The sequence below is a fragment of the Leptopilina boulardi genome, unplaced genomic scaffold, assembly GCF_019393585.1.
Source record: "Leptopilina boulardi isolate dan_hultmark-lab unplaced genomic scaffold, ZJU_Lbou_2.1 LbouV2_315, whole genome shotgun sequence".
Classification (NCBI taxonomy): Eukaryota; Metazoa; Arthropoda; class Insecta; order Hymenoptera; family Figitidae; genus Leptopilina; species Leptopilina boulardi.
The window spans coordinates 347,622-617,402 of NW_026137880.1; the positions used below are offsets into that span (position 1 = coordinate 347,622).

At 30.3% G+C, this 269,781-nt stretch overlaps 5 protein-coding genes across 12 annotated transcripts; 3 read left to right on the forward strand and 2 right to left on the reverse strand.

Moving 5' to 3' along the window:
- The first annotated feature begins 33,956 nt into the window (after window positions 1-33,956).
- On the forward strand, window positions 33,957-168,027 carry LOC127283907 (cytochrome P450 315a1, mitochondrial). 8 transcript variants are annotated; one of them, XM_051309024.1, is made up of 8 exons: window positions 34,025-34,319; window positions 34,970-35,163; window positions 66,139-66,651; window positions 74,608-74,798; window positions 89,770-90,104; window positions 99,535-99,759; window positions 152,521-152,733; window positions 167,857-168,027. In XM_051309024.1, exons 3-8 carry the CDS (start codon window positions 66,191-66,193, stop codon window positions 167,965-167,967), a joined length of 1,536 nt encoding a protein of 511 aa, XP_051164981.1. In that variant the 5' UTR covers window positions 34,025-34,319; window positions 34,970-35,163; window positions 66,139-66,190; the 3' UTR covers window positions 167,968-168,027. The 8 variants fall into 8 exon arrangements, with proteins under 8 accessions (XP_051164988.1, XP_051164987.1, XP_051164989.1 ...); XM_051309026.1 differs by having other exon boundaries at window positions 35,065-35,163; XM_051309031.1 differs by lacking the exon at window positions 34,970-35,163 and having other exon boundaries at window positions 33,957-34,088.
- LOC127283896 (SCAN domain-containing protein 3-like) lies at window positions 56,293-57,246 on the reverse strand. The gene has a single exon (XM_051309011.1). It carries the CDS (start codon window positions 57,244-57,246, stop codon window positions 56,293-56,295), a length of 954 nt encoding a protein of 317 aa, XP_051164968.1.
- Window positions 102,671-104,322, reverse strand: LOC127283908 (jerky protein homolog-like). The gene is made up of 2 exons (XM_051309033.1): window positions 104,224-104,322; window positions 102,671-102,890 (listed from the first exon to the last, which is right to left on the reverse strand). The coding sequence occupies exons 1-2, from the start codon at window positions 104,306-104,308 to the stop codon at window positions 102,796-102,798; spliced, it is 180 nt and encodes a 59-aa protein (XP_051164990.1). The 5' UTR covers window positions 104,309-104,322; the 3' UTR covers window positions 102,671-102,795.
- Window positions 168,028-194,072: 26,045 nt separating the features above from the next.
- On the forward strand, window positions 194,073-195,278 carry LOC127283897 (uncharacterized). Its single transcript, XM_051309013.1, has one exon. It carries the CDS (start codon window positions 194,073-194,075, stop codon window positions 195,276-195,278), a length of 1,206 nt encoding a protein of 401 aa, XP_051164970.1.
- Window positions 195,279-210,522: 15,244 nt separating this feature from the next.
- Window positions 210,523-213,836, forward strand: LOC127283891 (uncharacterized). The gene is made up of 4 exons (XM_051309005.1): window positions 210,523-210,872; window positions 210,954-211,134; window positions 212,438-212,675; window positions 213,019-213,836. The coding sequence occupies exons 1-4, from the start codon at window positions 210,800-210,802 to the stop codon at window positions 213,721-213,723; spliced, it is 1,197 nt and encodes a 398-aa protein (XP_051164962.1). The 5' UTR covers window positions 210,523-210,799; the 3' UTR covers window positions 213,724-213,836.
- The last annotated feature ends 55,945 nt before the right edge of the window (window positions 213,837-269,781 follow it).

Genomic DNA, 269,781 nt, shown 5'->3' on the forward strand with positions numbered 1-269,781 from the left:
GTCAAGTTTTCACGAACGTTGAAACTGCAATAGTAAAAATAATAAAAGTTTGGATTACAATTTATAAGGTGTAAGCAACAGTTGAATTGTAAGTATACCCTTATAAATATATTTAACAAACACGAAGTAGTATAAGGAGACCCCACTGCTATATTAAGCCCTCGAAAAGTTGAAGCTGATTTCCCCGTTTCTCTTACAATTAACGGAGGTGTCGAACCTATCGGAAAATTTGGGAACTAGTTACCCACACTGACACAAAATGTGTACATACAGTTACTAACACATAGAACTTTCGCAAAATGGCTGCCGTGACATAACCTGCATAAACTGATTGTTTTTATATCGGTTTGTTTTTTTCTGGTTTTTGAAAATAATTTAAAGAAAAGTAAGGAAATATGATTAGTGGTTCCATTAAAGGTTGCAAAACAAATTGTGTTAAAGGCAATACAAAATATAAATCTATTAATAAAACTATTTTCAAAGAAATCCAAATAATAATAATGAGTTTCATTTTAAATATAAATCTTATTAAAGTATATTTTTATCACAACACACAACACGACACCTCTGTTAATTGTAAGAGAAACGGGGAAAACGGCTTCAGCTTTCCCGGACAGTGGGGTCTCCTTATACTACTTCGTGTTAACAAATAATTTGACGTCAGATTTTGAGGTTAAAATTTTATATAAGAGAAAATGAATATAAAATTGCAAGCCTCGAATTATACTTTTTTGAATTTTTTCGTATTTTTTCGTAAATACGACTTTTTTCAACTTATTTTATTAAGATGCTACTTTTTCGACTTTTTTTTTACATTTTTTACAAAATTTTGAAAAAAATAAGTCTTTTTAGTATACAAATGCAGAACTGCTTCAGATCTTTTCTCTTTTAATTATTTAACAAATTTTTAACAAAAATTCTTTTCTAAATTAATTATTTTTAATAATTTTAATAAAAATTCTTCACGAATTCAATTAGCTTAAACTATTTTCCAATTAAAAATTTTATGAAATTCAATGATTGTCAAAATTACCAATAATTAAGTACCAAAAATTTAATTTAATTAAAATAAAAAAATTCGATTTTTTAAACTTTTGTAGAATTTAAATCGACTTTTTGTGCCTTCTAGTCGATCTGAGGCCTGAAGTTGTTTTCACTTCTGCACAGTGGTCTGAAAGCGTTATAAAATTGCCAAAATTTAAGGTTATCGATTAAATTCAAATTTAACTTTATTATTTTCTAAATAAGTAATAGTAATCTTAAATGATATTTAAAATTATTTTTATTAAAGCCAAAACGTTTTAGAACAATACAAAAGTTATAAATAATTTATAACAATCATGACAGAGTCTTTGCAAAAAGTTGTATTACTTGCAAAGAAGTCCCATTCTTTCAATGTCTTAACTTATTAACTATTTTACAAGTTATTAAAATGCCTTTATGTATTGTATTTTTAATAAATTAATCATTTTCGGATGCAAAACTAGTTTTTATGCAAACTTTTTCTCGGCGAATGAAAGGAAACATTTTTTCGTTTCATCGTACTCCGATGTACCCCACTCAAATAAAGTTTTTCATATATCATTTTACTCCTGAATATATCAATTTTCTAATATGCTGCTACTTGCTGCTACTTTTTTACCTGGACATAGTTATATTTATTTATATCAAGTAAGATAAATGATTGCTTTTGTCACATTCATCGAAATATAATATATTTCTATCTACCTTTGAATCTTCTTTTGTTTTTTTTCAATATACTCTTGTAAACTTTTTTGACATTTATTATTGTTGGTTATAAAAATTTATTTTCTTATAAAATACAGTGAATGTATTAAAAAAATGATTATTTATATATTCTATTAATATTTATACTTTCAGAAATTTTTAATTAATTAAAGGTAAGTTTTTTCAAAAATTTTATTCATTAAATTGCTCAATTTTGGTTTCATAATAATATATGTACAAGTTAATTAAAAGTAATAATATATAAATGTTAATGTTTTATTAAATATAATGATAATAATTTATTATAATAAATATATTATATTAAATATTTAATTTGCAAATATTCTCAAATGTTCATTTATAATATATAATTTGAATTGTTTAATAGAAGAACACCTTAGTAACTTTTTTAAAAAAAAGGTTTAAAAATATTAAATTTAAAATCCATTTTAAAACTTTAATATTACAATTTTCTATTTCTCAAATTCTATTAATTGTTCATTGTTATTTTTTATAACAGTTTCAGATTTTACGAATGCAAAAACCTTCCTACTAAGAACGTTTGTGTTCAATAACACAGGCACACAAAAAAAAAAAAGTTGTCTGTTTCTTGAACTACACATATATTTCCTATAGTATTTTGGCCCGCTGAAACCGAATCTGAGGTCAGAATTGCTCCATCACCCTCAGTTTTTTTTTAAATCGACCAAAACCACCCTTAAACGGAAAAATTCACACTTCGGAGATAAAAAATAAATCAACTTATTTTTTAGAAAAACCAAATTTTACATCTACGAAACTTTGCTCCACTAACTCAAAAACAAAGCCAGCATTGATCCAGCACCCCCTGAATTTTTTTAATCGAAAAAACTACCCCTAATCTGAAGAATCAAATTCAGGAAGTAAAACAATAAAATAACTGATTAAAAAATTTTATAACCAGGTATTTTTACTCCAGCAAGGCAGAAACAAATCCAGAAATGCTCCCTCACCCTTTAAATTTTTTTTAAATCAAAAAAACCACCCTTAAATAGAAAAATTCAAATTTAAGAAGTAAAAAAATAATAAATTACCGTCTTTTTTTAAAAACAGAACCTTACATGTTTGTAGTTTTGCTCTACTAACTCAAAAAAACAAAGCCAGCATTGATCCAGCACCCCCTGAATTTTTTTAATCGAAAAAACTACCCCTAATCTGAAGAATCAAATTCAGGAGGTAAAACAATAAAATAACTGATTAAAAAATTTTATGACCAGGTATTTTTACTCCAGCAAGGCAGAAACAAATCCAGAAATGCTCCCTCACCCTCTAAATTTTTTTTAAATCAAAAAAACCACCCTTAAATAGAAAAATTCAAATTTAAGAAGTAAAAAAATAATAAATTACCGGCTTTTTTTAGAAACAGAACCTTACATGTTTGTAGTTTTGCTCTACTAACTCAAAAAAACAAAGCCAGCATTGATCCAGCACCCCCTGAATTTTTTTAATCGAAAAAACTACCCCTAATCTAAAGAATCAAATTCAGGAGGTAAAACAATAAAATAACTGATTAAAAAATTTTATAACCAGATATTTTTACTCCAGCAATGCAGAAACAAAGCCAGAAATGCTCCCTCACCCTCTAAAATTTTTTTAAATCGAAAAAACCACCCTTAAATAGAAAAATTCAAATTTAAGAAGTAAAAAAATATTAAATTACCGGCTTTTTTTAAAAACAGAACCTTACATGTATGTAGTTTTGCTTTACTAACTCAAAAAAATAAAGCCAGCATTGATCCATCACCCTCTGAATTTTTTTAAATAAAAAAAACTACCCTTAATCTGAAGAACCAAACTTAGGAGGTAAAACAAAAAAATAACTGATTAAAAAAGTTTATAACCAGGTATTTTTACTCCAGCAATGCGGAAACATACCTGGCTGTAAAATTTTTCAATCAGTTATTATATTGTATTACCTCCTGAATTTGATTCTTCAGATTAGGGGTAGTTTTTTCGATTAAACAAATTCAGAGGTTGATGAATCAATGGTGGCTTTGTTTTTGAGTTAGTGGAGCGAAAATACATATATGTAATAAGGTTCTGTTTTAAAAAAGTCAGTTATTTAATTTTTAATCTCCTAAATTTGAATTTTTCTATTTAAGGGTGGTTTTTTCGATTTAAAAAAATTTTAGAGGGTGAGGGAGCATTTCTGGCTTTGTTTGTGCATTGCTGGAGTAAAAATATCTGGTTATAAAATTTTTTAAACAGTTATTTTATTGTTTTACCTCCTAAGTTTGATTCTTCAGATTAAGGGTAGTTTTTTTTATTTAAAAAAATTCAGAGGGTGATGGATCAATGCTGGCTTTATTTTTTTTAATTAGTAGAGCAAAACTGCATTCATGTAAGGTTCTGTTTTTAAAAATAGCCGGTAATTTAATATGTTTTTACTTCTTAAATTTGAATTTTTCTATTTAAGGGTGGTTTTTTCGATTTAAAAAAAATTTAGAGGGTGAGGGAGCATTTCTGGATTTGTTTCTGCCTTGCTGGAGTAAAAATACCTGGTTATAAAATTTTTTAATCAGTTATTTTATTGTTTTACCTCCTGAATTTGATTCTTCAGATTAGGGGTAGTTTTTTCGATTAAACAAATTCAGAGGTTGATGAATCAATGGTGGCTTTGTTTTTGAGTTAGTGGAGCGAAAATACATAGATGTAGTAAGGTTCTGTTTTAAAAAAGTCAGTTATTTAATTTTTAATCTCCTAAATTTGAATTTTTCTATTTAAGGGTGGTTTTTTCGATTTAAAAAAATTTTAGAGGGTGAGGGAGCATTTCTAGCTTTGTTTGTGCATTGCTGGAGTAAAAATATCTGGTTATAAAATTTTTTAAACAGTTATTTTATTGTTTTACCTCCTAAGTTTGATTCTTCAGATTAAGGGTAGTTTTTTTTATTTAAAAAAATTCAGAGGGTGATGGATCAATGCTGGCTTTATTTTTTTTAATTAGTAGAGCAAAACTGCATTCATGTAAGGTTCTGTTTTTAAAAAAAGCCAGTAATTTATTATTTTTTTACTTCTTAAATTTGAATTTTTCTATTTAAGGGTGGTTTTTTTCGATTTAAAAAAATTTTAGAGGGTGAGGGAGCATTTCTGGCTTTGTTTCTGCATTGCTGGAGTAAAAATATCTGGTTATAAAATTTTTTAATCAGTTATTTTATTGTTTTACCTCCTGAATTTGATTCTTCAGATTAGGGGTAGTTTTTTCGATTAAAAAAATTCAGGGGGTGCTGGATCAATGCTGGCTTTGTTTTTTTGAGTTAGTGGAGCGAAAATACATAGATGTAAGGTTCTGTTTTTAAAAAAAGCCGGTAAAGTATTTTTTTTTTACTTCTTAAATTTGAATTTTTCTATTTAAGGGTGGTTTTTTCGATTTAAAAAAAATTTAGAGGGTGAGGGAGCATTTCTGGATTTGTTTCTGCCTTGCTGGAGTAAAAATACCTGGTTATAAAATTTTTTAATCAGTTATTTTATTGTTTTACCTCCTGAATTTGATTCTTCAGATTAGGGGTAGTTTTTTCGATTAAAAAAATTCAGGGGGTGCTGGATCAATGCTGGCTTTGTTTTTGAGTTAGTGGAGCAAAGTTTCGTAGATGTAAAATTTGGTTTTTCTAAAAAATAAGTTGATTTATTTTTTATCTCCGAAGTGTGAATTTGTCCGTTTAAGGGTGGTTTTGGTCGATTTAAAAAAAAACTGAGGGTGATGGAGCAATTCTGACCTCAGATTCGGTTTCAGCGGGCCAAAATACTATAGGAAATATATGTGTAGTTCAAGAAACAGACAAGTTTTTTTTTTGTGTGCCTGTGTAATTGAATTTTAAACACTTTTATCCGCCATATTATATCTACTATTTTTTATTTTATTATATTTACGAGAAATGTAGACTCAGCGAACTCAAGAATCTTATTTTGAGCAGTTCCAACCAATCCCCATTATATTTTGAATTTTGGCAGTTTTTCGAGTTCTTCAGACCACTGTGTTCTGCTAAAAATAAATAAAACACTCAATGTGAGAAATATATAAGCACAGAGTAAATATAAAAAATATTCACAATTAATTTTTTTATTTTACAGTGTTTTGTAAAATGGAAAAATCATATTGATCAGGGACAAATATTTATTTAATGTATATATAGTATTGTAAATAAATAATATAAATTTATCTAATTAATATAATTTAAAATATTGATTTTTAATATGTTTTTTTCTTGCAATAAACAAGCTTTTTAAAAATTTATACTTTTAATTATTATCACATCAGTTTAAAATAATATTTATTGTTAGCTTCAACCACGAAAAGAATCACAACATGTTCAAGTACCATATTTGCAACATCCCCAATCGCAATTTCCCACAAATCAATTTTACCCCCAAAATTTGCAATATACACCAAATTGTTATGAAAACGGATGACAAAATTGGCAAGAAATTCAAAATCACCAACTACCCTGTGGGCAAAAAACCATGTTCGTTCTAAAAACGTTTTAAGGACGTTCTTAGAACGTTTCATGTCCGCCAAATAATGTTCTGGAACATTTTAAGAACATGGATGTTCAAATAATGTTCCAGAACATTATTTGGTGGACATGAATCGTTCTTAAAACGTTTTTAGAACGAACATGGTTTTTTGCCCACAGGGTGCCTAGAAATTACAATCATGAATCAATGCAGACGACTACAAGTAATAATACGGAGCAAAATGTACAAATTGTACAAAATACACAAAATGTACGAAGTACAATTCCCATTACAACTGAAACAATTCCTAGTAATTATAATCAGGTGCACATCTTAAATAATAAAAATATTTTTTTAATAATATATTTATACTTTATTTTTATAAGTAATTTTAAAACCTTGTAGGATTTATTAAACTTTTTGAAATCCGATGTTGAAGGAAAAGGAATTTTGTCAATGTATAATAAAAACAATAAATATTTAAATATATCTGCCCAGAATACTCTTGTTCCCCAATCTGACATAAATATAGATACATCGTGCATAAAAACATCAGAAAATTCAAATTTAGATTTAACTTCTAATCAAAAAAATCAAATGGAATTTGCAGCTAAAATTTATCGACACACCGATGTTTCACGTGCTAGAACCAATGAAATTGTCCAAGATGTGTCACAGTTAATGCAAAAATTTGTTTTAGATATGAAATCGGAACTTTACAGTTTACGTAATTCAGAAAATAATTCAGTTTCAATAACTGACATCGAAACTGTAATTGAACGTTTTTCAAAACCATTTGATAATATGGTAACAGAGAGTCAACGCTTTACTCAATTTAAGAAAATGGAAACATTTATTATGCCCGAAAGTTATCTTCTTGAGGAAAAACAAAAAATAATAAAAAAGGATGGAGTAAATATTGTCAAAAATGTTCCCATTGTTGCACAGTTTATACCGATGAGAAAGGTTTTTAAACTGTTTTTTGAAATGCCTAATGTTTTTGCAAAAACGATGGAATATGTAAATAATTTGAATAAACACAATAAAATTATTAGAAATCTTATTCAAGGATCTTTGTGGAAAGAAAAAATAGCCAAATTTCCCGGCAAAATTGTTTTTAAAGAGAGCGATTGTAAACTACGCACTATTGAGAATTACAAAGAACACTTTGAATCAAAAAAGCACCATATATTTAGAATAAAAGAAGAATGTGTGTTCCATGAAATAGATGATTTTCATGTTGTAAAGAATTTTGCTGCAGATGTCATGCATGATTTTCAGGACGGAATATGTAGGTACGATTTAGGTCTGATCATTTATGATATTATTTATAAATTTCGTTATATTTCTCTCGAAGAACTTAATAGAAGGATTGTTAATTTTGATTATAAAAAAAGTGATCATTCGAAAAAACCACCACCATTAAAAGAATCCGAAATAAAGAACAAATGCCTAATTATGACTGCCGCTGAAATGGTTACTCTCGTTAGATCATTAAATCTAATTATTGGTGACGTAGTACCGCCTTGTCTGGAGTGGGATTTATATTTACAATTAAAAAATTTACTGGAGATGGTTATGAATCCCGTTGTTCAAACATCAACTCATAAACATTTGGCAACAGCAATTGAAGAATATTTACGACTTCACCACGAATTGTATCCTAATCAACTAAAACCAAAACATCACCTTCTTCTTCATTATCCTCGTATCATGAGTAAAATTGATTCTCTTTCAAAAATTAGTAGTATCCGTTTCGAAGCCACCCATAGAATTGGAAAAGTAACGGCAAAAACGTCAAGTAGTCGCGTTAACGTTTGCCGAACGATTGCTCTAAAGTATCAACTTATTTTAAATTATCGTTTTCTTTCAAAAAATGTACATACGAAATATTTTCTACAGGTTCAACAAAATCATTTTTTTCGCTGAAAGACATACCAAATTTTGATCAATTTTGTCACCTTCTTCAAGCAACAGATATTTCACGAATAACAAATTGGGTTGCTTACTATAATCATAAAATTGTATGTGACACTGTTATTGTAATGCATTGTGAAGAAGGTCCACAATTTTATCTTACACATACAATATTCGTAAACTTACATTACTTACACTTTAAGCTTATATTAATCTTTATACATATTTTTCGCTCGAATGGATTTTTTTAAGCAACAGTGTGTTGTTGGACAAGACTTTTGAAAATTCGTCGCAAGACATGTTGATATTAAATTTGGCAAAACTAATCGCGGAAACTGTCGTTACAGTTAGTCGCGACTTTTCTTCGGTCCATAGATTACTTATATAAGAAAATACTCTTTCAACGCTAGCATTTGTACCAGGAAGGCAAAGAAATAATGCGACAATGATTTTTAAATTTTCATGCGGAATAAAATTTTTTTTAAAATGCTCGAACATTTCAATTCATTTTTCACCAAGATCAACCTGTTTATCATTCCATTCTGTCACTTTCTCAGTCGTACAGTATTTAATAGCCATTGTTACTTCATCAAAGAGAATATTGTCATCAATACTAACTGAAAATTTTTCTTTTACAAATTTCAAGTCTTCGAAACATCATTATTCCATTCAAAATTTCCGTTTAATAAAATTCACTGATGTTGGTTAAAATCCATTGTGTGTTTAGTCCATTCCTTTAAATAGGCCAGACTGTTTGCATAGAAATTTCCAGCTTCGATGCAAAATTTGCGCTTAATTCCGGGATTACTTTCATCCAAACGATTCAATAAAGAGTTGACCGCCAATGGTATAAAATTCTCATCCAATCTACTTTCAATTTTCTGCATCAATTCGTTTAAAACATGGTTGACTTCTATACACGAAATATTATATCCTTCAATTTTCATAACAGTGTTGTGAAACATACTTGCTTGACTATGAAGGAAATAGAGCAATACTTCCGACAAATCGTTTTCAAAAAAGTCTTGAATAGCTTTTGGACACTTTTCTATACTTAAAAAGTAGGACCTTAGTGGTTCAAACATTTGTAGCACTCTTTCGATGGCTGGCATTAAAGAAAGAAATCTCGTTTTCGAATATCCCTGTAGAGCTCTAAACACAACGTCAGCTTCGTCACAAAATTCTTTTAAAGTTTCAACTCTGACCGTGAATCTATCAAAATACAAATATATTTTCGGAATGATAACTTCAACATCAACGGTCATTAAATTTGCAGCCGAATTAATAGCATTCGAAGCAATGTGAGCGCAACAGCCGATTCCAAAAATATTTTTATTTAATGCCGAGATCAATTTTTTGTGAACGTTATTTTTACCTTCTCTACTTAATCCTCCAAAATTAGTATTCGTATTGTCCGCAGATATAGCAACAACTTTGTTATTCATATTGTTACAATCAATAACTGTTTTAATTTGTTTTGATAAAATATCTGAAGTTTCACCGGGTACTTCATCCAAATACAAAATCTTCACATTAACACCAGTTTGAAAATTAAAATACCGAATTAGCACAGGATATAATTTAGTGAACTTGTGGTTCGAAGCATCACTTAGCAGAGTAACAAATTTTGCATCTTTCAAATCAAGTTGTAACTTTTCATGAGCATAATTAAAAAAAACATGTTTCACAATGGCTTCGCACTTCGTTCTTGCGCAATGAAACTTCTTGTCATAGAAATTTTGCAGAAGGTTTGAGGTACAATCCATACTTCTAAAACTATGGTTGTGTTGTAGTGTGTGATATGCAAATTTCTTTTCATGATCAAGAAACTTTTCATTTGGATAATATGTAGTTACTTTTAGTGTCGATGCTACTGCTCCCAAAAATGTTTTGTGTTTCACAGATTCATTATGTTTAGTTATACTTGCTCGTCCTCCTCTAGCAATTGTGAAAGTACAATTGCAAATATTGCATTTTACGATAGAATCGTCATCACCCGGTGCCGCTTTTATATGAGGAAATTCAGATTTCAAAGTTTCTGTTAAATGACATTTTCGATGCTTCTCTTTTGAAGACATTTTTTTCTAATCATTTTTTAAATCGATAGCATAAAAAGTCTTGTTTTAATATTTTCACTCGAATTGTGTGTTACATAACCTCTAATAAATGTAAACAAAACGACAAAACTTTCAATAAAAATATTTTTAGCTCACTTTTTTTGAACTAAATAAATTTAAATACTATATAAATTATTAGTTACTATATAAATTTATTTAATTAATTATTATTAATATAAATAATTATAATATTAATTATTTACTATATAAAATATAGTTTTAAATAAACTAAAATAGGCTTATAATATTACCGTAAAAATTCAATTAGAACTTTTAACTAGATGTAGAAATAATTTTACTTTTATTAATTGATTACACTTGAAGTGTTTACTGTCAAAAGATTTGGCCAAAGTTCATAAATAAGTAAGATGCGAATCAGTGTGAACGACAGTTTGATGCCTGCGCATTGCATGGCGGACTGAGAATCCATGCAGACTTTCAATTGGTCGGTTCTAACAGAAAAAATTTCTGAAGTTATGAAACGAAAATACGCGTAAAATAGTTCATTAAAAATTAAAAAGTTGCACTCGGAAATTAAGGAGGACAATCCTCCGCAAAGGAGGACGTCTGGTCACCCTATAGGTGTAAGGTTAACATGATATACTGGTTCAATTCGTACGTGTGAGTATAAAATTGTAAACGATCAGAGAATCATTAAAGTATGCGAATTGAGATTTCCAGTTGGGGTAATATTTATTTTTTTATTAGCATTATTTTTTACATTTCTACTTCCAAGTTTTACCGCACTATTCATTAATAATTTAAAAAATTTCAATTCTGATTTACCGAAAACGGATCTTGATATTCTTGGCTATTATTCTAGTTTATGTACTATCAGTGCCTTACGGTTTCCCGAACTGAACTTGAGACTTTGAATTCTCAGTTAAAGCTTACATTACTTTACTGTTTGAAACACTAATATATGTTTAATAATATTTTATGCCTTTTGCATGAGAATTTTATGAAATTCATTTTACTGTACTAATTCTTGAAAAATTGCCGTTTGGCTGTTATATCCCAATTTTACCGTACTAAGTTCAGTAAAACTCTTGGAACAAATTTTCTCCGTGTAAAAAACGAAAAAATTACAATTTTTAATAGTTTTAGGAACTAAACATCTTAAATTATTATGTCAGTCTTTTTTTTAAATATGACTCCAGGCCTTAATGTAATTTTTAAGATATAGAGGTTTCAATAAATTTTGGTGTTCAACTAGCGATTACTTCGTTAAATATGATTTCTTTTAAACAAATTTTAACACAAAATTTTTCGAATTGTTTTAAAAGTGAAAGCATATTTGAAAGATTTTCAAATAATTTTATGATTAATTACTTTGTAAATATGAGTTTTTTGATTAAATAATTTTTGTTTTCAAAACATTCAATCGAAAAAGTTTTGTGAGGAATTTTCGGATTCGGAAAACTTCCAGTGAAAAAATATTTCTCAAATATTATTTTAATAAATAATCAATAAACATTATTGTCCCGGGAAGTTTTAAGAATTCGAAAATTCGTCACTTAACTTTTTTTAATTGAATGTAAGATAATCAGTATTTGAGAAATATTATATACACAATTAAGAACTTTTTCATAAAAGTTTTTGAACATCTTCAAATTGTGCATTCATCTTAAGAATAAGTTGAGAAATATTGTGTTAAAATTTAGTGAAAAAAATTCATATTCAACACAGTGATTGCAAGTAATTCACAAAAATTTATTGAAGTTTCTGGGTACTAAAAATTTACATATTTGTAAGTAGACAAAAAACGGTGAATTATAAAAAAATATTTATATGAAAAAAGTTGGCGCATTATAATTTTCTGCAAGAATCAATAGTCGAAATTTGATTTTGAACAATTTCAAAATTTACCTATAGAGGCCAACGATTCTACACGAGAGTATACGCGTACGCCCTCTTTAGACCCAGAGCCTCAATTACCTTTAACTACAAAACGGAAAGCGCAAAAAATATTTTAAAAAAAAAATTAAATTCTATTTAATATAAAATGGCACAACATGCTAAAACGAAAAGTATAAAATGGAGCAGTACTGAACGAACCAATAAGTTTGTGGCAAACGGCATCACAATTGGAATATCAAAGAAAAACGATTTTTGCAACGTTTTTGTGTTTTGTAGTTGGTAGGAAAAGTGCAAAAGTTATTAAAAATAAAAATGAAATGACATTAAATATAAAATGGCACAACATGTTATAACGAACACTATAAAATTGAGAAATACTGAAAAGGCAACTGAAAAGTGAAACAACTTGCTCGTCTACTTTTGAACAGTTTGGCGACGCTTCTGTGCAAGGTAGCTGTTTATGTGGCTTTGTATTTCGAGCCGGTCGTTTTTATCTTCGAATTCATTGATTTCTCTGCCTAGCCATAAACCCCATTCTTCCAAAGGAGTAAACTCCTTCTTAGGGATCCTCTGATTGCTTTTTGACGTTAAATTTAGGATGGCTTTTTCAAGTGGATCCTGGTCCTGCGTTTTTCGTTTCTTATCTGGAAACAATATCATTAACAAAATATTTAATATTCGGTTTTTTGTCCTACTGTATCCTTTACGTTTATTTATTAACATGAATGAATAAAATTTTGCAAATACCTTGATGTTTTGTTACCGGAAAACCAAGTTTGTTTATAATTTTTTTATTTTGATTTGATGAACTCTCATCCCCTGAATCTCCATGGCAAAAAAAGTATTCTTGAGAAGACTTGTCAACTAAGTCTTACACTCTCCTGCTAACTGACTGTACATCGGACAATGTGCTGCATTATGAAAATACAATAGAGCATTTTATTTAAATTCAAATGACATTTCATTTTCCCCCATCATTTTAATAGAAATGCAAGTGTCTACTGAGATAGGAACTTATAAAGGATCCTTACCAGCATTCTCCATATATTAGCGAGTTGACTATGCCCAAGTAGCATGTAATATTACAGTAATACTACCAGGTAATATTAATGTCACATTACTGTAATATTAAAATGTCCGCCTGATGGAAATACTACCGTAATATTCCAGCAATATTACAATAATATTCCGGTAGAATTACAGTAATATTTCAGCAACGTCTCAGTAGTATTCCTGTAATATTACAGTAATATTCCAGTAACATTACAGTCATATTACGCGGTAATGTTACTATAATATTACACGGTAGTCTAGAGTGAATAAAAATTGCAGTAAAATGCATATCTAGTGATTAAAGAATAGAAGTTTTCCTCATTTCCTCATCAAATTTACACTTTATTAAATTTTTTTGATAACCTTGTAATATTACAGTAATACTACCGAAATATTACTGCAACATTACAGTAACATTACCGCGTAATACTACTGTAATATTACTGGAATATTACGATAACTATGTGGGTGTAATAATTTGTTACAAATAATTTAATTAATAACAATAATGTCATTACAGGCTTCGTAGGGGAGGATGGGGCAAGGATAGTTAGTGGCTCTATTGCCTATACGGCTTCTTCAAAAAGGGCACTATTCATCATATATACTTGTTTTAACACCAAAAGACGTCAAGAAAAATTTGATCTTGATGCGATATCATTTATGGTAGCTACGTGTTTATTTGTGAAAATTCTGTTTTTTCTAAAATGTCTCAGTTCTGTTTAAAACACTGTTTCAGATATTAACTGTTTTAAATATTTATTTATGTCCAAAAAATTTTTTTAATAGTGCTTTGAAGTGTTTTGAGGTGCTTTTATCCAATGAAATTAAAAAAACCCCAAATTTAATGTCTTTTTTTGATTATTTTTCGTAAAAAAAGAATTTTGATAACTATCCTTGCCCCAATAGGGGGGCAAGGATAGTTACATTTTTTTTTAAATTTTCCGCAAATATCTCGAAGGCATTGCAAACCACAGCAAAATAATGTATTACAGAATTGTAGCTAAATAAACAGGCTTTCGAACGATACTATTCTTTTTCCGATGCGTGTTGAATTTTATCTACTAGATCCAAAAATGTCTTACCTAACTATCCTTACCCCATCCTCCCCTACTATATAATTAATTTTAAAAAAGTATCTTTAAGACTGAAAAAAGTAGTAAAAAGTAGCTATCGATAAGATGACTAAAAATTCCATAATTTTTGTAAAATAAATATTTAAATAATTTGTTCAATCTATTTTTCTACAAATATTAAAATAAATAATTTTAATGTAAAGACTTTATAAAATTTCACTATTCCTAAAAATTACAACTGCAATTCTTTCAAAATTAAATTAAAATTTCTTAATTTCTTAAAAATCTTTTGAAATTTAGTTATTTCTAAAAATCCATACAATAACACTTCTAATAATCAACCAATGACTAAAATATTAATTGAAATTTATTTTTAAATAAATTCTTATTATAAATTCATGTGAAAATCTGTCAAAACGAACATTAGTTTGTCTAGCAAAGAACCGAAGGAAATGATTTTGAACTCGTTCGATTCTAACAAGATAAAGAGCATAATATGGTCTCCATGATACAGAACAATGTAATTGTTCTCTTTTCAATTTTGTAATTGAATTTTTCAAAAAAATTTTATTGCTAGTTTTTTAAATGAATTGAATTCTTTTTAGAAATATCATAAAAATCGTGGATAATTGAAAATATTTGAATTTCATTGAAGAATTTTTATTTTTTATAAAAATAATCCAATATTCTTACAACGAACTTTAATAAAAATTTTTTTAAATAATTAAATTGATGTGAAAAATTTTATTATTTGTGAAAATAACTTAATTCTTATGAAAAATTTTCATTAAAATTTGAAAATAATTTAATTTTTTGAATCATTTTTCATTAAAAATTTTGAAAATAATTGAATTCATTCGAGGAATTTGATAACAATCAATTGAAAATAAATCAATTCTTGCGATGAATGAAATTTATTAAAATAATGCAATTCTATCGAGCAATTGAATTGTATTGAAAGTATTAAATTTCTATGTATAAGCTTATTTCATAAGTTATTTAAATATTGTATTTTAATTTATTCAATTCCTGTCAAAATTCTTTAATTTATGAAAATAATTTAATTTTTTCTAAAAATTTTGGTTTCTTTTAAAAGAATTGAATTTCAGTGAAGAATTTCATTATTTATGAAAATAGTTTATGAAGTTCATTTTCTATTTTAAAAATAATTAAATTCTTTCAAATGAATTTTATTAAAATTTTTTGAAATTATTTCTAAGAATTTGAAAAAAATATTTTGATCCTTATTTTATTTTAACTATTAGCGAATTTAAAGTAATGTAAATTTTCAATAAAAAGAAAAAAGTAACTTTTAGTGTCACAAAAATAAAAAAAGGTCAAATAGTAGAACCATTACGTTATTGTTAAATTTATAGTACTTATATTACAATGTGATATTACAGAATTTTCTTAAGAATTTTTTTTTTATTTAATCGAGGAATTATAAAAATTTTCAAAACACCGTATATATTCCAACAATTAAAATTTTTTCATGAATTTATTATTTATATCAACATTTATTATTTAAATATTTTTTATTATTTATGTTTGGAAGTAACGAAAAATTTCCAGAAAATTCATGTAATTTAATTTCCTGACAAATAAATTTTTTATCTCATTTACACCATTTTTTTATTAAAACTTATTTATTTTCAATTACATATTAATAACGATGAGTATTATTCACAATTAATCGCAGGAAGTAATTATTGCAAACAAATTAATTTTTACGTAAAAAAACATAAAATAAAAAAATATCTGAAAGACAAATAAATCTGTCAATTTTTTGAAATTGTTCACTTTGAGCAATGAAAAATTGAATATTCTTTCTTCTCAGTCCAATCGTGTAAACAGAGAAGTTCACGAGCAATATCGTTCTTCAACCTATTTCGATGTTTCCGTATAATCAAAGAAGATCGGGAAAATAAACGTTCGACAGGTACTGATGTCGCTTGAATGCACAAGAAATCGCGTGCCATTCGCGCTAAATTTGGAAAAGTTTTTTCGCGACTTTTCCACCAGGCAAGAATATTTACAGTTTCATCGGCTCGGTCTGCTTTTATGTACTCTTCGATTTCTTTCCTCCATTCTTCTTGAGGTTTATTTCCACGGCCACGTACTTTGCGATTTGAATTTCTCTTATCCTCTTTCCTGAAAAATTTTAGTATATCAATTTCATCTTCGGAGTCGGAATTTGGAATTTGTTCAACACTGGAACCAGTAGAAGTTTCTTGGTCATTTTTGTCATGCGCTGGTGGAACGTAATATTCATTTTTATAAATCCCTTCAAATTTTTTTATTGATTCTGCCTTCATGCTTTTTCCCCATTCTGTTCTGTCAAACATTTCAATTTTGAATCTGGGGTCGAGAATAAGAACGATGCAATAAATCCAGTTACATTTGTTGTAATGTTTTAACAATTTTTCTTTTGCAGCGTAGAGAGCATTTGTTACTTTCAAATCAGTCAGGTTGGAATCTACTTTTCTTTTACTTCTTCTTCTCCACAAAGGGCTTGGGATACATACTTGAAGTGACGTAGGTGTTTATGAGCTTCAGCTAAAAGCGTCCAATCATTTTCGCTCAATGCGTAACATTCTAAATTTTGATTCAGGGTACACAACAAATTTAGAGGTATTTTCATTTTCATTGCTTTAGATATCATCTCATCCGTCGAATTCCATCTCGTCTTTACATCAATACTTGGAGTGATCATTTTAATATTCACTGTCAAGCAACAACACTCGAGTTTCTGGCGCAACTGCTCGCTGTATTTTAACTTTATAAATAATTTTCTCAATTTAGCGATGGGTTGGAGGCGTTTGTTGTTTTCTAATTCTTCTCGTAATATACTTTCATGTTCGTCATCTTCAGACTCAAATTCTTCCTCCTCATTGTCTTCTTGCAAATCTAATTCTTTTAGAAAATCCTGCACTCCCAAATTGAAAACGTGCGCAAGACATTTAAAATGTTTATCCTTCGCAACAAATTGGATTCCCTCTTGATCAAAAAGTATTTTCAGCTCATTGATAAACGTAGTGTTATTGGCAGCGTTATCCAGAGTGATTCCTTGCAATTTATTTTGCAATTGGTATTCTTTTAAAAATTCCATGAAAATCTTCGCTATATCTTTGCCAGCATGCGCCCCATTTGCAGGTGTAAATTCCAACGTCAAAGACTGTAACACCCAATCCTCGTCGATGTAATGGCCTAATTATACATATAAATAATTTTACTATTAATTATTAGGAAAATCAATATTTTGAAATAAATATTCACTTAAACCAAATAGTTTTTATTTGAATCAAACATAGTCTATATTAAAATAAATACCGTTCAATAAAGAGAGAGACTAATTAAATTACAATCCATTGAAATTTATGTTGTTTATTTATTTTATTTATTTATAAATATTGTTTACTAATAAAAATAAATAAACAGCAAAAACTTTTAAAAATGGTAAAAGAGTAAAAAACATGAAATAAGTATAATATAAATTGTAATATAAACATAAAATACGATTTTAGGTTTCTAAAATGCCAAAAAATTGTCACTTTTACAAAAGGTCAAGTTTGATTAGTTTGAATTTAAGTTTATTTAAAATTGAACTTTTACAAAAATTCTTATTGTTTATTGTTAAATTTTTCAGATGCTTTTTTATAAATTTGAGTAATTAAAATTTTTTATTTTAATTTCATTTTTTCAAAAAATAAAATTTAGAAAATAGTCAAAAATATTGTTTTTGAATTTACTAATATATTTTTATTTTATAAATAATGAATAATAGAAAAAAGTATGTTGCACCAGCATTGAAAATTTCGAAGATTTAAAATTAACTGGTCTCTCTCCTTATTTATTTAATATTTATTTGGTTGAAAAAAATATTGTTTCTTTAATTTTAACAATTTTAAAAGCTATTTATATTAATATAATTTAACCAAATTTAATTTTTTACTTGAGGTTCAACATATTTTTACCTGTTATTCCATAGAAACAAGTAGCAGAAATAGACGTCCAACCGTCTAATGTGAATGACAGCTTTGATAAATTTGATTGGAGTTTAGCGATGACATCGGTTTGAATGCTTTTAAAAGTAGAAGAAATCATTGATCGTAAGGCGTTTTTTTGTGGAACTTTAACACCTTTGTTGATGTAGGTAAAAAACTCTCGAGTCATTTCATCATCAAAGAAGTTCACTGGTAGATATTTTTTGACGGCAAATTCCACAATCATTCGATTGAAGACGTCTTGATCAAATTTACGCTATTTTTTTTTGTTGGTATTATTAACGGCATTGTTAGAATTATTTTAAACGCATATATGCATTTATAATAATAAAAAGATAATATTAGAATTATTTATATTTATTATTATTTATATTAGAAAGTTAAGTACAGGCACATACACATAGTTGAAAATTTGGTTATCTATTATTTCATTTTTTTGTAATTTTAAATGAAGCTTTATTTAAAATAACAACAGGTTAGAATTAAAAAAATATTTCCGTGTATGTAAATTTAATTTCAGAATTGAATTGTTAAATTAAGAATTCTATCGTAATATAAAAATAAAAATGCAGTATAGAATTGTGAGTTCATAAAACGAAGGATAATAATACAGAATTTAATAAATAAATCAACAATATGATTACGTTTTGACAATGAGAAGAATCAGAAAGGGCTTGTATTTTTTCAAATTCATCAGTGTGAAATTTTCTTAAATGTCGCGTTGTCCCCGTTGTATTACCATCCTTCATTTTTATTAGACAGTCCTTTTCCAAAACGGAGCATTTCCTGCATTTGGCAAATTTGTCTTTACTCTCTGTGAGTCCGTATTCAAAGATAGATTCATAAATTTCACGTTTCCTTTTCTTTTGATTTTGAATCTCAGAGATCTGTGGTGTTTTGTCGTTAGACATTTTAAAACGAAAATGATTAAAAATAGATTAACTTTTTTCAAAGATTGTAAAATGTATCTGTGACATTTGACATTTAAGTTTGCATTAGCTGAAAAAAGTACTGAATGTCGTTTAAAAAATTAAACGATACGACATATGGTCGAACAATTGAATAACGAAGACTTTCGTTTGAAAAATGACAATCGATCGACAACGAAATCGGTCGAAACAGTCGATATTATCGTGTCGCGATGAAACACTAACCTTAGCTCACCAAAACGAATTTCACAGGGCAAGCGTTTGAAGAAGAAGCAGAAACGCGGAACTCGAAGAGTGGGGTGGAACTTCTGAAAAGTTCCCCCACCACACTAACACAACGTTGTGTTTCTGTATACTTGAGCTTCGTCTACTTCGTGCATCTTCAGGTCTCAGTCGGTAATTCAGAGTAATTGTTTTGATACTTTAAAGTTTCATCACCTTTCTTTTGCAGGAAAAACAATTATTTCATGAAAGGTTTTACAGGTGTTTTTTAGAATTTATATATTTGTTTTTCAGGATTGAAGATTGTAAAAAGTGAGTTATAGGAATTTGGCGTAATTCAAGTTTAATTTATAACTACAAGTAATATTTAAGTTGATTTAAAGACACGAATTATTCTACAACATAATTAAAGTTTTAATTAAAACAAGATTAGTAACATTTAATTGACTTTTAACTTATTTTACGATTACGTCTTTTGATCGTTGTATAATTATGTTTTTTACTTAATCGAAAAATCGCATCGTGTATTTGCTTGTGCTGCGTAGGCAATACATTATTTCACAACAGTGAAATGTAAACAAATTAGAAAAGTGGTGTAAACATTAAAAGTAAGTGATGCAAAAAGGTAGTGAATTCCTTTGTATTTTAAGTTTTTTTTAAAACAATATTTAGATTATAATACGTTTACATTGTTAACATTTCACTTATTTTATGGATAAATCACTTAATTTGCACTTTAAATAAAGGAATTGTTGAAAAATACAATTTTGAAAATAATAATTTAAGTGGAAAATATTTAATACCTAACGCATGTTTTATAATTTTTTAAGAGTTTAAAGAAGTATTAAAATTAAATTTAAATAAGTCTTAGAAATAAATATAATTCTTGCGAATTTAACGGGGTATCTAATACAGACTAATACATGACTGTGAGGGAAGAAGGGGGGAAGGGAAGACAGGCCGAAGATGCACGAACCGAGCGAAACTCACGTACGCGAGAGTATAGTTGTGTAAGTAAAGTAGTGGGGCTGATTTCTTGAGTGCCACAATCCGCCTCGAAATGCACTTGACATACCCATCTTCAAAATGTTATTGTGTCAAAAGCAATTATCCTAATCAGTTTTTGACTTTTGCATGTGAAAAAGCAATTCAAAATCTATCATTTACCGTATAAAACTCAATATTGACCTCTGGTGAGCTAAGGTCCCTTCTCTCGGGGACTGTCACATATGACGAATGCTATGTAGGATTCTTTGTAGGTTCCCACAAAGAATCCTGGTAGGTAATCTTCCAGGAAGCCTGTTTCAATTCCTGTGGAAGGCACCTGTGACGAATTCTTGAAGGAATTCTCAGTATGAGTATTATATATTTCCCGGGTATTCTAACAAACACGGAACAACACTAATTTCATATAATACATACGCTCTTGATCCATCAGCATCAGCGTCATCCAAAAATTGAAGGTACGACTCCAAACCCCATGGTTTGTTATACACTGCAGCAGAACCACTTGCTGACATTTTCTTTTTTCTTTTGTAAGATGTTTTTAAATTAGAAAAGCGTCTTTTAGTTAATTCAACACCCCAACCTGTACAAAGCAATTGAGATTACTATTAAAGAATTTACCTTAATCTCACAATTCTACTTGAATTATAAAAGAAATTAGAATATTTGAAAAAGTTGTTTACAAAGCAATTTCCAAGAAAAGAGGGAAAATTATCTGATGGAAAAATGAAAAGAATTTGATTCTAAAATGAAAATCAAAACGTAGTCCTAGTCTAATATATAAATCCCTCATTCAGACAGTTACTAAAAACAGATGGTTTATTTATTTGCCATCCGACATCCTACAATTTCAGAAGTGGTATCCGCGAGTGATTAGACCTATTTTTTTTCTCTTTGAACAAGGTCGATGAATTCGCTCCTGTGAACTTAAACGCTAAGATGGCCGTCTAACCACGCAGAGTTTCCTAGCTAGACGTCGTTGTCGAATGCTATTTGAGGATATTTTCTTTTGTTGTTGAGTGGAAAGAAATTGAATCCATGTGTTGTGAAGTTTACAAATTGTTCGTTAACTGATGCTCTAATTGAGTGAAAAAATTAATTCCAATATTGGATAAAGTGTTTTATTGTACGTGTTGGAATTGACGTCGAGATTTGTTGCGTGTGAGCTGAAGCTGTGACATTTTTTTGAGGAAAAATTTTTCTTCGAGGGGATTCTAAAAAGAAAAAAAAGAAGATGTCTGCTAAAATGCTAAACGAATATACTATGATAGAGTTGAAAGAGATCTTGAGGGAGAGAAACTTAAGTTCATCTGGCAAGAAGGCCAAACTCATTCAAAGACTTTCCGATTATGACAGCAATTGCAATTGTTTATTAGAACATACCAGTTGGACGATAATTCAGCGAGAATTTTAGTTAGCTCCAAATTAAAGGGTCGAGCACTTAGTTGGTTTCACTCTAAACCGGAAAACATCACTTTGGAAGTGAACGTTTTGATAGCAGAAATGAAGAAGATGTTCTATTTACGACCAAAAAAGTTAGCGATGCAGAAAAATTTCGAAGGAAGAACATGGCAAGCTGGTGAGTCTTTCGCAGACTACTACCATGGTAAAGTTATACTTGCCAATGGAGTCCCCATTATAGAGGACGAAATGGTGGACTATATGATCGATGGGATTCCAGAACGCCTTCTGCAGGATCAAGCACGCTGAATGAATTTTAATAGTAAAACTGACCTGCTGAGAGCTTTCAAAAATATTAGTCTTCCGTCAGAAAAGAAATATCCCGATCAACGGGAACGTGGAAATTTGGTCTCAACGGCAAGACATATGGTCGGTTCATAGGAGGCAGATAAATGCTACAGATTTCAGGAAACTGGACACATAGCTTTACGCTGCACTAGCGCAGTAGTAAACAGACCGAGGACCCGAAGCATAGTTCCTTTCAGATTGTTGGTTCGGTTAGTTAGTTAGATTGTTTCTTTCTGCGCGGCAAACCCGGGTTCAATCCCCAGTCGCTCCAAATTTATTTCGAAAAATTCCTCTTCTAATGTTAGGGATAAATAAAAAGCAACACAACAATAAAATAAATAAGTAATTATTTTTTATTTTTATATTTATTTACTTGAATATTGATTAAATTTAAGAAAATATTAAATAATTAATAATAATTATAATTTTTTATTTATTTATAATAATATAATAATAGTAATTAAACAAAAATAATTAATTAATATATCATCAAATTCGTATTTTAAGTTTCAGCAAATTCGCCATTAAAGTTCTCAGCGAGTTTGCATTTTAAATTCTTAGCAAACTCCCACTTAAAGTTCTCAGCAAATTCGTCTTGCGAACTCGCCACTAGGTGGACATTTTCCTACTTGCAGTAAATAAATTTCTCCTGCGAAATGTTGTGCTATGTGGGATGAATATGTGTCCTGACGCGGTGAAAGGGACCTTATGGTCCAATTGCAAATTGTACTTTAAATGTTCATAATAAAAAATGAATTCAACAAAATAATTTCTAATTTTTGGAAATCAAATTATTTGAGTTGCTCTTTCATTTCCAAAAACTAGAAATTAGTTTGTTCAATTCATTTTTTATCCTGAACATTCAAAAGTACAATTTGCTATTGTACCATAAGGTCCCTTTCACCGCGTCAGGACACATATGTACAAAAACATGCACATGTTCATATATTCATGTCAACTAAAGGAATTTAGTGCACGAGTCCGTGCTCGTGAACTCAAAAAAGATCATTTACAAGGTCTTGAGCTTACATTTACAGTTTAATAAATAACTATAATGGCTCCGCAATAATTTTCTATTGACTCTATAGATGTGCAGTTGTTTTTCGCATGTATGAGTAAGAGTCTTTACGAACAATGTTAAAAATTTCGACAAATTTTGCAAAAATAAAAAAAAGTAACACAAGGTCATGTACATAAATCTCACAATTTAATTATTGCTATTATTAAGGAGTTACACCACTTTGACCCGCCCAAAAAATATGCTTTTTCAACCATTTTTATTCAAGAATAGAATTTTTTCAAAAAAATTAAAATACAGTAGGGCATTATACTACTCTTGAACTAAAAAAATATATGTTTTTTTTCAAAAATGTCGGTCTGACAGATGATATGGCGGAGTGCTTCAAAAATGGATTGCTGTGTGGTGGGCACCATAACTCGGTCCAGAATTGAGTTAGATCAAACAAAAAAAAGCTTTAGTTTCTGCAACTCAAAATCTAGAGAAATACATAGCCGTTTTTAAAAAAAATGCATTTTTTGAAAAATGGCATCGATTTTAAGGAAAAAATGCTTATTTTTGCCAAAATTTCGTTACTTAAAGTTGTCTAGAAAATTTAAATATTAAAATTTCGAAAAATCCCTACGTATTCCTCTGGATAATTATATAATTATATAATTATAAAAATTAGAAATGGTCAACCCAGGGAAGACCCTGGGAGAAGGTTCGAAGTAAGATGTAAAAAACCTTGGCGAAACCATAGGCTAGGGCAAATACATTCCCTGGGAGAACCCTTGCTTATGATCGTTTCCCATGGTCTGGGAAATGCCTGGCTGAAGAGCAGAAATACATTTCTTTGATTGTAATGAAATTAATGCACTTTAACCCTCGGCGAACCATGGATTGAGACAAAAATGTTTTTACCCTGGGTTAACCATGGCAAAACATTTTTTGTCTTTTTTATTGAATTTTTCTGACTTTAACCCTTGGCAAACCATGGATTAAGACAAAAATGTTTTTACCCTGGGTTAACCATGGCAAAACATTTTTTGTCTTTTTTATTGAATTTTTCTTACTTTTACCCTTGGCGAACCATGGATTAAGACAAAAATGTTTTTACCCTGGATGAACCATGGCAAAACATTTTTTGTCTTTTTTATTGAATTTTTCTGACTTTCACCCTTGGCGAACCATGGATCAAGACAATACAGTTTTTACCCTGGATGAACCATGGCAAAATATTTTTTGTCTTTTTTATTGAATTTTTCTTACTTTTACCCTTGGCGAACCATGGATTAAGACAAAAATGTTTTTACCCTGGATGGTTCGCCATGGGTTAAAGACAGTGACAAAAATTCAATAAAAAAGACAAAAAATGTTTTGCCATGGTTAAGCCAGGGTAAAAACTGTTTTGTCTTGATCCATGGTTCGCCAAGGGTTAAAGACAGTGACAAAAATTCAATAAAAAAGACAAAAAATGTTTTGCCATGGTTCATCCAGGGTAAAAACTGTTTTGTCTTGATCCATGGTTCGCCAAGGGTTAAAGTAAGAAAAAATCAATAAAAAAGACAAAAAATGTTTTGCCATGGTTCATCCAGTGTAAAAACATTTTTGTCTCAATCCATGGTTCGCCAAGGGTTAAAGACAGTGACAAAAATTCAATAAAAAAGACAAAAAATGTTTTGCCATGGTTCATCCAGTGTAAAAACATTTTTGTCTCAATCCATGGTTTGCCAAGGGTTAAAGACAGTGACAAAAATTCAATAAAAAAGACAAAAAATGTTTTGCCATGGTTCATCCAGGGTAAAAACTTTTTTGTCTTGATCCATGGTTCGCCAAGGGTGAAGGCAGAAAAATTCAATAAAAAAGACAAAAAAGTTTTGCCATGGTTAACCCAGGGTAAAAACATTTTTGTCTTAATCCATGGTTCGCCAAGGGTAAAAGTAAGAAAAATTCAATAAAAAAGACAAAAAGTGTATTGCCATGGTTAACCGTGGGTAAAAACATTTTTGTCTTAATCCATGGTTCGCCAAGGGTAAAAGTAAGAAAAATTCAATAAAAAAGACAAAAAGTGTTTTGCCATGGTTAACCCTGGGTAAAAACATTTTTGTCTCAATCCATGGTTTGCCAAGGGTTAAAGTCAGAAAAATTCAATAAAAAAGACAAAAAATGTTTTGCCATGGTTAACCCAGGGTAAAAACATTTTTGTCTCAATCCATGGTTCGCCAAGGGTTAAAGTGCATTAATTTCATTACAATCAAAGAAATGTATTTCTGCTCTTCAGCCAGGCATTTCCCAGACCATGGGAAACGATCATAAGCAAGGGTTCTCCCAGGGAATGTATTTGCCCTAGCCTATGGTTTCGCCAAGGTTTTTTACATTTTACTTCGAACCTTCTCCCAGGGTCTTCCCTGGGTTGACCATTTCTACATATATATCACAAATAAAATAAAAAAAAACTATGAGGATCGATTGAAATTTGTGGCAGCTAGAGTGCCCACCGATTTTTCAAATGTCGTTTTGAGAAAAACGCGTTTAAAGTTTTTTTAACAACTTGGTCGTGATTAACAATGATTAAATTGAAAATTACCTGTAATCAGCTAAGCCGGGTCCATATAGCATATCATTTCTATGCCTATAAGGTGTACTGTAAGCAAAAAACCTTTTTTCTGATTTTTTAAAAATTTCAAAGTGGTGTAACCCCTTAAAATTTAACAAAAATTAAATTATAATCTTCAGTGTTAGGGCTCGGGCTCAAGAATTAAATATCCGTGGTAGACCGGACAGAATATGATAGACCACAAAACATTTTTTAAGTTTCAAAAAAACAAATTAAAGCTGAGATCTTAAAGATTATGTTGTAAAATTGTCAAATTTTTCCATACATTATTCTAGATTATGCCGGAAGTCAAAAACATGAGTACGAAAATACGAAAATTGCATAATTTTTTCTTGAAATCTTTTCGGTGCTATAAATACAAAAGAAGGAAAAAATTTTTCTTGATATACATTCAGAAGCAGAATTTTATCAGCTTTCCAACCATCTAATTAGAAACCTCTAACATTTTTCTAATTTAAAATATCTTGCTTTAAAGTCGGCACCGAATTTCCACTCCTTGCACGTTAATCGTACTGACAATTTCCGGCGGTAGTGTATATAGTCGAGGTTTAAAATTCGGGTAAATATATTTTTTTCTTATTCTTTGTAGAAAAACATGAAATACGTATTTTTTTATTTTTGAAAAATCGGCCAAATTTTTCAGTTATGTGATGTGAGCCATGGACAAATTAACATAGAGCCTACAAATTTCAACCGATTTTGACGTTTTTGGTCTTATTTTAAAGATGATATAATTCTGAATAACGCTTCTGATTTTGTCTTTTGAAAAAAAAAATTTCAATTTTTTAAACAATTTTTATAAAAATTTTTAATGATTTTAGTTCCTCATTACGAAATTAATAACGTATTGAGAGAAATGTGCAATATTATTAGTCAAGGTAAACGACTAATACTTACTTTAATTAATTTTTACACACAGCATTGTTTAGACAATCCTTAATTAACAAACACATAGTACCGCTGCTTTTACATGTTTTAGATTTGGGTTTGCTTTAAGTTTTTTTTTAAAATAATGTATTTTTATAATATTTAACAAAATCAATAATTAATTAAATAATTTTTATATTTTTAATAACAATTTTATATATATATATATTTACGTTCTCTAATTTATTATTTTTACGAAGAAAATTCTTTTTTAAAATTTGACTGCGAAAGAGTCATCAGATTTTAATGATGGAAATATGGCTTATGAATTGTTATTAAACTCAAAAAAATTAAATAAATTAACTCAATAACGTGGGTTGGCTAACCTAACCTTGTCAAAAACATGGGTTGGGTACACTTAACATGGAATGACCCATCCTTGTCAAAATTTCTGAAACAGCATTGATTCTTGAATCAGCGGCAGCGATATCTTTTTATAATATAGTAACGATATCCAACCCCGTTGATGGAGAAGGAGGGCTTGCGGCTATATTCAGAGTCTTGAAACGAAAATAACCTCAAAATTAAGGTCATTTTTGGCGGAAGAGGGGAAAAGAGACCCTCCTAGGTCAAAATTTCTGAAACAGTGGCGGCGGCAAAATCTTTTTATAAGAAAGATATCCAAATCTACATATGAGGTATTCCATGCCAAATCGGAGACCATTTGGCTTTTGTACCTCAGATGTTTTTGAAAATTTTTTTCCTTTTAGTACTCATAAAGACTAGCTTTCACGATTATTTTCAAATTTTTTTAACAAGCTCTTTAGGAGATATCAATTTTTGAAAAATTACGTCACTTTTTTTGAAATGCTTGTAATTTCGCTAAAAATTGACCAAATTGGATCAATCTTCTATCAAATTTTTTGTTTTTAAACGTACTTAAAAAAAAATATTGAAATTTATTTTCGAAATAAATTTCTATTAGATTTTTGAGATTTAAGACTAAAAATTCATTTTTGAACCTGTGTGTATCGATCGATTTTTTTCAAAATTTTTTTACAAAAACTGCTCTAAATTTGACGAATTTTGAGCCTAGTCCGATAACACAGCCCCACAAAAAAAAGTGTCATGTACTTTTGACCGGAATACCCTAACCCTATGTATTTTGACGCGCTGAACACGAATCCGAAGTCCGTTTTGCTCCATCACGTCAGGATTTTTTTCTAACCTCAAAAAACATGTCGGATTTTGAGAAGTAGGCGATTTTTTTAAAAATTGATGTATTAATTTCAAACTTGGTATCTGGGGGTTTTTTGTATCGCTGATTACGAATCTGAAGTTAGATTTCCGAAATTCGGTATGTCTGATTAAATATTAAGAAATTATTTTTAAAAAATTGTCAGATTTTTATGAAATTTGGTATCTACAGGTTTTCTATGTTGCTGACAAGTAACACAAGGGAAGTACCGTAAGCCGTTTTTTCTGAAACTTGTCAGTTTTGTAGTTCTTTGAAAACAATTTAACACGTATTTTTTTGTTTTTTTTTAAATCTGACGTCAGATTCGTAATCAGCGACCCAAAAAACCCCTAGATACCAAGTTTGAAGTAAATAAATTAATTTTTTTAAAAATCGCCTATCTCTCAAAATCCGACATGTTTTTTGAGGTTAGAAAAAAATCCTGACGTGATGGAGCAAAACGGACTTCGGATTAGTGTTCAGCGCGTCAAAATACATAGGGATAGGGTATTCCGGTCAAAAGTACATGACACTTTTTTTTGTGGGGCTGTGTAATGGGAAAACGATGGGAACTATTTTTTTCGAATTTTCAAATTTTACGTTTTTAATTATCTGAATGGAAATCAAACAATAATCATTTTCTCTCATTCAAACCCAACGATTATTGTTAGTTTTATAAAAAAATTAGTTTAGAAAATAAATAATAAAGTAATATTTTAATTATTTATCTAAAATTTTGTTTTATTTGTAGAAGTTATTAAGCAATTTAAAATTAATGATTTTCAAAATAATACCAGATAACTCGATAATTAATAAATATAAATGAAATCTTTAATCACAAATTAAGAATTAAAAAATAAATTTGCAGACTAGGAAGATCAAAACCTGAAAAAAACGATAGATTCCTGTTTTAAAACAGAAATGATTTTCAAAATGGCGGAGTAATAGCGTGCGCAGAAGAATACACCCAGAGAAATGTTTTATTTGAATTAAATAAAATATATTTGACTTAAATAAAAATGGATATTTGTCTCAGAGCCTACTAAAGTTTTCTTTGTCTCAAATAAATTTTTATTTGCTACAAATATATTTTATATTCAGGACAAATAAATAAAAAGTTTTGAATGTAATATATTTAATTGCAAAATTGCCTGGTATTCAGCCAAATATTCTGGAATTGATATAATTAAAATTTATGATTCAAATTGAAAATCTTAAATTTTTACATTTCGTGGTTATTTTTTTGTATGTTCCGTGGATATTGTTGAAACATAACAATTTCCATTTCTCTGTGTCAATGATAAGTTGATTTGAATTCTGCTTCACATTTGAGACACAACAGGGAGAAAGGCACTCAAAATAAAAGGAAAGTGTGATTTAATTAATAAACACTCGCGAATAAAAACATTTCTTTAATTATCCTGAAATTAGTATTTGTTTTAATCAAATAATAATCAATCCTTGTACAAACAACTGCTTGGTCGCGTTAATCTGTCACCTCGTTTTCACTACGTCCGACATCTTTAGGGCGCACTCACACCTCTGGATGCCTGCACAGGCAGCCTCCCACCACGCAGAAAACGTACAAGAGTAAGAGAGACAGAAAATTCAAATTTAAATCTACTGACTCTCTGATTGGCTCTCACTGGCTGCCTGTGCAGGCAGCCAGAGGTGTGAGTGCGCCCTTAAAGTTATATCGTATACAGTATTCTGCGCATGCTTGCGTTGAACTCGAATAAACTTTTATTTGAATTAAATATATTATTTATTTGCCACAAATGTACCTTTTTAAAAAGTACTAATAATATTGTTTATTTGTAAGAAACATATACGACAATTTCAAACAAACATTTATTTATTTAATTTAAATAAAATATTTATTTGAAATAAATAAGATAAATAAATAAATAAGAATGATTTAAATATATGTTTTTATTCAAAACTAATAAATTTTTTCTCTGGGTGTACGAAAACGCGACTTGCACACTGTTACTCCTGATTAATATTCACCATGGGAACAAGTGCGAAAATATCGCAATCAAATTTAACCTAAAAACATATTTTATTAGTCTTTATAGCGTGTCATGTAAAAACATGATGAATATTAATCAGGAGTAACAGTGCGCAAGTCGCGTTTTCGTATTCTTCAGCGCACGCTATTACTCCGCGATTTTGAAAAAAATTTCTGTTTTAAAACAGGAATCTATCGTTTTTTTCATGTTTTGATCTTCCTAGTCTGCAAATTTATTTTTTAATTCTTAATTTGTGATTAAAGATTTCATTCATATTTATTAATTATCAAGTTATCTGGTATTGTTTTGAAAATCATTCATTTTAAATTGCTTAATAACTTCTACAAATAAAACAAAATTTTAGATAAATAATTAAAATATTACTTTATTATTTATTTTCTAAACTAATTTTTTTATAAAACTAACAATAATCGTTGGGTTTGAATGAGAGAAAATGATTATTGTTTGATTTCCATACAGATAATTAAAAACGTAAAATTTGAAAATTCGAAAAAAATAGTTCCCATCGTTTTCCCATTATCGGACTAGGCTCAAAAGTCGTCAAATTTAGAGCAGTTTTTGTAAAAAAATTTTGAAAAAAATCGATAGATACACACAGGTTCAAAAATGAATTTTTAGTCTTAAATCTCAAAAATCTAATAGAAATTATTTTCGAAAATAACTTTCAATATTTTTTTTGGAAAGTACGTTTAAAAACAAAAAATTTGATAGAAGATTGATCCAATTTGGTCAATTTTTAGCGAAAGGACAAGCATCTCAAAAAAAGTGACGTAATTTTTCAAAAATTGATATCTCCTAAAGGGCTTGTTAAAAAAATTTGAAAATAATCGTGAAAGCTAGTCTTCATGAGTACTAAAAGGAAAAAATTTTTTAAAATGATCTGAGGTGCAAAAGCCAAATGGTCTCCGATTTGGCATGGAATACCTCATAGGGTAAGTCCGGGGGAGTTGGCCATAGTTTTTTTAAAGGTCTGTAAAAATAAAAAGAAAGTGATTTATGTATTAACTTTTATTGATAATTAAACATTGAACATTTAACTTACAAAAAATGATAGAAATGAGAAATTTTTTAAATGCAAACAATCTTAAAATTAATATTTTTAAAAAAACGCGTTTGGCCATCTCTCCCGGAATGTACGGGGGAGATGGCCAATACTTTAAAATCAATTTTTAGCTTTTCGCTTTATCAAAATTTTTAATTTAAAGGGATTAAAGTCTTTTTTTCTTGTTCTGACTACATTTCGAACATTTATGATTAAATTCAGTGCAATTTTCATAAGCGCTATCTGTTTGTCTGTCTCACCAACAACAAGGCTACAAGGAAATTTTTCGAGATATCAGAGTGGTTTCTAATTTATTTTTGTGTCCTGAACATGATTCCGGGTTCTAAAATTACGTATCACGTCAGGATTTTGTCATTTTTGAGAGATTAATATGATAAATAAGCCTACCAAATTTTACCCAAATCCATTAAAACCTGTTAAAGATATCGTGTTCACAAAAACGAACCACACACACATACACACACACGCACACAAACACCCGGACAATTGATCAGGATTACATGTTTCTATATAGAGAAAAATTTGTTTTCACCATTTTTAAAAATTTTATAAACGAAAGGACTACAAAGCTTCCTCCACGAGGAAGCAAAAGGAGTAAAAAATGACCTAAACAATATTTTATTATAATAATAAGTTGGTTTTTTTAATTATTGTCCTTAAGAGGCTTCAATTCCCCCACCTTCCCCTATCTATTGATCACGAAAATAAAATGAATTCATTCTTGGATTTTTTTACCTCACAAAAATTTATAACAATTATTTCAAAGATTTTATGAAATAAAACTGTATATCAATTTCAGTTGAATATTATTAATAAATTATTTGCACCACAAATAATTATATTAAAACAAAAGAAATGATTGATGAATTACATAATTAAAAATAAGTTAATAAAAGACGACCGTAAAATATAAATGGTAAAAAAGTTTGAAAATTTAATTTAAGAATACATAAAATATATCGAATTATGAAGAACTATCGAGTATTAAGAAATGTGATAATAAATTAGAGATTTTCTACTTTTAACAACAAAAATGGAAACACAAAGAGTTAACTATTTATCGTTTATTATTCATTAAATAAACAATATTAATAAAAAATCATCGTTTTCTACCTATTATTCGACATTAAAAACTTGTCTTTCTTTTCTTTTAATAAGTAATAATTTTATTTTAGTCATTGCAAATATATATACACTTCCAACGACGTCAGATAAACGTTTCGACATCACAGGTATGTCATTTTCAATATCAATGGATACTTCAAAGAAAAAATTGTTTTTTAATTTAGTTAACCTCAAAACTGGATTCGCTGTTGTCAGTTATTTTAAATAAAAAAACATCATGGACATGATTGTTATCTGTTCCATGATGAAAATTTCTGCCTCAACTGCGATTAAAAAAATGCAACAGAGAATCCAGTTTTGAGGTTAACTAAACTAAAAAAAAAATTTTCTTTTAAGTATCCATTGATATTGAAAATGTTCTACCGATTAGAACAATTTTAAGACTTTTATTTAATGTTTTTAATCACCGACATAATACTGATTCGGTGTATATGACAGTGTACTGCCAGTACTGGTTAGGTTTAATATTTTATTACCTACGACATATTACAGATTCGGTGTATAGGTCGGTACACTGCCAGTACTTAAAGTCAATACTGACGGCCAGTATTGGGTCAGTACCATGCTGGTGTTTAATTCCGGCGAGCTACGGACATTTCCTACTTGGGATGAGATATGGAGTTTATTTTATCATATAATTAAAATCGCATTATTGTAAGTACAGTCGTTGAATAGTTTTGTATACCCAGATAGCACAAAAATTTGCAGCAATTCTTCAGCAAGTTTACAATGCCAAATTTGTTAGTTTGCAATGTAAATTTGCTGCAAAACTGTGGCAAATAGCTATATGTCCACGCTTTGCGAAGTTTGCAGAAAAATTTTACATATAATTTGCAGAAAATTTTTATGGCAAACTTGAAGAAAATTTGCTGATAATTTGCTCAAGTTCATGTCATGCGCAGTAGTTTTCTTTGGCACTTAGGGCTGCGCAATAGATTTTAGTCGCAGTAACAAAATATCATCATATTTACAACAATGACATTTTTTAATTTTTGTCGAAAAATGTCCGCAAGTTTTCTTAAAATTTGTCATAAAATTTTCCTGCAATTTTTCTGAGAAATTTTTCTGCAAACTTGCAATGCGAACTTCGCAAAGCCAGGACATATAGCTATTTGCCACAGTTTTGCAGCAAATTTACATTGTAAACTTATAATTTGGCATTGCAAATTTGCTGCAAAAAGTTGTGCTATCTGGGTAAATGTTTCATTTTTCTTGTAGAAGGGTAAAAATATTAATCCAGTTCCCAGTGTTGCGACATTATTGCACCAGTATTAGATTTCAATATACTGGCAGTTAGTACTGCACCAAATGTGGATGTGAGTACTGATTATCTTTTTCATCTTGGTATTACGCCAGTGTCGGGCCATAACTGGTTTACAGTACTATGCCAAAGCTGTCAAGTACAGTCGTGCTGCTGCGCCAGTTATAAAATTTCCATTAGGATATAATATAATTAAAAAACTAACAAAATTTTCTATAAAATTTTCAATGGTTTCTTTAATTATGTTTGATACATTCTGAATAATATGTGATAAAAGATTTAGTGTTTTCAATTCAAATCGTAAATTCTATTGACATTATTATTTACTAAATATTAGAAGTTCCAAAATCTTTCTCTTATCATATTTTTATTTATTACAAATGTTTGTAATTTAAAATGATATTTATAATATGAGAAATACATTGAAGCAATAACAAATAAAAAAGTGTAAGTAATTAATATTTTTTAATATATATAAAAATTGTGCATTATATTAAAGTTTCATCAATTTTATTAGACATCATTTAAAAAGAAACGTACCATCCTCTTAAAAATGAGCACTTTGAATGTCGAATTCACAAGAATCCCCACTCACATTCTTTCTGAACGTCATTTAAAAATCACAGAACATATCTACAATGAGTAGTGTGTTCTGTAGCTATGCCAGATCACACATCAGTCGTTTTTAGTTCTATGGAAAGTGTCAAGTGTAACTGCTTCGAGACAATTCTCCGGTAAACATGCAAAGTGCGCGTATATATTGTACACCGGAGTGTAATTTTTCAAACATTTAATAAGTTTTCTAATATTTTTAGAACAATAAAATTTTATTTTATTTTAAAAGAAAAAATCAACTTGTATATTGAAATTATACTTGTACTTTTTTAAAGAACGATTTGTAATATACATTATTAAATTAATTTATAATATAAATAATTCAGTGAATGATTGCAGTTTAGTACACAGTAACTTATGTTTTAATATTAAAAACATTGTGAAACATTTATACGAAATTCCTAAACAATATATGCAATTTTTTTAACTTAATTCAGTTCAATCAGTGCATGAATTTCTGATTTACTTTTATTTTATAAAAATAATAAATGATATAAAATAACTAAAAGAATTTAACATTTTTTTTAAATATTAAAAGTAAAATGGTAATTATTAAAAATAAGAGTCACATGTTCCATGTTAAGCAAATGTGTTTAATAACAATTTAAGTTTATCTTGAGAGAAAATTACTAAAATATTTAAACTGATATGATAATGAATATCTATGTTTCACAATGTATTCATCAGAACAAATTAAGAGAGTATAATGAGAAACTACTTATAATAAAAAAGAAAATTAAAAAATTTTATTTCAATGAATGAAAGATATATTAATAATTCTTTTTAAATACGTTACATACTTGTGATAACTTAATAGGAATTAAATTAAGAATATTAGTTAGCTATTTTGTTTTCTGTGAAATTGATTTAAAAATCCATACATTTAAATAGATTTTTGATAACATTACCTTCATAACACAATGTAAATAATACTCGAAGCTTATCTTAAGCCTATAAAAATATTTATCAATATTAAAATTATAAAGTTAAGGTAAAATAGCAGTAAGCATTAAATGATCGTCTCACAGTAAGCTAATACCATAAGAGCATTTTAAGTTGGAAATATACATAAAAATATAAATAAGTACAAATAAGTGTTACAGTATATTCATTCATATTAAGTTCAGCTTATACATAATCTACTGTAATCTTTCATTGTAAACTAATAGTAATCTCTAACGACAATCAAACACGGTAAGCATGGAATGTCAGTCTAGTCATTTCTGTAATTGTTTACACACACAAAATGTATTGTTGTATAGAAATGGAATGTAAGGTTACATTGTGAATTTCAGGTAAGTTTAAAGTGAGTTACAAATTTCCGCTATATAGTGAGCTTACAGTGCAAGGTTGTAAAATACTATAAGCTTACATTATTATTAACAAATGTTAATAAATATAATAATTAATTATACATGCGCAAAGATTTTCTTTTAACTAATAATAATTAATAATATTCGACAATAAAAACTTGTTTTTATTTTCTTTTAATAAGTCATAATTTTAAAATTTTAATTAATTTAATTTAATTTATTATTATTATTATTATTATTATTTATAATTTATTTTTTTATTTAATTTTAATTTAATTTTTTTTTAATTTAAATTTTCAAAATTATGACTTATTAAAAGAAAAGAAAAACAAGTTTTTAATGTCGAATATTATTATAATTATAAGTCGTAACGAAAAAATACATCATATCTTTAAAATTAATAATAATTTATAATTATTAATGGTAATGTAAGCTCACTGTAACATTACAGGAAGTTTAAAATAAACAGAATGGTGGATATTTGTAACTAACCTTTAACCTTAACCTAATCTTTTCCCAATTAGAATTGTCCGTAGCTCGCATTAATTAAACATTTTTTTATTACAAAATATATTTTATGTACTTCAAACTTTTTATACCTAAAGGATTTTAAACTACACAGGTCTACAAGGTATTTTTTTGATATATCAGTGTGGTTTCCAATTTATTTTTATGTGCTGAACATGATCCCGGGTTCCAAAATTGCGTATCATGTTAGGATTTTGAGTAAAGTAGGGGTAAAGTCTCTAAAATACATGTTTTTGAGGGTTTTTAGTATTTTTTTCTCCTTAACCTATGACGTGATAGTGACTTTTATATAGGCTTAAATTAAAGCTTATATCTTACACTTTAAGACTAATATGCGCAAGATAAAAAAAAATTTGAAAAAAATTATGTTCTAGTCACCCAAAAAGTTTATTGGGATTATTACCAACACTTTTTTCAAAATTTCAAATTTTTTTTATTATGTGCTCATGGGCCTTAAAATGTATGTTTTAAACTTTAATTTAAGCCTATATAGAAGTCTCCAGCAAGTCAGGTTTAGGGGGAAAAAATAATTAAAATAACTTACCTTAAAAATGCAGTTTTTTGGGTCTTTACCCCCATTTTTTTAAAAATTTCAAATTTTTTTTTAATCTTGCTAATGTAAGTCTTAAAGTGTACGATCTAAACTTTAATTTATCTTGCTGCCATGGCCGTCTGAAAATACCCCTACTTGTGATTGGCTGACACGATATCTAAAATTCAGGGCATCGAAAAAATAAAATTCTACCAGATCAACTATTTTCGATGAAAAAAACAATATAGCTGACTTTTTTCATTTTTTAACCTTTTATTTCAACTTCAATTGTTAAAAAAATTGGTTAAATATAAATAAAAACAAGTTGTAAATTCAGATGTTCATTATATGAACATTTTGCTTCCTCTTTACGATCAGCAAAAAAATTTGCTTCCTCGTGGAGAAAGCATTAACATTGAAATAAACATACATAAATAATATAATAATATAAACATTTGAGAATACAAAATTTTTTAGCTAAAATGTGAATTTTTGATTTTTTAACTTTCATTAATTCTTTAAATTTTAATCAAATCTATACTTTATATATACTAATCGATTTGTCTTGACGTAAGAAATACGATTTTATTATATATCACTTTAAGTTTTGCTATTTAAAAATTTTTTCGATAATAAAAAATTTTTTGGTAAAAAGACGATAAATTTTTTTTTCGGGGTATTTTTTAAAATCCTTTTGTCCATTTTGAGATATTAATGTGATAAATAAGCCTACCACATTTTACCCAAATCCATTAAAACCTGTTAAAGTTATCGTGTTCACAAAAAGGGGTCCATATATATATACACACACATACCCAAGAAGCACGTAATATATCCTCAATCTCAAGGTAATATTACACGTGAGATTCGTAATATAACGCTGTAATATTACAGTAATCTTACAGTGATCTTAAAATGTCCGCCTCAAGGTAATATTACCGGGAATATTACTGTAATATTAACGGTAATATTACAGTAATATTACAGACTGATTTGAGTTATTCATAAAGCATAAAAAACGTAAATATATTATAAGTCAATTTGGCTTGTTGGTAAAACTCTGGACTCGTGTGCTTTGAGTTCGGGGTTCGATTCCCTGGATGGGTAGATTTTTTTCGTAAAGAAATGTTCCCATAATATTACTGTAATATTCTCTTGTAATATTACCTTAATATTACGGTATAAAATTACTGCAATATTACTATGTAATATTAACTTAATATTAGCGCGTAATATTACAGTAACATTACCGGTAATATTACCTTAATATTAGCGCGTAATATTACAGTAACATTACCGGTAATATTACCTTGAGGCGGACATTTTAAGATCACTGTAAGATTACTGTAATATTACAACGTTATATTACGAATCTTACATGTAATATTACCTTGATATTGAGGTTATATTACGTGCTTCTTGGGTATACTTACATCCGGACAATTGATCAGGATTTCATATAACATGTTTCTTTATAGAGGAAAATTTGTTTTCGCCATTTTGAAAATTTTTATAAACTAAAGGACTACAAAGCTTTGTTTGTTTTCATGATTTATATGTCAAATAATGTAAGTGATACGAAAAGGAACAATTTTTTAAAAAATCTTAAGAAAATTGTTCCTTTTTGTATCACTTATATTATTTGACATACAAAACTTACATTTTTTAAACATATGTTTTTATACCAAATAAGTTCGCTCCGTGTACGGAACCCTCGATTTCAGTGCGAGTTTAACTCGTACTTGTCGAATTTTATTTTCAATTAAAATAAACACTTAAAAAAAATGTGAATAGAATATCGAATTAAAAAAGGAAAAATAGGAGGAAGAGAAAAAAATACATAGAACAGAGAAACGAATAAAAAACTTATGGAAAAAGTCCACTTTTTTAAAAAAATTTTCTTTTTCGAAAAAAACTTAATTAAAACAATTTCTTATCATGTTTGTTAAATTATTTCTCTAATCTACACACAGGAATGCGTAAAAATAAATAAATTTTATGCCCTTTAGATAAAATTTTCATCGTTTTTGGGAGAAAATTCATGATTTTTTCTATTACTATCAGTTCTTTCCTGACAGCACCAGGACCATCAACTCCAATCGTCCTCGCTATATTTTTTCTGTAATTTTCACGTAAAAATACATAAGTATACCAAATATGAGTTTTCTATGTGAAAAGATGTGGCTACTAGAGGGGGTATATAATCATTTTTAGTCATTTTTCTTGAAAATTCATGGTTTTTCCTTGACAACTCTATGTTAATCAATTCCAATCAAGTTCGCTATATTTTTCCTGTAATCTACACGCAAAAATACATATGCGTAGTAAATTTCAGCCCTCCAAATAAATTTGTGTGGCCGCTAGGGGGGGGGGGCCTGTACACGATTTCAAAAAAATCGATATTAATAGGGTTCCGAACCGAGTATATTATGATTGTAGTTTGGCCTATAGCGGTATATGTGTAGAATAAGCCATAAAAATTTTAGCATAATCAGTGCAACAGTTTTTTTGTCAGTCAGATCATAAAACGTTGTTTTCAGAAAAAGCGAATTTACGAAAACATGTCCTTTTTCAAGAAAATACCTACTAACGCGACTGGTTATATGGATATAACAAGGAGGAGGTCCTTTATGTTTATTTCATAATCATTTTGCTTCCTCATTGTGTCAAGCAAAAAATTTGCTTTCTCGTGGAGGAAGCTATAAATTTCTCTAATTCAATTTTTACTAATTACAATTTAATATATTTTATAATTAGTAATTAATATTATTTAAATTATATTTATATATTGCTGTTAATTTCAATAAAAATATTCTTTTGTTTTTTTTATAGATTTTTGAAATTTATTTTTTTAATCGAAGAAAAAACTTTGTCACGAATTTATTTATTTTTATATTATATATCCATTAACATAACCTCAAACTAAAAAGTAGTTTTTAACAAAACTAAAAATATATTTAAAATTTATTACACCCAAATTCGACATATCCAATTGTACAATATATATTAATTTAAATAATATTAATTACTAATTATAAAATATATTAAATTGTAATTAGTAAAAATTGTAAAAAATATATTATTTAATAATATTTGTACACAATTACAAAAGTAATTCGCAAAAGTATTTCACGAAAGTATTTTACAAAAGTATTTTACAAAAGCATTTTACAAAAAAAAGAATTTCACAAAAGTGCAACAACTGTAAAAATACGCTGACAATCGCAAACGACCATAACTTACACGTTTGTCAAATAGCGCTGTAAAGTCGCTGGCTTGAGTCTTGAAAAACGGCCTAGATAAGACGAACTCGACTACGTCTATTGAAACGCTTCTTAGCGAATTGCAAGACCGACTAGTTTAGACGGGATTGCCTATGACTGGTAAGACTATTTCTAGATGCTAGACTTCCACAAAATTTTTCCACACGGTTTATATTATAATAATTTATCATCTTTATTATGTATTATTACAATATTATTCATTATAATTATACCTATAATATTGTAATAATTAAAGAATTATTATTTGATACATTGTAGAGATGATAAATCATTAATATAACGTTAAAAAACAATATTATTATTAATATATATTATAATATATTTAACAATAAAGGCAATGGATATGGCTTTTATATAAATAGAAATAATTTTATAATTATATTAAAAATATGTATGTAATTTAGGGATAAAAACATTTTGAATTTAGCATAAAGGCGCGCCAAAAACATCACCGGTATTAACAGATTGTCGCCAAGTAGCCAGCGTGGCCCCGTGGTTAGCGTTGTAGGTTTGCGAGTGTTAGGTCGTGGGTTCGGTGCCCAGTGCGAGCGAGATTTTTCAAATTAAATTAGGTGTTATTTCCACAGGTGTTGTTAATTAATCTTAAGTGATGAAACAAAAATAGTAAAAAACTTCGGATTAAATTAATTAAATAATAATAAATTTTTTTTGAAATTATTAATAATAATTAAATGAGTAGGTAAGTTGTCTTGACTTATAAGATTCCAATACAACTTATCTCCTTATTATTAATAAATTAAAATCATATTATTAATGAATACTAATATTGTTTTAATTTTATCTATAAATATAATAATACGTAATATTAATAGGATTATTATTATTATTACTACTATTATTATTAAGAATTATTGAACGCGAGAATCAAGACCTGGCCAGCTTGTCTAACTCTAGACCGTAGCATGGAACTTTCGTTCCACTTCTGATCAGGGGCTCGACAAGACCGTCTGGCCTGGGTCTATAGAGACGTTAGACAGTCTGTCCAGTGTCCTACCAGCGCCACGAAATTTTTCTACACGGGTTCTTGTCGATAACGGTCACTAGTACAGGGAGAGGGTTTACTTGAATTTAAAAAAACACAAAATTTTTTATCTAAAATATGAATTTTTGATTTTTCAATTTTTCTATATTTTTAAAATTTAAATCAAATCTTTACTTTATATATATCAATCGATTCGTTTTAATGCAGGGAATAAAATTATTTCATATATAAACTTGAATTTTAATAAACATAACAGTTTTTATCTAAAATGTGAATATTTTATTTTTTAAATTTCAATCAAATCTTTACTTTGTATATACTAAACGATTCGTCTTGACGTAAGGAAGACGATTATATTATATATTACCTTAAATTTTTCTATTTAAAAATTTTTTCAATTAAAAAAAAAATTTTGGAAAAAAGACGATAGAATTTTTTTTGGGGGGTATTTTTAAAAATCCTCTCGTCATTTTTGAGAGATTAAAACCTGTTAAAGATATCGTGTTCACAAAAACGATCCACACACACGTACATACATCCGGACAATTGATCAGGATCTCATATAACATGTTTCTATATAGAGGAAAATTTGTTTTCAGCATTTTTAAAAATTTTATAAACGAAAGGACTACAAAGCTTCCTCCACGGGGAAACAAAAGGATATATATATATGGGGCATTCCACGGAAAATTGTAATTCAAAATTTTTTTTTCCCCGAAACATTTTTTTTTGAAATCTATATGAAAAATAAGAAAATACGTATTTTTTTATTTGATAAAAATGAATGAAATTATGATTTTTTTAAATTTAACGTCATCAAAGGCATTTTATTTTTAAAACATTTTCTTATCTATTGTACTAATGAATAAAAAATTATGCTATATGTGAAATTTGTTCACTTTTTCTCAAATTTTTTAAATATGTGGTCAAAAATAACGTACCTATAACAGAAGCAACAAAAAAGTTAAAATTAAATTTAGAAAGTGAGTTTTGTCAAAGATAGACACTTTCGAATTGCAATTTTTTTTGCACTGCAATCTCTGATGACTGAAGAATTTTTTCTTCTATTTGCAAAAGTGGTGTTTTTAGTTTTTAAATTATACAATTTTTAAGCTAGACGCAAAGATTTATAGTAAATATTTTTAAAAATTAAAAAAAAAATTAATAATTAATGGAAAAAGGTTACTCTCTTAATCTGAATCAGTGAAAAGTGGGTCACTGATTTAACATCATTGAGAAATTAACTGGGAATCAGTTAAAATTCACTGGAAATTAGTGAAATTTCACTAATTCAAACAATGATCTTCACTGAAAATCAGTTGAAAGTGAGTCACAGAATTGCAATCATTCGATCTCACTGATTCAGATTAAAACAGTATAGTTGTAGAATAACTGCTTCAAATTCTGTGAGCTGTGTCAGGGTGTCTTACGACCTGGAATTCCTTGAAAACCTGTAAAAGTCCTTAAATTTTCTTTTTACCTGGAAAACCTGGAGAAGTTCTTGAATTTTTCATCAGGTTTTATAATTTTTATATTTCGTGTAAGAATTTTTTTCCAGCCGCGTTTGAAAACACAAAATTTGTAAACGTTTTTATGTACCTACATATTATTATGCAAAATTCAGGCCTCGGATTGCACGACTTTTTAGACTCTTTTCAAAGTATCCCGTGTGGAAATGTGAGATGGGACCCAAGTGGGCTTCCCAGCTTTTAGGTGGAGCCTAGCAGGGTTAGCCCAGGTGAGAAATTCCTGGGTTTTGAAACGGTCAACCAATGCACAGTCCACCTGGGAAAACTCCCAGGAAAAGCACATGGAATTTACTGTGTTACTACTTTTTTTTGTTTAAAAGTGTCAAAAGATCTATAGTTATAAGTTTTTGATTTTTTTCTCATTAATTTAACCAGTTCTTGTATCACTAAATTTTTTTAAAAAATATCGTTTATTCAACCTACTTTAAAAATATTACGTTCCTGTATATTAAAAAAAATTTTTAATTAATTTTTACTATAATTACAAAAAACTATATTTACATAAAATTGTAAATATTATATAAATAGGGAGTAAAATTTCTGTAGTGAACTAAGTGAAAAAAAAGTTGATCGGATCGGTCTGTAACTTTCACATAGTTTAGCCCTAGGGGTGAGTAATTTAACCACAAAGTATTGTTAGGTTTTTTCAAAAACTGTCGAAGAGGGAGGGTGTTGAATTCTTTTGAAAAATTTAAACAGTGATTTTTTAAAATTAATGTTAATAAAAAATGAAATATTTCACAAATAAATAAAGTTATTGCAATCCTGAAGGTACCAATTAAAAGCTGACGTTATTCCGCATCCAACGAGCCTTATATGGACTATTTTCGATTAGAGGATTTTTTATAAACAATTGCCATGTTAGCCAATTGTTTATTAACAATCCACTAACCCAAAGTACTTCATATAGGGTTCGTTTGATGCGGAATTATGTGTACTTTCATTTAGTAACTTCAGAATTTTTTAACTTAAAAAAAATTAATTAAAAAAAAGACCGAACTTAAAAAAAAATTAAAAAATTTTCGATTTGCAGAAAAAATGGTCAAATTTTGAATTTTTTTTCACCAATCGAAAGATCACAAAAAAAATAAATTTGGAAAACATATATTTCAACATTTTTTTTTTGTTTATTTACATAATATTTGCAATTTTTAGTTAATGAATTAACTATCAAGGTTAATAAAAACTGATATATTTACAACTGATATATAACAAATAAAGTTATCGTAATTCTGACGTTAATAAATAAAAGTTGACATAATTTCGCATCCAACGAGCTCTATATGAAGTACTTTGGGTTAGTGGATTGTTAATAAACAATTGGCTAACATGGCAATTGTTTATAAAAAATCCTCTAATCGAAAATAGTCCATATAAGGCTCGTTGGGTGCGGAATTACGTCAGCTTTCAATTGGTACCTTCAGGATTGCAATAACTTTATTTATTTGAGCAATATTTCATTTTTTATTAACATTAATTAATTAATTAATATCTCGATATGTCTTCAAAAATTCACTGTTTAAATTTTTCAAAAAAATTCAACCCCCTCTCTCTCCTTTAGTTTTAAAAACACCTAACAATACTTCGTGGTACGTCAACCCAAGAAGCACGTAATATAGCCTCAATATCAAGGTAATATTACACGTGAGATTCGTAATATAACGCTGTAATATTACAGTAATCTTACAGTGATCTTAAAATGTCCGCCTCAAGGTAATATTACCGGGAATATTACTGTAATATTAACGGTAATATTACAGTAATATTAACGGTAATATTACAGTAATATTACAGACTGATTTGAGTTATTCATAAAGCATAAAAAACGTAAATATATTATAAGTCAATTTGGCTTGTTGGTAAAACTCTGGACTCGTGTGCTTTGAGTTCGGGGTTCGATTCCCTGGATGGGTATATTTTTTTCGTAAAGAAATGTTCCCATAATATTACTGTAATATTCTCTTGTAATATTACCTTAATATTACGGTATAAAATTACTGCAATATTACTATGTAATATTACCTTAATATTAGCGCGTAATATTACAGTAACATTACCGGTAATATTACCTTGAGGCGGACATTTTAAGATCACTGTAAGATTACTGTAATATTACAACGTTATATTACGAATCTTACATGTAATATTACCTTGATATTGAGGTTATATTACGTGCTTCTTGGGAAAGGACTTACCCCTAGGGATAAACTATGTGCAAGTTACAGCCCGACCCGATCAACTTTTTTTCACTTACAAGTAACACTACTGAACCCGGACTCACCGATTTTGTTCGGCCAAGGATTTTCAGTTAGAATATGGAAAAATATTAAATACGTTTTTTTTATCTGCCAAGATTCAATTTTAAGGTTAGAAACCACCCTTTGAATGTTGAATTTTGCGGTATTTAGGAATTTAACTATTGCCCGCCTGTTCATTCAAGATAATAGAATAATAATGCTTGTTATATACACTACCGTCCGAAATTGTGCGAACTCTGCTTTTTCAACAACTATAAAACTGTTCAAATCTTCAAAAATATTAAATCTAAAATTTTTTCCTCTTTATTTTATTAAAGCTAATAAAATTCTGAAAGAAATGACACCTTCACAAAGAGAATATGTTAATTTTTCAATTAGATATCTAAGAAAAACCCAATTTTCAATGTTTTTACTATTTTTTTTATTTCTCTGGCAAAAATTAATATTTTTAAACGTTCTTAGGCTCATTGAAATCGTATTTTGTTATGCAATTCAAATTATATAAAACAATTCATGTACACATTCTTCCCTAGCGTATGCAAACCGTGAAAGTTGGCTCATAAAATGGCAAAAAATTTAAATTTAATTCTACAATAAAATATAATGTTTAAAAATCAAGTAAATATATCATTCTAAACTTCTCTGATTTATGTAAGTAAATTTAAGATTTATACATTTTACTGATCATTTTTTGTCATATAAATATTAATCACAATTTTTTGACATTTTATGAGCCAACTTTCAAGGTTTGCATACGCTAGCGAAGAATGTGTACATGAATTGTTTTATATAATTTGAATTGCATAACAAAATACGATTTCAATGAGCCTAAGAACGTTTAAAAATATTAAATTTTGCCAGAGAAATAAAAATAATAGTAAAAACATTGAAAATTGGGTTTTTCTTAGATATCTAATTGATAAATTAACATATTCTCTTTGTCAAGGTGTCATTTCTTTCAGAATTTTATTAGCTTTAATAAAATAAAGAGGAAAAAATTTTAGATTTAATATTTTTGAAGATTTGAACAGTTTTATAGTTGTTGAAAAAGCAGAGTTCGCACAATTTCGGACGGTAGTGTATCAAGAAAAATTGGTCAATTAATTAAGGGCTCTTAATATCTTTAAAATTGCATTTTCAGAAAACCATCCTTAACTCTTAAAACCACCCTCGTTACATTTGAACTTGCTTTATAATGGTTTTCTTTTTTAAAAATTTTGGGCTAATGTAAGTCATTTCACAGGATTCCAAAATAATTTTTCAAAAAACTACCCCTTTAACCCCAAAACCACCCTCTCAATATCAACAATTTTTAATTTTGTAATTTTTCTTTGATGTAATCTATGGTTATTTTAAGGCTTTTAAGTAGCTCTAAATGAAATTTTAAAAAATGCACCCTTACACCCAAAAACCATCCCCTAAATATTTTAGTCATAAATTAGAATATTGAAAAACCACCCTTATCTCTTAACACCACATCCGTAAAATTTGGATTAAATTCTTAACACCTTTGTTTCCGTACATATGACTGTCGAATTTAAGGTCTTAAACGTCTCCAAAATAAATTTTAAATAACCACCCTTAACTCTAAAGAACATCTAATAAATATTAACCCCTTTGCAGTCTAGTAGGAAAACATTAATCAAATAGCAATTATTTTAATTAGATCTACCCAATTATGCTTATTTGTAACTGTATTTAAACAAATGATCAATACTTATTGTCTTTAACTTTTTATTTTTTCCACACTAGCACAATTATCAATAGGTAAAGGGCAAAGTTTTTTGACACAGCGTTTATATTCCCTTGTATTGATATTTAAAGTCACTACTCTGACAAGATTGTCAGAACCAGGATGTGTGGTGATTATACGCCCTAATTTCCACTGTAAGGGGGGAGATTGGCTTCCTTGATGATAACCATTGTTCCGATTTTAATTTCTTGATTGCCTTTGGATTGCCACTTGTGACGTATGGTAAGCTGGTGCAGGTATTCCTTATATTACCTGTTTCTAAAATGTTGACAAAGTTGTTGCGCGTGCTGCCAAGCAGATAGTCGATTGGACCACCAATTAGGAAATGGCCGGGAGTCAAGGATTGTATGTCATTAGGTTCGAAAGACATAGGTGAAATAGGTCTGGAATTCAATATGGCTTCAATTTCGATAACAAATGTTTCCAATTGTTCATAAGTTAATAATGTGTTCCCCACCGTGCGAGTCAGGTGGTGTTTCAATGATTTTACCGCGGCTTCCCACAGCCCTCCAAAATGAGGCGCTCTGGGAGGAATAAAATTCCTAGTCACTCTTTGTTGAGTGAAAAAATTATTCATATTTTCTTGGTATTCAGAAGATTGGAAGAAATTATACAGTTCTACAAGTTCACGACTCGCACCAACAAAATTTGTTACGTTGACTGAGTGAATGGTTTGTTATATTCCTCGTTTAGAAAAAAGTCGTTTTAAGCAAGCTATAAATGCTTTTGAGGTTAGATCGCTAACCAATTCAATATGAACTGCCTTTGTACTCATACAAATAAATACGTCAATATAAATCTTTAGTTTATTTCGATTACGAAAACGTATGTCTTTTATAAACAATGGACTACTGTAGTCAATTCCTACTTTACTAAACGGTCGAGAATGAGATACACGCTCTTGCGGAAGATCCCCCATGACATATTCAATACCTCGTGGTTTAGCGCGAAAGCACCGTACGCATTTATAAATTATTAGTCGCGTGCAATTTCTGCCATCGATCGGCCAGAATTGTTCTCTGACAGAAAACAAGGTTGCATGTGTACCTGCATGCTTGAGTCTTTCGTGTTCCTCGCGAATAATAAGCGTAGTAATGTAATGTTTGGATGACAATATAATTTTGTGTTATTTGTCATAGGTCAAGTCTGAATTTGCTAATCTACCGCCTACTCGGAGAATTCCGTTTTTATCTAAGAAAGGTTTTAATGGAATCAAACTGGTTTTATAATCGATAAATTTATCCTCGCGCAGAGAGATAATTTCCTTTGTAAATACTGATTTTGTATTAATAAAATCATGGTTTGAGTAGCATGTTCCAATTCTGTGGCGTCATTAAAACCTATTTGTTTAGATGCTTTTTTTATGTTATTAATGAATCGTAATAAATAAGCGATGATTCTTTTAATTTTCGTGAGAGAACTGTGCTTTTCAAAAATTTGATTATCAAAATGAGTTTCTCTTACACATGCAGATGAAATCGCGGAGGTTTTCTTTTCGGGAATATCACGAAGGTGAGGCCATTCTTGAGGCCAACATTGCTCGCTTCGAGAGAGCCATTCAGGTCCGTGCCTCCATATGGTATTGTTATAAAATTCCTTGGGGGTTTGACCTCGAGAAATAAAATCCGCTGAATTGTCATGCGTGGGCACATGTCACCACTTACAGTTTTTTGACAGATTTTGAATTTCTGTAACTCGATTAGAAACGAACGTTTTGAGCAAATGAAGTTCTGTTTTAATCCAATGCAAGGTTATGGTCGAGTCAGACCATAAAACTGTTTTTCTTATATTTAATCAAAACGCTTGTGTGGTTGTTGTGTATAAACGACACATCAACAAAGCTGCGCACAATTCTAAGCGAGGGTGCGTTAATGGAGTTACAGGAGCCACTCAAGATATTGCACAAATTAGCGAGACATGATGCTTTCTATGAGCGTCAGTAGAACGCAAAAAAACACACGTGCCATATGCCTTTTCACTTGCACCACAAAAGCCGTGAGGTTGCAATTCAATAGAATTGTAGGTAACTATGGGTCTTTCAAACTCAATGTTATTTAAAAGAGGCAATAGACCCTCGAATTCAGTTCATAAAGTGTGTATGTTTTGTGGCACGGATTCATCCCAAGAAATACCAGCTTTCCATAACAATTGAATTACTAATTTGGCTTTCACTATAACCGGCCCTAACATACCAAGAGGATCAAATAGTTTTGCTATTATCGACAGAATAGATATTTCTGTCAGAGAGTTGGAAAAGCTTGAAATATCGATTTTGTAAAAAAATTGTATCCTTTTGAGAATTCCAGTGTATACTTAACGTTTTGATTGTTACACAATAATATCGTCGCGAAGATTTACAGCTTCTTGGTAAGTTTCACAACCTGTCAACCTGTCTTGAATTGTAGGCCCTACCATCAATGTGTCATTCAGAGAGATACCAGTTGACGTCCTTGCGGATCCGTTGAAAACAATGCGCAATTTGGTAGTAAGACTATCCTCTTTCAGTACTGGATGATGTGGGAGAAACAAACTAGAAGAAGCGAGATTGTTATTTTTTATCAACGATAGATGTTCAAAAATTTCGTATTCTTTTAAAAAATTACAATAACTTAATTTTAATTCTGGATTTTTCTCAAAACGCTTTTCTAAAAAATAAAAACGACGAAGTGCTATGTTATACGATTCACATAAGTTTTCTTTATTCTCCTTAAACGGTAATCTAACCATATATGTCCCGCTTGAAGTGCGTTGAGTGTTATGTTGATAAAGAATCTCACAAGCCTACTCTTCTTTAGAAATAAATTTTTGCTGTAATATTTCCTCAATCTCCCAAAATTTTGTGAGATTTGAATCAACGGGAGTGGTGTGTCTAATCAAATGTGATTGAAAATGATTGCTTGAAGAATTACCTTTTAATTCCCCTGCTACTATCCACCCTAATTGTGTTTTTGTAATACTGCATCAGGATGATTTTTTAAAGAGATTTGACCAACACACATTAATTTGAAAAATAGTTGAATACCAATAAGTATATCGACACCGGATGATTTATGAAATTCGGGATCTGCTAACGCTATATATCAAGTTTCTTTGAATATTCACTAACTCTGGATTTAATTGTAGCTGATACGGAGTGCTTTATTTTTGTCGAAATATTTTCAACTCCCGATCCGGCATCAAGGAATACGCGACAAATTTTGGAATCGCCTCGAGAATTAATTAAATTAACTATAGCTGTAGCCAGTAACCCTTCATTTGAACTTAATACATGAGTGCTCACTACAGTTTTCGAATCGGAAGCATTTTCCGATTTACCTGATGTCTCTGCTGCTTCTTGTGTTTCAAAATGTAACAACGAGTTATGTGTTTGATTACATCGACGACATGGTGACCCTTTACAATCAGCGACACAATGATTTTGGTGTAAACAATTTATGCAAAGATTAGCTTTTTAACGACTTCAAAACGATCAGTAGGCAATAATTTTTGGAATATTTCGCAATGTTAAATTCGGTGTTCAACTTGACTTTGTGTACAATTTTTTTTTGAAACAGCTGTAGCAAAGGATTGTTGGGAACGAGAATTTGATTTAGATTTTTTCTCAGATGAATTTTGAGACTTTGAATTTGGTTAAGACGTTTTATTGTCTTCAAACGGTGCACGGCATTGTAAAAAGGTAATCAAATCCTTTGTGGTTGGATTTTCAATTTCACAACTATGATCTTCCCACCTTTCTAGAGTATAAGAATTTAACCTTTGACTAATTATTTCAATTAATAATGTATCCCATTTTTCGACCGGCTCTTTCAAGGCTTCAAGGGCTCTTAAGTGTTTTTGTAAATGATCGAGGACTGGGCGAACAGAAAATTCCCGTGACATGCTTTTTATATTTACTAATGCTCTAACATGAGTTTGACGAATTCATTTCCGATTATCGTAACACTCTTTTAATAACGCCCAAGCAACCTTGTAATTATCAGGGACAATTCAATTGAAGTGAGAACATCTAATGCTTCATCCTTTAAACAACCTTTTAAATGATATAATTTTTCAATATCCGGTATGCTATCATTATCATGAACGAGTGATTAAAGATCGTGAAAATTTAACCATGACTGATATGCATCGTTAAAAGATGGTAAATTAACTCGTGGTAAATTCTGTTTAATATTTATTATTTGATTTGGGTGAGTTTTGCGAATGGTGCCTTGCGTTGACGTAGAGGAGAAAGATTCCTGAGAATTTCTAATTGAAGGAGTAGTTTCATTTAATAATGAAACTGCCTTACTATAGACAGCATAATATTTCTCCTCATATTCAGTGCGAGTATCTGAATATGAGTGATCTTATGCAAGTAATTCTAGTTTGGAAAAACCAAGTTCAAATTCTGAAAAGGCATTGTCTGCATCCTGTTTTCTTTTTCCAGACTTCCAACTAGAAAATCACGATGCAAATTGTAATTTTCAATAAAAGCAAAGTTTGTTATTTTTCTTTTTGTATTTGCGATTTTAAATTTTAATTTAGCTATTTCTTCCGACATTTTATTATATATATTTTTTGTTATTATTTCTCACAGTTTTAACTCACGAAATGTTGAAACCACTAAATTAAAATGTGAAATTAACGAATATTATCAAATTAACAGGTATATAATTAAGGAATAATTGGTGATACAAATAACAAGTTTACCTTAATTTCCTCCGTGATGTTTGATGATCTGGCGTCACAATCGGTAAGTTGCTCCTAGAACTCAAACCTCTTCAATGTTGTCCGTAGTAATGTTATGTGTTATTCGTTTTAGCTAACTCCTCTTCCGCGATGTTCTGTTTTGTTTTTGTTTTATTTTTGATATTTTAATCATCAAGTAAAATAATTAAATGTCAAACTGGTACAGTTGCGTATTACACGAAACGAGAATTATCGGAAATACCACGTTAAATTTTCATAAAAATAATGTTCGTTATTGATAACTTGTCACAAGGACACTCAAATTTGTCGACCCTAGACGAGAATTCTTGTCAAGACACAAGAGATGTCAAAAAGACACAATGAATTGTCCGAATGACACGAGATATTGTCACACGACACAAAAATTCGAAACAATGTATGCTAATATGATTCGACGCTTTAGTTTGTTCTTTTCACGGTTTGCGCACTCAACTTGTTGTGTAATAGTTCAATTTCCTTTTGAATCCGGCTCAAAGAACCATGTTTACAATTTCCAAAAAGAACGCGACAAGGGTGTCGAGAAAAAAGTGGTGGAAAATTGGAAGAGGAGGGAAAATTCAGGTTGTAATTGGTTATAATTAGAAAAATAGGTAGGTACGAATTTTTGGTTGGAGGTTGTTGAAATTCTGGTAGGGATGGAGACTAATTAAGGGTCCCAAAGGTTCAGGTAACTCATCGGTAAAGATTATCAAATGGTCAATTTAGAGTTTAGACATTTTGCCATAAAGTTTTATAGATACTTTTTCTAAAGGCAATTTGCTTTCATTATAATTGTTACTCAAAACCGAAATTCATAAAGTTCACTATTTTCATATTTAGTAATAATTTTTATGTCTACAGATTTTAAGAACGTGACAAATTTGAAAACAAGACGATTAAGATAACACAGAAAAAGGGATTAGGAATAGGGTATCCCATCTTACCCACAGGCAGATGGCGCTAATGTGATAAAATAAAGTAAACGCGATGGCTCAACCCTAACCACTATCCAACCCTAACTATTCTTCCCTAATTAATTAATTAATATATCGAAAATAACAAAAAAGGACATATAATATAATAATAATATTCTGCAACAACGCAAAAAATATTTTTTGTAAAATAGCAGCACTGGATATTTAAAGATATCTCAGGGATATCATCAGGATATCCATTTTCTTGGGGCAGTTTGGATATCCCTAGGATATACTTAGGATATCTTAGGGATGTCCAAACCGCCGGAAGCAAATTAATATCCTTAAATATCCTGTGCTGTGATGTATTCAATTAAAAATAATTCACTGAGAAAAAAATGTTATTGAATCAATGAAATATTAGTTTGTCACATTAAACGGTATATTCAATATCGTTCGAAGACGTTTGTTGCTAATTCAATAGCATATGATGCTATAGATTAGGGGCCGTCCATATACCACGTGGACAGTTTTGGGGGGGTGGGGGGGGGGGTCAAAGCAAATATCCACGTGGACCCAGTAAAAATGAAATTTTATTTATTGTTTTTTATCCCTCTTTTAAATTTCGCGCCAGTGTATTATGCAGCGCTGCGCAAGTCATTTGATATTTTTATCTATTTCGTTCGAGTTTTATCGAATCAATATACGCCGGCTGGTGTCCTACACGTGAAAAATCATAACAAACCCGCCTTAACCCGAATTCTCATAAAATACAATTTCATTTTTAATGAATTTAAGACCTACTGTGACCCCTTAAAAAGATTCCACAGATAGGACTCCGATAAAAATTTTGATACTCAGCGTAACAAATTTTGATTTGAAATACATCTTGAATTTTGAAACTACTATTGACTCAAAATACTTCAATCAACTAACAGACTGTTTTTAAAAATTTTAAACGCATATGCAGTGAATGTGGCCTTTATTTGGCGCAAAGTCGCACTTAACTACTCACGTTAAAATATTACATAAAAATCAACGTAAAAGAAATACAGAGGATTGGGATGAAGAAACGGAACTTGTTGAAGTGTCTTGTGTAGAGATGGAAAATAATGTAACTTCAGAGAGCTCCATTGATTTTTTCGCAACTGATAATCTTGCCGAATGGTTAACACAACCATGGATCAGCAATGATAATATAGATGACGATTAGTAGATTTGTGGTTTTTTCGATATTATTTTAAGATTTGTTACCATAAAGATTTACCTACTTTTATTTTATACGATAATTTCCAGATATTCCTGGCATAAATATTTTAATTCTACCATACATTGTATTTTTAACTATAGTAATCGATAATTTAAGATTTGTTGCCAAAAAGATTTATGTATTTTTAGTTTGTAGAGTAATTTGAAATATTTTTGCCAAAAATATCTTCACGATACCAAAAAATAATGGTATTTAGTTGGTAAACGTTATTCTAAGATGTGTTACCAATGTGATTGTTATGTGATTCAACCAAAAATGTTATTTTGCTTAGCAAAATTTTAAGTTTACTAGCAGTAAACTTGAAAATTATTTTTATAATTAAAAGAAACAGTGACTAAATGTTTTCTAATAAGTATTAAATATCTATTTATTTACCATTTTAAAATAAGAAACATACAAACAAAAAATTTTCACCAAAAAAAGTCCACGTGGACATTTAGGGGGGTGGGGGGGTTCGTCAAAGTCCACAATTGTCCACGAGGGGGGAGGGGGGGTCAAAAAGTGATGAGAAATTGTCCACGTGGTATCTGGACGGCCCCTTATGCTATAGATTATTACGCCATGCCATAGATTTAATAGCATGCACTCTTGTTACCATAGCATATTTTGTGTGTCTAATGTGAAGAATATTTGAAGTGAAGAAGCCATGCTATTCAATTAAAATATACAAAATAAATGATATTACAGATTTTATTGAATTAACTTCTCTTTTACTTTAGATCAATAGTTTCATGCTAACATTAATTTTGTTTCTGAAAAAATTATTTACCAAATAATTCATGTTTCCTGATGTTCATATCAAGAACATACCTTCTTTACTCTTTTTTACACATTTACACATCATAGATAATTCGAATTCTTAACTTAGAGTCAGATTTTATCACAGTTATCACATATTTCAAAAACCTAACACAGTACATTTTTGAAAATCAGTCTGTACGGGCGGGGGATCGAACCTGGGTACGTTGGACGCTAGTGCAAGACTCTAACCACAATGATACACAACCATTTGTAAAAGGAAAAAAAACATAATAAATAAGAAAAATCATCGAAATAATATTGTAAGACATTATTGAAAAAGTAAAGGATCAGAAAAAGGTTATTAATTAAATTAATTAAATTCTCAAATATTATTTATTAATTAAACAAGGGTATCGATGATGTAATTTGATTCTGACTACAAATTCAAATTTATTTGGCGTCAAAGTCAAATTTAATTCGAGAAATTCATTTTTTGATTTGATTTTGACGTCAAATTCAAATCAAAAAATGAATTTCTCGAATTAAATTTGACTTTGACGTCGAAATAAATTTGAATTTGACGTCAGAATCAAATCAAATTACATAATCGACGCAAAGGTGTTTATTTTATGACCATTTAGCTTTCTCATCATCATACACTTATATTCCAGATTAAAAGAAGGATCACAACTAAAATAGCGATCAATTTTATAAATGTTGGTAAAATGTAAACTATATATACATCAATTGATTCGTTTTTATGCCAGGAATACAATTTTGACAAGAATTAATTAAAATTTCTATATAAGAAAAAGTTATTTTAAAAAATTCACTAGGGGAGACCGGGGCTGAAAGTGCCGGGGATAAGTTGTGCCTATAGGAATATCTCAAAAACAAAATTTTTTTTTGAAAAGTGGAAGTGAGAGAAGTATTCTTTTACTTATGCGCATCTTTGGCAACTATTTTAATTTTGTTTGCTTCACGGAATAATTAGCTGTTAGTATTTTGGTGCTTTGGCGTCGCTTACGTCCAAGCTTTCATGTTTACACTTTTTGGTTTATTTTTTGCATTTTTAAAGATATCGATACGTATTTTTTTTAAATGATCCAAATTTATCGAGGGATTCAATGGTGTATTGATCTTAACATTTAATTTATCATGTTTTTTAATATTTGATAAAAAGTTAGCGTCGACGCAACGAGGTTAATTGAGCCTTTCACTTAGGGCTGGTTGTGCCGCTGTCAATCGCTACATAACCATAATCTACTATTACCTCGTTTGTTCGAATAGGTATTCCAACCCGAAATCAAGAGAAAAGTTGATTCAATGCATGGTTTGCAAAAACTGGGCACATTTGAAATGTGTAAAGGGTAAAAAAAGGGTCAGTTATATGTTTGTCAATTGTAATTTCAATAAATTGCATTCGGAATAAGTATTTATGTCTTAACGAGGTGTTAACAATTTATCAGATGTATAACTTTATGACGATTAATTTATATTCACAATTTGTAAAAAAGGTTTTTTTTTTGAATTTATATATATTAAAAATTTTCAGTTTCTGAAAAAGGGAACGGTGTTGCCGAAACGTTAAAAGAATTGTTTTCTTTTAATTTTCTCACATTTGACATGACTATATACACTGAGAAAACAGGAGGTTCAAAAAGTGTATGAATCCCTTTATTATTAAAGAGAGTTTAATAGTCCTTCTAGGAATAGATTTTTAAATAGATAAAAGAAATCTGCTTGTATATTCTGTTTTATTATATTTAGAGGGTTAAATTCTGCGCAGAAAGTGTGAACTAGATGATGCGCGAACGTATTTGTTTCTCAATCAAATAGACTGAATTTTGGGTTTAGGTTGCCATATTTATTCGTTCCTCGTACGATAAGGAAGGGATTTCTCAAGATTAATAATTTGTCCCTCTGCCATAAATTCATTTTCCCTCCAGGAGAAATGACTTAAATATCTTTGAATGTTGTATTTCATTATTTAAATTATTTTCCAATAGCTAACTCACAAATATAAACTCTTTATCCCTCCAAATGTTAACCTGAAACCTCCAGTTTTCTCAGTGTATATGTTAGGCTCAAAAGCCGAAAACGGCCAATGGTCGAAAAAAACAGCCAAACCTAGTTTTGGTCGGTGCATTTTTGCCAAAACTAGTTGTGGCAGATTTACTTCGACCATTGGCCGTTTAAAATTGGCAAAACTAGTTTTGGCATCGTTAAAAATGACAAAAGCCGTTGAATAAAAAAAAGTGTTAAAAAATAAATTTTTTGCAGACAGTAATTAATTGATTCATTAACAACGAGTATTTTTATTTTCTAAAATCATTGAAATAATTGAAAGTGACAAATTCCGTTAACTCAGAAAATGTGTTTACATATTGTGCATGCGTCATCTCTCTCTTTTCTTTTTCTCTCAGTATTTAATTGAACGATTGATAGCCTTTGTGTATAAAATCGAAAACTCAATATTGCAAATTAGTATTTAGTCAGAAAATTTAGTTTTACAAGAACTGTTTGAATGACATTTGGAATTGCAATCCACATTTTTTGTCCGACACTTGCATTTGTTTGTTTTGCAATATTGCGCGCAGTTGCAGAAAACAAATCCTTGCGTTGAACCAGAGTTAAGAGCCGAAGCTTTTCGTAAAGTTAAGGTTGTGGGTGGTACATCCTGTGCGGTTATAAATCTTGAATCAGCAGGGGTAAATTCATTCCGCGCGTACTGCCTATGCAGTGTACCATCTTTGGTTCCTAAACGATGAAGACCATCAGGTGTGACTGCTTCAACAACTGCCAGTACGTTACGAGCTGCAACTCTGCTTCTATCCACATCAGGAACTCCCAATACCACGTTTGACCCAACAGGAACTGGTCTTAACTTCTCGTTGGAATGAGCAAGCATTTTTTCTGCTTGCCGCTTTAACCCTCTTGCTGCTGCACCCCGTGTATTCACTATTTTTCTGAAGCACACCTTGCACAATTTTTTGCCATTAAGCTCATTTTCGTCAGTAGTAATGCAAAGGTCCTCAACGTCGGCTTCAATTCCACAAATGTGACATTTATTATCAATTACGTCTTTTTCGCAATCATTAGTATTATCTTCAGTTGAGTTGTCCGCACTCTGATCCTCAGTATTAGGCGCGCTTAAAAGTTCCTCAAGTTCTTCCTCAGTAGTCATTGAAGCGTAGTCTTCCTCCAATAATTGTGAATCGCCTAAACCAATTTTTTGTGAACAGCCGAACATTGCTTCATATGGACTCACTTTAATTCCAGTATGAAGAGCACGATTCTTTTTACTCTGGATAAAGCGTAACCCTTCCGACCATTTTTTGGTTTTATTATCGGCCATCCACGATACCAGCATATCTCTGACATCCTGATTGTACCGCTCAACTGATCCCTGGCTTTGGGAATGACGAGGCTTTCCGTGGACCATTTTTAATCCAGGTCACATCTGTGCGCGATTTTTAATGACTTGATTTCGAAATTCGCGGCCATTGTCTGATTGTAGAATGTTAGGAGCATCAAATACACAGAAAATGTCAATCAAATATACATAGTACAATTTTCTACACAGAGCAGTACAAGGTCTGACTAAATACTAATTTGCAATATTGAGTTTTTGATTTTATACACAAAGGCTATCAATCGTTCAATTAAATACTGAGAGAGAAAGAAAAGAGAGAGATGACGCATGCACAATATGTAAACACATTTTCTGATTTAACGGAATTTGTCACTTTCAATTATTTGAATGATTTTAGAAAATAAAAATACTCGTTGTTAATGAATCAATTAATTACTGTCTGCAAAAAAATTTATTTTTTAACACTTTTTTTTATTCAACGGCTTTTGTCATTTTTAACGATGCCAAAACTGGTTTTGGCAAATAACGGTTTTCCAAAACTAGTTTTGCCAATTTTAAACGGCCAATGGTCGAAGTAAATCTGCCACAACTAGTTTTGGCAAAAATGCACCGAGCAAAACTAGGTTTGGCTGTTTTTTTCGACCATTAGCCGTTTTCGGCTTTTGAGCCTAACATATATAAGAATAATTATTGCAATATTATATTTTTTATTCTTAATAAAAATATTAAAACTTCATGTAATAGAAAAAGGAAACTCTAAAATAAACATAGTTAGAACAGTGTCAAATTTCAACTGTTCTGTAACAATATCGAATATGTAGCAATTGCAACACTAAAAAAATTAAATTATTTATACAACTAGCAAAATTACACGCGCGCAAGCGTGCGTCCAACTTTGGATGCAATGGTTGTTTTAAAATAATAATAATATTAATAATAATAATAATAATAATTCTGCATCAGTGGAGTAATAAATTAATAATAGGTATATTTATAATTTTCACGTTATCATTTATTGATACACAGAAAAAAATGAGTTTGATGTTATATAAATAGTGATTTTTTAGTTAAGTCAGCTCATTATTAGTTAATACAGCAAAAATAATTTAGCTAAGTTAATTTTTAAATTTAATAAACTTGTAAAACTATTAGTTCAATTGTTGACGGTAACAACAATGAAAACCCAAGAAAAAACCTATCGCAAGAGTGATGATAAGAAAAACATAAATTAAAACCAATAATTACAATTGGCGGTGTAAATGTTGCTAAATCAATTCTAGTATCGCCAACATAACCGCCGCCTTTTGAAATGCCGAGAAAAATTAATTATGTTGTGTCAATTATGATTAAAATATTCCTTGTCACTTATGTATACTGTATACGAAAAGGCAGAGATTGTTGGGATAAAAGATATTACTGACGAATGGATTTTCTTATTGACAGAATGTATATAACGAGTAAGATAATTTCTTTGTGAATTGATAGTAAAAAAATAAGATTTTTAAGTAAAAATTTTAAAACATAAATATTAAAATTTTAGAAATAAATATTTTTGATAAAGTCAATGTTCGATGATTTTTTATAATCTTTGAAATTACAAAAAATTAGTTTTGCTAAATATTTTTTTGTATTTTCTATAAATATTTCGTTGCAAATGAAAATTTTAAATTTATGTTTTTTTTCAAAAAATTTAATTAACTGATAATTAATAAATATTAAAAAATTATATAATCAAAAAGAAATTTAAATTAACTGAAAATTATTAATTATATTTTAAAAAGTATTAAGCAATTAAAAAATAGTTAAAAATTTTGAAAAAATAAAACCTAAAAAAAATTTGTAATGTTTTAAACTTTAAACTGTCACTTAGTATATGACTTAATTAATGACGAAGAATAAAAATATCCGTCGTGTTAACCATAAAATATTACGAAATTAAGAATTGTCAAAATTTTAGAAAAACAAAAGGAACAAAATACGACTAACTTCAAGTGTGGACAGACGGAATGAATGAATGAATGAATACGGAAATTATTATATAGTTAATTAATTATCATATTATTTATTATTGGAGACCTTATATATACCCCTTACCTATTATTATTTAATGCAATCGCTTGCATACATTTTCGAAAATACTTAACACTCGCTGGGATCGAACCCCCTAACCTAACGCTCAACAGGATAATACGCTAATTGTTACTAACATTGGAATATATGTAAATACAAAATTGATTTGATAAGTTGCGACTGCGGAAAATTATGACTTAAGGAGGAGAACAATAATTATATATAAATTGTTGATATTAAGGTTACAAACAAGTAAAAATAAAGGATTAAGAATTAAGTCTTTACTGATTAAAATCGTTTTAACAACTGACTACAAAGAAACCGGAAATGTACATAAGATACTATCACTCACATCACACATGCGTACTTTATAGAATAGGACGGCGCGAACGTTTAAAAAGCATAAATTACAATTTCTTCCCTGCTTGATAACTTCGCGCAAGACATAAAATTAAACACAAAAAATAGTAAAAGCGATGAAACAAAACTTAATGCTCATATGCATCGAAAAACTCCTGTTTAGTTTTTATACCAAGACACTCACGTAAAAAATTAAATCTAGATCTTGGGAACGCCTTCGTAAACATATCTGCATATTGTTCGTCTGAAGACACGAATTTTGCAATCAACGTATTATTTTTGACTAACTCTCGAATGAAATGAAATTTCACATCAATGTGTTTCGTTCTTTTGTGAAACTCAGGGTTTTTTAAAATTCGAATCGCACTTTGGTTATCTATGAACAAGCAAGTCGCATCAGTTTGTTTCCGAGCAAGATCTTTTAAAACTTGTCGCTGCCAATGCTGCCGCGACGTACTCTGCTTCGATAGTACTCAATGTGACGTTTTTCTGCCTTTGACAACACCAAGTGACAGCTCCACCGCATAAAAAGAAAACAAAACCAGATGTCGAACGTCGCGTGTCGACGTCTCCCGCAAAATCCGAGTCAGTAAAACCTGTCAAAATAAAATTTTCGTTTGTTCCGTGGTATACAATTCCAAAATCGATTGAACCTGACACGTATTTAATAATTCTTTTAACGGCGTTCCAATGACTCGTGTCATGTTTCTCGAGAAATCTACTTACACTGTTCACAGCGTACGCGATGTCGGGACGCGATACCATAGCGAGAAACATCAAAGAGCCAACGGCTTCGCGAAAAGGCACTTATTCGATCACATTAACATCTTCGGGCTTATGTAAAACTTGATTTGGATCCGCAGGAATGCAAACCGGATTAGCATTCTCCATATTAAATTTACTTACAATTTTTGAAGCATACGAACTTTGATGTATAAACATTCTTTTATTACATCTATCTCTCTCTAACTCTAATCCAACAAAACATGCTGAATCACCCAGCTTGATTTCGAACGATTCACCTAATGTCTCGATGACAGCTTTTAACGATTCTTGCGATTTCGACGCAACTAATCCGTCGTCAACAAATAGCGCAACTATAACCTCATCGTTATTCACGATACCGCGAAAAATGCACTTCTCACTCGCACAATTTTCAAGTCCCAAATCTTTGAGAGCTTGCGAAAACTTTACATTCCAACATCGTGCGGCTTGTTTCAAACCGTACCATGCTTTTAACAATCGACACACACTGTTTTTATTTTCTGCACTCCGAATTCCTTCTGAAATCGAGGGTTCCGTACTCGAAGCGAACTTATTTGGTATAAAAACAAATGTTTAAAAAATATGTGTTGTATATTAAATAATATATGTGATACAAAAATAAACAATTTTTAAAAAAAAAATTTAAGAAAATTGTTCCTCCTTTGGTATAAAAACAAAAAAAAAATTTTAAATTTGTTTTGTATTTCAAATAATATAAGTGATACGAAGAGGAACAATTTTGTAAATTAAGAAAATTGTTCCTTTTCGTATCACTTATATTATTTGAAATACAAAACAAATTTAAAATTTTTTTTTTGTTTTTATATCAAAGGAGGAACAATTTTCTTAAATTTTTTTTTAAAATTGTTCATTTTTGTATCACATATATTATTTAATATACAACACATATTTTTTAAACATTTGTTTTTATACCAAATAAGTTCGCTTCGAGTACGGAACCCTCGATTTCAGTGCGAGTGTAACTCGCACTTTGTCCGATTTTTTTCGTTTTTTGCGGAAAAATACATTTTTTTATTAAATTTATCATTTTTCTTCAAAAATTTGATAAAAATTGATCATCAACTCCAATCGCGCTTACATTTTTTCCCTGTATTTTTCACGCAAAAATACAGTTTTACAGCAAATGTGAACAATTTGGGTTGAATATTGTGTGCGCTAGGGAGAATAAATCATTTTTTTCGAAATTTTTGATTTTTCCTTGACAACGCTATGTAAATTGATCGGAATCAAGTTCGCTATATTTTTCCTGTAATTTTCACGTAAAAATACGTAAGTGTGTCAAATTTGAGCTCTTTATGTCAAAAGATGTGGCCGCTAGGGGGGGGGGGGTACATAGTCATTTTTAGGTATTTTTCGTAAAAATTCATGGTTTTTCCTTGACAACGCTATGATAATCAACTCCAATCATGCTCGCTATATTTTTTTTGTAATCTACAAGCGAAAATACATATGTGTACTAATTTTTAGCCCTCCAGATAAATTTGTGTGGCCGCTAGGGGGGGGGGGTACACGATTTCAAAAAAACCGATATTAATAGGGTTCCGAACCGAGTACGGAACCCTAAAAACAAGGTCAAAAATGAAAAAAGTCCGCCATTTTGTTTTTTTCATCGAAAATAGTTTATTGTAATTCCGACGATAGCGACGAGCGTACTCTTTAGAAAATATCAAAAATTTTATTTTTCGATGACCAGAATTGGAGATATTGTGTCCGCCAATCACAAGTAGGGGTATTTTCAGACGCCCATGAAAGCAAAATAATTCATAATAAATAAGGAATAAAATTTTTGTGATAGTTTAAAACTCCTTCTTTTAGGTATAAAAAGTTTTAAGTAAATAAAATAAATTTTGCAACAAAACAAAATATTTAAGAGAAATCACTGAGATGTGCTGCCGTAAAATGTAAAAACTTAGGTAACCGACATTGTCGCTTAGGCTGATTTCAGTAGTAATAAACAGGCTACAATCAGCCTAAGTGAAAATGTCGGTTACCTAAGTTTTTAAATTGTACGGCAGTGTGGTACTAACCTCTTAAATGCACATTTTTGTCTTATTAAAAAACTCACTTTTTTAACTAACATTAAAAGTTGTGTAACTTTGTTAAAAAATTTTTTTATCATTGTTATCATATATTTCGGAAAGGCCTAAACCATCACCTTTAATTTGCATTTTAGATCAAGTAAATCCATTGTTTTCTTTACAAAATATAAAGTATATAGTTACCCTGAGATATCTCGGGGTTAACCGTTTTGGTACAGCTCATTTACCCCGAGATATCTCGGGTCTAACCGTAAGGGGTTAATAATAATTAATATTAATTAATGTGTATAGTTATTAGAAATTTTAAGCAATGATTATATATGAGGGATTCTTCTTCAATCGCCCCAGCCCAAAAAGTACAAGTTCTGGGATTGGCTTGATACTTTGATAAATTGTTGTCCTACCCAATGGGAAACTGCCACGAGTAACCATTGGCGTATTAATTGGCCCAATGATGGGAGCCAATGAAAAAACCATTGGCACCCAATAATGGACCATTATTGGTAAAGTCATGGGCTGTCCACGCCGATGCCAATGATTGGCAACCATCATTGGCAAATTATTGGCAACCAATAATTATCAAATATTAAAAATTTTAATAATAATTTAAAAAATCAATAATTTAAAAAAAAATTTATATTTTTATTATTTTTTAATAGTTATTATTATTATTATTATTATTATTATTATTATTATTTTATTTTTAATAATTAAATTAAAATAAAAAAATGGTCATCAAAGTATTAGTGAAACCATTTCTTCCAAAAAAGAGTTTGTCTCAAATCCAATTAATAGGAGAGGCATCGGGTAGAAAAAAATTTCGACAAGAAAAAAATTTTCGATCACTGCTTATATACCAATCTAATGGCACCTCAACTGCGAGAAACAGTTATGATGTTCGCCCTCCCTGTGGCGTTAGGCGAACTAAAGTCTAGAGCTGAGCCATCAGCGCAGCGCGGGAACATTTAAAAAATTTGATTTTATTAGATATTTTATTTTATAATAATTAACGAATTATTAAGTATGACATTATGTTATTAATAATTATTAATGACATTAATTATTTATTAAGTTAATTATTTGTCATATTTAAAATAAAATAAAATATCTAATAAAATCAAATTTTTCAAATGTTCCCGCGCTGCGCTGATGGCTCAGCTCTGGACTTTAGTTCGCTCAACGCCACAGGGAGGGCGAACATCATAACTGTTTCTCGCAGTTGAGGTGCCATTAGATTGGTATATAAGCAGTGATCGAAAATTTTTTTCTTGTCGAAATTTTTTTCTGCCCGATGTCTCTCCTATTAATTGGATTTGAGACAAACTCTTTTTTGGAAGAAATGGTTTCACTAATACTTTGATGACCATTTTTTTATTTTAATTTAATTATTAAAAATAATAATAATAATAATAACTATTAAAAAATAATAAAAATATAAATTTTTTTTTAAATTATTGATTTTTTAAATTATTATTAAAATTTTTAATATTTGATAATTATTGGTTGCCAATAATTTGCCAATGATGGTTGCCAATCATTGGCATCGGCGTGGACAGCCCATGACTTTACCAATAATGGTCCATTATTGGGTGCCATTATTGAAATTATATTGGCATCCCTGGCTCCCATTATTGGGCCATTAATACGCCAATGGTATTTTTCCCATTGGGTATTTAAAAGCAATAAATCCCTAAAACATTAATTCATTAAAAAAATTAGTAGAAAGTAGTAGGAGTGGAAGTTCTAACGTTTTCGGTAATATTGTAATTTTCGAATCCGTATAACCATGAGAAAAGTCAATGGATTTTAATTTATGTATAGTGAATTTTAAAGCATTTTTCACGTATTTTTCAGTAATATAAATGAAATTGAAGAAATAATTTTTTCACTCCTTCTTTTTCAAAATCAACCCTGATTTTTCGATTTTCACCCTTATATTAAATTGAAAATAATTTTAAATTAATCCCAAGTTAATATTTTAAGCAAATTATATTCACTAGTTCATTTAAATTAAGAATTTCATACCAATTATAAACGTGTTCACTTTTTATTAATCTTTGATTTATCATTTTTTAAAATTAAAATTTCTATCCATAGTAATAATGCAGGCATTATTTTGTGGACAGTCTCAACCCTGTAGAAGGTAGAGAGCTATTAGGTACTGAAGTAAATAAGAATAACATAGGTGTGTACGACGACATGTAAGCACCGTTGCTTTGGTTGCTCAAAAGAATGAGGTTGAAATAAAGGTTGATTTTGAAAAAAAGAGATGAAAATTTTTTTTTCTTAAATTTCGTTTATATTATTGAAAAGAACGTGAAAAATGCTGTAAAATTCACTATACATAAATTAAAATCCATTGAATTTTGTCATAGTTGTACGGATTTGAAAATTACAATATTACCGAAAACGTTAGAACTTCCACTCCCACTACTTTCTACTAATTTTTTTAATGAATTAATGTTTAAGGGATTTATTACTATCATATAGGATAACAATTTACCAAAGTATGAAGCCAATCCCAGAACATTGATTTTTTGGGCTGCGGCAATTGAAAGAGAATCTCTCATATATATATTATATATATAAACAATTTCCGTAAACTTATTTTTTTCTAACTGGAATTCAATGCTCACTTTTGCGGACTCTGTAGGTCAGGTTAGTCTTACTTAAAAAACAGTAGAACATTTATATCATATATTTTTCATTTTTCATAAAACAAAATTAGGAAAATAAATAAAATTGAAATTTATGTTTTTGTAGGATACCTTGAGGGTCGGTCCTAGTAAGACAGCACCATCTATATTAAATCTAAAATTTCGTAAAATTTTCCACAGTATTTACTTGAAAACAAGTGTCAATAAAAGGCTTTTTCCTTTAGGATAATTCATTATTGTCAAGAAATACACCAACTAAAACTTTTTTTGAGTTAAAATAATGAAAAAAAATTAATGACGATAAATTAAATATGAGCATATTTTTTTACGAAAACTTTAAATATATTTTCTCGGAAATAACAAAAAAACACAATTTTCATTTCGAGAATTTATAAACACTAAAAAATACACCAGCTAAGATTCGCCAATCACGAAAATAACAACAAAAACATTTTTTTAACATAACACATCAAAACTATATTACTGATTTTGACAGCCATTTGTCAAGTGATATATTTTTTTCGTTAGCAACAGCGCCAATCTTCTCCTGTTAGCAGAATTGCAAAACGTCTTATGTCATATATTACCTAACAAATGACTGTAAAAATCAGTAATATAGTGTTGATGTGTTATGTTAAAAAAATGTTTTTGTTGTTATTTTCGTGATTGGCGAATCTTAGCTGGTGCATTGTTTAGTGTTTATTAATTCTCCAAATGAAAATTGTGTTCTTTTTTGTTATTTCCGAGAAAGTATTTTAAAAGTTTTCGTAAAAATATGCTCATATTTAATTTATCGTCATTAATTTTTTTCATTATTTTAACTCAAAAAAAGTTTTGTCAGTTGTATTTCTTGACAATAATCAATTATTCGAAAGGAAAAAGTATTTTATTGTCTTGTTTTCAAGAAAATACTGTGGAAAATTGTACGAAATGTTAGTTTCAATATAGATGGTGCTGCCTTACTAGGACCTACCCTTATTATTTATAATACGAATGTAGTATAATTAATGATAAATTTAATGCAATAAGTGTTCATAATTATATTTTAGTGATAAGTTACGAGAAAAGCACTACATATAAAATCAACTTAATTGATAAACAATGAGTAACAATTTTTACACATCTCTTGCACAATTTTTTAAAAATCAAGTTCGTGTCATTTGGGAACGTTGCTCTAAAAAACAAAACTATGTTTTTGCTGCAAAAAAAGAAGTAAAGATTGAATCAGCTATAAATACATCTCATGCGACAGTGAATTCTTTGTGCTCAATTCGTCAAATGCCAGAGGATCCAATAATTTCTGTTTTAAGCAAAATTCGTTTTCTCATTGCTTCAAGATGGGGAACAAAACTTCACGAATATGTCGATCAACGTCATAAAAACTTGGGCCCTATTTATAGGAGTAACTCAGGTTCTACATCGATAGTTTTTATTAATTCTTCTGAAGAATACAGAAAAATTTTTCTGGAATTGGAAGGACCAACACCAAAACACTTCATACCAGAAGCATGGATTCTTTATAACAATGACCATTCAAAGAATCTACGCGGCCTTTTCTTCATGTATCTGTTTTTATAATTTTTAAATTTTGCATGGAGGATTGTTTTGAAATCAACAATTTTGCTTCCTCGTGGAAAAAGCTTTGTAGTCATTTAGAAACATGTTTTTATTCTTCGGGCAAAAACATGGCGTTTTTAGATACCTAACGTCCGGGTGTTAAGCCAATCATATATTCTCCCGTCTAAAAATAGCGTTAATTTTTGCCTTAGAATAAAAATGAACAGCTAACTCATGTGTTCCTTTTACCCGAGAGTAAAGATGGATGGCATTTTCGAACAGTAGAACAAATGAATGGCCATCAATTAACCTAAAAACGTAACGTTTGTGCCTTAAAAGTAAAAAATATCGTAAGTAACATGTGTCCAAAAGAAGTCACTTGTTTACGTTGACGTTTGCTAGCACTTGTTCACGTCTCAGGCTACAAACGCCAACGTAAGAAATGATTGCCTTTTACCATTATTGATTAATATACTATTTAATGCATTAATCAAATTTTTCTCTACAAAGAATGCCTCACATAAGCGCCTGATCAAAAATCCGAATGTATGTATGTGTGCATATACATGAGAAATTCTCTCTCAACTGGGCCAATTTAAATAGTTTCAAGTTGTAAAAATTAAGTAAAACATTTAAAATTAGAATATCCTAGAAAGTGCACAATTTAAAAACAATTGAGCACCTGGAAATAAGAACTCGCCAAGCGCTCGGCTGCACGCTACAAAGCCAGTGAAACATACAAAAATGATGAAAAAATAAAATTCGAAATTTTTGATTTTTGAAAAATGCTATTTTGTAGGAAATGAAAAGGCACATTTTTTTTTCCTTTGGATTTTTCTCGTCAAATGAATAGTTTAATTAATAAATGTAAAAAACTAATAAATTTTTGTTTACAAATTTCATTCAATTTTTAAACATAAATCATCGTATCTTCGACAAATATAAATCAATTCCAAGGAGATTTTGCATACTTCCGCGTTTGGGTCCATAGATGACGATAGTCTAAAAAATGTTGAAATTTTTTCAATTGTTGACCAATTTTTAATTATAAACAAATACCTGTCGGTAATCATACTCAGTTATCTTCGCGGACAAAAAGTCTGCGGGGAAGTTCATAGTTGAAAGAACTTCCAGTAAGACATTTGTATATTAGGATATAATGAAGTTTTCTGTAAAGTTTCAAGTAGATTAATTCAATAGTTTAAAAAATATTGAATTTTAAAGATTGCGCGTGTGGCGCGCCAACGAATAGGCAAGTGAATAGAATCGCTGAGCAGTTCATTACATGAAAAATGACCACTTTCTCACATCTTTTTTCTCTTAATTTCATTATTATTATATATAAATTGTTTTAAATTGGCTTGATAAATAATTTTTTTTTAGTATTTATCATGTGTATATATATATATATATATTTATTTGTTTATATTTAAAAATACAACTCAATAATAAAAATTAGAATGTCTTATAAGTATTCAAAATGTACATATAATTAATACAAAATATTAATAACTATAAGTAGTCAAAATTTTTAACAATATAGTTAATTAGACATTAGATGTATATCAACAACAAAACAATTACAAACTATCAACAATAACTGGTAAATAGAAAATTTTAAATAGACAATATAAATTCTGAATTCAACTGATAAAATGAAAATTAGAAAATGTACTTAAAAAAATTATTTTAAGAATTAGCTAATTGCAAAATTTTACACATAACACATTATTTAAATAATATCTTTATAATTTTTGCAAAAATTTTCATATAATTTTGAAAACATTATTTTATTCGTATGTTTTTAACACATTAACATACAATAAATTTAACCCAGTAGCTATAAATTAAATTGTTTAACCTAATTTAAAACAATTTATTTATAATAATAATGAAATTAAGAGAAAAAAGATGTGAGAAAGTGGTCATTTTTCATGTAATGAACTGCTCAGCGATTCTATTCACTTGCCTATTCGTTGGCGCGCCACACGCGCAATCATTAAAATTCAATATTTTTTAAACTATTGAATTAATCTACTTGAAACTTTACAGAAAACTTCATTATATCCTAATAAACAAATGTCTTACTGGAAGTTCTTTCAACTATGAACTTCCCCGCAGACTTTTTGTCCGCGAAGATAACTGAGTATGATTACCGACAGGTATTTGTTTATAATTAAAAATTGGTCAACAATTGAAAAAATTTCAAAATTTTTTAGACTATCGTCATCTATAGACCCAAACACGGAAGTATGCAAAATCTCATTGGAATTGATTAATATTTGTCGAAGATACGATGATTTATGTTTAAAAATTGAATGAAATTTGGAAACAAAAATTTATTAGTTTTTTACATTTATTAATTAAACTATTCATTTGACGAGAAAAATCCAAGGGAAAAAAAGATGTGCCTTTTCATTTCCTACAAGATAGCATTTTTCAAAAATCAAAAATTTCGAATTTTATTTTTTCATCATTTTTGTATGTTTCACTGGCTTTGTAGCGTGCAGCCGAGCGCTTAGCGAGTTCTTATTTCCAGGTGCTCAATTATATTTATTCTTTTTATATATATGGGCGATTATATTTTTATAAATTCTCAATTTTTATTTTTATATATTTTTACAAACATGAGAAAAATACAAAAAAATTTTAATAAGTTTTGGAGTGGGCCTGATAATCCTTTTGTTTATATAATTTGTTTTAAAAAAAATTTTTTTTGGTTTTTTGAAATGAAAAGTGTTTTGGGCACTAGGATCTTCTAGGAAACTCTTAGAAAAGCAAATTAAAAAACATTTTATTGTGCAAAATAAAAATAACAAAAAAAAGTAAAATATACGAAGATTTAGGCAAATTAAAAGATTTCTTAATATTTTTGTCCGTCAGATAAGATCAACCATTTTGAATTTTGAAGATCTAACCTCAGATTCGTGTTCAGCGACCAAAAAACCTCCGAGGAACGAAAGTTAGACGAATTCAAAGAGTTTTAAATTTTTCCGTCCGCCATATTGGATCCGCCGTAATAAATTTTGAAAATACTTTTTCTTTTAGGAAGGTTCTCATCCAAAGCAATGTTTAAGGAGTTAAACAAATTTTTACATTTGTTTTTCTTGTTTTTTTTTCTAAATCCAATAAAATAAAGAAACCGAAAATTTACTGATTTTCTATGATAATTTTAGCATTTGGATTCTTTTAACTATCCTTACCCCAGTACCGGGGCAAGGATAGTTGAAATTTTTTTTTACTTTTTCATTCGTATCTCGTAGGGATTGCACTCTACAGCAAAATAATGTATAGCAAAATTATAGCCAAATAACCAGGCTTTCCGAAAATACTACTCGTTTGCAGATACAAATTTAGGTTTGGTCGCTAGATTCGAAAACGTCTTACCTAACTATTCATGCCCCATCCTCCCCTATATATATAGTAAAATCGTATTCCCTACGACAAGACAAATCGATTGGTATACATTTGAGGTAAATTTAATAAATTAATGAAAGTTAAAAAAAAAAATTCCCATTTTAGCTGAAAAATTTTGTATTTATTTAAATTCAAGTTTAAATATAAAATAATTGTGTTCCTTGCATTGAAACAAACCGATATAATTGTAAATAATTATAAATTATATATTATTTTTTATTAATTTTTAGAAATTTCAGCTAAAATGTGAATTTTTGATTTTTTAACTTCCATTAATTCTTTAAATTTAACTCAAATCTGTAGGTACTCAAATGTTTATATTATTATTATATTATTTTTGTATGTTTATTTCAATGTTAATGCTTTCTCCACGAGGAAGCAAATTTTTTTGCTGATCGTAAAGAGGAAGCAAAATGTTCATGTAATGAACATCTGAATTTACAACTTGTTTTAAATATCAAAATAAAATTTTATTATTAATATCAGTTTCGAAAGCTTTTTTAATGCTCTTTTGAATGGTATTATACATTTAAAAAAAAAAATTTTTTGACTAATGAAATGAAACTCAAAAATAAATTTAACTTTTTCGGGATAAAAGGTGCGACTTTTTTGTAATCGAAAGCTGAGGCTTTTTCTTACAAAAATATATTGTTGAATAAATGGGACAAGAATGTTTAAATATTGATAATTAACATTTTTTTCTTTTTTTGACCATTTTTTACTATTTTTCAATATTCTAACATTCTTGTACAATTTTTTCAACTATATTTTTCTGTAATAAAAAACCTACACGGAGAGAAATAAACGGTAAGAACTTATGATTTTAAGATGGTAAAAAGTAGATGTTATCCGGTACTATCATTATGCTACTCGGTACTATCAAAGATGTTACAAAAAGTATGGTTATGTTACCCACTACAATCAAGATGTTATTCCGTACAATCTGGATTGTAACTGATAGAATCTAGATTGCTGTCCGCATATGTATGATCAAATATGGTACTTGGTACTATCTAGATAGTACTCCGTACCATCTGTTTCTCTCCGTGTAAGGTTTCGATTCATAAAAATTGTATCTTTTAACCTGAAAAGTCAAATTTATTTTTGATTTTCATTTTTTTGATCAACTCGGGCAATTTAAATAGTTTCAGGTTATAAAAATTTAGTAAAAATACAAATATTGTAACACTTAAATAATGGAATTAGTTAGTTTTATTTAAACATTCTTGTACAATTTTTGCAATTACATATTTTTGTTGGAAAAAACCTCAGGTTTCGTTTTAAAAAAATCGTACCTTTTACCCCGAAAAGTCAATTTATTTTCGAGTTTAATTTTTTTTTGTTTTTTTCAAACATGCATATTACCAATCGAAATAGCATCAAAAGAGCTTTGAAAACTGATATTGTGTATGTCAAATTCCTGTAGCGCACTAAGTGAAATAAAAGTTGATCGGATCGGGCTACAACTTGTACATAGTTTAGCACTATGGGTGAGTACATTAACTACGAAGTATTGTTAGGTTTTTTCAAAAACTGTCGAAGAGGGAGGAGGTTGAATTTTTTTGAAAAATTTAAACAGTGAATATTTGAAGACTTTTACCAATTGAAAGCTGACGTAATTCCGCTTCCAACGAGCCTTATATGGACTATTTTCGATTAGAGGATTTTTTATAAACAATTGCCATGTTAGCCAATTGTTTATTAACAATCCACTAACCCAAAGTACTTCATATAGAGCTCGTTGGATGCGGAATTATGTCAACTTTCATTTAGTAACGTCAGAATTACGATAACTTTATTTGTTTGTAATATATATGATTTTTTATTAACCTTGATAGTTAATTAATTAACTAAAAATTATAAATATTATGTAAGTAATCAAAAAAAATTTTGCCATATATGTTTTCCAAATTTTTTTTGTGCTCTTTCGATTGGTGAAAAAAAAATTTCAAAAAATTCAATATTTGACCCTTTTTTCTGAAAATCAAAAATTTTTTTGACCTTTTTTTTATGTTCGGTCTTTTTTTAAATTTACTTTTATTTTTTTGAAACTTAAAAAGGGGCATTTTTACCTCAAAAAATATTGAGATTTTTTTTTTATTTTTGAGATATTAGTTAAATTATTAATTAATGTCAATAAAAATTTATATATTTTATAAACGAATAAAGTTATTGTAATTCTGACGTTACTAAATGAAAATAGACATAATTCCCCATCCAACGAGCCCTATATGAAGTACTTTGGGTTAGTGCATTGTTAATAAACAATTGGCTACATGAATTTTACCCCTTGTATATTTTATTAAAAATATGTTAACGTTTCGAGTCAAATACAGACTATTGTTTCGTCACACCAAAATGTCCCACATTGAATTATAATTTTTTATGTGGTTTTGCAAAGCTTAGGATGTAAACTATCAGAAAAACTTGCTTTATTTTGCCTCTATTATTCACAGTAATAATATTTTAATTAAAGCTGTAACCATGTAACCTTGTTTGGAGTTTGCGTTTGAAAAAATTGATAAGTTTCGTTAAAAATTGTCTCTCGGAGGTTTCCAGGGTGTACAAGTTTTTTTTAGATATCACGAACGAATGCACATGTAAATACATTGGAAACCACTGTGATATCTCAAAAAAAAATCTTGTACACCTGTGTTACTGACCCTGGAAACTCCCGAGAGATTTATAGAATTATATTTTTGTACCGTTATTAAAAATTAAAAAGGATCCAAAGAAGGTCATTTTTTAAATTTCAAGGTCAAATTTCTAGAATACCTAGGGTGATGAAACAATTTTGAGTTCGGATTCTTGTTTAGCGTCAAAAAACATGTAAGAATCACCATATGCGATCCCAGAAATAAAAATGCTTGTTACAATGTGTTATAACTTTCCCACTGTCATTTAACAACTTCTGTTAGCAACTATCCTAAAGCTTTAATTAGAATATTTACTTAACTTCATAAAGCGCACGATTTTTGACTGGGATTGTTTAATATTTATGTTTTTTCAAAAATTCATAGTTCACATTTAAAAAAAAAATTCAACCCTCTCCTCCTCCAATAGTTTTTGATAAAACCTAACATTATTTCGTAGTTAAAGTATTCACCTATAGGGCAAAACTATGTGTGCAACTACAGAAATTTTTATTGTTGTATGTGTCTGGGCAAATCCACGAAACTTTTAACTTTCAAGAAAAGAAAATTTCTTTTTTTAATTTGCAGGCACATTGATGTCACTTTGTATACACGTTTAAGTACATTTTAGCACTACAAATTCATATGCGTGATTCATTTTTAGCTCACGCCGTCAATGTTTAAACTCTTTAATGTTAATAAATTTCATATAAAATTGAAAAATTTAACTTTTTTTTTTTTGATATCGGAGTGGTTTTCAAAGTATTTTCGTCCTCTGAACACGATTCTGGCACCCAAATTTGCTTAGCACGTCAGGATTTTCAGAAAAGAGGGGGTAAAGACTCCAAAAAAGTGTTTTCAGCATATTCTTAACTTAATAAAATTTGTTTCATTCAAAATACTTAAGCGGCGTTTTTTGTGTTCAAATATATGTATGAAAATGTTTCGATCACACCATAGATTGACCTGTTTAAAGCAAAAATGCAGTTGTGCCTTTCAAAAATGTATAAATTTAAATGAAATCACGATTTTTATTATCATCTTCTAATTGCTCCTACAGGAGTACATTTAGAGGCACATCAATGAAAAAGGTCTTAAAATATTCGTTTTTTCATTCTCTATTCAGAAATCCATTGAACTTTTATTTTCATTGAACGCCGCACAAAATATTTTCTTAAGAAGATGTTTAATTAAATTGTCTCAAAAAGTGGCGTCACTCAATCAACCCTTCATATCTTTATTAACATTGAGGCCACACTAATGGGATTGTGAAAAAATTTTGACAAAATATGTCTGTTAGATATTTCCATTGCAGCTGAAGCGATATTTTACACGCCGCAAGAGAAAAGTCGTTCAGAATGTAAACTTTTCTGACGGTGTCACATGAAATTTCAGTGTTTTTTCACTTTTTAACCTATAAAACTAATTGAAAAATTAATATTTTCTTCTAATATTGTACAGAAATGTTACTTTGTATATAATTTAGCAAGAAAAATTATATATGAAGTTTTAATTAAAAATAATATAGACTTTTAAGTGTTTGATTCAGGTGTCATAAAAGTTAAAAGTTTCGTGGATTTGCCCGTCTACCGACGGAAATTATCGGTACGCCGCTTTGAACTCATTGAAAAACATTTCTGTCTTGAAATGTATTTATTAATATATCATTTGATTTGGAATTTCTTAAGCTTTTCAGTGAATTTTTTTTTTAATTTCTGTTTTAATTAGTAAATAAGTTATTATAGTTTGAAGATAGGTACCATGTTTTTCAATGAGCTCATAATCGGTGTACCGACAATATGTGAAAGAGTACAATTTTGTAAATTTTTATAATTAGAATTCTTCTTCTACTTAATAAGTACTAACTAACTAAACACATATTTTTATGAAAGTATATTTTTTTTATTTTAGGGATGGAGATGAGTGGCAACATTTTCGAAAAATACTGAATAAGGTTCTTCTTAAAAGTAATTCTACTGATTACATGATAGATCCGTGTAATACAGTTGCAAGAGATCTGGTGAATACTTTGTATCCATATGCAAATAATGGACATGTTGTGCCGAATTTGAAATTACAAATTTACAATTATTCTCTTCAAGGTACAGTATTTTTTTAAAATGTCTGTTTTACAACTGTGTAGTTTTCCTTACAAAAAAGCAAAAAATAAAAACAAAATTATCAGTTCGCAAAATTGTATTCTCAGAAAAAATTAAAAGTACAATCAATTTACTACAATAAATTTCTGAATTATTTAAAGTACACAAATAAAATAATTTTAAACATTATTTTATCAAAAAACAATAAAATCAATTTTTAATTTTCAAATTCCTTTTATTATTAGAGTTTTTCAATTTTACTCTCTAGCATCCGCTTTTGAATCTCCTTTTGGTTCTTCAGTCTCAACAATTCCCATTCCCTATTTTTAACTCTTTTTTCTTTACCGTTCTTATCCAAACAAACCTAATATTTGGCTCTTCATATTTGACATTTCACCGTGAAAGGGACATATTGCAGCAAATACAATGCTTCCAGAAATGACGAAAAGATGCATAAAAGTATCGTCAAAAACTGAAATCCCAGCTGATCCTATTTAAAATATATTCACGTTTTACATATTCCTGCACGCAAAAGTTTTTGGTCATTCTTCTCTATCAGCTATGGTGGTGCTAAGCTACTAGGCATTAAGTGTAGAATTAGTATTAGTCCAGTCAAGTTAGCATTTTTAGATGTTTTAACTAAAGACGTCAATTTTTTTGCTTAAACCTTATATTTTGGGGTAAAAATAAAGTACCTAAATTTGATACTTCGAACTTCTACTGGAAGCTAACAATTTTTTAGGAAATAGATGCAAAAAATCAATTTTTTTCAAATTTCCGCTTTCAATGACATTTTAGCATAAAAATAGTTATTATAAAAAAGAAAGTCTACACTGAAAAACTTTCTGGCGCGCTGCCTGACCGGCGAAGCTCGCAGCAAACCAAAGTAGATGGTAGCTGCGTTCCCGCTTCTCGGTTCGGCGTCTTGCTCTCGAGAGCATGCTGCGCGCCCACGAAAGCAGACAGCAAGCTCGCGCATCGATCTCAAAATGTGGGCATGCCAGCTTCTCGTCTCTGTGGGATCACTGACAGCTCTCGAAAGCTGGCAGCGAGCCCGAGAACCAGTGCGCAGAATGATCCAATGGGTGCGCAGTGTTACTTCAGGTAAAAGAAAGTAGCGCGACGACCACTGAGGTGGCAGCGCGCCGGAAAGATTTTCGGTGTATAAAATTCTGAGTGATTTGAAAAAAAATGAACTCTGTAGCTCAAAAATTGACCAAGATCTAGGTCAATGGTACACTAAAAGGTTGATAGTATCTAGACTCGATTCTTGGTACTTTCCCGGACAGCACCGAAACTTCCCTGAATCATGACTGAACCTCGCTTGACGAGGTTTGGGAACTTGAGCCGCGAGGTCCAAACGAGGTTGATTAGATGTTTAAATGTCCGCGCATAATAAATGTCAGTCACAGAGATTGGCTGAATATTGGATTTGAATTTCTGTTAAATATTAAAATTAAAAATTCTTGGCATATTGTGAGAGGATATTTAAGGAAATTAAAAATTCAAGATTTGTTAAATGTAATCGTTAAATATTCTGGAAATTTTCGAAGGAGCATAAATACGGCAAAATAAAAAGAAATGGGAAAAATTAATAATTAAATTAAAATAAAAAAATGGTCATCAAAGTATTAGTTAAACCATTTCTTCCAAAAAAGAATTTGTTTCAAATCCAATAAATAGGAGAGACATCGGGCAGAAAAAAAAATTTCGACAAGAAAAAAATTTTCGATCATTGCTTATATACCAATCTAATGGCACCTCAACTGCGAGAAACAGTTATGATGTTCGCCCTCCCTGTGGCGTTGAGCGAACTAAAGTCCAGAGCTGAGCCATCAGCGTAGCGCGGGAACATTTGAAAAATTTGATTTTATTAGATATTTTGTTTTATTTTAAATATGACAAATAATTAATGTCATAAATAATTATTAATAACATAATGTCATACTTAATATTTTGTTAATTAATTATTTTTAACAAAAATTTGACAAAAAAAAATTTGTGGTCAAAAAAAATATTACCATTAAAAAAATAATTTTTTTGTTAAATATTCGTAGTAAAAAAAATTTTTTCAAGACAATTATTTGTGGCCTAAAAAAATATCACGATGAGAATATAATTAACAAAAAAACTTACTCGTAGCACAACAAAAATTTCACCATGAGAAAATAATTTTTTTAAATTTTCTTTGTAAAAAAATTATTGGTAGCTCAAAAAAAATGTCACGATGAGAAAATAATTTTTTGTCAAATTTTCTCTGTAAATAAATTCATTAACTAAATAACGTAATTATTAGTTACTTCATTTTTTTACTACGAAAATGTAACAAAAAAATATTTATAGCACAAAAATAATATCAAGATGAGAAATTTAATCATTTTTAAATTTTCTCTGAAAAAAATATTTTGTGGCCTAAAAAATTATCACGATAAGAAAATAACTTTTTTGTCAAATTTTCTCTCCAAAAAAATTAATTAACTAAATACCGTAATAATTAGTTGATTTTTTTTACAACGAAAATTTACCAAAAATTTATTCGTAGCACAAAACAATAACACAATGAGAAAATAATTTTTTTTTCAAATTTTCTTTGAAAAAAATTATTCGTGTCTTAAAAAAAATCACGATGAAAAATAATTTTGTTGTAAAAATTTCTCTGTCAAAAAATTTAACAAAAAAATTATACGTAGCACAAAAAAATATTACGATGAGAAATTTACTTATTTTTAAATTTTCTCAGTAAAAAAATTATTTGTGGCCCAAAAAAATATCACCATGAGAAAATAATTTTTTTTTCAAAATTTCTCTGTAAAAAAAATTAATTAAATAATTAGCTTAATAATTAGTTGATTAATTTTTTTTACTACGAATATTTAACACAAAAATTATTTTTTAATGGTAATATTTTTTTTGACCACAAATTTTTTTTTGTCAAATTTTCGTTAAAAATAATTAATTAACAAATTATTAAGTATGACATTATGTTATTAATAATTATTTATTAAATTAATTATTTGTCATATTTAAAATAAAATAAAATATCTAATAAAATCAAATTTTTTTAAAAAAAAAGGCTCAGCTCTGGTCTTTAGTTCGTTCAACGCCACAGGGAGGGCGAACATCATAACTGTGTCTCGCAGTTGAGGTGCCATTAGATTGGTATATAAGAAGTAATCGAAAATTTCTTTCTTGTCGAAATTTTTTTTTCTGCTCGATGTCTCTCCTATTTATTGGATTTGAGACAAATTCTTTTTTGGATGAAATTGTTTCACTAATACTTTGATGACCATTTTTTTATTTTAATTTAATTATTAATTTTTCCCATTGGGTTTTTAAATTCATTTGCTTTCTTTTTATTTTTCCGTATTTATGCTCCTTCTAAATTTTCAGAATATTTAACGATTACATTTAACAAATCTTGAATTTTTAATTTCCTTAAATATCCCCTTACAATATGCCAAGAATCTTTAATTTTAATATTTAACAGAAATTCAAATCCAATATTCAGCCAACCTCTGTGACTGATTTTTATTATGCGCGGACATTTAAACATCAACTCAACCTCGTTTGGACCTCGCGACACAAATTCCCGAATCTCGTCAAGCGAGTTTCAGTCCGGGTTAATATTAATGCGACTGTTACGGCACGGAAGGTGGCGTTCAGGAATTTTAATTTATTTAACTTTAAGAGGATATTTTATTTAATATCTCTGTGGATCCTTACTCATTCAAAGGGAATACCAACCCACACCGTGGAATAAAACAATTAAATTTTAATCACTGACTTTATTTATAATAACTTTTATTTTTCCGAATAAACCATTGAAAATAGTTAATATTTTTACTTACTATACCAATAAGAGTACAGCAATAGACGTCGATATCCTTGAAGAAGATTCTGTATTTTATAATTTTAATTTTAATAAAACTACCGGAACTTATTAGATCACGGGCGAAATCAAGAAGACGCAAAGCGGACCGACCACGAGCACTTCAGTGGTTCTTAAAAGGTGGACAAAGTCCAGCAAGAACTTGAAAAGGGGCCCGTAAACAGAGACCTCGTTATTTTTATGTTACTCTTTCGAGTTCAAAAGATTACTAACTTTGGTGACACTCGAGGGCCTCAAGGATTGAAATTTGCCAAAATCATATCCCTACTTTGTAATTTTCTCCCTTCCAAACATAGAATTTCCTCCAATCGCAATTAGCAATGGAAAAGAGGAGGAAAATCATGTAGAGGGTGTAGTTTAAGTCCCAAAATGACTCATTACTGTGGGTCTAAGTTTATTACCGAGCATCTGCGTTACAGACCTCGGTCTTGTTATTTTTTTTAGAGTTTCGAGTCACCTTTTTTATGATAGAGTTTACCGCAATAAACTCTAGTAGATGGAAAATTGATTAATGTAAAATAAACGAGGACCCAGCTTAAGAAAGGCTCCAATTCAAAAGAAGTGACAAGATGGCCCATTCTCTAAATCGTCTCTTGGAATAATGAAGTTTATAATACGTAAATTCCCAAATTCTTAATAATCTTCTTCTAGGATTTTAAGTTTAGGGTTACATTTATGATTTAGAATTGTTGACTATACAATGCTAAAATATCGTTATATTAGGAGAAATATGGAATTATTATTTAAATATTGGTAAAAATATAAAATAAAGATAATTAAACTATTAACATATAACTTATATTAAACAATTTGTCATTTTATTCATTCATACGGTGGGCTCACACAATCAACATAGTCACACATGTTTATATATAATCATTATAAAATAATTATATATCATCATTGGTTTCCCTTTCTCAAATTTTAATAAAAACAAAGGTCGAACCGACACGTCCGGACGTAACACGACACAATAAATCAGCACAGTTAATCTCATTCTTAATTAACTTAAATAAAAAAATTGATTGAGCTAAGAATCGTCGCTCAGCTAAAGTTAGAAAATAAAATTCAATGCATAGTTGCATGTAGTCTAATCCTTGTAAAGGATATGCTCCAGTCTTTAGGAAGTGCAAGTATTTCAAGAATCTTTTTTAAATTTTTTCTAAGGACTTTATGTCTATGTTGTATATCGGATTCCATAACATTGGCATGTAGTTAAATTTTGATAAAACAAAGGAATTATAGAGATATGTGACAATTTTTAAATTCATGAAACCCTTGTTAGTCCTAAGAAGGATTCCTAATGCTTTCAATGCGTTACGTTCGATGGTTTGCATATGATAGTTAAATGTAAGTCTTGAATCGAAATTTACTCCAAGGTCAGTTACAAAACATTTTCGTTTAAGTATTTTTTCTACGGATGATTCTATGTCTTGTACGATGTTATAAAAATAAATTGGATTCTCATTTCGTGAAAAGGTGACAACATGGCACTTGCTGAGGTTCAGTTTAAGTTTCTTTGTTGAGCACCAATCGTTAAATATTTTTAGATTGTCGAATTAAATTTTCAAATTTATCTAGGTAGGTTAAAATTTCGTCATTTTGCTTTCTCGTGGAGGAAGCTTTGTAGTTCTTTCGTTTATAAAATTTTTAAAAATGGTAAAAACAAATTTTCCTCTATATAGAAACATGTTATATGAGATCCTGATCAATTGTCCGGATGTATGCATGTATGTGTGTGTGGATTGTTTTTGTAAACACGATATCTTTAACAGGTTTTAATGGAATTGGGTAAAATTTGGTAGGCTTATTTATCAAATTTATCTTTTAAAAATGACAAGAGGATTTTTAAAAATACCCCCAAAAAAAATTTTATCGTCTTTTTTCCAAAAAAATTTTTTTAATTGAAAACATTTCTTAATAGAAAAATTTAAGGTAATATATAATATAATCGTCTTCTTTACGTCAAGACGAATTGATTAGTATATATAAAGTATAGATTTGATTGAAATTTAAAGAATTAATGAAAGTTAAAAAATAAAAAATTCACGTTTTAGTTAAAAAATGTAGTGTTTATTAAAATTCAAGTTTATATATGAAATAATTTTATTCTCTGCATTAAAACGAATCAATTGGTATATATAAAGTACAGATTTAATTTAAATTTTAAGAATTAATAAAAATTGAAAAATCAAAAATTCATATTTTAGCTAAAATTTTTTTTTTAAATTTAAGTTAATACATAAAATAATTGAATTCCTTGATTTGAAACAAATCGATTCGTACATATAATATGTATATGTTACACTTAAAATGAATTACAATTTTCTTAATTTTTCAAAAAATTGAATGAATTTTAATCAGTTTTTAACTCGAAATGTTTTAAAGCAGTTAATTGAATTAGAGGAATTCATAGCTTTCTCACAATGAGGAAGCAAAATGTTTATGAAATAAACATAAACAACCCCCTCCGAACCCCTTCTTATTTAAATTTCTATTAGTGGATATTTTTGATAAATCCGTTTTTAAAAATGACTTATAAAATTTGTCCCATTTTGTTCGATTAAAATTGTTCGCAGTATTCGATTCAATGTTTGTCGGCAAAAAAGTTTCATTTTTAGGAAGCACTAAGATAAAAGTTAAGGCACTATGGTTACTGTCATATGGGATGACAGGTAATTTATTGCTGATTAAATTTTTAACCTCTATTTAGATATGCAGCAATCCTAGATCTAAATAAGAATTATTTTTTGGATATGTAGCTTTCGTTGGGCCAGTCAGGTTTACTCTATATTTGAAATCATTCCTTTCTAGCCATTTAACTAACAATAAGTATTGTCCCCTAGCATTTCTAATTAGATCCCACCATTATTCGTGTCTAGCGTTCAAATCTCCTACCAACACATACATATTATTTGGCTGGTCTAGTTTTAGTTCCTCGAACACTTTAGAAAGATCAACCACAAAGTTATTCTTCAAATTGCCTGCCGGGTAAGTGGAGATTGTGAAGAGATTTTTGCCATTTGAAAAGTTTAATCTTATTATTGAATTTTCAATGTTTTTCAATTTATTGCTACTATTCTACCACCTCTTTCTGCTGCGAATCTCTCATTACATACGGTAATATAATTAGGAAAGTACAAACTATGGCATGGTTTCAATTTTGTTTCATTTATACATGCTATGTCAATATTATGTTTTTGTAAGAGATTTAACAAATTAAATCTGCGCGCTTTATTAACAATACAGTTAACATTTATTGAGAAAAAAGATAGTTCATAATCTTTCGTCTTTAAATTTGAACTAAAAACTCTATTAAACCTGATAATTTTTTTTTAGATTAATTGTTTCATGAAGAAAGTCGATTTTTTTAGTATTATTATAAATTTTATTATTTAATTAATTGGTTAATTGGTCACTTAAGACGGAAAAAATATCAGACATGAATAAATGTAGCACTTAGCATATTTTGTTGTTAACTATCAGCTGAATATCCTGTTTACTACGTGAGCTATTGGGGACCAAGAGGGGCAACTTTCCTTCCTTTGACAACGTCGATGTTTTAACATGGAAGATCATATTAGCAACTTTGGGACTGGTCGCTCTAGCATATGATTTGTCTTTGGAAACAAATTTGTTAATTTTTTGCAGTTTTTCAAGATTCTTTTTTCGTAAGTCATCAGCTTTATTTTTGATTTTATCAAGTTTATCACGTATCACCGGGCAGCCCGTAAAAGAAGCTGGGTGACTTTTGTTACCACAATTCACGCAACGAAGTTCACTAGGTTCAATCTTTATACCCTTTTCTAAACTACATTTACCTGGTTCGTGATCATTACAGCATTTAACATATCTATAGCTGCGGTTGAAAAATTTTGTAATATGTAGTTAGAACCTCTTTTATTGACGATCATACTTTGTTTACGCTGCTTATTCCTGGTACCTGAATGAAACTGAATAATGTGATTCATCGAGAGACTGTTTATCCTTCTCGTCCAAAACTGAGCACACGTCAATCCCACTACAGTTTCGTTCCTTTCCCTCATCTCACTACTCTCTCCAGGCTCATACATACTTCTAGTACTCCGAATTTATTATGCGATAAAAATTTTTTGAAGTTAATATTAGCTTGTGACTCACTAATAGACATTGGAGGATAATTCACTTTTATAAGAGAAAATTTGGCTGATGAATCTTTCAACATGTCACTTATATTTTTCTTGTCGATGCTTCGACCTTTCGTTAGAACTTTATCCCTAGGGACTGCGTTATCATTTTGACTTGGCGGCACATGGTTTTGCTGCAATACTCCAGTTTTTGTAATTGATTTAGAGTCCTTTTTCAGCTCCATCTCTTTGAGCCAGTAAAGGCTTGAAATTGGTTCCATTTTTCTTCAAATGTGACTCAAGTAATCCGTCAATGTTGATGCCCAGGTTTTTGAGCTTTTTATGGTTCATAATGTGCGATTTTTGTAGATGCGTTTTTTTATTAAGATTTGTTGTATCCTTTTCAAGAACAGGTGTAAAACTTGTTCTTCCCTTCTTTTTGAAGTTAGCGACAATGGGACGATTTGTCGTTGTCGGTGCTGACATCTTTATTTTAATTTCATTTACTTCTGGCGGGCAGATGACTAATTTTAGGCGCCAAACAAGCACGTTGGCGGGAAAGATGTTCACTGCACTATTACCATATGTATTCACAAAACGGAAGACCGTTAATCACCGACGTGAATTTTAATATTTTTTTTAATTTTCTTTAAAAAAATTCTATTTTTTAATAAAAATGGTTGAAAAAGCGTATTTTTTGGTCGGATCAAAGTGGTATAACATCTTAATTACCATGTATCTGCATATTTCATCGATTTTCTACAGAGGCTGAACCCTGACCACCTGGCTCAACCCTGACTACATTTTTTTTAATTGCCTATAATTCTGAAAATTGAGTGCATGGAAAGCATAACCGACGCTGCATTGGGACTCAGGGTGGGAGTGGTGGGGATACTAATAGATTCTCATGAAAAATAAAAAAGTCAAGAAAATTCAAAAACAAAAATAGGCACGTGTACAGAATGAGAAACAGAACAACTAGGTCAAATATCATTTTTACCTAAAATTATTATTTAATTATTTAAAATTAAAAAACATGAGTGATGTATTTATTAAAATCAATACATTTTTGCAAATACATTACTGTTTTTTGGTTTGATATTAACGAAATGCATTCAAAAATAATTCCCATGTTAATTAGAAGCTAGAGATGACCACAAGCCTTTTCTTGTTGTAAAAAAATTTATTTGTTTATAAATGTTTAATGTTAAAGTTAAAAATAGATTGCTTTGGAAAACAAGAAAACGGTCCTTAGTCGTCTACCTCTTAGCGCGCGCTTATAAATAAACTATTGCCATTTGAACAATTTTGAACAGATTGATGTAATTTTTGTTGGACACTATTCTTTCATGTTTAAGAAATAACTTTCTCACTGGAAGTATTCTTAAATCAAAACTTTACTACAGACTTTTTTATAAAAAAGTCAAATTTTCTATTTTTAACTTTAACATTAAACATTTATAAACAAATAGCCTTTTTTACAACAGGAAAAGGCTTGTGGTCATCTCTAGCTTCTAATTAACATGGGAATTATTTTTGAATGCATTTCGTTAATATCAAACCAAAAAACAGTAATGTATTTGCAAAAATGTATTGATTTTAATAAATACATCACTCATGTTTTTTAATTTTAAATTGATAAATAATAATTATAGGTAAAAATGATATTTGACATAGTTGTTCTGTTTCTCATTCTGTACACATGTCTATTTTTGTTTTTCGATATTCTTGACTTTTTTATTTTTCATGAGAATCTATTAGTATTCCCACCACTCCCACCCTGAATCCGAACGCAGCGTCGGTTATGCTTTCCGTGCACTTAATTTTGGTCATATATTTTTACAATGTTTAGCAAAAACATTAAATCACGGTGGTCAGGAAGCCGGAAACGGGGAAAACGGGAAAGTTTTAAGGTAGGTTTGGATGTATCTTACAAATAGACATCATATCTCACATATCTTCAATATCTTACATATATCTTACAATACCTTACAATTCCGGTTGAATTGAAATCCTAGCTGATCTTTTAACCGAGATATTGTGAAATCAGTGCCAAATATTAAAATTTACAGTTTAATTTTTTAGAAAATGCATTTAGAGTGCCTTAAAAAAATCAATTTTTGAATTTCTGTAACGTTATTTTCTGTAATTTTCTGCAACCTCAAAATATTGTTCCATAGGGAAAAAGAAGAGAAACGTGTTTTTTAAAAATTATTTTTGTTAATATTTAGGGGTCGCGCTTGTACGTTTTTCATGAAAAAATATATTTTTACCATTATTGATCTGTTAAATAATAAGCAAAAATATTCGGACCTTTTACAGATTTACTCTCATAATATCACCAAATGTGGACTTTGTGTTAAATAAATAGATATATATGATTTGAAGGTTATTACAGACCTGAAAAGATAATAAATTGAAATTTATTTGTAAAAATGTGTCCTAAAAGTCAATTAAACTTATTTTAATTAACTCCCGTTACTATGCCTTTGTTGTGTTATTGAGTACGAAAGGTACTTTTACGTTTTGACTTTTTATGACTGTAAAAATAATTTTATACTGAATGTAATAATCAGTTGGGTATTATTTTGCTTTTTTATGGATAATTTGCTGTGTTTTTGATTCCAAAACTTCTTTGATTCGAATGAGAATGCATTTATTTCGAGTTTGCGCACATCAATATTAAAATTATAATAATATACTCTATGTACTATATACTTCCTCTGTATCTCTATAGGGCTATAAGCCCGTTGGTTCATTAAATAAATAAAAATAAATAAATTATTTATGATCAAAATAGTACGTATGATTTACAGGGCGACCTGGATAGAGTGTACCTGTGGTCCACTATGAATTTTTTATTATTGAACACTTGTAAATGTACAGTAATGTCATTTTGCAGAAGGTCCAGAGTTGTCAAGTTTTGTTATAATATTGGTGGAGTGCCACTGGAGAGGGTAAGCCGACAGCGGGATTTGGGACTGATGTTGGATAGTACTCTTACATTAAATGATCATGTTTCATTTGTTGTAAATAAGTCTCTGTCTGTTCTTGGTCAAATTGTGCGATCTGCCTCAGTCTTTTTTAATCTTCGCGTTCTTAAGGTTTTATTTTTTTCTCTAGTCAGACCTCACTATGAATTCCTTTCTGTTATTTATTCACCTTATTATAATTGTCATATGTTAAGATTGGAAAGAATTCAAAAAAGATTTTTGAGATTCGCTGCAAGACAGCTAAATATACCGTATGATTATTATAGTCACGATTACACAGAACTACGCTCTATTATGAAAATTCCTTCTGTTCAGGATAGATTTTTGCGATTTCACTTCCAATTACTTTTTAATATACTAAATGATCAAATTGACTGCCCTGCAGTACTGTCTGGAATTTCGCTGACGGTTCCTTACATAACATTAAGAAATAAGTCGAGGTTTAAGGTGCCTTTCAGTCGTACGAATCTTGGCAGTAGATCCACATTGGTACGACTTTATAGAGAGGCAAATCATGCGATTAATCTGGATTTTTTTGACAATTGTAAATCAAGGTTTATGAATGATTTGTCTAAATATTTAAATTCTGTCGATTGAACTGCGGCCTCGCACTATTCATTTACACCTAATTGTATTTTATTTTTACTACTTTTTTTGTATTATAAAGGGTATTTTGTAAATGCGTGTATAACTAAATAAGTAAATAAATTAATTAATATAACTTTTTAAGCATGTAATTATTGCATATAATCTATAATACTAAATTTGTGTTGAGAGGCCATTCTTATTTAAAGGCCTCAATGACCCCCAGATGACAAGTTTCGAGTAAATCAGACTGATTTTTAAAAAATATTCCGTTATATTGGATTTGTCATTTTGAATTTAAAAAAAAATTAACATTTGATTAGCAATTAACGTCTCGAGTAACTACTAAATGATGTTTTTAAACTTATTATTTAAAAAATCGTCAATAAAAAATAACTTCGGTACCAGTAAAACGCACAGGTTACACAGGTCTACAAGAATTTTTTTTGATATATCAGAGTGGTTTTCAATGTATTTTTTATGCTGAATACGATCCCGGGTTCCAAAATTGCGTATTATGTCAGGATTTTGAGTAAACCGGGGATAAAGTCTCCAAAAACCGTGTTTTTGAGGATTTTAGTATTTTTTAAGCTTACGTGATTGTATAGTTAATGACAAACATTTTTTTCACTCAATAAATCCTAATTTTTAACATTAACTGTTACTTTATGTAAAAGAGCATTTCTTTTTAGTAATAATTAGTTATTAATTTTATTGTTTTACAAAAAAAAATTATGCTGCACTATATTACTGAAATATAGCTTTTTCTGAAATGTCACTAACTTTTGATTCTTTGTTAATAAAGTCGGCCATATTGTATGCGACATTTTGAATTTCTAAAAACGGAAACCCCTAGATATTCAGTTTCATGGAAATCGAACCATTTTTTTTAAAGTCAGTCATTTTGTTTTGAAAATCTAACTTTAAATTTAGAATTAGCGACCCCAAAAACTTCCGAGTCAATTTTTAAATTTTCTCGTCGCCATGTTAGATCCGCCATTTGAATTTTTTAAATCTGACTTCAAATTTGAAATAAACGTCTCCAAAAACCTCCGAGTAACTATTATCAAACGAATCTGGTCAATTTTTAAATTTTCTCGTCGCCCTATTGGATAGACTATTTTCGTTTTTGAAAATCTGACTTTCTTGAAATTAGCAACTTAATCGGCACCCACTGTGGTGCGTAAGAGCCATATAATCTTATTGCACAACAAATAAAGTTTTAATTATTTAGGAACAAAAATTTCTGCACGGAATCCTGTGGAGGTTTATGTACAGGATCCCTGTTCCAATATCTTGCGCAATATTCTGACAGGATCCTGTACAGGATTTAGCAAGAATTCTATAAGGATCTTTTACTGGAATTTTAAGGCGGAAACCACATTATGAGGTTGAAAAAATCGAATTTTTTTTATTGTATAAATAGTTAGGTTAACTATAGAAGAATAAGCATTCAAAGTTTTAAAGTTAAATTTCGCATTCCTTTACACTTTATAAGCGTAGAACTGAGCGCAAACCGAGTACGTAGGCCACAGGTTGGATCACGCGGCTGTTATGGCGGAGCATTTTGCTTTGCTATACCTTTATAAAGAGTATGCATTATTTAATCTGTCTTGATATTTTTTACTTGGGATAATAGTGGAATTGCTTTATTTTAATTATTGTTTCATGAATCGAGATGAATGAATAAATATATTTACAGAAAGATGTAATTTTCCACTTTAGTGGCAATATGAAATCTGCGTCTATTTATTCATTCATATCGATTCATGAAATAATAATTAAAATAAAGCAATTCTTTATAAAGATAGGTTTTATGTAAATTTTTACCGGGATATTACATAATTTGCTGTTTTGAATTTTGAAAATCTGATATCATATTCGTAATCAACGACCCCAAAAACCCCCGAGTAACGAATTTCAGGCAAATTGAATCGGTTTTTTAGAGTAGAAAAATATTACACATAAAAATGCCTCAAAATGTTCCCAAAACTTTAAACGCGTATTTCTCGAAACAAGATTTTTCAAACTGGTGGGCATTGTAGCGTCTAAACTATTTGACCAATGAACTTCGGGTTTGCGGCTAATTAAAGGTAACTAGATTTTGCTGTGGTTATACCTGTAATATGATACAATCGTAAACAATAAAGATTTTTTACAAGAAGTCAAACATGAAAAAATATGGCAAAAAACGCAGTGTTTTAAAAGAGTTTCCACCATGTTGTCATTTGTTTAACTTTTTAACTATTGTATAGGTATAACCTATTTTCTTTAGAATGTCACCTTTCTAAAAAAATTTGAGTTTTTGTTTTACACTTAAAATTGCGCATTGTAGAATGCACTAGGTGCGCCATATTGGTCGCGATTTTAAATTTTTTGAAAATGAAATATATGCTTTAAAAGTTCAAGGATGTACATTTATTCAAAAAAAAACTACATCACTAAGTCATAACTGTTTCCCACAAAAAATTGTTAAAGTTTATGTTCATTTTGGCCTCCGCAATGGGAACCTCCCCTTTAGCGGGTTACATAAGACGGAAATTTGAAGTTTACCTAAGTTTACTGTAGACTTACTATTTTTTTGTTGGATGTGAAGAAAATGACCAGAGGAAAATGTCTCTTTATAATAATTTGTTAAGAGGGTAATCTCGTGTAAAAAAATTTTGTTACAATTTTTTTTTGCTTTAAAAATTACTTTACTATTTGCAGAATATGATCCTACATTACTAATCTATAATTAGATGTATGAATGTCTATAGTAAACATAAGTTCAGTTCAAACAGAAGCGTATTTTAACAGTAAAAATTTGGATTTTTAATTTCAGTTGAGATTTGTGACCTGTAGGCTACACGGCGCAAAATCAAAGATGCAACTTCAAACGCCTGTAACGCTGTCATTTTGTAATATTTTTTAATAAAAAAAATTTTTCTATTAAGCTTGTATTGTGTACTTTAAGGTATAACCGGAAAAATGTATGTTTTTAACAGATTTTTTAATTTATCATGAAATTGTTATGTGCTAGGTCAACATTACACCCAGATTTTAACTATTGCCTTGAAGATGTTATTTATTCGAAAATAACTATTGCAGTAAAACCAAGATTTAGTATCACTTTCCTATGCTTTCATAATTAATAAAATTATATATTAACAAGAAACCGAAAGAATAGAGAGATCTCGTGCTCATTGTTAACTGCATTTGGTAGCATCTGAAGTGCTAAACTTATGTTTACTATAGACATTCATACATCTAATTATAGATTAATAATATAAGATTATTTTCTACAAATAGTAAACTAATTTTTAAAGCAAAAAAAATTGGAAAAATTTTTTTTTACACGAGTTACCCCTCTTAAACTATGTTAAAAAACGTTCACAAACTAATTTGATTTATTTTTTTAGCAATACTGGCGACTCTAATCGGTTCTGGATGGTCCTATCATAAAAAACAAATATTAATGGAAACAGGTCAATTATCCATTTTCTTGCATAAAATATTTCTATATTCCAGTCGATTGAATGTGATTTCGGCATCAAATGCAAAAGCAAAAAATTTGTTTTGGTGGCGGCAATTCGTTAATGTCGTAGATGATACTCTGGCTACTGTTAAGAAGACAGTACTTCTGTTAATAAAGCTGAATGGAGATGGGTTACTTCATCAAATGATGAGTGTGGGAATTAAATCTGATGATCTTATAAGAATTGTTGCCGATTTAATAATAGCAGCTGGAGACACGGTAATTATTATATTATTAACAGTATGTGCCACTGTTTTCCAGGCGGAGAACCTTTTTAAACGTACAACTAAACAGCCTTTATGCATTTTAATCTCTGGCGGCTCTAACAAGGGGAGGGCACGGAATGTTTTTCTGAAAATATTTTTTTTATTTTATCTTGTAGGGTCATATGAAGAACTTTTTTCACAAAAGGCTAACGCGCACTAGGCTAAAACAACAGAGAAAATCAAATTTAAAGATTCGCGGATTTTTAGTTTTTCAGACACTTTGTGCAACGGTTACTTCTCTAGGCATTCAGATTTAATTTAGAGATTCCTACTTTTGCACAGGTACTTTTTTATAGTTTTTTTATACATATTTAAGTAATTTTAGAGAATTTAGCAATAGTATTTGTATATTTTGCAGTTTTATTTAAACAAGTTTTAATTTAAAAACGATTCATTTTCACATTATATTATAAATTGAGACTTACAAAGTCATTTCATTACTTCAAATGGAAATTATATTAATTTAGTTTTGTAGGAGCTAAATGTTTAATATTTGCCTTCGTTAGTTTATATTTAGTTTTTAATCGGAAATTTGACAAAAAATTGAAAGTAACAGAAAAATCAGTTATTGATTCGTGTGTTAAGGGTGAAAAAAATGTTCGATGCGCTAAATATTTAAAGTGGTCTACGACATCTACCATCCTGGTACTTGTCAATCACAGTACGGGAATCTTGAGTGATTCAATTGTAATTCAAAATTTTATATGTTTTTCTTTTATAATTATATTTTATCAAGAAATTTGTATTACTTCGTTAGTAATAAATTTTTGTGCAATAAAAAAGTTAACAAATATTAATAACACAGGTCTGCAAGGCATTTTTTTGAAATATCAGAGTGGTTTCCAATGTATTTTTAGGGTAAAGACCCTAAAAAATGTCTGTTTGAGGGTTTTCAGTATTTTTTTCCTCAACGTGCTAGAAACTTCTATATAGGATTAAATTAAAGTTTAAAGCGTATATTTTAAGACCCATATGCGCATAATAAAAAAATTTTGAAATTTAAAAAAAAGTGTAGGTAAGAAAAGACACGTTGAAAGAAATTTAAAGGTTTCAATTGAATGTTCACTTTATTTTCACTTAAATTACATATCTTGAAAATTGAACAGTTTATGACATTTAATTAGTTCGCGACGAAGCATTTATTGAGAAGTTCTCATAATATCTGAACATTTATTTCCAAAAACTGCACACAATTACCTTGGTGGAAAGAAATCAAGAAATTTCGGAAGGTAGAAAATGATTTGCTGATAGTTATCTTCAAACTTGGACCCTCGGTGTAATTAACTAATTCTCAAGGATCTATAGGTTTATGATGAGTCCCTTTTTTATGATAGTACAAATATTAAAAATCTGATTTTTCTGAGTATTGCTAGGATTAAGTTTACAATTTGAAAGTTTTTATTTATATAATCCGCCTACAACAATATAAATTTTTTCATATTAGTTCTAAAATTTCTTAAAGATTAAACGTTATTATTCTTTTTCCTTTTTTTATTTTTGAACATCTGCTTACTTACTTTTACGACGTAACAATATTCATATTTTGTTACAACTCTTGCTGGACAAATATGTTTCACTATTTCAATGTCATCAATTATTTTTTGTATTGGTGTTACTATTGGTTTTAAAGTATCATTTAGAGATTGTTCAATTTGTTCCTTTTCTAATTTTAATAGTCTATGTTTCCGTCTAATTACTTCACTTGCTTTAGCAAATTTCTCAGAGAAAATTTTGTTGTTGTTGTAAATTTTCAACTTTTTTGGAAGTCATGTTTTTGTTGTTACTTCAATGTATAAAACTATATTGTTATTTTGTTAGATTACTATTCTAATTTATAAAACAATCAAAACATTTTCTGTATCTACGCTGATTAATTCCACGATCTTGATCAATCACTAAAAAATCATGCTTATTTTCTCAGCAAGAACAGCAAATTTCTTTAAATTTTGTAAACGACATATTAGTATTCATATGGTCATCATATATGCTTTAAATTCATTTCATCTTGTCTAAATAATACCAATAAATTAACTTTGTCACGTATTAAATGTTTTGGAATCCGCGCATAAGTCTGGCATAAAAAAAACACATCATCAAAGATAAATTATTATCATACTTTTGAGTAATAATGTAAAAATTAAAAACAGATAGATTAATAGATTGTGCTTTAAACTCCATCTTGTTACATACTGAGTTAAAAAAGTATAAATGCAATACTTCTATATTTTTAACGACAGTTCATGGAAAGCTGACAATAACGTAGGTTTTACTTTCTAATATTTAACGATTCTCAATTTTGAAAATTTGTTCTTTTTAATTGCCAGGAATCTTCAAATGAGATTTGCATTGTTTGTGTTTTTATATGCTTGTTTGTGTTTGTTGTATGCTTGTTTGTGCGTGAAGATAATCTGACACGTTTGAACATTCGTAGTCAACTGCTAATAATTCGTTTAAATACCTGAGGCATTCTTTCTCCAGTGGTTCACCGGATTAGCTTAAAATTTGTTACAAGGTGGTTTTTAAGGTCCCAGAAACTGACCGAAATATCTATCATAACAGTTTCGTCATTTTTAAATTTGCAAATCCGACATCAGATTCTTAATTATCGTCCGCGAAAACTCCTTAGTGACAAATTTTAAGAAAATCCGATAGATTTATAATTTTAAGTCCAGGATATTAAATCCGACATTTTATATTTTGAATTATTGACATTAAATTCGTAATTAGCTACCCATAAAACTCCCGCGTAACAATTTTTAAGCAAATACAATTAATTTTTTAGTTTTATATCGAATGCATTTCAAAATTCTATAAATTTTTAATTTTTTCCACCACTATATTCGAACAGCCGTTTTGAATTTTTAAAATTCATATCAAATTCGCAATCAGCGAAACCCTTCGAGTAACAAATTTTAACCTAATCCGATTGATTTTTAATTTTACGTTAGCCATATTGTATATACTATTTTGAATTTTGTGAATTTTTTTGGTAATTTCGTAAATGATTTACCTTTTTTAACGATGGAGGCCTCGTAGAATGTTGAAAATGATTTTTTTGTTTATTTTTTAGCAAGAAATAACATTTGAGTCAGTGTTTTTGGTTATTTATTCCTCTATATCTTTTTTTAAATTTAATATCTTTTAAAAAGGGCCAGTTGGCATTAAAAAGTTAACATTTTTACGTTGAAATTGAGCTATTATAAAATGTATTTGGATTAAATTTGTAGTGGAAAGAAGGGATGGCCCACTTGAGAAAGAATGCCTCACCTTGGTTTTATACTTTTTAAAATTAGTATTGATAAAGTTTTCTTCGTACAAGGATTATAAACATGCTAATGCATAAAAACAGACCAATAATAAACAAACCTCTAGAAGGGTAAGACAGGGAAAAGGTTTTCTAAATGAATTGATAAATAATCAACCAGTTGAATTTCATATTCCTGGATACAAGTTTTGCGGTCCATGGACAAAAGTAGCAAAAAGAGTTGCACGAAGTGATCCAGGAATTAACCCTCTTGGCGCAGCTTGTAAAGATCATGATATTGCTTACTTGCAAAGTAGGGAAAATGTAGAAGGCTTAAAATTTCTGAAGTGAGCCACTAATTTTTCTTGTCAATTATAATTCCCTATTTTATCACGATTTTTTCAAAAAAGAAAAGTCAGTATATCGGATTAGCGCAAAAGTTATTAATATATTTGTGATCGCGCTCCGACAACTAAGTGGTACGCCGCTCAGTGGGAGGAAAATGGAATTTACTGTTCAAGATAGTCCAGATCCTTTATTTCTAAACCGATTTAATTAAATTTTTTTAAAATGAAAGATTATAAAATTTAGAAGAGAGTTGACGAGTCCGATTTAACATTTTTTTATATTAATTTGTTTATTGCAAAGTTAAACAAAAGTAGAAATTTTAAAGAAAAAGCGATCTCCTGAAACAATAAGTAAGTGCCACAGGGTAAAAACTGTTTAAAAACAATGCAGTGGTACTCCCTACACGGTAAAAAATTACACAAATCAAAATTTACATGTTATAAACAAATTATTGTTAACAAATAATAAAGGTTACAACAAATTGTTTATTTCGTTAAAGGCTGTGTTAAACTTTGATGAAATTGTTTACTCGGGGGTTTTTGGGGTCGCTGATTACGAATCCGATGTCAGTTCTTAAAAATTCAAAATGGCGGATCTAATATGGCGGACATTTTTGTTTAATTTACTCAAATTCACCTGAAAAATAAAAAATAAAACCAAATAAAAATATTTAAAAGCACACGTTTAGGATTTAAAAAAAAATTATCTCCCCTCCCCTTATAGCCAATTCAACTTTCTTTTTTTTTAAAGTTGCAAAAAAATATACTTAATCGAATTCTTGTACAGAACTTTTTCTTCTATAATGTCATGGGAATTAATGGTAATTGAAAAACTGGTTTAAAAAAGGTTTCATAATTTTTTAACAGTACAGTCTTAAAAATCTCGAGTTGGAAACATATACTTATTATCTACCTTTCTCCACTCTTCATGAATCCGTTATCAGAAGTCTAGTATGATTTTAGGCACAAAATGACTACTTCTTTCATAGAGATCCTGGACTCATTGGTAAAATTCGAGGTTTATTTATATTACGCTACCCACCTGCACTTTTTACTGCCAAAAGTGCACCTTACAAAGCAGATTTGATAGTAGATTGTGCATTTGTACCTAATTAATAAATTAATTTTGAAAAATAAAGGAATTTTTTTAGAACTAAACCTAATAATAATACTTTTACATGTACGATTTATTGCGATGAAGAAATTAATTTTGAACTAAATCACGTCATGTATCTAACAGTTGCAGTCAAGACAATAGATCATAACAGGTTAAGAATTGTTGATCAAGACGGACAGTTGGTTAATTTTGGTGAAGAGAAAATAACAATTAGAATTCACATAAAGTCTTTAAAATAATGGGTATTTTTTGGTAATAGAAAAAAGTTGGTTTTGGTTATAAAAATAACACATTATGGCAAAAGGAAATCAGTCAACGAAGAGTTCTGAAAAGGATAACACCTCAAAACCTACAGTTACTAAAGAGTCTGGGCCTCAAAATCGTGAAAAAATGACAAAAAGAATTTTTACTTGTATCTGTGTATTTGTATTTAAGCGAATAGTTTTTTGTTATGGAAGGGGAAATTTTAATAATGATGATAGTTATTTTGACGTATTATTTTACATCATCAAATTCATTTATAGTAATTTCTGCTTCATTGCCTATTTTGGGAAATCTATTTCCAACTTCCATTTATTTTATTTTTATCATCCTCCACTAGCCTATTTTCCTTTTCCTCAGCATACTCACTAATATACATGCCAACAATGTCAAAATTAAAATCTCCATCGAGTAGAGTCGTAACGTTCGGTCTTCTTTGTAATAAAAATGAATTTTCTGAAGCATCCTTTAGTTCCACAACAATACTGGAATGCTAAAAAAATAACGATCAGCAACAGCTGGACTGTAGTTAAATTATACCGCCGACAACCAGCTGACAACATTACAAAGTCTGTCATTTGTTGCAAATCATCACAAGTTTACAGCCTCTAAAATTTTCTTCATTCTGAAACAAAATAAAAATTTTATATATTATTTATTTATTTTAAAAATAAATTCAATTTATTAACTATAAACAAAGTTTAAAATTTCAATAAATAAGAATTAGTTACTTACCAGAGTTTCACATAACTCCAAGTCCACTCTCCTAATGCATTTGCCATCCCATGGACCTTGCCTGAACATTATTACAATTTAAGAAACATGGATCATAACGACTGGTACTTCTGTTGAAAATATCGATTGAGCTTATAGCGAGCCCCGAATCACTAAAAAAATTGATGGAACACTGCTGTCTTTGTAGAGAGAGTTGTTGTCTTTTACGCGAGAGGGCAGCATACTCAGCCATAAAGAGAGATGCTACTCTCAAAAAAGCAAACTGCTACTCCTTTTAGCAAGCTACTGCTGTACTTTGACTGATTCTGACAAGTGTCCTTAACAAAAGGACAACAGCTACTTTTTTCAGTACACATCTTTTTAAAAGTCTAACATGCAGCATTCGATTAGCCACCTTTTTGGAGCCTGGATGGTCACCATCATGGTTAAATATCCTTCCATTTTATTGAAAAAAAATTTCATGAAGTAAACAGAAAAAAATTAAAACAAAGAATTGAAAATAAAATTAAATCCTTAAAATATAAACTTTTTAAAAATTGAAAACGCTTTAGATGTTAAAATAAGAAATTGAAATAAAATTTTTAGAAAATGGGAGAAAATTTAAATGTCAATGTAAATTTAAAAATTTTTTTTAAGAAAATCTAAAGTTTTTAAAAATCTTATTAAAAGAAATGGAAATAAGAAATTTTTTGATGGATCTTTATATTTTTCGACCTTAGGAATCCAAAAATCACATTTTTAAAAAGTGTCGTTCCGTTTATGTGTGTGTATACACTACATTTTCTAAACTATCTCGAATACTATAAAATCTAAAGGTATAAATTTTTTTTAAATTGTAGGTCTCACTAGCGGACAAATATCAAGGTTGGCTGGAGAAAATTTTAACCCTAAAGTTGCATCCCTTGGAAAATTCCAACTTTACGGTTAAAATGTTTTCCAGACACCCGTGATAAATAATGAGATTACTTTGAGCCATATTAATCAAACTTAACTATTATTTTTTTGAATTTAAAATTTTTTTTAAATTGTTTTTTGCCCATAACTTTAAAAAAATGTTAGGACACCTCTAAATATTTTTCTTTAATTTTGTAGAGTTTTTTTAAGACGCATCTTTTGAGCTATTAGCGAACATTCTACTGATATTGTATCATATTTAAAAACGACTCAATTGACCTGTTTTATTGAATTTTTTATTGTAAAATATTCCGAAATTATTATTGATGTTAAAAATCTATCTCTGCAAATGCCCAAAAAATACAACTTAACACAGTGTTAAAAAAATTATCATAATACTAAATAAAAAACCATAAAGTGATCACAAAAAATCTCTATGAAGAAGCAAAGTGTTCATTTCATCAACACAAAAAGGTCATACTTTAAGTTAGCAGCGGTTTTTAATTATTCTTTAATATCAAGTGTTGTATATTAAACAGGACTTTCTTAAATTTTCCTTAACTTTTAGGCTATGAGAGACATTTTTATGCTAAATAACTATACATTTCGAATTGAAATTTTTTAATACTTTTAGAGATATTTGCTTTAAAAAATGTTTGTAAAATTTTGTTCTTTTTATAAAGAGCCTCGGCAAGCCCCATGCAAAAATGCCCCATTTTCGTACCTCGAATTTTGAAACTTTTTTTATGCCAAATGGTTACATAATTATGATGACCCAATAATCCCTGCAAAATTTCAAGATGAACATGTGCCCCCTTTCCGAAATACAGGGGGTTAAAGGGGGCCATGTCCAAAAATAGAATATGCAGTATAATCGAATAATAATGTTAAACAAAATCAGACAAAATGGTTTCCTTAAGATTTTCGTCTGCTGAGTACGATTCTAAAGTCCGATTTCAAAAATTCAAAATGGCGGATCCAATATGACGGACAACAATTTTAAAAATCGATCCAATTTACTTGAAAATCGTTACTCGGGGGTTTTTGGGGTCGCTGATTACAAATATGATGTCCGTTTTTAAAAATTCAAAATGGCGGATCCAATATGGCGGACGACATTTTTGAAAATCGATCCAATTGACTTAAACTTGTTACTCGGGGGTTTTTGGGGTCGCTGATAACGGATTTGATGTGCGTTTTTAAAAATTCAAAATAGCAGATCCAATATGGCGGAACACTGTTTTAAAAATTGACCCAAATTGCCTGAAAATCGTTACTCAGAGGTTTTTGGGGTCGCTGATAACGGATTTGATGTGCGTTTTTAAAAATTCAAAATGGTGGATCCAATATGGCGGAACACTATTTCAAAAATTGACCCAAATTGCATGAAAATCGTTACTGGGGGGTTTTTTGGGTCGCCGATTACGAATATGATGTCCGTTTTCAAAAATTCTTAAACTTTATCTTACCTTTGTTGGTTGGATTCTTATTCCTTATCTTTGTTCATCGGATTATCGATTACATCTTGCCTTCATTGGTTGTATAACTTCATCTTACATTTGTTGGTTGGATTCTTATTCCTTATCTTTGTTGATCTGGTTGTCGATTACATCTTGCTTTCATTGGTTGGGATACTACCTTTGTTTGGCAATTTGTGTCAATTTTTAAAAAAGTGTTCCGCCATATTGGATCCGCTATTTTGAATTTTTAAAAACGCACATCATATCCGTAATCAGCGACCCCAAAAACCCCTGAGTAACGATTTTCAAGTAAATTGGATCGATTTTTAAAATTGTTGTCCACCGTATTGGATCCGCCATTTTGAATTTTTGAAAACGGACTTTAGATTCGTAATCAGCAGACGAAAATCTTAGGGAACCATTTTGTCTGATTTTTTTAACATTATTATTTGATTATATTGCATATTCTATTTTTGGACCTGGTCCCCTTTGACCCCCTGTATTTCGGAAAGGGGGCACATGCTCATATTGAAATTTTGCAGGGATTATTGGGTCATCATATGTAACCATTAGGCATAAAAAAGTTTCAAAATTTGAGGTACCAAAAAAGGGGAATTTTTTGCCGAGGCTCTTTTTTTCCTTTGATCCTACGTACAAAAGTTCTGCATGTTTATTAGTCTAAAAATGTTAATATTTAAGAAAAATATTATTGTAATAAAAAGTTATTAAATTTTAATTAATTTATTTAAAAAATAAATTATGAAAACTTACTGAAATTTTCAGCTTGGCGTTATTCTTTTCGAGACATGGGTTTAGAGAATGATTAAAAAATTAAAAAATTATATATATAAATAAATAAACTTCAATTATATTAATTTTATATACAAAATATATTTTTATACTTGACAATTATTAATTTTTAAAATACACTGTCAATGAAAGTTGCATCTGGCATACTGTGACCTGATCATAATTATCATCCGCCGATCATTTTTATTTTTGTTGTACAATAAATCTGAAAACATGTAGATTTAAAACTCTAATAATCCCTCACAGCACGGGATATTTAAGGATATCCCTGGGACATCCTATGGATATCCATTTTCTTCTGGCGGTTTGGATATTCCTAGGATATCTGAAGTATATCCCAGGCATATCTAAACTGCCGCAAGCAAATGGATGTCCTGAGGATGTTTCAAGGATTTCCTTAAATATCCGGTGCTGTGTGGGATCAAAGAATATTTTTTAAAAATATTATATTATAAATTATACAATTCAAAAACACTTGTATAACATCTTTAACTTCAAACGTTATTTTATTACAGTCAACAGCTACTACGCAATGGGCTTTGTATTTACTTAGCACTCACATGGAAACACAAGAAAAACTTTATGAAAGGCTTAAAGATAAAGACGGGAAAGAAATAATTTCTGACACTTTTTTGAAAGGAGTTTTAAAGGAAACTTTGCGACTTTACCCAACAGCTCCATTTCTCACCCGATATTTACCTAAAGATGCCATTATTGGAGGTTATTATGTTTCTAAACAGGTAATCTATAATGAAATGTTATTTCAATAGTAAAAAATTTTAATTATAAAATTATTATAAATTTTAAAAATTGTAAATTAATAAACATTAAAAATAATATTAAGAAATGAATTTAAATTTAGAGAAATAGAATTTCTAAAACAATTGAAAGAGAGGGAAAATATTCATAGGTATCACAATGAGAAAGTAAACAGGAAAAATAATAGAAATAAAAGGAACATATAAATTTAAATAAAAAAATTAGTAATTAAACTTAAAGATTTTATAAAACAATAAAGAATTTATATAAATTATTATTAAATTAATAAAATGTAAGATTTTGAAATATTATATTATATTATTATTATATTATACATTTTTGAAATATTTACAAAATAAAATAATAAAAATTATTTTATTTAATTGCTAAGATTCATAATAATATATTGAAATTGTATTTTATATTAAAGTAAAAATTATATAAAAATTAATAGTGAAAGTTAAAAAATCCTAATTAGAAAGAGAAGAATCGCTCTGTCCTTAGTAACATTAGTCCCCCTCCGATTTCGTTCATGTTCATATATCCCCTACTGAAAATCCCTGTATAAGATCTTGTACAACTTCCTGTACAGGATCAGCAACTGAACTCGTACAAGTTCTGACCAGTTCCTGTATAGGAAAATGCATACGAATTTGAAACAAGTTCATGTGTGAGATCTTGTACAAGATCTGGTGCAAGATCTTGTAGAAGAAAGATACTTGTACAAAAAAATGTACATGATCTTGTACAATTTCATGTATAAGTACTTGTACATGAACACGTTCATGTTCTTGCACATGTATAGTTGTAAATTTTTTTTTTTTTAATAAAATTTGAGATTTTGATAATTTTTAACCACTAAGATTCGTAACTCATGCATGCTAAAAACTATTGCGCAGCTGTAAAGGTTAATGTAAACTATTGCGCAGCCTTTGAAGTTTTTAATTTTTAGTAAAGAAAAACACGAATTAACATGTGCAAGAACATGTACATTTTCTTGTACAAGTATCTTTCTTGTACAAGATCTTGCACCAGATCTTGTACAACATCTCACACATGAACTTGTTCCAAATTCGTATGCATTTTCCTGTACAGGAACTGGTCAGAACTTCTACAAGTTCAGTTGCTGATCCTGTACAGGAAATTGTACAAGATCTTGTACAGGGATTTTCAGTAGGGTGTAGTAGTTCTCGAAAAACTAATTAACACGTTGCAGGTAATAATTTTCCAACATGTGCTCTGTTATTTAATGTGAAATAAAAAATAACTAAATTTAGCTGAAAATATTTACTCAGGGGTTTTCCGGGTCCCTGATTACGAATTTGATCTCAGAATTTAAAAAATCAAAGTAGCAGATCCACTAAGTCGATCAAAAATTTTTAAAGTCGATGAATACAGATAAAAATGCTTACCAGAGGGTTTTCGGGATCGCTGATTACGAATTTGATGGTAAAATTTCAAAATTTAAAATGGCGAATCCAATATGGAGATCAAAAATTTTTAAAATCGATAAAATTCGCTAAATGCATCTAGAACTCTGCTCACAGTATGAGCAGCTTTCTTGAACGTTAAAATGTGTAGAGGTTCATCTGCCAGCAAGAAACCCAAGTTGAGTTGGGTTACCCAACGCAAAAGTTGGTGTGGTTCTCATTGAAAAAGCATGTTAAATTTTATGACAATCGGTTTAGTAGTTTTCAATTAAGAGTGGTCACCGACTTCAAAAATGAAGTTTTGAGAAAAACGTGTTTAAAATTTTAACTAATTTTTTCATGAAGATGGAATTTTTTTTTGAAATCAGATAGAATCATTAATTCATGGACCATATAATAATTCTTCTGAAGATGATGCTGCTTTCAAAATCCCAATTCAAATATAAAGGTATAAGGACCGACACGGCCGTTAGCCTGTTCTGGACCGACCTGACGCACCTCTTTTTAGCCAGTATATCTCATTTCATTTTCATCGAATCATCAGAAAAATTTGTAGACATATTTCTGAAAACATGAAAATGAAAATGCAAAAAACTCGATTTTTTGAAAGTTAAAACGAGAGTCCTCTGCTCACTATTTCTATAATTTTATACACTTTTCTAGCATGCTTTTCATGCTCTATCGAATGGTCAGGATTAAAATAAGGACAAGTTTTAATAAACCTTTCAAAAACATACCTATATGTCAAAATTTTTTTCAGCTGGTAGTTTCAGAATTGCAATAACCTTATTTATTTGTAAAATATTTCATTTTTTATTAACATTAATTAATTAGTTAATTAAAATCTCGAAAATAGCAAAAGAGGACTTCTTAATATTTTTTGTAGTGAAAATACACATTTTTAACTTTAAAAAAATCAAAAAAAGACCGTTTATAAAAAAAAGTCAAAAAAAATTTTAATTTTTAAAAAAGGATAAAATTTTGAATTTCTTGAAAATTTTTTTTGCACCATTCGAAAGAGCAGGAAAAAACCTTTCAAAAACATATAGGACAATTTTTTTTCATCTTTCTGTTAAATAGTTATGGGTGATTCTCCGCGTAGCGCACAACTTGCTTTTTTTCATGTTGTGAAAGAAAAATCACAAATAATATTCACATAATATTTCGATTCCAATGTGAAAAGGTAATTTCTGTGATTACAAACAAAAACCAGTAGTTATTTTTGTATTTAACATTATAATTTTTCGTAAAAAGTGGTTTTTAAGGCTGAAAACTTCAAAATTTGACCTGTCCCCACAGGATGTTTAAACAAAAAAGTTAATATTTTTAGCAATGTGCACTAATAAATACAATTTCTATTGCTATTTTAGTATTGTATATTGTAGTGGAATTGAATAAAAAAAACGTTTGATCAAAAAAAAATTATTTTCTTTTTTTTTGCTATTTATATTTGACTGCACTTTTGTGTGTTATTCTGCGTTTTATTATTAAACATTGAATTATTTAAATAAAAGTCAAATGTTAATATAGTTCTACTTCAGTAACAGCAAAAGTTATATTCCTTAAGTTGATCCATGAAGAAAATAATCAATTTTCTAATTGATTTATCCTTTTTTTACACATTTTAAGATTCAAATTTGTACAGGGCATCACAAAATCGTCTCCACCGGCATCCACCGACCCTTCAATATTATTTTAAAAAATATAATATAATTAAATAATAAAGGTTAAATAAAGTGTAGTTATATTATTTTAGTCTATATATATGTGAAACATATGAAACCGATTAAAAATAAATGATAATTTTCTCAAAAGAAAAAAAAATTATTAACATCAGTTCCACCGGTTCGACCGACCCCAGCGTCTCCACCCGCCACAAAATTTTGACCCTCACTAGTCCAACTTTAATACACAATAAAACAAACGAAATTAAAAATATTTATTATAAACTATCATACCTCCGGTAAGTTTACTATAACTTACCAAATAAATTTCTATAAATTACCGTATAAATTTCCATAAATTACCGCATAAATTTCCATAAATTACCAAAATAAAATTTTTAATTGTCGTTCGCGCTATACACTACCGTCCGAAATTGTGCGAACTCTGCTTTTTCAACAACTATAAAACTGTTCAAATCTTCAAAAATATTAAAACTGAAATTTTTTCCTCTTTATTTTATTAAAGCTAATAAAATTCTGAAAGAAATGACACCTTGACAAAGAGAATATGTTAATTTTTCAATTAGATATCTAAGAAAAACCCAATTTTCAATGTTTTTACTATTTTTTTTATTTCTCTTGAAAAAATTAATATTTTTAAACGTTCTTAGGCTCATTGAAATCGTATTTTGTTATGCAATTCAAATTATATAAAACAATTCATGTACACATTCTTCCCTAGCGTATGCAAACCGTGAAAGTTGGCTCATAAAATGTCAAAAAATTGTGATTAATGTTTATATGACAAAAATTGATCAGTAAAATGTATAAATTTCAAACTTACTTACATAAATCAGAGAAGTTTAGAATGATATATTTACTTGATTTTTAAACATTATATTTTATTGTAGAATTAAATTTCAATTTTTTGACATTTTATGAGCCAACTTTCACGGTTTGCATACGCTAGGGAAGAATGTGTACATAAATTGTTTTATATAATTTGAATTGCATAACAAAATACGATTTCAATGAGCCTAAGAACGTTTAAAAATATTGATTTTTTCAAGAGAAATAAAAAAAATAGTAAAAACATTGAAAATTGGGTTTTTCTTAGATATCTAATTGAAAAATTAACATATTCTTTTTGTCAAGGTGTCATTTCTTTCAGAATTTTATTAACTTTAATAAAATAAAGAGGAAAAAATTTTAGTTTTAATATTTTTGAAGATTTGAACAGTTTTATAGTTGTTGAAAAAGCAGAGTTCGCACAATTTCGGACGGTAGTGTAAGTCTTCAAATTTTTTGATATTCAACAAATGTTGATTTGAAGATTATGAAGCGTACTCACCTGATACTGGCAATCCTTTTTCTCTCTGTTGAGTAAACCATAGAAATAAACCTTTGTCAATTTTATCATACTCTGCGGGTTTCATCGTTTTACGACTTGTCATCGCGTCACCGGATATTATTCCGAATTGTTCCCCAACACCACAATCGGCCGCAACCTTCCGAATAATTTTCCCTTTATCTAATCTTCTTATCGCTTGCAATTTCTTCTCGACACTCACTATCACCTTCTTCCTTTTTTGCGACTGTCTTGGTCAAATAGTGTGTGAGTTAGGAGGATTAATAGCTTTCTTCACAATTTCTTATTTTTCCTTGACAACGCTATGTAAATTGATCCGAATCACGTTCGCTATATTTTTCCTGTAATTTTCACGTAAAAATACATAAGTGTACTAAATTTGAGCTCTCTATGTGAAAAGATGTGGCCACCAGGGGGGGGGTACATTGTCATTTTTAGGGATTTTTCGTAAAAATTCATGGTTTTTCCTTGACAACGCTATGATAATAAATTCCTACGAGATTTGCTATATTTTTCCTGTAATCTACACGCCAAAATACTTATGTGTATCAAATTTCAGCCCTCCAGATAAATTCGTGTGGCCGCTAGGGGCCTAAATTTATAAAAATTTAATTTCTTTATGAAAAATCGCTGTTTTTTATAAACAAATTCAAAATTTTTTTTTCGTTAACATATTTTGAAAGTCGATGAAAAACTGAAACTTTTTTGTATCTTAATCATAATTCCTAAATTCAATACTTTTATTACATGTCATTGAAATTAGGTGTATTTCAAAAAAACTTGAAAAATCAGATTTTTAAAAATTCATAACTCGAAAATTTGAGTACTTATAAAAAAATAAAAAAATACGTAAACCTTTTTTTTTCTGTAAAGAATAAGAAAAAAATATATTTAGACGAATTTAAAAGGTCATAGGTAAATCTCACGTGGAATCGCCCAATACAAGGTAGATTGTGTGACTATACTATAATGCAATGTAAGATTAGTAATCCTTAACTTCAAAACATTTTGTGTGTCAATTTTTTCAGCAGATCATATCAATTTAAAAACATTCTATTCACCATGTAAGATTCCCTATTTTAAATTACAAAAATCTGAATTTTTATTTTCAATCAACGATCAGAAAAACCCCCATGTACTAAATTTACATTTCTCATCAGCCATATTGGATCCGCCATTTTGAATTTTTTTAAACTGACGCTAGATTTGTAATCAGCGACCCAATATAAAACCTCCAAGTACAAAATTTCGAGCGAATCGGAATAATTTGTAAAATATCCATATGACATACACTACCGGCAAATACATTACATTATACAGGGTGTTCCAGTCATGGGTGTACATAATAAAGGTAAATATTCTATGGAAAAAATTAAAACAAAATGTCTTCTACAGTTTTTCAAAATTTTTTATAGTTTTTGCGTAAATTGCAATTGAAAATTTAAAAATTACGCGTGGTGATTGGCCGCTGGAGCTCAGAGGGCCGGTGGGCGGGGCATAGCGCGCCAGAACTTTCCTGATTTTCTAAGCGTGGGCATGTAGATTTTACCCGATTACTTGAAATAATCCTCTGAAAAATACATACGTTATAAATTTTTCAACATAACATTTCAACTACTCTTTTTTTTCCTTTAAAAAATACATAATGTATGAATTTTTCAAAGGATTATTTCAACTAATCGCGTAAACTCTACATGCCTACGCCTGGAAAATCAGGAAAGTTCCGGCGCCCTATGCCCCGCCAGCAGCCCATTGAGCTCGCGCTGCCAATCACGAAGCGTAATTTTTAACTTTTCAATTGCAATTTACGCAAAAACTATAAAAATTTTTAAAAAACTGTAGAAGGCTTTTTGTCTTATTTTTTCCCGTAGAATATGTACCTTTAATATTAATATATTTTATAAACGAATAAAGGTATTATAATTCTGACGTTACTAAATAAAAGTTGACGTAATGTCGCATTTAACGAGCCCTATATGGACTGTTTTGGATTAGAGGATTTTTTATAAACAATTGCCATGTTAGCCAATTGTTTATTATAACAATCCACTAACCCAAAGTACTTCATATAGGGTTCGTTGGATGCGGATTTTTATAAACTTTCATTTAGTAACGTCAGAATTACGATACCTTTATTCGTTTGTAAAATATATTTTGAAATACCGTGTGGCGTTATGTGCGGTGTAAAATTTAAAGACGATAATGGAATTTAATGATGCGAAGATTCCAGGCAACTATTTTTTATCAACAACGTGAAGGGTAGTATAAAAAGAAATTGTTTATTGTTCTTTGCAGTCATTTTTCGTCGAAACTTTTATAAGATTGTTTAATACATTAACATTAAAAAAGTGGTTAATAATAGTTATAAGTGTCACTTGTTTTATTTAGAAAAATGAATTCTAATTGCCAAAAAATGATTAAAATTATGAAAAGTGCTCTGGAGACTGTAAATACAATTCAAAATAATAACAAATTTTTAAATGAAATAGAAAAACGGGTTCAAAAAATATTTTTGTTTTAAATAAACTTTTAAGAGTAAAGAAGGACTTAACAGTAGGTGATAAAAAAAAGATAATAGCCACTCTAGGAATTTTAAAAACACTAATTTAAAAATTAAAGCAAATGAAAGAAGAAGGTAAAGGTATTGGAATAAATAAAAATAAAAAATCTAACAGAATTAAATGGAAAGACTTAGAATCAACGTTTGAAAAAAGAGTGAGAACAGGAGTTATTATTAATTTAAAACATAAAGATTTATTTAAATTTTTAGAGGGTTCACGATCTATAATTAAATAACGTTTAAAAAATTCGTCGAAGAAAAACAATGGCTTGAAAGTAAATTTTATCTTTCCAGCTAATTTTACAACTGTAAGCGATGGTGAAATTATTACAGAAAACAAATTTTTTAACACAAAAAATGAAAATTTTCTTCATTCTTCAGACATTGAATTGTTCTTTGGTAATACAATTGAATATATTTCACAAAAAGTTAAAGATTTTAATGCAAAAGAATCAGGGTGGTCTTTGAAAGAAATCATAAATCCAATTTAGTAAATATTAACCGATATGCACCTTTACAAGGTGGATTCAGTACTTTTACAGAATTACCGAAATTTATAAGGAATATGAAAGCTGTTGTTAATATTAAAAATACAGATAATTTTTGCTTTCTTTGGTCAAAAATATCAGCTTTTTTATATTCTGTTGACAAGTACTCTAACCTTACCAGTTTTTATCCTGATTTGAAAGTGTATTAAAATACAAAGTCAGTAATTTTCTTATTGCTTTGACAGATATACCAAGATTTGAAAAAATTAATACTTTAAGAAGAAAGATGTATAGATTGGATAGAGTTAAAAGCAACAAACAAGAAATAGTTTAAAGATAATGTTCCTTTAATGAAAAGAACTCATTGTGTTTATGAGATTTCATGTAATATGTGTGGAAAGTCATATATTGGTCAGACTAAGCGTCATCTATGTGATAGAGTTCATGAGCACGAGAGATTCGTCTAAAATGGAAATACAAACACTCGCCTTTGCTCACACTCTACCCAATATAAACATTGTTTAAATTTTCAAGATATTTCAATATTGGATGTTGAAACTAATGAGTATAAAAGAAAATATCTGGAAGTGATACTCATAAAATAGTTATTTATGATACAAGTGCGTAAAGTGAGTGATTATACGACTGATGCAAATCACACGGGTATAATCAGATTTACGCACGTGTATCATACAACATTTTTTGCAATACCCACCTCTAAAGTTAAGTACCTATTATGAAGAATTCCAACTCTCTATTAGAATAATTTCGATCAGGAAAAATATCATTAAGCAGAAGTGTATAAATTTAAAAGTAAAGTTCGTTTTTTAATTTTGTGGTTTTGTATGGTCTAAAACAATCCTTATATTATGTGAGAGAAATTTCGGTGCGTAAAGTAAATTTCAGTGCGTAAAGTTACACTTTACACACCGTTTGAAAAAGAGCTTCTTTACACACACTTTGCGGTGTGTAAAATTTAACTTTAGAGGTTAGTGTTACAAAAAATAAAATTTAAACTCAACAGTAAATTTTAATACTGATATTGCAGGTTTGAGTCAATTGTATACTTTATTAATTTCAAATTTTCGCCATTAATTTCAAATTTTTACTATTATTTTAAATCTCCACTATTAATTTAAAAAATTGTTACTATTAATTTTAAATTATTCATTTCAAATTTCAAAAACTTTTACTGTTAATTTTAAATTATTTCTATTTTTAATTTCAAATTAAATTCTTTTTACTTTAAATCTAGATCAATAGTCGAAGATCAACAATCGAACTTTAATAATCGATAATCGATTATTTCACATTTAAGGGTAGTATGACGTTTTGCCCAAGTTCTTTTTGTCCAAAGTTGGTTTTGTCCACTGTTATTAAACTTCAGAGTGCTCGACTTATGGCAACGTAAACAAAATATATAGAACGCCATGCGCTTTCGGAAAAATGGAAATGTCGGTAAATATAATAGTAAATGATGAAAGAGGTTGACCAAGAGATGGAGCAATTAGTGTTATTAGTGGTTATTGAAATGTTAAAACAAATAATTTTTGACCGAATGTAAACAAAGAAATTGCTGAATGGAAGACTGTGAGACAGTTTTATTGAATAAAGAAATTAAGGTAAGTAAAAACAATTTCCCTTTTAATAATTTGTATTGTAAATATTAGTATTGTTATTTTGAAAATTTGTAACAGTATTTTTAATCATTTTGTCTAACCTCAAATTAAAAATAGTAGAAATTTATTATTTTTAAGCGGAAAATTATTGGAAACTTTTAATCTATTTATTATTAACTTATTTAATGAATTTTATTTTGTGAATTAAATTTGTAATTTATTTCTTAATTATTTTTAATAATACACAGTGAATTAAAATAAGATACGACAAAAAAATATAACAATAGAATTTGTCTATTTTAAACTCATTCAAGGTTTTTTCTCAACTAATTAAGCGCTAATTATGTTGTAAAAATCTTGAAAGCACAATTTTTCTATGTAATTGTATTGTTTAATTCTTTTAAAACGTAATTTAGTTGGAAAGAGGATTACATAATATATTGTCAGAATTATGTTTAATTTTTTGTTTTAGTAATTGAAAGAACCCCGCACCGGATACATGGGAAATGGGGGTCCGGTGAATTTTTCTGTGCTTTTGATATTTTTTAGTTTAGGTCATTCTGAACAAAAAAGTCAAGTGACAAAAAGTCAAAAAATGGACGGTTTTTAAGATATATGCAATTAAAGTGGGAATGGGACCTCAGTAACGCTCTGTAAGCGCTGAGGTTATGCTTATGACACAAAAAGTATTCGCGGTATTTTCTCGGTGACTTATGTCTTATGACTTTTGTCAACTTAAAGAGTAATATTCTTGATACAAGAATAAAAAAGAAAAAAAATATGAAAATCATTTGCCTTCAATTAACATTCATTATAGTTTAATTTTTGAAATTCAACAATAGATTTAACATATTTACAAAGAAAGAAACTCATACTTGTATAACAAGTAATGAAAACAAAGATGAACTATTTGATGATTCAGTAAATATTGAAAAAAAATATTACTTATTTAATGTGGTTCTTCCCTACGCTGAACCAGGTCATTGGGATCCAGTGGATGTGGTCTATTTCCAGCATCCATGATTGTCTGAAATATTCTTGTTGACGGGTATCGAATATTTCGTTCAATGCGCGCATACCCCAAAAACCAAAGAACAGTTGCTACATGTGCGCAAGTGCCAAGTGTTCTAGCGCCACTTTTGCAAGTGCAATAATAACCTAGAATTAAATCTTCAACATTATTTTCAGGAAGTGCAGGTTTTTCTTGTGATCGGTATGCAATCCATAATTGATGTCTAGCATTATTTCGAAAACGAGATCCTATTTTTATTCTTATTAGACCTGGAATCGCGTTTGGATTTCTAGGATTTTGTACTTCAAGCCAAAATCCTTCATTATTTTCGCGTTGCATTTTATCCTGAACATATGATGGGGCTAATCTGACTTGGTACACACCAAAAGTTATGTCTCTTAAGAATTGCAGTGTTAGTGCAGGGAAATCAGGTAATACCGCTGCACTTAATGGAAACCACCTTTGTGCATTTCGTGTATGAAGCATTTCAATTTCTACTACTGCTTGGACAACATTGGCTTCACGCGCTTTTGCTATCATTCGCTCAGCCAGCTGGGCGTTTGCTCCCTCCATTAGAATTCTTGGATGATAGCGGTTTATGATAGCGCCGGCTATTTTGTAGAAGTCATTCAAGTGATGCACATGTGAAACATTTATTGTATGTGCTAACAATTGAAACATAGTCTTTATATGTCCATTTCGAACTTCTACAACCCATCGGCTCTTTGTAACAAGGCGTGATTCATTCGCCTGTTCAGTAGTCAGTTGACGCTGTTGTGGCTCAAGGAGGGCAGGCATTCTCCAAAGAATTCCGCGATTGTCCAGTATCTGTGTAGCATCGCGATATGCTCGGTCTACAATCATTATAGATCCTTCTTGAAACCATTCGCTCATTCGATCATTATCTCTCTCGAATTCATTCCGAAGTAATGCTGCATCGTTGTTTCTGCTATCCGAAAAGTATGGTCCTTGGATAGCCAGAATGTAACCATCTGGTGCAACCAATAAAACCGGCTTGACTAAGTGTCTTCCCTTATGGACGCAAAACGATTGACGTAAGGCACGATAGTTGCTGTTCTTGGTAATGTAGCTGTACGTACCGTCTACACATACAATGACCCTTGGATTTTCTGGATTTGGATTATAAAGTGCATTTGCGAATTCTGTTACGTGTTCGTTAATATACTGCGCTGGTGTTATTGCGTCAAATCTAATATTTTGAGGCACAAAAAAAAGCATCAACGATTTTCGGACTGTTTCAACTACCAAACTCACAGCTTGGCGACTTGTGTATTGAAACATAACTTTCAGAAACTCGTCTGATAGTCCATGCTTCATTTTGCATAAAAACATTATTAAATCTCGTTTTGTGATATACCGGAAACCATGATAATCATTACGAGGAACGGGTCTACTAAATGTGTACAATTCATTGAGTTGTTCTCTTGTAATCGGCGAGATGGTAGAAAATTCCTCTTCAGTGAGGGAATCGAAATCATCAAATCGTTTTCTTCTTAGAATACAACTGCGCATTTGTTGAAAAATAAGGTTCAACTCCTGACCTTCAATAATGATTGGTCTGTTTATAAATTGCAAACCATCTTGCAGCGGTCGAAATACAAATCCTTTGTCATCTAAATGTTGCTCGCAAAACCTTACATACGCAGGGACGTAAATATTCACGTTTACAAAAATATCAATTCGACTTTCCCTTGATAATCTATGAATATTTACGTCAGAATTACAAAAGACGCATGTACGATAATGATTAACAGTCAAAACATTAAGTCTTGTACACCTTGGATCTTCTTCAATTCGCTCTAATTCTAAGCGAATAGATTGATTACAATTAATGCAAAGCCTTGTTACATCTGTTATTTCTTCAGATGGCATATTGCGTGCTTCACGTCTGCGAATAGCTATGTCTTGTTTATTTTGGTTGTTATCACCATCCATTCGAGCCATTTGGTTTGGTACATAGACTCTGTCACATATAAAACAGCGTAGTCGATTCCGGAAGGCCATTATTCTGCAATCTCTTATATCAGAAGAGGATTATGTCAACAATATTACGAGATATGAAAATGTTTACATTCATAATAAATATAGCAAGATATAATGCCAGAAGAAAAAAGACAATTAGTTTAAAAAAAGAAATAAAATGTAACAATTAAGCAACTGCATATTACACAGGCCAACAAAATTTCAAGAATTTCATGGTGCCCAAAGGGTTACAGCCGATTCTTATAGGATTTTGTCCGTAGAATCCAAATCTGGCCATGAAAATGCTGAATTGGCTCTAGTTTTCGAGCAATTTAGGTTTAAAGGTGTCAAAAACTGCATTTTTGGCACTTTTTGAACGTCTGTAAAATAATCAAGCTACACAATAAAACAGTCCGCATACGATGAAATGAAAGCTTAATTATTACCCTTTGAGACCCTAAAACAAAAGATTAGGTAATTTAAACTTTAAAATATTGGGAACAGTTTTTGAACTCGCGGATGCCCGAATTATGCTCAATGCTTTCACGTGCATTTCCTAATGCATAGGACTGAACTCAAATTGTTTTTTTTAGTATTTTTGGGCCGTTGACTACGAATTTGAAGTCAGGTTTCAAAATTTCAAAATGGCGGATCCAATATGGCGGACACGAAAATTAAAAAATCGTTGGGTTTGTCATATAACTTGGTACTGGGGAGTTTTTGGGGTCGCTGATTACGAATTTAAAGTCAGATTTCAAAAATTCAAAATGGCGGATCCAACATGGCGGACACAAAAATTAAAAATTGTTGGGTTTGCCAAAAAACTTGGTACAGGGGAGTTTTTGGGGTCGCTGATTACAAATTTAACGTCATATTTTAAAAAATTTTACTGACGGATTCAATTTTGCGGATATAAAAATTAAAAGTTTGTATTTTGATAAAACTTGGTATTCGAAAGTTTTCAGGGTCGCTGATTACGAATATAAAGTCAGATTTTAAAAAGTTAAAATAGCGGATTCAATATGGCAGACAAAAGAAATTGAGAATCTTTCGGATTGTCATGAGACATGATTCTAGGGAGTTTCTGGTGTCGCTAATTACGAATTTAAAGTTAGATTTCAAAAATTTTAAATGGTGAATACAATATGGCGGAGACAAAAATTAAAAGTCGTTCGCATTTTCATGAAATTTGGTCCTGGGGAATATTCAAAATATTCAAAATCAGCAACCCTAAAAATTTCTCAATAACAAAAATTTCATAACCATCAGAAAGATTTTTAATTTTTGTGTCCGTCATATTAGGTCCGCCATTTAAAATTTTTAAAATCTGATGTTAAATTTGTAATTAGAGACCCCAAAAACTCCCCTGTACCAAGTTTTATGGCAAACCCAACAATTTTTAATCTTCGTGTCCGACATTTTGAATCCGCCATTTTGAATTTTTGAAATCTGACTTTAAATTCGTAATCAGCGACCCCAAAAACTCCCCAGTACCAAGTTATATGACAAACCCAACGATTTTTTAATTTTCGTGTCCGACATATTGGATCCGCCATTTTGAAATTTTGAAACCGGACTTCAAATTCGTAGTCAACGGCCCAAAAATACTAAAAAAAACAATTTGAGTTCAGTCCTATGCATTAGGAAATGCACGTGAAAGCATTGAGCATAATTCGGGCATCCGCGAGTTCAAAAACTGTTCCCAATATTTTAAAGTTTAAATTACCTAATCTTTTGTTTTAGGGTCTCAAAGCGTAATAATTAAGCTTTCATTTCGTCGTATGCGGACTGTTTTATTGTGTAGCTTGATTATTTTACAGACATTCAAAAAGTGCCAAAAATGCAGTTTTTGACACCTTTAAACCTAAATTGCTCGAAAACTAGAGCCAATCCAGCATTTTCATGGCCAGATTCGGATTCTACGGACAAAATCCTATAAGAATCGGCTGTAACCCTTTGGGCACCAAAATTTTGTTGGCCAGTGTTATTAGATTATTTTTTATAATTATCAACGAGTTCAACTTACCTACTTACAGTGACACTTTAACAGACACTTTTTAACACACCTTGCTTTAGTACAAACATTTAAACGAAGATTGTGATGATCGTATTTAAAGTAAGGATCTGGTATATTAAGGCTAGTAGTTTACCTGGTAGAATTATAAACAATAACAAGAACCCCCACAGTATATTATTATATTATATTATATTATATTATATTATATTATATTATATTATATTATATTATATTATATTATATTATATTATATTATATTATATTATATTATATTATATTATATTATATTATATTATATTACATAATATTATATTATATTATATTATATTATATTATATTATATTATATTACATATAAAGTCTATTGTAAACTCATTTATTACAATAATCTGAATATTACAGGGAAAGATAGTTGAGTATGCCGTGAGCGTTACTGAGGTCCCATTCCCACTCCATTAAGCCCCAAATGCACTGGAATTTTGGTCTAACTTTAAGCTCTGATATTTGACCCAAAAGGTGAATATATTTTTTGGGCAAGCCATATCTGATGTATTTGGATGTGCTCTTTCCAAAAATGCTATCGAAAAAATTTTTTAAAATTGTTTATTATTGTTTATTATCATTTAATTGCAAAATTGCACGAATTTTTTACCATTTTTTATTCAAAATTTATAAATTTCGAAGGGAAAAAAATTTTTTTTGTTGCCATCAAGTCCATAAAACGTGCACTCGATTGTTCCACTTTAAGGAAATAATACACTTTTTTTCATTTTTGCTTTTATTTTTTCAAAATGGCGTCGAGAAGTACAAAAAATTGTTATATATACATTTCAATGAATAAAGTTTTTAAAAGTTTATCCAAATTACCTGAAAATGCTTACTCGGGGGTTTTTTGGGTCGCTGAATCCGAATTCGGTGTCAGAATTTCAAAATTCAAAATGGCGGATCCAATATGGCGACTAAAAAAATTAAAAAGTTGATAAAGGACCCCGCACGTTTTGCATGGAAAATGGCTTTCAGCGAATTTTTCTGAAACTTTGTAGTTTTGTAGTTTAAGGCCTCCTGAACAAAAAATGTTAATGGCAAAACTTAAAATAATGGACAGTTTTTTTGCTACAATGGCTCAAAGTTAAAAAACAATAGCATTATGGGCATAGACTTTTGTGAATTTAAAACTTTTAAAACTTAATTAAATCTGCTTAAAACTCGTTACTCGGGAGTTTTCGGGGTCGCTGATTACGAAACCGAGGTTTGTTTTTTAAAATTCAAAATGGCGGATCCAATATGGCGGACGACTTTCCTAGAATTTGATTGAATTCGCATGAAACTCATCACTCGGGGGTTTTCGGGGTCGCTGATTACGAATCCGAGGTTTGTTTTTTAAAATTCAAAATGGTAACCGGTGACACTGAAATGTAGGGAAAGTAAAACTGTGAATCTTCCACAGATCATAGTGACAGCAAAAGAGGCAGTACGTCAAGCCTTCTCAATGTAAACAGCGAAAAAAGCGCTTAAAGCCTGATTCCGTCTGATTTGGACAACAAGATCATTAACGAAAATAGCATTCAATGCGTTATATTTCGGAAAAAGGAAGCTAAGTTTCTTCTGAAAATCAGGAAGGAAGTTGCCAAGATGGTAAAATCTTGTGACATTCAAAACAACATTAATCGCACGATCAAGTACAGACTAAAGGTTCTTCAGGACCTGATAGATTAAGCCCAGGTGAACCAAAAAACAACGGAAAAGGGACATACTGAACCTTACGTTTTTGTTTCGATAGTATGTAGTCGGAAGGACTGGGATGCAAAGAAAGAGCGTACTCTTGAGAAGTACTGCAATACCATCACGATTTTAACGTTACTGTAACTATTACAATTTGGCAAAGTACCTAAGTATGGAGTCATTGGCTTTTAAATCAGTCGAATTCAAGCGATTTTCCAAAAAGTCGTCGACCTTTTTTGATCAGTCATTTTGAGCTTTGAAGAACAGCCCTCACGTTCATAATAAGCGACCCCGAAAACCCCCGAATAACCATTTTCAAGAGAATTCAATGATTATTTTTTAAAATCATCGACCTTTTTTGATCCGTCATTTTGAGTTTTGAAAACCAGCCCTCAGATTCGTAATCAGCGACCCCGAAAACCCCCGAGTGATGAGTCTCATGCGAATTCAATCAGATTTTAGGAAAGTCGTCCGCCATATTGGATCCGCCATTTTGAATTTTAAAAAACAAACCTCGGATTCGTAATCAGCGACCCCGAAAACCCCCGAGTGATGAGTTTCATGCGAATTCAATCAAATTCTAGGAAAGTCGTCCGCCATATTGGATCCGCCATTTTGAATTTTGAAAAACAAACCTCGGTTTCGTAATCAGCGACCCCAAAAACTCCCGAGTAACGAGTTTTAAGCAGATTTAATTAAGTTTTAAAAGTTTTAAATTCACAAAAGTCTATGCCCATAATGCTATTGTTTTTTAACTTTGAGCCATTGTAGCAAAAAAACTGTCCATTATTTTAAGTTTTGCCATTAACATTTTTTGTTCAGGAGGCCTTAAACTACAAAACTACAAAGTTTCAGAAAAATTGGCTGAAAGCCATTTTCCATGCAAAACGTGCGGGGTCCTTTAGTTAAAAATTGTTACTCGGGGGTTTTTGGGGTCGCTGAATCCGAATTCGATGTCAGAATTAAAAATTAAAAATGGCGGATCCAATATGGCGACTAAAAAATTTGAAAAGTTGATAAATTTAGTTGAAAATCCTTACTCGGGGATTTTTGGGGTCGCTGAATCCGAATTCGATATCAGAATTTCAAAATTCAAAATGGCGGATCCAATATGCGACTAAAAAATTTGAAAAGTTAACAAAGTTAAAAATTGTTACTCGGGGGTTTTTGGGATCCCTAAATCCAAATTCGATGTCAGAATTTCAAAATTCAAAATGGCGGATCCAAAATGGCGACCAAAAAATGTTAAAAGTTGACAAATTTAGTTGAAAGTGCTTACTCAGGAGTTTTTAGGGTCCCTAAATTTAAATTGGATATCAGAATTTCAAAATTCAAAATGTCAGATCCAAAATGTAGACAAAAAAATTTTAATGTTGACAAATTTAGTTGAAAATGTTTACACAGAGGTTTTTGATGTATTTGAGTGCTTCTTATTTACCACCTTTAGCCACCTATTTTTAATGGGTGTTGTCCGATTCTCACCACTTGGAGGTAGATGGTTTCTGAGAATCATATTTTTTTTTGTTAATTTTAAAAGTTTTTAATTTTTTTTGTTTTTTTATATTTTTTTATTTTTTTTGTATTTTTAATTTTTTAAAAAATTGGATTGATATTTATCTTGATTTTAATATGTGACGCTCCACGGTGAAAGGGACCTTAGCTGCAAACAAATTTTAGTTAATGTTTCCGATTTTTAAAGTGAAAATGCACAAAGAGGATCAACTCTTAATATAAACTACTAATGTTTATGTTCTCATTAGATAAAAAATATTTAATTAAAACTTGTTTTTGTTTTATGTAATAAAAAATTAACATTTAATTAATTTAAAACTATCACTAAACATAACCTAAAATTTGTTTGCAGCTAAGGTCCCATTTATCATGGAGCGTCTCATATTATGCCATTCCTTTTATTTATTATTAATTATGCATGAAATACTTTAAAGCACTTATCACAAAAGTATTTTGTACAACTTTTACAAACTTTTCTTGTTCTTATTTTACATTTTGTGTTGGAACAATACTTTTGTGAACTCATTTTTTCTATTTTAGGTGTTTTACATTTTATTTTTAAATATTCCTTGCTAATGCTCATAGCAAAATCTTTAATGCTACTTTTTTGTTTGCCTTCGTTAGCATCATTCGACAAAATTACAGCATTTGTAATTGCGGACTGAATGAGTCGAATAAAAATAACCCACGTCCACTTCTTTGACCTCATGATGGGCATTACTCTGTTGCAGTATTGGTCATGAATATCGACGCCACCCATGAACTTGTTGTAAGCACTAAAAGCATTTGGAAATGGCACTTCAGTTTTTCTTTTTACTTCCTTATTGTACCTTTTGACAGAAGTAAGAGGCCTTACACCAGCTGCTGTTGACAAGACAGAGACAAGTTTTGAATCTTTAAGTGTAATAAAATTTATTCCACTATGTTTGTCATTTTTAACAGCGTAAGTCCCTCTAGGAGCATCGTCTTTTATATTATTTTTTTCCTTTATTCTGTTTTACCTGACAGTACCTGTGGCACGAAGACCAATCTTTTTTAAGTGTACCAACAAGTCAGGACAACAAAATAAATTGTCAAAATAGACATGATACTGCAGGAGTTTTGTGGGAGGAATATTAGACAGCAGTTGTTGGAGCATTTGAACTACAACGCGGCTTCCTAAAGCACAGTTTGCTAAAACATCCCCTTTTTCTAAATTTTTCCCACAATAAATGTCGCAATCATACAAATATCCGGAAGAACTACATGAAGCCCACAATTTTATTCCAAATCTGGTCGGTTTAGTTCTTATAAACTGTTTCAGTTTACATCTCCCAAAATATTTTACCATCATCTCGTCGATGGAAAGAGCTGTAGAATAAAATCCGAATTTCATAATGTTTTTTCTGAATATATTCAGTATTGGTCGAACTCGCCAAACTTTATCAAAATTCTGATTATCGCTCTCTTTTGGTTTATGAAATTTAATTTTTGACTTTATCGCTTCAAATCTGTTTCTACTCATAGCTGCTGCAACAGGTTCAGCTCTCAAAAATGGATCTAATGACCAGTAATCTTTTTGAGATTGTCTTTGATTGAAGGTACTGAAGATGATTATTCCCAAAAATACCTCAAATTCACCAAGTGAAAGATCTAATCCATTAGCGTTCGTACTTTCAACAATATATTTTTTTAGATCTTCTGAAAAAAAATACTCAAAAATTTCTTTAGGAGAACTCTCTAAAATTTTTTTTTTATCATTTTCTTTCAATAATATTTTATTTTCCAGTGATTCTTTATATACTTTTTCCCCATTCTCCCAAAGAAACTCGTGGCTTTCTTCTAGTTTTTTTTGAGTATTATTATACTGCTTAGATTTCTGGATATATGACTCTTTTGGAAAAAATGAACCATCCACTACATCGCTTGAACCAGAAGAATCAGAATCAGTACAACTAGACTCACCAGATTCATCAGGGTTTGGAATAAAAACAGCATCCACAAACGTTTCATCTTCTTCAAATTCAAAAGCTTCGGCCAAAGCTTTACTCTTTTTTTTCCGCTTAGATAAAGGGAGATTTTCTAAAGCTTCAAAAGAACTACCTGCGCCTTTTTTCGTGACATCCTAACAACACTAAATAAAGTGCAACGATTCAACCAAACACTTAATTATTTTTGGTACTATAGATGTTGCAAGATGCTCTGGTAGACCAAAGAAAAATCAATTTTGCATGGAAAAAATATTATCATACTAATGGTCCAAAATCGAGCATAAGCCCAATGCTTTGTAAAATATGAAGCGACTCCTGATATTTGAAGATAATTTACAGAAATACAGGATGCTCAAAGCTATTTCACGATGTTTCACATGCAGTTCTGGATACTTCAACTCGAGTGTACGCTTCAATTCAAAAAGTGGTTTATCTTTCGATAGTCAGATATAAATTATTACACCATATTGATGAATTAATGTAAATGAAGATTGGTAAATGATTCAAGAAGGCTTATAACTAAAACAAAAAGACCTACTTTTGAAATTTTTTGCTCGTCACATTGGATCCGCCATTTTGAATTTTGAAATTCTGACATCGAATTTGGATTTAGGGATCCCAAAAACCCCCGAGTAACAATTTTTAACAAAATTTGTTAACTTTTCAAATTTTTTAGTCGCCATATTGGATCCGCCATTTTGAATTTTGAAATTCTGATATCGAATTCGGATTCAGCGACCCCAAAAATCCCCGAGTAAGGATTTTCAACTAAATTTATCAACTTTTCAAATTTTTTAGTTGCCATATTGGATCCGCCATTTTTAATTTTTAATTCTGACATCGAATTCGGATTCAGCGACCCCAAAAACCCCCGAGTAACAATTTTTAACTAAATTTATCAACTTTTTAATTTTTTTTAGTCGCCATATTGGATCCGCCATTTTGAATTTTGAAATTCTGACACCGAATTCGGATTCAGCGACCCAAAAAACCCCCGAGTAAGCATTTTCAGGTAATTTGGATAAACTTTTAAAAACTTTATTCATTGAAATGTATATATAACAATTTTTTGTACTTCTCGACGCCATTTTGAAAAAATAAAAGCAAAAATGAAAAAAAGTGTATTATTTCCTTAAAGTGGAACAATCGAGTGCACGTTTTATGGACTTGATGGCAACAAAAAAAATTTTTTTCCCTTCGAAATTTATAAATTTTGAATAAAAAATGGTAAAAAATTCGTGCAATTTTGCAATTAAATGATAATAAACAATAATAAACAATTTTAAAAAATTTTTTCGATAGCATTTTTGGAAAGAGCACATCCAAATACATCAGATATGGCTTGCCCAAAAAATATATTCACCTTTTCGGTCAAATATCAGAGCTTAAAGTTAGACCAAAATTCCAGTGCATTTGGGGCTTAATGGGTTAATTGCATTTATCTTAAAAACCGTCCATTTTTTGACTTTTTGTCACTTGACTTTTTTGTTCAGAATGACCTAAACTAAAAAATATCAAAAGCACAGAAAAATTCACCGGACCCCCATTTCCCATGTATCCGGTGCGGGGTTCTTTGAGAGAGCGAAACTCAAAGACAGTTTTCCTATTTGATAGAACCGGAGCTCAGTGACAAGTTTTTAATTTTAAGTTTTAACGCACTACAATAAATTATTTTCAAATATACACGCAATAAATTAAAGCAAGATGTATACCCTGTGGGCAAAAAATCATGTTCGTTCTAAAAACGTTTTTAGAACGTTTCATGTCCACCAAATAATGTTCTGGAACATTATTTGAACATCCATGTTCTTAAAATGTTCCAGAACATTATTTGGCGGACATAAAACGTTCTAAGAACGTCCTTAAAACGTTTTTAGAACGAACATGGTTTTTTGCCCACAGGGTAGTCATAGAAGAAAAGATTAAATATTGAAACTGTTTTATTTTCAGGTCATTTACGTTTCATTTTAATGCGTTTGAATACGCTTAATTGTCGCTGTTTTGAAAATCCTGGAAATGAATAGTATTGTTTGTGGAAATGATTATACAGTTTTATTTTTTTAAAAAACAGTTTACTGGATAAGTAAAAGATATTTTGTCAATATTTTTTTCAATTGTTGTTTTTGGCATTAAAATTTGGTAAAAAGACCCAATTTGAAAGAAGATTTCGTTCTTTGATGCAACCGGCACTAATTGGAAATTTTTTTATTTTCAATTTAAACGGATTATGTGAAATTATTTTAGAAACCACACATTCTATAAATTATCAAAATTTCCTGACTTTTTCAGGTTTTCCAGGCTAAAAAATGAAATTTTTCAATTTTTTTTTGGCAAAAGACAAATTTATAAATTTATCAAGGAATAAAAATATTTGGGTACATAAATTTATTTATTTCTGTTCATTTGGTCATCCAATAAAGGCTTGAATTTTTGAAATCATTTCGTTAAATTTTTCTGATCAATTAATAAAAAATTTCTTTTTACTAATTCATTGGTATAATTTAACCCTAAATCAGAAAAAATTCAGTCACTGATCCACATTCGTTAAAAATTTACGATTTTTCAGGTTTCAAAAATTCCGATAGTAAATTGCTAAATTTTTTGGGTTCATTACAAAAAATATTGACAAATAACAAAAATAATTTGTTCAAACAATGACGAAATAATGATTAAACAACATTATTTACCCATTATTAAGTTCTGATTTGTAAATTGCAAAATTAGAAAAAAATTGTAATTTTTGGAGTTCATTAGAAAAAAATTTGTCAAATAACAACAATAAATTTTTTAATCAATGACGAAATAATGATCTCATTGTATTTTGGGTGTTATTAAATTCTGGTTAGTAAATTTCAAAATTAAAAAAAATACAATTTTTTAGGTTTATTAGAAAAAAATTTGACAAATAATAAAAATAAATTGTTCAAACAATGACAAATGATGATTTATTTACGCATTCTTTGTCTGTCATTATATTCTAATGGATAAATTACAAAATTAGAAAAAAATGCAAAATTTCTAGGTTCATTGGAAAAAAAGTTGGCAAATAACTATGTGTATTCGAAAAGGTTATAAATTATAAACAATTAAAAAATGCAACACATCATTAATTGTAAAATACAATTAATTATATTAAATAATAAGTACATAATATTTCGGTTAAAAATAATAAATTCTACTCTTTATTTATTATTTATTGCACAAAAAAATAATTGGAAATTGTTTTCTACTAGTTTTAATTTGAGGTTAGACAAAATGATTAAAAATACTGTTACAAATTTTCAAAATAACAATACTAATATTTACAATACAAATTATTAAAAGGGAAATTGTTTTTACTTACCTTAATTTCTTTATTCAATAAAACTGTCTCACAGTCTTCCATTCAGCAATTTCTTTGTTCACATTCTGTCAAAAATTATGCACCTGGACATGCATTTGATGCAATGCTCAAATTAACAATAATAAAATTAAAATTATTAATTAATAAACATACGGTTCTATTTTTGTAAAAAGGCATCAAGAGTGGAGTTTCTCAATGTTTAAACAAATATGCAAAAGCAAATAACAGATTTATGGAAACAGATTTTAACAAAAATCTTGAAAAATCATATATAATGTACTTTGATGTAAATAACACAGGCCTGCGAAATTTAGTTACAAGAACCTGTGGTACTAATTCTCGTAGGTTTTTGAGAGCTGAACACGAATCTGATGTCCAAAATGGTTCATCACGTCAGGATTTTAAGTAATTCAAGGTCAAATGTCCCAAAAATGTCAATTTTGGACACTTTTGGGAATTTTTTCTGGGTGAACAAAAGCAGTATCATATAGTGCGTATTCTCAGCTTCAAACCCCAATTTTTAAAATTAATTTACAACTATTTTTTAAGAAGTTAAGAACACTTGAATTTATAACATTGAGTCATTTTTTAAAACCATTGACTCTTAAACATACGACTTTTTTGTAAAAATGCGATTTTCGTCATGCTTTGTATTTAAGAGTTTTAGGGTCGGTTTTTCAAAATTCAAAATATCGGATCCAATATGGCTTGAATTCACTTGAAATTTGTTACTCGGGGGTTTTTAGGGTCGCTGATTACGAATTTGATGTCAGTTTTTAAAAATTCAAAATGGCGGATCTAATATTGCGGACGATTTTTTGAAAAACTCGTCAGATTTGCTTGCAACTTGTTATTTAGGAGGCGCCTGAAGAGATTTACTGCCACTCGCTGAATTTGCAATATTTTTCAATGAGAATTTATAAAAATATACTTCAAATATTGTATTAATATGTGGAAATTAAGTTAATAAAGTAACACACTTTATATCGTCGAAAAAATTATTAAAAAAGTGCCTTTTTTAAACCAAATTAACCACACCCCCCCCTTAAATTGCACATATAAAAGTAATAGAGCATCTAGCACAATTTGTTTAAAAATATATTTCAACAATTAGAACGACTGAACTAAACAATTAGAACTAAACAATTGTTCCCTTCTCCTTAATCTTCCGTTAAATATCCATCATTTAAAGAACTTGTGTCACTTTCGTAGGTATCTTTAACTGTAATATGTTTAAAGTAATATTACTTTTATACTCAAATTCATTCAAATTTGAAATATGTAATTTACATAAATTCTTTAGAATTAAACGTAGAAATATTTTATTAACTTTAAATTTGAATTTTGAGTATAAAATATGTAATAATGCCATTTTGAATTTTTAAATTTTACCAGCATATTTGGATTCAGCGACCTCGAAAACATTAGAATACTGCACTTGGAATAAATCAGAAAGTTTTTCAAAATTTTAATAATTTAGTCCGCCATTTTGAATTTCAAGGCTTGAACTTTATTTTTATATTCAATAATCCCACATACTTACAAAAAAGTTGTTTTATTAAGTTTTACCATGGTTTATAGGTTTTTATACTTTATTTTGTCATTTTTTTATAAAAAATGCTAACTTCACTCAACTCCCGCAAGAGCTCAAAAAAGTAAATCAAGGATTCTCTGTAATTTTCCTGTATTCTATATTTATTTAGTTTTATGTTGCTCAAAGGTTCATTTAATTTGGTCAATTTCTTGAAGAGAAATTAGGTTTTGAAATGAAAATTCAAAAATAACACACTGTGTGACGGTGGGCAACGGAGATTGTCCGCTATCCGGCTAAGTCCCTGGATAACGGCTTTGATGCCGTCATGGCAGACCTAAGGAGGAAACGTGTTACGATGCAGAGACTCAAAATTCCAGTATCAGCGGTACAAGAATTTAAAAACTGACATTAGTTAAATCAATATGAAAATAAAGTCATTTTTTGAGGTTAGAAAAAATCTGATCTGATAGGGTTAGACAGACATTGAATTCGAATTCAGCGACCATCAAAACCACCGAGTAACAAGGTTCAAGCAAAGGGTATAGCCGGATAAGTATGAAAAAATTTCCTCCGCTCGTATTTTATTCATATTCCTACTATATGTTCCCACCCACATGAATATAAATTTATGAAAATTTCAATTCAAAATTTTGCGTATTTTGGGTGTTATGGAGGGAGAAAGAAAAATCAAAGAACGCATTTTTCTCCAAATCTACTGGATGGATTGTAATGAACTTTGGATATGTTACAGAGACAAATAAAAAAACAATTATAAAAAAATTGTCAACATTTTTGTATCAAAAAAACTCAAAAATTTTGGATTTTGAAATTTTCAAAAAATTTTTTTAAATAATAAATAGTAATATTCTCTTTATCAAGGTGTCATTTCTTTCAGAATTTTATTAGCTTGTATAAAATAAAAAGGGAAAAATTTTAGTTATAATATTTTTGAAAATTTAAAATGTTTTATAGCCATCGAAGAAGCTGAGTTCGCACAATTTCCGACGGTAGTGTATATCGAAATTAAAATTGCGGATAATTTTTTACAGTCTTTACTTGAAAACAAGACAATAAAATGCTTCGTCTTTTAGGATAATTGAATAATAGTAGTATATGATGTTTATTTTTTTATTTTTTAAATTAATCCACTTTTTATTATTAAAAATCTCTTAGTACATAAGCTTTCGCCCAACGACGTCTGGCCTCTTCAGATGAGAATAAACAAAGTGGATTATTTCCTTCTCGTAGTATGTGAAATAATCCTCTTTGTTTATTCTCATCTGAAGAGGCCCGACGTCGTTGGGCGAAAGCTTATGTACTAAAAGATTTTTAATAAGAAAAAGTGGATTAATTTAAAAAATAAACATCATATACTACAATTTTTACAATCCAAAAAAACTGTTACATCTATTACTATAATTGAATAATGTCAAAAAATACACCAGTTAAAAATTTTTTTTATTTAAAATAATAAAAAAAATTAATGTCGATAAATTAAATGTGAGCACTTTTTAAAGGACAACTGTAACAGTATTTTCTCGGAAATAACAAACAAGAATGCAATTTTCATTTGGAGAATTAATAAAAACTGAAAAGTACACCAGCTAAGATTCACTAATCACGAAAATAACAACAATAACTTTTTTCAACATAATCACATCAACACCATTTTCCTGAATTTGATAGCATTACCTACCAAACGGCTACCAAAATCAAGAAAATGGTGTTGATGTGATTATGTTGAAAAAAAGTTATTGTTGTTATTTTCGTGATTGGTGAATCATAGCTGGTGTATTTTTAATTTTTATTAATTCTCCAAATGAAAATTGCATTCTTGTTTGTTATTTCCGAGAAAATACTGTTACAGTTTTCCTTTAAAAAGTGCTCATATTTAATTTATCAACATTAATTTTTTTTATTATTTTAAGTAAAAAAAATTTTTGACTGGTGTATTTTTTGACAATAATCAATTATCCTAAAGGACGCAGCATTTTATTGTCTTGTTTTCAAGTAAAGACTGGAAAAAAAATCCGCAATTTTAATTTCGATATACACTACCGTCAGAAATTATGCGAACTCAGCTTCTTCGATGGCTATAAAAAATTTTAAAATTTCAAAAATATTAAAACTAAAATTTATCCCTTTTTATTTTATAATAATAATTTTATAATAGATTTTTAAAAAATAAATTGATTTCTATATGTTTGACTGTCATATACTACATAAACATGTACCAGGAAGGGTTTTTTGAGTTCTGACACACCTTCAAATCATGTCAGGCATAATTTTTTTATTAAGTGGGACACTTGGAAGAGTAAAATGTTAAAAAAAATTTGGTGTACAAATTCAAAAAAACCCCCAAAAAAATTTTTAAAATCAAAATTTTTGGGTTTTTTTGAAAAAAATTATGGATTTTTGTAAATCTATTCCAAATTTGTATTCAGGAACCATAAGAACCCCAGTCTAACAAGTTTCAAGAGAATTTGATCGATTTTTAAAAATTTGTCTGTCATACACTGCATAAACATGTACCAAGCACGGTTTGTTGAGTTTTTCGACGTGATGCACCTTGAAATCATGTCGGGCATAATTTTTTTATTAAGTGGGACACTTGGTAGAGTAAAATGAGAAACAAAATTTGGTGTACCAATTGAATGGAACTCAAACAAATTTTTTGAAAATTTCAAAATCCAAAATTTTTGAGTTTTTTTGATACAAAAAAGTTGACAATTTTTTTATAATTGTTTTTTTATTTGTCTCTGTAACATATCCAAAACTCATTAAAATTCAACCAGTAGTTTTCGAGAAAAATGCGTTTTTTGATTTTTCTTTTCCCCTCTATAACTCCCAAGAAACGCAAAATTTTGAGTTTTGAAAATTTCATAAATTTATATTCATGTGGGTGGGAACATATAGTAGGAATATGAATAAAATACGAGCAGGGGCAATTTTTTCATACTTATCCGGCTATACCCTTTGATGAGTTTTTCAAAAATGCGTCCGCCATATTGGATCCGCCATTTTCAATTTTTAAAAACTGACATCAAATTCGTAATCAGCGACCCAAAAAACCTTTAAATACAGAGCATGACGAAAATCGCTTTTCTACAAAAAAAAATTCGGACGTTTAAGAGTTAATGGTCTTAAGAAATGACTCAATGTTATAAATTCCAATGTTCATAACTTCTTTAAAAATAATCGTAAATTAATTTTTAAAAATGGGTTTTGAAGCTGAGAATACGTACTATATGATAGCGCTTTCGAAAATTAATGAAAAAATTTTGTTCTCCCAAAAAAAATTCCCAAAAGTGTCTAAAATTGTTATTTTTGGGACATTTGCCCTTAAATTACTTAAAATCCTGACGTGGTGGACAATTTTGGACATTAGATTCGTATTCAGCGCGCAAAACCTACGAGAATTAATACCACTGGTTCCTGTAACTGTAGAAAGTTCAAATTTTGCAGGCCTGTGTAATTTAAACGGTGCAGAAATTATATCGATACTTGAGTGTGAAACTGTTCTATCTCACAGTGAAGGTGAATAACGTGCTATTTCAGTTTTGGTAATAATGTTTAATTAAAACATTATTATGAATGAAATACACAAGAAATATGTAAATAATATATTTTACTATTAATATTAGTTCATTAAGCATTATTTCAGGAAATTCCATGCAATTGAAATTGCAAAAAATGTTAGACCCTTATATTGTGATTTTTGCCAAAAATATTCACTGTTTAGAAAAGTTGACAGTTGTTTTGACAGCTGTCAATTGTCAAAATGTAAATCTGACATCATATTCGTACTCAGCAACCCTGAAAACCTCTATTCGCTGCGGACATAGCCCTGAACGATTGCCGGATATGACTGCCAGCGCTCAGCGAGGCAGAAATCGGCAATTTTCGTTGGACCACAATAACATAATGACAGGTTAATAATATTATCATCAATAGGAATGTAATAATTAAAACTGGTTTTGCCGTAATCAATCACGAAATTGAGTTTCGACCAGAAACTATTAACCCTCGGAGCACATACTGGGTCACACAGATCCTGTCATTAATTTCAATGAAGTGTAATTTGAAAAGTCGGCAATACAACACGAACCTAACCCAATTGAAAATTCCGACCACGTTTACGACGTCGTATTCTAAGTAGTTTGCGACGTAGTAAACGACGTAGTAAACGACGTAGTAAACGACGTAGAAAACGACATAGTAAACGACGTCGTAAATGAAAGCGGAATTTGGGATAGCAAACTACGTCGTTTACTACGTCGTTTACTACGTCGTTTACGATGTTGCAAAAATTATTTTAATATTATTTATTTAGTAATTTAGTAAGTCCAATATCCAATATTAAAAATTTTAATAATAATTTAAAAAATCAATAATTTAAAAAAAAATTTATTTTTATTATTTTTTAATAGTTATTATTATTATTTTATTTTTAATATTTTAATTAAAATAAAAAAATGGTCATCAAAATATTAGTGAAACCATTTCTTCCAAAAAAGAATTTGTCTCAAATCCAATAAAGGAGAGACATCGGGCAGAAAAAAATTTCGACAAAAAAAAAATTTTCGATCACTGCTTATATACCAATCTAATAGCACCTCAACTGCGAGAAACAGTTATGATGTTCGCCCTCCCTGTGGCGTTGAGCGAACTTAAGTCCAGAGCTGAGCCATCAGCGCAGCGCGGAAACATTTGAAAAATTTGATTTTATTAGATATTTTATTTTATTTTAAATATGACAAATAATTAACTTAATAAATAATTAATGTCATAAATAATTATTAATAACATAATGTCATACTTAATAATTCTTTAATTAATTATTTTTAACGAAAATTTGACAAAAAAAAAATTTGTTGGCCAAAAAAAATATTACCATTAAAAAATAATTTTTTTGTTAAATTTTCGTAGTAAAAAAAATTTTTTTAAGACAATTATTTGTGACCTAAAAAAATATCACGATGAGAATATAATTAACAAAAAAAATTACTCGTAGCACAGAAAAAATTTCACCATTAGAAAATAATTTTTTTAAAATTTTATTTGTAAAAAATTTATTGGTAGCTCAAAAAAAATATCACGATGAGAAAATAATTTTTTGTCAAATTTTCTCTGTAAATAAATTAATTAACTAAATAACGTACCGTAAAACGGGGTTATTTCGCTCATTGCGGGTAAATTCGCTCACCCTCTTTTATGCTTTATTTCAGCTTTAAAATAAAGTTTAATACCTTTATTAGCAGGTAAAAATGTTAAATTTGTTAATAGAAATACTAAATTTTAGTTTTTAATCAAATTTAAAGCAAAAAAATGGGTGAGCGACTTTACCCGCACTGAGCGAAATAACCCTGTTTTACGGTAATTATTAGTTACTTAATTTTTTACTACGAAAATGTAACAAAAAAATATTTGTAGTACAAAAATAATATCAAGATGAGAATTTTAATTATTTTTAAATTTTCTCTGTAAAAAAAATATTTTGTGGCCTAAAAAAATTATCACGATAAGAAAATAACTTTTTTGTCAAATTTTCTCTCCAAAACAATTAATTCACTAAATACCGTAATAAATCGTTTTTTTTACTACGAAAATTTACCAAAAATTTATTCGTAGCACAAAAGAATATCACAATGATAAAATAATAATTTTTTTTCAAATTTTCTTTGAAAAAAAAAATTCGTGTTTTTAAAAAAAATCACGATGAAAAATAATTTTGTTGTAAAAATTTCTCTGTAAAAAAATTTAACAAAAAAATATTACGATGAGAAATTTACTTATTTTAAAATTTTCTCAGGAAAAAAATTATTTGTGGCCCAAATAAAATATCACGATGAGAAAATAATTTTTTTTGTCAAAATTTCTCTGTAAAAAAAATTAATTAAATAATTATATAATAATAAAATGTTTGGTCTGTCTTTCTGTCCTAACTTGAAGTTGGCCTTTTCTGATTTCACGTGTTTTTTTGAATAGTAATCTTATGACGTGTCAAATTTTGACAATTCTTTTTCTCATTTTTGCCAAAGTTGTATAATTGTGTTTCCAAATTTCTTTAAAATAAAATAAGTTTCTTTAAAATTCCAAATTCGAAAATTCAATTCACGAAGCTGAAGTACACAACGTTTACCAACGAAATTTTTTTTAAAGTTGTATATTAATTTAAAAATTGTATATTGATTCAAAAATTGTATACAAATACAAAAAATTTATGATGAGAAAAAAGATGCGCCAGGAAATTTCGTACAAGATAGTAATTTGAAAAAAATTTATTTTTAAGGTACCAGGGGCCAACGATTACCTATTAAATATTAATTATAAAAACACAGGCCTCGAATCAACTTAAAGACACAAAACAGTCGTTTTAGTCGATTTATATTCCAAAAAAAAGTGGATTTGTTTTTCATTTTAACAAAAATATTTTACAGATTTTTAAATAAAATTTTTTTTTTTAATAATAATCCTTTTCGAAGGGTTAAAGTTGAAATTTTTAGAAATAATTAAATTTCAAAAGATATTGTTAATTTTCAAACAATTATTAAATTTTACAGAACTAAAAATAATTTGTCAAACAATTTTTGGAAAACATTTTTTAAATTTAATTGAATTTTCAAAGATTTAAAATTGAGATTTTTGAAATTAATTGAAACTTTAAGTGTTTTGTAATTAAAATTTTAGATGATTTCACTAAAAATTTATTAGAAAATGCGGACAAAATACAATAATTTGAAAATCATTTTTAATTGAAAAATGGTTTCACATAGTTGAATTTTCAAAGAATATTATTAAAATAGTTAAAAATAATTGAATTTCCTTATAGTTATAATTGAAATTATTAAATTTCAAAAAAAAAAAAATTTCGATGGAAAATTTTAGAAATTTTAGATGCTTTTAAATTCAAATTATTGAAAATTCAATTAATTTTGAATTCAAATTTTTGAGAATAATGAAATTTTATTTGATTTTAAATTTGGAAAATAATTGAATTTCAGTTCATTTTGAATTGAAAATTTTGGGAAATAATTGAATTTTAATTGAAATTTTGGATAATAATTTAATTTACACTACCGTCCGAAATTGTGCGAACTCTGCTTTTTCAACAACTATAAAACTGTTCAAATCTTCAAAAATATTAAAACTAAAATTTTTTCCTCTTTATTTTATTAAAGCTAATAAAATTCTGAAAGAAATGACACCTTGACAAAGAGAATGTGTTAATTTTTCAATTAGATATCTAAGAAAAACCCAATTTTCAATGTTTTTACTATTTTTTTTATTTCTCTGGCAAAAATTAATATTTTTAAACGTTCTTAGGCTCATTGAAATCATATTTTGTTATGCAATTCAAATTATATAAAACAATTCATGTACACATTCTTCGCTAGCGTATGCAAACCGTGAAAGTTGGTTCATAAAATGTCAAAAAATTTAAATTTAATTCTACAATAAAATATAATGTTTAAAAATCAAGTAAATATATCATTCTAAACTTCTCTGATTTATGTAACTAAATTTAAGATTTATACATTTTACTGATTATTTTTTGTCATATCAATATTAATCACAATTTTTTGACATTTCATGAGCCAACTTTCAGGGTTTGCATACGCTAGCGAAGAATGTGTACATGAATTGTTTTATATAATTTGAATTGCATAACAAAATACGATTTCAATGAGCCTAAGAACGTTTAAAAATATTAATTTTTGCCAGAGAAATAAAAAAAATAGTAAAAACATTGAAAATTGGGTTTTTCTCAGATATCTAATTGAAAAATTAACATATTCTCTTTGTCAAGGTGTTATTTCTTTCAGAATTTTATTAGCTTTAATAAAATAAAGAGGAAAAAATTTTAGTTTTAATATTTTTGAAGATTTGAACAGTTTTATAGTTGTTGAAAAAGCAGAGTGCGCACAATTTCGGACGGTAGTGTAAGTTCATTTTTGATTGAAAATTTGGATAATTAATTTTGAATAGAAATTTTAGAAAATAATTGAATTTTATTTCATTTTAAATTGAAAACTTGGTAAATAATTAAATTTTAAATTGAAAATTTTGGATAATTATTGAATTTTAATTGATTTTGAATTAAAATTTCGGGTAATAATTGAATTTTAGTTTATTTTGAATTGAAATTTTTAAAAAATAATTCAATTTTATTGTGATATATTTTTTAAATTATAAACAATTGTTAAATTTCATAAAAATTTTAATTGAAAAATAATTTTGATATAATTGAATTTGTGATGTATTTAATTAAAATTATTAAAAATAATTAATTTAGTGAAGAATCATTTTAGTTCATTTGTTAAATAATTGAATTGAAGAAGATCTAAAGAAGATCTACATTTTATACAAAAAAAAATGTATTTTATTTACATTTCTTTCAAATGTAAAAAAAATGTCGCATTTTATTAAAATAAGTCGATAAAAGTCGTATTTTTGAAAAAAGTCGGAAAAAGTCGTATAATCCGAGGCCTGTAAACATATAATTTTCATTATTATCATTTAATATGTTATAATATTCTAATAAATTAAATTATTATTAATAATATTAATCTTTAATTTCTTTATAACAAATAATTAAGTCCTCAATTTGGCGCGCTTGCGCGCGTTTAATTTTGCTAGTTAGCTTAATAATTAGTTAATTAATTTTTTTACTACGAAAATTTAACCGGGTAATAAATGTATTAAACTTTATTTTAAAGCTGAAATAAAGCATAAAAGTGGGTGAGCGAATTTACCCGCAATGAGCGAAATAACCCCGTTTTACGGTACGTTATTTAGTTAATTAATTTATTTACAGAGAAAATTTGACAAAAAATTATTTTCTCATCGTGATATTTTTTTTGAGCTACCAATAAATTTTTTACAAATAAAATTTTAAAAAAATTATTTTCTCATGGTGAAATTTTTTCTGTGCTACGAGTAATTTTTTTTGTTAATTATATTCTCATCGTGATATTTTTTTAGGTCACAAATAATTGTCTTAAAAAAATTTTTTTTACTAGGGTAAATGCACTAATTGCGGCGAGATTCGAGTCAAAACACCTTTGAAATAGAAAATTCGACATTTCTATTGTATAAACTCAATTTAAGACTTATTAAACTTAAGTTTATGATATTAAGATATTAAAAAAAAAATTTAACTCTATAAAAATCGATTATTTAAACAAATATGAGAAATTAAAACTAATACCGTAATTTTCTATTGCGTCGAGTTTGTATCAGTTTCGGTGTATCAATTTCGGTGACCAAAATTACGTGTATTTTGAAGATACTTTGCCCGCCGAAATTGAAGCCAATGGAAATCTTAAAAATGTTTCAATTGCGGCGCGGAAAAAAATTTGATCTCAAATAATTAAATTAATAATTGTTTAAATGTGCATCTTTATAAGTATTTGTATCAAAAAAAGATTGAAATAATTTTTTTTAATCATTTGGCAACAGTTATATTAAATATAATAGTAATAATAGTTATTTTTTATGAACGCGCCGTAATTGGTGCACTCGCCGTAATTAGTACACTTACCCTACGAAAATTTAACAAAAAAATTATTTTTTAATGGTAATATTTTTTTTGGCCAACAAATTTTTTTTTTGTCAAATTTTCGTTAAAAATAATTAATTAAAGAATTATTAAGTATGACATTATGTTATTAATAATTATTTATGACATTAATTATTTATTAAGTTAATTATTTGTCATATTTAAAATAAAATAAAATATCTAATAAAATCAAATTTTTCAAATGTTTCCGCGCTGCGCTGATGGCTCAGCTCTGGACTTAAGTTCGCTCAACGCCACAGGGAGGGCGAACATCATAACTGTTTCTCGCAGTTGAGGTGCTATTAGATTGGTATATAAGCAGTGATCGAAAATTTTTTTTTTGTCGAAATTTTTTTCTGCCCGATGTCTCTCCTTTATTGGATTTGAGACAAATTCTTTTTTGGAAGAAATGGTTTCACTAATATTTTGATGACCATTTTTTTATTTTAATTAAAATATTAAAAATAAAATAATAATAATAACTATTAAAAAATAATAAAAATAAATTTTTTTTTAAATTATTGATTTTTTAAATTATTATTAAAATTTTTAATATTGGATATTGGACTTACTAAATTACTAAATAAATAATATTAAAATAATTTTTGCAACATCGTAAACGACGTAGTAAACGACATCGTAAACGACGTAGTAAACGACGTAGTTTGCTATCCCAAATTCCGCTTTCATTTACGACGTCGTTTACTATGTCGTTTTCTACGTCGTTTACTACGTCGTTTACTACGTCGCAAACTACTTAGAATACGACGTCGTAAACGTGGTCGGAATTTTCAATTGGGAAGGCCATATAGTGGTAACTAACTAATAAGGAATAATAAGTAACATGATAATCCAAAGAAAATAATAAAATACTAGTAAATATGTTATTAAAAAAGTATAGTTTTAAAAAGTTGTGTCGAAAATCACATTTTTATCGTCTTAAAAGTTACCTTCGTTAAACTACAAAATAAATACCTTTTTTAAAAAATAAAATAAGGTGGTATTTTTTCCCTTATTCTAACACACTTCGAGAATATAAATCCCAATTTTTAGCTTAAAATATTAAAAATTACAAAAGTTACATTTTTTTTTTAAATTCAATTTTTTCTTTTTAATTCGTTAACTTCACGAATTTTTTTTCAATATGCAAATAATTTAATAATATTTCTAAACTGCATATTCTTATTTTACAAGGTTCAATGAATAAAAAAATATTTTTTTTGTGTTGATCAGTCCAATAGTTCAAAAATGGGGGAGTTTTGTAAAGTAAACAGGGTCACAGCGACCCAGACTGTGCTACTTGTTCGAAAAAAGAGGTGTGTGCTCCGAGGGTTAAAAAAGGAAAAGCTTTGTCGGTTATCCATGTTGTTCGAGTGAAAGAAATCCGAGTAAATGGAATGAGTGAAAAAATTCGAGGCAGTGTAATTCGTCAAACATCCGTGAATTCTCCATCTTATGCGGTTGAATTAATGGTAGTTCCTCGTTTTAAAATATGAAACATTAATTTGTAGAATAATCATAATATAAAGAAATGCATAATTAACCTAAAATAATTGTTAAAAAATTTAACCTAAATTATTATTTGCAGCTCGACTCAAACCGAAAAGTAACATACGTTTCTTGTACATGCGTGTCTGAGGCAGGTGGAAAATGCAAGCATGTATTTGCATTAATACATTTCGTCAATACTGATTAAAGCATTAGTAAAACAAATCTCGAACAAGAGTGGGGAAAGCCTTGTGACAGTCAAATTGGGAAAGATTTATACGCAAAGGGTTTAGCTGTAGCAGACTTTTTTGAAGCAAAAAATTCAAAACAAAATGTTAATTGTACTCTTTACAATTTAAAGTCTCCAGACCTGAATCATGCGTGTCCCTTACGCTTGATTCTTCGTGAAGAAGAAAAATCTGAAGGGGAAAAAATATGCAAGTCCATTTTGAGCGACTGTATTAGTTTTGCCGTTTCATCTTGCCAAGATAAAGATTTGAATACATGCATTCGGCATGTTATTGATAAAACGAAAAAAATGATCTTATATTTTGGTGACAAATTGGATAACGCAGAGACAAGATTTCTTGATTTTTATCGCCAAGAAATTTTACTTTCTGAAAGTCAAATAACACAGGTTTACAAACTTCAAATTTTTTTTGTCACCCGAACAAAACATTTTTTGTTCGATTAATATGTGTTTTTTGAGTAAAAAAATCATTTTTTAAATTTTTTTCCCTCGTGCAATTTTTTTGTAACAGCAAATTATGCATTTTCGTGGTGTGACGTCACTTAAAGTCACCGGTAGAGAAAGCAGTTAATCTAAATATAAAAAATAAACCACCATTTGAAAGATAATTAAATTACATCTCAAATAATTGGTCAACCAATAAAATCCATACAAAATTGTAAGAGTTACAGTCGATCAAAGTTCAAATTTCCACCAAATTTTAATGATTTTTAAACATTCGTCTAAATTTTGCTAATTTTTTCAAAGTCAAACAATCAAACTTTTTTGTAAAAATGCGATTTTCGTCATGCTTTGTATTTAAGAGTTTTAGGGTCGGTTTTTCAAAATTCAAAATATCGGATCCAATATGACTTGAATTCGCTTGAAACTTGTTACTCGGGGGTTTTCGTGGTCGCTGATTACGAATCTGAGGTCAGTTTTTCAAAATTCATAATGGCGGATCCTGTATATTATAATTTTATTTACGTTATCGCGTAGTAACGATATCTAGTCTGGTTTGATTTTATTTCCAATAGTATTATATTTCATACGCGATAACGTAAATAAAATTATAATATACGGGATCCGCCATTATGAATTTTAAAAAACTGACCTCAGATTCGTAATCAGTGACCACGAAAACCCCCGAGTACTAATTTTGGAGTACTTAGCTCTAATTATTAAAATTTTGTCCGCCACATTGGATCCGCCATTTTGAATTTTAAAAAACTGACCTCAGATTCGTCATTAGCGACCCTGAAAACCCGCGAGTACTTATTTTGGTGAGCTTCGCTTAAACATAGTTATATACAAAACTATATAGATTGAAATCACTTGAAAATATACTAAAAGTGAAAAAGTACTTTGTTCAATAAATCTAGTGTAGAATTGACATTTTTTATCCGATCGAGGTCTATACAAGCTTAAAAGTTTCTTAATTAAATATACTATTAATCAAAAATTTAAAACTTGCCTTTTTTTGATTGACTTTGAAAAAATTAGCAAAATTTAGACGAATGCCTAAAAATCATTAAAATTTGCTTGAAATTTGAACTTTGATCGACTGTAACTCTTACAATTTTGTATGGATTTTATTGGTTGACCAATGGTTTGAGAGGTAATTTAATTATCTTTCAAATGGTGATTTATTTTTTACATTTGGATTAACTGCTTTCTCTACCGGTGACTTTAAGTGACGTCACTCCTCGAAAATGCATAATTTGCTGTTACAAAAAAAATTGCACGAGGGAAAATAATTTTAAATATGATTTTCTTACTCAAAAAATACATATTAATCTGACTGACAATTTCACTGTAAACTTGTGTAATAGATCTATGTTGACGTACAAAAAATCAGGCAAATTCACAAGAATGGTTTGATGAAAGATTTTTAAGAGTATCCGCGAGTTCAAAAGCCCATTCAATTAAATGTCGGAAAACTAAAACCATTGAAAACCTTTTAAAGGAAATGTTTTATCCGGTAAAACTAGTAGGAGCAGCTAAGAAAAATTTTTCTTACGGGCGAAAAAATGAAAGTGTTGCGGTATCAGAGTATGAAAAAAATTTTGATACCAAAATTGTCAAAGTTGGTCTTTTTGTTCTTCAAAGTCACCCGTGGCTATATGCAAGTCCTGACGGAATTATCATCGAAGACGATGACATGAAAGTATTAGAAATAAAATGTCCGATAACTTGCGAGAAAAAACCGATTTTTGATATTGCAACAAAGACCTTTAATGTTCCATATCTAAAAAAAATTAACAATGTTGATCAGCTCAATTCGTCAAATCGGTATTACACGCAGTGTCAAATTGAAATATATGATACCGGATTATTATCTTGCGATTTTTATGTTTGGTCACCTTGTGGAAGCTTTTTAGTTAATGTTCAGAGAAATGAAAAATTTTTAGAAAACGTAATGTGTATTTATTAATACTGTTTAAAAAATATTCTATTAATATTAAGAAAAAAGAACTAAAAAATGTATGTATCTGTTTTTGTTTTCAAAAAGTAAAATAATAGATTTTAAACGTTTATTGGTGCTAAAAAATGAGACACTATTATAAATATTTAAGTAATTGTGTTATTTTGTTTATGGATAAAAAAGCAGAATGTCTATTAATATACAAAATTTTGAATAAAAAATTACAAATTTAAAAAAAATTACACAACACATAAACATAATGTTGTCTGCTTGTGGTAATAAGTGCATTCGCAATTTTAATAATATGTTGTAAATCCTTATTCGCTGCATTATTCTCTCGACCCTTTTCATTAATGATGGTTTGAATTCCGGGAAAACCTTTATCCGCCAACACCAAGTCATCTGGCTCCAATAAATCTAAAAATCCACTCAGTGTTGTGATTTAAGGTAGTATTACACTTTTCAAGCAGTAAAAAACGGGTTAGAAAAAAATTTTTTTCTCGCTTCTTAATTTATTTAAAGGAACAAATTTTTTTTTATAACATTATATGGCATTAAAACTTTTATAATAAATAAAATAAAATTTTTTTATTATCTCTCTTTGGTCACTAGAGGGCCTTAAAGTCAAGGCAAAAAAAAATTTGGGCAATCGGCGGACAGGCTACAGCCTCTCAGGGACATCGGATCTGAAAAAACAAAAAACCGTTTTGAAGCTGAGACATGTCATTAAGCATCCCCCCTAACCCCGATAAAACATATTGAAAATTAACGAAATGGCAGCGATTTAAAAAAAAAATGTCAAAAATTAGGTCTTTTTTGGTTAGTTTTTGGATTGTAGCTAAAATCCAAAAAGAAATAGATAATTGGATTTAGGGGGGATGCTTAAAGAATTTAATTACGAAAAAATGATATTTTTTTCAAAAAAATTGGTTCATTAGAACTCGAGTTATGCTGTCCACCAGTTTCAAAAACAACGTTTCGAGAAAAACTCGATTAAGGCCCTCTAGTGACCAAAGAGAGATAATAAAAAAATTTTATTTTATTTATTATAAAAGTTTTAATGCCATATAATGTTATAAAAAAAAAATTTGTTCCTTTAAATAAATTAAGAAGCGAGAAAAATTTTTTTTTTTAAACCCGTTTTTTACAGCTTGAAAAGTGTAATACTACCTTAAGCGTCATTTATCCGGCCACCATAACACTTGGAGACAAAAGACACCGATCCCGATGGAGTACAGCCTATCAAAACTTTAATTGTGAATCCCTTTTTATAATGTGAATACGTCTGCACTTTGGCTTCGACACTAGATGATTGGTCAATTTTTATTTCTGTAGAATCGATTATGACACGGCAATTTTCATACATTTCTCGAAATTCACTTGGCATAGTACTTTTCACACTTTCTTTGCTTGGCCAAGTTACAAAGTTCTGGCATCTCACGACCAAATATTCTAATGTTGAAAGAAATATTCGTGAAATTGTTTTTCGACTGACTCCAAAGAAAACTCCTAAGGCCGAATAGCTGAGTCCTAATTTCATTTTGCGTAAAAATATAAGCAGTCGATTATTTCTACTTTTTTTCTTGCCATCGGGTTGTTCATAAGTACTTTTTAATAGATTGAAAGTATCTAATGTAACCCCAGCTACCACAAGCATGTCTTGGTCTGAGTGAATAGAAGATACTCCATGAAATCCAGATGAACATTTTAAAAATCCATTTTCACAGCAATCTTGTTCATCAGGTCTCACACTTCTGCTACAATAAACCTGATCAGTTCCTACATTTTTATCCTTTGTCTTTTTATTAAATCCTAAAATTTTTTTCGGAACATCTCGAATAAAAGTTTGAGTTTTTGTTTCATTGTAAGTAGTAAAAATGTATCGGTTGCAGATAAAAATTTTTAAGTCATAACTATGACTTTCGTCAGGCAGAAAATTTACTTCGACACTTTTATTTACCATTATTTTGTCACAAATATTATTTTCTAGTTCCACTTGTTCAGCATGGAAAGCTGTATTTGTTGTTTCCGATTTTGTCAATTTACTTTTAGAAGCTTGTCTCTTTATTTCCAAACGTTTACATCTCTCATGTCTGTAAACAAAAAATAATTGTATTAACTTAAAAAATAAAAAATTGAAGTAGATTGAAAATGAGATTTTGTAACGTTAACGTGCAATAATTTATACGTATATTTTTTAAATTCCCTAGCGGATGGGTTCAACGCGATTTGAACGGAATAGCGTTGAAACACCGTTGGGAACACAACGGTCACTAAAAATGTTATTTAAACAATAAAATATAATAAAGTATTTATTGGTATTTGTAGAAAAAGTGTTCATGAGTAATTTAAGACCTTATTTGTATCAATTTAATACGAAATAAGTGAAATAAAAGATAAAATATGGAACACTGTTATATCAGGGTTTTCTGTCAAATTTTTATATAATTCAATGAAAAGTGTTTTAGATACAATTTTTTAATAATAAAAAAGCAGTGAAAAAGTATTAATTTATTATTTTAATGCATTTGAAAGGGTAATAAATAGTGAAAATTAATGTGTTTATTGTGTACTATTTGTGTGTATAGGACAACGTTTATCGACAGCAAGTTACGGGTTACATCGGTGAACGCTAGATGGCAGCACAGTAAACAATTAATAAAACTTTGACAAGAAAAATATTTAACACAGTGAACGTCGATGATGCATCTAGACACAAATAAAAAAAATGCTGAAGACTTATTAAATATTCTTAAAAAATGTTACCAGGGGGTTTTCGAGGTCGCTAATTACAAATTTGATAACAGATTTCCAAAATTCAAAATACCAAATAAAATATAACAAAATAGAAAAAAATTAAAACATAATCATATTCTCCATCAGCTTGCTACTCGGGGGTTTTTGGGTTCGCTGATTACGAATATAATAACAAATTCGATTATTGGTTAATTGTTTTGATTCACCATATTGGATCCGCCAACTTGCAGTCGATAAACGTTGTCCAATACACACAAATAGTACACAATAAACACATTAATTTTCACTATTTATTACCCTTTCAAATGCTTTAAAATAATAAATTAATACTTTTTCACTATTTTTTTATTATTAAAAAATCATATCTAAAACACTTTTCATTGAATAATATAAAAATTTGACAGAAAACCCTGATATAACAGTGTTTTATATTAATTGATACAAATAAGGTCTTAAATTACTCATGAACACTTTTTCTACAAATACCAATAAATACTTTATTATATTTTATTGTTTAAATAACATTTTTAGTGACCGTTGTGTTCCCAACGGTGTTTCAACGCTATTCCGTTCAAATCGCGTTGAACCTATCCGCTAGGGTTAGTATTTAAAGTTTCATATTGCAGAAACAAACAACAAAATATCATTTTTTAAAAGATCCAAAATTTGTAATTTTAAACTTATTTCTCTCAAAACACAATGAAAATTTTCCACTAGCAAAATTTAATACTGAAAATTGGACATTTTCTACGAAACAATCTAATAATTTTATAAATAATAATAATACATATATTTATACCTTTCCATAATTGTTTTTAAACCAACTACTCGCTTTTTATAAACTTCAGGGAAAATAGGAGGATTGTAGTTTGAACTTAAAGGATTCTCTGATTTTTCGTTTCCCACGAAATGCTGACTACAAATCCTTGCGTAAATCGAAGGCTGCCATAAGGTACCATCAGGACTAGAACATTTTTTTAAAATGAAAAGTAGTCAAATTGAATCATAAAAAAATTTAATTGATTTTCTTATTAAAATATACTCACTTTTTTCTGTTTACAAGAGCAATCCACTTCTCCCGACGCTCTTTCTTATGTGTGGCAGTTGGAAACGTATAAAAGTGTGTACCAGGCGGTGAATTTTTAAATGAATTAAAACAATTCACGACACAACAATTAATATTTCCTTTCCATTTATTTTCACTACTTTCTGCCATGTTTTGCGATAATTATCAAAGTTTACTAAAAATAATCTAGTTTCATGCAGTTTTGATGAGCATAACCTACAAAATTATGATATTGAATGAATACATTTAACATAACATTAAGAGAAAGTATATAAAGTTTCAGCTACTTACGTCAAAATAATTACAAGAAAATTCGTCCTCGAAGTAGATAAAAAAAAATAAAGTTAATTTACAAACGTAAACACCTGTCAAATTTGAAACTGCATAAAACATTCAATGTAAATAGTTTACAAGTATCCAACGAAAATCCCGTCATGGCGCCGCTAGAGGCGCCACTGTGTTTCCGTGTCCGCAGCGAATACTGTCTCTTTCACCTAAAATGATAGAATTTTAGAAATGTTGACAGTTGGTATCACAGCTGTTAAATATCAAATTGTCAATTCGACATCATATTCGTAATCAGCGACCTCGAAAACCCTTTAAAACATGTGCGACTTACTGATAATTATTAATACTACTTGGGAAACGTAAGTTATTTTTTACTGTTTTGGGCGCCATCTATAATGCGCCATTTTGAATTTTTTAAAATTGGTACTAGAATTGTATTCAGTGGTTTTAAAATCACACTTTGACAGAAATGGGATCTGATTATTTTCAAGGTCAAATTTGACTTTTTACATAAAAAACTACAATTTTTTAAATTGAACCTTCAAAATCAGTTATTCCCATTTTTCTTCTCCATGGTGTTAAAGTACACAAAAAATGCTATTTTTTGAGACTAAACAAAAATTTTTTTTTTTTTTGGAGTGGGATCAGTTGAATAATTTTGCCCCATAATTATGATGAAAAAAAGTAATTTTAAATTTATAATTTATCACTTTATCTATTATTTTAATTGCAAAGATTATAATATTGACTTGAAAGTTTATAAAATTCCCTGCAAATTAGTCGTTTAATTAATTTTCTATCTTTAGTGAACAAGAAGATATGGCCGTCAGAATTTTAGAAAACAAAAAAAAGGTTTTCTTTGTAGTAATTGGGCTGTGACGTTATCAGCATACCAAAAAACATTAATCTTCAAGCATACATTTTTGAAGCAGACTAAATTTTGAACAAATAAGTATGAGTTTTATTTAAATTAAATAATTCAAAGCAGAGATATAACGTACTAAACATGGATCTACCTACTTGTACTGTAGGTGAGCAGGCGCATAAGTGTCTATTAGCGCGATCTGACATGAAACATTTTTTCTTGTGTATGACACTAATGGAATTGAAATGAAAAAGATTAAAACATATATTACATATATTTATCCCAGAAAACTGTTTTGAATCAAATAGCTATTGTTGATAAATACGTAATATATGTTTTAATCTTTTTCATTTCAATTCCAAAAAACGCAAACGCCATACCTAACCGATCGAGCTAAACGAGTTACTGCAGTTAGGAAAAAAAATCTTGCCCTTAACCTACATGTAATTTTATTGGTTGAGGGCAAGGCGCGCGTTTTTTTGAAATATTAAAATTCAATTTACTAAAAACTTTTATCATTAATAATTTACTATATAAATTTTCAGTTTTTTTATCATTTAAGAAGCAAATATTAATATCATTGTTAAAGACGGATGTTAATTAACAAAAATAAATAATAAAGATAAATAATTCAAAGAGAAATAATAAATATTTAGAAAAAAATACTAATTTTTATTACTCAACAATTCCGCTTATTCGGAAAACGTAATTGCTCTTCACTAAGCAAGTTAGAAAAAGGAAGTGGACTGTCACCCAGAATGTTATTCATTCAACACCTCCGGGTAGACGGTATTTTATTGAAAATGATTACAAAGAAAGAAATGAGACAAATGCATATAAAGGTAATTAAATAAATCAAACTTGAATTAACATAAAATAAGAAATCTATTTATTCATACAACCCCCAAAGTGTATACATTCAATTCCCCGATAAAATCTCTAATATAAAAATGATTACAATTAAAAACAGATACTACTTTAAGCTACTTGAATTTTAAATTCAAGTCTCACAAAAATATCATTTATTGTAAGTACAATAAATGAAAATAACCAATAATAAAATAAAGATTTTAGCAACAAGAAAATAATTAGTGTAATTAGAGTAAGTGAGATTGTGTGTGTTTATGAGATTTGGTAATTTTCAAATAGTGTATATAAATTCAGAACCACTCACCTAAATAATAACAATTAAAATGATATAGAAAAGTATCACATTACTTTTCTAACTCTTTGAGGATTTTAAAACTCTTGGCTTTCATACGACTCCGTGGTATGAGGAAGTCGATCTTTTTACCTTCCTTTATTTTATATCTTTGCTTTTTAACAAACTTGTATTATTCTATTGTCCTTGAACAATTATTTCAATATTTCAATTTCTGTTCATTAAAAATTCAGGATATTGGGTTCACCAATTCTAAATTTATGAACAGTTAAGTTGAAATATAAACAATTGTGGAGATAACAAATAATAATAATTTATGAATTAATGATTCTGCACTTTTTATATTGATAATACTTTATACTTAGTAAAATAATCTTCCTTTTTCAACGAACTTTTTATATGATAGACGACTTCACAAACTGTGGAATAACACTTTATAATTTCAGAATAATTTGACAAGCTCTACCCTTACTGAGGGGAGTAAATAACTAATTCAACCACCTTTAGTGGGCACAAAACTTTATAACAATTCTTCCGCCTTCTCGCGGGAAACACAAAATAAGACTCCCTGAACAATAATTTGGTGGCAACGATCACACCCATTTGGTATATAATTTTAGGTGGTGGGAGGGTTGATTTTGCAATCAACACCTCGTTGTTTCCATGCAAGATTCAGCAAAACTTGCATTTTAATCATGGCGTGATCGGTTCAACCACCTGAATTATCGGTATACTTTATATGTTTCCTCATTTTCCCAAAATAATGTGGCAACTTCTATACAGTGTAAGTCCCACAACTTGTGCAATCGATCGATAATTTAGTTCAAATTATTTCGCAATATGAGGTTCAATAATCTGAATTCATTTGCGAAATAAACTTTGATTTAGAAATTAAATAAAATAAAAACAATGAAATTATAAATATTTATTGAATTAATTAGAAATATTATTTGAATATTCTAGTGTCCGAAACTTAGTATGTGTGTGTGTTTGTGTTGTATAGATGTAGCTATATAATTGACAAAGTATTTGTAACGTTAATTATATAAATATTTTTAATAAATAATATTTATCGCCCAAAAAAAAAAAATTTAAATATTATGGAAATCTGTCCGTAACAATCATTAATCAAATTTCATTTCAAAAATAAATATAAATTAAAAACAAGGAGGGGGTCCTTTATGTTTATTTCATAAACATTATGCTTCCTCATTGTGTGAAGCAAAAAATTCGCTTCCTCGTGAAGGAAGCAATGAATTTGTCCAATTCAATTGATTGTTTTAAAAAATTTCGAGTTAAAAATGTTTTAAATTAATTAAATTTCTTGAAAAATAAAGAAAATTTTAATTAATTTTGAGTGTAACATAAACTTTATATATACGAATCGATTCGTTTTAATGCAAGGAATACAATTATTTTATTCATCAACTTGAATTTAAAAAAAACACAAAATTTTTTAGCTAAAATATGAATTTTCGATTTTTCAATTTTTATTAATTCTCAAATTTTAAATCAAATCTATACTTTATATATACCAACCAATTCGTTTCAATGCAGGGAATAAAATTATTTCATATATAAACATGAATTTAAATAAACACATCATTTTTTAGCTAAAATGAGAATTTTTGATTTTTTAACTTTCTTTAATTCTTTAAATTTCAATCAAATCTATACTTTATATATATCAATCGATTCATCTTGACATAAAGAAGACGATTATATTATATATTACCTTAAATTTTTCGATTTAAAAATTTTTTCAATTAAAAAAAAATTTTTGGAAAAAAGACGATAAAATTTTTTTTTTGGGGTATTTTTAAAAATCCTCTCGTCATTTTTGAGAGATTAATGTGTTAAATAAGCCTACCAAGTTTTATCCAAATCCATTAAAACCTGTTAAAGATATCGTGTTCACAAAAACGATCCACACACACATACACACACACACACACACACACACACATACACACACACATACATACATCCGGACAATTGATCAGGATCTCATATAACATGTTTCTATATAGAGGAAAATTTGTTTTCACCATTTTTAAAAAGTTTATAAACGAAAGGACTACATAGCTTCCTCCACGAGGAAGCAATATATAAAATTTTTAATATAAAAGTATTATCAATTTTAAATCAATTAATGTAATTCTTAAACATTTTTTACAAATAATATTTCTTGCTTTCAATTAAGTACAAAGAAAAAGCAATCAAATTTCATATATAATTTAAGAAAATAGTATTATTAAATATTTAATTACAAATATTTTTTATTATTATAGCAATGTAAAATAACACAGTAAATCAAACAATTACTAAATTATAATAATTTCCTATTTAGGTATTTAAAACAATTGTCTTATTCACAATAAAAGTGACCATTTTTCAAGTTTTTTTAAAATATTTTTATTTGTTTTATTTAAAATTAAAAACTAAATATTTATATTTTTAATGAGCTGTGGAAAGTCAGTGTACAAATGCTGTTATTTAAATAATTTGAACAATATTAATAATTTATTCAAATGCAAAATTTGACAACAGAATAGCAATTGTTAATTTCAAAGAGTTAAAAAAAGCCATTTTTTATCTTTACAATATCTTATTTCTTATTTGTAATTAATAAAAAATATTTAATAATAGTATTTTCGTAAGTTAAATATGAAATTTAAATAATTTTAAATTAATTTAATTTAATAATTTTATTATATTATACAAATCAATTAACATTAGGTAAGATATTTTATCTTCATAAAACGAAGGATAAGTTAATCAATTCTTTCAAGGCAGGCCTTTAATATATTTAATTTTTATTGAAAATAAATTTTATTCAATTAAGTACTTAATTATTATTGTTAAAATGTAACACTTGTTAAAATTCTATTTTAAATTTATTTAAATAATAGGTATTATTAGAATACAAAATATGTAATATTTAATTTTTTAATCTGAAGTATTTTTTGAACGTTATTTCAAAGATCTTTTTTCAAAAATATTTTACGTTTTGAAAGTATATTTTTACTTTTACTAATAAATTTTTGTTTTAAATTGATGAATTCAAATTACTATTGCTTTTTCTTTGTACTTAATTGAAAGCAAGAAATATTATTTGTAAAAAATGTTTAAGAATTACATTAATTGATTTGAAATTGATAATACTTTTATATTAAAAATTTTATATATATTTAATATATTTATTTTTGAAATGAAATTTGATTAATGATATTAATATTTGCTTCTTAAATGATAAAATAACTGAAAATTTATATAGTAACTTATTAATGATAAAAGTTTTTAGTAAATTGAATTTTAATTTAATTTATTTTTTTTTCCTAACTGCAGTAACTCGTTTAGCTCGATCGGTTAGGTATGGCGTTTGCGTTTTTCGGACACGCGTTCGATCCCCAGTCCCCTCAAATTTAATTTCAAAATTGTTTTCGTTAGGTTACACCTCTAAAGACTTCTGTGATCAAATGTTGAAATCTCCAAATTTAAGATTTGATTATAATTGATTTTTTTCAATTTTTAAAGATAAATTTTTTTAAATAGATTTATTTATTAAATCAGTACTACTTTCAAACACATAATGATAATAATTATTATAATTATTTTTTTCAGTTTTAGTATTATTAACTTTATCATTAATTATAATATATTAATATTAAACTAATATATATGATTATTATGCATATAAACTATATTTATAGTTTAAATTAATTTTGAGGGAAATTTCCTTGTAATTTCCTAGAAAATTAAAAAATAACATTCCTGAAAGTTTACACTTTAATATTGCTCAGAAGTTCCAGTGCAATTTTCCAACAAATTTATATTGAAAACTTCCAGGAAGTTTACATCGTGAACTTTAAGCAGTGAGGACATTTACAACTCTTAGGAAGTTGCCAGGATGTTTCCACTGGAAACATGCGAACTTTCCAGTGGAAACTTCCTGGAAACTTCTTGGAAAAAGTGGTGCTATCTGGGACAGTACAAGTAGGTTCATACATGCTTAGTACGTTATATCTCTGCTTTTTATTATTGGATTACAATAAAACTCATACCTATTAGTTCAAAATTTAGTCTGCTTCAAAAATGTATTCATGAAGAATAATGTTTTTTTCTGATAAGTTACGGCCCAATTACTACAAGGAAAACGTTTTTTAAGTTGTTTTCTAAAATTCTAACGGCCATATATTCTTGTTTACTAAAGATAGAAGATTAATCAAACGACCAAGTTGTAGGGAATTTTATAAACTTTCAAATGAATATTATAATCTTTGCAATTAAAATAATTCAATAAAGTGATCATGATTAAAAACCAACAAAAACGCTGTTTTTTGCTGTTTTTATGCATTATAAATTTACAATTACTTTTTTTTCATCATAATTATATAAATGTTGCTTAAGGTGAACGTTCAAAAATTTTAAGCTGAAATTTTAATCATACAGTTGTTTTGGATGTAGCTAGAACAATTAACCTACAAAAAATTACGAAAAAGTTAGGTTTTCTTTTTATTCCTTCCATAGAAGATTTTTATTTTTTGATCAAATTACTCAATTCTGATACTAGAATGAAAATTCAAAGCAAAATTGGATGGGGGGACACTTTTGGGTTCAACCTAATCCAAAAGCACCTTGTAGATACCCAATAGAAAGTAAACTCACATACTAAAATGGAGTGGGTTAAATGACATGTCTCTTAAAAGACAATTCTGTAAGTTTTCATTTTTTGTAAAACGACGTGTCGGTTAAATGACATTTCGGTTAAATGACAATTCTGTTAAATAACAATTCTGTTTATTGACATTTCGGTAAAATGACGTTTCGGTTAACTGACATTTCAGTTAATTTACTTTTCGGTTAAATGACAATTCTGTTAATTGACGAGTCGGTAATATGACATTTCGATTAACTGAACATTAATATTAAATATAAATAACAAATTCTAGTAACAAATAATTGATTATAATTTATTTCAACACTTCATGATGAGAATAAAACGAAGTAAAAAGATTTAGTGTGATTATATTTTATTTTATAATAAAAACTATCCTGATATAAGCTCCTAAAAAAGGCCTTAACACCAGACTACCCCCTTAATCGACATTTCTGTTAATTGACATGTCAATTAAATGCTGATTCTGTTAATTGTCAAGTTGGTGAAATGACATTTCGGTAAATTTAATTTTCGGTTAAATGACAATTCTGTTAATTGGCAGCGAACTTTCTAATGTTAAATTTTCTGATGTTTATTTAGTTGAAAAAATACTTAAAAGGCGAGGTTCTCAATTATTTGTAAAATGGTTAGGTTTTGATAGTACACATATCAGTAGAGTAGGGAAATTGTGTCTAAAATGTCCAGTCGGGTAATATGGCCAGTTGTTAATAAAACACTTCTGATTGAAAATCCATGATAATTGACATCAAATTCTCATCTCTAAATATAATATCTATTATTTCCAAGTTGTTTCACGTAATAAAACTTTAAATTGTTTATATAAAATGTAATAATCGTTTTTACGTCTGAGAAAAAGAATTTTTCCTTGCTTTTTAAGAGAATTTTTTATAACATAATTTAGGAATATTGTCAATTATTTTTTACTAAGAAATTCTAAATTTTTTCATCTTTTTAACTAGCTATTTTTCAAGTTTCATTTTTACTTTATTTCATTAAAATTTAATGAAACACATGTTTTTTTTAAATTTTTTATTTATAATAAAAGCATATTTATTTCTAAGTACAATTTGTTAACATTAATGTAGATCCAATTACATTAACCTTAGGAATCATTTCACACAATATTTTGCATAAATTTTTCAAATCAAAAGTAATAATGTCAATAAATAGTGTCTTAAGCTTTAAATTAAAATAAAATAACTTCGAACCTGAAGGAGACCGATTTTTTCATTTAAGGTCATAAAAATAAGCTTCAAACATTTTTTTTAAGTTCAAACAATTTTTTTTTACCAATTTAGTAACCTCTACCAGTAATGCGCATAATTAAAAAAAAATAAAATAATTTCAGGGTCATTCCATTATATTTCATCTGAAGTCGTTGCGGCTTATTTTTGGAAAAATCTGATAATTTGTAATAATGATATTTAATATCCGTACAATTCATTTTTGGCAAATTTTTTATAAAATTATTTGTATTTGCTTTGGAATTTTAATTTTTAAGTTGAGGTGCACGGAAAAAAGGTTATTTTGACAGCTTTGGAAATTTAATCAAAAAACACAAAAATAATTTAGATAGAATAAATTTTTTATTTGATATATATTCAAAATAGTCCAATTTACTTATATTAATTGATTTCTATGTTAAAAAGTCCAAAATATTATATGAAATTTGATTTTTAAACTTGCCTGTCAAATGCCAAAATTCACCATATTTTTATTACATTTTTCTAGAAAGTTAATAAATATTTAAAAAATTATTACAGCTTAATATTAAGTACTTTCAATGTACTTTCATATGATGCGCTGACTTTTTAATATTATGTAGTAGAAATAGGAAAAATTTTACTTTGAATGTTGAACTTTCCAGGATTTTCGGTGATTTTGAACACTTGTATCTCCTCAGGTCCAAAATAAAAAAATCCAATTTTTGTCTTAATATTTAAGTTAGACCTTGTTTTCCATTCTGTCAAATTTTGGCGATGGATTTCGAGCTATTTTATGGTTTTATTCATTTTTGAAAATCAGCTTCGAAAAACGAAATTGAAGGTTAAAATGCAAGTGGTTCTGCGATGACTGAAGTTGGCTGTCTTGATATCGATGTATTTGATTAAATTCAAATTTAAGTTTGCAAATAAGATTTGAACATTAAAATTCATAATAATTCTCTAAAAATATTATTTATAAGATTTATTTAAATCATTAAAGAAAATATAATATTAAAAATTGCTCAGTAAATAAAATTTTGATTTTTATTATTTTTTACATCATTGGAAACTCTTATGAATGACATTTAAAATTAAATAATTACTTCAAAGTAAATTTTAATTAAAAAATTTATTGGGAGTTAATTGTGAGGAGCAATTAATAGTAATTGTCATATATTAAATACTAAAGTATAACTCCCAATAAATTTTTTAATTAAAATTTACTTTGAAGTAATTATTTAATTTTAAATGTCATTCATAAGAGTTTCCAATGATGTAAAAAATAATAAAAATCAAAATTTTATTTACTGAGCAATTTTTAATATTATATTTTCTTTAATGATTTAAATAAATCTTATAAATAATATTTTTAAAGAATTATTATGAATTTTAATGTTCAAATCTTATTTGCAAACTTAAATTTGAATTTAATCAAATACATCGATATCAAGACAGCCAACTTCAGTCATCGCAGAACCACTTGCATTTTAACCTTCAATTTCGTTTTTCGAAGCTGATTTTCAAAAATGAATAAAACCATAAAATAGCTCGAAATCCATCGCCAAAATTTGACAGAATGGAAAACAAGGTCTAACTTAAATATTAAGACAAAAATTGGATTTTTTTATTTTGCACCTGAGGAGATACAAGTGTTCAAAATCACCGAAAATCCTGGAAAGTTCAACATTCAAAGTAAAATTTTTCCTATTTCTACTACATAATATTAAAAAGTCAGCGCATCATATGAAAGTACATTGAAAGTACTTAATATTAAGCTGTAATAATTTTTTAAATATTTATTAACTTTCTAGAAAAATGTAATAAAAATATGGTGAATTTTGGCATTTGACAGGCAAGTTTAAAAATCAAATTTCATATAATATTTTGGACTTTTTAACATAGAAATCAATTAATATAAGTAAATTGGACTATTTTGAATATATATCAAATAAAAAATTTATTCTATCTAAATTATTTTTGTGTTTTTTGATTAAATTTCCAAAGCTGTCAAAATAACCTTTTTTCCGTGCACCTCAACTTAAAAATTAAAATTCCAAAGCAAATACAAATAATTTTATAAAAAATTTGCCAAAAATGAATTGTACGGATATTAAATATCATTATTACAAATTATCAGATTTTTCCAAAAATAGGCCGCAACGACTTCAGATGAAATATAATGGAATGACCCTTCAAAAATAAAAAAGAATTTTTTTATATAAAAAGCATAAATTTTGCATAAAAATCAAAATAGCAACGTCTAAATGACCTTCAAAAATTTAAAAAAAATCTTACATATTTTGTGGGTCAAGACGAGTCTAAATTCGGGTTAAGGTTTTAGAAAATCAAAAAAAAGTTTTCGGTGTAACGCCCTATTACACAGCAATCTTGTACTGCAAACTTGCAATAAGTTTGTCGAGTAAGCTTGTAAGAAACTTACCATGAAAGAACGTAGCAATAGGATATTTTGTTTCTTCCACTAAACTTGCATGTACACCTTGCAAGGCAAGCTTGCTGCTAATGGTTGCTAGCTTACGTGGTGATTAGGGTTATTTTAGACGTCTAACATGAAATCGTGTTTTCTAGAGGTGCAAAAACCGAGTGGTTAGTTTTGCATATCGGTATCGATTTAGAGAATTCATATTTGTTTTAAACTTTCGGAAATCATTTTTAAAATGTTTTACCATTAAAATCAATAAAAAAAAATTTAACTTTTTGAAATTGTTTATAAAGGATGGACCAGTTATTTAAAAATTAAAGTACCCATTATAATAATCATATTTACTTTATAGGAAGTCCTTTTAATGAGCTTGTATTCAAGTGGCAGAAGCTGTACCAACTTTACAGAACCAGATAAGTTTTTACCGGAAAGATGGATGCGATTAGAGAAACGTGGTTCTGATATTGTTCATAATCCAGGTGCGACTATACCGTTTGCCATTGGAGTTCGCAGTTGCATTGGCAAAAAATTAGCAGAAGTCAAAATAAATTTAGTCTTAGCTCAGGTAAATGCAAAAAATAAAGTGTTAAAATATTATTCGGGTGTACTTCCGAAGTAGGGGTACCTCCGATCTTAATGAAACTTCGTATACTAACGTATTTTGGTGCGCTGATTACGAAAATGATAGTGAAAATTGGCGCAAATTTGATTATCATGGTAAAAACCATAAAAAACACCATAAAATAATGGTTTTTTACGATATCGTAAAAAACAAAAAATTTTGAAAAAAGTTTTAGACAAAAGTTGTAGATCTCAAAAAAACACACAGTTTATGTTTTATGCATTTTTTACCAAAAGTCATTATTTTTCGAGAAAAATCCAAAAAACGAAAAACACCATGATAATGAAAACATATACAGCAGTCATGGTTAGACATATTATTTGACTCGTATATAGTATCATATTCACCATTAGTCAGGATCTAACGAATTCCGCAAAATACTTTCGGCCATATCCACCCCCTCTCGCCAAGGCTTTTTTTAAAAAGAAAAGCGAGCAGTACCTTACCCGGCCGAAGGCCGTGTTTACTATTTTGCGTTTACCGCTGCTGTGGACTCCACCCCACAATTTCCGCAAATTACTTCCGGACACATCCACCCCTCTCGCCAAGATTTCTTAAAAAGAGAAGCGAGCAGTACCTTACGCGGCCGAAGGCCGTGTTTACTATTTTGCATTTACCGCTGCTGTAGACTCCACCCCACAATTTCCGCAAATTACTTTCGGACCATTTTTCTCGAAAAATAATGACTTTTGGTAAAAAATGCATAAAACATAAAATGTGTGTTTTTTTGAGATCTACAACTTTTGTCTAAAACTTTTTTCGAAATTTTTTGTTTTTTACGAGATAATCCTAAAAAACCATGATTTTATGGTGTTTTTTATGGTTTTTACCATGATAATCAAATTTGCGCCAATTTTCACTATCATTTTCGTAATCAGCGTACCAAGATACGTTAGTATATCAAGTTCCATTAAGATCGAAGGTACCCCATACTATATACGAGTCAAATAATATGTCTAACCATGACTGCTGTATATGTTTTCATTATCATGGTGTTTTTCGTTTTTTGGATTTTTCTCGAAAAATAATGACTTTTGGTAAAAAATGCATAAAACATAAAATGTGTGTTTTTTTGAGATCTACAACTTTTGTCTAAAACTTTTTTCGAAATTTTTTGTTTTTTACGAGATAATCGTAAAAAACCATTATTTTATGGTGTTTTTTATGGTTTTTACCATGATAATCAAATTTGCGCCAATTTTCACTATCATTTTCGTAATCAGCACACCAAAATACGTTAGTATACCAAGTTTTATTAAAATCGGAGGTACCCCTACTTCGGAAGTATATCCTTTATCATTAAATAAAATTTTTTATTTTTTATTATATAATAATAAATAATAATTATTATTATTAATCTATTATATGAAATATATAAATTTTCAATTGCCTCTAATAAAAAAAATATTTTGCAAAAAAAAATTATAACCAAAAAATAATAAAAATATTTGTTATTAAATGAAATTTTTTATTTTTTATTATTATATAATAATAAATAATAATAATTATTATTAATATATTTAAATTAATAAATAAATAATTTATAAATTATTTAATTTAAATTTAATATTTAATATATATTATTCAATATTCCTAATTAATTATTTATTTATTTATTTATTTAGATAATAAAGTCCCTAGGGCTTATAAGCCCTCCAAGGAACAATTACATAGAGCATATTTTATAATCATACAATATTTTAATGATAGTAATAATGATAAATATATAATAAAGTAGAATAAAAACAAAATAAAAACAAATCTCTAGTATAACAAAACTTGAAAAAAATAACAGTTTATGAATAAAAAAAAATGGATAAAAAAAAGAAACAAGATAACAGTTGCACAAAGATATCTTGCAACCTTTTATTCTTTCATTCATATACTCTCATTCATTCATAATTTCTCAGAATTATATAAAAATATTCGAAAATATAAGCATTTTAACAGTGTGTAAAAAAAAATTATAAATTTAAGTTGATATAATTCAATTATGTTTTTACCAATAAGTAATATTAAGCAATTCATTCTCGCTCTCAATTAACAGCTTAAAAAAACTATTTTTAAAAATATATTGCTTCGATGCATCCCTAATCTTAACAGGAATTTTGTTCCATAATCTAGAACCCCTAATTACAAACGATTTTTGCATTTTACAAGTACGATGTTGTGGAATATTTAAAATGTATTTTTTATCTCGAAGCCTACTGAGTATAGTTTTATCATCATTTTTGAACTCAAAAAAATTGAAAAGATAATGAGGACTTTTGTTATTAAAAATTGAAAAAAGCAAGTTTCCCATAAAATATTTTCGTCTAGTAGCTACATTCAATAATCTAGAATTAATTCTATATGGGGTAATATGTTCTCCTTTAGATAAATTATAAATAAATCGAATGCATGCATTCAATGCTCTCTCCAGTTTGTCATTCAACTCATCGGTAATGTCATCAAAAACAGAGCAGCAATAATCAAAGGAAGAAAGTATTAATGATTTAACTAATAATTGTCGGGTATGTGTTGGAATTGACTCTTTATTTTTATTTAATTGTTGCAGAGCCATGTAAATTTTTCGCGAGATTCCATAAACATGATCTCTCCAAGACAACTTACGGTCTAACGTCAGTCCAAGATCTTTAACTCTATTGCTGAAATTTATCTTAATTCCACCTACAGACAAAGGAGTAAGTGTGGAAAGTATTTCATTAGAAGGAGCACCCGTTGTAGAGATAATGATTGCTTGGGTCTTATCAGGGTTTAAAGAGAGTCCATTATTCTTTGCCCAGTCTATAACATAATTAATATCACTTTGTACCATTTCTAACAGGTGCGAAAGTGATGATAGAGGTCCAGAAAGATACAACTTAAAATCATCAGCATATTTATGGTATTTACAATACTGAAGCCGTTCTCCAAGATTTGAAATGAATATATTAAACAATAGTGTTGACAGTGAGGCCCCTTGAGGAACACCACACTTTAACCTGTCCCACTCTGAAGTGTTACCACTCCCATCAATTACTCTTTGATATCTAAAACCCAAATAAGACTGAAGCCAATCACTTACTGATTTAGATAATTTAAAAGAGTGCAGCTTTTGGATCAGTAGGTCATGATTAACAGATGGAAACGCCTTTGAGAAATCAAAAAAGACAGCAATAGTAATATGTTTTTGGTCCATAGCAAGCTTAATATCTGTCGTAAATTTTAATAAAGCAGTACAAGTACTATGCTTTGAACGAAATCCTGACTGTAAAGGTTCTAATAAGTCATTGTCTGCCAAAAAATTTGTCAATTGATTACATGCAATTTGTTCTAGAGGTTTAGACAGGACACAAAGAATGGAAATCGGTCTAAAATCTGTTACTGTTTTTGTAGTTGATATTTTAGTGATAGGACGAATTGAGCTCGTTTTCCAAATTTCTGGAAAGATCCTTGTTTGCATAGAAAAATTATATATATGCAAGAGGACAGGAAATATAACTGGTAGAGATAGTTTAATCAGCCATTATCCAGGGACTTAGCCGGATAGCGGACAAACACCGTTGCCCACCGTCACCGCGTGGAGGTGCCCTGGATGCAGACACATGTAGAAACATAAAGATATTTGACCACCGTACTATATCTGCCATTTTACATTTGAATAATCTGACGTTAAATTCGTAATCAGCGACTCCAAAAAAACCCCATGATACCAATTTTTGTAAAAATCCAACTACTTTTTAAAAATTTGTCCGCCATATTGGATCCGCCATTTTGAATTTGAATAATCTGACGATAAATTTGTAATCAGCGACTCCCAAAACCCCTAGATACCAATTTTCGTAAAAATCCAACTACTTTTTAAAAATTCGTCCGCCATATTGGATCTGCCATTTTGAATTTTATAAATCTGACGTTAAATTCGTAATCAGCGACCCCAAAAACCCCCGAGTAACAAGATTCAAGCAAATCTGCCATTATTTAAAAAATTTCTCCTGTCATTTTAAAATAAGCTATGTTTTTTGAGGTTATGTCAAAATCCTGACGTGATGGAGCTAAACGGACTTCAGATTCGTATTCAGCGTATCAAAATACATCAAGAAATGGTGGTCTCATTCCCCGGCCCGTGTACTTTTTTTTTGTGTGGCTGTGTAATCAGTCATTGGAGAGGTAGTATTTAAATTACAATTAAAATCGCCTAACATTATAGTATTGTTAAAAAATTGTGTTAAGGATGAAAGTTGATTCTCAAATTCAGTTCCAAATGTGGCATTCGGCGGTTTATATAATACTTTAATTAATGCATTGTCATTATGAGTTTGAATTTTGAGAAAAAGAAATTCAGCAGTTGGATATGGTCCCTCAGTGCTCACAGCCACTAATGATGATTGGAGACTTTCATGTATATAAAGACAAACCCCCCCACCTCTGCGCATCGTCCTATCTTTACGAAAGACAACATAATTTTGAAGATTTATAAAATTTGATGTATCATTAGGGGTTATCCAAGTCTCGGAAACTGCAATTATATGGTAAAAAATTTTTTCAAAAAAGTCTTTGAATTCAATAAAATGAGCTCTTAAAGATTGTGCATTTACATGACAGATTTGTAAATAATGCTCCATTTTTATTTATTTAAAATTAGAGTAAAGATCAGTAAAAAATTAGAGATTATGAACGAGTGATTATGGATAATCAGTAACATTTTGGAAATTACATACATCTTGACTTCGATATTACATAAAACAATGCCGCCGGTGTTGTCAAAACAATGAAGTACAAATAGTATAACAGAGAGAAGCGTTGAAAGTAATAAGTTGAATTGAACATTTAAACCGTAAGAGTTATTGAGCAGGAATTTAACTAATTTATTATTAAAGGTGTTCGTTTTCAATAGTTTAAACAATTGTTTAGGTGTAAATGTGTTTCTGAATAATAAAATTACAATGTGATAGAATTGAAATAAGCAAAAATGATAGTATTTGATAGTGAAAAATATAATACAAACCAATTGATTTTTTAAGAAATCAGCGTGAACAATGAGGTACTCAATCAATGATTGCTATTTAATCTTGTTCACATCCTGAGGGCTGGTTAGTTAAACTCTGGGAGCCCCATCCTCTTTTCGACAAAATATTTTTCCTCCTGTGACCCAAAGGTATTTGATTTTGTTATTTTTCCTTAATGTCAGAGCCGCAGTATAAATTTTCCGATTAAATGGCGACAGAGTTTCACGAATGTAGATGGGAAATTTTTCATTTTGTGTCTAACCAATATTAAAAGTTGAGAAGTTCGGCATACGCTTACGTTGTTCAATAATCTTATCTCTAAGCTTCTGCTCTGATAATTTAACTTTAATAATAGGCGGTAGTTGAGGAGACTCTTGATTGCTATCCTTTTTGTGTCGAAAGATATTAGAAATATTCTGTTCTGAAACTGACACCTCCAAAGCTTTTGCAACTTCACAAAACAACGATGAAAGATTCTCATTAACCTTGAATGGTACACCATGAATTTCTAAGGACGTTTGCAATCCTAATTGTTCTTGTGTATTTAAAGCCCGTTCAAGGAGTAAAACTTTCGATTCTAAATCTTCTGTCTTTTTTTTGCGTCTCGCAGTTCTTTATTTTGATTGATCGCATCGATCTCTAAATTTGAAATTTTATTAGAATTATCCAAGATGTCATCTTTCATGTTTTGAATAATATTATTAAGATTTTCGTTAAATGCAAACTGTTTATCTTGAAATAATTTGAACATGTTTTCGAACTTATCTTGGAAATCACATAATGCAGCTTTTTGTCCCTGCTCAACCGCAACCCGTATTGCTTCACTGACAGCTGGAGAGAGAACAGATGTGCTCACTGATGATAAGCTACTATTATCATTTGCACTTAGCAGCTGATTAACTGGATCAGAGATGTCACTATTTACGTTATTTTTACAAATCTTACAAATAAATCCCTTTATACCTTTTTTTATATTTCCTGGTTCGTTCTCGTCTTTCTTATTTAGAGTACAGATGAAGTGGGCCAACCTACCACATTTTTGGCATGCAGATCCATCCTTATCTCCTCTGTTTATAACAAGAGAACATTCAGGGCAAACAGGCATTGCACGAGTTACAGTCAATATCAAAAAGTTTAAAAAAGGGTATCAAAACTATTAACTTTGTTATAACACAATTGTCAATTTACACACTGATTTTTTAAAAAGCAACTGTTATCACTTATAAGTTCAAAAAGTCAAAATGTCAATAAAAATGTCAAAAAAATAAAATGTCAAAATGTAACATATATAAATATATATAAAATATAATAATTTAAATTTTATTTTAAATAAAAATTATTTTAAAAAATTTTATATTAAGTTAATATTTAAAAATAAAAATTATTAAAAAAAAATAATATTTAGTCAAAATTAAAAATTTATATGTATATATAATATAAATTTTTTTAATTATAATAACAAAAATAAATAAATATTTTGTGAAAAAAAAATTTAATTTGTAATAATATATAATATAAATAATAAATATAATATAAATAATAAATATAATATAAATAAATAATATAAAATTTTTTTTATTATTTTTAAAATTAATTAAATTATCGTGATAAATTAAATAAATTTTTGAAATTTGATAAAATTATTACATATATTAAATTAAACCATACACGATTATTATATGTAATTTTAGAGACGAAATACAATTTTTTGTGAAAAAATCCTTGTAACTTTCTTATTTTTTGCCCGATTTTAATTTTTTTTTAATTTTAAGGGCATATCTCTAGAACCTTTAACTTTAATGTCCCTCGCATATATTTTGGTAATTTTAATAAATTTTTCGTTGGTTTTTGTTGGAAATATTAATGCTTGATACAATCAATCATTTCCAAAAGATTCTACTTTAATTTATTAAATACATAAATAATTATTTCAATTTTAATACGCGATTTTTAACAATGTCTACTTGTCCTTAACCATACTTTCTGATGCTTTAAACGATATAGTTTTAGATTTACTAAAAATTACTAATTCTGAAATATGTTTTTTCAATGTTAATTAATCGGTGAACATATTTTCGCAGGGAAATTAATATTTTATTAATTGTGAAAAAATTTATAAGCTTTTAAAAGTTGTCCCTCACTTTTAACCTTTTCGACCGTAATCATCGTATAATTGATTTTTCTTTTATAAAACAAGCGGCACATTAAAATAACTTATGGGAAATCAAAGATCAAGTTACTATAATTATTTTGAGACATAATAAATTGATGTGCTTCATGTCTTCAAAAAAATATTATAAGTTAAATAAACGAAAACACGCGTGGACAAAATTTGAAAACAACCGTAATACGAGTGATACTTCATGAAAATCATATAAAAGTATTCGAAAAGTACTTGTATATATTTTCACATGTGCCATTTAACATCCCGTGAATGTGCTTCGAGAAAAAATACTTTATTGCAAAGATAATGTAAAAATATTCATCAATTACGGTCGACCGTAATCGACCGAAATTTTTTAGAAAGAAATTGTTATGTACGAAGTTGCCGATTATAATTTTTTTTATAGAAACTGTCATTAATTATTAAAACCTGAAGGTTAAGTTTTAATGTTTATTTCGAGACATAAAAATGGATCCAAAAAAATTCATTCTGAAAAAAGATAAAATGCGAGAGAAAAGAAAAATAGAAAAGGAAAAAAGAGAAAAGAAATTGGAAAGTTTACGAATATTAAATTTAAATAGAAAAAAGTCTATGAAAATCGTATGGTAAATTTTAAAAATTACAATTTTACATTTTTAAAACAATTCACTATAATAAAAATCTATTTTAAAATGTAATGTAAATATTCAAATAAAAAATTTATATATCTAGTTAATTTTTGACACATGCTTTTATACCCAGTGCATTATTTCAGTATTTTATTATTCATATAAATATTGAAAATATTAAACGAATTTTATTGCTTTTTAAAATTATAACCCCTTAGAAAATTCCCTTCAACTGTTTTTCATCCTAAAAAGCAAACACCTGTTGAATATTTTTTTGTTACAGGTTAAAAATAATTCTCAATTTGAAATATTTATAACTTTTTGAAGACAACTTGTTTTATCTGTCCACTTGTATAATTGGAAAGCTTAGTTCTTGAAGTTTATGTAGACAGGGTTTCAATACTGTGCTCAAAAAAAAAAAAAAAATTTTTCTTATTGAATAGTTAAAGGTTTCAAAGATATGCCCTTAAATTAAATATATTTTTGTTCACGATCTTGTGCAAGATCCTGTACAAGTTCTAATACAAGAACTTGTTCCAAATTCTAGTGCGGAAATTGTACAAGTTCTTGTACATGTTCTTACCAGAACAGGTACAAGTTCAGCAGCTGAACATGTACATTTTCTTGTACAAGATCTTGTACAGGGATTTTCAATAGGGAAGCGATTTCTATGAGGTGTAACAGAATCAATGACAACGTAGACATATTTTACACTCAGATTATGTATAGTGTAAACTTACCCCTAATAAATGTTTAAAGAATGTAGGTAAAGTTAAGGAAATAAAAAAATACATAATTTACTTGATATATTACATATCGTGTCATTTAGTAAATCAGTTGCACTAAATTTAAATTAGATAAACTCATAATAGTAGTGGACCTCAGTGTGATTTTTGGAATTAACTCGAGCGCGGCAGATGTACACAGGGGGATACCTTGCATGTTGTTGTTTACCTCTTCCAAGTATTAACTTTTTTTATCAAGACCTGCGTCTAGAACAGCCCATCAGATTAGTGAAAAAAATTGATCTTGGGAAATATTGCATTGCGTCAGATTAAGGTAAGGTGGGTTAATTACTAGATAAAAAATGTACATTTAAATAATTTGACGATTTGAGTGTAATGTAAGGTAGCGGGAGGTTTACAAATTTGCAAAAAACGTTGTCTTGACATTCTAGAGCCCGGTTAAATTTTTTTTATTTTGAAGGAAATAACACAAGAATGACGAATATAATATAATTTGACGATTTTCAATAGACGAAGTAATAAAAGTAGTCTATGGCGATTAGAGCGCGCAACTGGTGTACAACACGCATTCCCCACTCCGTGTCTCAACTTCCCTTTCACTTTTTCTCTAGTTATAACTCTCTCGTACCAACCCGATTCCTGACACTACTCTCCCTCGCCATGACTTTTTAACTCTGTATTAATTTGTTATAAAAATGAAAAATGTTAATCCTTAATTTTTATATTTTGAATGCGACTTCAGAAAGCTTAGTGATCTAAGTAAAAAATACATTGATTTTCATGCAATTTGGTGTTTTTAATTTTAAATTAGTTTTTGTTGGAGGAAAATAACCACATATTTCATCAATCAGTTCATAAACCAATTCTTGGTGAACTATGTTTACTATTTTAGATTAGTGAAACACTTTCTTAACTTTTTAATAGATACTAACGTTAGTCTAACGTTAGTAATATTAACCCTTTCCGTGTTTGAAAAAAAATCCATGATGTGGTCCTAAAATGTCCAGCAAATTCTGGTCGACAGATTTTTATGAAACTTAGTATATAATGGTTTACAAAGTTAATAAATAATTAATTATTGTAAAAAATAAAGTCAGTGATATGTGTAGTGTGCTAAAGATGATGTAAAAAAATAATTTTGCAACTTATATAACAAATTGCATATATTTTGCGATAAGATGTTCACGACCCAACGTTGGGTAGCTGACATGAAAAGGGTTAATAACGTTAATTTTTTCACATGAGAAGGTAGAGATAAAATTGTAAAAGATGAAAATTTCCTTCTTTTAAAGTATTTTCATATGGTTAACTTTAGTCTCTGAAAATGGACCTGACTCAAGATAAGCAATCCCGTCTTTCTATTTTTATCTTTTCTCTGTTCTATTATATTCTCTTTTCTCCTTAATAGTTAATGAAATACCATTGTCAAATCAGTATAATTTAATTAAATATCAGTATCAGTACAATTTAGTTTACTAACAATATGTCTTCTCAGTATTATTATAATTCATTTTATTATAAGTGCAAGCTATTTCTTTATTTCAAGTATTAGTATAATTCTTTTTAGTACATGTACAAGTTATCTTTTATTTCAAATTCAGTATAAGTTATTCTTCTATTTTAAATCTCAGTTCTTTGCAGTTATTCTACCGATACAAAATGTTCAAATTAATTAAAATACAATAAAAAGGAATATCAACAAAAAGAAAGGTATTCATATATTTATCATTTTCTTTTTCTTCTACTAAGTTACAATCATACAACTACTTTTACAAAAAAATTAAAGTATATTATATTCAATATAAACATTCCTTTCTTTTTCCAAAATTTTTCTGAAGAATTGATACAACGATGGTTGGACTAATATCTTAAGTACTCAAAATCGATAGGAATTTAATCCTTAAAACTTCTATTTATTTTAAAAATAAAACGGAATTCAGTTGTCCTCAGTGAGGTAGACATTACGTCTAGACTCGAAAATCAAATTGAATTATTTATTGTGTTCATCTTTGGATGTAATATTATTGTATAAATTAACACTTTGGATATCCATTTAATACTCACAATCATTGTTTTTACCATTGTCTGTACTGATTTTTTTGTTACTTTCAACCGCCCAGGAAATAAAAACCTGTTCAATATTTTTTAATCGGTCGGAAGCTGTATTAAATCCGCATTCTTAAAATGAAATTTCCGATTGAATCTGATTCAAATCATTTACATTTTTCAAGTTTTTCTTTCTCATTACCTGTAGGTTGAGATTCAAAATTGTCTAAACAGATATATTAAATTTTTCATTAATAAAAAATTACACATTGAAATGAACTCCTATTTAAAATATTACATTCCGATTGAAAATGTTAATAATGAATCCGCATTCTTAATATGTCTGATTTACTAGACTGTGCATTTAATAAGCTTTACTTTCAGGGAGAATGTCAACCGAATTCGGTTAGCATTGGGTATGCGCGATCCATCAGAGTGACCAAAAGTCAGTAAATTATAAGACCCGGACAACATTTCCCTACATATTAAATATTGCAAATTTTATGTATATTTGGGGTAAAACTCCTGTAGCGAACTAAGTTAAAAAAAAGTTGATCGGATCGGGCTGTAACTTGCACATAGTTTAGCACTAAGGGTGAGTAATTTAACCACGAAGTATTGTTAGGTTTTTCAAAAACTGTCGAAGAGGGAGGGGGTTGAATTTTTTTGAAAAATTTAAACAGTGAATTTTTGAAGACTTGTAACTTTTAAACAGAAAAAAGAAGAAAAATTTGTCCTACATGTTTTCGAAAGGTTTTTTCCTGCTGTTTCAAATGGTGCAAAAATATTCAAATTTTGACCCTTTTTTGAAAATTAAACATTTTTTCGAATTTTTTTTTAAGTTCCGTCCTTTTTATTTTTTTTATTTATTTTTTTTAAAGCTAAAAATGTGTATTTTCAACATAAAAAATATTGAGATATCCTTGTTTGTTATTTATTACTGTATTATTGTATTAATTAATTAATTAATGTTAATAAAAAATGAAATATTTTACAAATAAATGAAGTTATTGCAATCCTGAAGGTAACAATTGAAAGCTGACATTATTCCGCATCTAACGAGCCCTATATGGACTATTTTGGATTAAAGGATTTTCTATAAACAATTGACATGTTAGCCAATTGTTTATTAACAATCCACTAACCCAAAGTACTTCATATAGAGCTCGTTGGATGCGGAACTATGTAAACTTTCATTTAGTAACGTCAGAATTACGATAACTTTATTTGTTTGTAAAATATTTCATTTTTTATTAACCTTAATAGTTAATTAATTAACTAAAAATTGTAAATATTATGTAAGTATACAAATAAAATTTTGACATATATGTTTTCCAAATTTTTTTTGTGCTCTTGCGATTAGTGAAAAAAAAATTTAAAATTTGACCCTTCTTTCTGAAAATCAAAATTTTTTTGACTTTTTTTTTATTTATTTTTATTTTTTTTGAAAGTTAAAAATGTGCATTTTTACCTCAACAAATATTGAGATGTCCTTTTTTGTTATTTTCGAGATTTTAGTTAATTAATTAATGTCAATAAAAATTTATATGGGGCATTCTATTTTAAAATTATACCCCTAGTAAACAATTGACAATATAAGACATTTTTTAAATAATTATTTCTTCCATTTAATTAAATCAAATTACTTTTGCAATGAGTGGTTTCGAAAGAGAAATTTCTAAACTTTATTTATGTAAAAAAAATTTTTTAAAAAAACGTTTAATTAGCATAAAAAATTTAGTTTGAAGGTTAAACTTATAAATATCTCAAAACACGTTGTCTCCGATTTTGACAAAATCTGTGTCAAAAGAAAGCTTAAATATTCTATTTTTTATTTCCGTAAAGTTTATAATGGACATTTTCGAGGATTTCGAGAAATTAATTAAAATTCTCAGACGTTTTAAAGGTTAAAAAGGGTTGAAATTTGCATGAATAGAGAACCTCTGTTCAAATACAGCGGCATTTGTTTTTAAATAAATTTTTAAATAAATAAATTTTAAAACTTCAATTTTAATCTTAATAATTTTTTTAAATTTGAAAAATTTTTAATTGCAAATAGCTAAAGATCAATATATTTATTGTTTACAATATTTCTTTTCTCTAATGTCAAGTGATGTAATAATGTAAGGTTAATGGAAATTAAATTTAAAAAATAAAATCCGCTCTTAAAGAAATGGTTCTCCCCAGTCGAAAATCGTAAGTTTCCCTGAAGGGTTCACATGGCCTTCAGGTAACTGTTATGGAGGTTTCAAAAGCTTCATGGCAACTATTTATACATTAGACCTAAAATTCTGTGATATTTGCTTTCTGACTTCTTAACGGGAAGCTTTTTCTACAGCTTGTTGAATATCTGTGGACAGCTTCTAGCAAAAGGTCTACCAGTTTGCTTGGTGAATGCTTTCCTAATGCCTGGTTTAATGTGTAAGAAAGCAATTCTATTTGCTTTTCACAAGTTGCAAATTAATATGAAATTTAATTACCTTTTTTACACTTCCTGAAAACTAGAATAATTTCATTAAATTAAACTAAATCGAAAAATCATAAAAATTCTATAGTAATTTGTAAATCCGTTTTATACAATTAATAATTATTCTTTATATATTATATAAAAATTATTTTTCAAAGAAAACGTTTATTTTTAAACACTTAAATTATATACGAAAAAATTATATATAACTTGAGCAAAATTTGGGGTTAGGAATACGAACACGGTGAAAACCTTTTATATTGAATAATGAATACAATTTCTTAAAAAAAGACAAAATATTTAATATTTAAAAAAAAAGATTATTATTTTTAAACTTGATATTTATGAATATTTTTTATAAATAATATATTCTTTATTTTTTTAGAATAAATTTAAAAAGACTGTGGAAATACCGAGTCTGACGTAAATAATTTTTCTTTAATTCTTCAATATTTAAATATAATACTCTAATACATAATATTTTCACGAGATAAATAAAGATGGAAAGAAAGGTTAAATTTAATTTTTGATCATTGTCATTTTTCCGCTGTTTCCTGAAACATCCATGACGCTTCATTTAATTTTCGCCACCTGAACGCTTTCTTTTTATATATGCAAAATCCTGCAACTCTTTGATAACTCTCTCAAAGCTACTTGAATGCTTTGTTTAAAACGTACAAAATTTGTTATTTTCAAGCTTTCCGTGGAAGCGAAAAATCGGCCATAACAGGCTTCCTGAAAGTTTTCTATAGCTAGTTATCTACTGTCTCACAATTCTCTAATGGTTATCTCAATACTTCAAAACAACTTTTTGTTCAGCTTAACATAGCGTAGGATTTTCGACTGGGTCCATTCATACAAATTTCAATCCTTTTTAACCTCCGAAACGTCTGAGAATTTTAATTAATTTCTGGAAATTCTCGAAAATGTCCATTATAAACTTTACGGAAATAAAAAATAGAATATTTAAGCTTTCTTTTGACATAGATTTTGTCAAAATCGGAGACAACGTGTTTTGAGATATTTACAAGTTTAACCTTCAAACTAAATTTTTTATACTATTTAAATGTTTTTTTGAAAAATTTTTTTACAATTGTAAAGTTTAGAAATTTCTCTTTCGAAACCACTCATTGCAAAAGTAATTTGATTTAATTAAATGGGAGAAATAATTATTTAAAAAATGTCTTATATTGTCAATTGTTTACTAGGGATATAATTTTAAAATAGAATGCCCCATATATTTTATAAACGAATAAAGGTATTGTAATTCTGATGTTACTTAATAAAAGTTGACATAATTCCGCATCCAACGAGCTCTATATGAAGTACTTTGGGTTAGTGGATTGTTAATAAACAATTGACTAACATGGAAATTGTTTATAGAAAATCCTCTAATCCAAAATAGTCCATATAGGGCTCGTTGGATGCGGAATAACGTCAGCTTTCAATTGGTACCTTCAGGATTGCAATAACATTATTTATTTCTAAAATATTTTATTTTTTATTAACATTAATTAATTAATTAATTAATTAATTAATTAATATTTCCAAAAAAGGACATTTCAATATTTTTTTTAGTAAAAATACACATTTATAGCTTTCAAAAAAAAAATTAATAAAAAAAATAAAAAGACCGAACTTAAAAAAAATGTTTGATTTTCAAAAACAGGGTCAAAATTTGAATTTTTTGAAAATTTTTTGCACCATTTGAAAGAGGAGGAAAAAACCTTTTGAAAACATGTAGGACAAATTTTGCTTCTTCTTTCTGTTTAAAAGTTACAAGTCTTCAAATATTCACTGTTTAAATTTTTCAAAAAAATTCCACCCCTCCCTCTTCGACAGTTTTTGAAAAAACCTAACAATACTTCGTGGTTAAATTACTCACCCCTAGGGCTAAAATATGTGCAAGTTACAGCCCGATCCGATCAACTTTTTTTCACTTAGTTCGCTACAGGAATTTTACCTCATATATAAAAAATACTAAAATAAGTGATTTTTCTCAATGCTAAAAATTCTAAAATGTTGTATTTTTAAAATTTTTTAGATCATAAAAAACTTTCATGTGGAATGTGCAAACAGGCGACCAGTGAAGATGATTTTGCAAATGATTGCTGAAACTTCTAAACCTATACAACTGAAACTAACGCCACGATGATAGATTATGTCATACATTCAGTAAATATATGTAATTTAAAATAAATTTTGAAAATCAAAATTTTTTGACTTTTTTTTTAAGTTTGGTTCTTTTTATTTATTTTTTTTGAAAGCTGAAAATGTGTATTTTTACCACAAAAATATTGAGATGTCATTTTTTGTTACTTTATAGATATTGATAAATAAATAAATTAGTTAATTAATGTTAATAAACAATTGCAATGTTTACTAACTGTTTATTAACAATCTATTTATCCAAAATACTTTATATAGAGATCGTTGGATGCGGATTTACGTTAACTGTCATTCACTAACGTCAGAATTACAATAACTTTATTTGTTTATAAAATATATAATTTTTTATTAACATTAATTAATTATTTAACTAATATCTCGAAAATAACAAAAAACGACATCTCAATATTTTTTGAGGTAAGTAGAAAATTTAAATTGCAAAGTGTGAGGAAGATTTTTTTTCCTCTGCAGTTGGTGTTTAGGTTAGTGTATAGGGTCTTTTGCTCGCGCGTCGAACGCGGATTTTTTTTTTTACTTTTTGCGACATCCTTTGTAGGATCCTACGTAGGTAACTATATAGAAAACTATATAAACTATATCCTAATAAATTCGTTTTAAAGGATCACACGTGGGAAACTTTATAGGAATTTTCAATAGGGTCAACATACTAAGGATCACACGTAGGAATATATACTAGTAACAATGAAGGAACGAAATCTTTAAGGAAACTTTAAAAGTTTCTACGTAGGAACACATGTTACTTACCAAGGGCAAGGTACTTAGGAATTTGTGAAAAAAACTTCAAAGGATACCACATAGTAAAACACACTAATAAAGAGTACTGTAGGTACGAACTAGTAAAGGAAACTTCAAAGGATATCATGTAGGAACACACACTACTTACCAAGAGCAAGGTACGTACGAACTTGTGAAAGAAACTTTAAAGGATACCACGTAGGAACACTCATTATTTAGCAACAAAAAGGTACGTACTTTGTAAATGATATTATTAAGGTTACCATGTGCCAGAACCTATTTAGGAACACATAAAGGGTACTGTGAAGGAACACTTTTATACAACATTTCGTAAAAAGGATACCGTGAAGAAACAAACGCAAGATCATCTCTCGGATCCTACGTAGGATCTTACATTAAAAATTGTTTATAAAAAAACTTTCCAATGGTGAATTTCGTTTTTCAAAATTTTTGAATTTTGACCTTGATTTTCTATAATTAAACATAAATTTGCTATTTTCACCAAAATCGATGCGTTTTTTTTTAAATAAATAATTGCAAACGAAAGCTGAGGTTTTTTCCGATCTGTATATAAATTTTCAGAATGCCGATTTTTATTGTTTTCGAGATATTAAATGTCAAAGATTTTATGTCCGAGCGCGGCGAGGCGGTCGACTCATACCGTGTCGCGGTAGCTGTTTACACTGGCGCGCGCGGATATAAAATATTTGTCATTTAATATCTCGAAAACAATCAAAATCGGCATTCTGAAAATTTATATACAGATCGGAAAAAAGCTCAGCTTTTGTTTGCAATTATTTATTTAAAAAAAAACGCATCGATTTTGGTGAATATAGCAAATTTATGTTTAATTATAGCATGAAAAAACCTTTAAAAAAATACCTGCCAAAATTTTTTTTATTGCATCTGTAGACAGAAAAAATTCAAATAGTAAGCGATGTCAGAGAAAACTGATAAAATTGACCCCCCTCTATCTCCCCTAAAATTTCAAAAAAGTAAAAAATTTTTTTGGGAATATTTTACAATCAGGTAGGACGCAATTTCCCCAAGTTTCACTTTTTTCGAGAAATCAATTTTTTAACTCAGGACATTACACATAAAATGCCTCATATGTAGAAATGCTATGGCAATTATTATTTTGGTTGGAAACTTCGGTAACATATCGAAAAATGGGGTACACTGTAAAAGTCACGCGCCCTCGGAACGTACTCTTCGCGCGCACAATGTATACTTATACATACAGGATAAAACGCCTGTAGTGTACTAAGTTAAAAAATCAGACAATTGCGAATTGCACTTGCACTAATTCGAGGGTTCCTTACACCAACAATAAAATTTAGAGGGGGACAGGGTCATTCTTTGTAATTTTTTCGATAAAAACCGATTTCTTTCCTTTCTAGCTCGTAACCATGACATCCAATTGGACTCGCAATATTTTTCCTGAAAACTACACGTGAAAACACGTATGTGTACTGAATTTTAGCTCATCAGATTCACAATTGTAGAAGATAAGTGGGGGCACATAGTTGGGACGGAAGCTAGAGTCTTTTCGTAAGGATTCTGTCGGTACACCGAAGAATGTGGAATTCTCTTTTCACTAATTAATAATAACAGCTGATCGGATCAGACTGTAACTTACACATAGATTAGCTCAAGGGGTTAAATAATCAAAACTTCTCAATCCCCATGTAATACAGCAGTATGGAATGCGCCTAAAAAATATGACATCGACGGAAATTAAAAATGGCTAATTGTAACAGATTTTCGTAAATTTAATGAGAAAACTATTACCGACTTTTTTCTCTTTCCTAATATGAATATAGTGGTCGAGACGCTTGGGAATGCGCAATATTTCTCTGTGTATGATTTAGCTTCCGGTTTCCATCAAATTAAAATGAGCCCAAAAGATTCTTATAAAACAGCCTTTTCAACCCCATATGGTCACTATGAATTTGACCGTATGCCTTCGCTTAAGAATTAAAATTTAAAGGACTCAAAATAAAGGTGGTGCCTCCCCTTAAACAAAATCAATTTTATCAACCTTTTAGTGCGGAAGAATAAGTTAGTTCAAGTGATGATAATGTTAAAGATTTTCCTCATGAAGAAATTATTAAAGATATTGCGAAATCAAAAAGAAAAGAAGATATAGAAGATGAATATGAAAGTGATTTCGACGATTTAGAGGAAATATATTTTCCTATTAAAATTTCAAATTCAAAACAAATTCAAAGAAAAATTAATAATGAGCATAAATGTCAACTCCCCCTGCTGAGCCCCCTCCTAAGTTCCCCCTCGACCCTTTTGTAAACAAACAAAATGTAGGTGACTTAGAAAAATCATGAGATGAACCCTTATTTACGAATATAGTGGAATGTAAAGACCAGTTAAGAATGGGGAAAGATAATTATGCGTACTTTTTATCAACAATAGGTGTCCCTTTAGATAATTGTTCTGGAAGTCTTAATAATCAAAATAAACTTCCTTAATTAAAAAATGTGTTAATTAATGAAGCTAAAGAAATTAAAAAAGGAAACTTTATACACATTGATTTACCAATTTTTGCAGAATTAAGAAAAATTCTTACTGAAATATCAAATAACATTAAACTAACAATTGAATCGTTTAAAAACATAGCCACACAAAAAAAAGTACCCGGGCCGGGGAATGAGACCACCATTTCTTGATGTATTTTGATGCGCTGAACACGAATCTGAAGTCCGTTTAGCTCCATCATGTCAGGATTTTGACATAACCTCAAAAAACATAGCTGATTTTAAATGACAGGAGAAATTTTTTAAATAATTGCAGATTTGCTTGAATCTTGTTACTCGGGGGTTTTTGGGGTCGCTGATTACGAATTTAACGTCAGATTTATAAAATTCAAAATGGCGGATCCAATATGGCGGACGAATTTTTAAAAAGTAGATAGATTTTTACGAAAATTGGTATCTATGGGTTTTGGGAGTCGCTGATTACAAATTTATCGTCAGATTATTCAAATTCAAAATGGCGGATCCAATATGACGGACAAATTTTTAAAAAGTAGTTGAATTTTTACAAAAATTGGTATCATGGGGTTTTTTTGGAGTCGCTGATTACGCATTTAACGTCAGATTATTCAAATGTAAAATGGCAGATATAGTACGGTGGTCAAATATCTTTATGTTTCTACATGTGTCTGCATCCAGGGCACCTCCACGCGGTGACGGTGGGCAACGGTGTTTGTCCGCTATCCGGCTAAGTTCCTGGATAATGGCTTTGATGCCGTCATGGCAGACACACGTAGGAAACGTATTACGATGCAGGGATTCGGAACCCCAGTATCGGCCAAGTTACATAAAAATTCAACTTTTTTTTAAAAACTCGTTAGCCATATTGGATCCGCCATTTTTAATTTGAATAATCTGACGATAAATTTGTAATCAGCGACTCCCAAAACCCATAGATACCAATTTTCGTAAAAATCTATCTACTTTTTAAAAATTCGTCCGCCATATTGGATCTGCCATTTTGAATTTTATAAATCTAACGTTAAATTCGTAATCAGCGACCCCAAAAACCCCCGAGTAACAAGATTCAAGCAAATCTGCCATTATTTAAAAAATTTCTCCTGTCATTTTAAAATAAGCTATGTTTTTTGAGGTTATGTCAAAATCCTGACGTGATGGAGCTAAACGGACTTCAGATTCGTATTCAGCGTATCAAAATACATCAAGTAATGGTGGTCTCATTCCCCGTCCCGTGTACTTTTTTTTTGTGTGGCTGTGAAATTTAACAGAAAAATTAAAATCGGTCAGTATATCGAATTCTTAAAAAAACTTTTCAAGATTCTTGTACTAAAGTAATAATTTGTAAAGGTTATGTTCAATATGTAACAAGTGAACAAAGACAAATTTTGATTGAAGAAACACATTCTTCTGCTATGGGTGGTCACAAAGAAGTTACGAAAACTTACAAAAGAATTCGACAATAGTATTTTTAGGAAAAAAATGAAATTAGACATTCAAAAATATATTGAAGCTTGTTTACAATGTCAGTTGAAAAAGTTAGTTTGAGTAAAACTAAAAATCCAATGGATTTAACAGATACACCAAGGGTGCGATTTTGTAATTTCACTTTGACTTTCGATTGGACACTGACATTGACATTAACATTAGGATATTCCTGAGATGTTTTTGAGGTATCAAAAGAACATACGATTGTTTAAGATTCGGAATGTCTCATCGACGCCTAGAGAGTAAACGTTTTACAAGGAAGGTACTCGAGGTGTGTATCGACGATTTGCTTGAACTTGATATATGTTGTAAAGGACTGAAAACTAAGAGACACGTATTTTTTTATACGTATAAGGTGATTTAAGGGGTGAAATTGAAGATTGTGGTGTTGGGTATCGGTTTTACTAGTTCATATAGAAGGGCATATTTTTTTCAGAATAAAACCAAATGGAAAAGTTTTTTTTTAATGAGAAATGAAAAATATAATTTTCCCACACCAATCGGAAAATGTTTAGGGGGTAAATTTAAAATTGAATTAAACCATACAAATATTCATTGATTCGCAAGAAAAAATTTATATCAATCACAAAAAAAATTAAAGTATAGATGTCTTGGCATTTAAAAAAAAAAATTTTAAGGGGGTAAACTACCCCCAAAAATGTATTATTTCATAAAACTTTTAAAATATATTAACAAATCGTACAAAAATTCAACTAATATTTAATTTACATCCGTTGGAATAATATATATAGTTTTCTAAATCATAGCCGCAAATAATATATAAAGGGTAATTAGCTTTAACAAAAAAATTTATTTTCTAATATTAAAAAATAAAAACTATGTAAAAAATTGTAATTACTTTAGGTGAAGCTAAACGTAATTCTTTACAAATGAGAAAAAATTATTTTAGGGTAAACCACCCCTTTTGCAAAACTGACATTTAAGAAAAAATGGCAAAGTTAAAATTTTCTAAAACGGCAAGAAAAACTTGTTTTGCCTTAAAAAACTGAAAATTTTGACTTGTTTAAGGATGTTTTTACAAACACATATATAGAGTATAAATTTTTTTTACAGAAATGATTAATTGTTTAATTTTACCCGACTTTCCCTATAAATTTATAGTTTTTTTAAAAAAAATTAAAAAATTTTTTTTTTTAAATAAAGAAAATTTTAATTCGTTAATTACTGAATTAAGAAAAGAACTACACAACCACACCGAAAACCTCAAAGCGGAATAAAACTTAAAAACTATTCAATTAAAAATAAAATTATTATATGTATTCTAGTAACATTACATTAAACACCATTTTTCCAAATTTAAACATCGCATCAAGCCCACATTTGCTTAAAGGAAAAATTCAAACTCTAATATACGCCAAATCTTCTCTTGAAGAATTAACTGCAAAATACGATCTGTCCAAACCTATTTATTCTTTTCACTACACAATTGGTTTAGAGCACTATAAAACTTTTTACGTAAAATGTGTTGTTAAATATTATAATCAAAATAATTATTTTTAAGAAATAGGAGACGGTGAAAAACGACTAAAAGACGCTGAAAATTCTGCAGCTAGAAAAATATTAGAATCTCTTAATAGAGTGTATTATTTTAGTTAACAGAAAAAGAAATTCAGAGAAAACTTTTGTTATCTCACTACCTCTTGAAAATCCTATTAGACCAAAATTAAAACTATAAAAGTGGACTAATTGTTGTGAATATTGTTTCCAACGTGGTCACACCCACTGATTTTGCTATAAACATAAATCTAACCCTAATAATCAAAAGGAAATTGAAAAATAAACTTAAACTTTTATTTTAATAACATCTTATTTTATTTCTTCTTATACGTATCAGTAATAAGTACGTGCAGGAAATTAGGATTAATGGTCATCTACAATAAATGACACCACCCCATATAAAGAAACGCAAATATTGTCAAAGACACTTTCGATCCCTTTTAAACATGTCTGACGAAGCAAACAATTATCCAGCCGAACTTTGAGAACAACATAACCCTTAAAATAATTATGATAATACACTAGGTACCGAAATCTATCATAATGTAACTACTGAAATGGTCACAAGTATGGCAGAAAGCATAGCGTTACAACAAGGCATTTTGCATGTACAACCTTTTGACGGAAGAAATATGCGTGTTCATGATTTTATCCAAGATATTTATAATGCTGCAGCTTATGTACCAGCAACATGTCAAAGAAAGTATGTAAAAGCAGTTTTAGGACGTCTTAAAGGTGCTGATAGAGGTGGTGTACGCGACCATCAATTTAATATCCTAAAAGACTCAATACAACATTAAAAGAAAAAATTTTTGCCTACAAAATCATACCCTTGTTTTTTACAAGAAATTGCTGCGATTCGCATGAGAAGAGGGGAAGGAGTAAATAAATATCATAGAATTTCTGTCTCCTCTGCTCAGGTTCTGAATCTGCCCTAGAAGAAAAATATGGAGCTGAAGTCGAAAATATGTATTCTCCTTTACGAGATTGTGCCCTAGAGAAGCGTTTATTCGTGTTTTTCCAGACGACATGTCATCTAACGCAGATATGCGTAACCCTGCAACCCGAGCTTTGCAAGCAGCTCTTCATGTGGGAAATAGACAAAGAGAACAGTATAGTGGACCAACTGCGTGTCGCGTATCAAGACAGGATCAACACAATTCAGGTCCCCCTATGCGTGATAGAAGCCCCAGTCCAAGTCAACATTTCAGGTTAAATCAAAATCAACAACCAGCAGTAAGCATCTTGAAACATCCTTTTCCACAACCTTCTGGTTCACAATATCCAACATATCCTTACCCTTATCCTTACTTTAATCCTTACCCATACCCCCTTATCCACCACAATTTTCACCTTCTCATCAACCACCAAATCAAGCATATAATAACCCTAAACCATTTAACTCTTTAACACCGCCCCGTTCATCTTACCCAATTCCTCAAAAACGTCCCGAAAATTTAAACTACAACTACGCAACGACGCAACGACGAGCGAAGTGAAACCAGAACGTCGTATGACGGGGAAGTTCCTCGAAAACTCGGAAACATTTTCCAAGCCAACGGGGAATGCTGTGAGTCCCCAGTCATAGAAATTTCAGCTCCTGAATTTCGAAACGCTAGAGCTCGATTTTTGATTGGCACAGGCGCAAGCGTAAATCTTATAAAAATAAATCAATTAAAAAGAGAATTATTAATCGACCCGACAGAAGCCATAGAACTTTCAGGTATTACAAACCTCAGAGCCAAAACTTTAGTTACTGTAATTTTAACTATCAGAAAAGCACCCGTAAAATTTCAAGTTGTTATGACAGATTTTCCTATTACTACGGGCGGAATTTTAGGCCGAAATTACCTTTGACAGAAAAGACCTAAATATCATTTTGGCATAACACTATTGTTACACATTCCGAACCAACTAAACCAATACCATTTGTTGACCAAGAATCTTTTGATCCAGATACAAAAGCACTAAAAACTTTAAAAAAATTTAAAATTCATGCTAGAATGAGAGAAACTATACCTATCGACGTTTTAAACACAGAAATCAAAGAAGGATATCTTCCTTTCGTACCAACAAATCCTGGAATATATATAGGAGAAGCAGCTGTAACAAATCGAAATGGAGTTGCATATATTTTGGCTATTAATACCACAAACGATGACGTCACAATTGAATTAAATCCACAAGAATTAGTACCTTTCGAATATTATAATATTCCAGGTAACGAATATCTCGAATGTTTTGAATCTTCCGAAAATCCTATTCCACCAACAGACAGGACAGAAGTAGAAGCCGTTATGGAAAAATTAAGGTTAGAACATTTAAATACAGAAGAAATCCAACACGTAGAAAGTTTAATTAACGAATTTAAAGACGATTTCTATCTCCAAGGTGATAACCATACTTCTACTCCTCTAGTAAGACATAAAATCCCTACTACTGATGATATCCCTATTAATACAAGACAATATCATTTTCCACCAATCCAAAGGGAAGAAATTGAGCGACAAATAACTAAAATGCTTTCAGAAGAGATCATAGCACCATCTAATTCACCCTACAACTCATTACTGTAGATAGTACCAAAGAAACCCGACGCCCAAGGTAACAAGAAATGGAGGCTCGTGATAGACTTTCGTTCTTTAAATGAAAAGACGATAGGAGATGCTTACCCCCTCCCTAATATCACGGATATTCTTGATCATTTAGGGGAAGCAAGGTAGTTTTCCACCTGCGTGGGGTTTTCACCAAATGGAGACTGATCCAATCGACCGACCAAAGTGCATTTTTCACACTTAACGGACATTACGAGTACATTAGAATGCCATTTGGATTAAAAAACGCTCCTGCTACTTTTCAAAGACTAATGGACCAGGTCCTTAGAGGACTCCAAGGCGTAGAATTATTTGTTTATCTCGATGATATTGTTTTTTATGCTAAAGACTTAAATGAACATGGTTAAAAGATTATTTTCAAAATTACGTCAAGCTAACTTAAAATGACAAAAAAAGTCACGAAGGATTAAAACCCAACCCTAAAAAAATTGAAGCTGTAAAGAATTTTCCCACACCAACAAACGTACGACACGGTGTGTCTGTTGCAACTTTAATTGACACTGTTTTGCATATGGGATTTTTTTGAGGTTTATTGTTCTCTTATTTCCTACAAACAATTTAAGACCAAAAACGTAATTATCCGTCGGGCGGAAATTGAGAAAAGTGGATTTTATTTCTTGAATCTTTAAAATTTTGAATTTCTTTAAATAATTATCTTTAAATTTCTCTAAAAACTGTAATAAATTATTTTAATAGTTAATTTTTGTAAAAATATATATGTTTTGTAAAAAACAAGTTCATACAATTAAAATTTAATTATTTTTAAACACTTCATTGGCATGTTAAAGTTGAAAACTGTAATCGATATGAGTAGAATCGATAGTAAATCATAATTCGATATCATGTGATATTCTTTTTAAGTGTCGATATTCAATTGTTTAATAAACTATAATTAATAGTTTATCATGGTCTAATTAACAACAACAGACATGAGTAATATTTATAAAAAAGGCAAAACAAATATATTTTTTGCAGTTAATGAAGAACATGTTGGTAAAAGTTGCAAAAAAAATGAAGCCTGAGAAAATATGCACTTCTTCTTTTTCTCCATTGGCTGATGGAAAACGTCATTCAACATGTAAAACAAAAACGCCAAGTGTCTCAAGTGCATCTGAAATTCGGAATCGATGGTGGAGGGAAATTTCTTAAAGTGTGTTTGTCAATACAAGAAAATAAAAATAGTTTGGAACAAGTTTCTGGTTCAAATACGCAACAAAAAAGTCGAGAACTTCATGCTATAAATCGATTTCAAGATTCTGGAGTAAAAAACTTTTCATTCTTGGTATAGCACTGTTTAAATTGTACGTTGAATGAAAGATATTGCGACGCCTATTAGTAGGCTTTAATCTGATCATGTGTGCAAGAATGTATAATCTACTCCCTCTCCTCATTTCCCCGAATTATATTCCAATTCCTGGAATGCGAATTTAGTGGTAGCAAGTGTACGAGGAAGACCGGTAGAGTCGTCGAGTTAATACGCGATTCTTTTTCTTTAAATTATTATAAACTGTTAAAATCAATTTTCCGCGAGATTTAGCCTCCCCACAATCAACGTTTATTTTATACCAATAAACATTTAAATTGTTATTAATTTCAAAAAAGGGATTTTACTCATTGGCTTCACCCGAACTGACAACCCTTCCTTTCGAGTGAACTTTATTTTAATTATTAAATAACCTCGAAATTAAACATGGTCCTTCGAGCCGGATTGAAGTGTGAGTAAAATAAACTGAGTTTTGTGAAGTGAATTGATTAACTGAACAGTGAAAAATAGTTCATTGTGCTCGCGATGAACAATATGACGCTGACATGGCGTCTTGAACAAATTGACTTTTTCTTTTAAAAGTGTCTTCCTCGCCAAAAAAAATTCGATCAGCATTAATTTTTAGTTTTTATTGTTCGTGTTGTGCCTGAAATTAAAACTGGTGGAGAATAAAAAATCGTAACTTGACTTGCAAGCCAATTTTGCAATTGTTAAGCAAAACTTGTTCCCGCCAAATTCTATTTGTTGCCGCCAAGCTGTGTAATTTCATGCCATGGGATAATCAACCACGCTGTCGTGTAAATTTAGTTCCCGCCAACTGGTAGAGTTTCAACGAAGGAGGGATATCTTGACGAGAGGGGCTTAAGGAGAGAAATTATTTTCAACGAATACGCATGGGCGATACGCAATGCGGAAGTAAACTTGTCTTCTCACTCATGAGGGACTAGTCTTCTCTCTCTTCTTTAATTTCTTTGCCTGTTAATTCGTCATTCTCATTTCTGCTCTCTTACGTGAAACTAAACACAGCTATTATTAATTGACACTGACAGTCACAGCATTTGAAGTCAACACGACAATCTCAAAGGAAATTTCTCAATTTTAATTGTTTGTCCGTTTTATTGTATTGACGAATTTTAACTTGTATTGAGAAACTTAAATTTTTCTGTTTAATGCCGATCACTTTATTTATGTTAATAATAATACTTGCTCCATTTTTTTTGTTTTTTTTTTAATCCTTTATGTTGACAGTTTTGTACTGTTTTGTATATGTATTGTATCGCACAATTTATTGTGAATCTAATTTGATTCGACATTTCTAGTCTCTTTCTGTTTAACACAGAGTTTGTTTATTTTATCGAGACGATTTATAAATTTACATATTAAACAAAGTCAAATAAATTTAAAACTATTTTATTGTTGATCTTCGAAATTCCAATTACAAATGTCATTTCAACAAAATTCGATGCCTACAAAATTAAAAATTATCTGAAAAATTCAATCAACGGAGAAGCTGCTGAGTTACTAAAACATTTATCTGTTACTGACACGAGATTTGGTTATGCATGGGATTTATTCAGATCTAATTATGATAGATAACAACCTTTAATAATGAAATTTTGGGTTATATTGTTAATAAATTAATTAACCTTTGAATTTTTCATTTGTTTAATTAACATTGTTACGTATGAATTTCGTAACTTCTTATTAATAAATTAGTCACATTATTGATAATTCATTAATACAATACTTGAAAAAAAGGACACAATATGCATGATAAAATTGAGAAACTAAGTGAACTAAATTAATTCAAGAAACCAAGGATGGCGCAATAAAGATTGCTGCATCCAAAGTATGTCAGTACAAAATGAACTGGAATACTACCCCAATATTGCAAGGTTGCAATAAAGAACATTGACAACAATAAAATTACTAAATAAAGCATACTTTTTCCCACCAAAAATCAGCTCAATAAAACCAGTAGACACAAGGAGTGTCAGTCAGTAATTGTTTGGGAGAGAAGAGTGAGCTCAGTGTGGAGCTTGGAGTTTTTTGAGAGTTTTGAGTTGGAGTTTGAGTCTCTGAGTTAAGAGACCTTTTAGAAACAAACCTCTAGTTGGAGGTTGTTTCCGTTTTAATTCGAGTTGTGATTTTTGAAGTGAGATTATTTAAAGAGTATTAAAGTTTTGAGTATTTTAAAGAGTGAATAATTGTAGTTTTGAAAAAGAGAATTTAATTTTGAATTTGATTTAAAGGATATACGAATGAGTTTTGGAGAATCACTTAGTTCTGATTAATATGGGATCTCAACCAACTCACTAAATAATAGTGAGGTAAGGAAGGGATCCACTACCTATTACAATATAAATTGTCCGAAGGGCAACGTATGTTAAAGTACCAAGGTCTTTTAGAGTTTTAGAAAATATCAATCTTTGATTGATATTGAATAATTTTCTAATTTTCAAAATTCATCTTTAACAAACTGGTGGCAGCGGTGGGACTTCTTCCTTATATTTTTGAGAATAGTTGGTTTCGGAAATATATAAAAAAAAAATTTTTTAATAAATTTTACACAAATGATTTTTATATGAATTGATATGAGTATATGGTTTATTTAAAAACATGTTTAGCTACAAGTGCGGGTATATCAGGTAGATTTTTTTTTGTTCGCTAACGTCGAACATAGGGCAAAGTAACTACCCTTAAAGGCCGTCAAGCTCTGGTTTCTTCAAAAAACGTGAAATTTCCTTGAATAACCTTGCCGGAAGTGTGTAGCCACTTGGGCAAGTGAGAGGATTAATACAACGAAATTGTTTAAATAACAGAAATAAAATTTTAAATTAGGTTTTTACCTCGGAATAAAGTTTTTGAGTTATGCACGGTCGAAATAATAAAGTGAAATTATAAATTTAAATTAGAGAGTAAATTGTTGTTACGAACCGAAGAAATTCTTAGTTTTTATAATTAATCATTTAGAACAATTAATTAAATAAACCATGGGCTTTTGAGATTGCCCGAATTTCAGCAGTCCTCGGAGGACCAACTGCCAAGATCCGAAGATCTTGTTTATTCTGTAATTTTGACGCGAAATAATTAAGAGAATTGTTTAGTATAAAAAAGAGACCTAATTCGTATAAAAAGAAATTATTCGAAAAATATTTTGATTTGACGCGAAATAATTAAGAGAATTGTTTAGTATAAAAAGAGACCTAATTCGTATAAAAAGAAATTATTCGAAAAATATCAATGTGTGAAAATACAATCTAAAGGAACAGTTGATTTTTTTACTGAGTAAAAAAAAGGAGCTAATTATTTAATCAATTAAAAAGAAATAATTTCGCGAATTAAATTAATGACAGATATTGCGAAACAGTCACTGAACTGGACATATGTGTAATCGAGTACGCGTTCAGGTTACAATGCAGGTTATTAGGTCATTAAACAACATATGCTAAAAGAAGGCCAGCATAATTGAGTTTAAAAAAACAATTTTCCTTGGAGATTCATCTGAAATCAATCGGATAAAAAAAATTAGTTTTATAAATAAATAATCCTGGGCCTGATCGAAGGATTTTTTTTTCAAAAATTAACAAAATGGCGGCCTCAGGAAATTTTTGTCTAGATTTTTGGGAAAAAATCAACAGTTAATTGGTCTTAAAAAATCGAAATTTTTCAAAAAAAAAATCCTTCGATCAGGCCCGAGTTTATTATGTATTCTAAAAGCTGTATAAATTTCATTAAAATCAACTGAGCGGTTTTCGAGTTATAGTTGTCACCAGTTCAAAAAACATAGTTTTGAGAAAAACGCGTTTAAAGTTTCACACTAGATTTACGTACAAAAAAAACGAATTATTAAATTACTTACACCGAGTCATCTATTCCTGGGCCATATTAATTTAGGTACTACTACATATACCCAAGTCTGAGTTCATTGATGACAATAGAACCCTAATGCTGATTCCACATATACCAAACGCGCGCGTTTTGCGCTGACGCGTGTCGCTAGCGACAGAGTGGGATACGTATTTGTTGACGCGTATCGCTAGCGATAGAGTGATATACGTATAGTTTAATACGTATACCACTCTGTCGCTAGCAACACGCGTCAGCACAAAACGCGCGCATTTCGTATATGTGGAATCAGCATTAAAGCCGGTTTCTTGCAGCTGCCGCTAGCTACCTGCTCCCGAGCGCTTTGAAAGGCCCGAGCTCTCTTTGTTATTTGTCGAATAACTTAAAAACGAATTATCGGATTAACTTGAAATTTTCAGAGATTATTTTTAAGATATTATACTTAACGAAAATGCAAAAAAAAAATTTGATTTTTTGAAAATTCTGACTACCCCTAACCCCTTAATACACGCGTATTTTGCTAGTTTCAATTTATAAATTCAGCTAAAAAAAACAAAATGACGGATAGAGAAGGAGAAAACACGGAACCAGGAGATAACGAGGTAGAGAATTTAAATGGTACAACCTTAGCTGAAATATACAGTAACCGTACAGATTTAGGATATTCAGCGATATTAGCAAATCCTAGGAATATGCAGGCAACAGGTTTAGAAAACGCTTCCATACAAATGCACCAAGCTTTAGCGCAATCATTAACTATTCCACAAGCAATAACATATGTCCCCATGTTCGATGGTAAAAATATGTCTGTTAGAGATTTTATACAAGATGTAGTTAATGCATCCGCCTGTATCACAGGACCATCAGAAACAGCATTCACAGTTGCTGTGATTGCTAAACTATTAAATAGTGCACGAGATTGTACCAGAAATAAGCAACTCAGGAAGTTAACAGACTTGTTAGATCTTTTAAAAAATAGATTTGCTCCGGGTCTGCCTTATGATCATTATCTCAAGTTAATTATGGAATTACGTATGCATAGAGATGAGAATATAGACGAGCTAAATGATAGATTACAAAGTTATATAGGAGGAGCTAGGTCAGCGTTACAAGCTAAATATGCTAACAATATAGCAAACCCTATAATTGTTTCGGTACAAGATATTGCATTAAAATCTTTTATACAAGCGTTACCCGATGAAGTCTCATCTAAAGTGGATGATAAAGACCCTCAGAACTTAGAAGAAGCAATAGTATATGCTAAACGAGCGCAAGAAAAAAATAACAGATCAAGTAAAAATGGTTACACTTACTATCGCACTAATCACAATGGGGAGAATTATAGACAAAACCCAAACAGATATCAAGAGAATAGAGACAGAAATTATCACAATTATAACAATCAGGGCAATTTTAATATGCCAGTACAAAATTTTCAACAAAGATATAGGAATGTAGGAAACGGTAGAACTTTTAATGACAGATTTAATAATTGCAACCCTGCACCTAACAGATTCCGACCGGATTTTAATAGAAATGGTAGTCAAAACTTTAACGATAGAAACAGAGAAGATTGGAGAGGACAATATCAAGGTCAATACCATAATAATGGATTTCAAAATTTTCATCAAAGCGGATTTAGACAGAATGAAAGAGGAAACGAATCGAGAACTTTAAACTGGAGCCAAGTTCGTCGGGAAGGCGCGGCGCCGAACTTGAGCCATCAGACATGCCCAGTCAATGTCAGAAATCGAGAGAATACACAATCTACACGATGAAGGAATTTTTAGAAGAATCTCCAGCAACAGAATTAGAAGGGGATCAATTAATTAACCCTTTCGTGCCCCCGGGCAACCTAGCTTATAGATTTTGTTGAAACTCGTCACTCGGGGGTTTTTGGGGTCGCTGATTTCGAATTTGAAGTCAGATTTCGAAAATTCAAAATGGCGGATCCAATATGGCGGACAAATTTTCAAAATTTTATCTGTTCCCCTTAAAACTCATCACTTGGGGGTTTTTGGGGTCGCTGATTACGAATCTGAAGCCAGATTTTCAAAAATCAAAATGGCGGATCCAATATGGCGGACTAATTTTCAAAATTTCACCGGTTTCCATTCAAACTTATCACTCGGGGGTTTTTGGGGTCGCTGATTACGAATCTGAAGTCAGATTTTCAAAATTCAAAATGGCCGATCTAATATGGCGGACTAATTTTCAAAATTTCACCGGTTTCACTTAAAACTTATCACTCGGGGGTTTTTGGGGTCGCTGATTACGAATCTGCAGTCAGATTTTCAAAATTCTAAATGACGGATCGAGTTTGTTCAAAAAATTTTTAGAAATTTTTAAATTTTTCTCACTTTCAAATCAATTGTTTGCAGCGGTGACGGTCTTCCACACCACCTAAGAGGTTCCGAATAAGGCGCGTTAGGTTTTTTTTACAGTAAACCTTCGCCAAGAACCCTATTTTAACAAGGTGGATGAATTTCATTATCATGTGAGTCTCGCGAATTTTCAAATTCGATGTAAGCTTTACATATAACAAAATACAAAAAATTGTTCAATTAATATAAAAGAAATTAATTAAATATAATTTTCAGATGGTGATTAAAATAAAATTATTAATTTCAATATAATAAGTTTAATAAAATAATAATTTTAATAACCCCCGAGTGATGAGTTTTAAGGGAAATCGGTGAAATTTTGAAATTTATTCCTCCATATTGGATCCGCCATTTTGAATTTTGAAAATCTGACTTCAGATTCGTAATCAGCGACCCCAAAAACCCCCGAGTGACGAATTTGAAGAGAACAGATAAAATTTTGGATATTCGACCGCCATATTGGATCCGCCATTTTGCATTTTGAAAATCTGACACCAGTTTCGTAATCAGCGACCTCGAAAATATTAAGAGTCAATGTGTTGTTAAAAACGGATGAAGCCTAAATGAATGACTTAACATTATTGATATATAACTTTTGTTAATTTTTTATCAATGTTGTACCTATTGTTTAAAATAATTATAACTGTATTATACTGTTTTCTATTTTTTAACATATAGTAATAACGATTGTCAATAAAACTATCCATTGGAATTACTGATTGGGTTAAATTTGTAAGAGTTATATCAAATTTTGTAAGTGGTACATATATGTACCGGAGGCACGAAAGGGTTAAGAAAAAAACAAAATTTTTTATTGATACTGGAGCAGATATCAATGTAATTAAAGGTTCAGCATTGAAAGGTGAAGCCATAGTAAATGTAAATGAAAAATCTCACATAACAGGTATCACTTCTGATAAAGTATATACTATTGGGACAATAGATATAATAATTTTGCAAAACAAACACACTTTTCATGTGGTAGAGGACGATTTTCCCATAGCAGCAGATGGAGTTTTAGGCAGACCCTATTTAAGAGAAGAAAGAGCAAAATTAGATTTTTTTATAACATGATAGTCACTCAATCAAAACCAACGGAACCAATACCTTTTATCGATATCGAGTCGAAAACAGCAAATAATGAAATGAAAGGCGAAGTAAAACAAGTCCCGCGTTTATTAAGAATCAAGGCTAGGTCGCGTCAGATAGTAGACATACCGTTACAAAGTACTGATCTAAAAGAAGGGTATTTGCCCAGAATAGAAACAAGGGAGGGGGTTTATCTAGGAGAAGCTTTAGTCAAACAAAAAAGGAATAAATGTAAAATAATGGCAATTAACACTACGGATAAAGATATCAAAATATCAGTTACACCCCAAGAATTATTTGCTTTTGAGTATGCCAAATCTAATAGCGAAACAGAATGTTCAGAAGCAGAAAATCGCACTAAATTAATACTAGAAAAGATGGAAGTAGATTACTTAAATCCGGAAGAAAAACAATATGTAAAAAAATGGGTCAAGTTAGGACAAGATAGATTTTTATTACCAGGAGACAAATTGCCAGTTACACCACTAGTTAAACATTACATTCCTACATCCGATGAAAATCCGGTAAAATGTAAACAATATCGACAGCCTCCAGAGTACGAACAAGCCGGAAAACAACTCATAACAAAAATGTATGGAGATGACTTAATAGTAAACTCTAAATTAAATTACAACTCTCCAGTTCTAATAGTTCCAAAAAAGGCAGATGCACAAGGCAACAAAAAATGGAGATTAGTAATAGATTTCAGGGCACTAAATGAGAAGATGGTGGGGGAGTGTTACCCAATACCCCTGGTAAATTCAATTTTGGAAAGGTTAGGAAATGCGCAGTACTTTTCAGTTTTTGATCTAGCTATGGGGTATCACCCAATTGGGACAGCAGAAGAAGATCAACACAAAACTGCTTTTTCATCAGGAAGAGGGCATTATCAATATAAAAGAATGCAGCAGCTACATTTCAACGATTAATGGACAATGTTTTGCTAGGTTTACAAGGAGCAGAACTATTTGTTTATTTAGATGACATTATAGTTTTTTCACAAACCCTCGAAGAACATGACAATACTATAATTCGATTAATGGAGAGATTAAGAAAGGCAAAGCTAGCACTACAACCTGAAAATGCGAATTTCTGAGAAAAGAGGTGGCTTATTTAGGACATGTTGTAAGTGCAGAAGGAATAAAAGCAAATCCTAAAAAAATCAAAGCAATAAAAGAATTTCCAACACCGAACAAAGCAAAAGCTGTGAAAGGTTTCTTAGGAATTACAGGTTAATATAGAAAATTTATAAAAGGTTACGCTAAAATAGCAAAACCGTTGTACATTTTATTAAAAAAAAGAACAATTCCATTGGGGAAAAGACGAAAAAAGAAGTTTCAAAAAACTAAAAAGAGCACTTTGCGAAAATCCTATATTACAACATCCAAATTTTTCGGAAACATTCAAGGTAATAACCGATGCTTCAGACCATGCTGTCAGTGCGGTCTTAACACAAGAAAAAGAAGGAATTGATTTACCGGTGGCTTACTTTTCAAAAACTTTACTAGGAGCGGAAATGAATGATGAAACTACACAAAAAGAATGTTTAGCAGTGATAAGCGCACTAGAACATTTTAGACCTTTTCTGTATGGAACCAAATTTATACTTTCTTGCGATCATGTGCTTTTAAAAATAATAAATAACGCAAATAAACCTACGACTCGAATGACAAAATGGTTGTTACGTCTACAAGATTACCAATATGAATTTGAGTGCAAACCAGAAAAAATTAATAGGTGGCTATCAGGGCTATCGGAAAATCCAATTAAAGAAGACGAAAGTACAGAAGAAGGGTCAGAGAATTTAGAAACAAGCTCTAGCGATGAGATTTTAACTTCAGGCGAAGATGAAAAGGAATTAAAAGCAGGAAAAAGAGCTTTCCCAATAAGTAGCGCCGCTGGCTCAAATAAGGACAAAAACACATGGAGTAAGTAAACTCAAAGACTGAGGGAAAGGGCTAAATCAGATTCAACAGTAGAACTTAAAAAAACAAGCAATGCTAGAGAGCAAGGAAAACGAGGAAGACCCATAGGTAGTTTCAAAAAGAAAACGGTAGTGGAAGATAGCGACGAGCGGCCCATAGCATCAAGACTAAGGTCAAGGGCAACTACTACTACAAATAAAGAAGAGAAAACTTTGCCACAACAAAATTATTTTGAATCGGAAAGAGACAGTGAGGGATCTAACACAGAAGAGTCAATACAAGCGAATAAAGAAATCACTAAGTAGAGTAAGAGAAGAAATGGAAGAAACCACATCTTCTGGAGAAGATGAAGTATTTTATAATAAAAGTCCAACAAAAAGACTTCAGAAAGATGAGATTATGATACATGTCAGCCCCCCCATAAGCAGTTCAGATGAGGAAGAAGAAGAATTACTGGTGAACAATAATGAAGTAAATGAAATAGATAAACTTCAAGAAGAACAATTACAAACAAATAATGAAAATGAAGGGAACAAACAATACTATGTAGAATGTGAAAGAGAAGATAATAAAGTAACAGACATATCACCCATAACAAAGAAATTAAATTCACAAAAAATCAACGACGAAAATGATAAACTACACCCGTATTAGAGAAAAATGGAAACAGATGAAACACTAAAAGAACTGGAAAAAGAATTGAAAACACAAAGCCTACACACACTAGGACAATTAGAACACAATCATTATTCAAATTATACATTAGCAGTGTGCATTCCACTAAGTATAATCATAATAATAAGTCAAATAATAATTTGTATAAAGAAGAAAAAACTCATTCATAACAACAACTAAACGTCCAAAAGGAAGAAGAAATCAACAAAAATTATAGAAGAAAATTATGAAATACCTTCTCTAATAAGTACCGTCCAGAACATAAACGCTACAAACAACGAAACGGAAAGAAATTCGAGCCTTGGAAATCCCTCAAAAGAAACAAAAATTACTTACACAAAGAATAAATCGAGAGGAGTAATAAAACAAGATATAGATATACATTAAAAAAAATATATAGGGAAGAAGAAAAATTCAAAATAACGCGGAACTAAAATTTAAAAAAAAAAAAAGAGAAAATATATATTTAAATATCCCATAATTTAAACTAATTGAAAAACACATGTACTTAAATATACACGTACAACAATACTGTATCATGAATACATAAGTAGATGGTATCGATTTGCAATCTAAAAAAAATCAGCGAAGACGGAAGTACCCCTAATAGGTACAACGGTCTAAAAATAGGTAAGCCGTATAGAAATGTTGATCCTTAGTCTCAGCAGTCACGATGAGAAGTAAAAAAAAGTTGGCACCCAAGATACATGTGGCCCATTAAATCCTATAAGGTCCACCTACAAAAAGGGCTTTATTTAGAAAAAATTACTAAAGAAAAAAACAATAAAAATAACATGAAAAGATAACTTACCTTCAATAATACGAAAACAAGAACAAGTCAACCGCCAAATACTGCAATAGTTTACCTACAAAAAGGGCTTTATCTAGAAAAAAATTACTAAAGAAATAAAACAATAAAAATAACATGAAAAGATAACTTACCTTTAATGACATTAATATGAGAACAAACCAATCGCCAAATACTGCAAAAATTTTACCTACAAAAAGGGCTTTATTTAGAAAAATTATTAAAGAAATAAACCAATAAAAAGAACATGAAAAGAAAACTCACCTAAAAAAAAGGGAAGGATTTTTTTTTACTGGAAAATTAGAAGAAAAATCCAAACGCTATTCCTAAAAAAAAGGAGGCTTTATTTAAAAAAAAAATATAAGAAAGAATATACCTGTAACAAAAGCATAATTATTAAAGAAAAATAAATATAACATACTCTTACAATTAGTAGTCGAAATACATTTTGGGTTTAAAATAAAAAAAAAAACAAAAACAGAAGAGGGTTACAGTAAATTTAAAAAATTTTTTTTTAATGAAACAAAAAAAAACACTATAATTTTAATAAAAATATTGTTTAAAGAAACAAAATTATTTGACATCATAATATATTATAATACAATAATAAAAAAAAGAGCTATTAAATTCTTTCCAAATTAAACGAAAAAATTAAAAATTAATCAAAAAAAGTAATACAAAAATATTAAAATATTAATGCAAAAAAAAAAAAAAATTAAAATAAGACAAGTCGAAACATTGACTCAGCGAAAACACGTGTAATATGACACGCGCACTCGCTAGCCAGAACAGAAAGAAAATTTTTATTCAATTCGAAAATTAAAAAAAAAAAAAATAATAAATAAATAAAAAAAAGAATAAATACCTAGATAAAACAAAAGGGAAGTAAAAATACTTAAAAATATATAACATACCGAAAGGATCCAAGTTTTTTCTTCATATCCTTCAATAAATAAACAAAAACACAATAAAAAAAAAGAACACAGACACGCACATAATAAAAAAAAATTACACCAAAAAAAAAATCAAAATAAGAAAAGGATAAACAATAACAAAATTAAAAAAAACAATTAAAACACAAGCACAATTGAAGAGTGACACGCGCGCGGTAACGAAACTAATGAATGAATGTCAACCAAGAGCGCGGGACGAAACACGAGGGAACAACAATACACCGCGGAACCGTAAGATGTGGACACTCATACGTAAAAGGGGAACGCACCTTCAACAGTCAGAAACTGCTGACATCATATAAACAAAAAATGTGAAATGCAAATCAACTACAAGTTAGAAAAAATTTATAAAATATCATATATGTTTCTTGTTTGCTATAATATTAAGAAACTAAAACTTACTATCATTTAAAAAAAAAAGAGGGAGGTGTCTAAGAAAAAATTATATATAATAAATACAAAAAAAACAAGAAACTTTCTCAATTAATTTCGGTAAAATTCTTCTTTGTTTTAGCATATATATAAAAAAACGAAACAAACAAACAAAAAAATATTTAAAAAATATGTTTCTTTAATAGTTTCTGATACTTACTAAGAGAAGACGTTAACTCCAAGCACACCGCGAATTTCCTCCACCAGCAGAGTGTCAGGCACCACACAACGGGCAGGGTGTATGAAAGAAGCAGGGGCCCAGTACCCCCTAGTTTCATATTTTTTAAACTCCCACGACCAACGATACTCCTGGTGCCAACAAGAATCAGGCACGTCACAACGTACCTGTTGACTCATGGACACCTCTACTAGTGGCCAACGGAAAGATAGATCAGATCTAACAACAGCTTCCTCCCATTCGGAAACCATAATTTGTACACTATAAAAAAAAGAAGAAATAGAGAGTAAATTTAAAAAAAAAAAAAAAAAAAAACATATATAAGAATAATAAAACATTAAAAAAAATATATGATAATAGCAAATTGAGTAGGAAAATAAAAACAATAAAATAAACTTACCCGCGGCAACCTCCAAACACTTTATCTAACTGTAACTTTTCCAATTGGAACCGTTTCCAAACCAAAAAGGAAACAACAGAATCTACACCACTAATTGCCAGTTCCATGGCAAGCGCGTAAGAAGAATAATCCAAATTATGAAACATAGTTAAAAAATACATCTTATAAATAAAGCTTTTATACAAACGGAATTCCCAATCTTAATTTTGTATTATATAGACTGTCAAGGGGCGACAGCCCATAAAAAGGGGGGTATGAAATACCACATTTATAAATATTTTTTTTCTGGTATTTCACATAAAAATAAATTTTTATTGTATTTTTTTTCTCCCAATATTCTTTTTCCTTTTTAAATATTGAGACATCTAAAAAAAAAATTAAAAAAAAAATTTCAGTTAATAAATTAAATTTTTTAATTACATATACACATATATTCTTAATAATCAAATTTGTCTCATATATATACACATGAAAAGAAATTAAACATTTTTTTATTAATTTTTTAACACACTTAATTTTTTTCATATATTATTTTGCTTTTTTCAAAATCTTGGAACTCTCTACTTTTACTACGGTTCTAATTTGAGAACAGTAATTAATAGAGAATTCCAAAACTTAACCAATTTATTTACAGAAAAACTAAGATTGGAAAACATAATACCAAAAAAAGAAACATACAACACCAGCAACATCCGAGAAACAACACAAAACCAAAACAACAAAAACAATGTAATCAAGAGGAATTTATGTAACTTTTTCGAAACAACTATTATAATAGACTGTCAAGGGACGACAGCGCTAAGAAGGGGGGTATTTGTTACGTATGAATTTCGTAACTTCTTATTAATAAATTATTAACATTATTAATAATTCATTAATACAATACTTGAAAAAAGGACACAATATGCAACTCAAACAAATAACACTTTATAAACATTATAAGAAATGCCTTTAGAATCTCTTAGAGTTGTCCAAATAATTATATATTAAATATTAACTTTCAATTAATAACCTAAATTGTAAAGAAGACCTATTTAAAATTCATGATAAAATTGAGAAACTAAGTGAACTAAATTAATTCAAGAAACAAAGGATGGCGCAATAAAGATTGCTGCATCCAAAGTATGTCAGTACAAAATGAACTGGAATACTACCCCAATATTGCAAGGTTGCAATAAAGAACATTGACAACAATAAAATTACTAAATAAAACATACTTTTTCCCACCAAAAATCAGCTCAATAAAACCAGTAGACACAAGGAGTGTCAGTCAGTAATTGTTTGGGAGAGAAGAGTGAGCTCAGTGTGGAGCTTGGAGTTTTTTGAGAGTTTTGAGTTGGAGTTTGAGTCTCTGAGTTAAGAGACCTTTTAGAAACAAACCTCTAGTTGGAGGTTGTTTCCGTTTTAATTCGAGTTGTGATTTTTGAAGTGAGATTTTTTAAAGAGTATTAAAGTTTTGAGTATTTTAAAGAGTGAATAATTGTAGTTTTGAAAAAGAGAATTTAATTTTGAATTTGATTTAAAGGATATACGAATGAGTTTTTGAGAATCACTTAGTTTTGAAATTGAGAATGAAAATTAAATAGTAAATGAGAAATAAAGTTTATAGCATATACTGAGTTTTGAGATTGTTTTAATAATTGTTTGAAAAAAAGAGAATATAATATAACTAAAATAAATTAAAGAATTAATTTAATACTTAAATTGAGATACGTCGATTATTTTGAAGGATATAAATCCGAGGAAATTCCAGAGGTTAATATACTTAAGAGTCCAGGGACTCTTAGCATATTACACACACAACATTCTTACACATACATTCATTCACACGTAAAATTGTATACAGAATACTGTAATATTGTATTATTTGGGTTATTACACAATATATATATTTATATACAACTATTTAAATATTTGTTTATCCTTTTATTTCAAATATTCCTGACCAATTGTTCTGATTAATATGGGATCTCAACCAACTCACTGAATAATAGTGAGGTAAGGAAGGGATCCACTACCTATTACAATATAATTTGTCCGAAGGGCAACGTATGTTAAAGTACCAAGGTCTTTTAGAGTTTTAGAAAATATCAATCTTTGATTGATATTGAATAATTTTCTAATTTTCAAAATTCATCTTTAACAAACATTTAAATCAACTGAATTTTTTTTTTTAATTTTATTGACTTGATGTAAAAAAAAAATTGTCTTTTGTGTGATAAGTCTCGTTTATGTATAAAAATGGAAGCTTTATTGATTGAAATAGATTCTTTTTATCAATATATTTGTCGGACCGAGACAAATTATAAGAAATTAGGAAAAGCTAATTCTAATTTAGCCGTGGCTAAGGGTCGCTTACAATTGTTAAATGAACGATGGACTCTGACACAAGCAATCGATTTAAAATTGTAAACTACGGTCAGCTCCACTGATAAATTGAGTCACGAATATTTTGTAAAATCTCATTTTTTAAAAATAGAGGAAGCGTATTTAAAAGCGTATGATTTTTTAATTAATGAAATTGACAAATTTACACTTAGTCAAGCGTCGCCTTCTGCGATGTTAAATGAAACTTTAGTTTTTCACGAATCGATGCAAATAAAATTACCTCAAATCTCTTTACCGGTGTTCTCAGGCAAATTTTCTGACTGGGAAAATTTTCGCGATTTATTTGACGCTATGATTATTAAAAATGAAAGAATATCGAATATTACTCGTTTGCATTATTTGAAAACTTCACTAAAGGGCGAAGCAGTTCAATTATTAAAGCATGTAGCGGTTACTGATTCGAATTTTAATATTGCCTGGGAAATCTTATGATAATAAGCGTGCCATTATTACTTCGCATTTTTCTTCGTTTATAAATTTCCCAAAGTCAGTCACAATTCACCCGAGGAATTGAAAAGATTAATTGATACCACAAATGAAGCTCTTCTAGGTATTAAAAATTTAGATCGTCCTGTAGACGAGTTAAGCGACAAAGAGCCATGCTGCTTCTACCAGTAGTAAGTGCGTTTTTTGTAAAGAAAATCATCCCTTATATCGCTGTAATCAATTTAAGGAACTTCCGGTAGAGAAAAGAAAAGAGATTGTTATTTGAAATTGGTGTTTGAAATTGTTTGAAATTCCGGGTCACAAACCGAATTCCTGCCATCACAAAGTGCGATGTAATTATTGTAAGGGTAAACATAGTACTCTTTTACATATTAATTTTACAAATGATTCGATTGAAAGTTTAAATGAAAAAACAATGGTCAACTCTCAATCAGCTGTTACTAATCAGCAAACTTCATGTGCTAAGAAAAATGAAATTTCTGATTCGGTTAATATTAATCACGTTAAACTTAAAGATCCATGTGATTCTCCTCATTTTTTGAATATTCAATCGGGTTTGTTGACTCAGACACTCTTAGCGACTGCTCTGGTAAATGTTAAAAACGATAAGGGTAAAATACATAAATTTAGAATTTTACTAGATCAAGGGTCGGAAAGTTGTTTTGTCTCAGAAAGAGCCGTTAAAATTTTGAATCCTCGATATGCTCGAGTTAATACTCTCGTTTTTGGAGTGGGAGCTATGAATATTGGCGAAGCTAAAAAATTAGCACATTTTGAAATTATTTCAAGGGAACAGGATTGTCCTAACTTATTAATTAAAGCCTTAGTTTTGATAAACTTAACCTCCTACAGTCCACCCACAAGTATGGGTTTAAAAAACAATTTAGAGCAAACTAATTTATTATTAGCAGACCCCGATCCTTTTAGTGATTCTCGAATTGATTTTATAATTGGAGCCGATAAATTCGGCGAATGTTTGTTACCTGGTTTGGAACAAAATTTATTTGGTTCTTTAACTGCGCAGGCGTTAATTTTTGGTTGGATTCATTCTGGTCCAGTTCCATGTGATTCTGAAGTAAAACCCTCCTTATCTAATCATTTAAGTGTCTCGACTGACACTTTACACGAGAATTTAATTCGTTTTTGTCAGTTAGAAGAAAGTCCAGTCAAATCGTCCTTGACTGAAGATGAGATTCGTTGTGAAGAGTATTTTCTCTCAACTTTTTCTCGATTGAATTATGGTCGTTATATGGTTCGATTACCATTTAAGTTTGTTTTTCCAATAGATATTGGTAATTCGCTGGAGAGAACTAAAATTATTCTTTCTAAAGTCATGCAACGTCTTTCTAAAAATCCTATTCTATCGAAACAATATCTGGAATTTATGTCTGAATATATCGAAACGGGACACATGCAAATTGTGAGCGAAGAAGAATTGAAAGACGTCTCTCAAACCGTGTATATACCCCACCACCCCGTATTAAGGAAAAGTAGTACTTCTACTAAATTGCGGGTAGTTTGTAACGCCTCAAGTTTGTCCTTAAATGGAACGTCATTAAATTCACATCTTCTCGTTGGTCCTAAAATTCTAAACGATTTAATTTCGATTATTATGCGTTAGCGCGAATATCGCCTTGTTTACGTGGCCCATGCAGAAAAGATGTTTCGACGGATTTTAATTGATCCCAGAGATTGGGATTATCAACGCATTCTTTGGTACTCGGATGGTAAAATTGTTCCATTTCAATTATTGACGGTAACCTATGGCACAACATGTGCTCCATTTTTAGCGAATCGAGTTGTGAAACAATTAGCCAGGGATGAGGGTGATAATTTTCCTTTAGCTAGATCGATTGTTGAAAATGATATTTACGTCGATGATGCTTTATTTGGTGCTGACGAGGAGGAAGAGGCAAAGGAAACTCAAAAACAAGTTGTCGATTTAATGAAATGTGGCGGTTTTCATTTACGTAAATGGGCATCCAATCAAGTTTCTTTATTGGAAAATTGTCCTGAAGGAAAGAAAGAAAGAGCCATAGAAATTCCTTTTGATAAGGATTTACAACTTAAAGTTCTTGGTTTAAATTGGGATCCGGTTTCTGATGTTTTCCAATTTAAGGTATCTTGTGAGGAAATTCTTAATCCTACGAAAAGAAAAGTTTTGTCCCTCATAGCAAAACTTTATGACCCCTTTGGTTGGTTGGCTCCGGTGATTGTTGTGGCGAAAATGCTTATTCAGGAGTTGTCGCTGCGTAAGCTCGACTGGGATCACAAGCTTAGGGGGTTGTGTTTATTTGTGTCTTGAGGATGACCTTGGAATGGAGAGAATTACTCTTCTTTTTTCCAAATCAAAAGTTGCTCCTCTAAATCCTGTTAGTATCCCGCGATTAGAACTGTGTGGAGCCGTCCTGCTCGCAAAAATTCTTAGTTTCTTGATGGCTCTAAAAAATTTGGAAAACTTACCTGTTTTTTGCCATACGGATTCGACAGTGGTATTGGCATGGTTGAGTAAACATCCATCTACTTGGCGCACTTTTGTTGCGAATCGTGTAGCTCAAATACACGAATTACTTCCGGATGCTAAATGACAATACGTTCCTTCGAGGGATAATCCTGCGGATAGTATTTTACGCGGAATTTCTCCTTCTAAAATTTTGAATCATTCTCTTTGGTGGAAGGGCCCTCCGTGGCTTCTTCATAAATCTAACAAAAGTCCACAAGAATGTCCCTTGACTCCATCAGAAGTTAATTTGGAACAAAAACCAATTAATATTCATGTTTCGAATCGCGATGATTTTCTTTCGGAACTACCTAAAAATTTTCCTCATGGCCCAAGTTATTGAGAGTAACTGCTTATTGTAAGCGTTTTCTTTCTAATTTTATTACGAAATTTTCGAAAAACAAAACTGAAACTCTAACTAAATCAGGGCCTCTTGATCTTGAGGAAATAAATCAATCCAGAGAATTTTGGATAAAGTGGCTTCAGGTTGAATTCTTTTCTACCGAAATTAAAAATCTCAAGGATTCAGAGTCGGTGAATTTAAAATCAACCATAAAAAATTTGAATCCCTTTTTGGATTCCAAGGGAATTTTGAGAATAAGTGGGCGTTTAAAAAATGCTCCTATTAGTTTCGATGAAAAACACCCGATAATTTTACCTCGTCACCAAATTAGTTATCTGCTTGCTTCTCATGCTCATCTCAGATCTTTACATAGAGGTTTACAATTAACCTTACACGTTCTAAGACAGAATTTTTGGACTCCCTCTCGACCATTTACACACACTGGCATCGATTACACAGCCACACAAAAAAAAGTACCCGGGCCGGGGAATGAGACCGCCATTTCTTGATGTATTTTGATGCGCTGAACACGAATCTGAAGTCCGTATAGCTCCATCACGTCAGGATTTTGACATAACCTCAAAAAACATTGCTGATTTTAAATGACAGGAGAAATTTTTTAAATAATGGCAGATTTGCTGAATCTTGTTACTCGGGGGTGTTTGGGGTCGCTGATTACGAACTTAACGTCAGATTAGTAAATTTCAAAATGGCGGATCCAATATGGCGGACGAGTTTTTAAAAAATAGTTGAATTTTTATGTAACTTGGCCGATACTGGGGTTCCGAGTCCCTGCATCGAAATACGTTTCCTACGTGTGTCTGCCATGACGGCATCAAAGCCATTATCCAGGGACTTAGCCGGATAGCGGACAAACTCCGTTGCCCACCGTCACCGCGTGGAGGTGCCCTGGATGCAGACACATGTAGAAACATAAAGATATTTGACCACCGTACTATATCTGCCATTTTACATTTGAATAATCTGACGTTAAATTCGTAATCAGCGACTACAAAAAACCCCATGATACCAATTTTTGTAAAAATCCAACTACTTTTTAAAAATTTGTCCACCATATTGGATCCGCCATTTTGAATTTGAATAATCTGACGATAAATTTGTAATCAGCGACTCCCAAAACCCCTAGATACCAATTTTCGTAAGAATTCAACTACTTTTTAAAAATTCGTCCGCCATATTGGATCCGCCATTTTGAATTTTATAAATCTGACGTTAAATTCGTAATCAGCGACCCCAAAAACCCCCGAGTAACAAGATTCAAGCAAAGCTGCCATTATTTAAAAAATTTCTCCTGTTATTTAAAATCAGCTATGTTTTTTGAGGTTATGTCAAAATCCTGACGTGATGGAGCTAAACGGACTTCAGATTCGTGTTCAGCGCATCAAAATACATCAAGAAATGGTGTTCTCATTCCCCGGCCCGGGTACTTTTTTTTTGTGTGGCTGTGTTATGTTGGTCCCTTTGATATTCGTTACGGATCGGGAAGGGGAATCAAGAGTCAGAAAACCTACATAGTTCTCTTTATTTGTTGTTCTGCCCGTTCAGTTCATATTGAACTCGTTTCTGATTATTCGACCGATGCATTTTTAGCAGCTTTCCATCGTTTTGTGTCACGTAGGGGAAAGCCTGCTCATTTGTACAGTGACAATGCTAAGAACTTTGTTGGGACAGATAACGTCCTGAAAAAATCTTTAATTAAAATTCGAAAAGATAATGATTTTTGCGAGAGGCTCAACAGTGAAGGGATTTCTTGGCATTTTGTCCCCCACTTTGGTGGACTGTGGGAGGCGGGAGTTAAAAGCGTTAAGCACCATTTAAATCGTATAGTTGGTTCACACAAACTAACCTACGAAGAATTTTATACTCTACTAACGAGAATTGAGGCTTCGCTAAATTCTAGACCGCTTGCTCCATTGAATGATAACATTGAAGACTTTTCATATTTAACTCCGGGACATTTTTTTATTGGAGCTCCTCTTCTGAGTGTACCAGAGTGTTCGCAGGAGTTTGTACCCGACAATCGATTAAAACGCTGGCAATTAGTTCAGAAAATGTCAAAAAAGTTTTGGAGAAAATGGTCATCTGATTATTTGCATTCATTACAAAAAAGAAACAAATGGTTTAATAAAATGCGAAATTTAAATGTAGGAGACATGGTTTTAATTCGAAATGACAATTTACCGTCTTTTAAATGGGCCCTCGGTCGCATTATTAAATGCTACCCAGGAAAGGACAATCTTATTCGTTCAGTCAGAGTCAAAACAGCTGATTCAGAGTTTGATCGTCCCATTGTGAAACTTTGTCTTTTACCAATCCGGTCGAATGATGTGAGTGACAACGAGAATTAATTTGGAATGTTTAACTTAAATTTAATTTTTTTTGTGATGTTATGGCGGGCAGCTAAATCATAAAAATTTATTTAAATTATTTGTTTTAATTTTGTTTCGTGTTTCGATTTACACGAGGCCGGCGGTATGTTTAAATTGTACGTTGAATGAAAGATATTGCGACGCCTATTAGTAGGCTTTAATCTGATCATGTGTGCAAGAATGTATAATCTACTCCCTCTCCTCATTTCCCCGAATTATGTTCCAATTCCTGGAATGCGAATTAAGTGGTAGCAAGTGTGCGAGGAAGACCGGTAGAGTCGTCGAGTTAATACGCGATTCTTTTTCTCTAAATTATTATAAACTGTTAAAATCAATTTTCCGCGAGATTTAGCCTCCCTACAATCAACGTTTATTTTATAACAATAAACATTTAAATTGTTATTAATTTCAAAAAAGGGGTTTTACTCATTGGCTTCACCCGAACTGACAATCCTTCCTTTTGAGTGAACTTTATTTTAATTATTAAATAACCTAGAAATTAAACAAGCACAATCAAGTCAAGAAAATTATGAAAATGCTTCCTTGTTATGGTCTACAATTGGCATAAACAAATTTGAAGGCTCTGTGGCAACTGATCTAAAGCTTGCAAATATTTTGATTGGCATTATGGGACACAGCAGTATTCATCCTTGCACATGGTGTATAGCAGAAAAAAGCAATCTTCATGAGAGAGCTGAGTTGAGGACAATTGGTAACATCTCAGACAGTTTCGCTGCATGGCAAGCTGCAGAAAGTAAACAAAAAGATGCTAAACAGTACAATAATTGCATACATCTACCAGTGTTCGCAGGTGATTCTAATAAACTTATTTTGGATATAATTCCGCCACCGGAGCTTCATTTGTTACTGGGAGTGGTAAACACAATTTTCAATCACATGCTTCAGGATTTTAATCAAGAAACTTTAGATTGGGCAAAATCGTGCCTCGTAGAACGTGATGTAACTCATGGGGGTTCAAGTTTCAATATAAATTCGTGCAAAAAGTTGTTCGAAAAAATTTACGTCTTACGCTCAAAATGTCCAATCGCTTGTTTGAAGTATGTCAAAGCTTTAGAAGATTTCCATTTAGTTGTAAAAGCCTGTTTTTCGCAAACTCTTCAACCAAATTTTAAAGAGTGCATTGCTAATTTTAGAAAAAGTTACTCCGATTTAGAAATTTCAATAACACCCAAGGTTCACGCAGTGTTTTTTCACGTCGAAGATTTTTGTGTCAAAAAAAACAGGCATTAGGTTTCTTTAGCGAGCAAGCAATGGAATCTGTTCATTTTGATTTTAATTCTGTTTGGAGTAAATACATGGTGCATGTTCAAAATCCACTGTACATGAATCGTTTGTTAAACGCCGTTTGTGAATTTAATGGGCTGCATATTTAAATATTAAATAAATATATATTAAATAAAATTTATTTCACTACGTAGAACTACGTGCTTTCTTAATTTATTTAATTTAAAATTCCGAAAATGTTTTGCTTAATATATACCACTTGATTTTAAATTATAATTAAAAAGTATAGAAAAATGATTTTATAAATTAACCAATATTATTATAGAATAATAATCTTTGTATTCATTCCTTCATTCATTCACCTTTTCTTAGTACTTGAATTTTCTCATTATTATTAGATTATATATACATATATATCTTTACTTTGATAATTAGGGATCTCGAAGGTTTCTACCTGAAATTTGTTTTGTCAAAACAACTTTCAGTTGAGGGTTTTTTTGGAAAAATTTTTTGGTATTGGATAATTTTAGCATTAAAGATATTTGGATTTTAAGGATAAAAAATTATATTGGATAACATTAGTATCGAATATATTTTGATATTGGAAAAAAATATTGATTATTTGAATATAGTGGAAGTTGGTTTTTGGAAAAAATTTTTGGTATTGGATAAGATTGGTATTAAAGATATTTGGATTTTGAGGATAATAAAATATGATATTGGATAACATTGGTTTTGAATATATTTCGATATTGAAAAAAAAATTGACTGTTTGATAATAGTGGATGCTGGCTTTTGGAAAAGTATTTAAATAGAAAGAAAGAGGGTTGAATATTGTTATAAGGTTGAAGTTGTTTTATGGGTTAAATAATAGTTTGTGAGTCGAATATTGATTTGAATAATAATAAAAAGTGCAGAGGAAAATAAGTTAAACAATAATCATTATCGAAAATGATGTAATGTGGAAAAAGATTAAACATCGCTAATTCACGTTCATAAAAGACTATCATTGTTGCATTAGTTAGCTGAATTATAGTTAATGAAATATTTTATAGGTGAAACACATGTAAGTAAATTTTTTTAAAGCAAGAAACTAAAATAAACGATTAGTTTTGAAAATTGGCTTTATCGACAGTTTAAAAGTTCAAGAAGGATACCATGTCGAACATAAAAGAGTATTTAAATTGTAATGCAGATGCTTTATCTAGAAATCCTTCCGAAACAAGCGACGATTTACAAAATAAAGTATTCATGATTATTTTTTTTTCAAAGCCAAATCCTCTTTTGAAACCTAAAGTAATTCCCAAACCAATTACCAAATTAAAAGTCCCCAGTTCCAAATCTACCCCTGATTCTCAAACTTTTCAAGATCTAGCCAAAAGACCCATGACAAGTCGATTAAGATCAGGATCAAAAATCACTTCTATTTCATCAATAAAATTACTTGATGAACAAAATGTTAGTTCAATTGGTAAGACACCATCCACGTAAAGCAAAAGAGAACATTTTTTTAAAAGAACTAGACAACACAGAAAGTGAAAGTGCTGCTAAGGAAACAGAAAAATCTGACCTAAATGAAGAAGAATCAACCAGTCTACATATTCCTATTTGGAGAAGAAGAAAAAGTGTTTTCCCTAGTTTAAATATAACCGCAGATTCTGCGAAATTTCCTACTCCACTTAAGAGCGCACCCACTCTTAATACTATCGAACCTTCTTTTCAAGAAATGGAACTAGAACAAAGTCAGGACAACAACGAGCCAATCAACGACAACATTAAATACGACAACATTAAATACAGATAAAGAAAAAGAAGCAATGAATGAAGAAGAAAATTCAAAAATACCCTATAATGAAACCAGTGGAAAATGAACAACAAATAAAACACGTAGATAAACAAAACACGAATGATACAACTCATCCCAATATACAAGAAAACACAGATTTTTACCCTACTACATTTCAGGAATCTATAGGAGGTATTTCATGCCAAATCGAAGACCATTTGGCTTTTGCACCTCAGATCTTTTTGAAAATTTTTTTCCTTTTAGTACTCATAAAGACTAGCTTTCACAATTTTTTTCAAATTTTTTCATCAAGCCATTTAGGAGATATCAATTTATGAAAAATTACGTCACTTTCTTTTTAAATGCTTGTAATTTCGCTAAAAATTTACCAAATTGGATCAATCTTATATCAAAATTTTTGTTTTTAAACGTACTTTCCAAAAAAAATATTGAAAGTTATTTTCGAAAAAAATTCTATTAGATTTTTGAGATTTAAGACTAAAAATTCATTTTTGAACCTGTGTGTATCGATCGATTTTTTCAAATTTTTTTTACAAAAACTGCTCTAAATTTGACGAATTTTGAGCCTAGTCCGATAATGGGAAAACGATGGGAACTATTTTTTTTCGATTTTTCAAATTTTACGTTTTTAATTATCTGTATGGAAATCAAACAATAATCATTTTCTCTCATTCAAACCCAACGATTATTGTTAGTTTTATAAAATAAAATAATTTAGAAAATAAATAATATAGTAATATTATAATTATTTATCTAAAATTTTGTTTTATTTATAGAAGTTATTAAGCAATTTAAAATGAATGATTTTCAAAATAATACCAGATAACTTGATAATTAATAAATATGAATCAAATCTTTAATCACAAATTAAGAATTAAAAAATAAATTTGCAGACTAGGAAGATCAAAACCTGAAAAAAACAATAGATTCCTGTTTTAAAACAGAAATTTTTTTCAAAATGGCGGAGTAATAGCGTGCGCAGAAGAATACGAAAACGCGACTTGCGCACTGTTACTCCTGATTAATATTCACTATGGGAACAAGTGCGAAAATATCGCAATCAAATTTAACTTAAAAACATATTTTATTAGTCTTTATAGCGTGTCATGTAAAAACATGGTGAATATTAATCAGGAGTAACAGTGCGCAAGTCTTCTTCTTCTAAGTTCATGCGCATAGAATACGCATGCGTTGGCTTCGTTGTGGACTATAATCCTGAACATATAGCCATGACCAGGTAAATTTGATTTTCACTCGCGTATTTCCAAAGTATGAACTTGGGAATTAATTTTAGCACGGATAGATGATTAATGTTATATTTGTAACTGAGCGTTTTTCAGGAATTCAAAAATATATGAGGAAACTGTTATGGAGGGTTTTGATAGTAGCATTTCACTATTAAAGGGAGCCAGACATCTAAATAGTTTTGAAAGTCGTCGAATTAGTTTCGGTCTAATATTGTTGAATCTAGGGCAGTTCCAGAGAACGTGCTCCAAGTCTTCGTTGATTTGCGGATTACAAGGGAAAGCAGGAGATGCAACAATGTTTTTTCTATGTAAACTTTCCATTAGGGAATGGTGATTGCTTCTCATCCGACAGATGGAGACAATCCACTCCCTTTTAGCGTGAAAAGCAGCAAACCATGGTTTCCTTCGAGGTTGGTAGTATTTTTCCGTATAGTATGTTCCAAATGATTGGCCTCTAGTTTCGTAGTACTCATAACATTATCTGTAAAGGGTTTCTCTAAATATTGTAGCAAAATCAGAGTGTGGTAATCCAATATTAAGTAAATGTGCGTTGATGGATGCAATTTTCTCAGTTTTATCTGCTAATTCATTTCCTTCTAAATACAACTGTGATGGGATCCAAATTAGGGAAATGTCAAAGTCCAAAGATGATAATACAGCTAACCGATTTCTAATTAAAAATATGATGTAGGAATTAATATTTGCAGGATTAGGTGATGAGACGCTCATCAGTACACTTAAAGAGTCCGTGGAAATTGCGACTTTTTTGGGATTGTTATTTTTAATATAATCTAAAGTTAAAAATATAGAAAATGCTTCTATAGAAAAAATGGAGGCGGTACAGTCAATTTTTCGAGATAGAGTAAACTGAATCGAAGGACAGATCGAAGCACATCCTGCTCTTTTAAGGTTTTTGGTTTTGGAACCGTCTGTATAAAAGCACAGATGATTTTTATATTTATTGTTTAAAATGTCTTTAAATAAGAGGGGAGGGTTAACAGATTTTTGAACTTCATGACCTACATCAGTAACAACCTTGGGAATGAACAGATGATCACTATAAGGAACTTCAAAGTAAGGTAGTACATTTGATCTTTTAATTTGATTTTGATGTTTAAAAACTGACTGGAATGCTGATAAAAGTGTGAAGGAGTTTAATACATTGTAGGGATTTTTTGGGGTAACTAATCTTAATAGTTCTGTTAAATTGTTTGAAAGAGGGTGATTAATATTTGAAGAGACTTTTGCTAAGTATTTTTTTGCCAAAAAATAGAATCTGATCTTCAGCAGAGGTTCACAAGCTTTAGCCAGCATCACATTGATTGGGGTGCTCATTCTGTATCCTAGTGCAAATCTTATGGCACTATTCCTTAATTTAGCAAGTTTATCAAACAGTCTATGATGCTTAAAACAAAATATGTGTGATCCATATTCAATGCGGCTTCTAATAAGAGATCTGTAGATTGTAAGTAGGATGTATGGGTGGGACCCCCACCAAGTACTTCTTAAGACTTTAATTACATTTAAGACTTTATTGAGTCTTTCTAAAAGATATGCGAAATGGTTATCAAAGGTGAGATTATAGTCTAATATGATGCCCAAAAATTTTGCGTGAGTAGAAGGAGTAATATTAACATTATTTAGTTTTAGAATAAGATTAGGATCTTCAAGATCAATTTGAAGTTTGTTGAATAAGACGAGTTTAGTTTTTTCGGGGCAGATATCTAGACCTCTGTTAGATAGAAAAACAGAGAGATCGTTAAGGCAATTTTGGAGCGTATTAATGCATTGAATTGGATTTTTGGATTTGGTAAGTATGGCAATGTCATCGGCAAACTCTATGATTATGCAGTCCGGAGGTAAAATTTCATGGATTTTACGAGTGTAAACTGAGTACAGGATTGGACTCAGAGTACAATCCTGTGGAAGACCAACTGTGCTGACTCTAGGCCTTATCTATAGCCTATCTCTATAGCCTTATCGCAATCATTGTTCCACCACAGGGCTGGGACAAATGGTTTTTTGTTTTTGGATCGATTAGTGACATTATTAAGAGTGGGAACAGGAGAAGCAGAAGCAATAGCTTCGTCAATACATTGCGTGAAAATATCATATTTTTGGATAGGATCAGTTGTATCTGAGCGAAAAGATTCTGAGTAAGAATTAAGATTGTTTTTTAAGTTTATGTCAAATGAAATCCAGTCAGTTTTTTTTTAAGGTTATATTTGTGTGTGTGGAAATTGGAGATTGGGATTTGGACTCCCAGGCACGTGACAACTGGATAATGGTCGCTCCCCAAAGAATCGTTCCAAATTTGATGTGAACACGATATAAACAGATTTGAGTCGATAAAGGATAGATCTAGAATAGAAGGGTTTTCGTTAGGTCTATTGATAAATGTAGGTTCTCCATTATTAAGACAGATAAGTTCTTTGTCATCCAGTGCTGAATAGAGAGCTTCTCTACTCTGGCAAGATCTAGAGCTGCCCCGAAGATAGTGGTGAGCGTTAAAATCACCGCCTATGAATATGTGATCTGAATTAAGATTAGTTACGGAGTTGATAAAATTTTTCCAACTGCTTTCTGATATTGAATTATTAGATGCAGGGGCTCGATAGACAGAGACAATTAATAATTGTCCTAAATTTGTATCAACGAAAATGGAAAGAGTTTCGAGACTATTTTCAATGTTGAGAATAGTCGAGACTTTAGTGAATGTAATGCCTTTCCGAATAGCAATTGCTAGACCCCCTCAATTGAGATTAGGTCTATCAGCTCTGATAAAGTTAAAGTTAGAATTCAAAGAAAATAATTTGTTAGGTTTAAGAAATGTTTCACATAGGAGTAAAATATCAAATTCATGCGAAATAGCAAGGATATCGGTTTTTTTGTTTGCAATACCGCGACAGTTCCATTGCATAATTTTCAGGTTGTTTGATGTAGTCATATTAGGGTTTGCTTAAGAAAGAGGATAAATTCGATACATTATTAGATATACTGTTCATAAAATTATTGAGAATATCTGCTTTATTCGGCAAAGCGCTTGAGTTGAACATGAGGAGTTTAGTAAAAACTGTTATTAGATCATTAAGTAATGAGGTGGAGTCATAATTGGGTGAAGGTGAATTTTCGGAATCAGATGGGGTAGATTGACCTTCATCATCGGAAAGAGAAACGACAGAATGATGTCTCTGAGGTTGATAAGTTTTAGGTTTTTTGATTTTTTCCTTTGCGGGATGAGATGACTTTTGATTATCTTTGTGAGTTTTTGGTTTTTGTTTCGTTTTCGGTCGAGAAAGAAGTGCAGCAGAGTAAGCCGCATCATGGGATGGGTTATTGTTCTGCGAGTAATCATGGTCACCAAACTCCAGAAAGTGACTGAAATTAAATTCAGGTGAAGAGTTTTTAGGAGTTTTGTGAGACGATCGTTTGTTTGGTCGAAGTACAGCTTTCGCTTCTGAGAAAGTAATTCAGTGATTCACTGCATATGAGCGAAACACCTTTTGAAATTTGAATTCTGAGCATTCCTCGGAATTTGGTAAATGTGGTCCTTTACAATGAAAACACTTTGGTTTCACTCCCTTCTTCATGGTCCAATTCACCGCACTGTCTAAATGTTTTTTGCGGTTTACAAAATTTGCTAATATGGCCATACCTTAGACATTTCCAACAGATTTTTACCGGAGGTGTATAAACTTCTACTTTGAAAGAGGCGTTGTAGATCGCGACTTTTGGTGAAAGCGACTTACCTTTAAAAGTCAAAAGAACCGTGAGAGAAGGGACGTATTCTATCTTATTTGTATCTTTATTAACGCTCTTTCTAGAAAGACGACGGACTTGAATAATAACCGAGTTGTTGTGATTGCTATCGAGAATCACAGTGTTATTCAAAATTTCTTGTTCGGAGAAATCAAGAGGAATGCCTTTGTCATAAAAGGCGTCATAGCCTTGTAAGGTAACAAAATATGAAGGTATAGGGGCCTTCAAATTTGTGCTTTTTAGATTATCATCACTCAGAATAAAATTATTTTTTAAAAACTGATAGTCTACCAAAGCCGGTACTTTTAACGTCAACAATGGCATTAGGATATCTTGAATTGAAGATCTTTGAATAGGTTAAGCGATTTAAGTTTTTGGGGGGAGAGCCTGGTACAAAACTTTCAATTAACACATTGCATACGCCAATCGTCGAATCGTCGTAAAGAACATTGTGAGAAGGTTGAGATTGATTGTTTTTCATATCTGCGTTTGATGTTTGGGTATTAGGATTATTTGTCGTTTCGTCCATTGACATATCATCGTCAGTTAAATGACTGGGATCATGGGTAACATCTCCTGGTCCAGTTATACGCTTCCTTTTGCGTTCTTTCGAATTCGTGCCTAAATGTAATAGAATTTCAGCTGCGCCATTAAGAGCGTCAGAATCTTGATTTAATATTGGTCGCAGAGGCATTAGAAACACTATTGGGAGGTGGGTTTTTTATAGTCTCTCTGCCATTACCAGAGGACATGTTTGTGTAAAGCGGGCATCCGCTCAAAACAGCAAAATTGGACGCATAAGCGTCTCGCTGTTTGAGGTTATGTCAGGCGAAAATATGTTCGCGTGAACCAAAATGTAATTTAATGTTGTGAAACTTTATTATATTTAATACGTTCTTATAATACACACTGGTTATTTCGTAATTAATACTGGGAATTATATATTCTCTATTCACTTTTTGGAAACGTCTATCATTCACCGTGTATGAAACTAAACTCAGTGCGCAAGTCGCGTTTTCGTATTCTTCTGCGCACGCTATTACTCCGCCATTTTGAAAAAAATTTCTGTTTTAAAACAGGAATCTATTGTTTTTTTCAGGTTTTGATCTTCCTAGTCTGCAAATTTATTTTTTAATTCTTAATTTGTGATTAAAGATTTGATTCATATTTATTAATTATCAAGTTATCTGGTATTATTTTGAAAATCATTCATTTTAAATTGCTTAATAACTTCTATAAATAAAACAAAATTTTAGATAAATAATTATAATATTACTATATTATTTATTTTCTAAATTATTTTATTTTATAAAACTAACAATAATCGTTGGGTTTGAATGAGAGAAAATGATTATTGTTTGATTTCCATACAGATAATTATAAACGTAAAATTTGAAAAATCGAAAAAAAATAGTTCCCATCGTTTTCCCATTATCGGACTAGGCTCAAAATTCGTCAAATTTAGAGCAGTTTTTGTAAAAAAAATTTGAAAAAATCGATCGATACACACAGGTTCAAAAATGAATTTTTAGTTTTAAATCTCAAAAATCTAATAGAATTTTTTTCGAAAATAACTTTCAATATTTTTTTTGGAAAGTACGTTTAAAAACAAAAATTTTGATATAAGATTGATCCAATTTGGTAAATTTTTAGCGAAATTACAAGCATTTAAAAAAAAGTGACGTAATTTTTCATAAATTGATATCTCCTAAAGGGCTTGATGAAAAAATTTGAAAAAAATTGTGAAAGCTAGTCTTTATGAGTACTAAAAGGAAAAAAATTTTCAAAAAGATCTGAGGTGCAAAAGCCAAATGGTCTTCGATTTGGCATGGAATACCTCATAGATAAACCAACCAAACCAATTTTAGATAACGATCTGCAAAATTCAATAAAAGGATTCTATGTTCGAAATTTAAATATTCAAAGTTGTAGAGAAAATCTCACTTATAATTACTTCTGCAAATTGCGAATTTCTTACATCAATAGATAAACTATTCATTGATCTAGGAATCATAGATCCTGAAAAAATAAAGCTGAAAAATCTAAAATTAGCTCAAATTTTGATTACTACTCATGGAAGTTATAAAATATTTACAATTATAGTTAAAAATAAACATTCCGATAGTTTAAGTAAAACTGATCTCGAAATTTGCCTCAAAAATTTACAAAAAATATTAATAAAAGAAGCAATAAAAACAAATTGTAAATTTTTTTTATTGAAAAGTGAAGTATTACGAGCAACGTGTAAAAAGGTTGTTGATATTGTGATGAAGCTGATGTTTTCAAAAAAGGTAGTGCGTTGCTAATTGTTGTCGGCCGGTGTGTCAACCGGTACTTTATTTCAAAATGTATTAAATTTTATTTATTAGAATAAAAACCATAAAAATGGATGCTTCTAAAATGCTGGTAATATATATTTTTTATTACATTTTATTAAAAATCATTTAATAGTATTTTTAATATTATAGTAAGAAATTTGTTATTTTTAGGTTATGGTATTTATTATTTTAAAGTTCATACTTATTTATACATTATTAATAATTTAATTATCATTAAAATATTTGCATCACTAATTAAAATAGTAGATTTAATTCTTTTTTTAAAATTACATTCACAAATTTCACAATGCAATTATACCTATATAAATAAGCAAATAAACACATTCTTTTTTGAACTAATTTAATGTATTTGATAAGAGCAACGATTTTCAAACACATATTTTGTTGAAATAAAAATTTTATAAATTTTTGTCCTAAAAATATTTATGTCAATGCGTCTACTGATTTACAAATTATAAAAAACATTTTGTTGGAAGCTAATCATTAATCATAAACATTGTTAAAAACTTTTTGTAAGTATACTGCCGCTCAGTAGATTTTGCCCACCCTACAGAATTTTAGGCGTTGCAAAAAGTTTTATATTTTTGTTTCTAATTTGTTGAGGAAAAAAATGTTCCTCTTTATGTGTATAATTAGAAAAAAAATATGTAGAAGTTTAAACAAAAATTTTATTTTACTATTTTTTTACATACCTTGTATAAGGTCATAATGTACATTTAAGTATATGCACAATACATAGTAAAATAAAATTTTTTTTTTAAACTTCTACATATTTTTTTCTAATTATACACATAAAGAGGAACATTTTTTTCCTCAACAAATTTTTTCAAAAAACAACCGTTCTCGACTTATTATTAATTTTAAAAAAGGGCTGTTTTTTTAAACAATTGACCATATCTTTGTTAAAAATGATCGTATCACAATTTTCAAAAAGCGTTTTAAAGGTGATAAAATTACCTTTCAAATGACATATGTGCAATAAAAATGTGATGATTTGTTAAAAAAATATATTAGTTTAAAATTTACCAAAAAAATTGAAAATTTTGTTAATTAATAAGAGCAATTAAGCAATAAATAATTTTTTTTTTAATTCATTTTTTAAATATTCTAAAACTAGAGGATATAAGCTTTAAAAAAAGTCTTTGTTTATTGTTTTATCTTTATTAGAAACAAAAATATAAAACTTTTTGCAACGCCTAAAATTCTGTAGGGTGGGCAAAATCTACTGAGCGGCAGTGTATATATATTTTGTATCAATAGATTTGGTTATGTTGGTAATGTTTTTTAGTAAAAAATTTAATTTGTGAAATCTTGATTTTTTTCTAAACCATGAAAAACCGTAAAAATGTCTCGACTTTTTGTAATTTGCGAATTTTATTTATTACATCGATTGTCTTACAAGAAGAAGAATATTTTAAAACTAAAATATAATAGTAATAAAATTATAACGAATTTAAAAATATTAATTTACAGATTGCTAAGAAAAAATTATCAATTTTATTGTTGCAAAGAATGGAATATCAACAGAGAAAAAATAAACGAAAATATAGAGTCCACCCTCTTTGGCAACAACGTTCCGTATGCGGTATGTTGAGATAAGAAAAATGTAATTTACAATATTATATAATGTAAGCTTCTATAATGCAGAATTGTCTTTATATTTTAGGTGCTCATAATACTTTAATAAGAGAAATGGTCATGCATGATCCAGCGATGTTCCGGAACTATCTGCGAATGTCTACTTCGACATATGAAAATCTTTTACTCAAGGTCGGACATAAATTGCAGAGCTGTCCTACCAGAACAGATGTAATCACACCGTCTGAGAAACTAATAGTAACTTTAAGGTAATTTTTTTAATTGTATAATTTTAACAATATCGCCTTATATTTGAAAATGGTAACTTTTATTTCTTTAAAAAACAAATGCAAAAAGTGAAAAAGTTTGTAAAAAAAAATGTTTTGTAGTCAAGGTCGGTTTTTACTGTACAGATTGATCCACAGTTGAAAATCAAAGCACATTATCGTTCTCATCTTAAATAAAATTTTTAACATTTTTCTTTTAAAAATACAAAGTGTACGAGAGACGTCTTTTTTTAAACTCCTAATATATTATGACACAAAAATTTAGTTTATTCAAATAGAATCTTTTCCACGCCTATACAATCATATAGTACTTTTATGATAAAAATATTGGAAATTTTAATTAAATTCATCGAAATTTCAAGAGGTTATAATTTCTATTTATAATAAATTAAGCCACAAACTCAATACTTCTAAATTTTATTTTTTAAAAATTTTATTAATATTTATCTGTTCTTGTGTTTTGTCACCTCGCTATTCCTGTTAAAATTATTTACCTTTTAATTTTTTTACACAATAAAGGTATTGTGATTTTTAATTTTTTAAATTACAAAATTTCCGATTCTAATATAAAAATGATTATTATTTAAACTTCTGGGCATTTCCATGAAAAAGCGGACATTCTGTCCGTGCGTCACGATGCCTAAATTTGTCTGTAACTTTTTTTTAAAATTATTATAAAATAAAAATTTTTTTTTCGATGCAAAAAGATTAGAAAATAGAAACGTTTCCAAAAAATTTTTTGATTTTATAAGAAAATTGAAAAAAGATACAGTCGTTTTAATCATCGTGACGCACGGACGAAAATTCAATTGTTCTCGTGGAAATGTCCTTCTATTAGGTTTTCAAAAACTAATTTAAACAGGAAACTAATGACGACAATTGACTTCTTATTCTGACCCACACATCACCGAAGATTCATTGAAAGTTTAAACGTTAACTTACAAATATTGAATCTCCGGATTCAGAAAAGATTGTTTAAATATTAAAATGTCTGCATGTGAGTAATTTACATATTCAGTTAACATTTGCGTTAAACATTTATTCTTATGCGGACATTTTAATATTTAAACTATCTTTTCTGAACCTGACGATTCAATACTTGTAATAAGTTAACGTTTAAACCTTTAATGATCTTCGGGGAATTTTAAGTGCTGTGTAGGGATATGATAATTTAAACTATAATGAAAGTTATTCATCTTATCTTAATTGAAAGATTTTTTATGTTTATAATTAAAATTAATATTTAAATAAAATAATTTTTTCTTTATCTTTCACCTCTTTCTAGATATCTTGCTACTGGTGAATCTTTTACATCTTTGTCACGTCAGTTTCGGATGGGAATAAAAACTATCCAAATATTTATTCCTGAGACACTAAAAGCCCTGTGGACAACTTTACAGCCTGAAGTGCTTGTATTGCCAACTACTCCAGATGCCTGGATGACGTTAATAAATAATTTCAATGAGAAATGGCAATTTCCCAATTGTTACGGTGCTATGGATGGAAAGCACGTTTTGATGCAGGTAATTCAAAAAATAAATATTTTTCCAATTGTTATTAAAGTAGAGTGTACTTAATGAATATGAATGAAAAAAGTATTATACTTTTATTCTTAAATATTTTATTTTAGGAGATAGTGAGAGTAAAGAATTTGTTATATAATTTTAAAAAATTAATTGTGCTGATAATGCTTAATTGTTTTCTATAATTTCACGTTTTTTCCCGTAATTTCTGTAATTTTTATGTAAACATTTATTTTTTATTATGAAAGGAGTGGTATATTATTTTGTAAACTTTTATGAACCTTTAAAATAACTAATTTTCAAATGCTTTAAAAATATGTTAATGAATATTTAAATTTTTTAGGGACAGCCTGGTACTGGTTCCGATTATTACAATTATAAAAATTTTCATAGCATTGTTCTCCTTGCAATGTGCAATGCTGATTATGTATTTACAATGGTTGATGTTCGGGGCAAGGGACGTCAGAGTGATGGCGGTATTTTGAAGAACAGCGCCTTTTTCAAAGCACTAGAGGAAGATCGCTTAAATCTACCACCTCCAACACCTCTATATCCTAATGGTCCAAATATGCCAGTTGTCTACATTGCTGATGCTGCATTTGAGAATGATCTTCACTGTTTAACGCCGTATAAGGGAGCAAAGAGTGGAAATCTTTCGAAAGATAAAAATATTTATAATTATAGACTGAGTAGAGCCCGTCGTACAATCGAGAACGCCTTTGGAATATTAGTTGCAATGTGGCGAATCTTTCACACGCCAATTATGGCTAATTTAACTGTAGTACAATTAATTGTATTAGCAACAGTGTGTTTACACAACTATATAATAAAAGAAGAAAAATCTTTACCACTCGATTTAAGACATTACTGCTCTGCCAACATTTCTGATCAAATTAGAAATGTAACTGACAACAGTGCTTTACAGCCTTTGTCCATACCTCAATCAACAACAGCTAAAAAAAATCTAGCTAGATATAATAAGAACCACTTTAAAGAATATTTCATGGGTCCTGGAAAAGTTTCGTGGCAAGATAGAGCAGCTTTTTGAAGAATAAGTTTATATATTCATTATTTATCGAATGAAAACAAATATTTTACTCATTTGAAATATGGGGGTTGTAAGACAAAAATTACTAATAAATGTTATAAACAAAATGTAAATATCAACACTTTTATTTAGTTTTTTTAATTGTACCTCACAAATACTTATTAAAATATTTTATTTTCAATGTTTCATTTTTATCAGTATCATCACCTTCAGTTTCAAAATTAAGTTAATAATTTTTTTTTATCACAAACATATTAAATCTTGAACTACGTTTTTAAGAATAATTAAATATTTCCATTATTCGTTTGTCTTATAAAATAGTTTTCTTAAACGCTACGCGAAAAATATTACTTATTAGACGAAGACTAAATATAAATAATCAGTCTTTTCTTTTAAGACACATGTAATGTCAATCACATTGCTGGATTACATAGAATAGAATTGAATAGAATATATATGTGTGGTAAATTAAAAAACTTGTTATTCGTGAAAACAAAATAGAAAACACTTAACTCAAGAGTGTAAATGTTAGCAAGTTAGCAGTATAAACTTGCGTGATTACTGGAATTGAGCAATCATAAAATTCAAATACATTTTTATACAGCTGACTTACTGGCTATTGTTTTTAAAAGATATATTAAAAAGTAGTAACCACATACAATTTGTAACTTATTCTTTTTTAATTGTATGTGAAGAAAAAATAAAAACCTTCAAGTTATACTAAGAATAAATAAAAAATACAATGAAGTCACTTTTTTGTACCCTTCAACTTCTATGATTAAACTTAAAATGTTTACTTTTAAGGCACTTAATTTGTACTTTTTTGGTTTTTTGTAATATACTGATCCGTCATACAAAAATAATAATGAAAAAATAATATTTAAACACATTGAAATACAGATTGCGAATCACAATCCATACAATTTTTTGTTTAGTAACGATTCTAGTCGTTATTTTAAATAACTGATTATTATGTTATATCCTACGAAACTAAGCGTAAATCTTTTGAGAAACAAGAACATTTAAAAAAATTTAACAATCTTATATATTAATAGTGATTCTATTTCTTATTAAATATCCTTATGGCTTATTGCATCTCGTAAAATTTGTAGAATTTGAATTTGCACATTCATTCTTTGGTAATCAGTCAATTTCTCCATTTCCTTTCCTATTGAGAGTCCAAACTGTTCGCAACTACTGAATGCTTGTCCTTGCATTGGCGCTTTTAAAACATCAATGCACTTCAAAATTTCGTTATCAAATGGCGTCGACCTTTTTCTTGTGCCTGCAAAAATCCATAAAAATATTAATTTCAACTTTTTAACATGTATTCCTAAATTAAATTAAAACTACTATTATTGCTTAAAATAAAAAAATATTTTTTATAATTTTCAAAAAATTTTATATGTATCAACATTTTTTTCAGAAATAGAAGTTTCTATTCACATTGAAATTAATTTAAATTTAATTAAATTATGTAGTTTTGTGTCATACTAAAATTCGTGCGAATTTCGTACGAATTACAAATGTAAATTCATACGCAATCTACAAGAATTTCGCTCAAAATTCGTACGAATCATTTTGACATATGAAATAAATAAAATATTAATAAAAATTAAATATAATAAACCACAGATTTTAATAAAATTGAGTCGATCATCTAATTTAGAGGTTTGAAAATACTTTTTATATTGTTTTCATTTCATTACTTCACATCATATTGAAAAATACTGCATGATGCGAGAATGATATTCATTTTCATAAATGTAATTAAGACATTTATGATTTAAATTGGATTAATAAATTTAAAAAACGGTTTAAGTATAAACCCTACCCGTGTGGAAAACGCCCCGTTCGACCCATGCGTGATAGGGCCCCCCGGCAGGGTCCCAAGTGGAAAATCCATGAGGGCAAATCCATGCGGGCACCAGCAGGGCCCCCGCTATTTGCCCTCACGGTGCCCTGCTCAAAAATTTGTCTAAGTCCAAAAACAAAATTTTTTTTTTACCAAAAAATGTTTAGTTCAGAATGCCAGGTCTTTACCCTCACGGTGCCCTGCTCAAAAATTTGTCTAAGTTAAAAAAAAAAATTTTTTTTGTATAATAAATGTTTACTTCAGAATGCATTAAATAACATTATAAACCACTTGAAATAAACATTGGGTGACATTTTTTAAAAATCTATGTACAAAGTTATGGAAATACACGAAGGCTCCAGCAGGGCCCTTGCTATTTGCCCTCACGGTGCCCTGCTCAAAAATTTTTCTAAGTTCAAAATTCAAATATTTTTTCATCAACACAAAATGAATGTTTCCAATGATTCAGAACAACGAAAAACGCGTTTTTAATAAAAATATATTTACACTTTTTTTGAAAATTCACCTGAGATGATTCGTGATAATAATCATAAAGCATATAATTAATTATATTTTATAAATTGCATTTGATTGGAAAATATAATTTAATATCTTAACTTTAACTAAATGATGTTAAGCACTTTACTTTGTTAGGTATTTTTGAAGTTTAAATAGCATCAAGAAGTTAGCATTCGTTTTGAAGTAGCGTGCGTAGCGTAGTTGGTAAAGCGTTAGACTCATAGTCCGTAGGTCTTAGGTTCGATTCCCCCCATGCGTTAGATTTATTTATTTCTCAGGTTTGCATTTAATCATTAATTCTATGTATGAATTAATTGAAAAATGAAAATATCCGTTAATAGTATGCATAAATTACATATTTTTAAATTTTTTAATTAATTAATTTATTATTACTTTTAATTATATCCGACAGTTAATTAATTAGAACGTTAATTAATAAATTCAATTTGAGTAAGAATTTAATTTAAAATTGAATAATTATTAAATAAATATGTTATTTATTCATAACTTAAGCTTATTTATTATTAATTAACTTTTAAAATATAAATTTATAAAATTTATAAATAAAATATAATAAATTTTCCATGAGGGAAAGCATGTCACGCCTTTGAGGGCTCCACGTGGATTGCCCCTATGGTTTCCATGCGGCACGAGGGCAATCCACGAGTGCCCCTCACGGGGCCATTGCCAATTTTCCACACGGGTATTGAAAAAAACACGTATAATTATACGTATAATAATACGTATAAATATACGTATAATAATAGTACTATTATACGTATTATTATACGTATTATTATACGTATTATTATACGTATTATTATACGTATTATTATACGTATTATTATACGTATTATTATACGTATAATGCTGATTCCACATATACGAAATGCGCGCGTTTTGTGCTGACGCGTGTTGCTAGCGACAGAGTGGTATACGTATTAAACTATACGTATATCACTCTATCGCTAGCGATACGCGTCAACAAATACGTATCCCACTCTGTCGCTAGCGACACGCGTCAGCGCAAAACGCGCGCGTTTGGTATATGTGGAATCAGCATAATAATGCTGATTCCACATATACGAAATGCGCGCGTTTTGTGCTGACGCGTGTTGCTAGCGACAGAGTGGTATACGTATTAAACTATACGTATATCACTCTATCGCTAGCGATACGCGTCAACAAATACGTATCCCACTCTGTCGCTAGCGACACGCGTCAGCGCAAAACGCGCGCGTTTGGTATATGTGGAATCAGCATAAGACATACGAATTTGAAACAAGAATTATACGTATAATTATACGTATAATTATACGTGTCTATAATTTTTAATATTTAGGAATATATAAATATGGAATATATTTTTGTTTATTAGTATATACCTAAATATTATAAAATATTGACAAGTATATTATACGTATAAATATACGTATAAATATACGTATTATTATACGTAAAATTATACGTATAATAATACGTATAATAGTACGTATTATTATACGTATATTTATACGTATAATATACTTGTCAATATTTTATAATATTTAGGTATATACTAATAAACAAAAATATATTCCATATTTATATATTCCTAAATATTAAAAATTATAGACAAGTATAATTATACGTATAATTATACGCATAATTCTTGTTTCAAATTCGTATGTCTTATTATACGTATAATAATACGTATAATAATACGTATAATAATACGTATAATAATACGTATAATAATACGTATAATAGTACGTATAATTATACGTATTATTATACGTATAATTATACGTGTTTTTTTCACTAGGGAACTTAAAATTTGTTTACTTTAAATTATTCATAAGAAATATGAAATCGAAAAACTTAAAAAGTAGACTGAATACTATATACCTGTTGCTACTGATTTTCCTCCTGCATTATATCCTAAGGCATTTAGATCACTTTCGTTGTTGCTGTTATTATTGTTATTATTTTGTGGAGTTTTTGACTGTGGGACATTGCTGATTGTTCTGAAAGTTATAAAATAGAAACTGACATCTAAAAATTCTTTATTGTTTCATTAATGAAATAAGGAAAACAAAATTTTGTGTTAATTCAAAAAATATTACGACTTCTACATTTGAAATTATGTAAAAATAGCTTTTTGCCACCCTTCCCTAAAGCAAATTGAAGTAGAAAATTTTTAACACTTCCCCTACGGTCAGCTTGGACTAAGTTCAATCCAAAAGTTCTTGCACATTCAATTTTTTTCATATTGTTTCAGTGATGCTGGACAAACATTTAAATGTGAAAAAGAAGGAAATCTGTCGAGAAAATTTCAAATGAACTCAATTTTTCGATTTTTTTATATTACACAGGCCAACAAAATTTCAAGAATTTCATGGTGCCCAAAGGGTTACAGCCGATTCTTATAGGATTTTGTCCGTAGAATCCAAATCTGGCCATGAAAATGCTGAATTGGCTCTAGTTTTCGAGCAATTTAGGTTTAAAGGTGTCAAAAACTGCATTTTTGGCACTTTTTGAACGTCTGTAAAATAATCAAGCTACACAATAAAACAGTCCGCATACGACGAAATGAAAGCTTAATTATTACCCTTTGAGACCCTAAAACAAAAGATTAGGTAATTTAAACTTTAAAATATTGGGAACAGTTTTTGAACTCGCGGATGCCCGAATTATGCTCAATGCTTTCACGTGCATTTCCTAATGCATAGGACTGAACTTAAATTGTTTTTTTAGTATTTTTGGGCCGTTGACTACGAATTTGAAGTCAGGTTTCAAAATTTCAAAATGGCGGATCCAATATGGCGGACACGAAAATTAAAAAATCGTTGGGTTTGTCATATAACTTGGTACTGGGGAGTTTTTGGGGTCGCTGATTACGAATTTAAAGTCAGATTTCAAAAATTCAAAATGGCGGATCCAACATGGCAGACACAAAAATTAAAAATTGTTGGGTTTGCCAAAAAACTTGGTACAGGGGAGTTTTTGGGGTCGCTGATTACAAATTTAACGTCATATTTTAAAAAATTTTACTGACGGATTCAATTTTGCGGATATAAAAATTAAAAGTTTGTATTTTGATAAAACTTGGTATTCGAAAGTTTTCAGGGTCGCTGATTACGAATATAAAGTCAGATTTTAAAAAGTTAAAATAGCGGATTCAATATGGCAGACAAAAGAAATTGAGAATCTTTCGGATTGTCATGAGACATGATTCTAGGGAGTTTCTGGTGTCGCTAATTACGAATTTAAAGTTAGATTTCAAAAATTTTAAATGGTGAATACAATATGGCGGAGACAAAAATTAAAAGTCGTTCGCATTTTCATGAAATTTGGTCCTGGGGAATATTCAAAATATTCAAAATCAGCAACCCTAAAAATTTCTCAATAACAAAAATTTCATAACCATCAGAAAGATTTTTAATTTTTGTGTCCGTCATATTAGGTCCGCCATTTAAAATTTTTAAAATCTGACGTTAAATTTGTAATTAGAGACCCCAAAAACTCCCCTGTACCAAGTTTTATGGCAAACCCAACAATTTTAAATCTTCGTGTCCGACATTTTGAATCCGCCTTTTTGAATTTTTGAAATCTGACTTTAAATTCGTAATCAGCGACCCCAAAAACTCCCCAGTACCAAGTTATATGACAAACCCAACGATTTTTTAATTTTCGTGTCCGCCATATTGGATCCGCCATTTTGAAATTTTGAAACCTGACTTCAAATTCATAGTCAACGGCCCAAAAATACTAAAAAAACAATTTAAGTTCAGTCCTATGCATTAGGAAATGCACGTGAAAGCATTGAGCATAATTCGGGCATCCGCGAGTTCAAAAACTGTTCCCAATATTTTAAAGTTTAAATTACCTAATCTTTTGTTTTAGGGTCTCAAAGGGTAATAATTAAGCTTTCATTTCGTCGTATGCGGACTGTTTTATTGTGTAGCTTGATTATTTTACAGACATTCAAAAAGTGCCAAAAATGCAGTTTTTGACACCTTTAAACCTAAATTGCTCGAAAACTAGAGCCAATCCAGCATTTTCATGGCCAGATTCGGATTCTACGGACAAAATCCTATAAGAATCGGCTGTAACCCTTTGGGCACCAAAATTTTGTTGGCCAGTGTTATTGTATACAGTTATATTAAATTAACACGAGATGTTACGCGAAATGTTCAGATGACGGAAAGTTATTATGCCGAAAATAGATTTCCATGAAATTCTGACATTTTAAATGAAACTTAAGTTTCAGGTGTTAATTTAATATAATTGTATACAATAACCTACTAAAAAACCTAAAAATTGAATTTATTTGAAATTTTCTCGACAGATTTTTTTGTCTGAAAATAATTGTGCGACAACGCTGAAACAATATTAGAAAAAAAAATTGGATGTACAAGAACTTTTAAGTTGAATTTATAGTCTAAGCTGATCGCGCCCGTTTACTTTTTAATGTCTTTTACGTATAATTAATAAACAGCTCCAAACAATGTAGTAACAACAATAATAGATAAAACAGATTTATAAATTAAATAAAAAAGTATTTGATGTTCCATCAAATGTTCTTACGGTGCTGGTGCAATGACGTCATTTAAAAATGAAAAAGAATCGTCAAATATCCAATAACGCTGTGTGCGTTGAGCAGATCCACTCGGGACATGTGCTTTTCGATTTAAATAAACAGACTTTAATGAAAGGAATTTTTTGGTCATGAAGTCTTTCGTCCAACCTAAAAAATGCAAAACTTATGTAAGTTAAATAAATAAAATAGTAAATGTATGTAATATATAGCGTAAACATTATTGAATATATTCTATTTATAAGGAAGGAAAATTTTACCTGGAAAATGTAATAAAATTTTATTCCACGCCTTCGTCTTTGCGAGAGGATTTCTTTGGTGGACAGGAAGCTTGTGATTCCATAAAATTGGAAATTCCTTAACAAGTTCAAGCAATACGAGATAGTTTTCAGCACATTTCTTAGCATTTCCAGATTTATCTGAAAATATAATAGTAATTAATATTTATCTACTCAGGTTGATTAAAGCAAATAAATGAATTAAATTTTTTTTAATCATATACAGAACTTAATTTGAAACATACTGAATTCAATGTTATCATTTTCAACCACTTCGAAATTGTCATCATCAGCAATAGTAGTTTTACCATTCAATTTTCGTTTTTTAGTACAAGTTTCTGCCAACTGTAATTAATATAAAAATTAGGTTTTATTAACATTATTTTTTTATTACAATGTAACAAAATAGAGTAAGATTCAAAAAAGCATTTAGTTTTCAAATTTCAATGGGCATTCCGAGTTATGAATTATTCGTAATCCAAGATTTCTGAAAAAATAATTATAATTACAAAACATGGTTTTTATTACTAATGTATCTGCAAATCAATTACGCTTATTTAAATTATTTCAGATATTAAGATTCACAATATGTTATAAAATTAATTAATAATTATAAAACTATTGAATTTACGTGGTTGATTCATGTCAATTTTTTCTGGCATTATTTAAGATTTAAAATTATTAAAATTTTGAAATATTTTTTTTGTCAATTTTAAATTCGCATTTAAAAGAGAATTTTTAATAAGCCATACACTTGATTGTTCAGAACCATAAAAAAGTATATAAAAAATTGCCGATGAAAAATAATAGAAATTGTGAAAGAAAGTTGAATTTAAAAAAATAACAGAAAAATTTATACGCAATCAAAATTTCAGTTAATTATAAAGAGGTCAATTGTTCACATTAATTTTAGAAACTGCGATGAATTCAATATTATTATGATATATTTAAATGCAGAATATAAAATTAAAACATAAGAAAGATGAAATGTAACTTACATTAGTATCATCCTCTAGATATTCTAGGCGCATTTCCTCAATAAATGCATCGATATCTTCATTTGTGCCCACATAATCGTTGTAGGTACATAAATTTTCTTCGGCGATACCAGCAAAGCAATCATGCTCCATAGCATCTAAAGTTGGAAACCGGGAGTCACATACGATGCACGTTAACATCTCCTGTTGCTGTGAAAAATTTGTAGTAAATGTATTCTACATTTCTTAAAAAAATAAGTTGTCTTTATTTTTCTATCCATAAATGGTGAATGTAATTTTAAAAAAAGAATTAAATCTACTATTTTAATTAGTGATGCAAATATTTTAATGATAATTAAATTATTAATAATGTATAAATAAGTATGAACTTTAAAATAATAAATACCATAACCTAAAAATAACAAATTTCTTACTATAATATTAAAAATACTATTAAATGATTTTTAATAAAATGTAATAAAAAATATATATTACCAGCATTTTAGAAGCATCCATTTTTATGGTTTTTATTCTAATAAATAAAATTTAATACATTTTGAAATAAAGTACCGGTTGACACACCGGCCGACAACAATTAGCAACGCACTACCTTTTTTGAAAACATCAGCTTCATCACAATATCAACAACCTTTTTACACGTTGCTCGTAATACTTCACTTTTCAATAAAAAAAATTTACCACAAATGTGTATCACAATATTTTATTTAATAATTTATATTTTTTCACTTTTTTAAACTTTATATCTTTTACTAATCACATTTATTACAAATCGATATTTAAATTATCCCGCCATAAAACTATTTTCTAACATGGTTACCAAGTTAGAAAACTCATTTCCAACTTAGAAAACTGTTGCAAATCGGGGACATATTCAGAATTGGGGAGGTATACAAACGCCTTTACAAATTTGGGACAGATTTCACAACATTAAATTTACTAATACGTGATACTATTTCACAACAAACAACAATCGAAGACATTCGAATAAAAATAAAAGATGCAAAGAAAATATCAATTTTTTACTTAATGGACCTATACGCTCGAATAGAAATAAATCCAGCAGACACAGACAAAATGTCATTTATTACACCAGTAGGAACATATAAATTCACCCGTTTAGCACCATCAATTAAAAATGAGGACAAAAACTTTTTAAAATTTTTAGAAATTGTATTTCCTCCTACGCACAGAAAAGATATAATCTTTTTCCCTAAAAGAATTCTTATTACAAGTAAAACTCTAAACAAACATCAAATACTATAAAAACTGCATTTAATATCTTTTCCGAAAATGGAATTACTATTCAAGCAGCTCAATGCAAATTTTTTGTTGACAAAATTGATGCAGACGACTTCATAGATAACGAGTTTGAAAGTAAAATTTCAGAAATAATAACCTACCCAATACATTCAGAACAATTAATATTATATTTTCAAATTTTGAAAAAAAATTTCGAACAATCCTTGCTGAATATAAAGATAATGAGATAAAATATATAACAAAATCTTCTCGAACTTTTCAACCACTAGAGAAAAATTATAGCTATCAAGAAAAGGTTTGTTTAACTCTAGTTTACGCAAGAATAGGTCGCTGAAAACAAAATAAATAAAAAAAATATTGATACTATTGAAAATATACATATACAGATAATTTAAACACGTATATTTTTTTATACCCACCAATGACCATAAAGACGTCGGTTTAGAAAACGGACCATCCAAAAATTCTTCCACCAAAACTAAAACTAGACTGTTTCTTATCGGAATCCAATCAAGTCCTTCTCGACCATCTGGTAACTCCGTAAGCGAACACTCCGATGCCTCATTATTAATTTTCCTCAATTTTCTGTCCTTCTCACGGAGCATTATATTCCCCGGATGTACAAAATTCCACTAAAAATAACACACTAATTAGCACACTAAAACATTTAACAAAAGTTTAAAAGTCTTTTAAAATATATATATATGGGACGTTTCACGTCAACCGGCCCAGAGCTCCATCCAAAATTCTAATCAACGAAAATCAACTTATTACGGCTCAAAATAATCGTCAGCTCATACTGCTTCGAATAAAAAGTGGCGAATTAAAAAATTCAAAATGGCGTCCTTACTGTACCATGTTTTGCAAATTTTTTTACTAACTCAGCAAACAAATGTATTAATTACCTTGAGAAAATAATTGCAACTTGTTGGATAATGGGTCACTCTTATGTTTTTGGGGTCGAATTTTCAAAATTCAAGATGGCTGACCCAATATGGCGGCCATTTTTATTAAAAATTGATCAGATTCGCTTGAAACTTGCTACTCGGGGGTTTTTGGGGTCGCTGATTACGAATATAAAGTCAGATTTTAAAAATTCAAAATGGCGGATCCAATATGGAGACCAAAATTTTTCAAAAATTATCAGATTTGCTTGAAACTTGTTACTCGGGGGGTTTTTGGGGTCGCTGATTACGAATCTAAAGTCAGATTTTAAAAATTTTCAAAATTCAAAATGGCGGATCCAATATGTCGACCAAAATTTTTTAAAATTAATCAGATTTGCTTGAAACTTGTTACTCGGGGGTTTTTGGAGTCGCTCATTTCGAATCTAAAGTCATATTTTAAAAATGTTCAAAATTCAAAATGGTGGATCCAATATGGCGACCAAAATTTTTTTAAAAATTATCAGATTTGCTTGAAACTTGTTACTCGGGGATTTTTGGGGTCGGTGATTACGAATCTTTTGTCTAACTTTTAAAAATCAGGTCACAGAAAAATCAGAAAAATTGGATGGATTCGCTCAAACCTTGTTATTTGGTTTTGAGCTAGTCTACACTCGAGCCCTACTTAAGAGGTCCAATTTAAGCGGACTCGTTTATTGTTCGCTTCTTATTTTTTGGGAATTTTCGTAGTCCGCTTGAGCGGACGACGCACCAGAACAGTTCGCTTAATAAGCGCTCGAGTGTATGTGTATCATTTGTTTACAATTTAAGCACAACTGAAACTTTCAAATATTCTCAAATTGAATTTCAAAAACTGTCCTTAACTCTAAAAACCTTAACCTCAAAAATCAGCCTCATTACATTTAAGTTTATAAATGCAAACAAATTTTACAATTTCATCCGACATATTGGCTCAACCATTTTGAAATTTTAACAACTTTTACATCTGAATCGTGATCTGTGACCTGATTTTTAAAATATGACTTTAGATTCGTAATGAGCGACTCCAAAAACCCCCGAGTAACAAGTTTAAAGCAAATCTGATTAATTTAAAAAAAATTTGGTCGACATATTGGATCCGCCATTTTGAATTTTGAAAATTTTTAAAATCTGACTTTAGATTCGTAATCAGCGACCCCAAAAACCCCCCGAGTAACAAGTTTCAAGCAAATCTGATAATTTTTGAAAAATTTTGGTCTCCATATTGGATCCGCCATTTTGAATTTTTAAAATCTGACTTTATATTCGTAATCAGCGACCCCAAAAACCCCCGAGTAGCAAGTTTCAAGCGAATCTGATCAATTTTTAATAAAAATGGCCGCCATATTAGGTCAGCCATCTTGAATTTTGAAAATTTTTAAAATCTGACTTCAGATTCGTAATCAGCGACCCCAAAAACATAAGAGTGACCCATTATCCAACAAGTTGCAATTATTTTCTCAAGGTAATTAATACATTTGTTTGCTGAGTTAGTAAAAAAATTTGCAAAACATGGTACAGTAAGGACGCCATTTTGAATTTTTTAATTCGCCACTTTTTATTCGAAGCAGTATGAGCTGACGATTATTTTGAGCCGTAATAAGTTGATTTTCGTTGATTAGAATTTTGGATGGAGCTCTGGGCCGGTTGACGTGAAACGTCCCATATATATATATATATACATATATATATATATATATATATATATATATATATATATGTGTATATATATGTGTGTGTGTATTACTTATAAGTTTTCAATTTAGTTCTTATTGTTTAACGCTACGAGCGCTGTTCTGTAGTAAATATGTAGTTATTATTTCACTCGCAGTCGAGATGACTTGCTAAGTGTATATAAGGTCTGAGTGTTAGAACACCAGCCAGCAGAGATTTGCCGCCTAGCGGCGTGTAGGTCTCTTGAGTACTTTGAAAATAAAGGTTCTTTCAACTGAACTTTTCTACTTTTCTTTCACCCTACTACCGTAGGCCTACTAATCAATTTCAATTTTCAGGCCCCAACCCTCTTTCACACTCTCACTAACGTAAATCGTACGGGGAGTCTCTCTCTACGGGCGTTTACGTTACGTGCAGGGTCTCTGGCCCACCTATCTGATACGGGGAGTCACTCTTTATGAGTCGGATTACGGTACGGGCCCAGAGAACACATAAACCCGCCTAACGATACGGGGAGTCACTCTTAGCGAGTCGTTAGGCTACGGGTAAACCCTGCACTCTCACTAACGTAAACGTACGGGGAGTCACTCTTATCGAGCGGTTACGTTACGTGAAGAGCCGCAAAGCGTTAACGGCCCACCTACACCGATACCGGGAGTTACTCTCAGCGAGTCGGTTATGGTACGGATGCCGGAACGGGATCCGTGCGTCATCTCACACGCTCTCGTTTTACTCCATGCGACAGAGAGAGAGAGCACTTCATGTGACGTCACTCTCTCTTACTCTAATACAATACAAACTCTTTCGCGCTTGCACAAACGTAATTTTGGTAATTTTTTTACGTTTTTTCCCTCCTTTGAGCCTTTTACCTCTTGTGACTGGTATCAACTCATCCTCTTTCAATTGCAAAGTGGCAGAATTGAAAATTCCAAATGGCGTCCTTACTACGTCAAGTGGAAGCGGCTAACTTCAGAAATAAGTAAATATATTTATTAATTTCTTTTAGAAAATTATGCAAAAATTTTAGGTCACCACATATTTTAATATTTTTGGGGTCGCTGATTACGAATCTGAAGTCAGTTTTTCAAAATTCAATATGACGGATTATTTTTTAAAAATTCATTGAATTTGCTTGAAACTTTTACTCGGAGGTTTTCGAGATCGCTGATTACGAATCTGAAGTCAGTTTTTCAAAATTCAAAATAGCGGATCCAATATGGCGGATTATTTTTTAAAAATTCATTGAATTTGCTTGAAACTTGGGGGTACTCGGGGGTTTTCGAGGTCGCTGATTACGAATCTGAAGTCAGTTTTTCAAAATTCAAAATGGCGGATCCAATATGACGGATTATTTTTTAAAAATTCATTGAATTTGCTTGAAACTTGGGGGTACTCGGGGGTTTTCGAGGTCGCTGATTACGAATCTGAAGTCAGTTTTTCAAAATTCAAAATGGCGGATCCAATATGGCGGATTATTTTTTAAAAATTCATTGAATTTGCTTGAAACTTACTCGGGGGTTTTCGAGTGTTACGCCGAAAATCGTAACATAAATAAATAATAGTTTTATTTAATTTTTATCAGTTGAGACTAGTCTTAACGTTAAATTATCATTTTTGTCACCTAAAGGCGTAGTGTTACAATCTTGAAATTCCGATGCATCAGCAGAAAGATGCTAGATCGTTCTTACCACTAAGATTCTTTTAATGGGATTATTATTTATTTAATATGTCCAGTATAATTTATGCAGGCTTTTGAGCTCGACATGAATTCGACATGTGTATGTCTGTACATATTTATGCGTAATGGTACATAGGTGACTCCCATAATTAATTAAAGAGATACCTATGCTCTTTATTGCCAAAAAGGGTCGTAATTTCGTCAATAACGTCGTTATCGTTCGTAAATAAATAGCGAATCGCAATTTTGTGAAGGATGCGAATTAAAGATTCAGAATTCTGGCATCGTTATGAAGCGAATGGACATTGTTGCAATGTTACCAACTTGTAACTTTTGTCGTTAGCGAACCGCAATTTTGCGAATATTGCGGTCTCAATAATATACATTGCCACAACCTCCTGAAGCTGATAATTCATGCTAAAATCTTGTTAAATGGTAAACAGCCGAGACATCGGCCGGAGACCTTCCAGCAACGTTGCGAGGTGCTATTGAATGGGTAAATATGTTTAAATTAAGTGTTACGAAATAAGCGCAGATTTTATTTTAAAATCATTAATTAGTTTATTAATTACTAAAATATGTCATTATATTAATCTAAATAGGTCATGCCGCATCTATATTGTTGATATAAAAGAATGTTTAAATTTTAAGTTATTAAAGAACTAAATTTAAAATTGAAATTAAAATAAAAAGAATCGAAATTAAAATAGTATTTCTGTGCCGTCTAGTGGGGTTACCACTGAACGCGTTCAGTGGAAGCTCCCCGCGCATCCCTCGGCATTGTGCGAGAGAGAAGGAAGATATGCTGTACCAGCAAATCTTTCTCTCTCAGATACATTAGAGCGTGCGTCTCTTTCCACCTAGCAGCCGTCCTAAGAGAAAAAGGAGATACATTGTACTAGCGAACCTTTCTCTCTTAGACTAACGTTTCATTAAGCTGTATCGCCTCTCTCTTACTCCACAGACCGTTGAGTGCATGGCAGTCGTTGGTTCTCGCATACTCATTTGGACTATACGCTACAGACACCTATACATATGAGTTCGGGCTATAGGCGCTTACATGGTACGCTATATTCCACAGTACCATTACACTCTTATTCTCCTCACCTATTCCTTCTCCTTACCTCCCTTCTTCCGTCCAAACCTACAAGCTATGCAATACAGTGCTGTCAGATTAAAAGCACGTGTATTTATTTATTTTGAATTATGCTGCTGCTCAATTCCAGATCAAAATTGGGTATGAAGTTGAAATTAAAATATTTCACCCAATACTGGAATTCAAACAAAATTAAAAAGATGTATTTTAAAAATTAAACATTTTTAAAGATACATGTACAGTGAATGTACTAAGGATTTTCCTATAAGGAAAATTCCTATTTTCCAATTAATTATCCTTTTAGGATAATATATCAATTTATTAATTATTTTAATTGGAATTAATTTTAACTCCAATTCTCGAAATTATTTAGCAACTTCCGTTCAAATGTGAAGTCAGCTAAAAATCGCATGGCAACAGGCCCCTGAGTTCCACCTCTATCTTTACAAATTTTCCTTAGTTTGCAAAAACTAGCTTAGTAACAATGTCCAATACCCTTGTTACCATTTCCACCTGTTTTCCAAAATTACGATTCAGCATTAATTCCCACTTTAGATCCCTAAGCGTACCTACGAGGCATCTCTGGCCCATTTCTCTATGTTCAGTACGGTTTCCGCGAGCATCGAAGTTCCAACTCTGTTTGGAACTGCCCGGATTAAAAAGCCTAAGCGCTCCCGTCCGGTACCAAGGACCCGTTTTGATTCGTGTGCTTACACGAATAATTTCGGTCGGACGTAAAGTAAAACGCCAACTTACTCCGAAGTCCACGGAGGCCGGTTAAGAGTCAATTCAAGTGAAGAGTTTTTAAATCTAATTAATTATCTTTTTCTAAATTTTTGTCGAAAGACCAGCCGGGTGCGGAGTGCCCGCGTCTGCTCTTGCAATTGACGGCTTAGCGAATTAGAGTAAGAGAGAGTGGATTTGTCTGTCCCTGTTAAAAAGATTGTTCGCGCAATAAAAGAACATACGGCAAACCGCGAATGCGCCACTCGAGTGATTGTGTATGGACGATTTTTCAAAATTTATGTTTTTTTTGCCCGTCGAGAAGAAATTGTCGACGGTAGAATAAGGAAGCGGAACGGTAAGTACTCAGTATCGTTCCGGGGTAATTTTGTAACTACATCCCTCTTCCCTCCCTCCTTTCTTGTAAGAGAGAGTGGAATATATTTGTCAGCAGTATTATTGAATGATAAAATAAAATTAATAATTCTTTTAATTCTTTCTTCTCTTTATTTTCTGTTCCCTGTTTCTAATAGTAACAAGTATAAAAGGAAGTCGTGGTATATTTTCCTATCTTATCCTAGAAAATATCAGCAATTAGAACGAAACGAACCCACAAATAAAAACAAGGCCCTTCAGGCCTTGGCAGTTTGGACCTCCGAGAACCTCTGAAATTTGGGCCATCTCAAAAGCCCGATGTATTGTTCTAATTATTTTTAACAATAATTATTTCAAAACAAATAATTTCTTCGGTTCGTAACATCGAGGTCGCTGATTACGAATATGAAGTCAGTTTTTCAAAATGAAAAAAAAAATTTTTTCTTCCAAAATAGATGAAATTTTTGAAGTGAAATTTTCAATACCAGGACAGGAATTACATTCTAGCAAAAAACAAGATGAGTGAGAATTTTGGCACAAATTTAATTTGAAACAATCTTTGTAGTTTTCGATTATGATGTCTGAGTCACGTGTCAATTTTGTAAAATTTACAGCGTCAATCATCATTTTGAAATTATGATGAATGACGCAAACGCAAACACTGTGTGTGCCTGATGAACCAGCACAAACACAATTTTTTGGACGAAGTTCTGCAAATTTTGTCAATCCTATAGGAAATTCAGGATATTCCTTTTCAAATTGTGTGTGCAAGACTAATATCCGAAAGTAAAAGTCGTTTTTGTACTTTCTTAGTCTCTCCATTTGTTTTAATAGCAACCGTGTCCTTTTTATTCGGCATTATTCGACTATTTTGGTCAAACTCGTAAAAATCTTGCACCTTCTGAACTGTAAGATCAGGTAATACTTTACCTTTTTTTAAAAAGGATATTGCCAAAACTCCTTCCGCTTTTCTCAAAAGCTTCTCATTACAGCTCTTTTCTTTATTTTTAATTATTTCTCTTATATTTTTATTTAATGTAAATACTAGCATTATTGAAACTAATGTTAGTTAACAAAAAAAAATTTAAGCTATCAGACATTGTAAATTATTTTTATATACGGGGCAAAATTCCTGACGCGTACTAAGTGAAAAAAAGTTTTTAACCACGAAGTATTGTTAAAATAATTTACAATGTCTGATGGCAACAATTTTGTAAATTTGTTAATTAACATTATATTCAATATTGCTAGTATTTACATTAAATAAAAATATAAAAAAAATAATTAAAAAAATAAAGAAAAGAGCTTAAAGAGACTGGGTAAAAAAGCAAAAAAATATTTTGTTTATATAAAATTGTTATTGAAAATATAAAAATTATTTAATTTATTATTATTGATTTTGTTAAATATTATAAAAATACATTATCATTAAAGAAAACTTAAAGCAAACCCAAATCTGAAACATGTAAAAGCAGCGGTACAATGTATTTGTTAATTAAGGGTTGTTTAAACAATGCAATGTGTAAAAATTAATTAAAGTAAGTAGTAGTAGTTTACCTTGACTAATAATATTGCATATTTCTCTCAATGTCATTAATTTCGTAATGAGAAACTACCCAGGCGCGAAGGGACGCTGGGTTCAGGCCTTTTAAAGACTCGTTGAGCATTGGCCAATAGTGACTGAGCCTTGGTCAGTCAGCGGGAATAAGACTCATCCAAGCTAAAATGTAACACCTATTCCGACCTGAAGCTTCACCCTTAATTCAGCATTGGTGACCAAGACTCAATCAATCTTGCCGAATGATGATTCAGGCTCGCTCAAGACTGCTCCCACTGTTACTTACTATTCTCGCGTTCAATAATTCTTAATAATAATAGTAATAATAATAATCCTATTAATATTTTGTATTATTATACAGTTCGGTGCCCAATGCGAGCGAGATTTTTCAAATTAGATTAGGTTTTATTTCGACAGGTGTTGTTAATTGAGGGTTTCCATAGAATAAGGGGACGAGCGCTCGGCTGGTCGCTATTTTGACAGTCAAATGTAATAGAAAGTGGAAAAAATTAAAGTTTGAATCTTTAATTTTTAAAAAGTACTACTTTGTAGGAAATTAAAAGGCGCATATTTTTTTCCTTTGAGATTTTTTTCTAGGACCAATATTTTGAATAATAAAGCTAAAAAACTCATAATTTTTAATAACCAAATTTCATTCAATTTTTAAATATAAATTGCCATATTTTCTACAAATGTTAATGAATTCAATTGGGATTTCGTGTACAAACGTATTTAAGTATACAGAAGGCAACAATATTGAAAGAAATTTAAAAATAATCAATTGTTTAACTAGTTTTAATTGTTAATAGAGACTTGTCGGTAATGACGTTTTCTCAACTTTGCCAACAAAAAGTCTGTGGGGAAGTTTCGATTTTAAAAAACTTCCAGTAAGACATTTGTTTATTAATGTTCAAGGAAGTTTTCTGTAAATTTTCAAAAAGATTCCATGTTTACTTTTATAGATACAAATGTTTAAACAAATAAGTCGCTGCGGAGAACGATCGCAACTGCGGCGTTGCAAGTCGCACTCACACGTGACTTGGTTAGAAAGTTCTCTTTGAGGGATAATATGCTATATTATATTATATTATATTATATTATATTATAGTATATTATATTATATTATATTATATTATATTATATTATATTATATTATATTATATTATATTATATTATATTATATTATATTATATTATATTATATTATATTATATTATATTATATTATATTATATTATATTATATTATATTATATTATATTATATTATATTATATTATATTATATTATATTATGTATTGCTTTTTTCTTTCATGGTTTTTTTGATTAATATTTAATATTATTAGTAGAACGAAATACTATTTAAATCAAGTATAAACAAAGTATATATCAACAAATCATTTTCCGTATTCGTGACCTATCATTTCTAATCACAAACAATAACACCAAATTTTATTTCGTAATTAATACTCATTTATTAAACTTATTACTTCTGTTCAACCTTTTGCGAAGTGTGAACGTGCGTGACAATAAATAATGGTGTGTGAAAAAGGCCGAAAAAGGCTTCAAAATGAGGAAAATTGGATAGAAAGGATTAGAAAAGTTTCGAGAAATAAGGTAATTAAATAGTTTCAAATTTACGTAAAACCGAGCCATAAATAAACAATAGAAAATGTAGTACTTTAAATTTTATGCAATATATTTCATCTGTTTTTATGCATGTTTATGCAGGATCCGACTAATAAAAATAATAAAAAAAATGGTTGTATCATTTTATGCTGAATAATGATATGATTTATGTTTGCAAAACTTTTTTTTGTAAATTATTCGGTATAGGAAAGCGAAGAATTGAGACTGTTCAACAAAAGCTACTCTTAAATTCAACTTTACATGACAATCGAGGAAAACACAAAAATCATGCCGTAAAGTTAAACGATAATGTAAAAACTCTTATACATTTACATGCGAAAAGCATACCGCACTCGCAATCACATTACACACGTGAAGATTCAAGCTTAAACTATTATAACAGTCCCGATTTAAATTTTACTAAATTGTACAATTTATTCCTCGATTATTATACTTCTGTTACCGGCGATCAAGAAATTCCTTTATAAAAAAAACCTATTTTGATTATTTTAATCATCATGTAAATTTATCTTTTCAAAAGCCACATACAGACATTTGCAATACGTGTTTTGCGTTTCAAGTTTCAAAAATCGATGGAAATGATTACAAATTACACAAAGAACAAGTCGCGAATTATAATGCGTTAAAGAAAAAAATGTTAGGTGTCGAAGACGTTTTACATCTTGAATTTGATTTTGCGCAAAACCTTCCGCTTCCGAAATTGCAAGTAAATGTTACATTTTTTTGTCGATTGTTATGGCTTTATGTATTAAACGTTCATGTTTTTAACAATTTAAACAGTTATATGTTTCATATTCTTGAAGGTGCGTTAAAAAAAGGCTCCAATACAGTCTGCAATTTAGTTGGATATGTGATAGAAAAAGAATTTGAGCAGAACCATTATCAAAAAATTTTTTTGTACTCCGATGCTGCCGGTGGCCAAAACAGAAATTATTTGCTTGTATTGTTTTTTTCTTGGCTCTCCGCTAAATACCAAACTGAAATTCAGCATTTATTTCCTGTACGAGGACATTCGTATTGTCAATGCGACAGAAATTTCGGGTTGTACGGAGAAAAGAAAAAAATGACAGAAAAGTTCGAAACTCCTGACAAATATGTAGAACTAATTAAAAATTCAAGAAACCCGCCCTTTATTATGATTGACGTCTTTGAGTTGAATATTAGCGATTACGAAAGGCACGTTGGACAAACAAACGTGTTAAGCAAAATAAAAATTAGCGAAGCAGTTAAAATTAATTATTACCCCAATGGCCTCATAGACGTCTTTTATTCATATAATGAAAAACCAGTGACTTTTTCTATTATCAAAATGTCAAATTTTTTTGAGTCGTTAGAAATTGCTAGCCCCGGTCAAGCTGGTAGTGTTGGAATAACTAAAGAAAAAAAATTACACATTGAGAAGCTTTTACCTTATGTTAGTGAAAAATCTAGTGCGTTTTATGAAAAGTTTTTAAATAAAACGATGATTAAACAGTCTAAGACGAAAAAAGGAAAAAAAGATTTAACCAAAAAAACTAAAAGAGTTTATAAGCGGAAACTTCGTAAATAAATAGCTGTGATTTAAAAATGTTATTTGAATGAAATTCGAAAATGTTCCAAATTAAAAGTGTTAATATTATTAATAATAATATCTTTTAACATTTGTGGATTGAAATTTAAAAATGCTTTTAATTAAAAGTGTGAATTGGAATGAGTACAGCACTAATAATATATTCAAGAGGTGTGTATGTACATATGTAATATAATGTTTAATAATGTTTGTGCCTTAATTTGTCTATCATGTACATAAATACATAGTTTGTATAAATAAATGTAAGGTGAAAATTTATTTAGTCAATTTTCTAACCAAGTCATGTGTGAGTGCGACTTGCAACGCCGCAGTGGCGATCGTTCTCCGAAGCGACTTATTTGTTTAAACATTTGTATCTATAAAAGTAAACATGGAATCTTTTTGAAAATTTACAGAAAACTTCCTTGAACATTAATAAACAAATGTCTTACTGGAAGTTTTTTAAAATCGAAACTTCCCCACAGACTTTTTGTTGCCAAAGTTGAGAAAACGTCATTACCGACAAGTCTCTATTAACAATTAAAACTAGTTAAACAATTGATTATTTTTAAATTTCTTTCAATATTGTTGCCTTCTGTATACTTAAATACGTTTGTACACGAAATCCCAATTGAATTCATTAACATTTGTAAAAAATATGGCAATTTATTTATTTATTTATTGAAAATATACGGGCAAAGCCCATTCGTACAGAGTACTATAAAGATACATTATGATTATTGTATATTAATTGGCTGCATTGTTATTATAATCATTGAAAATTAAGATACGCAAATTTTTAATGAAAGTTGTGAGTGAATTACAGAAAAAATCAATGCTGTTGTTAAACTGATTTGCCTCACTGCTCAGTCTGTTGATCACTGAATTTATAGTGTAATTTTCTTTAATGAAAGGTAATTTAAATAACGGAGGGTTTCTAGGCGATCTTTGCGGAACGTAGAAATCAAATAAAAACAACAGGTCTGAGCAGTTAATTCGACCATTGATGATTTTAAATAAAAAAAGAAGATCAGAAAACAAAAATCTTTCAGACATTAGTGGTATTTTAAGTTTACGTCTAATTTCACTATAATCATGACTATTATAGTCTAACGGCAAACCAGTTTGTCTGGCAGCGAAACGCAAAAATCTGTTTTGAACTCGCTCAATTAAGATAATAAATTCATCTTGGTAAGGTCGCCATAGTATTGATGCAAATTCAAGTATTGGTCTAACTAAAGAGAAGTACAAGCATTTCAAAGCATCAATGTTTTTGAAGCGCCTTGAATTTCTGGTGATGAAGCCCAAAACTCTGGTGGCTTTATTTACTGTATATATAATGTGATTAGTAAACGAGAATTTATAATCAATTAGTACACCAAGATCACGGATAGAAGATACCCTGATAAGCTCATCATTGCCAATAGAGTACTTACAATCAGAAAATTCTTCAGATCTGCGAAATGAAATGATACTACATTTTTTTATGTTAAAAAATAGGTTGTTATTTGTAGACCACTCATAGAGTCGCTTAAGATCTGACTGTAAGTCCTCCTGGTCATGAGTACAGGATATTACTTTAAATATTTTTAAGTCATCAGCAAATAAAAGAAATTTAGAAAATTTAAAGACTGAATTAATATCATTTATAAATAATATAAAGAGGAGTGGTCCCAGGTTTGAACCCTGAGGAACTCCAGAAGATGCAATAAAAATATCGGAAAATTCATTTCCAATACGTACCGATAAGGTTCTATCTGACAAGTAGCTTTTTATCCACTTTAAAAGTACATTTGAAAAACCCAGAGCTTCAAGCTTCGCCAAAAGAATTTCATGGTCTACTTTGTCGAAAGCTTTACTGAAATCTGTGTAAATAGTATCGATTTGTTTATGTTTTAAATTATTCAGCACAAAATTAGAAAAAATACTCAAGTTAGTCAGGACCGATCTTCCCTTCATAAAACCGTGCTGTTCCTCTATTACCGAGGATTCCAATTGTTTATAAAGGTCATCATGAATAATGATTTCAAAAATTTTTGATATTGTACTGAGAATAATTATAATTTCAATTTTTTTAAAATAGATTCTTTAGAAATAAAAAATTTGTTAATATTATTATCATATTGTTTAAAATTATTTGTTGAAATGTTTAAAGAGGGAAAAGTATAAACAGAACTAAAATATGATTTAAATAAATTTGCCGCATCAATACTAGATTCACTTACAGTGTTACCATATATAACCTCATTAGGTATTCGCGTTTTATTCTTTAAATTATTAACATAATTCCAAAAATATTTTGGATTAGATTTGACTGTATTCTCGACTTTGCTCATATAGCTATTATAGCACAATTTAGATTTTACTTTACATTCAATTCGAAGACGATTAAAAGTCAAGTAATCTGACATTAAATTAGTAGTTTTGTACTTAATATGAGCTGCCTTCTTTAAAGATATTAAGCGTCTAAGTTCATTACTAAACCATGAAGGGTATTTAGCAACATTGTAATTTTTAATAGGAACAAAAAGATTGAAAGCATTATAAATGTATGTATAGAAGCTATCAGTTGCGTCTTCTACATTGAGTGCATTTAGAACATTGCTCCAATCAGTATTCAACAAATAATTATGTAAATCAGATAAATTAGCATTTTTAAAATCGTATATAACATATGGTCGATTAGTTGTTATAGGTAAGTATGAATTTTCAATAATTAAATCGAATACAAGTGGCGGATGAAAATTATCTACAGGTAAAATTGGATCAGTTGCAAGATTAAGTACAAAGTTCGTAGAATTATAAAAACTAAATCAAGGATGTTACCAGACGAATTAACAAAAGAGTTTAATTGCTTGAAATTTAAAAAGTCAAGTGTTTCCGATAAACGATTAGCAATTAAACCATGAAGACGAGAAGAACACACTTTAGGAGTACATGATGGACCGTCTTCAAATGATAAACACCATGATAAAAATGGCAGATTTAAATCACCGACAATAATAAACGAAGCTGATGGAAAAGAATTATGAACACTTTCAATAATCTCACATACCTTCGAATAAGTTGACAAAGTTGAGTTAGGAGGAATATAAAAAGTTCCTACTATATATTGTATTAATTTATATAAGAATTTTATAATAATATGCTCAATTGTGGGTTCATTGGTAGATACTAATGAGGCATGTAATGAAGTGTCACACGCGACCAATACACCACCACCACGTAGATACTCACTTGAACAGCTGTTTCTATCAAAACGAAAAATATTATGATTTAAAAAACCAAGTTCAGACGATGCAAATGAAGAATTAAGCCAGGTTTCTGTAAAAATAATTATTTTAAAACATGTTGATAAGAGTGACTGGCGAAGGTGCAAAATTTTGCTTCTTAAACCTCGAACATTTTGATAGTAAACAGAAAAGTCGGTAGAATCAGCTGTAAGAGCACCATGTGCGGGGTGGGGAGGATGAGCAGTAGACGAGTCTTCAGAGGCAATAAGATTTACAACACTTGCGCACTGGTCGATGGTTTCGGATGTTGACTGGAACTCACTATCATAGGAACACCGTGACGAAATACGATGCGTGCGTGCGTGAATCTCCCCCTTCTCCTGTCTCATAGTTAACTCCTTCCGTAATTGTGCCAACTCCTCCATCTCCATCCTTGTCTTGTCCCAAGAGAGACGCATGTTTGTAATAAGATGGCGATATTTCTCGTCTCTCTTTGCAGAAAGAAATGACACATGTAGTGCTCTCGCTTTCTCCTCCGACTCGCAAACAATCTTCACTGGTCTCGACTGGCCTTGAGTCTGCGCAGATATACCAATTCTAAATAATTTTGAATTGTCAAGCAAAGAAGGCGAGGAGAAATTTGAAAACAATTTAGATACAGAGGTAGATAGATTGCGCGATAGAACATTTTTATCATTTTCACCATTTTCAGTAAACCCGAAGAGAATTAAATTACGAGAGCGAGAAAGACGGTCCCGAATTTCTGACATGCAATCACGTGCAATAGAGTTAGTATTCAAATTGTCAACAACACCTTCGAGCACTGATAAGCGCTTGGAATGATCTGAGATGGTGGAGATAGTTTCATCGACTTTGCAGGATATTTCATCGAATTTCTTTGATAAATTATCAACCGAAGACGTTAAAGTGGTAAAATTCCCTTTAATTTCACATTGAAGACCACCAATTGCTTTATTAATAATTGATTCCAGAGAGTTAATGGTCAGTCCTGTGTCATTAACAGCAGATGAGGCAAGGCTGCCGGAATCTGTCTGAGACATAATAGGTGATCGAGGACGACAACACTTAGAAAATGCTCCACTTTCTAAAACACCCACGCGATTAGCACAACTTCGATGGTATGGAGAAGCACAGGATTTACAAAAAATTGCATCATTAACTGTTTTATTACAAAATAAACAAACTTTAGCACTAAGATCATTTCCTTTAGATCCCATTCTTATAAGACACAAAAGCTAGGTTAGAATTGTAAAAGTTTTTTGAAAAAGTAAAATATCACTAAAAATTATAACTGAAGGGATCAACTATGCTAAATAATGGTAAAATGCCACTAAGAGTTTATAATAATACACGATCTGTATAGCACAAAATCAGAATACCACGAAAAGTTCGTATAATACGAGAGCGTAACTGAAACACGTCAAAATAACAGGCAGCCAGGGCCGGATATATTTAATTATATTTAAAAATTGAATGAAATTTGGTTATTAAAAATTATGAGTTTTTTAGCTTTATTATTCAAAATATTGGTCCTAGAAAAAAATCTCAAAGGAAAAAAATATGCGCCTTTCAATTTCCTACAAAGTAGTACTTTTTAAAAATTAAAGATTCAAACTTTAATTTTTTCCACTTTCTATTACATTTGACTGTCAAAATAGCGACCAGCCGAGCACTCATCCCCTTATTCTATGGAAACCCTCAATTACCAACACCTGTCGAAATAAAACCTAATCTAATTTGAAAAATCTCGCTCGCATTGGGCACCGAACCCACGACCTAACGCTCACGCTAACGCTCGCAAACCTACTACGCTAACCACGGGGCCACACTGGCTACTTGGCGACATTCTGTTAATACCAGTGATGTTTTTATGCTAAATTTAAAATCTTCTTATCGTTAAATTACTTATGGGACGTTCTTTGTCAACCGGACCACCCCATCTCTCCATAATTGGTTTAATTTAAAAAAATTTTATCATATTGGAAAAATTAGCTTGGAATGTCTACTTTTTAATCCCGTTGGGCGCTTTTTGAAATTCAAAATGGCGACTTAAATATGGCGCCTAAACAACATAAAAAACACAAAAAATCCACTAATATGATCTATATTATTGTTTAAAGCTTCACATATGACCATAAAAATAACCTCAACATAGTTTACTTACAAACTGATAACGTATCTCCATTCAAAATTCAAAAATTCAAAATGGCGGATTAAATATGGCGGATAAAATTAAAACTTGAGCTAGACTCGTGAAAATTACTACTTGGGGGTTTTCGAGGTCGCTGATTACGAATCCGGTGTTAGTTTTCAAAAATTCAAAATGGCGGATCCAATATGGCGGACAAAAATTGAAAAATTGTTTAGATTCGACTGAAACTTGTTACTCGGGGGTTTTTGGGGTCGCTGATTACGAATCCGTTGTTAGTTTTCAAAAATTCAAAATGGCCGATTCAATATGGCGGACAAAAATTGAAAAATCGTGTAGATTCGATTGAAACTTGTTACACTGGGGTTTTTGGGGTCGCTGATGACCAATCCGGTATTAGTTTCCAAAAATTCAAAATGGCGGATCCAATATGATGGACAAAAATTAAAAAATCGTTTAGATTCGCCTGAAACTTGTTACTCGGGGGTTTTTGGGGTCGCTGATTACAAATCCGTTATTAGATTTTAAAAATTCAAAATGGCAGACTTAAAATAGTAGCCCAAAATTTAAATAATTGAGTTAAACCCGTGAAATTGTTTACTCGGGGGTTTTCGGGGTCACTGATTACGAATCTGCAGTTACTTTTTAAAAATTCTAAATGGCTGACCAAAAATCTAAAAAATTGAGCTAAACACGTTAAAATGTCTACCTAAGGGTTTTTCAGGACAATCTTTACGAATTCATCGTTACTTTTTAAAAAATCAAAATGGTGAATCTAAAATGGTGGACCAAAATATAAAAAATTGATCTAACTTTTTTATATTGAACGTAAAAAGGTGTCATTTGAACTTATCGAATACAACGCCAGATAACTTTTTATGGAAATTACGTGAGGATTAATAATCACAAGACTAGCTTAATTTTTTAATTCTATCCGCCATTTTGAATTTTAAATGGAGATTTGTCATCAACCATTTAAAAATTTTTTAAAACTGACTTCGGATTTGTAATCAGCGACCAAAAAAACCCCTATGTAGACATTTTTACGAAATTAGCTCCATTTTTTAAATTTTTTGGTCCGCCATATTGGATCCGCCATTTTGAATTTTTGAAAACTAACACCGGATTCGTAATCAGCGACCTCGAAAACCCCCAAGTAGTAATTTTCACGAGTCTAGCTCAATTTTTAATTTTATCCGCCATATTTAATCCGCCATTTTGAATTTTTGAATTTTGAATTGAGATACGTTATCAGTTTGTAAGTAAACTATGTTGTGGTTATTTTTATGGTCATATGTGAAGCTTTAAACAATAATATAGATCATATTAGTGGATTTTTTGTGTTTTTTATGTCGTTGAGGCGCCATATTTAAGTCGCCATTTTGAATTTCAAAAAGCGCCCAATGGGATTAAAAAGTAGACATTCCAAGCTAATTTTTCCAATATGATAAAATTTTTTTAAATTAAACCAATTATGGAGAGATGGGGTGGTCCGGTTGACAAAGAACGTCCCTTATATATTTTTAATATTAATATAAAATTATTTTAATTTATATATTGCTGTTAATTTAAATAAATTATATTAAATTTTTTTTTTATTAATGGAATAAAAAACTTTGTAATAAATGTATAAAGTTTTATTTTTATTAAATTAATAACTTATATATTTATAAATACAATACAAATATAAAATAAAAGCATAATATAAAATTGAAAATATTTCAACTGTTGTATTTTTGAAAATACAATTATAGTAAATATTATATTTTTTACGTTATATTAAAGATTTATTATCTTCATAATGTATTAAATAATAATATAATTCTTTAATTATTACAATATTATAGGTATATTATAACCCAGTAAAAAAAAGAATTAGGAGTAAGCGAAAAGAATTGGTGGTAACTTAAGCTGAATGCGGTTTGGCGAAAAAACCGAATTGGAACGTTACGGTGAATTATTTTTTTCTTACCGTGAATTCTTTTCTCTTAAACATTTGAATTGACGTTTGTTTATTCGAGTTTGCATTATAAATGAATAAGAATAAATGTTTCGAAGTCTAAAAAAGCCGATTTGGAATAAGAAATATATAATTTTAAAAAAATAAATGAAAGCGAAGTGTGACAGATTCACCGACAATTTTACCATGTGAGTACTACTCATATGGTAAATTTATCATATGAACACTACTCACTACTCACGCCGAGTAACAACTTTCAAGCAAAGTCAATCAGTTTTTAATTTTTTTAATTTGTTATATTGGATCTGCTATTTTGAATTTTTGAAATTGGACTTCAGATTCTACTACGTCAAGTACAATTACCGACTTTTCAATACGATCTCAAAAAAGTTTAGTAATTAAGAACTAATTATCTATAAAACTAATTAATATTAAAAATAATATTACTGCAGCTACACTACCGTCCGAAATTGTGCGAACTCTGCTTTTTCAACAACTATAAAACTGTTCAAATCTTCAAAAATATTAAAACTAAAATTTTTTCCTCTTTATTTTATTAAAGTTGACACCTGTCCCTTTGAAGGTGGGACAGTTCAAAGCGAGTTCGATTTAAAATCAGTAGAAGTTTACCAATTATTTACAACGCTGAATGTTAATTTCTTAGAGAACAAAACAAAATGGGATTTGGCTAGGATAATTACAGAATGGGACAGGATGGGAAATTCAGGAAGGTACAAAATAAAATGCTCCAGTTAATTTTAAATAAAGAATAAATATATATATATTCTGAAACCCCCTTATTTCCCGTTTACATTTTTGTTGGTCATATTAACGGCGTTTATTATGTTGGGACACATACCCATTGAGTCGCTTAACTTGATGGTGGTGGAAGCGTCTGGTATGATTTGCGAGTACCGGCCGGGGTACTGGACTGATGTACGGCAAATCGAGTAGGGAGGGAATCGTACGTTCCCAGTTCCTAGGTCCCCAACTGGGACAGCTTCCTTGGTCGAAATGGGACACTGGGACAGCAGGGCCGGCTCCGGTGAGGGTGACCGGGGAATAGGAGATCGGGGAGAGATCTCGAGAACGTCGTCGTCACTGTCGTCGTCGATGATGATAGGTGTCCCTACTCGGGGAGGAGGGACATGTGGACCAGCGGCTGGTGAGTTTGGCAGTACCAGTGCACAGTGGGGCCAAAAACACGTCCGTGGACAAATTAACTTAGAGCCTACAAATTTCAACCGATTTTGACGTTCTTTGAATTGACTTAAAGGTAATAAAATTCCACACAGCGCTGTCGTTTTTGTTTTTTAAAAAAAAAATTTTTTCTATTGTTTATTTATTGTTAAAGTTGAAAAATTTTTTTTTTCTTCTCTAAAAACTACATAAGTTTTTCAAAAAGGACGGTATTACATCAACAAAGCCTAAAATTGTTAAAGCAATGATTTGAGAACATTTTCTGAGATTTAAATAATTGTTTAAAAATTTTTTGTAATTGTTATTAACAAATTAGCGGACTAAAGACGATTTAATTGTTTTTTTTACTTTTAGCAATTGAAATGCATGTAATCTTTTGTATTTAAGGGCCAAAAGTAATTAACATTGAAAATAATTATTATAAACTAATTATTGTTATTTTTTAAACAATTTTTATAAACAATTTTCTTTATCTTAGTTCTTTATAACTAAATTATATAAATATTGTGTTCAGTCTACTATATTATTACTCAAGATGAACAAATATTGCTAAATTTTGACAATTTTCAACTTAGCTTTGTTTAAACAACTCTTAATTAACAAATACACAGTGACGTTGTTTTTAGTTGTTTCAAATTCGTTTTTTTTCAAGACTCCTTAATTTTTAAATATTTTTATATTACACCGTCCGACACGATTTTTCACACATGAAAAAATCAATGATTTTCAGAAACACCAAAAAAAAGATACCCGTGTCTGTCCGTTTTGCTAGATCAGGTCATTTTTTGCTTTTAGAGGTAAAAACAGCCCTTAAATGAAAGGTGATAGGAAATCTTGTACAAATTAATAATTTTTTATGAAACCTGGTATCTCGGGGTTTTCCGGGTCGCTGATTACGAATCTGATGTCAGATTTTCAAATTTCAAAATGGTGGATTCAATACGGCGTTCGAAATTTATAAAAGTTCATCGAATTTACTTGAAACTTGTTACTTTAAGGTTTTTGGGGTCGCTGATTGCGAATATGATGTCAGATTTTCAAAATTCAAAATGGCGGATTCAATATAGCGGTCGAAATTTATAAAAGTTCATCGAATTCACTTGAAACTTGTTACTTGAAGGTTTTTGGGGTCGCTGATAACGAATATGATGTCAGATTTTAATAATTCAAAATGGCGGATCCAATATGGCGGTCGAAATTTATAAATATTAATCATTTTTTATAAAACTTGGTGTCTAGAAGTTTTTGGGGTCGCTGAGCACAAATCTGAAGTCAGATTTTTAAAATTCAAAATGGCAGATTCAATATAGCGTTTGAAATTTTTAAAAATTCGTCGAATTCACTTGAAACTTGTTACTTGAAGGTTTTTGGGGTTGCTGATTACGAATTTGATGTCGGCTTTTCAAAATTCAAAATGGCGGATCCAATATGGTGGTCGAAATTTATAAATGTTTTTATGTTATTATTATTATTATTATTATGTTATTATCAGCGACCTCAAAAGCCCCTAGACATCAAATTTTATAAAAAATAATTAATATTTATAAATTTCGACTGCCATATTGGATCCGCCATGTTGAATTTTAAAAATCTGACATCATATTCGCAATCAGCGACCCCAAAAACCTTAAATTAACAAGTTTCAAGTAAATTCGATGAACTTTTATAAATTTCGAACGCCATATTGAATCCACCATTTTGAATTTTGAAAATCTGACATCAGATTCGTAATCAGCGACCCGGAAAACCCCGAGATACCAGGTTTCATAAAAAATTATTAATTTGTACAAGATTTCCTATCACCTTTCATTTAAGGGCTGTTTTTACCTCTAAAAGCAAAAAATGACCTGATCTAGCAAAACGGACAGACACGGGTATCTTTTTTTTGGTGTTTCTGAAAATCATTGATTTTTTCATGTGTGAAAAATCGTGTCGGACGATGTAATATAAAAATATTTAAAAATTAAGGAGTCTTGAAAAAAAAACGAATTTGAAACAACTAAAAACAACGTCACTGTGTATTTGTTAATTAAGAGTTGTTTAAACAAAGCTAAGTTGTAAAATTGTCAAAATTTAGCAATATTTGTTCATCTTGAGTAATAATATAGTAGACTGAACACAATATTTAAATAATTTAGTTATAAAGAACTAAGATAAAGAAAATTGTTTATAAAAATTGTTTAAAAAATAACAATAATTAGTTTATAATAATTATTTTCAATGTTAATTACTTTTGGCCCTTAAATACAAAAGATTACATGCATTTCAATTGCTAAAAGTAAAAAAAACAATTAAATCGTCTTTAGTCCGCTAATTTGTTAATAACAATTACAAAAAATTTTTAACCTTTGTTTGACACACTGGGGTACAAAATACCCCACGTTTTTCCATTCTTACCAATTTTTCTCGAAATACCTCACGTTTTCCAATTTTTTAAAAATACTTACTTTAAATATTCTACTATATAACTTATATAGTTTTCAGAAGATACCTCTCAAGAATATGTAAAAAAAAATTGAAGTAGATATATTTAATATTTTATTTTTCATGATGATTTTTGTCGATGGGGTACAAAAAACCCCAATGTGTCAAGTATGATACTCAGAAAAAGTGTGTCAAGTAAAGGTTAAACAATTATTTAAATCTCAGAAAATGTTCTCAAATCATTGCTTTAACAATTTTAGGCTTTGTTGATGTAATACCGTCCTTTTTGAAAAACTTATGTAGTTTTTAGAGAAGAAAAAAAAGTTTTTCAACTTTAACAATAAATAAACAATAGAAAAAATTTTTTTTTTAAAAAACAAAAACGACAGCGCTGTGTGGAATTTTATTACCTTTAAGTCAATTCAAAGAACGTCAAAATCGGTTGAAATTTGTAGGCTCTAAGTTAATTTGTCCACGGACGTGTTTTTGGCCCCACTGTGCAGTGGGACGGCCAAAGTCACGACCTGATGATCCTTGGGACGCCTGTAGTGGGAGGTGTCCCGGTACTGGTCGGGTTTTGGGACACTTCGATAACCTCAGGGGTTGATAGGGAGCTTGTGGGATTTTTATTAATATTATAATTGTAAAAGGTCCAGAAGGAATCCTCACGATGGTGGACAAATTAAATAAATTATTATTAACACTTATTAATTCAAACTTAGATTTATTTAACTATTTCGTGATTATTAAAATTACGCAAAGTGCGTGCTTATCATTCGTGGTTCCAGACGCAACTGAACTATACGCGAACATACAATCATTCTCTCTGTCTCTCTTCACGTAGGAGCGAGAGACGTCACACATTCAGTGTCTCACTTTTCGTGCGAGAGAAAAGTCGCGCAGTTACCGGAACCGCATTTATCGTGCTGCGATCCCCACAGTACTCCCCCCTAAGTGAAACGGTTATTTAAAAAAAATATTATTTTTATACAACAAGAAGAAAAAAAATTTTGAAGTTCTAATTACAAAGTGAAGTGTTAAAATAAGGTGAAGTTTGTGATTTTGATCGCAGCAAAAATTCAAATTGTTCAAATTTTAAAATTTCGAAGAAAAAAAATTGAAAATTGTGAAAATTAATTGTGTCAATGAACAATTGTTCAAGAAAAATCAAGCATTTACACGGTGATCAGTCGTCAAATACCTGAGTAAGTTTTTCATTAATATATAATACATAAATATTGCTGTGCACAGCTTGTTAACAAAAATATAAATATCATAATAAACAATTATTTACAAACACACATTTTTAACAATACAAGTAATTTCATTGACAAATATCGCTACATTTCTAAAAAGAATATCGTTAAATTATCTTACAAAGAATATCGCAGTCATATTAGTCTTTTCGTTTCTTTATAAATAAAATTTAAGTTACTTCTATTGCTTGAAAGAGACCTTTTTTTATTGACATAGGTACGCATATTAGGTCTTACATTAAAATTCACATTACTTTGCGAAGTCGAAGGAATCGAATCAGCCTGAACTGTCGCATGGTAATTTGAATGTGCATTGCTCACGTTAGTACTATTTTCTAAATTATTTTCTGTCGCGAAAAATGCTGGTTTTAAATTTTCTATTGATATTTGCTTATTATTTCCGTTAATTTCGACTTCGAAAATCTTATCCGATGTTCGTTTGATAACTTTGTGAGGACCAGAGTATGGACATTCAAGCGCTTTTTTTACCGTATTAATTTTTAAAAAAACATGCGAGCAAGTAAATATGTCTTTATGAAAGAATATCTTTCTTTTATGCTTGTGCTCTACGGGCACAGGTTTAACTGTTCGCATATGCTCTCTAAATTCTTCGATAAATATTTGTTGATTCGCGGGAAAATCATCCGGAACCACGAATTCTCCCGGAATTCTTACGGTGGTTCCGTACAGGTACTCGGCCGGCGACGCCCCCGAGTCCAAAACATTATTCCGCAGACCCAAAAGAACTGTAGAAAGAGAATGAACCCATTTTACATTACTGTGACACATTATTGCAGCCTTAAACGTGCGGTGCCAGCGTTCGATTAACCCGTTGGCTGCCGGGTGATAAGGGGTGGTTCTAATACGGTTACAACCAGTTAATTTAAGAAGAGCAGAAAACAATCGAGACTCAAATTGAGAACCTTGATCGGTAGATAAGGTTTCTGGAGAACCAAACCGGGAAATCCAATTGTCGAAGAATGCTCGGCATATTGTCGTAGCTTCGATATCTTTGAGCGGAATGGCCTCTGGCCATCTCGAGAACCTATCAATAAGGGTTAAGCAATATCTGAAACCATCGCACACTGGTAGTGGACCTACTATGTCCATGTGGACGTGCCGGAACCTACTATCAGGTGCTATGAAATGAGACGGCATAGCAGTGGTGTGCCTTGACACTTTAGAGCGTTGGCAAAACACACAAGACCTACACCACTCCTTTATGTCCTTGTTCATTGATGGCCAAATGTACCTTTTTCTGATAATTCGATCGGTTATTTTTCCCCCAGGATGTGCAGAGTTATGTATATTATCAAAAATTTGCTTTCGATGGGAACGCGGGATAAACGGTCGCAAATTATCGCCCGATAAATCGCAAATCAGTGAAACATTGTTCCAATCGAAACGCTTTAATTTCAACGACGAATTATTATCCTTGGACATGAGCTTCAACTCCTCATCCTCTTTTTGAGCTTGAGAAAGCTCAGCCAAATCAATCTCCGATGAAAAAGTAATCGCATCAGCACGCGATAAAGCGTCAGCGACGACGTTATCGCTGCCGGGCAGATACTCTATCGAAGATGTGAATTGAGAAAGGAAAGAGAGTTGCCTCTGTTGTCTGGGAGAAGCTTTTTCGCTATTTTTCTGAAATGCGTAAATCAGCGGCTTGTGGTCCGTACAAATACTAAACTCATGGCCTTCCAAAAAATATCGGAAATATTTAACCGCCTCGTAGATCGCTGTAAGTTCTCGATCGTAGGCGCTGTATTTCGACTGGGCAGAATTAAATTTTTTGGAGAAAAAAGCCAATGGTTGCCAAGAATTATTTAAAAATTGTTCTAAAGTTGCTCCCATCCCTAGATCCGAAGCGTCTGTAACGAGACGTATAGGTGCGCTAGAAGACGGATAAGCAAGCAATATAGCCTTAGCCAACGCCTCTTTAACTGCCTCAAAAGCCTGATCGGCTGCCGGGTTCCAATGTATCTCGCGTTTGTCGTTTTTGCGCGTATCGTGCAAAAACGCGTTAAGAGGTTGCTGGATTTGCGCGGCGTGAGGGACGTTACGGCGGTAAAAATTCACTAATCCCAGGAAACGTCGAAGATCGTGAATCGTGCGCGGTTTCCCGTAATCGGTTATTGCTCGAATTTTTTCTGGTGTCGGACCAAACCCATTTTTATCGAGTCGATGGCCCAAGAATTCAATGCTAGATTGACCGAAAATACATTTTTTAAGATTAATTTTGAGAGAAAATTGTTTTAATCGTTTGCAAACTGTGTCGAGATGCTCCTCATGCTCCTGAACATTTCTGGAAGCTATAAGGATGTCATCCAGGTAAACAAAAATAAAATCCAAATCGCCAATGGCTCTAAACATGTACCTTTGGAATGTTTGACCCGCATTACGCAAGCCAAAGGGCATAAAAACGAATTCGAACAATCCAAACGGTGTAGTTAATGCTGTTTTTGGTATGTCGTCGGGAAATACGGGTATCTGATGGTATGCCGCGTGTAAATCAAGTTTACTAAAAATTGTTTTACCGTACAAATTAGTTGCGAAATCGTGCAAGTACGGTATCGGGAATTTATCAGGAACAGTTCCAGTGTTCAGAAGCCTGTAATCTCCACACACTCTCCACTGACCGTCACTTTTTTGGACCATGTGGATGGGAGAAGCATAGGCTGCGCTCGACGGTCGACACTTTCCTGCTGCCGTTAAAGCTTTAAAATGCTCTTTTGCAATTGCAAGCTTATCGGGAGGAAGTCGACGCGGGCGTTGGGACACTGGTGGTCCTTTCGTCACAATGTGATGGTACACGCCATGAGTTGTGTGTGACTCTTGTTGAGATAAATTCATTATTTCCGGATATTTATGCAAAATATGATAAAATGGAATTGACTTGTCGATAGAACTAATGTCTGTGACCGTAGCTTTCTTAAGAAAACAATCGGTATTATTTCCCGAATTAATATCAATAAGCTTCCGATTTTTCAAATCGACCGTTAACCCGAAATGTGTTAAAAAATCGGCTCCAATAATAGGGTAAGGTACCGAGGCTGTACAAAAATCCCAAGGTAAATAACGACTAATCCCAAAATCGACTGTTAATTTCCGACATCCGTATGTATTTATCTGCGAATTATTTGCAGCATAAATCACATATTCGGATGGTTTAACTGCATTTTGAGGCTTTACTGGGATTATTGACAGATCCGAACCGGTGTCTACCAAAAATTTTAACCCTGTCTTACGGTCCTGAATATATAATCGTTTTGAACGCGGAAGGTTATTTATCATATTTACTTGACGCGGCCATATTAGTTTTCCGACGATGTACCGTCTTGCCAAGCGCAAGGCGGGACACATTTAAGTGCTTTATCTCCGAACTTGCCATGATAAAAGCACAATTGAGAATTATTCCCGTTATCCCTTTGGGCATTGTAATTTTGATTAAATTGTTTTCTCAAATTTTTATTATTATTGAAATTTTTATTGTTATAATTATTGTTGTTAAATTTCCTATTTCCAGATTTACTTCTGTTTCTGTTTTTATAGGTCTCGGAGCGCGAAGCTGGACGAAATCTACTAGAAGCGGAAATGGCGTCGACCTTTGCGGACAACGTCTCGATCACCTTCACCAGATCCTCGTGGGAATTTGCAGATGAAACGGCCGCGACCTGAGAATTACCAGCCTGTCCGGAAGCTTCGACGAAACGATCTGCTAATTCGGCAAGTTTTTCAACTTCTTTAACCTCACTTAGGGCTAATGCTGAACGGCAACTGCTAGGCAGTTGATCCAAAAACACGGTTTTAATAATTTCCTCTCCGCATTTCCCTTGGCTGAGTGTTTTAATCCGGTTTAAAATTAATGACGGTTTACCTTCACCCGACAACTCGCCCTTTAATAATTGCCTTAAACGTGACTCCGATGAAACCGCGTAACTCGCGATTAACCGTTGCTTAATTTGCGCGTAAATATCTTCCGGTTGAGTTTCTTGTGTAATGATATCGCTAATCGTCATTACTGTTTCGAAATCAAGCGCGGCCAAGACTGCGCCAGCCTTGTTTTTCTCGGTAATCACGCCCGCGTAATCAAAAAGGAGTTCAATCTCGGCGAACCATACCCCAGGCTCTTTGTGGTAAAAACCGGGTAATTTAAGCATTTGTCGAAAACCGTTGTTTCTCCTGTGGGCGGCGCCGGGCCGTCGCTCCTGGTCGGAACCATCGTCGGTCATATAGTCGTCGCTACCAACGTGTGCCATTGTTGATTAAATCGAGAAAACCGTAGAGCAAAACACCAAAGAAAATCAAAATAAAATATAAAAAAGAAAAAAATAATGCTCAAAAGAGAAGAAAAAAAAATAAAATATCAAGCTGCTAAATTGTTCTTGAAATTGTAATATAATTTCACGAAACCGTTAAGTATTAGAATGTTCGCAAACTAAAACTCTCGAAATAGAACTGTCAATATTTCAAAATAAAACTTATTTAACGCGTACGAGCAATGCACAAGCAAATTAAATATTAAATTATTTCAAAAATACATAAAATGACTATGTCAATAATTTAAAAAATTAAAAAAATTAATTTCGATATTGGACGCTGTTATAAAAAAATAAAATAAAACATTCCTGACAAAATGTGACACAAGGGAACACAATACTATTTATTTTCTTTTTTTGTTTAGTAAAAAAAATTTTAAAAAAAAAGAAAAAGGAGAAAGAGACATAAATATAAAATTACAAATATGAATTCTTTTTTTTTGTTCTTTACCAAAAAAATAATAAAAAAATTTTAAATTGAAGGTAAATAAATAATTAAATATATAATTTTATAAAAAGATTCTAAAAAAATCAAATATGTAAATTGTCGCTTTCAGAAAAAAATGTCACTCCTTCACACCGAGCTGGCCGAGAACCACTGTCACTTTACTCACAAGTTCAAATGGACCCGACAAAAGAAAACGCAAGTTGACCTTGACTGCTTCGATGATGACGTTCCTTGGAAAATTTTTTATTGGCTTCCTGGCAAATTTCAGCCTTGACGGTACTGGACTAGAGCCTATACTCCTTAGTTCGCTCCAAAAAGATGTCCGTCAATGAGGCGGGAAGCATGAAAATAAATTTATTTAAATTTTAAAAGGTGGAAAACTGTTAGTGCCACAGGTAATGGAAACGATACACACCTGTTGCATGGGCTCAGAGTGTACTGCCCATGCGCCGTTTTCCAAAGCGATAATTTAAATAATTAAAACTGCCTATTATTACAGCTCACCAGGAAGTCGAACATCTGACGTCAGGAATGTTTAACTCTTTCCAGTCGTATGACGAACAAGGACATCCGTGACTCGGAGAAGACTGGAAAATGTTTATCGTCCTTAATTTTGTTCCGGAAGTCCTACAGGGCGTCCGATGTTGGCCGGAACCACGCTGTGAATTGGTTAAAAAATGAGCAAAAACTCGATTTTTTATACTTACATTTTTTATTTTTAAAAAAAAAATGTAAAAAAAAATTTTTAAAAAGTGGAGTGAATTAAGATGTATCCTGTGTGAAAGTTGTACTCGAATAAATGATACGGAAACACGATGCCGTCTCCACTGTAGAGCAATGGCGTGGCGTCACTTGCAAAAACGTGCTCCAAAATTATATCACTTTTTTCCTCTCAAGTTTTTACATTTTCACAAAACTTTTTTGACACACATGTCCGTAGGATTATTGTTAACAATGTTCACTAGCCACTTTCATTAAATTGTTTATGATGATCACGATAAGTCACGATTTAATTTTTATCAGTCCACACGTGCGACGATATCACGTCGGGGTCACCAATGTGGGATTTTTATTAATATTATAATTGTAAAAGGTCCAGAAGGAATCCTCACGATGGTGGACAAATTAAATAAATTATTATTAACACTTATTAATTCAAACTTAGATTTATTTAACTATTTCGTGATTATTAAAATTACGCAAAGTGCGTGCTTATCATTCGTGGTTCCAGACGCAACTGAACTATACGCGAACATACAATCATTCTCTCTGTCTCTCTTCACGTAGGAGCGAGAGACGTCACACATTCAGTGTCTCACTTTTCGTGCGAGAGAAAAGTCGCGCAGTTACCGGAACCGCATTTATCGTGCTGCGATCCCCACAAGCTTGTCCCAACTGCGGCCCTCTGTAGGAGCTGGTCGAAACGATGGTGGAACTCGTCCTCGGTGAGCGTGGGGGCGATCAGCACACCTCGCGGGGTGGGGTGATAAATCACCTGAGGACCGGGAGGTGTTGTCCCTTGCGGCAGATACTGGGGTCCAAGGATAGGTCCAGGCAAAATGTCGGCCTGTGCCCTTTTCTTGGCCAGAAAAACTCGTCGGCGTTCCTCGCTGCGCCTTTTCCTCTGCTGGATGTCGTAAGCGCACCTGGGTCTAGTCATCTGTTGAAGAATTCCATGGTTAAATTTCTTCCGTTAATAAATTAAGGAGGGACAAGGTTGAAAGTTACCGTGGGACACCGGGGATCTCGGTTAAGGCGATAAGGAACGCCGTGCTCACGGTTGGAATATAGATACCGCGTGAGCGCAGTAAAACTGAAGTGGGACACTATGTGTCTCGATAAAATAATGTGGGACACCGTGGATCACGGTTAGGGCGATAAGGGACACCGTGGTTCACGGTTGAAACCTAAATCACCGCGTGAGCGCAGTGAAAACAAAAGTGGGACACTATGTGTCATGGAAAAATAATGTGGGACACCGTGGATCATGGTTAGAGCGATAAGGGACACCGTGGTTCACGGTTGAAATCTAAATCACCGCGTGAGCGCAGTGAAAACAAAAGTGGGACACTATGTGTCACGGAAAACTAATGTGGGACACCGTGGTTCACGGTTGAAATCTAAATCACCGCGTGAGCGCAGTGAAAACAAAAGTGGGACACTATGTGTCACGGACAAATAATGTGGGACACCGTGGATCACGGTTAGAGCGATAAGGGACACCGTGGTTCACGGTTGAAATAAAGATAACCGCGTGAGCGCAGTAAAAAGAAACAGGACACCATGGGTCATGGTTGAAATAATAGGGAACACCGTGGGTCACGGTAAATAATAATGAAAGAAGGGAAAAACAAATTAATAAAAATAGAAATTAAAAAAAAAGAAAATACGAAGGAAGTGTTACAGCGGTGATTATTTAGAATAAATCAACGCGTTATTAAGGAACGTTATATGAGAACGTACAGGGTGGTTAGCACTTGGTATAAACAGGGTAAAGGTACTTACTGCGAAAGAAAATGTAGAAAGCACTGTTTACAGAAACTGTCACTTTATTTCACAATATGAGATTTTCCTTAAAAGTGGAGGCGAAAGAATGACTCCCGACCGGCCCGTTTCTTTCCTTCTTATACCCGTCGAAGGGTCATAAAAAATCTGGCCCTGGGAAGGGGCAGTTTTTTTATAACGCATAGCGAAAACAAGCGAGAAACGAAACTTGACAGTCGAAAAATACAGTAAAAAAGGCTTAAAAATTACAAAATTATAATTAGTTGAAGAAAATAAACGAATAGTACATCAATGTAAAGAAGAACAATTATTTATAAACTCTAATTGTCTAATATAAACCGAAATAAAACTCTATATATGTACGTATACATATGCGTATGTACATATACATATCCCACGCACACACACACATATAACATGTAAAATAAAATATGTATATAATCCAATATAATATAATGAAATATAATACTATACTCTATAATACAACCTAATATAATATAGAAATAACATAATTATATATAACAATATATAATTAAATTATTATTACATAATTATATATGACAATATACAATCATTACATAAGTATATATAACAATATACAACTATATAATACACTGCATATACATCATACACATTATACATATACTATAGATTTATATATATATATACATATATCATATATTTACATACATGATATTTATATCACATTACACACAATAATAATATATAATAATATAATATAAAAATTATTCAAATCATATATTATATAAAGAATATAATATAATTGAGGTAAAAAAAAAGACAAGTTAATATTAATTGGTTTACGTCTAAATTTAATATATCCGAAATATTCAAAACCATATGGTTTTGAATATTTCTTGATATAGCGCGCCCTGTTGTCTACGTGACCTTGGTGGGAGGTAGGGAGAAAGGCGGAAGCAGGAAGCGTAGGAGAGTGCATAGAGGAAGGAAAGGGAAGAGAGCGGAGAAAGGATCTGGCAAGGGCCCGTTAAAAACCGGTTTTTTTTCCTAGCGGAGCTCAAATCTTCGCCCAAAGGACTGGCGAAGTATTTTGGCAAGGAAATGACCTTCAAAAGGAAGGTGTTCAACTTGAACAGTGGTTGTCAAACGGAATGACAACCGCGAAAATTGGCCGGTATCAATTCCCCCCTTTGGGAAAGACTTGAGTTTCGATATATATATACATATTTAACATATTCTCGAGCATATTCTCTTTTTCAGAGAGTGAAGAAATTTCCTTTTTCCAAGTATTAATTGTAGTTACTGACGTTTCGCGTATGGTCGCGCATCACGGTATGAGACCGTGTTTCGTTTACGACGGGGATAACGTCCGCTGACGTTATCACGTTGATCTGCTTCGGCATCCGCCGGTTGACCGACGATCCGTTGAGTGTTGCTGACCTGGACTTGTCCAGTCTCAGGTGCGGAACTGTTTTCCTTATCGAAGGCTTTGGTGAAGGTTTCGGTCGCCTCGTCCGAGGGACCATAGTGGCTGCTTCCTAGTGTGTTGCAGAGTGCCTTTACGCTGATCGGCGTGAAGGCGGGTCTATGTCGAGACGGGGGCGATAGTGTCGACCCGCAGTCGGAGACCGTGGAACTAGGAGTTGGGACTGATGCAGAGTCTAATGGGGTAGTGGCTTGGGCTTGTCCAGCCTCATGTGTGAGTAATCCGTCCGAATTATTCGCCATTTCTTTAGAGTCTGTTGGCCTTCCCTTGGACAGTCCTTCGGTCGGAACAGAGGGAACTGACGGTTCTGGTCGTGTGGGAGCTAAGATCAACTCAGAAGCGTAGATCTTGTGGGGCCGTCCTCCTTCTGGATCCAGAGGACTCCCGGTGACATGATCTCTAAAACTGTGTAAGGTCCAGTTCGGGTTGGAGCTAGTTTTGCGTTGTACCGTTCTGCTGCGTTAGAGAGTCGAGTATTTTTTGCATACACTAGATCTCCAACTTTGAATGGTGGAGGAGCGTTGGTGCCAGAGTATCTTTTCTGGTACTGGCTCTGATGTTGGAAAGCAGCAGCCTCCCGTTGTTGTAATGGCATTATTTGTTCTGGTTCCAGTCTAGGTTGCAGTTGCCATTCTCCTGGTCGCTTGATTTCTCGTCCAAAAATCAACTGTGCGGGCGTGAATCCGGTGGCAGCGTTTTTACGTCGCCGGAGACCGAAAAGTAGTTTGGGGAGTTGCTGATCCCAAACTCGCTGATTTCCATCGTGTAGTCTGAGTCGTAATCCCTTTTTTACTTCTTGATTCCGACGCTCTGTTGGGTTTGCTTGTGGATGGTACTCAGGAGTTGTCCACAGAGTACATTCCCAATTTTTTCCAGCCTCGGTCCAGAGGTTACTGCGGAATTGAGAACCATTATCGCTCAATATCCGATTAGGGTATCCAAATCTGGAGAAGACTTCGTCTTCCAAGACTTGGACGATGGTCGAGGCGTTTGAGTTACGTATCGGGAATGCTTCTACCCATCGGGTGAATAAATCCGTTATCACAAGAATGAAACGTTTTCCTCGAGTGGTTAAGGGGTAAGGGCCCATGAGATCTAGGGCTATTGTTTCCCATGCCGTACGAGGTTTTCTTGGTCTCTGGCCTAAATTGACACGGTGGTGAACGGGCTTTGAACAGAGGCAGAGATGGCATTTTGTAACGTAACGCTTTATTTCTCTGCTCATACCTGGCCAGAAGAAATGTTCTTGTATGCTACGTGTGGTTTCTTCTGCTCCAGGATGTCCGGCTAAGGGGACATCATGATATTCCCATATCACTCGTTGTTTCAGGGCAGCTGGAACGCGTAATTGCCAATTTCCAGTGTTAGGGCAATGTTTCCAAAATCCGGTTTCGTCGAGCCGATTTCCGTTGTGGAAAGCTCGTTCCCGGTCATTGGTGGGTCCGTTTCGTTGGATTGTTATCCATTCGCTCATCTGACGGCCGATAAGCGGGTCGGTTTGTTGCGAGTCCACAATCTCGTTCTGTAATGTTGGTCCATAAAGGGCATTGATTGTAGGTACATCCGCCATTTCGTTTTCTGGGACCAACATCCTATCTAAATCGGAATCTCCCGGGGTGACTTCGAGAGGATCGGGATTGGTGGACAGAGCGTTTGGTAACTCGCTGTCTTTCTTGGGGGTGTGCTCTACTGAAAAATTGAATTCCCCGAGAAGGATGTGCCAGCGCGTCAACTTTGGACGAGAATTTTTTACTTGGCTCAACCAAGTGAGAGCTTTTTTGTCCATGCGTAAAATAAACGGGCGATCCTCCAAATACGGACGGTATTTTTTAAAAGCCCATACTACGGTTAAACAATTTTGTTCATCTGCAGGATATCGAGCTTCGACGGGACTGAATTTAGCGCTGGAGTAGGAAATTATCTTCCGTTCTCCTGACGATGTTTCTTGGAAAAGAACGGCCCCCATTCCGATGTCGCTGTTTTCCAATTGGAGAATGAACACAAGGTTAGGATCAGGACGGCTCAAGGCCTGCGGCTCTTTGAAGGCCTTTTTAACGGCTTCAAAAGCAGTTTGGTGTTCTTGCGTCCATTTGTACGCACGTTTTGGAGACAAAAGGTTAGTGAGGGGGGCAGTCAAATCCGCATAGCGAGGAACATATTCCATCAACCAGTTACAAGTTCCCAGGAAGGACGCTAATTGTTTCCGGTTTTTAGGGGAAGTTGCGTTTTGTATGGCATCAACGTGACGCGTTTGTGCTTCGTTACCGTCGGCGGTGACCGTGTGTCCTAAATAAGGTAGGCTTTCTTGTCCGAAACGGCACTTGGCAGGGGTACATGTAAGTCCATAGGTGAGGATTCTCTCTAGGACAAGGGCTACATGTCTCAAGTGATTCTCCCAGGTGTCCGAGAAAATGATTATGTCGTCTAAGTAGGCGATACAAAACTCTTCCCAAAATGAGGCTAAGACCTTCCGCATTAAATTCTGGAAGGTGCCGGGAGCGTTTTTAAGGCCGAACGGCATCACTCGAAACTGGTACTGACCTCCATCGGGTGTTGAGAAGGCGGTGTATTTTTTAGATTCGGGGGACATAGGAATTTGCCAATAACCACTCTTGAAATCCAAGGTGGAAAAGATTTTTGACGTTCCTATGTGCTTGAGGATTTCGTGAATCCGGGGCAAGCATTGGGGTGCATCCTCAGTTTGTTCATTTACTGGACGATAATCCAGACAAAGGCGGTACCCCCCTCCTGGCTTGGGTACTACCACAATAGCAGAACTATAATCAGTGGTAACAGGCTCTATTACCTTTTGCGCAAGCATCTCACGAGTTTCGGTGTCAATGAATTTCTTTTTAGGTTCCGAATATCGCCGAGGTGCGGCTCGGAAAGGGCGAGGTTTGGCAATCCTGATCTCGTGGAAGGTTGCCAGGGTTTGGCGCAGGGGTCCCCCTTTATAAAAAATGGGTTCGTAAAGCTTGAGTATCTGATGGAACCTTTCTTTGTATTCTGCGGGTATAGAGGACAAATCGAAAGGCAGAGGTTCCGCGGGTCCTGATAGGGACACTGGTAGGGGGGTCAAATAAATTTGCCTTCGAATTTCCTTCCCTAGGTAGAGACAATCCGAACAATGTTCATGATGAACATCATGATCCTTGAGCCAGGCTCTGCCTAACACAAGGTCTGCTCGCAAATCACTGCAGGCTAAAAAGGTACCTGGGTAATTTTGGTCCCCAATTTGAGGGGAGAGGTTAATGGCTCCGTGTAATTTTACGGTTGCGCCATTGGCTGCTAACTTGGCCTGAGTCGGGCCAGGTTTGAGAAAAGAACGTTCGCGGGCTGTAAGAATAGCTAGCCTCACAAAATTGTGGGATGCGCAGGAGTCAATTTCGGCCACTATTTCTCGATTTCCAATTTGAACTCGAGTTCGTGGTAGATCCTGCGAGAGCGAGTATATCGCGCTTAAGACTGGGAAGTTGGTTCGACGGGCGCGGAAGGGTTCGCGGCCGCCGGAGCTCTCCAGTTTTCCGGATGAGTTTGATTTCGTTGAGCTTGGTACACAGGACAGTCCCGATGATAATGGAATTCAGGACAGTAGTGGCAAGCGGGTAGTCGCTGAGGCTTAGATTGCGGAGCCTTTGGCCCTGTTTTGCGCGTAGGTTCTTCCTTAGATGTTGCTGGTTTGCGGGGAGCGCAATCAGCCTCATCTTGCTCGGCCTTAATGGCTGCTTCCAGAAGTTCTGGAAAAGATTTAGGGTTTGTGGGCCGGACCAGACGGCGAAGGGATGGTTTCAGTGATTCTAACAATAGGTTCGTTAGATCAACTGCCGAAAATGTCGTATTGAGACGTTTGGTCAGTAAGAATTTCTGTTGCAGAAAAACAGCAGCAGGTTCTTTTTCACCTTGTCTCTGTGAATATAGGGAGGCTTGTAGACGCATAATCACGGTAGGCCCTGAATATTTATTGAGGAAATATTCCTTAAAACCATCCCAAGTAAATGAGAGGTTTTTATAAAGTGCCCACCATTTTGTGAGACTCACCCCGTAGGCCTTTGCCCACGAGTGGGGTTCGTTGATCATCGTCGGTGCGAGCAGCATGGAAATAACGCTCGCATGAGTCAATGAATTTTTTAGGGTCCTCGTGATCCAAACCGTTAAATTCAGGGAACGGAGGAGCAGGTGATTGGAATGCACGCATCAGACTTAACCAGTCATTAAAAGAAAGGTTAGACGGCATAGATAACGGAAAATTGGGAGCAGGCGTTTGGTCACTGGAGGAGCTACCTGAAGACTCTGACGCCGGAGGACCAGTGACAATAAGAGAACTTAATAAATCATTTGATGGATTTGGTTCTCCCCCCCTTGACGTTCCAGGGGAACCAGAAAGGTTGTTTGTATTTTCCATTACGGAGGCGGTTGAAGTAATATTATTGGGCGCCACCGGGTTAAAAATAACACTCCCGGAAGTGATGGCAGAGATCAGGGATGGGTTAGTTTGATTAACATCCCCCCCTGGGAGGTTCTGCGGTTGTTCAAGGTTTGCCGAAGTAGAACTATTTAAGTACTCTGGGTTGAAAACAGGGAGATCTGTTGTAGTCAAGTTATTTAATCCGTTCACTATTGAATTGTGCCGACTAGCACTAATCTCGGAATCGTGTTCACGTTGTGAAACACGCTGAATAGTGGGTGGCGTATGAAATAACACGTTGGCTCTACGGCAAGGCAAGTCCCGTAAGGTCCTCTTATCTATACCAGAAGACGGAGGAGAGTGTTGGACAGCTCGTTTCGGAGTTGGAGACATCAGGTACGTAGATCCGTTCTGATATCCATCAGAACCTGACAGTATTGGAACTATCTCGGGCCCCACGTTGGGCGCCAATTTGACACCTGTCCCTTTGAAGGTGGGACAGTTCAAAGCGAGTTCGATTTAAAATCAGTAGAAGTTTACCAATTATTTAAAACGCTGAATGTTAATTTCTTAGAGAACAAAACAAAATGGGATTTGGCTAGGATAATTACAGAATGGGACAGGATGGGAAATTCAGGAAGGTACAAAATAAAATGCTCCAGTTAATTTTAAATAAAGAATAAATATATATATATTCTGAAACCCCCTTATTTCCCGTTTACATTTTTGTTGGTCATATTAACGGCGTTTATTATGTTGGGACACATACCCATTGAGTCGCTTAACTTGATGGTGGTGGAAGCGTCTGGTATGATTTGCGAGTACCGGCCGGGGTACTGGACTGATGTACGGCAAATCGAGTAGGGAGGGAATCGTACGTTCCCAGTTCCTAGGTCCCCAACTGGGACAGCTTCCTTGGTCGAAATGGGACACTGGGACAGCAGGGCCGGCTTCGGTGAGGGTGACCGGGGAATAGGAGATCGGGGAGAGATCTCGAGAACGTCGTCGTCACTGTCGTCGTCGATGATGATAGGTGTCCCTACTCGGGGAGGAGGGACATGTGGACCAGCGGCTGGTGAGTTTGGCAGTACCAGTGGGACGGCCAAAGTCACGACCTGATGATCCTTGGGACGCCTGTAGTGGGAGGTGTCCCGGTACTGGTCGGGTTTTGGGACACTTCGATAACCTCAGGGGTTGATAGGGAGCTTGTCCCAACTGCGGCCCTCTGTAGGAGCTGGTCGAAACGATGGTGGAACTCGTCCTCGGTGAGCGTGGGGGCGATCAGCACACCTCGCGGGGTGGGGTGATAAATCACCTGAGGACCGGGAGGTGTTGTCCCTTGCGGCAGATACTGGGGTCCAAGGATAGGTCCAGGCAAAATGTCGGCCTGTGCCCTTTTCTTGGCCAGAAAAACTCGTCGGCGTTCCTCGCTGCGCCTTTTCCTCTGCTGGATGTCGTAAGCGGACCTGGGTCTAGTCATCTGTTGAAGAATTCCATGGTTAAATTTCTTCCGTTAATAAATTAAGGAGGGACAAGGTTGAAAGTTACCGTGGGACACCGGGGATCTCGGTTAAGGCGATAAGGAACGCCGTGCTCACGGTTGGAATATAGATACCGCGTGAGCGCAGTAAAACTGAAGTGGGACACTATGTGTCTCGATAAAATAATGTGGGACACCGTGGATCACGGTTAGGGCGATAAGGGACACCGTGGTTCACGGTTGAAACCTAAATCACCGCGTGAGCGCAGTGAAAACAAAAGTGGGACACTATGTGTCATGGAAAAATAATGTGGGACACCGTGGATCATGGTTAGAGCGATAAGGGACACCGTGGTTCACGGTTGAAATCTAAATCACCGCGTGAGCGCAGTGAAAACAAAAGTGGGACACTATGTGTCACGGAAAAATAATGTGGGACACCGTGGTTCACGGTTGAAATCTAAATCACCGCGTGAGCGCAGTGAAAACAAAAGTGGGACACTATGTGTCACGGAAAAATAATGTGGGACACCGTGGATCACGGTTAGAGCGATAAGGGACACCGTGGTTCACGGTTGAAATAAAGATAACCGCGTGAGCGCAGTAAAAAGAAACAGGACACCATGGGTCATGGTTGAAATAATAGGGAACACCGTGGGTCACGGTAAATAATAATGAAAGAAGGGAAAAACAAATTAATAAAAATAGAAATTAAAAAAAAGAAAATACGAAGGAAGTGTTACAGCGGTGATTATTTAGAATAAATCAACGCGTTATTAAGGAACGTTATATGAGAACGTACAGGGTGGTTAGCACTTGGTATAAACAGGGTAAAGGTACTTACTGCGAAAGAAAATGTAGAAAGCACTGTTTACAGAAACTGTCACTTTATTTCACAATATGAGATTTTCCTTAAAAGTGGAGGCGAAAGAATGACTCCCGACCGGCCCGTTTCTTTCCTTCTTATACCCGTCGAAGGGTCATAAAAAATCTGGCCCTGGGAAGGGGCAGTTTTTTTATAACGCATAGCGAAAACAAGCGAGAAACGAAACTTGACAGTCGAAAAATACAGTAAAAAAGGCTTAAAAATTACAAAATTATAATTAGTTGAAGAAAATAAACGAATAGTACATCAATGTAAAGAAGAACAATTATTTATAAACTCTAATTGTCTAATATAAACCGAAATAAAACTCTATATATGTACGTATACATATGCGTATGTACATATACATATCCCACGCACACACACACATATAACATGTAAAATAAAATATGTATATAATCCAATATAATATAATGAAATATAATACTATACTCTATAATACAACCTAATATAATATAGAAATAACATAATTATATATAACAATATATAATTAAATTATTATTACATAATTATATATGACAATATACAATCATTACATAAGTATATATAACAATATACAACTATATAATACACTGCATATACATCATACACATTATACATATACTATAGATTTATATATATATATACATATATCATATATTTACATACATGATATTTATATCACATTACACACAATACATATCATACATACACAATAATAATATATAATAATATAATATAAAAATTATTCAAATCATATATTATATAAAGAATATAATATAATTGATAAATAAAATGATTTTATCACTCGGTCGATATTAAATAAAAAACATGAAGATAACGATCACTCCGAGTCAAGGCGAACAAAAGAAAACAAAACTATTTCTTTTTACGTTTCAGCAGCACCGCTGCCCTCTTCAGAAACTACAAGATTTTTATTAATAAATAATTAAAATTTTACATATATAATTTAAAAAAAGTACAGTAAAAAGGTTTTTACCAATAAAAAAGAAAATTTTCTTCAAGTAATTCATTTGAAGATGAAATAATTGTAGAGGAATAGACGTCTGTACGATAGACAGTCTATCTAAACACTGAGTAGAAGCACGTGGCTTGACAATTATATAATGAGGGGGTCAACGGACCGTCAGTAAACAAAAATACAAATATATATATATACAAGTAAGAGAACTGTCAGTGCACACTGAAACAGGTGGCTAAACAGACTTCTTATCGTTGAGGAAATAAATGTAACTATTATTGAGATTTTGGGTGTCTTCCATTTTGTTAATTGGTTTCTTTTGCAAATTAATATGAATCATCTCGGATATCAAACGTTTGTTATAATCAATTTCTCTATCAAGTATTTGGTAGTTGTCCCATTCGAAATCATGGTTAAATGAATTTTTGTGAGAAGCAATAACATTATTCCTGGATATTCTATGTTCATTAATACGAACACCAACCATCCTTTTTGACTGGCCAACATAAGAAGCTGAGCAATTTTTGCAATTAATTTTGTAAATAGTATTAGTGTTCTCAGATTTTTTATTTTTATCTTTCCCTTTAATAATGAGTTCATGACTCATATTATTGTTATTAGTTGGGACAGCAATTACATTATAATTATTAAGATTTTTAGATGTTTTTTCAAATAAAAAAGGAACATAGGGTAAAAAGACTTTTGGTACTATCTTATAAATATCAGTTTTTTTATTTCGTAAATTAGATTCTATAAAACAAATACGTTTTTTAACGTGTTTATTAATAAAATCCAAAGGATAATTGTTATTAATTAATGTTTTTGTAATAAATTCAATGTTTTGTGGGTGAAATTTTTTATTCGACAACTTTATAGCTCTGTCAACGAGGTTGTATATTATGGCAATTTTTTGAGAAAAAGGATGTTTGGATTCATAGTTAATAGTTCGTCCAGAGAATGTAGGTTTTTTATACCAGTTAGTAATTAATTTATTGTTATCTTTAATAATAAGAACATCCAGGAAATTTATAGAGTTATTAATTGAAGTTTCAAACGTAAATTGCAATCTTTCATCATAACTATTAAAAATATGTACCATCTCATGAATTTTATCATTTGGAATGCAAGTGATTATATCATCAACGTATCTAAAAAAGAAAAATGGTTTGAAAGATAATTTCATCATGCATGAAGTTTCAAGGTCCTCCATGACAATGTCAGCAAATAAACCTGATATAGAGGAACCCATAGGGGTGCCATAAGTTTGTTGGTAATATTTATCATTGAATTTGAAAAAAAGTGTTATCGAAAAGAAATTGACAAGCATCAAGTAAGTAATCTAAAGGGATATTTAAATTTTGTGAAATGAGTGAATAACGTTTGATGATACAATCACGTACATGTTCAGCACCAACATTAGTAAATAATGATGCAACGTCCAAGCTAATCATTGTGTGGTCATCAGGAATTATGAATTGTTCAATTTTATCAATGAAATCATAACTATTTTTGATATATGATTTAGGTTTGTTAATTGATTTATTAAGTAATTGAAAAGGTGTTTAGAAAAAAAGTAGGTTGGTGAACCAATAGTTGAAACGACAGGTCTGAGGGGGTTATCTTTTTTATGTATTTTTGGTAAACCATATATCCTTGATAGACTCATATTAGTTTGTGTCAGTTCAATGTTACTATATTTTTTATTAAGAAAACCATTATTATTCCATTTTTTAAGTAGTTTGTAAGTGTTTGTCTTTAAGTTTGATAGAGGATTCCTCTTTAAAATCTTATATGTTTTTTTGTCAGTTAGTAAATTTTCAAGTTTATTTATATAATCCACTCTGTCCAATGCTACAGTGACATGGACAGAGTGGATTATATAAATAAACTTGAAAATTTACTAACTGACAAAAAAACATATAAGATTTTAAAGAGGAATCCTCTATCAAACTTAAAGACAAACACTTACAAACTACTTAAAAAATGGAATAATAATGGTTTTCTTAATAAAAAATATAGTAACATTGAACTGACACAAACTAATATGAGTCTATCAAGGATATATGGTTTACCAAAAATACATAAAAAAGATAACCCCCTCAGACCTGTCGTTTCAACTATTGGTTCACCAACCTACTTTTTTTCTAAACACCTTTTTCAATTACTTAATAAATCAATTAACAAACCTAAATCATATATCAAAAATAGTTATGATTTCATTGATAAAATTGAACAATTCATAATTCCTGATGACCACACAATGATTAGCTTGGACGTTGCATCATTATTTACTAATGTTGGTGCTGAACATGTACGTGATTGTATCATCAAACGTTATTCACTCATTTCACAAAATTTAAATATCCCTTTAGATTACTTACTTGATGCTTGTCAATTTCTTTTCGATAACACTTTATTTCAAATTCAATGATAAATATTACCAACAAACTTATGGCACCCCTATGGGTTCCTCTATATCAGGTTTATTTGCTGACATTGTCATGGAGGACCTTGAAACTTCATGCATGATGAAATTATCTTTCAAACCATTTTTCTTTTTTAGATACGTTGATGATATAATCACTTGCATTCCAAATGATAAAATTCATGAGATGGTACATATTTTTAATAGTTATGATGAAAGATTGCAATTTACGTTTGAAACTTCAATTAATAACTCTATAAATTTCCTGGATGTTCTTATTATTAAAGATAACAATAAATTAATTACTAACTGGTATAAAAAACCTACATTCTCTGGACGAACTATTAACTATGAATCCAAACATCCTTTTTCTCAAAAAATTGCCATAATATACAACCTCGTTGACAGAGCTATAAAGTTGTCGAATAAAAAATTTCACCCACAAAACATTGAATTTATTACAAAAACATTAATTAATAACAATTATCCTTTGGATTTTATTAATAAACACGTTAAAAAACGTATTTGTTTTATAGAATCTAATTTACGAAATAAAAAAACTGATATTTATAAGATAGTACCAAAAGTCTTTTTACCCTATGTTCCTTTTTTATTTGAAAAAACATCTAAAAATCTTAATAATTATAATGTAATTGCTGTCCCAACTAATAACAATAATATGAGTCATGAACTCATTATTAAAGGGAAAGATAAAAATAAAAAATCTGAGAACACTAATACTATTTACAAAATTAATTGCAAAAATTGCTCAGCTTCTTATGTTGGCCAGTCAAAAAGGATGGTTGGTGTTCGTATTAATGAACATAGAATATCCAGGAATAATGTTATTGCTTCTCACAAAAATTCATTTAACCATGATTTCGAATGGGACAACTACCAAATACTTGATAGAGAAATTGATTATAACAAACGTTTGATATCCGAGATGATTCATATTAATTTGCAAAAGAAACCAATTAACAAAATGGAAGACACCCAAAATCTCAATAATAGTTACATTTATTTCCTCAACGATAAGAAGTCTGTTTAGCCACCTGTTTCAGTGTGCACTGACAGTTCTCTTACTTGTATATATATATATTTGTATTTTTGTTTACTGACGGTCCGTTGACCCCCTCATTATATAATTGTCAAGCCACGTGCTTCTACTCAGTGTTTAGATAGACTGTCTATCGTACAGACGTCTATTCCTCTACAATTATTTCATCTTCAAATGAATTACTTGAAGAAAATTTTCTTTTTTATTGGTAAAAACCTTTTTACTGTACTTTTTTTAAATTATATATGTAAAATTTTAATTATTTATTAATAAAAATCTTGTAGTTTCTGAAGAGGGCAGCGGTGCTGCTGAAACGTAAAAAGAAATAGTTTTGTTTTCTTTTGTTCGCCTTGACTCGGAGTGATCGTTATCTTCATGTTTTTTATATAATATAATTGAGGTAAAAAAAAAAGACAAGTTAATATTAATTGGTTTACGTCTAAATTTAATATATCCGAAATATTCAAAACCATATGGTTTTGAATATTTCTCGATATAGCGCGCCCGGTTGTCTACGTGACCTTGGTGGGAGGTAGGGAGAAAGGCGGAAGCAGGAAGCGTAGGAGAGTGCATAGAGGAAGGAAAGGGAAGAGAGCGGAGAAAGGATCTGGCAAGGGCCCGTTAAAAACCGGTTTTTTTTCCTAGCGGAGCTCAAATCTTCGCCCAAAGGACTGGCGAAGTATTTTGGCAAGGAAATGACCTTCAAAAGGAAGGTGTTCAACTTGAACAGTGGTTGTCAAACGGAATGACAACCGCGAAAATTGGCCGGTATCAAAGTTAATAAAATTCTGAAAGAAATGACACCTTGACAAAAAGAATATGTTAATTTTTCAATTAGATATCTAAGAAAAACCCAATTTTCAATGTTTTTACTATTTTTTTTATTTCTCTTGAAAAAATTAATATTTTTAAACGTTCTTAGGCTCATTGAAATCGTATTTTGTTATGCAATTCAAATTATATAAAACAATTCATCTACACATTCTTCCCTAGCGTATGCAAACCGTGAAAGTTGGCTCATAAAATGTCAAAAAATTGAAATTTAATTCTACAATAAAATATAATTTTTAAAAATCAAGTAAATATATCATTCTAAACTTCTCTGATTTATGTAAGTAAGTTTGAAATTTATACATTTTACTGATCAATTTTTGTCATATAAACATTAATCACAATTTTTTGACATTTTATGAGCCAACTTTCACGGTTTGCATACGCTAGGGAAGAATGTGTACATGAATTGTTTTATATAATTTGAATTGCATAACAAAATACGATTTCAATGAGCCTAAGAACGTTTAAAAATATTAATTTTTTCAAGAGAAATAAAAAAAATAGTAAAAACATTGAAAATTGGGTTTTTCTTAGATATCTAATTGAAAAATTAACATATTCTTTTTGTCAAGGTGTCATTTCTTTCAGAATTTTATTAGCTTTAATAAAATAAAGAGGAAAAAATTTCAGTTTTAATATTTTTGAAGATTTGAACAGTTTTATAGTTGTTGAAAAAGCAGAGTTCGCACAATTTCGGACGGTAGTGTATATTCCTCATTTCGTAACGAATCCAGTGGTATAAAAATCTCATTTTTTTAAAAAATGTCGATTACCGACTTTCTTTATCATATTAAGCAGACTTATCCAGACATCATACACTTTAAATTATATTTATTTAATAATACAATATTAATTTAGCAAAAGTTCTGCATGAATCAATCATTAACCTTTATGGGTCTGACGAGGTACCTGGTTACCTTTTGCATTTTCAAATTGATTTTTTTCATAATTTTTAAAAACGTGTCAACCTAAGGTTTTTTGACATCTTAAATTTATCTATACAAATTTTTTTAATATTATTTATAATGTACATTTTTTATTCATTTATTCGGAAATAATAAACAAAGTTTCTTCAACCTTAAAAGGCGGACAAGGTACCCGGGTACCTTTATACTTTTCATGCAGATAATTTTTTTTATGAAATATGTCATTTAGTTACTATAGTTAAATAATAATATTCATAAGAAATCGTCAGTTTTTTAAAAAAAATTAGCATAAAAATTTAGTTTGAATAGAATTAGATTGTACTAAAAATTTATTTTAAATTTTGTTTTGCAATGTAGCAAATAGTATATACACGGATACTATTTAATGAAAAACCAATGAAATTGTGAATATATACATAATACTTAATAAGTAATGGACAGTTTTTTAATAATCAACTAATAATAATAATTATTTATTAGCAATGTTTATGTATACAGTAAAAAGAAAATCTTATTTTAAGGTGAGTCTCAAAATCAGCGCTAGTAATTATAATGGAAATTGCATTGCGTAAATTCATCAAATCTGCTTTAAAAATGTTGTCTCTTAAAATAAGACCTCTTTTCGGCCTTAAAATAAGACTTTTTTACAGTGTATTCATATTATGTGATTATTACTTACATTGAAACGTCCACTACACTTAAAGTTAATTGAACTGCTCATTTTGATACAAAATCTTCAATAAATTAAACAGGGTACGCGGGTGCCCCGTCCGCCAATAGAAGGTGTTTTTTTCCTCAGTCCCATAAAGGTTAAATAGTTTATTTATTCAATTAAATAATACTTTTTCACAGTTTCCACTGATGTTCCAAAATATTTTCACACAAAGTGAATGTTTTGCGAATGTTCCTAAGATGGACACCTTCATAGAATTCATTGAAAAACAGGTAAAATAAAAATTAAACATCATGTAAGGATTTTTTTAACCAATTTTCTGTTTTTTTATTACATTTTTTGAAAGTTCTTATAATTTTTAATTGTTAAAAATTAAATAATATTTTTAAGAAATTAATTTTAACAGCTATATAAGAAATGTCAAATAACAATCAAAACTGTCGGTAACTATATTGACAGATTTCGATTCTCAATTGATAACTACACCGATATTGCTCCAAAGGTTAGGTACACTATTTGAACGTGTGTTTAGTATATTACATCTGTGCTAAATTCTTCTCAGTGTACCAACAGAAAATATTTGGTTTTTTATTTCAGTCTCTAATAAGTAGTCATAATGTTCAGACAATCTTATTTGATAGTATAGTTTGACGGGCGTTTCATTGTATCGAAATAATTAAATTCGAAATAAAATGTCTCTCTAAATTTGGACAA

Coding starts and splice junctions, on each gene's coding strand:
- LOC127283897 (XM_051309013.1), top strand. CDS start 194,073: ATGGTCAACTCTCAATCAGCTGTTACTAATCAGCAAACTTCATGTGCT.
- LOC127283891 (XM_051309005.1), top strand. CDS start 210,800: ATGGAATATCAACAGAGAAAAAATAAACGAAAATATAGAGTCCACCCT. Junction 211,135..212,437: donor AAACTAATAGTAACTTTAAG/GTAATTTTTTTA, acceptor ACCTCTTTCTAG/ATATCTTGCTACTGGTGAAT. Junction 212,676..213,018: donor GAAAGCACGTTTTGATGCAG/GTAATTCAAAAA, acceptor TAAATTTTTTAG/GGACAGCCTGGTACTGGTTC.
- LOC127283908 (XM_051309033.1), bottom strand. CDS start 104,308: ATGAAACCCGCAGAGTATGATAAAATTGACAAAGGTTTATTTCTATGG. Junction 102,891..104,223: donor AAAAGGATTGCCAGTATCAG/GTGAGTACGCTT, acceptor ATAATATTGAAG/GGTCGGTGGATGCCGGTGGA.
- LOC127283907 (XM_051309031.1), top strand. CDS start 66,191: ATGAGTAACAATTTTTACACATCTCTTGCACAATTTTTTAAAAATCAA. Junction 66,652..74,607: donor CTACGCGGCCTTTTCTTCAT/GTATCTGTTTTT, acceptor TTTTTATTTTAG/GGATGGAGATGAGTGGCAAC. Junction 90,105..99,534: donor TAATAGCAGCTGGAGACACG/GTAATTATTATA, acceptor ATTTTATTACAG/TCAACAGCTACTACGCAATG.
- LOC127283896 (XM_051309011.1), bottom strand. CDS start 57,246: ATGGTCCACGGAAAGCCTCGTCATTCCCAAAGCCAGGGATCAGTTGAG.